The sequence below is a fragment of the Lithobates pipiens genome, unplaced genomic scaffold (genome assembly GCF_037356315.1).
Source record: "Lithobates pipiens isolate NorthernLeopardFrog02 unplaced genomic scaffold, aLitPip1_a1.2 Scaffold_19, whole genome shotgun sequence".
Taxonomy (NCBI): domain Eukaryota; kingdom Metazoa; phylum Chordata; class Amphibia; order Anura; family Ranidae; genus Lithobates; species Lithobates pipiens.
The window spans coordinates 198,571,990-198,860,347 of NW_027507764.1; the positions used below are offsets into that span (position 1 = coordinate 198,571,990).

The following is a 288,358-nucleotide window of genomic DNA, read 5'->3' on the forward strand; positions in this document are numbered from 1 at the left end:
CAATCAAATTATACAATCTACTAAATTTGTGCAGTAAATAAAGTGTGGCCTCGCCTATAATCCACTCTTTTCATACACTTTGTATGAGACTATATTGAATAAAAGAAGTTATGGATAGTGTCTAATGGCGGAGCATTGCATCCACATCCCTACTTGGTTAAATAAAAAATAAAAAAAGCAAAGAAAGGACAGATCGAAGACCTGTCCCTAATGGCTAATTGGGACTTTACAAGATGTATTAGTCTGTCAAGAGGTAAGCATATCAACACACATAGTTTAGAAAGACATTCATTTTATTACAAAGAGATTAAAGCGGTTCTGCACTCATAATAAAACATTTGCCCATTCTGTTGCCTCTAGACCATATATTTGATAATGCCACCTGTTTTTTTTTTTTTGATTCATCTACCTTTTGTAATCCGTAGTAGTTTATTTTCATCCCCTGCGGCGATGGGCGGTCTCTTGCGGGGATCAGCATCATTTCCTGCTGAAGCCCACACTGTCTCCTGGGATCTCGTTCAAGTAATCCCTGGAGACAATGCGGCTAATGCACCCGACATCTCGCGAGATTTCTGCTAATACAGCCGACATCTCGCGTGATTTCGGCTAATACAGCCGACATCTCGCGTGATTTCGGCTAATACAGCCGACATCTCGCGTGATTTCGGCTGTAACAGCCGAAATCTCGCGAGATCTCGGCTGTAATAGCCGAAATCACGCGAGATGTCGGCTGTATTAGCAGAAATCTTGCGAGATGTCGGGTGCATTAGCCGCAATGTCTCCTGGGATTACTTGAACGAGATCCCAGGAGACAGTGCGGGCTTCAGCAGGAAATTATGCTGATCCCCGCAAGAGACCGCCCATCGCTGCAGGGGATGAAAATAAACTACTACGGATTACAAAAGGTAGATGAATAAAAAAAAAAAAACAGGTGGCATTATCAAATATATGGTCTAGAGGCAACAGAATGGGCAAATGTTTTATTATGAGTGCAGAACCGCTTTAAAAACAACACTTATGGTACATCAAATGACCCAAATTGATAAAAGCAGAACAATTGATGCTAGGGTATATTATACAGCTGAAACGTTTCACAGTTGTAGTCACTGCTTCCTCAGATGCTTAGGATATAGCCCTGAGGAAGCGGTGACTACAACTGTGAAACGCGTCGGATGTATAATATACCCTAGCATCAATTGTTCTGCTTTTATTAATTTGGGTCATTTGATGTATCATAAATGTTTTTAATCTATAAAGTCTCTTTGTAATAAAATGAATGTCTTTCTAAACTATGTGTGTTGATATGCTTACCTCTTGACAGACTAACGCATCTTGTAAAGTCCCCATTCGCCATTAGGGACAGGTCTTCGATCTGTCCTTTCTTTGCTTTTTTTATTTTATTTTTTTTGTATGAGACTATGTTGAGTAAGGCTGGCCATACACAGTTCGAATCTCGGCCGGTTCGGCAAGAACCAGCCAAGATTCAAACCAATAATGGGCATGCTGAATGTATCAAATTGATCGTTCCATCAACTTGGGTACAACTAGCCTGCCGGATTATTTTGCGATTATCGCTAGTGGATGCTATAGCTATCTTCTCACTGTCTTCTTCTGCAATCATTTTGTCCCTGCCTACAGGTTGCTCCATGTGGGATTACATGCAGACAAGTGAAGCCACTGTCAGCCTGTCATTCGTTTGCACGGGTTTCCTGCCACAGGAATCCACTGTCAGGCTACATTCACATGGGTGAATATGAACAAACATTTTAAAATAACTTATTAGGTGAGAGATTAAACAGATAACTGTAAAGATAATCAGGTGCAGTTTAACCACTTAAGCCCCGGACCATTTGGCTGGCAAAAGACCAGAAAGTTTTTTGCGATTCAGCACTGCGTCGCTTTAACTGACAATTACGCGGTCGTGCGATGTGGCTCCCAAACAAAATGAAAGTCCTTTTTCCCCCACAAATAGAGCTTTGTTTTGGTGGTATTTGATCACCTATGCAGTTTTTATTTTTTGTGCTAATAACAAAATGATAACAATTTTGAAAAAAAAAAAAAATTATTTATTTTTGCTATAATATCCCCCAAAAATATATAATTTTTTTTTTCCCCTCAGTTTAGGGCGATACGTATTCTTCTACATATTTTTGGTAAAAAAAAAAAAATCACAATAAGCGTTCATTGATTGGTTTGCACAAAAGTTATAGCATCTACAAAATAGGGGATAGTTTATGGCATTTTTTTTTTCTACTAGTTATGGCGACAATCAGCTATTTTTATCATGACTGCGGCATTATGGTGGACAGAGTGGACACTTTTGGTGCTATTTTGGGACCATTCACATTTATACAGCGATCAGTGCAATTAAAAATGCATTGATTACTGTGTAAATGTGACTGGCAGCGAAGGGGTTAACCACTAGGTGGCGCTGTAGGGATTAAGTGTGTCCTAGGGAGTGATCCTAACTGTGGGGGGAGGGGCTATGTGTGACACGACACTGATCTCCGCTCCCGATTACAGGGTGCGGTGGTCATTGTCACTAGGCAGAACGGGAAAATTTTTGTCTGCGGGACCCGCAGTCACACTCACTGAGGTCATGAAATTCATGAAATTTGACCTAAGCACATATATCTGTAGTGTTTACTTATCTCTCTCCAAAGCTCCAAGTGTCATTTCTTTCTGCTGCTCCATTCCTCTTGTCAGCAGAGTTACTTCTGACAAGTTCTCTGACACACAAGATAAAAGCAGCTAAAAATTTGTGTCAGAAAACATGTCAAAAGTGACTCTGCTGATAAGCAGAATGGAGCAGCAGAAAGAAACGACACTTGGAGCTTTGGCGAGAGATAAGTAAACACTACAGATATATGTGCTTAGGTCAAATTTCATGAATGGGGTTTACAACCACTTTAAACTGCACCTGATTATCTTTAGTTTCTTTATTACGTCAGAGATTAAACAGGAATTTTAAAATGTTAGGCTACATTCACATGGGTGAATGTTAGGCTACATTCAGAGGGAGCTTAGAGGTAGATTAGCAGAGAACTTGTCTATTCAGATCACAGCTCTGCATGTTCCTTCGTTCTTCTGCCTATGAAGAGTGGGGTTGTGTCCCGTTCCTCCAATCAGCTCTCACACAGTGTATGCCCAAACGCCATAGCCACTGCTCCAAGAGGAAAGAAGATTTCCAACACGATCTGCACTTTCCAAACAATGTAGAAAGGGAAAGACCGCAGATATATATGTAAAACTTATGTAGGGAGATTTGTTTCATCCCTGTGTATCATCTGAGGCTGCTCACTTCACTAGGTATAGAAGAGGGTTTACATCTATTTTAAAGTGTTCGAAAGAAGGCCTGGCTTATATGGTAATCAGCAATTTGATGTTTCAGGTGGTTTGATGAATAAGGTCCATGTCCTAAATAAAATGATGATGCCAGCGATGAGGTTACTGGTTCAGCTCACAAAAAGGATACCTTCAATATGTTTTTGTGTCGGAGATTGTGTGCACTTTAAATCCTAGGTGCAAATATTTTCTTACATGATGCTGTCATATGATTGCATGTTCACCAGTGGCGTTGACTGAAGAATATCATTAACATTTCAGCATTTGAGACCACCTGTAATGTAAAGCCAACTGTGTTGTCTGATCATAATTTATTTTTTGTACATCTGTTTAAGGAAGGGAGCTGCATGCACCATTTGTTAAAAAAAAGGGCTTTGCCTTTTGATTTTAAATGTCTAATGTACACCTCACACTTGTTGAGTGTAAAGGAAGACCGGTGCTTGTGTTTTGTGAGAAGAGTTGTGTGAGTGATCTTCACTTTTTTTCAGATGTGTGCTTGACTTAGTCTATTGTTCTGCCATAGAATCTCTTTCACATGTAAAATTTCTCTGTGATAATAAGGTCTTATCTTTCACCTTCAATGCTGTGGTCAATTATATGAGGACCAAAAGAGCTGATGGTATCTGTGTGTTTCTTTTTTTTTTTACTTTTATTATTTCTTTTGATCCTTCACTTTGTTACTTATAAATTTTGCTAGTAAGCTTTAACAAAGGGGGTAGAATTTTCTAGTGCATTTTAACCACTTAAGGACCGAACCTCTTTCTGAGATTTGGAGTTTACAAGTTAAAATTTTTTTTTTTTTTTTGCTCGAAAATCACTCAAAACCTCTAAACATTATATTTTTTTCCTAATACCCTACAAAATAAAATGGCGATCCTTGCAAAACTTTTTGGGAAACAATACACTTTTGTGTAAAAAAAAAAAAAAAAAAAAGTCTCTTTTAGGAGCTATGGGCGGAAGTGACAATTTAGCGTTGCTTCCGCCCAGCAATGGTATGGTATGGAGACGGGTGGAGACCATCTTCCCTTCACTCGTCTCCATACCTAACAGGACACAGGACCCGATCGCCTCCGCCACTGCCAGCCTGTAAGCAACATAGGGCACCGGAGCGTAGCGGGAGGGGAGGGTCCTCTCCCACCGCCAATAAAAGTGATCTCACAGCAAATCCGCCACAGAAACTTTTATATGAAAGCGGACCGCCCGCTGAAGAAGAGGATACCGGTGTTATGGTAGCTAGCTGCTGCCATAACGATATTCATCTTTAAAGTACCGAAGTTTAACAACGGCAGGTGGTCCGTAAGTGGCTAATATCCATTTGCACATCAGTGGTAAGTATACTGTGAAAAAAGGGTGGTAGAAACTGTCCTTTTATTTTATTTAAAAAGAAGTTTCTTTGTATTTTGAAAGTGTTGTGGTTAACCCAGGGGTACAACAAATCTAAAGGCCTAAGCACAATTTTGCTGACCTTGACCCAAACACTAACCCCGTCATTGTCCTAGATCAAACGTTGATGTACCGTATTTTCCGGCGTATAAGACGACTTTTTAACCCATTAAAATCTTCTCAAAAGTCGGGGGTCGTCTTATACGCCGGGGGTCGTCTTATAGGAAACTTCTGCGATCGCCGTGGAGGGAGCTCCAAAATACCGCAGCCGCCGTGACATCCGCCCTGTATGCAAGCTACAAGCTGCAGGCGTCTGGGATGCCAAAAAAAAAAAAAAAAAAAGACATACAGCGGCAAAACACGCCTCTTTCACCCGTCTGGCCCGCCCTTCTATCCTATTACCATACCTCTTCTCTGACGAGCTTTCGCTCCTGAGGACTGGAGCGAAGAAGAGCAGGCGCGCATGTGCTAGTTCTGAGAGGCAGATGTACGGTAATAGGATACAAGGGCGGGCCAGACAAGTGAAAGGGGCGTGTTTTGCATTCGTCTTGGAGACAGGGAGGGCTGGGCAGGCAGGGAGAGCTTACCGGACTATGATTTGTTTAAAGCAACCAGCAAATCGCTGGTAAGGTGGCTGTTATACCACATACAGTACCAGTAAAATATCTACCGGTATACCAGTACAGCAGTATCTACAGTACAGTACCAGAGGGGTAGTCTTATACGGAGAGTATATCCCAAACACTACATTTTAACTGGAAATGTTGGGGGTCGTCTTATACGCCCAGTCGTCTTATACGCCGGCAAATACGGTATATATATATTTTTTTTGTATATTTACACACCTTTTTTTCTGAATGGAGTGAGCGAGAGATACGATGCATCTCTCTCCTCCATTCACAGAGAAAAAAAAATGGGTGGGCTTCACAGTGACTGATCGCTGTGAGGGCCAAACAGAGGCTATTACAGTGATCATGTGACCCAGAATTGGGAGTTTCATGTCCCGGTCGTTAGTTTCGGGGCTCCTCGTGACAGTACAGTCCATTAGGGCTGCATATTTGCGTACAGTCAGTGTGAAGGGGTTAAAGTGGAAAAAAAGGAAACATGGAAGTGTCCCATTACATTTTTTTGAAGTACCATCATCCCTTAATAAGAACAGGTATGGTAAATATGTGATGGGAGGGCAGCAGTTAAGTGAACTTGCTACTTTTGTCTGCATGGGCAAAGCACTAGTTCTTACTTTAGATGTTTCTTAGGAGAATTTGTCATGGGTGACTGTAAGCATTTCTCAACAAGTTCAGTGTGATCTACCCCAATAGAAAAGCTAAGCGAATGGCTGTGCAGGAGGGTGCGTCAACAACAGTCTGATCATTGGAGGACAAGAAGGCTGTTCTCCCAGGAGAGCCAGAAAACTGACCACACTAAGATGAATGTACTCTCAAATGTTGGGGCAACATACACTTTTACAGTAAACTCAGCTCCCTCATAAACATGGAGAACAAAGTGGGGTTTCCAGAATAGTGCCCCTTAAAAAGGGTAAGCTGCAATTTTATTTTTTTTAGTTATATTCAACGTAACAAATATAAAGTAGGTATTCTCCCAATTTGGCTGCAAAAGTGGAAATCCGCTTTAGGACTAAAAAGCGATTTGGGATTGCCGAAGGTTTGGGTGCCATTCATCTTGTATGGCACCCCAAGTGCAGTGTGATTTTGCTGCACAACAAAATGCATATGTAAAATCCCACTGGGGCAAAATTGCAGGTGAATGGGCTGTCCTATGCGCGACACGCATTTCCTCATGTGAATTGCCCTTTTAAATTACTAAGGGGAACCAGCATTCCTGCTAAGCAATATGCGAATGGGGCCTAAGGTCTACTGTAGAATTGTTTGCCTCTTTGCATACATTCTCTAATCTGCTATTACTATAGTTGCCACTATATAACAAGCATAGAAACACAGCTTTAAGGAGATCTCTGCTTTCAAAAGGAATTAGGCACTTGCCCACTAGACACTTAAACCCCCTTCCCAACCAGACCAATTTTCAGCTTTCAGTGCTCTCATATTTTGAACGATAATTACTCAGTCATGCAACACTGTACCCATTACATTTTTGTCCTTTTTTTTTATTCACACAAATAGAGCTTTCTTTTGGTGGTATTTGATCACCTCTGGGTTTTTTATTTTTTGTGCTAATAATGAAAAAAGACAAAAATTTGGTTAAAAAAAGGCATTTTCTTTTTAAATTTATACTACATTACTTTAGTAAAAATAACCCAAATTTGTGTATATGATTTGGTCTTTGTGAAAGTTATAGAGTCTACAATCTATGGTGGAAATTATATAAAATTGATTGAACCTGATGTACTGACAGCCTATCTCTTTTCTTGAGACCCTAACAAGCCAGGAAAGTACAAATATCCCCCAAATGACCCATTTTTGGAAAGTAGACATTCCAAAGTTTTTAGGAAGAGGCATAGTAAGTTTTTTAAAGATTTTTTTTTTTCACAAAATTGTCATATTAACAGGTTATTTTTCGTACATGGCACATGCATACCACAAATTTCACCCAAAACACATTCTACTATTCCTCCTGAGTATAGCAATGCCATGTGTGAGACTTTTAAACAGCCTGGCCACATACAGAGGTCCAACATGCAGGGAGCATCATCAGGCGTCCTAGGGACATAAATTATACATATTATTTCTGGACTACCTCTTGCACTTTTGAAGGCCCTGGAGCACCAGGACAGTGGAAACAGCCAAAAAATAACCCAATTTTGGAAAGCAAACACCCCAACGTATATTCTATGAGGCATTATGAGTCTTTTAAACATGTAATTTTTTAGGAAAATGTGGAAAGAAAATGAAAACTTGTCCATTTATAACACATAGGATCTACATAGCCAAAATTACACCCCAAAATATACTCTACTACTCCTCCCGAGTATAAGGATACCACATGTGTGAGACTTTTCCACAGCCTGGCCACATACAGAGGCCCAACATGCAGGGAGCACCAGCAGGTGTTCTAGGGGCTTAGATTTCAAATCTAATTTCACTACCTATTACACTTTTGTGAGGCACTGTAGTGGCATGCATGTGGCACAGATGAGAACTGATGGGGATAGATGAGCCGTGGGTGGGTATGGCTGAGTATGGATGGCATGGCTGAGCATGGATTGAGGCAGGAATTGGCACAGAGCAGCACTGTCAGCACTACAGATCCAGCCCACAGCGCTGCTACACCCGATCTCTCCCCTCTCCTCTTACACTGTACTGATCGGTATGGAGAAGGGAGAGATGAATCGGACACGCGCCGGCTTGTTTACAACTGATTGCTCCATCATTTGACAGTGATCATGTGGTAAAGGGCTGCTGCAACAGGCCCACATACCGTCATGCACAGGGTCCCCTGGACCCGGCGGTCATGGACATTCCTGGGTGAGTGCGATTCTGGGAGTACGTTATAGTACGCCCTCCTAGAGTTATCCGACCGCCCTGCAGCCATTTTTCGGCTATGGGCAGTCGGCAAGTGATTACTATAACTTATAGGCACTACACAAGCAATTTTTTCACCAATCTGCACCCGATAAGGGTTTCTAAAACTGGGAAAAATTACAAATCTTTCTTGCTTGCAACCATGGAAACAGTGGGATCATATATATTGTGCTTGGAATACTCCCAGGCATCTCAATTCTCTGCCTGTGTGATTAACTCGTGGCTTTTCCCAGAGGTCTGTATAGAGCTCAAGGTAAAATGTCAGACATCTAGGTTTCTGCTGTGAGACTTTCATCTGTGCTGAGATACTTTGCATGGCCAGGGCTGCCACAAGGTTTGCTCTCTAATATTGTGGCTAATGGGTGGAAGGATGGCTGAGCGCGCATCTACATCAGTGGTTATCAACTCCTGTTCTCAGGACCCACTAACAGGCCAGGTTTGCAAGACAACTGAAATACATCACAGGTGATATAATTTGCTGCTCAGTGATTGCAGTATTCTAGTCTGCATCTCCCCAAGGTAATACATAAAATATGGCCTGTTGGTGAGTCCTGAGGACAGGAGTTGAGAACCAACCACTGATCTACATATATTGTTGGGAACATCTATTTATATGTTTAGTGGATTTAGTTTGACATTCTGTGTCCTTTCTTAGCTGAATATACAAACCCTTATTATATATATCATTACAGAACATAACACCTTGCTTATGAACACTAGCAAAATGTCTGGATTTACTGGATTGTAAAAATGAATAATAATTTGGGCATATTGTGTTCTCCTACATGCATGAAAGTGTATATGCACAATGCAAAACCCCAGCTTGGCAAACAGCACTTTGCTTAGTCCACCTATAACTAGCATTATACTGTTAAACTAATTTCAACGTATTTTTAGCATATGCTGCATTTAAATCCCAGTTGAACTTTCAGTTTACATTCACTAAATATGTACCACGTGCATCAAATTAAGTGTATAAAGTGTTACACTTCATTTTCTTTAGAAAGCATCCATAACTTGAGAAGAAAAGCTTTTTACCAGGCATTATTGTGCAAAAAACCTCCCTTGCTCTCTGTGTGAAGCAGTGGCCTTTCTGCAGAGATCCTACACCCCCACTCCACCCCTGCTGAGTCACATCTATTGCTCTGGCTGAGCAGGAGGTGTCAGGGCGCTGCATAACTACCACTACTTCCATACAAGTGTCTTTTTTTTTTCTGCATCATACTGGCACGGGACAGACTTGTCTACTCACACTGTGGCTGCATTCAGAAGAAAATTAACTTAATCGTTGAACAGCATTAGTTCTGATGCACCTGAAATGTATTTAGCTGTAATAAACTGAAATTTCTAGAGCAAACATTTTTACATTAATGGACACATTAGTGCATCACTATACATATATATAAAGGGGTTTTGTACTTGTGGCTCTGATCTGCCAGCATATGATTGAACGAAAAGTACTGCTACAGCAGGATCCACATCAGCAGAACATCCAACGAGGGACACAGGGGCAGAATGTAGCACACCTAGGCGTGGGTATGGTTTCAAGATATACCTGCATCAGATTTGATAAGAGTCCTACCTGGCACCAAAAGATCATAATAAGAAGAGAAACACATCCATGAAGATATTTTTAATTAATTCAATTATTTATTTGTTTAGCTAGCTATAACTTTTAGTACTGTGCTGTTTTTTATTGTGGCATTTAAAAAAAAAAAACATCTAAACTGTGCCATTACATATGAATTTACAGACTGTCTACCTCAAAGAAGAACTTCAGGAGTAAGGTACTTCGAATAAAGCAGCAAGAAGTATTTCATAAAAACCCAAGCGTATGTAGTGCAGTGGTCAGGAGTATTATTTGGACAACACAGTGTGTATTGTGCAGAGCTCAGTAGTGTGTAACACTCAGGGATCCGGAGTATTATATGTACAACGTGCGTATCATGCAGGGCTCCAGTATTATATTTACAAAATAGTGCGTATCGTGCAGGGCTCAGGAGTGCATAAAGCAAAGGGTGCAGGGGTCAGGAGCGGGTATCACAGAGCATTCAAAGATTAGGATTACATGATGCATAGAGTTCAGGGGTCGCAAGTCAGTATTGCGAAGTACAGCCCCCCTCCCTGTAGGGTCATTCCCCAGATGTCACATAGAGATGCAGCAGAAAGAGGTCCCCCTGTCCACTGTGCAATGTGACTGGGGCCAATAAGGAGCTATCCTTAGGAATGAAAGTGAATTTTTAGCAGCAATTTATAGTTGCCAGCATCCCAAATATATACAAGCAATAGAATAGAACCCTCCTGGGTCGGACATTAATGGAAACAGAACCATATATCACTCATATAATAAAAAGTAACACAGCTTTATTGTTTACAAAATATTCAAGGTAGAAACATTAAAGTACAAAGGCTATTCCTATCTGTTGCCAGATATAAAGTGTTTACACCAGCTGTGGGTCACCACTTGAGATAGTCCCAAAACTAGATGCCCAATGCGTTTCGAGGATGGTATTCCTCTATTCTTCTGTAAGGGTATAGAAAAAGCCACAAAAAGGAACTATATAATAAAAACATACAATTAGATATAATTTAGATACATAGAGCATAAAGTTGTCTCGTTTCCAGAGGGGTGAGTGTTACCTGTTACAATATAATACAATGTTATATCAGAATAGCTATGATCAGGAACCACGTAAAATCATGAGATGTATCCTTAAATGACCACTGGGAGAGTAAGGAGAGCCAACCACCAACCTATGTGTCACTAGGGTCACAAGAAGAGCCGCACACAAGCCTGCAACTGTAAAAGCAACAAAGAGCATGGAGTCAGATAATCATCTAATATTATTAGAAGGGTAATATAAGGTAGTATCTAAATATATGTTGATATTCTTACTTGTAAAAACATAAGGATAAAGGCTCATCACATAAGTGAGTGCATGTAAAAAAAACAGCAAACATTAGTGTAAAGGATAGCCTGAAAAAATTAGCAATTCACCATAACTAAATAAAAATCCTTGGGAATGAGTAGTAGGGAGGATTTGAATTTGCTAGTGAGATGCATTTATATACAAATCATGCCAATGAATCATTCACATGCAAATCACACATAATTCATATTCGAATCATGGCGTCATTTGTATACGAGTTGTGGCCACAGTGCGCAAGGGTCTATTTTTGAAATGCACAGCCCTGTACACAAGACAGAGTGAGTAGGGTTAAACTTCGGGACAGTTCTGCACAATCCAGGCCTATTGTAATAATATAGCCATCCGTAATGCAGTGATACAGTAAGGAGAAAAGTTGACGCTTTACTATCTATTACACACCTTGGTATAAAAAGAGAATGGGTAAGGACATTTTTTGGGCAAATATGACTAGATACAGTCCATAAAGTCTGTAATGGAGCACTTGAAGACAGCTCAGTGGATATTAGAAGTGAAACTCTGTGGAAACTGGTAGAGAAAGCACAAAAGCGCCCCTCTAAGTGCAGTATTGTAAACCATTTTTCTCTATCGTTCATTAACGGACACAGCAGCTCTTCTTGACCTTAGGGGTTATATCGCCCCTTTAGGAGAGGACTAGGCAGAAAGTGTTAAAAACAGCAGGACTTGCACAGTACCGCCCAAGGGGCGGTCCTACTGGCTATAACCCCTCACACTGCATCCAGCAACTCAGCTCAGTTTTTTTTCTACCTAGTATAGGAGAAGAACCTGGCTCCAGATGGGACCATTGGTCCTGGGATTTTTTTTTCTTTCTTCTGCATTTTTGATTCCTGTGATCCTCAATAAACAGCTGGGTGACAGGCTGGATAATATAGATCCTTGTAGTTTCCCCAGCCTGGCCATCGAGCATGAGCAGGTCCTAGCTATGCGCTGTGTCGACCACGACATGCCCCATCTATTCCAGGGGCAACCGGTGAGCTATATGCTCTGGAGCATACATATGACCGAGCTGCTGCTGTCTGTGTCACAGTGTGCCGTGGCCGGCAGCCACCCTGTACTGCTCATGTGATGGGTCTGCCTGTGGAATGCGTCCAGCAGTTCTTGCAGGAGGGGTAAGTATGGTTCCACCTGTCTCGGGAGGATGGAGCAGCTGGGCATTCTCTGAGAGGTCTACTAGGGGGTCCCTCACTGTCCCTTTCTTCTCTCCCTGTCCTTTCCCTCCTCCCATGCTATGGGCCGCTGTTTGGGCACATGGGGGTGCGGTGCACGTACCTGGCCGGGGGAGGCTCTGGGTCCTGGCAGGGGGCTGCTCTGGGTGTTGGGGGTCCGCTCATCCTCTTCCCTTTTTTCTGTGCCACGGTGTGTGTCTGTGCTGTGTGAACCATGTGGGGAGGCCGTCACGTGCTGTACCGACACCGGAAAGGTTTCAGGGGTTCTACTCCAATCTGTTTGTAATTCCAAAGAAGGAAGGGGTCCGTCCGGTGCTGGACCTTAAGGCCCTCAACAGCTTTGTGAAAGTACAAAGGTTCAGGATGGAATCAGTTCATTCAGTGGTCGCTGCACTCCATCAGGGGGATTTTCTGGCATCCCTGGACATCAAGGATGCATACTTGCATGTCCCCATATGCATCAAGCATCAGAGGTTTCTGCAATTTGTGGTCGGGGACAAGCACTACCAATTTGTAGCTCTCCTTTTTGGCCTGGCATCGGCACCGAGGGTCTTCATCAAGGTGCTAGCCCCAATTTTGGCTTTGCTGAGGCAGCGAGGGATCGCAATCGTGGGTTACCTGAACGCCCTCTTTCTGAGGGCAGCTTCCGCCTCAAAATTAAGGGAGGATGTGGCAATCACCATGCAAACTCTTCGGGAGTTTTGTTGGGTACTGAACCTACAGAATTCGGTGTCAACTCAATGCCTGGAGTACCTGGGCTTGCTTCTGGACTCCTCAGAGGCGAGAGTTTTTCTCCCTTCGGACAAGTTGCAGACTCTTCAAGCTGCGGTAAAGTTGTTGATGTCCTGCAGGTGGTCGTCGATGCGATTTTGCATGCAAGTCCTGGGTCTCATGGTAGTTACTTTCGAGGTGCTACCATATGCTCAATTCTACACTTTCTGCCTAGTCCTCTCCTAAAGGTATGATATAACCCCTAAGGTCAAGAAGAGCTGCTGTGTCCGTCAATGAACTTAAGAGAAAAGGATTTTACGATGAGTACAAAAATCCTATTACTCAAGCACAGGGTATATTGTACTCACAAAGGTATGTGATAAGTAGGCATTTCAGAAATGGAAAGGTGAGCCATCCAGGAGGGAGTCCATCAGGGGAAGAGGCGTGGAAGCCAGCATTTCCTGGTCCTCAGTCGCATGGGATGCCAATGGATGACTCCTCGGATGGATTTGTCAGTAGCAGGCGACGCGTTTGCGGAGGCAGGGAGAGCACTATGTTGTTTGATGGTCTGGTTGGACTCATACAGTGAATGATGGTTTCCTTCATGACTAAAAGATTTTAAACTTCTATCATCAGGAACATCAAGACAGCTGGGTGAGCTCATCTACTCAAGGTCAAAGAAAATGTTACTAAGAAATGCAGTTTCCGACAGTTGTAAATGTGCTTAGCTTACCTTCTCTACAGTCTTCAGCAGCTTCGGTTACAATATCAATAATGTTACAACACCAGTAAGAAGTACTGTAAAGCTAAAATGTCAACTCATCAGGAAATGGACCTTATTTAGTTTAGCCTTTTAAAAGAACTCATAGTTAAAGCTTAGACAACTTTCTTGTAAATAGAAATAGGTCATTCACCTACTGGCAGATAGTGTACAGTATTCCAGGTGAACCTCAAAAACAGGACCTGTTCCAAGTTCACTTGACCAAGATCAAAAAGATGAGCATATTTTATATGTATGGGATGCTAAGGGGAAAATTACAGGTGCACCACATGCTGTTACAGCATAAATACCATAATCTTGTATCCTCCATCCTCAGCAAGATCAAAAAGACCAATTGGATCTTCAGTTTATAGTGGTCACATTGGGCATGGATCAGGCTGGAATTTGGCTGAATGAGTATGCCAGCTGCAGGACTGCACTCCTGTTTGCATCATCCGATGTTCAGTCACAAACTTTACGTACCAAAGAAGATGGCATATTATAATATTCAAAGCTGCCCATTGTCCCTATATAAGTCGTTGTGCACCGTGTCCCTGTCATTGCGACCAGAGAGAGCGTCGAGTCTACATCTCAAGGAACAAGAAGAAGAACAAGAAGAAGAGAAGGCGGCGGCGACAGAAGACCGGGCCACCTCTAGTAAAAGAGCTGAAACAAGGAGCGGAGGCCCGGCAAGAAGAACCAAAGAGGGGCACAAGACCCCCGAAGTCGGAAGAAGAGACATTGACTTCCTTCACTAGTCCCGGCTACCTGGAGCCTCGTTCAAAATTAACAGACTTTTCTCCATGTGCGGCAAAGTCCGATAATTTCAAAAGTCTAGCATACACACGGCCGCATTGTCCGCCGGACTCGGAGTCTGGCGGACAATTTTTGAGTCAAAACTACTTTCTAAGTCTGCTGGACTTTTGGGGAAAAAAAGTCAGCCTGAGCCCACACACGGGCGGATTGTCCGGCGGACTCTGGTCCGCCGGACAGTCTGATCGTGTGTACGCGGCATTAGGCCGTTGGAGGGAGAGGAGGTGTGAAACGAATAAAGTGGTGATCAGAGAGTGGGGGAGGATTGTTGGAGAGGTTGCATGGAGTGCACAGATAGGAGAAGACAAGGTCAAGGGCATTGCCATTGTAGTGAGTAGGAGCCTGTATCCAGTGCTTCAGGTCAAGAGATGAGGTTAGACTGAGAAGTTTAGTAGTAATAGTAGTGGTAGCATTAACAGGGATGTTGAAGTCGCCAAAAATGATAGTGGGGAATTCTGAAGAGAGAAAGTAGGTTAGCCAGGCATAGAAGCCGTTCAGGGGGGAGATAGATGACAGCAATTCTTAGAGAAACGTTGGACGAATACAATGTGCCTCAAAAGGGTAGCGTTTCAGAGAGGGAGGTGGGGGAAGTTCCTGATAGGTGCTGCATGGGACTAGGATTCTCACTCCACCTCCCTTCCATCCACTTGGTCTGGGGTAGTGAGTCCAGAGAAGGCCACCATGGGAGAGGGAAGTAGAAGTAGTGTCAGATTCATGAAGCCAGGTTTCAGTGATGGCAAGTAGGTTAATGGAACTTGTGATAAAGTTGTAATGGAGGGCAGTCAGTTTGTTACAGACAGAGTGGGCATTCCAGAGAGCACAAGAGAAGGGGAGGCTGGTTTTGGGAAGAAGAGAAATAGAGATTAAGTTGTGTGGGTTGCGGCTGCTGCCAGAGGGTGTAGGGAGGTAGGAGCATCGGACAAAGACAGATGATGAAGGCACGGGGTTTGGGGATATGTCAGATGTTAGAAGCAGGAGGTTGATGGAGGTAATGTGGGAGTGTGATTTATATGAAGGCACAGTCCTGGAGCTTTTATCAGTATATGGATGTAGAATAAGCAAGAGTTGGTAGGAGCAGTAGGGAGAGGACAGAAGGCTGGGTGATATATATATAAGCTGTGCGGTGGAGAAGAGGAGTACAGAAGCACCTCTCAACAAATGAGTGGCCCAACATATGAGGGCAAATTCTAAAGGGCTAGACTCGTGGATTTCCTACACCTGAAGGAAAGGGGACATGCTTTCAAGGATAGTAAGGTATACATTTTGAACAGAGAGGACAACTGGTTCACAAGGGGCATGAAACAGGCCATCTTCGTTAAACTGGAACAACCATTATTATACAGGGTGGGGGCCTTTAACACCATCTGTCTTTCACATATAATGCTGTTTTAACGTCTCTACCCCAGCTTTTTGACAAAACACAGCTTCAGCCATGGACTTGTAAGCCACTTATTAGAACTGAAAAAGTGGCTTAGCAAGCTATACAATGTGGAACGAGTCCGGTTGAATGTGACTAACTACTACTAGATATATTATTATCATCTGGATAATGAGAACCTGTATAGATGGGGAGAATGTGTGAATGTGACCTAACAGATAAACTGGACTGTAGTTCTCAAATGCATTGGAATCCACTGGGAGGCGGTCTTAATTAAAGTGACACTTAGCACTACATATTATATGTTAGGTGCATTCAATGCCGCGTACACACGATCAAACAATAGGATGGAAAAGTCCGGCAAACTCAAGTCCGCCGGACAATCCCCCCGTGTGTAGCCTCCGGTAGACTTTTTTGACCCGAAAGTACAGTGGACTTAGAAAGTAGTTTTCCACTCCAATCTTCCAGCCGTACTTTTGAAATGAACAGACTTTTCCCGCCCTGAGAAAAGTCCGCTCATTTTGAGCGGGTCTCCAGGTAGGCGGGGCCCGCGAAGGAGATGTCGCTAGCCCCGCCACCTGGTATGGACTTAAAGGGGAACCCCAACGCCGAAAAAAATCGGTACATTGTACCCCATACTCATTCACATAGGGTGGGGGGCCGGTATCCGGGGGCCCCCTTATTGAAGGGGGCTCCCGGATTCCGATAAGCCCCCTGCCCGCAGACCCCGACAACCAACGGCCAGGGTTGTCGGGAAGAGGCCCTTGTCCTCATCAACATGGGGACAATGTGCTTTGGGGTGGGGGCCCTCCCTTCCCCAAGGCACCCCCCATGTTGAGGGCACGCGGCCTGGTACGGCTCAGGGGGGGAGGGCGCTCGCTCGTCCCCCCCTTTCCTGGCCGGCCAGGTAGCGTGCTCGGACAAGGGTCTGATGTGGACCTGGGGGGACCCCCACACTGATTTTTTGGGGCGTTGGGGTTCCCCTTTAAGTCCATACCAGGTGGCGGGGTCAGCGGCGTCTCCTGCGCGGGCCCCGCCTACCTGGAGACGCGCTCAAAATGAGCGGACTTTCATCCGCGTGTGTGGGCGAGTCCGTTCATTTCAAAAGTACGACGGATAGTACAGCAGACTTAGTATGCCGTATTAGTTCGCTGAAAAAGTGCCGTGTGTGGGCAAGTAGCCCGTTCGGAAAGTCGGACGGGCAGTCCGGCGGGAAGTCCGCCAGACTAAGTCCGCCGGATAGTCGGCTACGTGTGTATGTGGCATAATTCATAAATGTTACATAGACTTTTACCACCCCTCAAAAGGTCACGATATACAGGTGTGTGTATTGCACCACATGCAGGGGTATGTAATGCAAAGAGTGTAGGGGTCAGGAGTACAAAACAAAGGGCGTTCAGGAGTCAGGAGTTTGTAATGCAAGGAGTCAAAATCTCCCACAAGCAATACTCCTCTACTTTGCCCTCTCATCAAACCGCCCCCCCCCCCCCCAAAAAAAAAAATTTGAGGCACTCATCTGCAAGCTCAAAATCCAAGCGCAAATTTCCTCTGCAAGCCTAATTCTCCCCACACATGCAAAAATCACTCCCACCTACCAGTACAAATTTGCTCCTGCTGGAATCCACCCTCCCAGTACAAATATTTGCCCCCATCCCCAAAGTGTCCCCTCCAAGCACCCCACCCCTAAAATTCCCCCTTCCAGCACAACTTTTTGTCCCTCCCAAATCCCCCTTCCAGCAGGAATGCTTACCCCATTCCATACACCCAATGTAACCCCCCCAATCAAATCCACCTCCCAGTATAGATTATCCCCCCCCCCACACTACTCAGTATAAATTCCCTCCCTTGCAGCACACATTTTTTGTTACTTCTCATGCCATTGTGTCCTTCCTCCTCTACCTTCCTAAACTTACAGACACAGCGTGGTAGATGGCTGAAACCATGTTCTCCCTTCCAGGCTTCCTCTTGTCTTGCGTCATGTGACATATCAGAGCCAAGGAGGAGCCTAGGGGCAGTTTTCCTCACGCTGAAGTCTATTGGTCTGACAGCTGACAGGTTGGGTTGGGGTGCTGGTGGCTGCAGTGATGGACAATTGCGGTGTTAGGGACCCAGAGGAGATTGTGAAAATGCTTCCACCTGCCTGCAGCTGACTGGTCACATCATCTCAGGTTAGATCCAGTTAATTGACTGGAGCATGAAGACTGCGTTTAATGATATAAGGAAACAGCTTTTTTGAAGAATGATACTGCTGATGTGACATGTCAGAAGTGTATTGATATAAAGTTAAAGAAAGGTTGTCAGTAAGCATATCAAAGGTTGTCAGTAACTAACCTTTTCATGTATAAAATGGTGAAAATTGAGTCGGAGAAAGGGTATAGAATTTCACATATTGAAGTTCAGCTTTCATTTCTCTATAGTAGCTGCCACTGGGAATGAAGCTAAAAAAATGATTCTACTTACAAGCTGTCAAGAATATAATCCTAGCAGTGATTTTGTTTCTTTTCATATTTCTCTTTTTAGCAGAGTCATTTTCTAGACCAAGAAAGGCTGGCTCAGCAGATTCCTTCTATATAGAGCTACATACAAATCACACTTCAGATAAGGGCAAGAATGTATTAATTCTGCATGTTATACAACTGAGAATGAATTTCTTCATTCAAGATTTAACTCCAATATTTCCATGTAAACTTAAATCCGTTGTAGCGGTTTATAAATCTACGAGGTTGACTAGTTTACAGCAATAGAGGAATTACATGGAACTTTTCCATTTATTAATTTCATTTCCAGGGGAAGTAAAAACCTTCAGAACCAGTTTTTGAAGTTTTGATATGCACTGGCTTCCTCAGGTAGCTTTTTAAGAGTATAGGAGATACTGCTCCCAAACCCTGAATCGGGTCACCCTAATGGAATATTAAGTTCTGAATGCCAGCAGGGGCCCTACAGACTGAACAATCCAAAGGAAAAGGGCAGCTGCCCTCTGAAAAAAATTCAAACGCTGGTAAACTTTATTCATCTGAACAGCATGCGCAGATTGATGCCTTTCACCCTCAATGCTGAGCTTTATCATTGAGGTAATTTTTTTAATGATTTCCTAATCAGGGAAATAACATTTATGGTTAAAGTTTTGACCAGTTTACTCAGTAATTTTATAACCACTTGGTATACTAAAATGATGCAGCTTTTTTTCTTTTTCATTGACTTTGATTTGGATAAATAGTTATTACATCTTTTCTTTTAAGACCAGTGTTGGTCCTAAATAAAAACATTATTTTACTGTAAATAAAATGTATGCATTTTGTTCTAGAACTTGTCCTGTTTAAATTGCTATCAAATGATGTTTCGGGTAGAAAGCATGGCAAAGTTATTTGCAACTAAAAAGGCATTTTTTTGCAAGTGAAAATTAAAATAAAATCAATTCTTGTTAAAACATAGAATAAAAAAAAAAAAACAGCAGGAAAAATATGAAAAGGAGAAGAAATAATTCATTAGGCCTGTTTAGGGATAAATACGGGTTGAAAAGAGGTTAATAGGAATACATTTTATTTATTTATTTTACTTGTAAGGTTTATTTAATTGACACCATATTCAGATCAAAGATTGCATGTGAATCAAATGTAACAATACTTTGTTGCAATATTACTGAATGACATTTGTAAACTACTGTATGTGCAAATGCCTTTTTTTACACAGGGGTTGAATGCATGTACAGTAATATGTACACACAGGGTAGCACCGCTTTATCTGTGAAAACCTCCAAATATGAGCATTGGTTACTGTGAACAAGGCTCTTCCCGGAAACATGTTACCCCTTATGCCGCGTACACACGACAGGACTTAAGTCCGGCAGACTTTCGACGGAGTTCTGACGGAGTTCTGACGGACTTTCCGAATGAACGGACTTGGCCACACACAATCACACCAAAGTCAGACGGATTCGAACGTGATGACGTATGACTGGACTAGAATAAGGAAGTTCATAGCCAGTAGCCAATAGCTGCCCTAGCATCGGTTTTAGTCCATCAGACTAGCACACACACGAGCGGATTTCTGGGTCCGGCAGAGTTCTGTCGGAAAAAATTGAAACATGTTCCATTTCTAAAGTCTGGTCGTGTGTACGGGGCATTACTCTGTACTTGGTGATTATCGAAAAAAGAATTTGGACGGATTCCAGAGCGTGGGATTTTTCCATATATCCATGTACAGTAATTGTAATACATAGCATTTCTCAGCTGTTGTTTTGACAGCCAGTAATTGCCAATAATAGTAGTGGGAGAGTTGTGACAAGGGGAGAGGAGAGATACACCCTAGAAAAGGTTATATAATTAATACTATTACTTATGCTTTCTTCAAATGATGTTTCCCATTTTTTCCTGAATGTGGAGAGTCCAAATATGAGTAGCTTTGATACACATGATAGTGGTGCATGGTTTATAAAAAATATTTCAATATATTACAATTTTTTTTTGTACTTTCCAGTGTAGTGGCTATAATCTACCTACCTACTATAGTGCCTGACTGCCACGCCAGAGAATGTGTGAATTGAGCAAAGCAAACAGGTACTTGCGGTTGGCAGACAGGCAAGGTTTAGAATAGTCAAGGTAAAAATCCGAAGTCAAAAGGCAGGCAGAGTTTAGAGCAGTGATGGTGAACCTTGGCACCCCAGATGTTTTGGAACTACATTTCCCATGATGCTCTGGCACTCTGCAGTGTACTGGAGCATCATGGGAAATGTAGTTCCAAAACATCTGGGGTGCCAAGGTTCGCCATCACTGGTTTAGAGGATAGTCAATATACGATTTAGGTCACCAACAAGGTAATCCAATTTAGCAGAACAGAGCAGAGAAACAGGTAGCTGGATCAGGTATTACACACGCTATCACAAGCATGATACTGTAGGCATAGCTGGCTTAAATCAGGTTTGGTCTCTACCCAGAGAGTTGACACAATCACCTTTCAGGTGGACAGACAGAGGAGAATGCCACAGCCAAAACCAACATGCTGGAATGAGGAGCAGGAGCGTTAGATGCTCCTGACAACACAGCTCACTCCCTATTACCATGTCACCAGTTTTATTTGCACTCCGACACACACAGCTCACTTCCTATTACCATATCACCATTGTGATTGATACTCCATTGCCCACAGCTCACTCCCTATTACCATGCCACCAGTATCCATGTCCATCTGTATACCAGTGCACACAGCCAGGTCTGGGACAAGGGGTGGGCAGGAGGGTCGGCTGCCCGGTTTGGCATGTTTGGGCTCTAGATGACCTTGTCCCGGCCCTGCACACTGCTCATTCTCCATTACACGTAACCAGTGAGATCTGCACTCCAGCACACACAGCTCACTCTCCAGTACCATACCCATGTCTCCAGTGAGAGATCTGCATTCCATAACACACCACTCACTTCACAGTACTAGTCACCTGTGTGATCAGCGCTCCAGCATCCATGTCACTAGTGTGATCTGTGCCTCAGTACACAGAGCTCACTCTCAAATATTCATATCACCAGTGTGATCTGCGCTCAAATACACACAGCTCACTCTCCAGTGTCCGTGTCACCAGTGTGAGCAGCGCTCCAGTACACAGTTTTCTTGCACCAGTATCCATGTCATCACTGTGGTCTGTGCTCCAGTACACGATTTTCTCGCCAGTATCCATGTAACTACTGTGATCTGTGCCCCAGTACACAGAGATCACACTTAAATATTCATATCTTCAGTGTGATCTGCACTCCAGTACACACAGCTCACTTTCCAGTATCCATGTCACCAGTGTGATCTGCACTCTAGTACACACTGCTCACTACCTGTTACCATGCCACCAGTATCTATGTCAAGATCTGTATTTCAGTGCACACAGCTCACTCTCCATTACCATGTAGCCAGTGAGATCTGCACTCCAGCACACACAACTCGCTTCCCCATTACCTTATCACTAGTGAGATCTGCACTTCAGTAAATGCCGCTCATTCTCCAGTACCCATGTCACCAGTGAGAGATCTGCATTCCAGCACACACCACTCACTTCACAGTACCAGTCACCTGTGTGATCAGCTCTCCTACATCCATGTCACCAGTGTTATCTGTGCCTCAGTAGACAGTGCTCACTCTCAAATATTCATATCTCCAGTGTGATCTGCGCTCCAGTACACACAGCTTATTTTCTACTGTCCATGTCACCAGTGTGATCTGCGCTCCAGTACACACAGCTTATTTTCTACTGTCCATGTCACCAGTGTGATCTGCGCTCCAGTACACACAGCTTATTTTCTAGTGTTCATGTTACCAGTGTGATCTGCGCTCCAGTGCACACAGCTTATTTTCTAGTGTTCATGTTACCAGTGTGATCTGCGCTCCAGTGCACATAACTCGCTCTCCAGTATCCATGTCACCAGTGTGATCTGCACTCCAGTACACAGTTTTTTCGCCAGTATCCCTGTCACCACTGTGGTCTGTGCCCCAGTACACAGAGTTCACACTCAAATATTCATATCTCCAGTGTGATCTGCACTCCAGTACACGCCACTTACTCTCCAGTACCCATGTCACCAGTGAGAGATCTGCATTCCAGCACACACCACTCACTTCACAGTATCAGATACCAGTGTGATCAGTTCTCCAGTACACACAGCTCACTCTCCAGTATCGTTCTCACCAGTGGGATTTACGCTCTAGTACACAGAGCTCACTCTCCAGTATCCATGTCATCAGTGTGACCTGTGCTCCAGTACACACAGCTCACTCTTCAGTATCCATGTCACCAGTGTGATCTGCACTCCAGTACACACAGCTCACTCTTCAGTATCCATACCCTGAATTGTTTTTGTGGCAAGTGCACTAATATGGCTACAAACACCTCAAGTATGTTTCTTTCAGAATAGGTTCCCTTTAACCTTTTGACCCCTGGAAGATTTATCCCCCTTCATGACCAGGCCATTTTTTGCAATACAGCACTGTGTTAATTGGACACTAACTGGCACTTTGCGGGAACCAGTGACATGAATACAGTGATCAGTTCTAAAAATATGCACCGTCACTGTACTGACATTGGCAGGAAAGGGGTTAAACATCTAGGGCAATCAAATGGTTAACTGTGTGCTTAGCCAGTTTTTTTTGTGTAAACTGTGTGCTGCTTTTACTAGGGGAAGAGATGGATTCTAGTCCCTCTAATCTTTTCCCCCCTGTCAGAATGAACATCTGCCTTGTTTATATAGGCAGATCCCTGTTCTGTGTGGTTCTGTGGAGGACATTGAGTGCCTGTCATCTGCAGATCAACTTCTGCTATGGATTATCACAAAAGAAGTGTAGGAGCACTTATATATACGTGATCTTGTGCCGAGCAACACTATAACAACAACAACTGTTATAGGCCGGTCAGCAAGTGGCTAAAAGTGCAGCATAGCATACATGCAACGTTCATCACTGTGGTCAGTGAAAACAGTTCGACACCATCTAATCATGTTCCTGTGCATGCCTCTCTGCCCTAGCATGCATGTTCCACTTTAGCTAGTGTCCAGGGTACCTGGATCTCTCCAGCAATTGAAATTTATAGTGCCAGGATATATACAATACTATGTAATAACCTACTAGTAGATTGTTATAGACACATTGCCTACCCCAGCTCTATATCTTTGCTAGACTGACCTTCCTTTGCTGCAAAACCCTTCTAGCATGTTATCTTTTGTAGCATGAGTTACTAAATATCACACCCAAAGTTCAAATATCTGAAAAATAAACCGATCACACTTAATCTATCTTATCAGAAAATGTAAAGCTAAGCAGCAGTGTAACTGCAAATCATGGGGCTCCATAGAAAATTGTTTATGGACTCCCCTTGAGACCAACCTTTCTCTTTGGCACCTGGCAGAAAGAAAAATGTAGCCACGAACCAGCACTGTGAGCTGTGAGGCCATGCCGGCAAAGAAATGTGCCTTTGCAAAGAAGTTCCCCTCTTCATTCTGTGCATGCATACCATGGCCCGTTTATTCATATGGGATGGTTATACCCATGCTGGTCTCCAGTGGTCCAGCAGAGTGCAATCATATTAACAGCAATCTACCCTGTCCTTAGCAGCTACCTGTCTTTTTCATTATATCAGATCTCTCCGTTTTAATCTAAGCCCTCTCAACACCACAGAAAGCAGGTGTGGAAAGAAATTGTCTAGCAGTCAGTAAAAATAAAAAGCAATAACAATGTAGCACCCTCCTATATGCTAGAAATAGGTAAATTAAGCTCTGGCACACTGTATCCAGTGGAGCTGCATTTCATTGTTAGGCAAATCTAGTTTTGGCTCACTAACCAGTGTGGCTGTGTTGATGGTTCTGGTTTGTTCTATGTTTCAGTGGCTGCAGAATTGATTGCTTTCCCCTGGCTGGTCCGGAAATGTTCTGGAAGTTAGTGGGCAGGAACAGTATAATAAGCAGCTGAATATTCATACAGCCCTGGCCAATCCCTGGGAGTAGATGCCCAGAGGGTGACGGGGACTGTGAGTCTGTATAAATACTCAGAAAATGAGTGCATTTCTTGAGCAGGAAATCGCAGCCTAGGGGGGCTGCTAGCCCCCCAGGTCTTTCTGCCATGTGCCTGAGGTGTGTCTAAAGGCCTACTTTTCTGAAAGTTGCTGAAAGCTGACTGAGGAACTGTTATCTGAGGATTTAGTCTAGTATCACAGGGTGGAAGTGTTGTGAAGCCAACCGATTTTCCAAGGACATTTGTGAGTACAGACAGGTGAGAGAGATCCTAGAGCCTGTGTACTAAGGTCAGCCCTCATGTGTTAGAGTCAACGGGTTCAAAGGGGACAGTGTGTCCTGAAGAACTTAGTCTATTTAACTCCTAGTGAAAGGACTTTGCTTGGACTGTCCGAAGCAGAAGATAAATCTCCTCAAGTTACTACTTCAAAGCCCAGTCCACTCTTTACTTCTAGTAAGGGCTTGGCACATAGTTTTACAGGACAGAAAGATCAGTGTCCTCGGTGTTAAGGATTACTGGCGTATTCCCACTATTACCCACTACCTTTACAAGTTCCACAATAAAACATCAGAAAAAGCATACCCCAAGGGTTTTTGATGAGCCTGGAGAGTGAATGGAACTGTGAGTTTGATGTGAGGAAACTACTAGGGAAATAATCCCAGCAATCTATTAAGTGACTCCTACAGGGGTAGCACTACAATAATAACCATCACTATATTTTATATACCGTATTTATCGGCATATAACACGCACATTTTCCCCCTTAAAAACGGGAAAATCGCGGGTGAGTGTTATACGCCGATCCTCCACGATTTCTCAGCGATTTTTGGGCTCTGGGCGGCTTTCAGCTAACTTCGGCCCTTCACATGGTTTTCAGCCACCTTCGGCCCTTCTCGGTGGCTTTCTCCCGCCTTCGGCCCTTCTCAGCGGCCGAAAACCGCCGAGAAGGGCCGAGAGCGGCCGAGTATGGCCAAAGGCGGTCAAAAGCCGCCGAGTACGGCCGAAGGTGGCCAAAAGCCGCCGAGTACGGATGAAGGCGGCCGAGAACTACCGGGCACCGCCGAGATACACAGGACATCTCGGCGGCGGAATTTTTAAAAATAAAAGCTGACATCACTGAGGGGACAAAGATGCACAAGGCTGCATGACGGACAGGCTGCATGACAAGGCTGCAATGACGGACAGGTTGCATGACAAGGCTGCAATGATGGACAGGCTGCATGACAAGGCTGCAATGATGGACAGGTTGCATGACAAGGCTGCAATGATGGACAGGTTGCATGACAAGGCTGCAATGATGGACAGGCTGCATGATAAGGCTGCAAATGACACTGACAAGACTTCAGATGGACACTGATAAGGCTGCATTGATGGGCATTTAAATGTAAGGTTTTTTTCCTTAAATTTCCCTCCTAAAAGTTTTTTTTCCTTAAAATTCCCTCCTAAACTTGGGGTGCGTGTTACACGCTGGCGCGTGTTATACGCCGATAAATACGGTAATTACATAATCACAAACTTTAAAAAAAAATGTATTTACAGAAGTATAAACCTGAGCTATTATATCTGGTTTTAGCTGGAATCTTTTTCATTAACTCCAGGAAGGCCTAGCCTATAAACTAACCAACAGTATTTTAATAAGATCAAAGTTGGTTAGAAAATAACCGCGTCCAGTGAACTGAATTATATAACATATGGTGACTAGTTAAGAAGACTGACATTCTAGAGTTCTTGCTGTCAATGAGAGGGTTTAGAATTGCTGCTGGCCAAACATAGGCATAAAGCAGAACATTGAGTGCCAGGAGCAACTAAAACTAGCCAGATGTTAATGACTTAATCGTATAGAATATTTATCACTTAATGTTGTCTTCTGCCTGGGGGCTTTCTTCAGAATAAAAAAACAACAATAGGATAACATCAATTAAATTGAGTCAATTTTGATGTGCCAGAAGTTTTTATTTGTGCAAAAAGCCCAACACCTGTCTCAAACAAAGTAATTTCCTTTTCAAATGTAATTGTACAGTTACAGATGTCTCATCATACAACATTTTACTTTTATTTTCTATTTTTTATGTAAACGGGATGAGAACGACAAGTTATCCAATATGGTTTCCATGAAGATCATGCCTTTAAATGTACATACTGCTTAAATCTGCTTGCACTCTCAGGTATAATAGGCAAAGATATGTACTGCACGCCACCAACATTGTTACAATGAAAGAACCACAGACCATGAATGTGTAAAGAAAAAAAAAATGAAATAAAAAGTATTTTCAGCAATGGAGGAGTGCATTTATTCTTCAAACCCCATGCTTGTGCTGAGAAGGTAACATGAACAGTTGAGAACTGGTCATACTGCAACCATTTTCTAGAAAGATTTGTTCCATTTCCTGGGCCCGGCCAAGGCACACAATGCTTTGATGCCAGCAGAGCAAGTATCATGCCAAGGGATAGTCCTCCTCATGGTGAAGTGGAAACCGTTGTAAAAAGTCAATTTTAAGAAAAATTATCGCCAAGTGCAAAATTGCTTCATTTGCAAGACTTCACCACTTGCTCGTAGGGTGGTGGAGGTGTGTTGTAGTAGGAAGGGGGAGGTGGAAATGCTGGGTTCCCTTGTGGTGAGTTCAGCTGCATGTGAAAAGAGGGAGCAGGAGCTGGAATTCCTCCTGGATCTGAGTAGTAGGGCATCCCTGGCTGCTGAGGTCCTGAAAAAAAAAAATAAGAACAGCTCATGTTTAAAGGATAGCGATCTGTTTGATTTTTGCACATGATTTATTTTGTTGAGGGACCCATTTGCTAAGATACTGATCTAGCAATAGAGGTAAGAAGTCTATTACTCTATATTATATATTTGTGTTTGAAAGTAGATTAAATGTTAACTAAATTACATTCAGGGGAGAGGATATCAGCCACCACAATGTTTACGCCACATTGTGCCTGCATCTGTGCCTTGTTAGGGTCAGTTAGAGCGGTGGTCACCAAACTTTATGGACAAAGGCCTAGTTTACAGTCCTTGAGGCTTTATGGGGACCAACTAGGGCGAGTGGGTTTAAAAAACACCCTGGTTTCAGTGAGAGTAAACAGTGGCCCATTATGTGTTATAGTGAAGGAGAAATAGTGCCCTATTCTTGGAATCAGTGGGAGAAACCGAGCCCCATTGTTGGTATTCAAGGTAGAAAAGGTGCCAAATCATTGGTATCTGTAACAGGAATGGTGCCCCGTCATCAGTGTTATTGAATGGCATGGTGCCCCAAGGGTCAGATAAAGGGAAAAAAAAAGGACACATCTGGCCCATGGGCCACAGTTTGGAGACCATTGAGTTAGAGGGAGGGGGTTTGTCTGACCAAGTCAAATAGAGTGCACTGGACAGCGCAATAAGACACTGGTGCCTACTGGACTGGCTTGATCCTGAGCCTGGCTGTATGCATCTACACACACCTCCTGAGTCGGGCTGTGGCTAGGCCCTGCCCTTCTCCCTTCTCACAGAATTTGACTGACAGCAATGGCTCCCACTGCTTCAGTACTTCCTGAGTCATTGACCTGGAATAAGCAAGCAGCTGCTATAGTATAAGTGTAGTCAGAACACCAGATATGAATAATTGTGACTGGTTGGTGACGCAGAATGTATTGAAGCCTTCAGATCAGCATGACAGCCAGGCAAATAACAAGGAATTTCAGTGACAACTTACTTTTTTTTTTATCTCCGTATAGGTTTATTTCTAAACTAAACAGGAAAAAACTCTGCTCCATAACACAATAGGAATTTCCTGATTGTACACTATGTAAGCTGTGATGTCCCTTGGCATGATGTAGCGGAATGGTTGGGCACATACAACATTCTTCTACATGTCAGGGTATTGTTTATTAGCTTTTTACCAACCGCAAGGAAAAGATTTCAAGTACATCCGTCATGAATGAAATAAGAAGAAAATGTGTAGACAATGGCTAGCTTCCTGGCTATCATGCTGTAGTGTCCTGGATTCACTTATGAAATTAGTTGTAGTCAATGACCTGAAACAAGTATTCAGATCAGAAGTTTTCACTTGACTCATATCACTTGCTGCATGCTTGTTATGGAGCCCTAATTCAGTAAGTACCAAAACAAAGGACTACCATGAAATAAATGTTTTCAGATAATTCGTTATTTAGTCATTTTACATTTTCTAATTTCTGCTTTCCGGTAAGACATGTGTTTTTTTACACCGTTGTGATAAATAAAAAAAGTTATGCAATTATATTATTAAGGTTTCAGACAATTTTTCTTTCATTTCTTAACCATATGTTAAAAATAAAATAAGGGGATAGCTGACCTGGTGGAGGCCCAGGAGTTTGCCTCGTGTACGATACATTAAATGTTGGTTCTTCAACAAGCAAGGGAGGGTACATTCTCCTTCGTATGAAGAACCCCGCTCCGCAGCAAAACAGAACTCCCATCATCAACAGGAACCTAGAAGAACACAGGGAAAACATTTATGTCATCTTTGTAAAATAAATGCATTTATTTTTAATATCAATACACTATATTTAGGTTAACCAAGTATATAATATCAATAGTACTCTGCCATTGATTATTGAAGAAAGTTTGGCCTTTTTCGACTAACGTAAAGAGGAGCTTCCCCCCCCAGGCATTCAGCGGTGTCCTCACCTGAGCCGATTCTTCAACCGACTCGGGTGCTGGCGCCATGCTAAGGGAAGGAGGAGGGACCGATATTACATCTCAGTTCGCCACGGCAAACCAGGTGAAAACCAGGTACCCACTCCCCTCCAAAAGGTGCTAAATGTGGCAGTGGAGGGGAGAAGAGGCAGACAAGCGGAGCTTCCTCTTTGGGTGGAGCTCTGCTTTAACTGCTTTCCGACCAGCGCATAACAAAGTACATTTAGAACCATGGCACGGCTGGCAAATGTGTGTACCCATACGTCCCCTTTAAGACGTGGCTAAGTGGGCGTGCACCGCCGCATACTCCGTGAGCATGCCTGTGGCCCCGTGGACTCGATCGTAACACTATGTAAGCAAGGCATTTCCCTGTTCAGCCTAGCAACATGACAGGGATCTACTGCTCCCTGTCATCAGGAGCAATGATATCTGTCATGTTGTAGTGAGACAATCACCCCTACAGTTAGAATCACTCCCTAGGACACACTTAACCCCTTGATCACCCCTAGTGTTTAACCCCTTCCCTGCTAGTGTCATTTACACAGTAAGTGCATTTTTATTGCAATGATCGCTGTATAAATGTCACTGGTCCCAAAATAGTGTCAAAAGTGTCCGATGTGTTGGCCACAATGTCGCAGGCATGATAAAAAAACGCAGATTGCCGCCATTACTAATAAAAAAAAAAAATGCCATAAATCTATCCCCTATTTAGTAGATACTATAACTTTTTCACAAACCAATCACTATACGCTTATTACGATTTTTTTTTTTTAAACAAAAATATGTAGAAGAATACATATCAGCGTAAACTGAGAAAGGTCTATTTGTGGGGAAAAAAGGATATCAATTTTGTTTGGGTGCAATGTCACACAACAGCGCAGTTGCCAGTTAAAGCGACGCAGTGCTGTATCGCAAAAAGTGCTCTGGTCAGGAAGGGGGTAAAGTCTTCCAGGGCTGAAGTGGTTAAAGCATATGTTTAGTAAAAAAACTAAAATAAAACAAGACAAGGGACATTACTTACATTCAATGCATAGTGTCCCGTGTGGGGCTGTTAGCTTCAATCCTTTGCCACCACCACCCATTCCCCACAACGATGATCTTCTGGTGCTGTGGGTTAATACCAGTGGCATGCACTCATCAAGATGCTGACTATGTCCGCCCTTTACACCCCCCTACTCTATTCATAGAGGCTTCCATTAATGAAAAGCAATCTATTAGCAATCTATTAATGGAGTGCAGGGGGCTGAATGAAAGGTCTTACCCTTCCATTTATAGATTGCTTTTCATTCATAGAAATTATTGTACAGATTTAATGAATGAGAGAGGGGGCATGGAAAGGGTGGACATAGTTGCCACTCTTGATAAGTGCCCTTCACAGGTCCAGCTCTGAGATTATGGTACAGTGGCACGTATCAGGAATATGAAATTCTGAGTTTACATATTCTTTAAGGAGAGATCCTCTTTTTAAAAGACTGCCCATGTCAGATAGCAAGATCTGTGAGAGACTACCCTATTAAAGATGTAACAAGTGGTAAAGGGCGCAAATAGAACATTATGTTCTATTTGCACCTTAGCCACTTTTTACATAGGCTTTATTAATTAAAGTGGATGTAAACCATAGATGTAGAGTATAAGATTTCCTATCATTTCAGCCCAGTCTTGCCACAAAAGAGTTAATCCAGCTCTGAGCAATCCTCTTTTATTGTTCAGTGAGATAAATCTTGACAAACAGAGAAAAACTTTGTTAAATCCTCCCCCTTGCTGTGAGTGACAGGTGATTTACATATCTGGTGCACTAGCCTAAGAGACATGCATTATTTTTTAATTCCCTCCCACTCCTTTCTTCTGCTGCTCTGCCAGGATTGGATGTTCCACACCTCAGCATAATTGGGCATGCTGAAGTCATGTGGTTACTTTCCTGTCTTTTCACTGGATGTTAGAGATCATAGCAGAAGTTCAGTGTAAGAAATACACAGGTGAAAATGCATACTGACAAGGGGAGTGTAGAGGTGGGCGGGGAGTCTGACATCACGACTCCACTCACCGAGCTCCAAACAACAGATCCACTCACAGAATATGCAGTTTTTCGGGTCTCATGACAGACAGAGGGGAGACATTTAACAGGTAAAGATACATGTAGGATGCATGTATATCCTTATAGATAACCCTAATGGCAGTAGTTTAGAAATTGACATTGGGTTTACATCCACTTTAAGACAAATTTTTGGTGCTGCATTAGAATAGTTTAGATTAACATATTAGGTGCCATTTTCTCATTTTTATTTTTAATTTACCCTATTAGAGAGACTGTTATGAGAAAGATTGTCTTACTGTAAAAGGAAAACTGTCCACTTGAAATAGACTGCGCTGTTTGAGAAAGTCTGCCATGTGCGAGACTTTTCGTGTGGAGAACTTCATTACTCTCTAATAAAGACTATGGCGGTGGAACAGTGGGTGACATTATAATGTAATCTTACTTGGACAGCTGAGAAGAAAAGCTTTCCAGCAAGCCTGAAAGTTACCTGACAAAGCAAGAGGATTTTGGGGAGGGCATTAGGGAGACATCTGAGCTTCCCTGCTCAGATCTACATGCAAGTTTGAGGATGCTGTATGTGGTGAATAGGGGTATGTTCCATTTACAGGGGGTATTTTGATCTGGAGGAAGCTGAATGGAATGAACAGAGCTATAGAACAGGAGAGTTTGAGCAGCAAAAGTTTGGGCATGTGTAGAGGCTTTTAGGCGGTGCAACATTGGTGGAGCCAAGTTGGCTTTGCATGTCAACTCCAACCCTATATCTGGACGGGACATTACTTACCAGAAATACCATAGTCTCTGAATGGAAAGGGCTCGTACACAGCACCTGGATCCACAGCAGTCTTCATATGCTCGACATCTAAAAAGAGAAACATTAAGTTAAAATACCAACCAACTTGACTTGACCGGGAAGCCCATTGAGGCTCACCGTGTTATATTTATGATTGTGATCCCTAGTCTCTCCCCAGCAGAGGAATCAGAGTCTTATACATTGATCTCAGCATCGTAGCATGCTGGCATAAGGGCTAGCATTTATGTAGAGCAGGGATCTCCAAACCTTCTAAACAAAGGGCCAGTTTACTGTCCTTCAGACATTAGGTGGGCTGAATTGTGGCCACTGGGAGTAGAAATTATCCTGGCGTCAGTGGGAGTAAAGAATGCATCTTTGGCATTAGGGGAAGGAATAGTACGCCATCGTTGGTGCCAGTATAATTAATAGCGTGCCATTGTTGGTGCCAGTGGGAGGAATAGTGCTCCATCATTGTTATCGGTGAAAGTAATATTGCCTCATCCTTGTTATCAGTGGAAGTAGCAGTGTCCCATCATTGGTGTCAGTGGGAGGAATAGTGCTCCATTGTTGTTATCAGTGGAAGTAGCAGTGCCCCATCATTTTTATCAGTGTGGGGGATAGTGCCCCATTGTTGTTGTCAGTGGGAGGAATAGTGCCCCTTCGCTGGGGTCAGTGGGAGGAATAGTGCCCCTACATTGGTGTGAATGGGAGAAATAGTGCCCAGTTGTTGATGTTGTTAACAAGAATTATGTCCCATCGTTGGGACATAATGGAAGGAATAGTGTCTTGCATCAGTGGGAGGAAAACTGCCCCAAGGGCCGGATAAAGGCAAGCAAAGGGCAGCATCTGACCCCCTGGCAGCAGTTTGGAGGCCACTGATGTAGAGCGATAATAATGTGTTTCAATTGGCAAGCCAAAAAAGATCTTATACTGTTGGATCCTTTTCTGTTTATGTTTGCCTTCATCTATAATGTTTCATATTATCGATTTAGGTCCCTTTTTATTAACGCAACCAGTCAACTGTAACACAAACTAATACTGTATATCTGTAGGTAACAGCCCAGAGTACAAATCCCAACCACACCGGTAATTACATGAAAACATCGTATAGAATCATTTGTGTCTACAGAACTAATGCTTTCCACTCACTCAATACCAAGAGAAGTAATATGAAATAAATTCAAGAAGTTGAAGAAAAACATATTGCAACTAATGAAAAAATGTCTGTGTTTCAAAGCATCAAAAACAGGTTATTTTTAGCGTTATAAATCATGCTAATTTTATCGTGCTGCTTCACAGAAGGAAGGCAGATGGAAAGAGCAGAGGTGGACTGATCAAGTACTAACGTTCAGCGCCTTCTATATAAATCTTGTATATGCAATAAAATAAAAATATGTTGAGAAATCCTTCAAATGGCCTCCTCACCAGGGGCGTCCCGTCCATTAAGGACGCACGATCGCCGCCTCCCCTATCCATGCGTCTTTCAGGACAGGACACTGGCACATGGATTCCAATATAGGAGGGGGTGTTTTTTGAAGCACAGATTAGAGCCAGAGACTCTAATAGGCTTCAGTATAGGGTGGGATCTGGTCGCAGAGAGTGCGCTCCGAGCCCACCCCAGGTGTGTTACAACAGCGAATCAATACTCGCTGTTGTAACATTGATCCTCCTCCCTACCAATCAGGAAGCGGGTTTTGACACCGGTTACACGAATGGCTGAAAGGACAGGCAATCCTATTGGACACCTAGGAGGAGGAGCTGAAAGCTTTTTGTTTGCTGCCCCACCTTCAAAAAAAAAAAAAGACACCAGCTGCCACTGCTCCTCACTTTTTTTTTAAATCACAAAAAAAATTAAAAACAATTTTATGTAAGATACAGAGTAACAAAATGAACCACTTCAGATCCGCCCCATAGCAGTTTCACTGCTACAGGACAGCAATTGTGCACCAGGTCACGATATATATATGATCCGGCTCTTAAGGGTAGGGGGCACTCACGATCACAGGAGCCCAGCGGTGGGTAACGTGGACTGGATGTCCGCCAGCACCCGCCAATGATCGAATAGGTCGATGTATACTTTCCATGTAAGAATGCAATTTGTTGTCTAAAACAGAAAATACCTGTAGTGATGAGACACGATGTAATATATAGGCTGCCTTATTGCTCAGAACTGACTGACCATCAGCTTACCAGACCATCTGGAAAAATTGAAACAGAGAAATCCTTTTGTCTGTTGAAGAGAAACTGAAATCTGGAAGCTGTGCCCCAAAAAGAGTCCAAATAACTAGTCACCAGTATTGCCTGTGGGTCCCCTTGAAGCCAATATCTTTCCCTTTACTGACTTTAGTGAAATGTAGTCATGGACCAGCCCATGGGGTCAATGCATCATGTCCCAAGCAAGAAAATATATTGTACAGTAAAAAAAAAATATTTTTGGTGGAATTTTTGGGCGCTACGGATAAGCCACACACGTACACAAGATTTCATAAAAATGTATTCATTTTTTTTTTACATTTAATATTACCAAATCTATACAAGTAATGCCCCTTTACAATTCAAGGTCGTAAAATGTAGGATGGAGAAACAATCTTAACTACTTGGCGTCAACAGGCCATAAATGAATACCCTGGACTTTAAATTATTATTATTATTATAATACAGGATTTATATAGTTTAGGCAGCACTTTACAATATAAAATGGAGAAAATACAGTTATAATACAATAAAATACAAGAGGATTAAGATGGTCCTATTCAGAAGAGCTTACGATCTAATAGGGTGGGACAGGTGGTACAGAAGGTTGTAACTGTGGGGAATGAGCTGATGGAAGTGATAATATTAGCTGGAGATATGATAGGCTTTCCCAAAGAGATGAGTTTTCAGGGATCGCCTGAAGGTAGCAAGAGTAGGGGATAGCCAGACAGGTGGAGGTAGCGAGTTCCAGAGGATGGGAGAGGGTCTGGAGAAATCCTGGAGATTAGCATGATTAAATGGTTAAAAACAAGCTAAAGGCATGTGGGCCGACTCCCAGACTTTCAGTAAAGTCACATGATTACTTACATGGCACGCGGCCCCCAACCAGAATAGACAAGCATTTAGTCACTTCTGGGTTCAGAGCTGTAATTTCCTGGCTACTAGGGTCAGTGAAGCAGCTAATCGAGCACATTCTGTGCTTAAATAGCTGCAGTGGAGGGCAGGGAAGACATCAGGGGTCTAATAGACACCTGATATCTTAGAAAAGCAAACCTGTCACCTACCTATGCTATCACATAGGGGGCTTGTTAGTCCCTTTGTGATAGTAGTAACGTTGAATGAAAAAAAAAAGTTATTTTAATAAAATAAATAGAAATAAAAAAAAATGTATTCACAGCTAGCTCTAAAGTACAGTATGGATGCCTATGAACCATTTTGTGTAGCATTTTTTTTTAGCATTTGACAAGCATATGCAATTTTAAGACATGCTTGCTTTTACTTACTCAACACAACCTCATTTTTTTAATTTTAATGAAAAATTGGGTATTATTATGTGTGCATTAAAATTAATATTAATCAAAATGAATTAGTGTATTTAATATTATTTCATTAATATTAATCAAAATGAATCAGTATATTTTTTCCTGAAAATATAGATTTGATATACATTTTCACAAACATTGTGCACCATACAAAATGCCCTTTTTATTCTACAGAGCCCCTGCTTTCAGAAAATCTAAAATTGTTTGGTGGTTTCAAGGATTCAGTTTTTAACAAAATGACATAAAGTAGTTAAACATAAGATATTTTTTATTGCAATATGTATACTTATTTATCTAGAGATCTCTCACCAGTGAATATAAACATTTAAATATATAAATATATCCATATATATATATATATATATATATATATATATATATATACCTCTATCTATCTATCTATCTATCTATATATACATATATATATATATATATATATATATATATATATATATATATATATATATATATTGTTTTAATTATGTTGAAAATAGCTTTGGAAAGGGGGGGGGGGGGGGGTGCTGCACGCGTTTCTCAGACACTCGCGTCTGCTTTGTCAGGAGATGCAAACAGCATATATAAGTTTATGGACTGTATAAGCAGGCAGAAAAGCAAAGGACTCCCCTTGACCAAAGAGAAGGGGAAGGTATCAGGGGATACATGTGTTTTAGGTATAGTCTTTTGACTAAAATGCCATTTTAGTTTTAGCCGTATTTTAGTCATCTGAATTGTTTTCATTTAAGTCGTAATTTAGTCGACTAAAATAGTGTTAATTTCAATGACGAAAATATTTTGATTAACAAAATTAACACTGCTATAATCTATAATCCATTCATAATATCCAATGGGCTACTTTTATTAGGGCAACCATTCTACTGTAACATAAACTAATATATCTGTAGGTAGCAGCCCAGGGTACAGATCCCAATCACATTGGTGAATTGATGGACGGTTTAGTTACAAAGGCTGAATGTTATTACTTTATGAAAACATTGAGTAGAATCATGTATGTCTACGTACAGAATGAATTTTTCCACTCAATCAATACCAAGAGAAGTAATGTGAAATAAATTCAAGAAGTCGAAGAAAAACTAAATGCAACTAATAAAATAATGTCTGTGTTTCACAGGACCAACTGGCAGTCTTTTTTATTCTACAGAACCCCTGCTTTCATAAAATATATAATTGTTTGGCGGTTTCAAGTATTTTTCTTGATATACAGTATATAGATTTCTGATTATGTTGTTTGAAAATAGTTTTGGAGAGGGGGGTTGATGCTGTACACATTTCTCAGGCTATTGCGCCTGCTTCGTCAGGAAATGCAAATAGCATATTTGTTTATGGACTGTATATTCAGAAAAGCAAAGGACCCCCCTCAAGAACAGGGAAGGGTAACAGGGGATACATGTGGAGGGTCCAAGACCAGCAGAAGTAGAAAAACATCTATGGGATGGTTTTCTACAGTTGTGATTTTCTGGTAATATTATAAATCATACAGTTATTTCTTGTCTGAAATCACTCTACCCAGTCACTTATTAGGGCTTAAAGTGATTGTAAATGATTACTTTGTAAAACAACACATTTAGCTAAAATAGAAATGAAAGGCAAAGCATTTGTGTATAGATATAAAAAAACATTATAAATCATTTTCCTCCCTTTTTTTATAAGATTAAGGCTTACCTGTAGGTGCAAGAAATATCTCCTAAACCTACACAGGCGCACTGAGCATGCCGCTGCTAACGATGATCATGCCATTTGTGGCGGCTCCCGTGCGCATGCGCGGGAGTGACGTCATTGCGGCTCCGGCCAGTCACAGTGCCGGAGTTGCGATACCTGGAAGTCACTCCATTATAGATGGCGGTATCGGAGGAGGAGAACGAGGGTTGCTTCGGGGGCTTCCATTCTTACAAATGCAATTCAGAATTTGGATGAAAGGTTTAGCACTGGGAAACACTTTTTGAAAGATAAAAAAGTGCATTTTATATACAACTATATAGATCAGACCAAAATGAGGGACAAACCAGAGGGAAAGAGGGACAGAGGACATGGACATTGTTCTAAATCAGGGACAGTCCCTCGAAATCAGGCACAGTTGGGAGCTATGTAGTTAGTTCCCACTAAATACAGTTTATATATACTATTTCTCAATGTCAAAATATTAGGGATCTGAAGCTGATCTCATTGAACAGAGACTAATGCCACGTGCACATGACCGGACTTTCGGGCGGAGTTCCGACGGACTTTCCAAATGAACGGACTTGGCCACACACAATCACACCAAAGTCCGACGGATTTGAACGTGATGACATACGACCGGACTAGAATAAGGAAGTTCGTAGCCAGTAGCCAATAGCTGCCCTAGAGTCGGTTTTCATCCGTTGGACTAGCATACAGACAAGCGGATTTCTCCATAGGAACTGGGTCCGGCGGAAAAATGTGAAACATGTTCTATTTCTAAAGTTCGCCAGATGTTGGACAGCAAAGATCTGATGGAGCCCACACACGAACGAATTGTCCGACAGATTGGTTCCATCTGACTTTTGCTGTCGAAATGTCCAGGCATGTGTACGCGGCATTAGTGAACTGAAATCCCATTAGTGGAGGAAACACAGCAAACCTCTCTATAAGCAAGTGTCCACTATTTGATTTCAGGTCTACTCCAAGTGTATCCAGCAAAATGTTCAAATGAATAAAGCCATACAGCAAACTATACACAGTATAGGTGTCTCACCTTTGCCTTTTTTGACTAAGCTGATAAGTTCCAGAAAAATATCTGAGCCAAAAAATGGAAGATGTGAATATGAAAAGAAAAAACTCCAAATTAGAGACACCCAGAGCTCTAACAACATAGAATAACCAGCAAAAAAAAAACAGTAACAGGATAAGCTCACAACAACAAAGGAGTAAGTTATAAGGATCTTATAATTGGGGGCTTTAGCAGTCGCTGATCCATGTTATAAGATCGTTAAATGACAAAAGGCTCATTTCATTAAAATGTGTTGGCTTCCATAAACATGCTCCATGCACCAAAGTTTATAGCGTTACTGAATGAGCAGGGAAAATGCTGAATCAAAGAAGGCAAATAAAACTAGATTTACTTTTATCGTATTCTTCTACGTGCACACGTGATGGTGACCCACTTGCTTAAGGACTTCTTCAGACAGATAATTAAGAACTGCTGCTGTAAAGAGGAGTTAACTTGACCTTTTTATGCCTCTCATACATTCAACTTCATCTGCTATCAGCGCCTTACCTCCAAATAGTGTCAGCATTAATACATAATAATAATAATACATGTCCAGCATGCCAGGCTTTTTATCATACAATCTTCTGCCACTCAATTACTGAGATAAAAGGTGATCACAAGAGTACTACTCTACATAGAAATATGTGTAGCATGAAGGAAAGCATACAAATAAGTCATATGCAGACAGCTAAGTGGACCTGAACTAAAAAAAGAAAGATTTGCTATGTTATAGGATAGGTAACATCTAGAAATGTTAAAGTGGAAGTAAACTCTATTTTTAAGTTGCACCTACAGGTAAGCTTACAATCAGGCTTACCTGTAGGTACCATCAGTGGCGGCCCATCCATTATGGGCGCCCGAGCCCCGCCCCCTCTTTCCATGGCTGCCACCCCTTCCACCTTCTATTGATATGGCGATGTGATGCTCTATCCATCACCGCCGTCACCCCCTATTCTTGCGTCCGGCCCTTTTCAGGACACTGGGCACTTGAATTACAATGGTGGGGGTGTTATTTTTAAACAGATGCTCTAATAGGCTTCAAATTAGGGGGGGCTCAGGGCGCAGAGCATTGCGGTACGAGCCCACCCAGGTGTTACAATTTCATTGATCCTCCTCTCGGCCAACTGGGAAGCGGGTCCGATACCTGCTGTCACCCTATTGGCTGAAAGGACAGAAGATTCTATGGAATGCCTAGGAGGAGGGGAAGAGACACAAGAGCCACTACCCAGTGCCCCGATGCCTGTCGCAGCCTGATGTCCGTCACTGCCCGATGCCCACCGCCTAGATGGGGTAAATGGGCCGAACGTAAGACAGCGAAGGGAGGGGTTAATTGTTTGCCACCCTCCCCCCACAAATGAAAAACCATGAGCTGTGACTAGGTACAATGAATATCCCCTAAACATGTACCGTTTAGGAGATAGAGTATTCACATTGGAATAGCCAAAGACCTCACCCACGCATGAGCAGAGATACTCTGCATTCAGGGCACACAGTGTACTGTAGAATATAGAACGCCATGCCATGGCCAGGGCTCTGATGCACATGCGTGGGCATGACATTGCAGCTCCAGCTGGCCAACCGGAGCCCACTTACCCAAAAGACAGACTAGGTGAAGATGGAAGCACTGGGGAGCTGTGACAGTGCAGGTAAGTAGTGATGGACGAACTTCCGACGGGACGCTTCGCGAACGCGGACCGCGAACGCGGCCGATAGTTCACGAACCAGAACGTTCGTGGCGGGCCCCATTGACTTTAATGGGAGGCGAACTTTGCAAACCTACAGGTCAAATTTGCAGCCACAAAATAATTAATAGCTGTGCAAACAGAGTCCCACCACATGGCCAATGACATAACACATGTATGAGGTGAATCTGGGATCGACAACTACAAGCATTCTTTTTTTATATGGGAAATTGTTGTGACAATTCAGGACTGTGGAGCGCATTAAGGCAATGGAGGAGAGGGAAGGTCAGGGTAGGCAAAGAAGAGGGTGCAGGAGATGATCACCAGCAGCGTGACATACAGCAATGACACCTGCACCGTGATAGAGTGATCTGACAACAGCACCGTGATAGAGAGCACTGACATCAGCAGTGTGACATAAAGCACTAACACCAGCACCGTGATATACAGCACTGACAGCAGCACCGTGATAGAGAGTACTGACATCAGCAGCGTGACATACAGCAATGACACCTGCATCATGATAGAGTCATCTGACACCAGCACCATGATAGAGAGCACTGACATCAGCAGCGTGACATAAAGCACTAACACCAGCACCGTGATATACAGCACTGACAGCAGCACCATGATAGAGAGCAATGACATCAGCAGCGTGACATACAGCAATGACACCTGCACTGTGATAGAGTCATCTGACACCAGCACCGTGATAGATAGCACTGACATCAGCAGCGTGACATAAAGCACTAACACCAGCACCGTGATATACAACACTGACAGCAGCACCGTGATAGAGAGTACTGACATCAGCACCGTGATATACAGCACTGACACCTGCACCGTAAGCAGCCCCAGGAAGAAGTCAGCATAGCACAGGGATGGTGGGAGCCCCTAATAATGAGCATAGCACAGGGATGGTGGGAGCCCCTCATAATAGGCAGCCCCAGGAGGATGTCAGCATAGCACAGGGATGGTGGGAGCCCCTCATAATAAGCAGCCCCAGGAGGAAGTCAGCACAGCACAGGGAAGGTGGGAGCCCCTCATAATAAGCAGCCCTAGGAGGAAGTCAGCACAGCACAGGGATGGTGGGAGCCCCTCATAATAAGCATAGCACAGGGATGGTGGGAGCCCCTCATAATATGCACAGCAGAGGTACAGCCCCAGGAGGAAGTCAGCACAGCACATGGATGGTGGGAGCCCCTCATAAAAAGCAGCCCCAGGAGGAAGTCAGCACAGCACAGGAATGGTGGGAGCCCCTCATAATAAGCAGCCCCAGTAGAAATATGGCACCGCTCAACCTCTTCAAACAGGAGGGTACGGGCATATAGTACGGTGTGCTTTTCTTGGACAAGGAAGTGAGCCAAATGAAGAAAGAAGGTCTGTTTGCTCGATTAAAAAAAATTGTTTATAGACATATACATGGTCTACTGGTCACATGTGTTGAATTCCTCCAAGATCCATGCCTCATTCATTTTTATAAAGAGGGAAAACACTGCGCTATAGTTTGTGAAAAGATGGCCACAACGGCCACAACAGCAGCCAACACCAAAAACAAACAAAGTTCAACAGGTAAAATAATAAAAACAGTGTAGCGCTACAATAATAATAAATGTAATCAACATAAATTATAATGATAAAACAGAAATCGCACAGAACTAAATGCCTAGAAATCAAAGTCCAACATTAGGCACTCATTCCACTATGTTGATGGCATAGGAGTGACCAAGCCGTCACAAAGAAGGAAAATGGTGTAATGGACGAATGTGTTCATGCGGGTAAACTTGATTGTAAACATCAGTGAAAAGTAGATAAATACTTCTTACCGGAACAGTTGGACTCACTCAGTCATATGACGGTTGAGTCTAGAAGGCTTGAGGTCACAATCTGGGACCAAGGAGTGTAAGGAGAGAGGTCAGTTGAGCTGGTGGAGGAGCTCCAGACGGTTGTAGGCTCAATGGTGGATCCTTTCAGATGGAACATCAAAGGTCAAAGTAATCAAGCTCAGACGCAGCCCGTTGTGCCGATACTCCAACCTCCCCCGAATGGGGAGGGGGGTGTTTGTGAAGTTTTAAACCAAAGCAATGGATAAAAAGAAAAAGAAAAAAAGGCTCCACATGGTGCGGGTCAAACGATATAAAAACGTTGGTTTATTGAAGTCAAAAGGTAATGAATGACTTGGTGATCACATAAAAAAACAAAATGAACTTAAAAGCAATGTGGGGTACCAACAGCTCGCCCGACGCGTTTCGACATATGTGTCTTCAACTGGGGCAAAGTTTACCCGCATGAACACATTCGTCCATTACACCATTTTCCTTCTTTGTGACGGCTCATTCATTTTTAGAAATGTGAGGTAGTTAACACTGTCATGAGCTAGGCGAGTACGCTTATCGGTCACGATCCCCCCTGCTGCGCTGAACGTCCTTTCGGACAGGACACTGGACGAGGGGCAAGCCAACAGTTCGATTGCAAATTGGGCAAGCTCTGGCCAGAGGTCAAGCCTGCCCACCCAGTAGTCCAGGGGTTCATCACACCTCAGAGCGTCCACATTGGCCGTTAACCCGATGTAGTCGGACACCTGACGGTCTAGGCGTTCCCTGATGCTGGATCCGGATGACACCTGTCGATGGGTCGGCTGAAAGAATGACCTCATATCCGAAGTCACCAACACGTCTTCAAACCGGCCTCTTCTTGCAGGCGCTGTTGGATTGGTACCCGCAACTCCTTCTCTGGGAGTGGGAATTGCTCCTCTGCCAGCGCACGCAAAAGCAGAATGCAGCATTTCTCGAAACAAGGCCTGGAAGTGCTGCATCCTGACAGCCCTCTGTGACGGCGGTAACATTTCCACCATTTTGTGTTTGTACCGGGTCTAAGTACGTTGCCACCCAGTACTGGTCCTTGACCCTTATGCTTTTTATACGGGGGTCCCTATTAAAACACTGGAGCATGAAGGCCCCCATTTGCACTAAAGTGGAAGCGGTGTGGTGGCCTGGCTCCTGCTCATCATCCAGGATAATGTGGTCCTCTTCATTCTCCTCTCTCCATCCACGCACAACAACAGGGGTCCCAGAAAGGTTTAAAGCATGCTCTTCTTGCTCCTCCTCATCCGCCCCGGCACCATCCTCCTCTGACTCCTCTTCAGACTCCTGTTGTTGACTTGTCTCAGATAGAGTAGCCCCCCCTGGGAATTCATCCAGCATTGTGACTTCCTCATCTTCCCGCTCCTGCTCCTCCACAGCTTGATCAATGACACACCGCAATGCACGCTCCATAAAGAAGGCATAAGGTACCATGTCACTGATGGCGCCATGGCTGCGACTGACCAGTTTGGTGATCTCCTCAAATGGCTGCAGAAGTCTGCATGCGTCGCGCATGAGCAGCCACTGGCGCAGTGAAAAAAAAACCAGCTCCCAGAACCTGTTCTGCCGCAGAGTTCATACAGGTAGACGTTAACTGCACGTTTCTGCTGGAGCAGCCTATCAAGTATATAGAGGGTTGAGTTCCATCGCGTCGGGCAATCGCAAATAAGACGTCTAACCGGCAGATTGTGTCACCGCTGAATGTCAGCAAGGCGAGCCATGGCCGTGTAAGATCTTCTGAAATGGGCCGAGATTTTCCTTGCCTGCCGCAAGATGTCCTGGACCCCAGGGTACTTGACAACGAATCGCTGCACGACCAAGTTTAAGACGTGTGCCATGCATGGCACGTGGGTGATTTTGCCCTGTTTCAATGCGCTAAGCAGATTGGCACCATTGTCACACACCACTTTACCAACTGTCAAATTGAGCGGTGTTAGCCACTGATCTGCCTCTGAACGCAAAGCTGAAAGGAGTGCCGGGCCAGTGTGGCTCTTGGCTTCCAGGCACAACAGACGCAGCACGGCATGGCAACGTCTCACCTGGCATGTTGAATAGGTTCTGGGGAGCTTGGGCGACGCAGCGGAAGAGACGCTAGAAGCGGAAAAGGAGGAGTCAGCCAAGGAGGAGAGGGAGGAGGATGGAGTAGGAGGAGGAGGAGAAGAAGAGCCAGGCCTGCATGCAATCCGTGGCGGTAAAACCAAATCTACATGGGTGCAACGGGTTACATGCTTGACGGCCGTCAGAAGGTTCACCCAGTGGGCAGTAAAAGTGATATACCTTCCCTGCCCGTGTTTGCTAGACCACGTGTCTGTGGTCAGATGTATCTTGGCACCGACACTGTGTGCCAGAGATACATTCACTTGCCGCTGAACATGGCCATATAGCTCTGGGATGCCCTTCTGTGAGAAATACTTCCTTCCTGGGACCTTCCATTGCGGTGTTCCAATGGCCACAAATTTTTGAAAGGCCTCTGAGTCCACCAGTTTATATGGCAGTAGTTGGCGGGCTATCAGTTCTGACAAGCCAGCCATCAACCGTTGGGCAAGTGGGTTATCCGGCGTCATCATTTTTTTACGCTCGAACATTAGGCTCACGGAAGCCTGCCTTTTTTCAGAAAACCGTGAGCTTGGCATGATGGAAGGTGGAGTGGAGGACAATTGGGATGAGAGAGGAGAAGGAGAAGTAGAAGACGAGGCTAGACGGTGAGAGTTTTTTTTTAATCTTTTTATTGGTTTTATAACAAACATACAGACATACAACATTGGATGTGCCCTCACAGCCGCATCCACAACCGGCCCGGAGGCCCACAGACACCTAACAACAAAGCTAACTTACTACGAACTACCCAATTCCCCCCCCACCCGGAAGCCTGCCTTTTTGCAGAAAAACGTGAGCTTGGCGTGATGGAAGGTGGAGTGGAGGACAATTGTGAGGAGAGAGGAGAAGGAGAAGTAGAAGACGAGGCTGGACGGTGAGAGCCTGGAGTGTGGCTTTGTGTGTTCCGTTGCTCCCACTGGGCTCGGTGATGGCTGCTCATGTGCCTTCTTAAGGCGGTCATCCCTAGGTGAGTGTTGGGCTTACCGCGACTAATGCGTTGACTGCAAAGATTGCAGATGGCAACACTATTGTCAGCAGCGGACACGTTAAAAAAAGCCCACACTGCGGAGCCATGTGCCGGTGTTCTGGGAGCGCCAGATGTGACCGTACATGGTCGATGACTCGCTTCTGATACATTTGCAGTCTGCTTTGTCCCTCCTGTGCAATGTAAGTTATTCCTGCTTCTCCTATCTATCTGCTGGTCCATATCTCCCTCTGAACTCCCCTCCTCTTCCTCTCTTGTGGGCACCCACGTGACATCACTAGACACGACATCATCGACATCACCTTCCTCACCGCTATAAGTAGAGATCTCGGAGTAGGCAGCAACACCGGGGACCAACCTCCTCCTTGGACTGATCTGGGTACTGTCGTCAGACTGCTGAGTAGCGGTTGTTGCTACCTCCTCTTCCTGATCCAATACCAAGAGTGGCTGTGCATCAGAAATGTCTTGATATGGATCAGAACATAATTCCTGTGACTCAAGCGGAAGGTATGTGGTGGTGGTGTTGTTGGTGGTAGTGTCTTTGGGGGTGCACATAGCAGAGAGTGAAGAAGAGGGTGCAGATCGAGAGGATGAGGAGGGTGCAGAAGAGTAAGGCTGAGTGAGCCACTCAACCAAGTCTGGTGCGTCCTTTAAAGTAATTGAACGCACCTTCTGCAACTTCCCACTTTGGCTCAAGCATGTTGCTCCTGCCCTACCCCTACCACCCCTGCGGAGGGGCCTGCCTCTTTCTCTGCCTGTCTTTTTTTAAATGACCCTGTGACAAAACTCTCAGTCCCTATACTGATGAAGGACTGCTGCAGTATAGGGCAGCGGTCAGCAGTAGTGCACCTCAACCCTATGTATTGTGGACCTATACCAGTCCTTATAGAATAGCAGACTGTACCTCACTCAACCCTATGTACTGTAGCACCCTAGACCAAGTTACCAGTCCTTATAAGGACCTTTGTGGAACAAGTAGGTTGTGTGTGATTGATTAGCAGACTGTACGTCAGTCCCTAAACTGATGAAGGACTGCTGCAGTATAGGGCAGCGGTCAGCAGTAGTGCACCTCAACCCTATGTATTGTGGACCTATACCAGTCCTTATAGAATAGCAGACTGTACCTCACTCAACCCTATGTACTGTAGCACCCTACACCAGGTTACCAGTCCTTATAAGGACCTTTGTGGAACAAGTAGGTTGTGTGTGACTGATTAGCAGACTGTACGTCAGTCCCTATACTGATGAAGGACTGCTGCAGTATAGGGCAGCGGTCAGCAGTAGTGCACCTCAACCCTATGTATTGTGGACCTATACCAGTCCTTATGGAATAGCAGACTGTACCTCACTCAACCCTATGTACTGTAGCACCCTAGACCAAGTTACCAGTCCTTATAAGGACCTTTGTGGAACAAGTAGGTTGTGTGTGACTGATTAGCAGACTGTACGTCAGTCCCTATACTGATGAAGGACTGCTGCGGTATAGGGCAGCGGTCAGCAGTAGTGCACCTCAACCCTATGTATTGTTGACCTATACCAGTCCTTATGGAATAGCAGACTGTACCTCACTCAACCCTATGTACTGTAGCACCCTACACCAGGTTACCAGTCCTTATAAGGACCTTTGTGGAACAAGTAGGTTGTGTGTGACTGATTAGTAGACTGTACGTCAGTCCCTAAACTGATGAAGGACTGCTGCAGTATAGGGCAGGGGTCAGCAGTAGTGCACCTCAACCCTATGTATTGTGGACCTATACCAGTCCTTATAGAATAGCAGACTGTACCTCACTCAACCCTATGTACTGTAGCACCCTACACCAGGTTACCAGTCCTTATAAGGACCTTTGTGGAACAAGTAGGTTGTGTGTGACTGATTAGCAGACTGTACGTCAGTCCCTATACTGATGAAGGACTGCTGCAGTATAGGGCAGCGGTCAGCAGTAGTGCACCTCAACCCTATGTATTGTGGACCTATGCCAGTCCTTACAGAATAGCAGACTGTACCTGACTCAACCCTATGTACTGTAGCACCCTACACCAGGTTACCAGTCCTTATAAGGACCTTTGTGGAACAAGAAGGTTGTGACTGATTAGCAGACTGCAGCAGAAGGGCAGCAGTCAAGTATAATATTCTTTCTATATTTGGAAGAAAGAATATTATACGTGTACAAGCCTATTACCATACCACTGATACCAGTCCTGAAAAGAACCTTTGTGGACCTAATATAGTAAAAGCTACTGATTAAACTGACCCTCACTGCCTCACACACAGCTTCCTGCCTGTCCCTATATAAACTGACAAAACAGAGGCTGCTGGAACAATAACTGGAATAGCACTTTTGTGGACCTGATAGTAACAGCTAATGATTAAACTGACTGTCCCTGCAGCACACACCGTCCTGTCCCTTTCTCTAAACTGACAAAAGACACTCAGGCTGCTGCAACAATCACTAGCACAGCACTGCCTCAAACCTATATCCTGAACTACACCTAACACCTATACCAGTCTTGAAAATAACTTTTGTGTACCAAATAGCTAGCGATTTGGGTCACTGCAATCTCTCCCTGCTCCACACAGCAACCTCTCCCTATAGTGACAGAAGAAAGAATGTAAAATGGCCGCCGGATCGGGTCTATTTATAAGTTCAATAATAAGTTTGTAATGTCCAAGTGTCCATGTGCTGTAATGTCTGAATTGGCTGTCCTGTACCCCATGATGGATGTGTCATCATAGGTCAAAGTTCTTTTACACAGAAAACACGGAAGTCCGCCGGGCGAACGGCAGCAATAGTCCACCGATCGGGCGGACCGCGAACAGCCGAAATTCACCGCGAAACGACCACCGGGCGAACCGTTCGGCCATCACTACAGGTAAGCCTGTCATAAATTTTGTTTTTTGGAAATTCAGATGTTTCTGAATTAGAATAGTACCGAATTTAAATGATTCCGAAATAACGAAAAAAAAAATTGGGACGAAATTCAAATAGTTTTAGAATATTTTTCTAACATTTTTATTCTATTCCTTTATTTTCTATTTTCTTTTCTTTGGAAATTGGAAAACTAATCGAATTTGAAAACTTTTTGAAGTTGATTTGAAAACTTTTCAAATTGATCCGAATTCAAAAAAATGTAATGATTTAAAAAAGCGAATAAACAAAACGAATTCAACTAAACAAATTTATTCAAACAACACATCAAAACGAAACAAAACAATTTTTTTGTTCTGCACATGTCTAGTGCTAGCATATTAGCCTATTATGATTTAAAGGGTAACTCCACTTTCAAGGGGGGAAATAATAATAATAATATAGAATATACAATTGCGATTCAAGTCATATTGTAATTGAATGTTATTAAAAATTATCTTTCCTTTTCAATCAGCAGCTCTGTAATTTTCTGTAAAATGTAATGTAATATGGCTATCTGGAGGTGAATATTGTACAAAGAATGTGTACAATATGCCCCCCAGAAACATAATTTTCTGATTGTGTGATTGATTTTCCCAGAACTCTGCACTAATATACAAGTCAGATATGAGACATTCCCTGCAACAAAAATTTCATTTTTGGTGAGATACTCCCAATAGGAAAACATGTCTAAAGGGATGCAGACCCTGCAATTTTCCTCATTAGAGCCCTGCAGTTGCAGTATCTGGCTGATAATTATGAAACCACTCCCATACAGATTCACTTACTACATGGACACAAACACACAGTATAACAAAAGGTAGGACTCTGCAACAAGGTTTGTTAAAATCATTGCAATGTGCATAGGTCACCCAGAGAGGAATGTTTTTCTTTTCAAGAAAAGTAGACTTAGTCTTCAAACCTGCAGGGGGGTGGCGGTCTTGTGGCCAGGGCTGGAGCATTTTGCCACCCCCTGGCTCCGCCCATGAATCACTCCCTTTGTCCGAGCATCAGTGTGACAGAAGGTGGCGCTAGAGGAAGCATGCGGCTGCAGTAGTGAGCACTGATCATAGAGGCGCGCAGGGGATGTTTGCTTCTGTTCCATCAGTACATGTCCTCCAGTGCTGTGTCTCTATAATGACACTACAGAGCGGCTGCCTGAGTAGCACACAGCAGAGGCCTCCCCTGCATCCCCCTAGATGTGCACGCTTTTTCCCAGCAGCGCCCACTAGAGGTTATAACAGTTATTACAGAGGTATTTATAATACAGCACCGAAAACTTACATAGCATGAAGACAGATAGGGAAACCAGCGGCTGGGTACCCCTAGGCAGCAGAGCGCCCTAGGCGGCCGCCTAGTTTGCCTAGTGGTAGCACTGGCCCTGCTTGTGGCAGTTTACTATTGCTTTAACTGTGCGGTACACTAAAATATCTATCCTTTTTTTTTTGGAAGTCCTCTTGATAATTAGTAGGGCATTTTCTTGTATTCGAGTGTGCCTAGGCACTGCAGTGCCCAAAGTTGTCTAGTCTCAGGCTGTGTGCTACTGGGTGCAGGTAGGAATTCCTGAATGCACACAGGGTGAGTTTGGGGACCCGCACGAATGTCATACTGGGACACAGCAGTGCCTGTGCAGTCGCTGTGCCCCAATAGATAACAATGAGACTGCCAGCACAGGAATGCATGCAACACCTGCCGGTAAAACGCAGTCCTGCATGTTTTCATGCTATGTTAATGATGACCTTTTGTGTAATTCTATTAAAATATAGCCTGTTCTCAGTGCATTGCTTACTTGGCTGCCAAATACTTGATAACCCTGCCAGTCCCCTTGCTTTCTTTTTTCAAACTGACCATGCCAGGCACAGAAGCACATATATCCTAACATGGTCAGTTTGAATCTGTGCTTTCTACTTGGGAGCTACAGGACACTGTAGACACGTAAAGCGTGCTTGTACCCCTGTGGTCAGACTTCTGCTGCCATCCCATCTTCCCCTCCCCCGCCAACTCGTCACAAATGAGGACCAGGGTACAGAATCCTGTAAAGTATCTGCCTTTTACAAAGGCATGGCATGCCTGTACTCTGATTGGACTGCTGATACCATGCCCACCCAGCCTTACACTGTTTGATTGACAGCAGCTGGGATATGTGACAGTAGTAGATCGGCTGATTATCAAAAGGTAGTTCCACCCATATTCATCTAAGCCCAAGATACAGCAGAGAATCATGTGACTGCTTTTTAACAATGGACCAAAAAAAGGTATTTGGAATGTTTTTTTATATTGATGAAAACATTTTGCTTTGTATTACTGGTAAACTACATGACACAATTTACAACGCAAGGGGTTTACATCCACAAGTTCACTTTATTGGCAATAAGGCAGTACAATGTACAAACTTTAGCAACTTCCTTTCATTAGATGAGAAAAGTCAGTGGCTGGTTGCAATGGGGAAGATTTACTAAAGGTAAACAAACTGTGCAGTTGCACTCTGCAAGAGCAGTTGCTCCAGAGCTTAGTAAATTAGGGAAATCTTCACTTTGTAAAGAATACCTAAATCATGTGCAATGAAAAAAAAAAATGCATTTTTGCTTGCACGTGATTGGATGATGGACGTCAGCAGAGCTCCCCCTTATTTACTAAGCTCTGGAGCAACTGCAAAGTGCACATTTTTTTGGCCTTTAGTAAATCCACCCCTTTGTCTTATTTTATTAAAATTATGTATGGTGAAACTGGCAGAAAGGGAATAGAATTTCTGTTATAAGTACCTAACACGTTGTCTTTGCAGATGTCTCATTTTCAACATTTTAAAAAACCTGGCAGCCTGAGGTCCCTAAAATGTTGTACAAGCATACCCCACTTTTAAGTACACAATGGGGTTTATTTACTAAAGCTGAAAAGGGCAAAATTAGTCTCACTTCTGCATAGAAACCAATGAGCTTCTAACCCCAGATTGTTCAATTAAGCTTTGGTAATAAAACATGGAGGCTCATTGTTTTCTATGCAATAGTGAGCCTGATTTTGCCCTTTCCAGCTTTAGTAAATAAACCCCATTGTGTACTTAAAAGTGGGGTATGCCTGTATATGTTTCCACCTGTGATCTACTGTTTGGTACATGATAACATATTGGGGATTGATTTACTAAAGGCAAATAAACTGTGCAAGAGCAGTTGCTCCAGAGCTTAGGAAATGAGCAGAAGCTCTGCTGACTTCCATCATCCAATCATACGCAAGCAAAAGTGCTGTTTTTTTTATTTTCCTTGCATATGATTGGGTATTCTTTGCAAAGTGAAGCTTTACCCCATTTACTAAGTTCTTGAGCAACTGCACTTACAGAGTGCAATTGCACTTTGCAAAGTGTATAGTCTATTTGCCTTTAGGAAATCAATCCTATTGCGTGTCCTCCCCACAGGAATAGATAGCAGCTCATATTGGTAACAATAGATTAGCTGAAATACCAACCTGACATTACCAAAGCTGTGAAAGGATTATGTGCATGTGAGAATATAGCATCACCATGATCCCAAGAAAGTAAACGCATGATGTGGAATCCAATCCTTCTCATTTCTTCTCAAACCATAGAAAATTAGGCTTAATTTAAGCTGCTCTTGAAAACAATGAAAGTGCCTCTTGCATTTCCTCCCAGAATTTCTAGCCAAGGATTACCATGTCTGCTTAGTTTATCCCCGATTTTTTAATGAAGGGAATCCAACAAATTGAATCACTCACTGCCTTTTTATACGATATCTCTAGGGAATCAAAAGTCATCCCTGGCAGGGATTTCAGCTCTGCCGCCACCCAATGTGGCTTCACACTCTTTTAGCCGCATTCACTCATGTACAATTAATGAAGGTTTCAATAGGATAGGGTAACCCAAGGACCTCTATATCACCAGCAGAATTCTAGCATGGTGTAAAGAAGCTTGTGGGTAATTCAAGCCCGCAGCATCTATCCGAATCAGAAAAATGTATTTAAAGTCACCTGATTGTTGAAGAATAATAAATAATAGGATTCAATCATGCATATACAGTGCATGTACTCCAGGCTTGGAAATCAACAATTTATCTTAACCACTGGTGCTGACATTTCTGTTTTAGAGGCACAATGAATACAATTTATAATTCAATTACACATTACCAGCAGGCTTTTGTTCATAACTTGTAGACCCGTTTAATATTTGCTAACACCATCTAACAGAGACAATGGTAAAATGGGACAATGTATAATTCAGTCAATTACGAAGTGTGAATACCACCATCACCCTTATTCATTAATGCATGAAGACGTTAGGAGTCAAAAAGCTCCATAAACAGGACTTGCTATTGCTAATGCCTCTTATATAACACATAACTGTTGTTATTTTAAGGGCTTTTATATACTGATCCAAACTATATTTTTATATTTTATGTGACAGGAATTGGAAACCAACATGGAAACATACACGTCCAAATCGTTTTTTATTTTTATTTTTTTACCAAAATACAAATATAGATAGATATACATGTAGTCATAAATAAGAATTACATATTTCTACACTTATACAGGCATACCCCACTTTTAAGTACACAATGGAGTTTATTTACTAAAGCTGGAAAGTGCAAAATCAGACTCACTTCTACATAGAAACCAATGATCTTCTAAACCCAGCTTGTTCAATTAAGCTTTGGTAATAAAACCAGGGGTCAAGTCCTGGGAAAAAAAGTGTGGGAACTCCCACCCAAGATCCATTCCCCCACCAAAAAAAAAAAAAAAAGGTACGCTCATATGCATATATACTGCACAGAAAATACAGTACAACATTTATTGTAAAGTGCCAGTTTACAAAAACAAAATAACGTGTCAAACAAAACAATCAACACAATGGGTGATGATCTTTCCCTCGCAGGGAATTTCTAGCACATATACACCCTGTTCCAAATTCTGTTACACAGCCCATTAGAAAATATCCCACAAACAGGAATAAGTATTGGCAGAGTATTGAAGAGTATTGGCAGGGTATTGCAGAGTATTGATAGGGTATTGCAGAGTATTGGCAGGGTATGTATTGAAGAGTATTGGCAGAGTATTGCAGAGCATCGGCAGGGTATGTATTGGCAGGGTATTGCAGAGTATTGATAGGGTATTGCAGAGTATTGGCAGGGTATTGCAGAGTATTGATAGGGTATGTATTGTAGAGTATTGATAGGGTATTGCAGAGTATTGGCAGGGTATTTATTGGCAGAGTATTGGCAGGCTATTGCAGAGTATTGGCAGAGTATTGCAGAGTATTGGCACAGTATTGCAGAGTATTGATAGGGTATTGCAGAGTATTGGCAGGGTGTTGCAGAGTATTGGCAGGGTATGTATTGCAGAGTATTGGCAGGATATTGAAGAGTATTGGCAGGATATTGAAGAGTATTGATAGGGTATTGCAGGGTGTGTATTGGCAGAGTATTGGCAGGGTATTGAAGAGTATTGGCAGGGTATTGAAGAGTATTGGCAGAGTATTGGCAGGGTATTGCAGAGTATTGGCACAGTATTGCAGAGTATTGATGGGGTATTGCAGAGTATTGGCAGGGTATTGCAGAGTATTGGCAGGGTATTGAAGAGTATTGGCAGAGCATTGAAGAGTATTGGCAGAGTATTGGCAGAGTATTGGCAGAGTATTGAAGAGTATTGGCAGAGTATTGGCAGAGTATTGAAGAGTATTGGCAGGGTATTGCAGAGTATTGGCAGGGTATGTATTGGCAGAGTATTGGCAGAGTATTGCGGAGTATTGACAGGGTATTGCAGAGTATTGGCAGGGTATTTATTGGCAGAGTATTGGCAGGGTATTGCAGAGTATTGCAGAGTATTGCAGAGTATTGGCACAGTATTGCAGAGTATTGATAGGGTATTGCAGAGTATTGGCAGGGTGTTGCAGAGTATTGGCAGGGTATGTATTGCAGAGTATTGGCAGGATATTGAAGAGTATTGGCAGAGTATTGAAGAGTATTGGCAGGGTATTGCAGAGTATTGTCAGGGTATGTATTGGCAGGGTATTGCAGAGTATTGGCAGGGTATTGCAGAGTATTGACAGAGTATTGATAGGGTATTGCAGAGTATTGGCAGGGTATTGCAGAGTATTGGCAGGGTATGTATTGCAGAGTATTGGCGGGGTATTGCAGAGTATTGGCGGGGTATTGCAGAGTATTGGCGGGGTAGTGCAGAGTATTGATAGGGTAGTGCAGAGTATTGATAGGGTATTGCAGAGTATTGGCAGGGTATTGCAGAGTATTGATACTGATAGGGTATTGCAGAGTATTGATAGGGTATTGCAGAGTATTGGCAGGGTATTGCAGAGTATTGATAGGGTATTGCAGAGTATTGGCAGGGTATTGCAGAGTATTGATAGGGTACTGCAGAGTATTGGCAGGGTATGTATTGCAGAGTATTGACGGGTATTGCAGAGTATTGGCGGGTATTGCAGAGTATTGGCGGGGTATTGCAGAGTATTGGCGGGGTATTGCAGAGTATTGGCAGGGTATTGCAGAGTATTGATAGGGTAGTGCAGAGTATTGATAGGGTACTGCAGAGTATTGGCAGGGTATGTATTGCAGAGTATTGGCGGGGTATTGCAGAGTATTGGCGGGGTATTGCAGAGTATTGATGAGTATTGGCAGGGTATTGCAGAGTATTGATGAGTATTGACAGGGTATTGCAGAGTATGGATGAGTATTGGCAATTTGGCAGGGTATTGCAGAATGCAACTTACTTACACATGACACTACTAGTGACTGACCTCCTGGTATTCTCTTCTTCCCTTCTGTTCTGGGGGGAGAAGAAGTAAACTCAAAGTGCACTGCAGCGGCTGTTTCCCCAGGAGGCACTGGGTAGAGGGGAGCGGGAGGACAGTCCGGCGCGCAGCGTGTGTCACACTGACGGGCTCGTGCCAGTGCGTGCCCACGCCAAAGTCATGTGACCGGTTGCTAGATGCGGAGCGGCCTCTGCCTAGCAACCAGTCACTCGGCGGCTGAGGAGCGGCGCGGACTACGCGCTGCATAGCCTCAGCCGGCCCTGCTCAGACAGCTAATGGGAACGGCGTTCCCGCTGTGGAAATAGTACGGGAACGCCGTTCCCATGCGCTCCCGCAGCACTCGAGCCCTGAATAAAACCTGGAAGCTCATTGGTTTCTATGCAGAAGGGAGCCTGATTTTGCACTTTCCAGCTTTAGTAAATAAACTCCATTGCATACTTAAACGTGGGGTATGCCTGTATAAGTGTAGAAATATGTCATTCTTATTTATGACTACATGTATATCTATCTATATTTGTATTTTGGTAAAGATTTCTTTCTTTTTTTCTGATTTGGACGTGTATGTTTTCATGTTGGGCAATTCCTGTCACATAAAATTTTAAAATATAGTTTGGATCAGTATATGAAAGCCCTTAAAATAACAACAGTTACCACGGTCATCAAAAATATCAAAATTTTATATTGAAATGTTATATCTATTACAGAGATATAAATAGACTTAAAAGGACATCACAATGAAGTGGAAGGGCTTGTGACATCACCCCGTCTGAGCGAAAATTAGTCTGCCTGGGAGGTGATATTGGTTTGGGAAGCTTGTAAAGCACCCTAAGGGGCCAGCACTCCTATACAGGTTTAGGAGATATTTTTTTTTTTACCTACAGGTAAGCCTTATTATAGGCTTACCTGTAGGTAAAAGTTATAAAAAATTACCTTTTGTACCACCACCCCCCTCCCTTTAGAATGTAAGCTCTACGAGCAGGGCCCTCTGTACCTTTTGTATTGTACTGTAATTGTGTTGTCCCCCCTATATATTGTAAAGCGCTGTGTAAACTGTTGGCGCTATATAAATCGTGAATAATAATAATAATAAAAAAGACTATACAACTGCTTTAAGGCTTCTGCAGAGCAGTACCTATTTTCATTTGGTGTATAATCTGCAGAAATGCCTCAGGTCCTGGCTGTGCTGTCTCCCTGGAGTTTTTGCATCAGACGACTAGCTGAACAGAAATACAAATCTATTAGTAGGTAACTGCTCATATGTATACAGTATATATGAACCTAATGGGTCCTAAAAGAACAGGTTATTTTATTTGCCTGTCTTGTATACACTGTACTAGTATGATCAAAGGTTTTTGTTCTAATCAACCACATCAAGGGTATTCAATTAGTAGTAAACAATATCTGACATGTCAGAGCTCCTATGTGATGTATTTAATTAAATGTCCTTGTGGCCTTTATTATATTGGTAAGACTACTTAGAAGCTTAAAGGTGGGACTGCTATATAAGCGATTCAACTCATTCACTGGGCCAGGAAACCCCCCCCCCCTACTTAATTCTCTCCACGGATGCTGAGAAAGCATTCGATCGCATCGATTGGTCCTACTTGCATTCAGTTCTCGCTACATGGGGTTTAAGCTCTAACAGGCTAAATTTGATACATGCCCTATATACAAAACCTAGCGCACAGGTCAAAGTAAATGGCACTCTTTCATCCACATTCCCGATTAGGAATGGTACGAGGCAGGGGTGTCCGCTGTCACCCCTCTTCTTCGCACTAGCATTGGAGCCTTTACTGCGTAGAGTGAACCCAGACATAACTGGCCTGACGATAGGGACGGTAGAGCATAAGCTTTCTGCATATGCAGACGACATATTATTCCACCTGAAAAACCCCCTGACCTCGCTGCCAGCCCCACTGGAAGAACTCCAACACTTCAGGACAATTACAAATTTCAAAATCAACTACAAAAAGTCTTAAATTTTGCCCATACAACTACCCCCAAACATGACTGACATAATGAAAACAAAATTTCCCTTTACATGGGATACAATTGACAGACAGCTTTGACACACTGTACATGACGAACTACCCTAAATTGATATCAGAGGTTAAACAAGTCCTGCTACACTGGACGAAAACTGCATTCACATGGCTAGGAAGAGTGAATGTAATAAAAATGAATGTCTTACCCAGAATCCTGTTCTATATGCAAATGCTCCCTATATCCCTACCCAAAACCTTCTTTAACCACATATCCCACATGTTCACTAAGTTCATATGGAACTCCCAGAAACCACGTATAGCTCTTGGAGTCCTGAAACACCCGAAGCACTTGGGTGGCCTAGGGGTCCCAGACCTACAGAGGTACTACCAGGCTAAGATTCCTTAACTGGCGATTTCATGACCAAACCAAGCTTTGGGTCACAATGGAAAAGTATATGGCCGGAAGAAACCTAGCATATGCACCCTGGCTCCTGAGGGAGCACAGGGGGCTATCGGACAGCACATCCCCTCTGACACTCCTGACACTTAGGACATGGGATAAACTTAACCGAACAAGAGGCTTAACCCCCCCCCATGTCACCTTTGGCACCGCTGGGAGGGTTCCTTTGGTTCCCCCCTGGGGAAAGTGCAGACTTCTTTGGTACATGGGTTGACGATAGGAATGCTAGTTGTGGGAAACTACTGCGGAACGGCAAACTGATACCCTACGACTCCTTAGCAGACAGGACCGGGAAACCACAATTGAACTTCTGGAAGTACAGACAGTTGCACCACTTTTTCAAAACAAATAGTAGCTCGATAAGAGATCTTGCGACACTTACGCCTTTCAAAGGCCTGTTCATAGCGGGCAAACCAATCCCACAGATGGTGTCGGAGTTGTACCAACTGTTGGGATCCTCGGCCTCCAAACCCGCCTATATACGGCTATGGGAAAGAGAACTGGGGCAGGAACTCACAAGTTCCCAACTGTCATACCTGTATCAGATGACACACTCCAACTCTGCTGACTCCAAAATGCAAGAAACAAATTGCAAACTGCTATCGCGCTGGTACAGAGTACCAGAAGATTTAGTGCGAATGTACCCCAATACCTCTGACCAGTGCTGGTGGGGATGCGGAGGGCGGGGAACCCTCCTACACATATGGTGGGATTGCCCCGTAATCATTCCATACTGGGAAGACATTAAAAATCAGATTAAGGAAGTCCTGGGATAGATATCCCCCTCTCTCCAGTCTACTTTCTCTTGCACGTCCCTTCCATGCCTATAAGTTGTTATAAAAAGAACGCACTACCTCACCTACTAGACGCCGCTAGACGGCTACTCCCTATTTTCTGGAAGAAAACACAGATACCAAATGGGAGGGAATGGATGTGCAGGACAAATCAGATCAGGGAAGCGGAAGAATGGATTGCAACCTGTAAAGGCCCTAGAGAGAGGCACACGGCCCGGTGGGCTCTCTGGACAGATCACTTCTTTGTTCACAATTATATCCCCTCAAGCCTGGATGAATCTCTATTACGAACAGCAGACCCAGCTATAGGCCATGGTAGGATGCTAAAAAGTAGTTGATGCCAACCCCTCGAAGAGGGGGGCATGGGCCACGGACATTGAGCTACTGTGTGGTGGTTCCTGCTTCCTCCACTACATGACGACCGAGCAGGTAGCGGTCCAGATCGGGCAAGGTAAACCCTCTGGGTGCAAAGGTGAGACTCTGAACTCCACCCCCCCTCTTCCTATCCCAGTTTCCCCCCTCCTTTCCTGAGTCCATCCTGCAACTTTTCTATTTCTTTTCAACGGTTGCTTATTACAATGATTGATGCAAACAAGATTGATGGTAGCTGTCCGCAAACAGTTAAGATGCCTGCTCGTGGTAAGGCCAAATACACGCACACGAGTGCCCTGAACAATGGCACTGATGATGTGCGGTTCAAAAATGGAACGGGGGGACGAGCAGGGGGCATGGACCTGGGTGTCGCGCAGAGGGAGGTTTGATGGAGGCCCTGAAGGGCACCCCTCACTCGGTGTGGCGCTCAGTGGGAGTCACCCTCAGAGCTGACTGATGCGCCCCCCCCCCCCCCCAAGTATGCAGCCCAACTCAAGCCAAACTATGAGCAGATGCAAATTTTTCAAGAGCAACAGGTTTTAAGCCACAACCGCTCTGCCTACAAAGAACCACCCTTTCACTGTCTTGTCATACAGATAAAAGCTGTTATTCATATGAAAAATGCTACCTTATTGTTATGTTATGCTTGAAACAAATAAAATACTATTTACAAAAAAAAAAAAAAGTTGGGACTGCTAGTAATAAGTATTTCATCAGGGACAAACACGTTGAGTTGCCACTTGCTCACATGTTATGTTTGTGGAACATTCTGCAGCTCAGTTTAGGTTTATGTCCATTGAATTTGTCCCATCTTTACATTGGGGAGGTGACCCTGAATTTAATTTTAAATATGAATAGGTTGCATGGATCCACAATGAATTAACACTTTGCATCCAAAAGGACTGAATAGCACTTTTGATTTGCATTTATTTTTGTGATGATTAATGCATCAGTATTTCATTTTTTTATTTTTTATTATGGTATTAATATTTTTTTTTACAATATTTGTTTGTTGCTGTTTATTTTTTTACATGTTGTTTTAGGATCTTTATGATGTTTTGGATATTAAAAAATAATAAATTATTATTAAATAATTATAAATTTTTCCTATTTTATATTTCTTATTATTTTTGCTGTGAATTTTCACAGGTAATGACTCATTAATTGCTGATGGGAGAAAATTCCTCTACAGTCCTCATTACCTTTGTTGTATATGTCCAAGGGCCAGTTAACAACTGAACACCGTGTGGGAAACCAGCAATCCCTGCGCATTTCGCACATCAAATTCAAAAAGCAATGCACTTGCAATCTGCAGCATGTGTCAGTGTTAATTTAATGACACCCCAAAAGCTGGTTGCAAACTCACTGCATTTGCCTGTACCAGATAACATGATACAGTAGTAGCATGCAATCTGGTTGCAATGTGTTTTTAAAAGCAGCGCATGCACTACTTTTGGTTTGGTCCGGTGCAATGTCAGCCAATTCAAATAAATGGGCTGAAATCGCACTGCACTGGGATCGCATGTGAATTGCACAGGAACACACAGCACATTCTTGTGTGATTCATGCTGTAAACCAGCCCTTATGGTATATGGATTGAGGTTATGTGTTACTGTATTTGTAATAGGAGGAGCGACTTCGTAAGAAGCATTTCAAGGTCCTGGAGTGGCCTAGCCAGTCTACAGATCTCAGCCCCATAGAAAACCCTTGGAGGGAGTTGAAAGTCCGTGTTGTCCAGCGACAGCCCCAAAACATCACTGCTCTAGAGGAGATCTGCATGGGGGAATGAGCCAACATACCAGCAACAGTGTGTGACAACCTTGTGAAGACTTACAGAAAACGTTTGAACTCTGGCATTGCCTACAAAGGATATATAACAAAGTATTGAGATGAACTTTTGATATTGACAAAATACTTATTTTCCACCATAATTTGCAAATAAATTCTTTCAAAAATCAGACAATGTGATTGTCTGGATTTGTTTCCATATTTTGTCTCTCATAGTGCAGATATACCCATGATGACAATTACAGGCCTCTCTCATCTTTTTAAGTTGACCTCTAGTCTCTGCCCCCCCCCCCCCCCCCCCCCTCAGCCATGTCGTGAACCGAATGGGCGGCTGTGAAAAGGCTGGGAGAGCGGTGCGGGCTTCAGGAACAGCCCAGGATTTGGTGACCCCAGGCAAATCGTCATTCGACCCCTGAGGGGGTCCCAACCCCAGGTTGAGAACCACTGGTCTAGAGTGTGTTAGCATGAAGTAATGTAGCTGGCGCAGCAGCACCTCTAACATAAAAGGGGAAATATAAATCTTTTATAACCCTTCACATCAATAATAATGTAAGATCAAATACTCAGTTTCTTGTAAAAAAAACACAGTCATAACTGGCTTACTTTAATAGCCAAGAACAGCTCCACAGATCACTTATGTACGTCTATGCACATGGGATAAGTTAAAGAAGGTAGTTCAGTTAGCAGCAATGATGAGTAAAATGCATTTACCCATAACAGCCAATCACGCCAGGTTACACAAAATAGATTACAGGGCATGTATCGCCAATTTTCTGTTGTGTTGAATAGGCTACAGCAGGGTAAAATATTTTTACCAGTTTATTTTTGGCCGTCTGTGTCCCATTGGGGAAATTTCCCTCACCTCCTGTCCTGAACACATAACATGAAGTAAAGGGAATTCCCTTATTAATTGTCAGCTTGATAAGAAATACAGTATGTTGGTAGGGTGCTGGACCTAAGTATGCATGAAAGTTTGTATTAATTGCAATCCTTGGAGGTTGCTCTCTGTCAGGCAGGGTGCTCCTAGGGATCCACAGAGCAGTTTGAAAGTCTATATAAAAGAATGAGCGTGCCACAACTTAATATTTAGCAGAAAAAAAGGTCCTGATTTGTGGGCCCTTGAAATGCGTTGCTATACTTTGTAACCTTTTATTGTGAATAATAAAGGTCCACAGGGCAAAACTTTGAGTTGTGAAATAAAAGCATTCAGAAAGCGCTGTGACTTTGATGTAAGTATACAAAGTAGTTGGAGGAAAAAGCTTAGTCTGCTCAAAATAGACAGGAATGCCTTTCAGTGGGTAGCCAGCAGGTTACCAAAAAAAAAAAACTGAAGAAGGACAAGACCAAATGATAAAAAAAGTCCAAATAAATGTATTGGTTTGGACTAAAAAAAACAGCACATTTTGGGGGCTACAACAAAACACAATATATTTAAAAATGTAGTCATGATAAAGGAGGAAGTGTTTTCTGACTTTAAATGTTTTACGTAGCTATACCTGAAAAAGGAGCCAACATGAAGTGATCCAGCACATCCGTATTTGGGGGTACATATTAGACTTTAGAGGCAAAATGGACGAGAGTATAATAAAAATATATTTTATTGATAACAATATATCGCAAACAGATGAATTATCAAAAGAATTTAAAAACCACACAATTAAACACACAATAGACATAAATGTATGGTGTGAAAAAAACAATGACACCATATAGACAGCAGTGAGTCCCTGTGCGTGAATGCATTTTGTTTTTTTGCCTCGCCAGGACACACTCAGGGGTTTTTGGAAGGAGCAGATCTCACTATCTATAATAAAGCACATCAATGAGACATTGTGTAATAGTAACATGTATAAATAAAAACATTAGAGTTGGTTCACACTGAGGCAGCACGACTGCCTCAGGCGACCGGCATCCGACTTCAGTGGCAGCTTGCAAAATGACTTTTGTATAGAAGTCAATGCAAGTCGCCTGAAGTCACCCCAAAAGTAGTACATGAACTTTTTTCTAAGTCGAAGCAACTTGTGTCGCTCCTATTAGAACGGTTCCATTGTACAGAATAGAGTGCAACTTGTCAGGCGGCTAAGTCGCCTGACAAGTTGCCCCAGTGTGAACTGAGTCTTAGCTGCTGTCATATCCGAGTGACATATATACAACACACACAACTAACTTGTCAGCATAAAAATATCCGCAAATGGAAATCTCCCAAATGAACGGCAAAAATCACTGTGTAGATAAGAAGTCATAATCTCCCAATACTAGTAACCATATGATGAGCTGGAACAATTAGCATATTAATACATATTACCATCAAAGCCAAGCCATACTCAATACGTGGATAGGTAGAAACAAATATATATAAAGAGAGATATACTCTGTTTGCGATTAATTGTTATCAATAAAATATATTTTTATTATACTCTCGCTCATTTTGCCTCTAAAGTCCGATCTAGGGCCATTTTTGACTCCAGACAATTATATTGAGTTCTCAGTGAGTCCAGGCAAATCTTGCCAAATATTGCTTACAGTCTATGCATCTCAGTGCAGACCTGGTGGTCCCTCATCATACCTCAAACATCAGGTCAGTCTATCTGGAGTTTGAGCAATAAAGCTGAAAAGGGTCCCTCTACCATTAAGACCAGTGAACAAGAATTGGTAAGAGAGGGTTGTCAAACCAATTTTACACAAATTACAAAAACAAACAGATACTGCTATACCACAGGTTTTAGGACACTCAATAGAAATAGAATTCATCCTACTCTCAACTGCTCTTGGAGCTTTTTTCAAATTATCTTTCATTCTTTTCTAAAGCATCACCTTACAAACATTTTTAGAAGGATTGATGGACCTAAGATTCACCACGTGTGCACCATCAAAGAAGGGCCCCAGCTAAGCTAGCAAAAACAAAAAGGAAAGAAAGATTATATTTTGGGGATTTAGCCAGGCCATCCCTGCATCACCATCATTCTTTTAGTTACTCTGTTTGGTGTCTGGTGGTCCTGTTACAGGTCGAGTTTTAAACATAGTGGGATCTGGGCCAAGTCATCATTAGTAAAAAAATATATCTCCATAAATCTCCAGTCTGTTTTGTGACTTCATTGCATATTTGTAAATTATTACAAGGTTGTAATTATGGTTGTATAACCTTGTCTTTGTTGACTCACTTACCTTCAATATGCTCAAGGTCATTTTAAACTGGTGTGTTTTTTTTTTGTGTAAAGGGTGTGATAGAGTGGTCAAGGTATTACCCCACTCAGTTCAGTGAAAGAAAAGTTGCGCATACAAATAGAATATCATTAGACTAAGAAATTACATATAAATATGTAAAACTTTGTAAACAAAGATAGTTTTTACATCTTTTAACCTATTTGCATGTGATTTCGTAGTCTACTATCTACAGTGAGGAAAATATTAATTTGATCCCCTGCAATGAATCCCCTTCCTCAAGAAGGCACATGTACACTCATGCTGATGAACATCTAAATCAGTGATTCTCAACCAGGGTTCCGTGGAACCCTAGGGTTCCTCCAGAGGTTGCTAGGGGTTCCTTCAGCATTGCCAATTTCTACCTCTCAGATAAGTTCCCGCTGACACCATTGATCTTTTTAGCTATCTGTAAGAAGGTAATTCTTCCCAATGACCACAAGTGTAAGGACCATTCTTCCCACTGATCATCACACTAATGTATCATGAGTTGTAGATTTCTAATTTTTAGCAGGGGTTTCCTGAAACCGGAGAACTATTTCAAGGGTTCCTCCATGTTGAAAAGGTTGAGAAAGGCTGATCTAAATGATTCAGAGAAGGATTGGGAAAAAGGGCTGTTGTTAGATGAGACCAAAATTTAGCTCTTTGCCATTAACACCAACACGTCGTGTTTGGTGGAAGAAAAAAAGCTGACTATGACCCTAAGAACACCATTCCTATAGTCAAGAACGGAGGTGGAAACATGATGCTTTGGGGCTGTTTCTCTGCTAAAGGTACAGGCCGACTTTGCAGTATTGAGGGGCCAATGGATGGGGCCTGTATGGTAAAATCTTGGACGATAACCTTGTTCCCTTAGCCATAACACTGAAAATGGGTCATGGATGGATCTTTCAGCATGACAATAACCCATAATATACCGCTAAGGCAACAAAGGAGTGGCTCAAGAAGAAGCACATTAAGGTCATGGAGTGGCCTAGTCAGTCCCCAGACTTTAATCCTATAGAAAATCTATAGAGTGAGCTAAAACTTTGAGTTGCCAAGAGACACACAAGAAACCTTAAAAGGATTTAGAGAAGATCTGTAAAAAAGAGTGGACCAAATTCCCTCCTGAGACGTGTGCAAACCTGGTAACCAACTACAAGAAACATCTTACCTCTGTGCTTGCCAACAAGGGTTTCTCCAACAAGTCATGTTTTGCTTGGGGATCAAATACTTTTTTTACTCACTGAATTGCAAGTTAATTTATAGCATTTGTTTTATATGATTTTTTGGGATTTTTGGTTGATATTCTGTCTCTATCATTTAAAATACACCTATGATAAAAGATTATAGACCCTTTATTTCTTTGAAGGTGGGTAAACTTTCAAAAGCTGCAGGGGATCAAATAATAATTTCCCCCACTGTATATGTAAGATCTTAGTTTATTAGTAGCACAACATACTTCTTATTATTACATACAGAATTAATTAATATTATTAAACATTAAACACAAAGACTAAATCATGCAAACCATTTTACAATTTATTTTGATACATTTTTATGTTAATTATACTCAATTTATCAATATACCATATTTTTTTTAGCCACTGTATTTATGGTTTTAGATCCCTTTCATTTACAGTATGTTATTTTATCTCATAGCCCTGGTGATAACTATGCTTACAAGCTTGCGGGAAGGAGTTATGGGGTGGCTGGTTTTAAAACAATGTGTATTCACTCCTTAGCTGGTCTTTTCACTGCTGCACAGTTTAGCCCTGACAGATGTGGTCTGAGAAAATGTGAAAATCATGCAAAGTGCTGGTAACAAAGCAATGCATTTTTTAAATCCTTTTTGCATTATGCATGCTGCATTCTATATTCTACATAGAAAAGTCATCTAGTGAATCTGATGAAATATTCATTTTAAATCTCATCAAAGTTCAGCATAGCCCTTTAAAGCTCTGGCTGGTAGCCACATAATGATTGGAAAAGCCAGTCCTACGTCAATTTCTTCCAGCATGGATGAATCAGGCGTACTGCGGCTGTACTGTATATCCTGTATCAGCACAAAATTCTTAACTAATTTTGCTGTTGCATGGTTAACCACTTGCTGACAGTCAAACGTAAAAAAAACATCCTGTCAGCAAGTAAGTGGTTATAACAAGCTGCAGCCATGAGCTTGGTATCATTTTTTTACAGCCAGTGATTGGCTGTTGATTAATAGTGATCGGGGTGGCTCTACAGTGGGGAGAAGGTCCCTTTGTTATCCCCCTTGTGATAGTAATATTTAATTTAAAAAAAGCAAATACAAACCTGCTCGGAGGACCTGCAATTGTACAGTGGATATAAAAAGTCTACACTCCCCTGTTAAAATGTCAGGTTTCTGTGATATAAAAAAATTAGACAAAATAAATAATTTCAGAACTTTTTTCCACCTTTAATGCCCTCCAAATCTGTCAGATTGCGAGGGCATCTCCTGTGTACAGCCCTCTTCAGATCACCCCATAGATTTTCAATCTGATTTAGGTCTGGGCTCTGGCTGGGCCATTCCAAAACTTTAATCTTCTTCTGGTGAGGTCATTCCTTTGGTGATTTGGATGTATGCTTTGGGTCATTGTCGTACTGAAAGATGAAGTTCCTCATGTTCAGCTTTCTAGCAGAAGCCTGAAGATTTTGTGCCAATATTGACTGGTATTTGGAACTCTTCATAATTCCATCTACCTTGACTAAGGCCCTTGTTCCAGCTGAAGAAAAACAGCTCCAATGCATGATGCACCACCATGATTCACAGTGGGTATAGTATTCTTTTGGTGATGTGCAGTGTTGTTTTTGCACCAAACATATCTCTTGGAATTATGGTCAAAAAGTTCAACCTTGGTTTCATCAGACCATAACACATTTTCCCAAATGCTTTTGGGAGATTTCAGATGTGTTTTTGCAAAATTTAGCTGGTCTTGGATGTTTTTTTTTGTAAGAAAAGGCTTTCGTCTTGCCACTCTACCCCATAACCCAGACATGAAGAATGCAGGAGATTGTTGTCACATGTACCACACAGCCACAGTATTTGCCAGATATTCCTGCAGCTTTTAGTGTTGCTGTAGGCCTCTTGGCAGCCTCCCTCTCTTCTTGTCTTTTCATCAACTTTGGAAGGATGTCCAGTTCTTGGTAATGTCACTGTTGTGCCATATTTTCTCCACTTGATGACTGTCTTCACTGTGTTCCATGGTATATCTAATGCCTTGGAAATTCTTTTGTACCCTTCTTCTGACTGATACATATTAAGATAAAAAGCCTTTTGTGTGCAGCAGCCCCCCTCAGCCCCCTAATACTTACCTGAGCCTCATCTAGATCCAGCAATCTCCACAAATGCCTCGGTTGTCTGAGACTCTCCCTTCTCATTGGCTGAGACACAGCAGTGCCACCAGTGGCTCCAGCTTCTGTCAAACCCAGTCAAACCCAGTTAGCCAAGGAGGGGAGAGAGGGGCGGGGCCAAATGGCAGCTCCGTGTCTGAATGGATACACGGAGCTGTGGCTTGGGTCGAGGGCCCCCATAGCAAGCTGCTTGGTGTGGGGGCACTCAACAGGGGGGAGAGGCTAGGAGCTCCAGCCAGGGACCCTAGAAGAGGAGGTTCTGGCCTGCTCTGTGCAAAACCACTGCACAGAGCAGGTAAGTATGACATGTTTGTTATTTTAATAGAGAAAAAAAAAACAAGACTTTACAATCACTTTAATTCTTTTAACTTACTGAACATTTAATTTTCAAAGTCAACATTTCCCTTTGGTAAATTAATTCCTATGTCTCTTTCTTAGAACTACAATATGCTTCATGAAATAACTAGAATAACATTCAGGATGTCCGCTTATAAATGTTTCTGATGCCCAGGAATGCAGCCAACCAAAAAAAAAAAAAGAAGCTTGATAATCTGCCAAATAATCAGGCAGTAACTACAGAGAAATAGAATAATAGTGCCAGCTCAGCAACCATACTTCTACAACGTCACAAGATCTGAATATAATTCTCAAAGACAGTCTTAGAAAATGAAACAGAATAAATTCAGTGTGAAAGTAAAAGTGAATGTAGCCAAGAATACATTTACAAAAATGTAGTTTTTGCCTTATGTGATCCGGCTATGACAGCCCCCTTTTACAAAATGCGGGATTATTACAGCAATAGAAGAAAAAGAATACACTTTAATCATATAAGCTTTAGGAGTTTGTCTATGGGAATGTTTGACCATTCTTCCAGAAGCACATTTGTGAGGTTAGGCACTGATGTTGGATGGGTAAGCTTGGCTCGCAGTATCTGCTCTAATTCCTCCCAAAGGTGTTCTATCAGGTTGAGGTCAGTATTCTGTGGAGGCTAGTTAAGTTCCTCCACCCCAAACTCAATCATCCATGTCTTTATGGACCTTGCTTTGTGCACTGGTCCAAAACAGCATACCAAGACATTTTGGACAATTTCATGTTTCCAACTTTGTAGGGAAGGTTTGGGGTTGGCCCTTCCTTTATGGACCTTGTTTTGTGCACTGATGCGCAGTCATGTTGGAACAGGAAGGGACCAGCCCCAAACTTTTCCCACAAAGTTGGGAGCATGTCCAAAATATCTTGGTATGCTGATGACTTAAGAGTTCCCTTCACTGGAAATAAGGAGCCAATCCCAACACCTGAAAAACAACCCCACATCATAATCCCGCCTCCAGTAAATGATTTTGGACCAGTGCACAAAGAAAGGTTCATAAGGACACGGATGAGCGAGTTTGGGGTGGAGAAGCTTGAATGGCCTGCACCACCAACCCAATAGTACACCTTTGAGATGAATTAGAGAGGAGACTATGAGCCAGGCCTCCTCTCCAACATCGGTGCCTGACCTCACAAATGCTCTTCTAGAAGAATGGTCAAACATTGCCATAGACACACTCCTAAACCTTGTGGACAGCCTTCCTTGGAAGAGTTGAAGCTCTTATAGATGCAAAGGGTGGGCTAACTCAACCTTGAACTCTACGGACTCTGTGGACTAAGACTGGGAAGTTCATGTGTGTGTGTAAAGGCATATGTCCCAATACTTTTGGTGATATAGTGTATATAAATATAACATAGATGGGTCATCTGTGGCTTTCTAGCTGTTGTGGAGCTACATGTCTCATGAGGCATTGCAAAACTGACAGAGGCAGAGGCATGACAGGACTAGTAGTTCAGCAACAGCTGGAGGGATGCAGTTGCCCATTCCTGGATAGTAATTCAAAGGTGGGAGATGCATAAAAACAAAAGAAAAATTACTAGTAGCAATGAAATTTGTAAAGTGTTAACATCCATTTTAAAAACACTATGGAACGAGAAACACATATTAATACTTACATGTAATATGATGGATATAAACCTTCAAAGTACCAGCAATGTTTTTTTGCTTCTGTGCACTGAAAAAATAAAAAAATATGATAAAATTATTAAATGATTACATTGCAAAAAAAAACTAAGACTATTCAGAATCTAACAAATATATATTTTAATAGTTTTTCTTTTTTTATATATGTTTTTCAGAATGGTAGAATAAAGTATACTTTACCATTACTTGCAACCTCTACTCCAGGGGTGCCCAACCTTTTGAAGAGCGAGGGCCACCTAAGCAACTTAGTAACCAGTCACGGGCCACAATGAGCGGAGCGGGTGCATGGCAGTACACTCTACTCAATAGAGCCCACGCTACTTTTTTTTTTTTTGCGGATCGGATTGGAGGTAGGCGTTTGTAAATGGACACAAGTCCATTTACATCTGCTACTCTTTAGAGGGGGGTCGGACTGACCGTGTGAAAGGGGCCTATGACTCAGTACAGGTTACCCTCAGGTGCACTGCTCTGCACCTGTGGATCAGTTTGAAAGCAGCCCAGTAACCACTGCAGAACAGATATGACCATATATACATTGTGATTTTAGTAATAAACGTACTATTAGACCCCTTTCACACCACACTGCCCATAGCGTCAGCGGTAAAACTCCGCTAAAAATAGTGGTGGTATTACAGCCCTGCCCCATTGATTTCAATGGGGAGCAGCGGTGGAGGAGCGGTAAACACACTGCTCCAAAGAAGCTGCTGGCAGGACTTTTCCTGACGTCCTGCCAGCGCACCGCTGCAGTGTGAAAGCCCTCGGGCTTTCACACTACAGACAATGGTGCAGCTTTTTTGGGCGGATTGCAGGCGCTATTTCTAACGCTATAGCGCCTGCAAAACACCCTTGGTGTGAAAGGGGTCTTAATAACAGTATTCTATTCTATTGCATCACAGAGCAGGAGGTTGCAGGCCACATCAGAGGGCTCCGCGGGCCACATGTGGCCCCCAGGCCACTGGTTGGGCACCCCTGCTCTACTCAGAGATGTTTATACTACCTATCTGTTTTCATAGCTGCCATTATATAGTATAACTCACTGAATTGCATAAAGGATTTTATGGAACATAATTAGCCATTTGGATCATTTTCTATCTGTTTGTTGCATTTTCAAACAATAATAATCGATCTAATTTCTGTATTTTGTGGTTTTCCTTAGTAATACTGTATATTCTCTTGTACCAAGCTTTCTGTTATTTTATATCTCTTTTAAGAGGCTCTTAAATAAATTATACAGTGCATGCCACTACTAGTTTAATTGACACTTAAAATAAGTAGAATGCTGTGCTATTTTATCTTTTTTTTAAAAGAACCCTTGCTCGCTGGGATTGTGTGATACCATTTTATTAAATAACAAGAAAAGCCATAAATACAGTTTTTAGAAATAATGTTAATCTAGTGGAAAAAGCTGCAGAAAACAATTTAGGTTACCAAGAAAAATAAACTTGCTAAGTCAGTCTGAAGGATACAACACTTTATTTTAGGGCACTGCTCACTACTACATCCTTTTCGGTTTGATGTCCTTCTAACATCGGTAGATCTAGGGATGAACCCCATTAGCTATCTACTTCACGTCAACAAGGTTCCAAATAAATACTTTAGGTCAGGGGTCTCAAACTGGCGGCCCTCCAGCTGTTGCGAAACTACAAGTCCCATGAGGCATTACAAAGCTGACAGTTACAAGCATGACTCCCACAGGCAGAGGGATGATGGGATTTGTAGTTTCGCAACAGCTGGAGGGCCACCAGTTTGAGACCCCTGCTTTAGGTCTTCCTTGATCATCCACCTACTAAATGCAGCCTGCGTCCCCATTCTCACCCTGTGGAAACATATTGCACCCTCTAAAACCCCTGATATTTCACTTTTGTGTTACAGAAGAAAATGGAAATTGAGGGCACAGAGCCTTCAACTGCCTTTTCCACTGCCCCCGGCACTTATTACTAAACACAGAAGTGCTCAGTCCTTAGCAGGTAGGTCATATTCATTCAAAAATGGAAGAGATAGTAACTATGTTATTCATATTTACTATCCCTTCAGTTATTAATAAACACTGGAGTGCTTAGTACTGAGAACTCTTGGGTTCATTCAGGAAAGTCAAGGGATCTGGAACAGTTTCAATCTTCCCTACAGTGTGCCTGCAATACAATCCCTTTCACGGCTCGCCATTTCTGCTGGTACAGGCCGGGGAAGCATAGCAGGGTGAGCAGTAGTAGTAACAGGAATTCAGTCACTTTGTAATATGCAGGCTTATTAACTTGGTTAAAGCGGTTGTATACCCGCTCACACTTTTTTTTTATACACCTGTAAGGCAAAAGGCATAACGAGCTAGTATGCACTGCAAACAGTACACACTAGCCACTGCTAACTGTAGTGTCGTGGTCTGAGTCTCTCTACCTTACTCTGTAACAATGTGCCCACTGCACTCCTGCACCTGGCACAAGCACCAGCCATCCCTGTCAGCTCTGCAACTTCACTCCCCCTAAGGCGCTAAGTAGGCCTGTACCAGCGGCATGACGTCACTTATGGCGGGAGGTGGGATGGGAGAAGCTTGGAGAGCTGCAATCAAGAGGAGCCGCCAAGGAGGATCCAGCAAGTTCAGCAAAACGTGTGTATAAGTTAAGCTGTTATAATGAATGATTCATTGCCATTACCAAATGCCATGCAGGATGCGGCCATCTGACGGACTTAACAATGAACTGTCTAGATCCGGTTGGGGGAGGGGAGGAGGCTGAGGGGGCGCAGTTTCAGTGCTTGCCATGGCGCCATTTTCAGTAGATACGCCTCTGAGCACCACTAAAGCTACATGGGGTATCATTTTCGAAGCGAAGCTCAAGCAAAGCAAAAGCAAGGCGTAAACAGGACTGAAAGCTAACCATTTTATTTAGTGACAGCAGGGGCTTTGACTTGCATTCAGAGAGCTTTAACAAAGCCTGTCTGAAGCCTTGTTTTCAAGAAAGTGCAAACTAGCCCTAAGTTTGGCAATACAGGAAGCATAAAAAGAAAGTCACAACATGGTGCAAGCTTTAGGAAATACATTTTAGTGACCCAGTGAGGTGCTCTCTGGATTGTGGCCCTTGAGAATTACATAACATTTAGACAAAGGTGAACATTGTGAATGGTCTGATTTTAGCACCGCTGCAGTGTTTGCTAAATAGCATTAGTAGGTTTTGGCGGCACCAAGGGCCTGGACAGCACTAACAATCCGATGCTGGGTCAAACCTGTCACAATTCACCTGAAATGAAGATATATATGTAGCGGCGGGCTCCTGAAGAGCACGCGCTATGTGTTTTTCAAAATTAAACTCTACCTAAACTGCAGTTTGGGTATTATTTGTCTAAATTTGACTTCTGTATCAGTCTGACTGGACTGTGAGATGTTCAGCCTGGCCACAGAGGGCACTGTCTCTTCTGGCAGGCAGGGAACTAGGGTCTGGTCAGGTGTTTAAATTACTCTCTCCCTTGGAGTCAGGTCAGTGGGAGTGGCCCTCCCACTGTGCCCTCTGGGAGAGGGTATTGAAGATGCAGACGTCACATGGTTTGGAGTTCCGGTCCAGTATGATGTGCTGACTACTTGGTCCTGGTCCTCCTGACCAGCCCCCAGGAAGGCTATGTCCTTTTGGTCTTTGATGCCTCGGGGCTGGCTAGGCCAGGACAAGGAAACTAAAGGAGGATTCTGAGGTGGTTGGGTGCCGTCTCTGGTTCGGGAGAGACCCATTGTACTTCAAGCATTCCAGGGGAGGACTGTTTAGAAGAACACCACGTATGGGTTGGTTTTCTTAACAAGAGCCTGGAAGGGCTGAAGTTACCAAAAGAATCCGGTCTTGTGGATATCGCCAAGCTGGCTGAAAGATCCAGGTATCCTACAAGTGTTCTACAGGTTAGTTTCCCTACGTGTTCTGCAACAACGTCTGTGACAAAGACTTTGTTCCTGAGTAAGCACCTTGTTGGCTGCTAGGCCTTGTGAGAGAGGGACTGTCCAACCTGAGAGCTCATCCAGCTGCGAATGGCTATTCTCTGGATGCAGTCAAAGTAAGCAAGTTCTTTAACGTTTATGGACTTTGACATTGAGAGTGCCTGAACTTTTCTTTCCAACCCTCTGATCCCAAATTGAAAGACTGTTCAATGGTTTGAGTTTTGCAAATAAAATCCATTCAAGTGGATCTATTGTCAGTCTCAAGTTACTGGGTCACCTACCACGGGACATCCCCTAGACGTGTCACAAGGAGAACGGAGGGTAACGGTAAGCCCAAAATTAACCAGCAGCTCCTTTGGGGGTTAGTGCTACATATACATTGAACAAAATTTGAGAGGGTTAACATCCGATTTTATATATTTTTTTGTTAAATAATCTATAGTGAAATATATATATTCCATCAGACAATACTGAATAAATTTTTTATTTGTCTGCTTTACAGCAGGCAGATTGTTCTGTTCTGTTCTATTCTATGGTAGAGGCTCAGTTTGAGCCGTGCCCTGGGCATGGAATGTATGAAGCCTTTTTTACAAGCAACGCCCACACCAATGGATACTAATTAGAAACGAAGCAAGGGGAAGTATAATGATCTGCCTCCATGTCAAAAAATAAATAAAGTTCAGCTGTGGTAGGCGCTATTATGTCTGCAGACAGACAATCAGCTTGCTACATGTGAGAAGCGTACTCTCCTGTTGTGACTCAGATTGATCTTTACTGCCAGGATGTTACTATGGAGCTTGCCACAGCTGGTTCCCTCACTCCGATCTGTGCTTTTTTCAGATACTCGGGCATCACTGATATCCAATTTATAACTGGAGATGGAAATGTACTAGGGAGGGGTTGCAGAACAAATAGAAATAACACATGAAAAAAAATAAAAAAGAGTTTTAAGTAGACGTCAAGTCAAGCAGCTAAACTTACAGCTAAAAATATACGTTTGAAATGTTGTATTTCTAAAATAATTGTAGTTTTGTTCAGTCTAGTTTTTATATCTGCCAGCACCAAGGTCGTCTTTAAAGTGGTGTTGCCACCAAAAAATAAAAAAGAGACTAAAAACCTTAAAAAAAATTAAAAAGTAATTGGAAAAAAAATTTTTTTTTACTCACCTCTAAATACCTGTTGCTAGGGGGTCCCTCGTAGTCTGCCTTCTTCCTTGCCCGGACTGGTGACATCACTTCCCCTTGCGCCGCACAGTCATCTGGGACCTGTCACGTGTCCCAGATGACTGCGTGGAGTATCACGGCACCCTGCGCTGCTCGAGCATGCGCAGTGGGTGCCAGTGCCCACAGTACGAATGACGGCGCCGCGAGCGGAGCGGGGAACAAGGGGGGGCTTCGTTCCCCCGCATCGCTGGACCCTGGGACAGGTAAGTGTCCGATTATTAAAAGTCAGCAGTTGCAGTATTTGTAGCTGCTGACTTTAAATTTTTTTTTTTTTTTTTTTAGGGGCACCCCACTTTAAGGCAGGGCAAAACAGGCAGCTTCTCAGGGGGTATTGTTGTGGGGCACATACTTGCCAACTATCCCAGTTTAAATTCCCTTGTCTCTTGAAGTTTTAGTCCCGCGCTGTTTCCCGATATCTCAGTGTGAAACTCCTCTTTATATTGTAATCATAAAAAAAAAATCCAAACTTGCATTTGTGGTCAGTTTTGAATCCTCCCTTATATTGGTGGTCCATGTAGAAGCCCTCTTTAAATTGGTGGTGAGTGTAAATCCCCCCTTACATTGGTGGCCAGTGTAGAAATCCCCCTTTGGTGATCAGTGTACATTTCCCTTTATATTGGTGGTAAGTGCAGAATTGTCCTTACACTGGTGGTCAGTGGAAATCCCCCTTTACATTGGTGGTCAGTGTAAACCCCCCCTAACATTGATGATCGGTGTAAAAGTGTCCCCTCCCGCTCCTCCGGGATAAAAATCAAGTGCCTTCTAGCCGCATCGGTTGTTATCCCTGGAAAGCCGATCGCCCGCTCTAAAAAACGTTACCGGGATGATGCTTGCAGCTGCAGGCATCATCCCAGTATAACCTCCGAAAGCCGAGGCCGCATATATGCGTATGCTTGGCGCGAAGGAGCTATTCATCACCCCCATCCCCTAATTTTTAATCATTCATCTCCCCTTCCCTTTTATTCTTCTATCACTGTCCTTTTATACTAGCCCATTCTACTACACATAGCCAGTGGCATAGCGTGGGGGTGCAGGGGATGAGAGAGATTTAGGGGGGCGCCAGTATGTGTCACTGGCTGTCTCCACCTAATTTTAAATGCCTGTGTCCCCGCGCTCCGGCCGCCATGTTCAGTGTCCGGCACCCTGTGATTGGGCATATAGAGGTCATGTGAGGCATAGGTCTGGCCTGTCTGTGATTGCTCCTAAAGTCCCACCTTCGGACATGACCCCCCATACGCCCAATCACAGTGCGCTGAGCTGGACATTGAACATGGCAGCTAGAGCGTGGGGGAAAGAAGCTGTGAGCCGCCACTGTCTTCTCCCATCCTGGGGTGGGAGGAGAGAGAGAGAAGGTTGTGTAGTTATGTAGTATGGTGGTCAGTCAGTGTAGTGTAGTATGGTGGTCAGTATAGTGGTCAGTGTAGTGGTCAGTATAGTGTAGTATAGTGGTCAGTGTAGTGGTCAATGTAGTGTAGTATGGTGGTCAGTGTAGTGTAGTATGGTGGTCAGTGTAGTGTAGTATAGTGGTCAGTGTAGTATAGTATGGTGGTCAGTGTAGTGTAGTGGTCAGTACAGTATAGTGGTAAGTGTGGTGTAGTATGGTGGTCAGTGTAGTGTAGTATGGTGGTCAGTGTAGTGTAGTGGTCAGTACAGTATAGTGGTCAGTGTAGTGTAGTGTGGTGGTCGGTGTAGTGTAGTATGGTGGTCGGTGTAGTGTAGTATGGTGGTCAGTGTAGTGGACAGTATAGTGGTTAGTGTAGTGTAGTGGTCAGTATAGTATAGTGGTCAGTGTAGTGGACAGTATAGTGGTCAGTGTACTGTAGTTCTCAGTGTAGTGTAGTGGTTAGTGTATTGGAAAGTATTTCTCAGTGTAGTAGTCAGTATAGTGGTCAGTGTAGTGAACAGTATAGTGTAGTGGACAATATAGTTGTCAGTGTAGTGTAGTGGACAGTATAGTGGTCAGTGTAGTGAACAGTATAGTGTAGTGGACAGTATAGTGGTAAGTGTATTGTAGTTCTCAGTGTAGTGTAGTGGTCAGTATAGTGTAGTGGACAGTATAGTGGTCAGTGTAGTGTAGTGGACAGTGTATTTCTCAGTGTAGTAGTCAGTATAGTGGACAATATAGTTGTCAGTGTAGTGCAGTAGACAGTATAGTGGTCAGTGTCGTGTAGTGGACAGTATAGTGCTCAGTGTAGTGTAGTGGACAGTGTAGTTGTCAGTATAGTATAGTGGTCAGTGTAGTATAGTGGACAGTATAGTATAGTGGTCAGTGTAGTATAGTGGACAGTATAGTATAGTGGTCAGTGTAGTTATCAGTGTAGTGGACAGTATAGTATAGTGGACAGTGTAGTTCTCAGTGTAGTGGACAGTATAGTATAGTGGATAGTGTAGTATAGTGGACAGTATAGTATAGTGGTCAGTGTAGTGGACAGTATAGTATAGTGGTTAGTGTAGTTTAGTGTACCGTATAGTATAGTGGTTAGTGTAGTGGTCAGTGTAGTGTAGTGGTCAGTGTAGTGTAGTGGACAGTATAGTGGTCAGTTGAGTGGTCAGTGTAGTGGACAGTATAGTATAAGGTCAGTGTATTTTATAGTGGTCAGTATAGGAATCAGGTAGGTCAGTATTATTGTATTTGAAGGGACTCGGGGAGTGCTAAAATCCCACAGGTTAGGGGGCGCACATTACTTGTCTTGCCCCGGGCGCTGACAACCCACGCTACACCACTGCACATAGCTGGTTCACAACCAAGTTTTGACTTGTGTTTATTTGTCCAAGGGTGTGCCACCCCATGTTAGGCAGCCTTTCTCCTGTACCACTTTTCAACAGTCAATGGAAAGATACAATTATTTAGCCCGGGAACTAGGAAATTGTCACCAATTTTCCAGCACCACTATATGCACAATACCTAATGCTGAGATTACACCACTGGGTATGTTCATACTATATATAATATGCGTACTTATTGTTACTGGATGTACTCAAGTCTCTGTGTGTACTGATGCCCTTCTTGTTGAGTTTTTGTTAAAAAATGCACATCAAACGAGTATAATAATATAAAAATTGATAACAAATTATTCAAATAAAATTGCTTTTAATTGTGTATGAATAAAGTTAAAAATAGGATAGTATCAGCTAGGAGATGGCAACTTACATCCACATCCAAAAATAACTTACATCTACAGCAATTACTGTAAATATCAAGTGAGAAATGATAAGATTGTAATGAGATGGTACTGGAGCCCGGTAGCATTGAATAAAATGAATAAAGGGAATACAGAGAAATGTTGGAGATGTAAGATAGGAAGGGGGACTATGGATCACCATGGATCACATATGGTATGGATGCAATAAAGTGAGAATTTTTTGGAATAAGAGATTTGAGATTTTTCAGAAAGTGGCCAGAGTAGAGATGGGTTCAAATATAAATATATAATTATTTTCTCTCATGGCAGATTCAATAAAGGGTATTAAAAAAGATATACTATATCATATGACATCGGCAGCCAGAACAGTAATAGCACAAAAATGGAGAGAAACAAGTAGTTCATCAGTGACAGAATGGATATGTGAAATGAACGAAATTCAGTACATGGAAAAACAGATAAGAGAAGAAGGATTTATAAAAAATCAATGGAATATAGAATATAAATATTTATAAATAAATATAAATATAATATAAATATAAATAAAAAATAAATAAAATATATATATATATATATAATATTTAGAAATAAAAGGGAACAACAAGCCCTGTGAGGGTTTGGGGGGGGGGGGGGAGAAGTTTGGAGGGATTGTGTCCCTTTTTTTTGGGGAGAATGGAGTATGAAAGGAGAGGAAAGGAAAATAAGAAAGGAAGGAAAGGGCAATGGGAAAGTTAATTGAGGAAATTATTGGAAATAAAAAAAATTTTAAGTTCCCTATCTTCATATATAAATGAAGTAAAAATTGTGTGTTTTAATAAATGTTGGGATAAATGTAAACTTGTTTTCTGTTTTAAAAATTAATAAAAAGAAATTGGAAACAAAAATAACTTACAAGGCAAATAAAGGGAAAATTAGGGGACATAAAGCTTCCCACTAACACGTATAGGACTTTAAAGTTGCGGCAGTGTGAACTGGGGCTAAGTGTAATATCATTTACAGCCGACTTGTCTCACACTATTTAAAATATATGGTTCCCTGAGTCTAGGTCTGCTTTAAATGCATCCTTTGGCTTTCTCCAAAAAGAAAAAACATCTAAGAGGTCACAAAGTGAAAATCATATACTAAAATCATGTAAAGCTTTATTCCAAATGAATAAAAAACAAGTATCAGGCCAAAATGACCACACAATATTAAAAATATCACAATGTGTATATAAGAGAAAAAACAGTTGATAATACGCTTAGAGTTGAAGATTCTGGATATTGATTCCAGCACGTTTCGCAGAGTTGGTCTGCTTCCTCAGGGAATATCAATATCCATCATCTTTAACAGTACATTGAAAGTGACCAATTTCTGCAGCTCCAGAGGAACAGAAGGAACATCAGGGTCGTGGATCTGCAAAGACCCCAGCCACGTTGCAGGGGGCGATCTGTCAGACACTGGACTATTCAGAACAAGTGATTGACCTTATGTCTTAGCCCTTGTACACACGGTTGGAGATTCCGACAACCAAATCCGTCGGAGTTATTCCGACGGATTAATTCCGGACTAGGTCTGGAAGTGATGTTGCATACACATGGTCGGAATAAGTTGTCGGAAAATCCGATTGTACATAACGTGATGACGTTATTTCATTACAACGGGATTGCATTCAGGCTAGTAGCCAATAGCTTTGGTCTAGGAATTTGATCTGAGCATGCGTGGCACTTTGTCCGTCGGAGTAGGCTACACATGATCGGAGTATGTCCGATCGGAGCATTTTGTCGGAAAATATTTCCGGCAAGTTTGAAAAGTTGGTCCGACGGATATTCCGATGGAAACAGTCCGATGCAGACCACACACAGTCGGAATATCCGACAAAACGGTCCGATAGGAAACATTCCGACGGAATCTCCGACCGTGTGTACAAGGGCTTAGTGTCTCAATCACTGAATATTACAAGATGTCTACCCATTATGGCAGTCGCCACAGCAATGCCCTGATTGGCAGACATCTTGTAATAATCATCCACTTTTGGTACATTTTTTTGACTAATGGTTTTGTTACTTTGGGTTTGATATAGCTCCATTAATCTACAGTATCTAAACACAAATATGAAAGATATGTGTACATCTCCTGAATATACTACACAGGTGACAACAAATCCAGATGTTATCAGTACTTTGTAAAACATGCGCAATTGAACAACCCTATGTAGCGCATTTACAAGCAAAAGTTTTTGGAGGGCTCAAACTTTTATTTGCTTAGAGATCATCTTTTTTTTCCTCACATTACAATGTACGACAACCACATAAACGGCAATGTTTGATGTTCACTGTGCAGAAAAGAGGTGATATATGGAAAATCGGAAGAAGTCTGCATTTGTTTCACACCCAGCTGACAGGAAGATGTGGTGTATCTGGATTTTGCAAAAGCATTTGACACAGCACCCCATAAACATTTACTGTACAAAATAAGGTCCGTTGGCATGGACCATTGGGTGAGTACATGGATTGAAAACTGGCTACCAGGGCGAGTTCAGAGGGTGGTGATAAATGTACTCGGAATGGTCAGGGGTGGGTAGTGGGGTCCCCCCAGGTTTCTGTGCTGGGACCAATCCTATTTAATTTGTTTAGAAACAACCTGGCGGATGGGGTAAACAGTTCAATCTCTGTATTTGCAGACGATACTAAGCTAAGCAGAGCAATAACTTTTCCGCAGGATGTGGAAACCTTGCAAAAAGATCTGAACAAATGAATGGGGTGGGAAACTACATGGCAAATGAGGTTCAATGTAGAAAAATTTAAAATAATACATTTGAGTGGCAAAAATAGGAATGCAATCTATACACTAGGGGGAGAACCTCTGGGGGAATCTAGGATGGAAAAGGACGTGGGGGTCCTAGTAGATGATAGGCTCAGCAATGGCATGCAATGCCAATCCGCTGTTAAAAAGGGGATCAACTCCAGAGATAAAACGTTAATTCTCCCACTCTACAAGACTTTGGTCCGGCCGCACCTGGAGTATGCTGTCCAGTTCTGGGCACCAGTCCTCAGGAAGGATGTACTAGAAATGGAGTGAGTACAACGAAGGCAACAAAGCTGATAAAGGGTCTGGAGGATATTAATTATGAGGAAAGGTTGCAAGCACTGGACTTATTCTCTCTGGAGAAGAGACGCTTGAGAGGGGATATGATTTCAATTTACAAATACCATGCTGGTGACCCCACAATAGGGATAAAACTTTTTCGCAAAAGGGAGTATAACAAGAGTTGTGGCCACTCATTAAAATTAGAAGACAAGAGGTTTAACCTTAAAGTACGCAGAGGGTTCTTTACTGTAAGAGCGGCAAGGATGTGGAATTCCCTTACACAGGCGGTGGTCTCAGCGGGCAGCATTGATAGTTTCAAGAAACTATTAGATAAGCACCTGAACGCCCGCAACATACAGGGGTGTACAATGTATTACTGACAAATAATCACACACATAGCTTGGACTTGATGGACCTCACCTACTATGTAACTATGTAAGACAATGGGATTTCTCTGCACTTCCTACGCACCACTTTTTTTGTTTATATAATAAAAAATAAAAAAAAACAAGCGGTGATCAAATATCATCACAAGAAAGCTCTATTTGTGTGAAAAAACAATATAAATGTCATTTGCATACAGCGTTGCATGTCCGCGCATTTGTCAGATTTGCGCAGTGCCGAATAGCAAAAGATGGCCTGATCATGAAGGAGGTAAAACTTTTCCGGAGGGCAAGTGGTTAATCTATTTTTATTTGGTTGGGTAGCTAATATGCAGCCCAGGTCACCTAACATATTTTGTTTTTGTAACGGCGGGCTCCTGAAGAGCATGCGCTATGCGTTTTTTCAAAGTTAAACTTTACTCAAACTACAGTTTGGTTTGGGTTTATTTGCCTAAATTGGACTTCTGTATCAGTCTGTCTGGGCTATGAGATGTTCAGCCTGGCCACAGGGGGCACTGTCTCTTGTGGCAGGCGTGGAACTATGGTCTGGTCAGACGCTTAAGTCACTCTCTTACGGAGCCAGGTCAGTGGGAGTGGCCTTTTCGCTGTGCCCTCTGGGAGAGGGTATTTAAGATACGGACGTCACATGGTTTGGGGTTAAGGTCCAGTATGATGTGCTGACTACTTGGTCCTGGTCCTCCTGACCAGCTCACAAGAAGGCTATGGCCTGGGGTGTGGATCCACCCGACTTTAATGCTTTGAGGCTGGCTAGCCCAAGGCAAGGAAACTAAAGAAGGATTCTGAGGTGGTTGGGTGCCGTCTCTGGTTCGGGAGAGACCCATTGTACTTTGATCATTCCAGGGGAGGACTCTTTAGAAGAACACCACGCACGGGTTGGTTTTCTTAACAAGAGCCTGGAAGGGCTGAAGTTACCGAAAGAATCCGGTCTTGTGGATATCACCAAGCAGGCTGAGAGATCCAGGTATCCTACAAGTGTTCTACAGCTTAGTTTCCCTACGTGTTCTGCAACAACGTCTGCGACAAAGACTTTGTTCCTGAGTAAGCACCTTGTTGGCTGCTAGGCCTTGTGAGAGAGGGACTGTCCAACCTGAGTGTTCATCCAGCTGCGAATGGCTATTCTCTGGATGCAGTCAAAGTAAGCAAGTTCTTTAACGTTTTCTGGAGTTTGACATTGAGAGTGCCTGAACTTCCCTTTCTAACCCTCTGATCCCAAGTTGAAAGACTGTTCAATGGTTTGAGTTTTTGCAAATAAAATCCATTCAAGTGGATCTATTGTCAGTCTCAAGTTACTGGGCTATCTACCACGGTACATCCCCTAGACGTGTCACAAGGAGAACGGAGGGTAACGGTAAGCCCAAAATTAACCAGCAGGCAGCTCCTTCGGGGGTTGGTGCTACATTTTATTTATGTTTTGCTACAGGCCCTGGCGGCTGATCATGGTACATTTGCGGCTTTAAGAGGAGGGAGGGATAGTCCTGTCCCATACCTGCAAAATGTTACAAAAACAGTTTGAAGGTTTCCTATCCCTTTACTTGCTCTTTAGAGGCATGCATTTAGTACATCAGAATAGTCACCACAGGAATCTGATAAATCAATATGCAGTTTAATCTGGGAAGATAAGGAAAGATGAGAAAGATTCATTAGGTTCATTGCGGATTAAGCAAAAGTTAGTTTTGAATGTGCGATGTATGATAAGACTGAGCTGGATTACAGTATATGCATTATGACAGTACTTAAAGCAGAACTACCACTAGAAGAAAAGAAAGCTTTTTAAATCCCGGATGGGATCCCTGGGCACATAGCACGTGTCTCCGTGTTTATCTGAGCAGGGGTTGCTTAGCTGTGGAGTTAGATAGCTAGGCCTGCTCACCCTGGGTGACAGCTCAGGAGGACAGGGAGCGTGACAGGCAGTGCCTACAGAGCCCGCACAGCCTCCACTCCCTAAGCTGCCAGGCATATTCTCCTAGGCAGTGCCGTGTCTTCATCCCTCCTGTTTATTCCACACAGAGTTTGGATCTGTAGCCTCCTTTTCAGGAGCACAGAGAGAATGGAAACTGTCAGCTTGTTGCGAATGATTGCACTCAGTAAGTCAACACTAACTCATGTCCTATCAAAGAAATAGAAAGAAAAGGTGTTTTGTTGCGCTGTCATCAGAATAAGAGTTATTGTACAAATATCATATGCATAAAGCCCCCGTTCACATTGACTTCTGCTTTGAAATCATGCGACTTCATCTGAAAGCAAAGCCGCACGCATATCAGCGTGACTGCGGGTTTCGTCCAACATCAGTGCCTGACCTTATAAATGCACTTCTGGAAGAATGGTCAAACATTCCCATAGACACACTCCTAAACCTTGTGGACAGCCTTCCCAGAAGAGTTGAAGTTGTTATAGCTGCAAAGGGTGGGCCAATTGAATACTGAACACTAAATACTAGGACTGGGATGCCGTTAAAGTTTGCATGCAAGTAAAGGCAGGCATCCCAATACTTTTACATAAATGTATGGTGTGAAAAAAAACGATGACACCATACAGACAGCAGTGAGCCCCTGTGCGTGAACGCATTTTGTTTTTTTGCCTCACCAGGACACACTCAGGGGTTTTTGGAAGGAGCAGATCTCACTATCTATAATAAAGCACATCAATGAGACATTGTGTAATAGTAACATATATAAATAAAAACATTAGAGTCGGTTCACACTGAGGCAGCACGACTGCCTCAGGCGACCGGCAATATAGTGTATGTAGGAATAATCCACTCTGTATGAACGTACAATAGCACACCTACCAAACGTGACAAAGCACAGCTCAATCATGTAATGGTACAGGGTGACAATGAATGAGCACAGATAGGATATAGTTGTCACCCCATAACAGGAAGTAATTGAACAAGGGCCTTCAAGGCAAGATCATTGAGCATTATTACAATGAAGAAGATTGGATCCAAGCTTTGAACCCACATGAACATGTTAAAGCAAATTCCTTTAGGCTGTAGCTGTGTGCTGCTTTTTATGGTACCAGGTACTGGTACATACTGTATATCCCAGGGGGAACATGTGAGAGGTTCAGGGGATACATCTACTTCTAATAAATTCAGAATAGTTTGGAGTTTTAGGAAATTATATTTGAATGAACTTTCAGTAGACATTTAGCTATTTAGGACAAAAGGACTGTTTGGAAAACATTTACACACATTCAGGGTGGTGCTGGTTATAAAGTTCCTATGTCAATGAGCACTTGCGATTAGGTGGCCCCCAGGGGGGATGTATATGTGGCTCATGCACATGGGTGCTTTTGCCTGTATAGCATAAAAAGCAGGCTCCCGGAGGGTACCAATGGCATGTACAGCCCACTGCTGCCTATCTGTCAATGACAGGCTGACACACATGGCGGCTGTACGCACCTGTAGGCTGTTCTGAACAGTACTCACATATAGGGCTGTTTTCATACAGGGACATATGCCTGAACACAGAATTTTCACATTCAGGGCATATGACCCTGTACACATACAGTCCTGTATATGAGTGTGTGCCACTCAGAACAGTGTACAGTCCCTGGGTATTTTAGTCTGTCATTGATTTTGACAGGCTTCTTCCAGCAGGCTGTACGTGCCACCTGCACCTCCCAAGCTGCGGAATACTCTTGGTTTACACTATATGGGCAAAGGCTCCCATGTGCATGAGCCATATGCAGATGGTCAAGCATGCCAATCCATTGGGCTTTAAAAAGTGACTTTGCCCATTCAGGATATTGCTTGTTCAGGCCCAAATCCTGCATCCTGAGAGAAGCTCATATTCTTTTCCATATCAAAAGGTATTTACCAAGGGCTTTTAAGGAGCCAAGGAATGCCAGGGAAACACATTGAATGTAAGTATCAGTGGGGAAAGGGGTTCTTCTTATAAGAAGGCTTGTCACATTGAGGTTGATTTATTATGTAGCAATGTCCCAGGCCTCCTTTGGTCCAATGAGAACCTCCAAGGCCAGAGATAGCCGACATCCTTCTGTGTATGGTGGGTTGCATGGCATAGTGGGTGCAATGCAAGGTAGATTGATTGGGCGCCAGACACTTCTTGGATGCAAAAGAGATTTAATTTCTCTTAACAGAACTTTGGGAGAGAGGGTTAGGGGCAGGACACCCTTAGGTAGTTGCCAGATTAATTGTCAGACTCCTAAACTTCAACAGGAGGACAGCCATGCAGGGAAAGGCATCCAGCAAGACACCACATCTGCATGTATAGGAATGCTTTCTCCTATGGTAACAGTCTTTAACAGTTCCTAACACAAAGTGTAATAGTTCCTTCGCTTCCACTACAATCACTACTTGTAGTTCATCAGCCTACTGAGCTCCCAGTCTCTCACTAGACTAGATGATTCACTGCCAATCGAGTTCCTCCAATCTTCACGGTAGTATCTTCCTCAAGTGTCACCCCTGCCTCTCTGTTGGGTCCCTAGCTTGGCACTCTAGATACTTCTCAAGCTTCACCCCACTGGCCTGCTCGGTCCCTGGCTTGACACACAAGGCTGCTCTGCAAGCATCACCTCTGCTGGCTGGGTCCCTTGCTTGATACCCACTGAAATTTCCTGATTCTTCACTGTCCCCGGTTGGTGAGAATACTGCTCCGGTACTTGCTTCAGCTACTCACTGTGGTCCCTGGTAATAAGGTGGATGGTCCCTTAGTGGCAACAGCTTCCCCCCTACCTCCAACCATGACAGGTTTTCCGGCCGACAGAACCGTCACTGCTGGTTGGACTGCAAGTCACAATCCCAACCCTGCGCTGCTCTCTTGCTTCTGGATAGGCCCTCAGACAGCCTAGCAGCCAGGTGTTCCCAGGATAGGCCCAAACTCCGGCCTAGCAGCCCGGGCAATACAACACACGTCCACCCAGACAGCCATCCAAGTGGCACAGAACCCTGATCACCTGACTCCACCCAAAAGTATAGGTTCTCCCAGCAGGCCAAGGGACTTAAGAAAACCCCGGCCCATCGGCTGGGATACCCCATATACCCATAATTTGACCTTGCATTGCCCTTCTCATATCTAATGCCACCAAGTACCTGGCCACCTAGCGGTGAAAGAGAGAAGTGCAGCAATTACAGACTTGAAATCAATTGACCCTCAACGCAGGTAAATTTAAAAGCAACCCTGCCTAAACACCAGGGTGCTACAATTAAAACTGGAGAGCAAAAAATGTGGTGCAGCTCTGCATAAAAACCAATCAACTTCCAGGTTTTATTGTCAAAGTTTAATTGAACAAGCTGAAGTTAGAAACTGATTGGCTACCATGAAGAGCTGCACCAGATTTTGCACTCTCCAGTTTTAGTAAATCAAACCCTTTGCCCTTATTACTGAAAGTGATATATTGTCTGCAGATAGCTTATTGGATTCATTTAATTCAAAAATCTTTTAATATGGTAATTAGAAACACCACTGCGCATATTTATTTGTCCAAAGGCACTTTATTTTTAGCAACGTTGATCATTATAAACTTATGGGTGCTCTGACTTTGGCAGGTTTAAAATTGCTTTTACCGTATACTTCAGCTACAGAATATAACTCCTGGAGTAGGTAGTAACTGGTAATAATTCCTCTGCAATGAAAGTCACAGAATCCCATTCTTGTTTCATATTATGCATGCTGTTGTATATTTTGCTCTGTAAAAAAACACATGCTTTATGGCTTTTGTCTCTTTTATATAGATCACCTTAGTGCCCAGCGACAAGCTGTTGGGCAGTTCTATCATTTTTCTTATTTTAGAATGTCACTAGTTTATTGTGTTTGCTACTGCTCTTGTAAAAATATACTTGGTTTATCCATTTCATTTCTACATAAATCTGTCACTTGATCCCAATATAACAATTTTACTGCCTGCTGTTTGATTTATAAATCCAAAAATCGATCCAATGCATAAAAATAATCGGTCCCTTGCTTCTTTAAGAAGGTTTTTCCATCCGCAGGGTCCTGAACGTAAAACGAACCCTGGAGCAGGGGCGGACTGACCATTTGGCCACTCGGGCACTGCCCGAGGGTCCTGGGCCACTAGGGGGCCCCATCAGGGTTGCCAGCCTCAGTAAAACCAGGGACAGTATGTAAAAATCTGTGTTTTTTTTACATTTGTCTCTGAAATGTCCCTTACCAACATCCTTTTGGTCTAAAAATCTTGAGATTATAGCTGCCCCACCTCTCCAGTACCTTCTCAGCCAATAGAAACATGTCTGTGTATACTGTGCATACATGTATGTGTATACTGTGTGATTGTATACTGTGTGTGTGTATACTTTGTGGCCCCGTAATCTCTGATTGCCTGGGGGGCACATAATCTCCTATTGCCCGGGGGCCCCATGAGTTGTCAGTCCGCCCCTGCCCTGTAGTGACTACTTATTAAGTAACACTGAAATCTTATAGCAGGAACCCAAATGTGCCTGTTTATACCTGCAGAGAGCAAAACGGCTTCCCAGTTTGCTGCTGGAACCCTTAAGCACTCCTATAAGAATATTAACATTCCAAAAGTCAATATTTGCTTAGGCCTAGACAGCTCACCTCTTGCTTCCCATGCCAAAGTGACTGGACTTGGCAACAAGGTATTCAGGCATTTGTGCCTGCATTAGGAAGATACAATGATACCTGAAAACTCTATTTTTTAAGGAGCTCAAGCAGTACACGAAGAGGCAGGAGGTAGGGTCTGGGAAGAACCAGGCACTTTAGTGTGCCTGCTGCAAAATAATAGCATTACATTTCTTAGTTAATGCACTCTCAGCCTCACAAATTGCACACATTTCCAGCTTGCTGGACAACGCTCTGACTTTTATGAAATGTTTCCATCCAAATAATGGGCCACACATGGAAGATGTTCAACACCAACCAAGGTTTATTGCAATGAAAGGCCACTCCTTATTTTCATTCAAAGTCATGCCCCCAACATGTTTCACCCACAGCAGGGCTTAATCATGTATCCCTGCTGTGGGTGGAATAGGTTGGGATGGGAGTGAATAGTGTGCTGTTATTCCAATAAACCTTGGCTGGAGTTAAAGGGGTTGTAAAGGTAAATGTTTTTTCACCTTAATGCATTCTATGCATTAAGGTGAAAAAACATCTCACACTGCCGGCGCCCCCAGTCCCCCCGTTTTACTTACCTGACCCCTCGAAAATCCCACGCTCGCCCCCGCCGTCCTCTTCGCCGCTCAGCCTGGCCGCTGATTGGCTGGAGTGGATGGATTGAAAGCAGCGCAGCCATTGGCTCGCGCTGCTGTCAATCACATCCAATGACGCAGCGCGCCGGGGGGCGGGGCCTTGTGATACAGCGAGCGGCTATAGCCGCCGGCTGTATCACGGGAGCGCGCCCGCAGTGCTTCTCACCAATGCGAGGGAGCTCGCATTAACGTGAGAAGCACCTGCGGGAGGAAGCAGAGACAGCCGCCGAGGGACCCCAGAAGAGCAGGTTCGGGGCCACTCTGTGCAAAACGAGCTGCACAGTGGAGGTAAGTATGACATGTTTGTTATTTTAAAAAAATAAAAATTTTTACTTTACAACCCCTTTAAAATGATTGTAAAGTGTTTTTTTTTTTTAAAATAACAAACATGTTATACTTACCTGCTCTGTGCAGTGGATTTACACACGGCAGCCTGGATCCTCCTCTTCTCTGATCCCACTCTGGTGCTCCTGGCCACTCCTTCCGGTTGAGTGCCCCCACAGCAAGGAGCTTGCTATGGGGGCACCTGAGCCCTGCTGCAGCTCCGTGTGTCTATTCAGACACAGAGCTGTGGTTCTACCCCCGCCCCTACTCTCTCCTAATTAGATAACTGACTTTGACAACAGCGGGAGCCAATGGCGCCGCTGCTGTGTCTCGGCCAACCAGGAGGAAGATGATTGAGGCATTCTTGGACAGCCTAGGGACTCATGGACATCGCTGGATAGAGATGGGGCTCAGGTAATTATTAGGGGTGCTGCTGCACACAGAAGGCTTTTTATCTTAATGCACAGAATGGTCGCAAATGCACTACAGGAGATGCCGCAATTCAGGACCCCCAATGATGGCGAGAGTTGTCATAGTCCTGAAAAAATGTGGGACCAGTGACCACATATCAGTAAGCCACAAAACATGGTGAACAAAGGAAATCTGAACTCATTCGCTTCGTTCACCATGTTTTGTGGGTTACCGATATGTGGTCACTGGTCCCCCATTTTTTCAGGACTATGACATCTCTTGCCCTCACTGGGGGGGCCCTGATCTGCGGGTTACATATCTCAGATTCATTTTTGTATTATCCAATACCGTTTTTTTTGTTTTCTTTTTACTTTTTTTTTCAATACATAATTCATTTTGTGATATCCCTCATATCAGTTCTCTATGACAGAGTGAGACATTAGTCATATGTGCCTTCCGCACTGATCCATTAAAATCCAATTAATTGACGAATATCTGACTATTCTAAATTCCTTGAATTTATTACATGCAATATAACTAATTATCATATGACATTTTTATAATTTTTTTCATAATCCTTTAAAATGAAAAGTATATGCAGATTTTAAACTGAGTTACCTTAATGCTAAATGCTAGGATTTTGACTCCATCTAAATAACATCCCCTCGTTCATTTCAGTATCTTGTATCGTGTCTTTATTGGATCTATGGTTCTCTATATACAGGCACACCCCCCCCCCCCCCTTATACTCTGATTACTAGTGCTTTTAAATAAGTATCCTATTTGGGAATATCCCCTATATTAATTAGGGTTTATCCTTTATGCACCTCTGCGCTATCTGCATTTTGATGCAATTTTCCAATTCTGATATAAATGACACATATTTAGGTTCATCTTGTTTTCTTCCCATTAGCCTGGTCGTTGTGTGCTCTTTGTGGCCGCACAGTGCCTCCTCCCCGTGCTGGTCTTTCCTTTGTGGGTGACCCTCTTGGGGGCTCTGAGGTGGTAAGCTCCTGTTTTTTGGTGAACTTTTGACAAATGCTTTCTTGTTCTCTCTGTGTAATGTGATATGTTTATTTTGATGTATTTTCTTATGTAGTATTTTTTGTTTCTGTATAGTTCTTCTGGTAACTTTTGGTTGATTCGTATATCCCCTGATGAAGCCATAAAGTGAAACATGTCGGGATAATATATGACTACTTAATCTTTGTTCAGATGAAACCCTCTATATTTGACCACCATAATGGAGATGTTCAACAAACTGCCACGTTTTGTTAATTGTTTTAATCATATTTGTAATAAAACTTTATTTGATTTTTATTTATATATATTTGTATGGTTTCCAGTATTATTTGTAAGTGCTGTTATAATCCCTTCCCAAACATTCCCCTTTTTGAATAATCAAATTCTTGCGATAAGGTGCTAAACTTTATCTATAACCAGACACAACTCTACAAATCCCAAAGGTATGTTTCTCCCTGGAGGTCCAATGTCCGCCATCAGGCTGCTGGACCTCTTATTAAAGGCTTATTTGGTGTCTACCAGTTTGTTATTTTCTTACATCTTAGCATAATCACTTTCTATTAGTTTAAATCCATCAAAACAGAAACCTAAGTCTGTGTAAAAAAACAGACTTGCATCCATGTATTGCAGGGTGACATATCAGACACTTACAACATGACTGTAGAAGACTTGGACTTAATGGAGGGTTACAACATTTTGCTAATAGAGTTTAATGCCACTGCTGCATTCTTTTATCTGTCTGTGCCCTGTTAATGGTACTTTAAGCTTTTAATCTGACTGTTTTTGTTGCTGACCTTTGGATTTTTGAGAAATGTGGGGAACAAATCTCATTATTATCTCAGTTAGTAGTTAGTACAAGCAGGGCCGCTGATAAGGCAGTACAACCAGTCTATTGTACCGAACCCATTAGGGGGCCTGGGCAGCTTTATATTTCCTCTCTATATTCTTGGGGGGGGGGGGGGGGGTGTATAATTACATTCTTCTGAGTCCCAACGGGTCAACAGAGGGGCCCAGGAAGTGAGAGCAGAGGAGGACATATTTTTTCTATTTTGGGGTGCAGGTAAAAAATTCCGTGTTGCATGATGCATCAGGTAGGCTGTACGGGACCCCGTGATTTCTAACAGCGGCCCTGAGTACAAGGTTACTTTAATCACTTGTAGACTTAATCACTTGAGGTCATACATAAGAAAGTGTACAGAAGGATGCAGGCCAGTCTGCGATGAAGATGTCTTCACTGGCGTGGTTGCTCTATACCTGACGTACATCCCAGCAGCTGGCCCACTTTTAGAAAGCATGCATTTCAGCGCTGCTGTGCATGCTCAGGGTTGTAGGAGGCCTGGGATAGATTTTCTAGGTGCTCATGTGAGAGTCGGACTTAGGAGGAAAAGCTGATGTGGACAGAAACATGTAATCAACTTGTTGCTGATGTATATAGGGGTATATTAGAAACACGCTACAGAGTATAGGATGAAATAAACAAAACTGAGGAGAATATAGGCAGTAAAATTATGGAAAATTTTAACAAAAGGAATTGAAATCAGGAGGTTTATACCATAAAATGTAATGTACAATAAAAAAAAAATCAAATATAAAAAGGAGAATATGAATGGGTGCAAGAGCCCCTTGAAATCATCATGACCATAAAGGGAATAAAAAGAGTTGTAAAAATACGAGCCGTAAAGATATGAGTGGGAACTTGACATAGTACCGTATTTATCGGTGTATAACACGCACTTTTTCCCCCCTAAAATCAGGGGGAAATCGGGGTTGCGTGTTATACGCTGATCCCCGCGGCTTCTATCCCTTTCTGCCGCTTTCTGCGGCTTACGGGTATTTTCGGCTATCTTTGGCCGTTCTCGGCTATCTCGGCTATAGCCAAGAACGTCCAAAAATAGCCAAGAATGGTCGAGTGCAGCCAAAAATACCCGAAGGCCGCCGTTCCCTACCTATGCATGCACAATCTACTCTCTTTCACTCTTGCAGAATGCTGAGCTAAGAGAGAGAAGAGCGTGCATGCATGGGTAGGGAACGAAGCTCAGTGCTCGTTCATGCGTTTCTGGCATTGCACAACCAATGCTGGGTTTCTCCTGTCATCTGCAGGATGGAGAGGGGAGGACAGTTATATGAGTATCAAAAAACACAAGCATTTTTTTTTAAACGGAGCACAGAATGTTAATGTATTATGTACACGGTAACGCATAGGGAGGTTTTTGGCAAAAGTAAATAAAGGTGGACTAACCCTCTAAAGTTGAACCTCACTCTCTTAATCAACAATGCCTATCTGTAAAGCTCATGCTGCTAGCATTAGTAAATGTATAGGAAAGTATATTTGCTTGTTTTAAACTTTTTTTAAATTTCTTTAGTTACTTCCTGGTTTCCATGCCTAGGCAAATGATGTCATACACCCCAGGAGTCTTCAGGAGGGGAGGAACGTTTTTCTCAACTTAGCACAGCCTTCTGCCTGCATGCCTGAGCTAAGAGCAGATGGATTTCTGGAAGTAAATGCTACATAATAGAGCTGCCACGACGCGTCGACGTAATCGACTACGTCGACTAAGAAAATACGTCGACGTGCGTGCGGGGCGTCGATGCGTCACAGTGGTGGCAGTGCTTAGTATCTACCGCTGCCCTCCGTGCCGCCGCTCCCCTCTCTTCTCCCCCTCCGTGCCGCCGTCCCCCCCCTCTTCCCCCCCTCCGTGCCGTCGTCCCTAGGGGTGCAACGGATCGTCACCGATCCGTGATCCGAGCGCACATGCCGCTATCCGCGGAGCGCTCCGCTGTCTCGGCCTTAGGAGAGGCCGCGGCTTCGGCCTAGCTGCGAAGCGGCAGCCACCTTTCTACACCCAGGCGTTTACAATGTGATCGCTCCGACGCCGGTTTCTCTCTCCCCTCTCTGTACTGATCTGTGCAGTGGAGGGGAGAGGTCGGATGGAAGCAGCCATCCCTCCATACCCAGCCCGATACAATACTCTGCAATGCCAATACTCTGCCAGCCAATGCAATACTCTGCAATGCCAATACTCTGCCAGCCAATGCAATACTCTGCAATGCGAATACTCTGCCAGCCAATGCAATACTCTGCAATGCCAATACTCTGCCAGCCAATGCAATACTATGCAATGCCCATACTCTGCAATGCCAATGCCATACTCTGCCCGCCAATGCCATACTCTGCCCGCCCATACAATACTCTTCCCGCCCATACAATACTCTGCCCATACAATACTCTGCCCATACAATACTCTCAAGGTTATCCAAAGGATTAATTAGCTAATCAAAAAAAAAAAACCACTAGATTCATTAAAAAATAAAAATAATAATCAGATAGTTGTTGACTAACCGAAAAAAGAATCGATAGATTAGTTGACAGACAAATTAATCGTTAGTTGCAGCTCTACTACATAAATAATTTGCCTTTACTCAAGATGGCCACTGCTGGAAATGTTAGGGATGTTTTTCAAAGTGATTTCTCTGCAAAATAAAGCATGGAGACACGGATGGATGGTGAATTGAAATATTGCAATTATCACCATTTTATTCTCTAGGGTCTCTGCTAATAAATATATATATATATATATATAATGTTTGGGGGTTCCTAGCAAAAAATATGGATTTTAACTTGTAAGCAACAAATGTCAGAAATAGGCTTAGGCATGAAAGGGATACAAATGAATTAAATAGTGTTTTTGGTTTGTGGTACTCAGATGTAGTGTAGTTCCACTTTAAGGTTTCACTGACCAAGTATAAGCATGCAGTAAACGTCAAAGGAAAGTCAGAGTTCCTTACCTCTATACTAGCTCTGGGTCAGTGACAAAGAAAGTATTTACGCCAGACCCTGGCCAGTATGGCGACAGATCAGCTAGAATTTACAGAAGTTAGCAATGGCAGCCCATATAGTCCTCTTATTAGAGGTCCTACCAGATTTACATGCTTCATACAAATAAAAACTGGTCAACATGAAAGTCTAATATAGCTAATAAAGACCTCACGATGATGGTTTTATTGATGCAATGAGGGGGAAATAAACATTCCTGAATCAGATTACAAGCTGGCCACCAGGGGCTATGGCAGCAGTTGCTACATCTGCCACCCATGTTCCTGTGTTGTTATAGGTTCATACCACATGTCTCAGCAGTGTAAGATCGTTTTAGTTTATGTATTACATAGCAACCGAACCATACATACTGTAGATAGGAAGCATTTTGTAGCAATGTCATAATGTTTAAATTCATAATTTGAAATGCATTATAGACTGAATGACTGCTGAGTGGTATTAGGAAGACAGCTGGATTATATCTAGTTACAGAATGCTACTGCTAATACTGCATGTTATTTATATATATACACACATATACACACTCATACACAGTTGTGCTAATACGTTTACATACCCTGGCAGAATTTATGATTTCCCATTCGCAGCTTCCTGGCTGATGAATGCAAATGTTCCTCCAGTATTTTTTTGATAACCTCCTGCATTCATCTTGCCATCAATTTTGACCAAATTTCCAGTGCCTTTGTACCTCACACATCTCCAAAACATCAGGGATCGACCTCCGTGTTTCACAGTAGGAATGGTGTACCTTTCATCATAGGCCTTGTTGACTCCTCTCCAAATGTAGTGTTTATGGTTGTAGCCAAAAAGCTCAATTTTGGTCTCATCGCTCCAAATGACTTTGTGCCAGAAGGTTTGAGGCTTGTCTCTGTGCTGTTTGGCTTACTGTAAGCGGGATACTTTGTGGCATTTGCGTAGTAATGGCTTTCTGGGGACTCGTCCATGCAACTCATCTTTCTTCAAGTGCCTCCTTATTGTGCATCTTAAAACAGCCACACCACATATTTTCAGAGATTTCTGTATTTCACTTGAAGTTATTTGTGGGTTTTTCTTTGCATCCAAACAATTTTCCTGGCAGTTGTGACTGAAATTTTAGTTGGTCTACCTGACTGGTTTGGTTTCAACAGAACCCCTCATTTTCCACTTCTTGATTAGAGTTTGAACACTGCTGATTGGCATTCCCAATGCCTTGGATATCTTTTTATATCCCTTTCCTGATTTATACAGTTCAACTACCTTTTCCCGCAGATCCTCTGCCATTTCTTTTGCTTTCCCCATGACGTAGTATCCAGAAACGTCAGTGCAGCACTGGATGAAAGATGCAAGGGTCTGTCAGGAGTCCAGAAACTCATTGACCTTTTATCATATTATATTCTCAAAAAAATGGCCAAGAAAGCGTAAATTCTGCCAGGGTATGTAAACTTATGAGCACAACTGTATATTGTGACAGTGAGAGGCCCTGTCACTATGAGAATATAGGAAAATGTGACACAGGATTTGCATTAAGGGTCAATGCAACATTCCAGACTATGGTTTCTAAACAGAGAAAGTTGTGTTGTTGGCATTCATTGGGTTCTGTAGTTCTGGATCAGAACTCTCAGGCTAAATTTACACTTCTGCATGTGGCTGCGGGTGTGGGAATTGCAGCAATTCCCACACCCGCAACCACCTGCAGTGAAAACGCACTTGACTATTTCTAAAGTCCGCCGGATTTTTGGCAAGCAAAGGTCCGATGGAGCCTACACACAATCGAATTGTCCGACGGACCCGTTCCGTCGGACCTTTGCTGTCAAAAAGTCTGTTCGTGTGTACGCGGCATAACACATGAATATGCTTTCATCTAAACCATTCCATTGTAGCGTTGGCTGTATGTTTAGGGTCATTGTCCTGCTGGAAGGTGAACCTCCGCCCCAGTCTCAAGTCTTTTGCAGATTCTAGGATTGCCCTGTATTTGGCTCCATCCATCTTCCCAATAACTCTGACTAACATCCCTGTCCCTGCTGAAAAAAAACATCCCCACAACATGATGCTCCCATCACCATGTTTCATGGTGGAGTTGGGGTGTTCAGGGCGATGCGCAGTGTTAGTTTTCCACCACACATAGCACTTTGCTTTTGGGCCAAAAAGTTCCATTTTGGTCTCATTTGACAAGAGCACCTTCTTCCACATGTTTGCTGTGTCCCCACATGGCTTCTCGCAAACTGCATACGAGACTTCTTAAGCCTTTCGGTCAACAATAGCTTTCTTCTTGCCACTCTTCCATAAAGGGCCAGATTTGTGGATTGAACGACTAATAGTTGTCCTGTGGACAGATTTTCCCACCTAAGCTGTGGATCTCTGCAGCTCTTCCAGAGTTAACATGGGCCTCTTGGCTGCTTCTCTGATTAATGCTCGCCTTACCTGGCCTGTCAGTTTAGGCGGACAGCCATGTCTTGGTAGGTTTATCCCTGACTTGTCTGGTGTGTTCCTTGACCTCCATGATGCTGTTTGTTCACTAAGGTTCTCTAACAAACCCCTGAGGGCTTCACAGAACAGCTGTATTTATACTGAGATTAAATTACACACAAGTGGACTCTCTGTACTAATTAGGTGACTTCTGAAGGTAATTGGCTCCACTAGATTTTAGTTAGGGGTATACATGACAAAATGTTGAAAATTTCAATGGTATGAATACTTTTTAGGCCTCATGCACACGGACGTTTTTACAGCCGCTTTTTTGAGCGTTTTTTGCAGCTTAAAAAGGCCTGTCCATGTTAGCCTATGGCTTCATGCCCACCTAGGCGTTTTTGAGCTGCAAATGGCATAGGCGTTTTTAAGCTGTAAAAAAAACCCAGGACCAGTGCGTTCCCTGGCGCGGAGCTAGAGCTGTAAAAACGCGAATCGCGGGAAAAGCGGGAAAAGCCGAGAATCCCCTTGTGCGCATGCGCCGCTGCAGTCAGCGGCGCATACCGAGGGGAATATCTCCTAAACCGTACTGGTTTAGGAGATATTTTTTTACCTACAGGTAAGCCTTATTATAGGCTTTCCTGTAGGTTAAAGTAAAAAAAAAAGAGTATACAACCACTTTAAGGTGAAAAAACACGAGGGTTTACAACCACTTTAATTTTAAATGCCAATCTACTTGCTATAAAGCAGTGACAACTTTCTTTTAATCCAAACAGCTCAGTTTACACAAGTACTAATGGAAGTGTCAGTTTCCATTTGCCTTGATGTATATCAAAATGAAATGCATGTACAAATTAATGTTGCTGAACTAAAGCATTTCTTTGGCGCCATCAGGGAACTTTCTGCCTAGGGAGACATTAACCCTCATTCCAAGATACCAGCATACAACAATCATGTAAGGATCCTAAAACTGGGTTGGTTACCTTACCCAAATTCTGTAAGTAGTCACTGCAAGTTTATCTTTAGGACTGGTTCACACCTATACAAATTGCAGTTTGCATATTCCAGATGCGTTTTTCAATACACGTTTTTGATCCACTGAAGACTATGGAACCAAAAACCAGAAAAAAGTCTCTGGCCCTTTCAGTAAAATGCACAGATGTGAACGTGACTCATTGGAAATCATGTTAAATGGACTGTAGTGTGTTTCTCCAAAACTGAAAACGCACTAGAAAAAGCATAGGTGTGAACCAGGCTCCATTCCACAATACCATATTTCTGCCCAAGTTAATGGGTATATTTTATTTAACAAAGTCATACATTTTTGATAGCATGGAAGTAATGTACACTGGAAAACAGGAAATGCGCCAATTCTAATAGAAACTGCTTATGGTAAAGCAGTCCTTTTACTATGTATGTATAATAATTTCTCTGTATAAAATATAAACCTTTGTTCAAAAGGCCATTTGTTTTGAACGTTATGATGTAAGACGGGACTAAACAAGGAAGTTCAATAGCCAGTAGCCAATAGCTGCCCTTGCGTCGTATTTTTGGTCCGTCGGACTAGCACACAGAAGAACGTTTTTCACGATTTTTAGTCCGTCAAATAGATTTGAAACATGTTCTATTTCTAGGTCCATCTGATGTTTTTTTAATAAAAAAAAATGTTACTGATGTTATTACACGTGTGTTTTCTAGGAGAAAAGTTTCAGTGTAATGACCAGTAAAATACTTGCCTATACGGTATATCACATAAGTGAGTACACCCCTCAAATTTGTGTAAATATTTTAGTATATCTTTTCATGTGACAACACTGAAGAAATGACACTTTGCTACAATGTAAAGTAGTGAGTGTAGAGCTTGTATAACAGTGTAAATTTGCTGTCCCCTCAAAATAACTCAACACACAATGTCAATATTTTGTGTGGCCACCATTATTTTCCAGCACTGCCTTAACCCTCTTGGGCATGGAGCTCCCCAGAGCTTCACAGGTTGCCACTGGAGTCCTCTTCCAATCCTCCATGATGACATCACAGAGCTGGTGGATGTTAGAGACCTTGCACTCCTCCACCTTCTGTTTGAGGATGCCTCGGAGATGCTTAATCGGGTTTAGGTCTGGAGATATGCTTGGTTGATGGGGACAAGGGCCTTTTCTCCACAACCCTGGCCAGTAGTTGTGGGGGTATATGGGCAGGGGGGCTTTTTGGAATCTGGATGTCACCATTTACAACCTGATCTCCCCCCCATGTGAATGAGTAAGGTATGTACTCATACTATTCACCATATAAAAAAAAGGTGTAGTGTAAAAAATTACCGCAGGCAGTTTTTGACAATTCCTTTATTAAACAAAAACAATGTCCCTTTAAGTAAATCCATCATCAATCACAACACCCGCCAACCCGGAAAAAGAAAAAAAAAATTCCACTCCCACCGAAGGTTTCCACCATCTGCCAGCTCTTCCATCTGACAGTTCTTAAATAACTAAGAAACGGGGCAACCCTCACCCCCTTGTGATGTTGTTGGCCCAGCATGCCCCCTGGGGGCCTGGTATGTATTGGGAGGGGACCACATGCCGTTTTTTCCCCAAATTTTTTTTATTCTATGCTGATAGCTCATTGGTTGTTAAGGATGCGGTGGCCATGCGCTCCTTAACAACTGGCTATTTACAGTTTGTTAAAGAGGGGGAAAAAAATGCAAAATGCATTAAAACTGCATGCAAAAAAAGCAACAAAAATGTTCTGAAATGCAAAAAGCGCCAGGAAACTGCATCAATCGCAACAGCATTGATGTGAACCTAGGGTAAGCCGTGTGAATGAAGCCTAAAAATGCTGAGTTTTGGGCAGCAGAGTGTAAGAAGCATTACTTTTATTCAGCCTGTTGGCACAAATGTCTGTCAATGAGACTTGTAGTTTTGGTTGCAGTACAGATATCACAAGAACTCACTCACTCGGACCTCCTGCATTCACAGAACACCTTCATTCAGTGAAAAGAATGCAAGGCTTTTTATGAACAAAGAAGGTGCCGAGTGATCTACCTCCTGTGATATCTGTACTGCAGCCTGAGCTACAGATCCCAGTGCTGGGCATTTGGCACTGTCAGGGGAGTGCGGGATGAACAAAAATAAAAGGTTTGACTTTTAAATCTTTAAAACTTATTTTTACAAATGTACAAAAATCTTTTTTTTGCCATACTTCAGCCTTACAGTGGTTGGTTGCAGGAAATTCTAGGATTCTGGTAAGTCTCTATGTAACTTGCATGGGTTTTTCCTAAATCAGCAAAACAGATCTAAAGCCCACAATAGTAAACTGCAAATGCAAACCCTATGGGTGATCCCCAATATATTACCAAAATGCATTACATTTTTGAAAAAAAAATGTTAAAACATAAATATAAATTTAAAAAAGGCTTTAACCACTTTCAGACCGGACCATTTTGCTGGCTTAAGACTAGACCACTTTTTGCGATTCGGCACTGTGTCTTTTTAACTGATAATTGCGCGGTTGTATGACGTGGCTCCCAAACAAAATTGACACCCTTTTTCTTCCCACAAATAGAGCTTTCTTTTGGTGGTATTTGATCACCCCTGCAGTTTTTATTTTTTTGCGCTATTAACAAAAAAAAACGACAATTTTGAAAAAAAAACGCATTCTTTTTTATTTTTTGCTATAATAAATATCCCCCAAAAATGTATAAAAAAACGTTTTTTCCCTCAGTTTAGGATGATACGTATACTTCTACATATTTTAGGTAAAAAAAAAAATAAAAATTGCAATAAGCGATTATTGATTGTTTTTATAGCGTTTACAAAATAGGGGATAGTTTTATGGCATTTTTATTAATATTTTTTATTTTAAACGAGTAATGGCGGTGATTAGCGATTTTTATTGTGACTGCGACATTATGGTGGACACTTCGGACATTTCTGACACATTTTTGGAACCATTGTCATTTATACAGCAATCAGTGCTATACAAATGCACTGATTCCTGTGTAAATGACACTGGCAGTGAAGGGGTTAACCAGGAGGTGGCAGTGTAGGGGTTAAGTGTGTCCAAGGGGTGTGTTGCTAACTGTGGGGGGCGTGGCTGTGTTTTACATATCACTGATCTCTGCTCCAATCACAGGGAGCAGAGATCAGTGTCACTGTTGCTAGGCAGAACGGGGAGATGCTTGTTTACTTTAGTATCTCCCCGTTCTTCCTCCCCGTGAAATGATGGCAGGTATCCCCGCGGCGATCGAGTCCGCAGGACCCGCGATCGGACTCACGGAGGTCCCAACCGGCGCACACGTGATGGAACGGCAGCACACTTAAAGGGACGTACCTGTATGCCCATGTGCCTGTCCGTGCCATTCTGCCGACGCACATCATCATGCGCCGGGTCGGGAAGCAGTTAAACCCTCTGCAGTCAACCCCATTCTGTCAAGCCCTGCTCCCTTTTGTTTCACAGGAATATATAAAGTAAAACTTTGGACTGCGAGCATAATTCATTCCAGAAACATGCTTGTTATTTAAAGCACTTGTATATCAAAGCAAATTTCCCCATAAGAAACAATGGAAACTCAAATTATTCATTCCACAAGCATTTATTCATAGGTCCTTCAGTTTATAGTCCATATAAAAAGATTATAGCAATGGTGACCAGATTGTGTAACCATAAAATGTCCATCCATAAATGGCAGCCTCCACAAGGGGATTAGAAGAAAAATCCAGCAGGAGCTCCAGAGTATAAAAGAGAAGAGAGGCGCCTCTAATGCCGCGTACACACGAGCGGACTTTTCAACATCCAAAGTCCGACGGACTGAGTCCGTCAGACTATTCGATCGTGTGTGGGCTGCAACGGACTTTTGACTCGCCAAAGTCCGAAGGACTTTAGAATATGGAACATGCTTCAAATTTTTCCGAAGGAACTCCGCCGGACCCGGTCCCTTCGAAAAATTTGCTCGTGTGTGTGCTACTCCGACGGACTAAAACCGACGCTAGGGCAGCTATTGGCTACTGGCTATGAACTTCCTTATTCGAATCCAGTCGTACGTCATCACGTTCGAATCCGTCGGAGTTTAGTGTGATCGTGTGTGGCCAAGTCCGCTCAGCCGAAAAGTCTGTCAGAACTCTGTCGGAACTCCAGCAGAACTCCGACGGAACTCCTTCGGAAGTCTGTCGGACATAAGTCCTCTCGTGTGTACGGGGCTTTAGTGTAGCAATATGGTTACTAAATGTTATACTTTCATTTAATGTAACCATATTGCTACACTTAGAGGCGCCTCTCTTCTCTTTTATACTCAGTTGTGATTTGACGCTACTTGTATATCAAGACATCGCTTGTATATCAAGTCAAAGTTTATTTAAAACATGTTGCTTGTCTTGCAAAACACTCACACCAAGGTTTTACTGTTCTGTATATTTCAGTAGATTTTTTTTCTCCAAAGTGTTTGCACTACTTCAATACATGCAAAATCCAGCAGAGCAATCTTAGAATGTTGCCAGCAGTAATTATGAATAATGCAGGAAAACGTATTTTATTTGGCACCAGACTGTACTACAATGGTGCATCTATATACAGTGGCTTTCTCTGTTCTTTGTACCATTTCCATAGAACTTACATAATAATACTGATGACAAAAGACCTTTTTTATCAGGCTGTCTAAAATTAAAAAAGTAATGAACTATGCATAATAAATAAGGAATGTACAGTAAGAAAAATAAAGAATGGAAGATTCAAGGATGGCAGATAGCAATTATACCCTTGGGTGTTATACTGTATACAGGCACCATTATAAAAAGCATTATGCTGTATGTGTGTTTGTGTATGTATGTGTAGCGTTATACATAACTCTATTGCAGAAACCAGCAAAGAAGAGGGTCATGTGAACAAGGTAGAAACTAAAGCGGAACTAAAACTTTCTATCCTTTTCAGCCAAGGAAACCATCTTAGCCTCTGTTTGATCTGCAACTGCCATGGTGCTGCACATGTGATCAGTTATGACCCCAGCCACTTGATGGCTTGACAGTTTGGTTTAGAGCACGAGCAAATGTGACAGTTAACATTCCCGACATCCCTGGAATAATTTTTTGGGGGGAATTGTTAAATAGATGGGTTTAGTTCCGCTTTAAAAGAAGGACAATTGATTTAGGAAGGAAAGAGAAAAGTGTTTCTGCTGTGCCTGTCTATGATTGGCTGCTGAAACTGTAGGCATTTAGGCAACAGGAGGCACTCATTGAACCCCCTTGTCAGATCTAAACTACTAAGCTCCACTGGGAAACTCTGCCCCCATCCCCCATCATTATATTAAAATGTTAAAACTGAACTTCACGGATATTTAGTAAAGCAGCATTTAACCACTTGCTTACTGAGCACTTAAACCCCCCCCTCCTATCCAGACCAATTTTCAGCGCTGTCGCACATTGAATGACAATTGCGCAGTCGTACAACACTGTACTCAAATTACATTTTTATCATTTTTTCCCCCCAGATAGAGATTGCTTTTGGTGGTATTTGATCACCTGTGCAATTTTTTTTTTTTTTTTTTAAATGAAAGACCGAATTAAAAAAAAAAATTATTTTTGTTTTAAAATTTTATAACGGTAATTTTTGTCTGTCATTGATGTACGCTGATGAGGCAGCATTGATGGGCACCAATAGGTGGCACTGATGGGTACCACTGGTGGGCATTGATAGGTGGCACTTGTGGGCATTGATAGGTGGCACTTGTGGGCACTGTTGGATGGTATAAATGAGGCATAATTGCCTCTTCCTCTTAGGGACCGATGTCCCTTTAAGCTGAGCCGTGATCGGCTTTTTTTTCTCCTCCACTGCCAGCGTGAGGAGAAAAAAAAATGATCACTGAGCTTTTTTTTACATCATGTGATCAGATGTCATTGGCTGACAGCTGATCACATGGTAAGGGGCTGGAATCGGCCCGTTACTCAGATCGGTGATCACCCGAGTCTCAGTCACAGCGTGCTCCATGCGCGCCCTGTAAGGAGCGTGCACAGGGGAGGGAATTCACATCCGAATGACGGCCGCAGCGCGGATGTCAGGTAGTTAATTCAGATGTATAATCCTAAAAAATTATTAAATGTATATTTTTAAAGCGGAGTTCCACCCAAAAGTGGAACTTCCGCTCATTTGTTCCCCCCCCCCCCTCCGGTGCCACAATTGGCACCTTTTGGGGGGAGGGGGGACAGGATACTTGTCTTAGGTATCCTGTTTCCACTTCCGGGGGCCACAGTTGCAGATATTGACGTCTCCGCTCTGCTGACCGCTCGGCTCCCTCCTCCTCCCCTGTAGGAGAGAGGAGCGGTGCTTTGCGCATGCGCAGTAGGGTTCCCGGCGTGAGGCCGTAAGGCTACATTGCCAGGTTCCCTTACCCGCAATGGCGGCGGCAGCACCTAACAGCTTATGGAAACATCAGCTGCGGTGCCGACATCGCTGGACTCCAGGACAGGTAAGTGTCCTATTATTAAAAGCCAGCAGCTGCAGTATATGTAGCTGCTGGCTTTTAATTTTTGCAGTGGTGGGTTGACTTCTGCTTTAATTACACCTAATAAAAGTACTTATGGTAAATTTGTCTTCATAATAGACTCCTGTCATTCTCTACAGAGCAGCAATCAGACTGGGAGAGGACGGGGCAGCACTAGGAGCCAATCAGAAATAGGGAACATAATATACTGTATATATACCGTATTTATCGGTGTATAACACACACTTTTTTCCCCTTAAAATCGGGTGAAAATCGTGGGTGCGTGTTATACGCCGATCCCCCCGCCGATCTGCGCTCTGTGGAGCGCCGCCGACATTTACAGAGCTTAGCCGAGTGTACTCGGCTCCGCTCTCAGTCACGCCCAGTCCCGCCTCCTAGCCTTTACGTCCCGCCATTGGCCCGGTGTTGTGTCCATCACAGGAGCCAGGACAAGGGACGGGATGGGGGTGTTACTGCGAGCAGAGCCGAGTAGCCGAGTACCCTCGGCTACGGCTCGGCTCGGTTCGGCGGCGGGAGGAGCCGAAGATCTCGGCAGCGGCGGCGGGAAGAGCCGAAGATCTCGACGGCGGCGGCGGGAGGAGCTGAAGATCGCGGCGGGAGGACCCGAAGATCGCGGCGGTAAATTTAAAACTAACCATACTGCAATTTTGTGGAAGGCTGCAGGGGGACAGTGTAGGGCTTCAGGGGGACAGTGTAGGGCTGCAGGAGAACAGTGTAGGGCTTCAGGGGGACAGTGTAGGGCTGCAGGAGAACAGTGTAGGGCTGCAGGGGGACAGAGGAAGGCTACATTGATGGGCATTTAAAATGTAAGGTTTTTTTCCTTAAACTTGCCTCCTAAAAGTTTTTTTCCTTAAACTTCCCTCCTAAACTTGGGGTGCGTGTTATACGCCGGTGCGTGTTATACGCCGACGCGTGTTATACGCCAATAAATACGGTAAATAAAAAGGGCATTATTAAGGGATACATAAACATGGAAGAAAAAGGGAAGCAAAAAAGGAAAATTGTTCATGTTTCGCATTTCTATAGCACAAAGTGTTCTGCACTATTACTGGATTTATAGCTAAGAACAGGCAAAGATCAATATCTGTGTATTAGACAAAAGGACACAGAATACCCCGTTTTTTTATGGAGTTCCCTGCCCAGTGGCCCCCTTTAATGCATAATTTGTTATACTTACCTTTTAACAACTCTTCAGACTGGTCACGTGATGTACATTGTTCTTTCTCTTCACTCTTTCTCCAGCACTGGGCAGCCCTTAATGATGCAGAGAGCAGAAATGATAATGACAGGATACACAATGAGATGCAGAGCATGGTAAGTCCATTGTGCCCTGCAGTCACAGTGTGCCCTCTTCTGAAGGTAATGACATTGATTGGCAATCAACTTGGAAGACAGGACTCCTCCCAGGTAGCAAGCAGTTGTGCTGCAAGTTTGAAATTGACTTGCTAAGCCATTCCTAGACTTGCCAGGCTTCACAATTTTGTTGCACGATTGCAGCAAGTCTGCATTGCATGACTCCAGAGCAACTTTCTTTGCAAGCGTTCTGCAAGTCTGCTGTAAGTTCAGGTTCAGTTATGTTGTGCAATAGTCATCCAACCACATGGGGTCACTGTGGCTGAATTTTCATGCTGTAGACTTGCAAAGCTCTTGCTGTAGAATCACCATGTCGACTTTGCTCTTGCTATAGACTTGCCACGCAAATGTGCACTTCAAGTGCTCTGCAAGTTTACTTGCTATCTGGGCTAATGGCAGTAAAGAACTGTTGTAGGGGATAGTGCAGAACAGGAGGTAAGTCATGAAGAAAGCTGCTTTTTTATTTTCACTACTGCTGGGGGGGGGCTTTTGTAAAGAAAATAGCCTGAATGTGGGCTTTAAAGTGAAGTTAAATAATGAATTCAAAGTCCTACAACATGTCCAAAAGGGCAATAGTTTGTGGAAACAAAAACAAAAAATACACATGAGCTGACCCTTTCTTCTTCAAGTAGGAGCCTTTCAAATAGGAACCTCACCACTATGACTTGCCACACTTAGGGTATGGAATAGAACAAATTAGATGCTGAATCTTGCTTTCTCCATCTCTCCCCTGACCTCACTTGGGGGTTATACCTGGTTTGTTCCTGGAGAAGACATTATGTTCTTTGGAACAGTAATCTATCCTGTGGCAGATTTGTTCCACAAGGCAGACCACTCTCATTAAGTGAACTAAAATACTCGTGCTAAAGGTATATAAATATTCAAAATATGTGAAATAGATAAATAAATAGACCTGCAGCAGCTGTCACCTAGGTACTAGAGCCTCAGCAGACAAAAGATTATATATGAACAGCGCTTGCAGGATATGTGTGCAAACCCACACTTACTAGAAGTGCAAATTAATTATGTGCTCAAAAAATATTATATATATATAAAATGATTGACAGTGCTGACAATCAAAAAAAAGGCTATAATAAAGACAAATGAGCAAACACAGTCTCTTTCAAAGTGCCGGGTGCTCAAAATAAAAGGCGCTAAAAAAAATTCCAGGTGTCGTGTGCCACACTCCCCTCTTGTGACCCCACTCACCAAAATGAATGGACCCTCAGCTTTGCAGCCTGGGGTAAAAGGCGCTGTGATCTATATGATCTGGATTATGAAGATTGGATCAACTTCTTAGAAGCCGTTCCATAAAGGTAATCTTTGGGACATTCAGAGTATGCTTAAAAAATGGGAAAGAGAAGGAACTGATTGTGAAGTTCTGTTGGATATGGAAAATGGCACAATCTGGGTGCCACTAATGCCGCGTACACACGACTGGACTTTTCGACGGACTAGGTCTGACGGTCTTCCCAATGGACTTTCGGTGGAGTTCCGGTGGGTTTTCCAAAACGAAGGACTTGGCCACACACAAGCACACCAAAGTCCGATGGATTTGAACGGGATGACGTACGACCGGACTAGAATAAGGAAGTTCATAGCCAGTAGCCAATAGCTGCCCTAGCGTCGGATTTTTCAACCAGACTCGAGTCCGTCGGAAAGATTTGATATATGTTTTATTTCAAGGTCCATCTGACTTTTGTGAAAGTCCAGTGGAGGAGCCCATACACGATCGTAATATCCGACGGATTCATTCGGTCGGACCTAGTCCATCAAAGTCCGGTCATGTGTACGCGGCATTACAAGATAGCTGGACTAAACAGGCATCAGTGCAGAGATCTGGGTCAGCCACTGATCAGCATGCGTTGTTCTACAGAGGACAGAAGTAGCGTCAATGGTTATGAAACCGGAAGTACATCAACGCGTTTCACCCCCCCCCCCCCAAAAGTGCATTATCCAGGAGAAAATATATTTATGGTGGTGTAACCCAAAAATTTTGAAATTGAGTGATGAGGTAATTTCTTGGATTGAAAAAATATCCTCATTTCATATCACTAAAGCTTATCTACAATATTTATCCCATGATACACCCCTCACCATGAAGGCCTACAACATTTGTGTACTGCCTCATATACCATGTAACCACGAATACAAGTGGAAGCAGATACATTTATGAAAGCAGAATGATGGATACACAACCAAGGAAAAATATGAAAGGTTTTACAAAATATAGGCATGCTGGATCCATTATTCTCCCCAAATTTTGGCACCGCCAAGCTCCATTATTGGCCTCACACAAATATACATACTCCATTACTTTTAAACCATAATGGATTAAAAATATTATTATAAAAATATGCACAATGCTCTACATAGATATTATCCCCTTCTCCACCAATGTTTGTGGTGCACAACAAAACGTGTAGGGTTGGGGTGTCCAGAAGCTCAAGTTTTAAAGCTGAACTCCAACCATATCTTCAGTCTTACATGTTAGCACATGCTCCTCTCCTGTATTGGAAGTGCTTACTCAGATTTAAGCGCACATTGAGCTTCCCACAGTGTGCATTAGAAGCTGTACCAAGTCAGATAGGGCATGCCTCATTTCCAGGCTGTAGGACATCTAGCATCATCTATCCCTCCCCCGCTGTACCGTCCCTATCCCGTCCCTTTTAATTAATACGATTTCAGTTCTTCAAGTGCAGTATGAAGATCCAACATCACGTGTGGATATAAGTTATGGAGGACTGCATGCAAAAGTAGTTTGCCCCAAAATGCCTACTCCTGCAGACTTACATCCACCAATCAGGGTATTTTAATAATAGCATAACTCCTCCCAAGATACAACCTACTGCTTGGATCAGGGATAAGGGTTCTTGAGAGGAAAACTGAGGCAGGGTGCTGCGATGGTATGAGGAGGCTATGTACAGCAGTGGTTCTCAACCTCAATCCTCAAGTACCCTCAACAGGCCATGTTTGCAGGTTTTCCTTTATCTTGCACAGGTGCTTTAAATCAGTCAATGGCTTGGTATTTTGGACAGCTATTTTATCTAAGAGAAATACACAAAACATGGCCTATTAGGGTATGAAGGGCAACAAGATGAAGAAATTCTCAGAGTGATGGGTGCTATATCATCAATCTCCTGAAGAAACTCTAATGAGTGAAACATGTCGAGAGTGGTAACGCTTTATATATATTTGTCTGAGTAACTCATATATCCTTCTGCATGAATGTATTACTGTTTTCCTTTTTTATGTTTTAACGATTTTGTAATAAAACTACATTTTTTTACATTTCTATTTTTTGGTGTTTTGACCCATACATTTGATACCGTTTAAAAGTCCTGAGGTTTGTTACCTCTTAGCCCCCTCTTGTCTTTTTTAGGATGCAGATAAAGGCTGGAGAGGGGAAAATGGAATGGCAGAATGCAAGCGGATTAAACTTCCGCTTTACGAAATTCTTCTTCTTCCACTATATAGTTGCTGGTAGATCTAGTGCACTACATCAATGATGGAAGATATAGGGGAGTGTACAACCAGCCACTAATGTCCATGATTAGCCTTGCAGTCATGTATCGCTTTTATAGCTAGCACTCTATAGATACAATACTTTTAAGTGGTTGGCTAGCCCACGTTAAAGACTTGATTGATTAACTTCATCCTATACACCTTTTTAAATGGGTGCCTTAACAATATTCATAATGAATGAGTTATAGCTCAATACTGATGCTACATGTACTGTCAGCAGCTTCAGCTCCAGGAGAATCAGAGGTGTTGCAGTGGGAACAATCATGCATGTTACTACAAGGAGAGGGCAGAGGCTATTGTGAAATCTTGAGTCATTCTGGGGAACTAGGATGTTATTAGCAAATATCTATTACTTTCCATCAAAATAATACTATGATGTACAATTCCCAATGCAATAAACCCTTCAGGAGGAATACACTATAATTGGTTGCACTGATTCATTTGTTTAAAATAAAATGATTCCTTTGTCACGGTAAAGCTTTATTTCTTCCTTTGTGCTAATCCTTTCATAGTAAGAATTGTCTCCACTAGAGTTAGTGGGTTTAAGGTTATTATTTTTATTATTTGTTTTACTTGTCATTAGTGGTGGCCCGGCCAATACGAGGTGCTGGGGCGCTGCCCCCCTAATCAATCCATGCACCCGGCCCCTAATCTACATGCAGGTCTCTGGGCATATGGATTCCAATGTTTTTATTTATTTATTTTTAAATTATTTTTAGAAGCTCATGATTATAGACAGAGGCTCTAATTGGCTTTAAAAAAGGGTGGGCTCAGAGCACAGAGCACTGTGCCTTGAGGTCACCCAGTTGTGTGACAATAGCAAATTAGTATTCGCTATTGTCTTTCTGATTCCCCCCCCCCCGGCCATTCAGGAAGCTGGTAATGAGACCTGATTGGCCAGGGAGTCTAAGGATCCCCTGGCCAATCATGTCTCTGTCAGGACACACTTCCTGTTCAACTGGGTGGAGAAGAAATGGCCCAGCTCTTACTTGCTCCTGCCTCCTAAGGTCAGTCAAGGGGTTGCTTGCGGCAAACGCTGTTGTGCCATCTGGCTCCCGTGCGCAGGGCATTCTTGCGGCGGCGACTTATTTAGCACCACTTGCCACTGCTTGTTATTATATTTTACAATATAAGCTCAACTCCAGCCAAAACGTAATTTAGTTTAATTTAGGACACGATGGGAAAAGCATTAAAACACCAGTCAGGTTTTTATTATGGTCTGTGAAACCAGTGGAAGAGAAATCCAAATTTATCCAGCAGGGTCACAGACAGCAATAAAAACATGACACTTGGAAAGACCCCTTTCAAGTCTCGACAAAATTATAATAAAAAGTTTTGACTAAAGTCAGACTTTAAAGCCCAACTCTGGGCAGAAAAAAAAATATCCCTTACAGCGGGGAAAAAATCTTTTTAAATCTTGAATCGAGTTGAGATGTCAAATCAATTCAAAATGTAAGCAAATAGATTTTTTTAGATTTTTTTTTTCACCAGGATCGGTTTTTAGGTGAGGCCGCAGCTTCCACCTAGTCCACGAGGCCGGACGCCGCGGACTAGGCTGAAGCCATGGCCTCGCTTAAAAACTCCTGCCTGCAGCTCCCCGGGACCGGCGCTGACACCACACCGGTCCTGAGGAGCTGCGGGCAGGAGTTTTAGACGAGGCCGCAGCTCCGGCCTAGTCCGCGAGGCCGGACGCTATTGGACTAGGCCGAAGCCACGGCCTCGCCTATAAACTCCTGCCCCTAAAAACTCCTCAGGACCGGCGCGGTGTCCATCAAAAAAAAAAAAAAACTTGATTCGAATCGTAATTCTTTTAAAAAATTGAAGATTTTTTTTGTGAAAATCACCCAGCTCTACTATGGACCCTGTCTTGATGATGCCAGAATCCTAGACCGCTAGAGTAAGGGAGAAGAATAAGCTACGGTGACCGGTCTAGCTGTGGGAAGGAGTGGAGGATCAGGTAAATAAATCTTCTTTTTGTTCCCCTAGACCAGGGATCTCCAAACTACGGCCCTTCAGCTGTTGCGGAACTACACATCCCATGAGGCGTTGTAAAACTCTGACATTAACAGACATGATTAGACATGATGGGAATTGTAGTTTCTGAACAACTGGAGGGCCATAGTTTGGAGACCCTTGCCCTAGACCAAAATTACCAATTCACTCTAGCAATGCGGGCACAGCCCCACTATAAGGGATAGTTTTTTAGTTGCCCAAAGCTGGGTTTTAAAATGGACCTAAAGATAAAAGCTGGCTTTAGGTCCCCCAAATCTTATACCTTGTGTTAGAAATTCTGTTACAGCCCTACAGAACAGACAGCCCACATAAGCTTTGCTGCTTAACTGCAGACAGGAAAAATAAACTTTATTATAGAGAAAAGAACATGCATACCATACCATATGCATGACCATGCATACCATAAATGCAGCTACAAACTTATAAACACTGTCATCTAATAGGTTGAAGAAAATATCTCTACTACATTCCGATGTACAGTAGTTGTTGCACAAAATACAATTCTGTATTCCAACATCTTGCCTTATTTAAATAAGAAAACACAAAAAACTAAAATAAAAAATAAAACAACAAACTGGTCACTGCTTTAATGGCCCCAACTACTTGGTACCTTGGGCAAAAATTCATCCTCATCAGCAATGCAAGGTCAAGTGGTGAACCTAAAATTATTTTAAGGGTTCCCCGGGGGTAAAAAGGCTGAGAAAGGCTGCTGTAGATCATATTTATGTATGTGTATTTAAAATAACCAAGGCTAATTGTGTTTAATACAAGAAATAAAAATTTTATTCTTCTTTATTCGTACTTATTTATCTTATTCTTTCTGAATGCTGTGGGCCTGTGTGCAAGATTAGGCCCACCAATAGAGGACTTGTCATAGCATGTCATGGTAGTGAGAACACAGCTGGAACCCACTGTTGCATCCCTTATCCCGTAAAAGTAAAACCCCAACTGGTTACCTGTGTCACCAGCATATACATACACACATTGACAGTGGGTGTCACCACATGCTCTTCTAGTTACCTGCTGCCCCTGAGCCACTGCCAGGAACAATTTAAATTTCACTGCAACATGAGTGCCATGTCTGTATGTCCCCAGTGTGTATTCCTCGCAGCTCACCACCCCTAGCATTGAAATGCATGCGCTAATAGTGCTGGATGGCAAAAGCTTTTTCCAAAATATATATGGCAACCGCATACATCTCTAACACTCTGGCAGAGGAGAGCTTTCAGGATCAAACCCCCAATGTGCTCTGTGAGTGTACAATGGGCCCTCTCTTGTTTGGGGCCTGTGTGCACTGTACATATAAGGGACACACCAGCAATGGTAGAGCAAACCATGAAAACAACAAGGTCAACATTAAAGTGATTGTAAACCCTTACAAACCACTTTGACCTACAGGTAAGCCTAGATTAAGGCGTACCTGTGGGTCCAAGAAATATCTCCTAAACCTATACGGTTTAGGAGATATTTACAAAAAGACAGGCACCGCTGTCTACGGCGCATGCGCCGTAGACAGAGGCGCACTGAGCAGGCCGCAGATCACTGCTATATGCCGCTCGCGTCGGCTCCCATGCGCATGCGCGGGAGTGACGTCATTGCGGCTCCGGTGAATCACAGCGCCGGAGCAGCGAGACCCGGAAGTCACTCTGGGATACATGGCAGCCGTGAAGATGAAGACGGAGGACCGCTTTGGGGGCTTCGTTCTCAGGTAAGTTGTTCATAATGAGCTAGTATGCTGTGCATACTAGCTCAGTATGCCTTTGCCTTTTTTTTTATTGCCTTTACTTCCTCTTTAAGATACAAGGAATAAGCAATGGAAGCAAGGTTAACCATTTACCACTGCTAATAGGCAACTAAGCCGCTGTAAAAAACTCTATAACGGATATATACAGTATGTACAAAAGGTCAACTACAAGGACATGCTGCTAGGTTAATTGGCTCTTGTAAAAAAAAAAAATACACTAGTATGTGTATTCATGTATGTGAGAAAAGCACCGTAGATTGTAAGCTCCTTCACTGCAAGGACTAATGTGAATATACAATATGTACAGTGCCTTGAAAAAGTATTCATACCCCTTGACATTTTCCACATTTTGTCATGTTACAACAAAAAATGTAAATGTATTTTATTGTGATTTTATGTGATCGACCTGGCACATAATTGTTAAATGTAGGGAAAATTATAAATGGTTTTCTAAATTTTTAATAAATAAATACCTGAAAAGTGTGGCGTGCATTTGTATTCAGCCCCCTTTACTCAGATACCCCAAAATAAAATCTTTTGGAACCAATTGCTTTCAGAAGTCACCTAAATAGTAAATAGATTTAATCTCAGTAGAAATACAGCTGTTCTGTGAAGCCCGCAGAGGTTTGTTAGAGAACCTTAGTGAACAAACAGCAACATGAAGGGCAAGGTACACACCAGATAGGTCAGGGATAAAGCTGTGGAGACGTTTAAAGCAGGGTTAGGTTATAAAAAAGATCCCAAGCTTTGAACATCTCACGGAGCACTGTTCAATCCATCATCGGAAAATGGAAAGTGTATGGCACAACTCAAACCTACCAAGACATGGCTGTCCACCTAAACTGACAGGCTGGGCAAGGAGAGCATTAATCAGAGAACCAGCCAAGAGGACCATGGTAACTCTGGAGGATCTGAAGAGATCCACAGCTCAGGTGGGATAATCTGTCCATAGGACAACTATTAGGCCCCTTTTACACGGGGCAGATCAGTAATGATCTGCCCCGTGATGATCCGCTCGCTCAGCAGGGATCGCTCCGTTGTCCCCGCTGAGCCGGGACCGCCCTGTCAGCTCTCCATTCTCCTCTATGGGGATCGGATGAGCATGGACTGTCTGTCCGTGTTCATCCGATCGGCTCTGCAGATGGATAGAAAAATAGGATTTTCCTCCGTCTGCAGAATCGGACAGTAGCGGAGGCGGACAATAGCGGGTGTCTGCGGATGTTCATCCGCAGACACCCGCTATCCCATAGGGATGCATGTATGTCCGTATTTCATCCGCAAACGGATGGATGAAATATGGACATACCGTCCGCATTTGTGAAAGGGGCCTTAGTCGTGCACTCCACAAATCTGGCCTTTATGGAAGAATGGCAAGAAGAAAGCCATTGTTGAAAGAAAGCCATAAGAAGTCCTGTTTGCAGTTTGCGAGAAGCCATGTGGGCGACACAGCAAACATGTGGAAAAAGGTGCTCTGGTCAGATGAGACCAAAATGTTACTTTTTGACCTAAAAGCTATATAAATATAAATATTTTTAATAAATAATAACAGCAATAAATAAGGTAGAGAGAATAGAGTGTAGCAAGGCCAGCAACAGGCTATGATGCTGAATTATAAAAAAGAGGGCAGAGCACAAGTGGGATTAGACAGACCAACAGATTGCTGAGGCACATGGCATACCAAATGCTGGTAGTGACTAATTAGAGAATAGGGGCTACAGGGGGACAACAGATGGTGGCCAGTAAAAGGAAGCTGAGCGACCACCTGCAGGTGAAAACTACCGCTATTTACATATAAATCAAACAACAAAGAAAAGTGAATTTTAGACTGTAAAATAAGAATACCAAGTCCTTAAACAGTATATTAAAAGCACACAGCAATCAGGAAACAGCTGTGATGGCATGCTTAGGAAAATCAACCCCTCAGAGCCATTGACGTAATACGGCCAGCTTTTAGTCAGTTTTCCTACCTCGGCTGACTGGGAGTATATCAAAGCAGTCAGACTTCTACAAGAGATGTCCCTGGAGATAAACACCATATCCTGCTTGTGAAATACGACAAGAATAAATAAATAAATCTATCCAGCTTGAAGCACATTTTATCAACGTTCACATGAGACCTACGCATAGGCCTTCCAATGCCATCGGGACATTGGAGGCACCTGACCGGCACTCATAATTCTCTACTTTTATTTTTGGAGGACATTATGTGCTGCTTACTACTTCAGGAGAAGAGAGACCTCTAGAAAATCTGTCCAAAAATATACACAGTGAGATTTATGCAAAATGAAAATGCCGTGGTTCGTCAAGCCATCTTGATTGAAATATCTGTGCATGACTTGCCTTATAATGAAAGTTGCTGACAGCTTCTTCTGATGCCATATGGCTTCTCAGCACCCCCATAGGACAGCCATGTGTACGGTCCTGCATATCATTTCCCAATACACATTCCATGAGGAGAAACGTGGAATCTGCTTTCATATTACACAACAATCCTCAAGATTCCAAGCTGTTATTACAGAGCGGGATATTTATTTTATGTTCACTAGAAGACAATTTATCTGCTTACTAACTACGCCTGCTAAAACATTTCTAATAACTTTATTCTCAGAGCAAATAACATTAGATATGCAATCTGAGATGACACAATGGGCTAATTCAAACGTATACAATGGAGCAGGATTTAGGCTGGGTTCACATTAATGCGAGACATCGCATGTGATTTGCCCCACGTTACTGTACACATCACATGCGGGGAACCCACACAGGAATCGCACCAGTGTGATCCAAGACATGGATAGAATTTGACATGTTAAATCGCATTCCAAATCGCCGGCTATTGCCCGCAATGGAACGATCAGAATCGGTGCGATGCCGACTTCGTACTGCACCGTTTTCCAAAAGTAGTTTCTGTACTACTTTTGGCGATTTCAGGTGCGATTTCAATAGACATCTGTGCAGGAAACCACACAGATGTCTCTGAAATCGTCGGACTGACCTCGCACAATTTCAATCCTGCATTAATGTGAACCATGGATAAAAGCAGTATTAAACCCAAAACAAACATTTATTACCGTATTTATCGGCGTATAACTCGCACCCCAAGTTAAGGAGGAAATTTAAAAGAAAAAAACTTTTAGGAGGGAAGTTTAAGGAAAAAAACTTACATTTAAATGCCCATCAATGCAGCTTTGTCAGTGTTAGACCCATTTCACACTGGGGCGTTTTTCAGGTGTTTTTCAGGCGCTTTAGCGTTAAAAAAAGCGCCTGTAAAACGCTTGAAAGAAGCCTCTATCTGCAATCCCAATGTGAAAGCCCAAGTGCTTTAAGAGCCCTTTCACAATGTCAGCGCCCAAAAAACGTTCATAAAGTGCCGCTTAAACTAGCAGCGCTTTACCAGCGTTTTTCAAGCGCTATTGGGGCGCTTTTAACCCCTGCTAGTGGCCAAATAAAGGGTTAAAAGCACCCACAAAGCGCCGGCTGCCAAAAACGCTTTTCAGGCACTTTTTAGGTGTTTTGCAGGCGCTTCCCATTGATTTCAATGGGAAGGGGCGCTTTAGGAGCAGTGTAGCCACCGCTCCAAAAGCGCTGCAAAGAAGCTGCTTGCAGGACTTATTTTGACGTCCTGCCAGCGCAGTGTGAAAGCACTCGGGCTTTTACATTGGGATTACAGTTGCGGCTTTCTTCAGGCGCTTTACAGGAGCTTATTTTTAAAGCTAAAGCGCCTGAAAAACGCCCCAGTGTGAAAGGGATCTCAGTGTGAAAGCACTCAGGCTTTCACATTGGGATTGCAGATGAGGCTTCTTTCAAGCGCTTTACATGCGTTTTTTTTAATGCTAAAGTGCATGAAAAACACCTAAAAAATGCCCCAGTGTGAAAGGGGTCTTATTTGCAGCCTTGCATTGCAGCCTTTTCAGTCATTTGCAGCCTTCCATTTAGCCTTGTCAATCATTTGCAGCCTTGTCAGTTATTTGCAGTCTTGTCAGTGTCTTTGCCGTTTAAAAATGGCGCCGCCGAGATACAGAGTGGATGTGCTGTGTATCTCGGCGGCGCTCGGTAGTTCTCGGCAGCTTTCGGGTATTTTCGGCTGCACTCGGCCGTTCTCTGCTATTTTCGGCCACACTCAGCGGCTTTTGGCTTTCCGAAAGCCGGCGAGTGCAGCCGAAAATAGCAGAGAATGACCGAAAATACCCGGAAGCCGTAGAGACGGCAGGAAGGGTTAGAAACAGCGGGGGATCGGCGTTTAACACGCACCCCCGATTTCCCCCTGATTTTAGGTGGAAAAAAGTGTGTGTTATATGCCGATAAATACGGTATAGACTAAAAGAAAGGAGGGGGTGTGTTGCGCTTCCTATATTAAAGTCCAGTAGTGGGCTATCACAAAAAACAATCCATATTTCAATACTATCATGGAAACAGCAAAAAGTGCAATCGTGCTTGAACAAACAAACAAAAAACTAGTGGATCAAAGTGCGTCTGTGCATAGTATATATAAAATGTGTGCATAACATTAGATATATAAAAATATTGCGTAAATAATATAAGTGGCACCAGCAATGGTGCTGTGATGAAAACTACAAGTGCATGTAACCGAAGATCAATATAAGTGAAATACACGTAGCAAACCAATAAATAAAAACAGCAGCAGCAAAAATAAAAAATAGCAGCAGCAACGATTATATCTGATCAAAGTGACCCATACATATTCCAATCGTGAAAACTGTAGTGTAATAACACCATCAAATAGTGAAGTGCAGAATGTGCCAAGCCAACTCTCTTCTGTACGGGTGGTTTTCTGTGTAAATGCTGATCAAACTAGGTAATTACCTTACTGCTGTAAGGTGTACAGCAAAGAAATAGCCTTTTAAAAGGAACACCAGGAGATGGATGGAGAGGGGACTTCACATTTCTCTAGCGTCACCATATATCATCCGATTCCTCCGTGAGTACTAGCAACATGTATACTCAAGGGATAGACAAAAGGAATCCACCATAGTGTAGTATGTTAAAAAATTAACGGCTTTATTCAACAAAAAATAAAACTACTCACAAAGGTGAATAATGGCAGAGCGCACAGCAAACAACAGACCAGCGAACGATTCGCTCGCGTGTAAACGTCACTTCCGGTCTCCTACGCGTTACGTCATAAAATGACTTCAACTGGATAAATACGGTATATTGCATCTAAAGCCTCATACACACTATCAGATTTTCTGCTGATTTTTTTCCTCAGATTTACCAAAACCATGTAGTGCAGGGCCTGCCTGATTGCATACAAATTGAAACTCCTAAGGTTTGACCTCATATTATATGGTTTTGGTAAATCTGAAGGAAAAAATCAGCAGAAAATCTGATAGTGTGTATGGGGTTTTACAAATTCTTAGATGTGATGGCTGCATTACTTTTATTTGTTAGGCTTTCTTTACCTTATTTTCAGCTGCTGATCTGGCCATTAAGTCTGCTGTTTTTCAAAAGATGCAGATGTATAAGTTACAGGGATGAGACAAACCATTTGACACTGACAGGGGTGCTTACCGGGATCAGCTTTTATTTATTTTTGTAAAACCTTTATTCCAAATGAAATAAAACTGTTGCTGTAACTGCTTATAAAGTGTGAGCATTGAGTTTGGCTTCAATTTGTTGCGTGTATGGTGGCAACCACGTGAGGAGTACAAAGACAAGTGTGTCTCTTGCCTACTGTTAAGCATGGTGGTGGGAGTGTCATGGTCTGGGGCTGCATGAGTGCTGCCAGCACTGGGGAAGCTACCGTTCATTGAGGGAACTATGAATGCCAACATGTACTGTGACATAGTGAAGCAGAGCATGATCCCCTCCCTTTGAAGACTGGGCCGCAGGGCAGTATTCCAACATGATAACGGCCCAAAACACACCTCTAACCCCTTCTACACACGGTCGGAGATTCCGTCGGAATGTGTCCGATCGGAGCGTTTTGTCGGATATTCCGACTGTGTGTGGTCTGCATCGGACTGTTTCCGTCGGAATATCCATCGGACCAACTTTTCCAACTTGCCGGATGCTCAGATCAAATTCCTACACCAAAGCTATTGGCTACTAGCGTGAACATAATCCCGTCGTAACGAAATAATGTCATCACGTCGGATTTTCCAACAACTTTGTCCGACCGTGTGTATACAACAGTTTCGGACAAAATCCGACGGACAAAATCCGACGGATTTGGTTGTCGGAATCTCCGACCGTGTGTACAAGGGCTAAGATGACCACTTCCTTGCTAAATAAGCAGAGGGTAAAGGCAATGGCCTGGCCAAGCATGTCTCCAGACCTAAACCCTATTGAGCGGAAGGTGGAGGAGTGCAAGGTCTCTAACATCCACCAGCTCCGTGATGTCCTCAGTGGCAACCTGTGAAGCTCTGGTGAACTCCATGCCCAAGAGGGTTAAGGCAGTGCTTTAAAATAATGGTGGCCACACAAAATATTGACACATTGTAGCAAAGTGTCATTTCTTCAGTGTTGTCACATGAAAAGATATAATTATTTTTTTAATTGTGAGGGTGTACTCACTTTTGTGAGATACTGTATAAAAAACATGAGAAGTCGAATACTGACACCCTTGGATCTACATCCACTGCCCACATAAATATGTAAAACAAAATATAGAGGTTTTTCTAGCCCAGGGGTCTTCAAACTACAGCCCGCCGGCCACATCTGGCCCACTAAAAGATTTTATCCAGCCAATAGCTAGGGTCCGGGGTGTATCCTCAGTGTGCACTGATTATAGATTAGGTCAGCAGGTTGCTACTTTATAGTCTCCACTTCTGAAGTAAGGGGGGACTCTAATTGGGATCCTGTTGTAAGGGGGGACTCTAATGAGGAGCCTGATGTAATGGAGTACTCTGATGGGGACTTTGATGAACTTTGAGCTACTTTATAGTCTCCACTTCTGATGAAGGGTGGACTCTGATTTGGACCCTGATGTAAGCAGGTACTATGTTGGACACCATGGTGTAAGAGGGAGTCTGATGGGGACTCCGGTGTACAGGGGAAACCTTAATGGAGACCAAGAGGTAAAGGGAGCGGAAGACTCTGATGGGCACCATGATGTAAGGGGGGGGGGGGCACTGATGGGAATTCTTTTCGGCATGCAAATATTTATAAAATATACATTGTGCCCCTCATGCTGAAATTTTGGAGACCTCTATTCAAGCTTGATGGTGCTAGCTAGACCTAGCTCTACATGAAATTTCCGCAGAAAGTGACTTTTTCACGAACTAACTAATCAATAATTATGGATTTGGTATACTTTTTTTACATTTTAAAAATGTGTCACAACGCTCTTATAAGATCCTGTGTGCACAAATGCAATCATTAAGGGAGTAAGCAGGTGGATGACCGATCCGTCTCTGCTCACTGTGCAGAAACGGCACTGTCAGAGTCCCGCCCTCCTCTATGGGGAGATCGGATGAAAACAGACCGCCTGTCCATTTTCATCCGATCCGTTCCTCCAGATGGATGGAAAATAGGGTCAACAACCTTCTGGATTTGAAAAAAACACATTTATTGTAACTTTGTTTGTTTGAATGTTAGCTGCTTGTTGTATTGTAGTAGCGCAGTGTTTTTCCTTTTTTCTTTTTATCCATCTGGATTTGCCAGACAGGATCGGATTGGATAGCAGCGGGTGTCAGCGGACATATCACCGCTGACATCCGCTGTCCCTTAGGGGTGAATGGAACGCCTGATCAGGTCCGCCTGAAAAACTGACAGATTGACCTAATTGGAAATGGCCCTAAAGCAAAATATAGTTTCCCAAACTTAATTTGATTAATAGTAACTCATGTTTTAATTATCACATTTTTGTAAAGAGGAGGGGGCTCCTTATTTATCCAATTTATCCAACATGTCATGCTATGACAATCAAACAGAAGTGCATAACCAGGGTGTTAAAAGTAAGAGTAAGATCTAACTGATGTCATATGTCACCTAATCTATTTGATGTAATTTTAAGACTCAATTTTATAGCTCACTTTGAATTAATGTTAGCACACAAAAATGGAGCCATAGCTAAATTCACAAAAATTTGGCTTGCATGGACATTACATTTTAGAGCTTCAAATTTCTGGAAAGACACCAAGAACTACTATTATTATTATTATACAGGATTAATATAGTGCCAACAGTTTGTGCAGCGCTTTACAACATGAGGGCAGACAGTACACTTACAATACAAATCAATACAGGAGGGATCAGAGGGCCCTGCTCGTTAGAGTTTACAATCTAGAAGGGAGGGTCAAATGGAAACAAAGGGTAATAACTTTGGGTGGTAGCTGAAAAAAAACAGTTGTTAGGTGTGAGTAGGGTATGCTTCTCTGAAGAGAAGGGTTTTCAGGGATTGTCTAAAAGCTAATAGAGTAGGAGATAAGTGGACAGATTAGGGTAGGGCATTCCACAGGATTGGAGAGGCTTTGGAAAAGTCCTGGAGGTGAGCATGGGAGGAGGTGACGGGGGAGCTAGAGAGCAGGAGGTCTTGAGAGGAACGAAGAGAACGAGTAGGTTGGTATTTAGAGACTAGGCTAGTGATGTAGCTGGGGGCTAAATTGTGCATGGCTTTGTAAGTAGTTGTTAGTATTTTGAATTGAATTCTTTGGCCGAGCGGAAACAAGTGGAGGGATTGACAGAGAGAAGTAGCAGACACAGAGCGATTTGTAAGGTGGATGAGTCTGGCAGCAGCATTCATGATGCATTGAAGAGGTGATAGACTACGTGGAGGTAGGCCAATGAGAAGGGAGTTGTCGAGGCGAGAGATGACCAGCGAGTGAATTAAGAGCTTTGTACTAACCTTGTGTTTCCAGTAGCTCTCAAGTCAAGATAAGAACTCATACGGTAACTTCATCTCCCTTTCTTTCCTTTCCACCTTTCTTAAAGGCGTTGAAAAGGTTCGTTTTTTATTTTCTAAATAGGTTCCTTTAAGCTAGTGCATTGTTGGTTCACTTACCTTTTCCTTTGATTTCCCTTCTAAATGTTTTTTTTCTTTGTTTTCTTTGTCTGAACAGTTAAGCCCCGTACACACTATCAGATTGTCTGCTGAGTTTTTCCTTCAGATTTACCAAAACCATGTAGTAGAAGGGCCTGCCTGATTGCATACACATTGAAACTCCTAAGGTTTGACCTCATATTATATGGTTTTGGTAAATCTGAAGGAAAAACTCAGCAGACAATCTGATAGTGTGTACGGGGCTTAAACTGTTCTGGCTGACTAAACACCGCTCGGATGATGGTGTGAAGTTTACTGAGGAGAAACAGGAAGTGAGAAATTCAGACAAAGAAAAAAAACATTTAGAAGGGACATCAAAGGAAAAAGGTAAGTGAACCAACGATGCACTAGCTTAAAGGAACCTATTTAGAAAAAAACAAAAAAAAAAACAAAGCTTTACAACCCCTTTAAAGTTTAGCAACATACCCTTGTTTACTGAGTGTTCCCCTTTGGGGTAAACAATGATTATTTTTATTATTAAAGAACACTGTTGGCTGCATTTAGTCAAGAACAAATCAAAAAAAGATACTGGAAATGTATTTTGTTCGCTTACAGAAGTCTATCTGTTTATGGTGACATTATCGAGACAAAATATTAATGTACTATTTTTGTTAAAGCGGTTCTTCACCCTAAAGGGGAAGTTCCGCTAATCTGATCCCTCCCCCCCTCCGGTGCCACAATCGGCACCTTTCAGGGGGGAGGGGGGTGCAGTTACCTGGATAATCACCACTTCCAGGCAGACCGCCGCAGACCCCCGCAGACGTTCCGCCCCCCCCCCCCCCGTTGTGTTCTGGGAAACACACAGTTCCCAGAGACACAGCGGGGGACCATAAGAGACGCACAGCGCGACTCGCGCATGCGCAGTAGGGAACCGGGCAGTGAAGCTGTAATGCTTCACTTCCCGATTCCCTGACAGAGGATGGCGGCGGGGGCAGCAGCGAGACAAGCGATCGCTCGTCATCTGCCGCCGACATCGCTGGACCCTGGGACAGGTAAGTGTGATTTTATTAAAAGTCAGCAGCTGCAATATTAGTAGCTGCTGGCTTTTAATATTTTTTTTTTTAGGTGCAGAACCGCTTTAAATATCTAAAAAATCCAATAAAAATCTTTGAATTAAAAAAAAAAAAAGTAAGGGTAAGAGATTCATATCAGGGACTAAAGAGTACAGCTGATGCTATAATTTTATAGAGCTTAGCGGTTATTCTTCTTCTAGCATTTTCTTTGTCTCAAAGGGTTGCAGTTTGTAGCATGCACAGGTCAATACTTATGTATGGGACTGAATAAGTGCCAATGGTTAAAGAGCTTTTTGAAATGTTCTCCACTATCCTAATAGACTTGCTCACACCTTTAAAATATTTACATTTTCCTTTATCATTCTCCTCTTTCAAAATTGCTGATCCATCTTCCTCTCTACTCTAATCAATTTTCCAATGTAAACATCTCCCATTGCCTTTAGCTGCTACCAAGTGAATTTACCTAGTTATTGCTCAATGAATCTATATATTGTTTAGAGAGTGCTACTGCAGCCATCAGCTTGTGTTTTGGGCCTCTTGCACACTGCTGCTAGAAAAAGCAGTGCAGGTTTTTTTGGGGTTTTTTTTATTGAGCAAAATGACAGCCCATTAATTGTAATGTGCCTATGCACACAGACGCGTAAACAAGCGTTCTTCAGTAAAAAAATTAAAAATAAAAGAAAATAGAAAAAAATGCATTGCTGTTCAGTAATTTAAAGGGGTTGTAAAAGTAAAAATGTCTTAAGCTATTACCATTCTCTGTTACATACTGATTTCTAATAATTATACGATTTCCTCCAAAAATATTTTAGTACCTGTTAAATTTGTATGTAATAATCGTCCTCCTGCTATCCTCCAGCGATTCTTTCCTCTACTTCCGGTTTTGCGGTGCGCGTGCATTAAAGCAGCATCACGGCAACCACGGAACTACATTTCCCATTATGCTTAGCGGCATCGCGCATGCACAGTGGCATTTTTTCTATATTCCATCTAACGAGAACGAGCAACGTTCTCATTCACACGCAGCCCAAATTAGGAGGTGGAGTCAAGGTGGGGCAGTGAAGATTAGACACGCCCACAAACCACCAGCCCCCGTGTCTCTGTGATACGTACAGAGCGTCTCCACGTAGGGCTGTAGTCCTAGGGAGGGGGCGAGCATGATCACTCACCACCAGGCCAAACAGTGCGATTGACGGTAACAAGCTCCATGAAAACAAACAGGAAGTGAGGATTTCAAACAAGGATTAGTGACATTTAGAAGAGGAATCGACGGAACAGGTAAGTGATCTAGTACTGCATTAGCTTAAAGAAAGCTAGTTAACAAATAAAAAAATGACCTTTACAACCCCTTTAACCCTCATGCAAATACCCATTTACATACTGTACAGAACAAAAGCGCAAGAATACGCGTGTGATAATTTGTGTGAAATTGCGTCAAAATTGCGTGAACACATGTGCGCAAAATACATGCAATTACATACAAAAAAAGTCTTAAAAAAAAAATAGATGCTCAAACAGTATCCTGTGCAAGAGGCCTAAAGGTTCACTCTTTGGACATATGTAGTACGTCCAAAGAGCTGAACTAGGTAAAAAAAAAACATACAATAAAGCCTTATGCACACTGGAAGTTTTTTTTCAGCTGCTCTAGGGGCAGGAAGGGGGTAAAAGTGCCCAGTGGGCAAGTGGTTAAAGTCCATAAACCATAGACCTCAGGTTCACATTACAGTTTGTCTCCTAAAAGCTCATCTTCTTTCAGCTGTTAGTTTGTAAAAAAATGTTGGTGCAACCTTCGTATGTGTAATGTACAGTAGTTCAATGTTATCCCACTAGAGCACACGCACAAGAATCCTGCAAGGGGGGCCCCAAGGTTTTGACTGCCTAGGGGTCTCCACAGAGTTTAATCCAGCACTGAACATACCATGCACGGCGGCAGTGTCGGCGGCGGCGAAGGTCTGTAACTTGTACAGTATAAGGAAATTCTGTATAAAAAGTGAAATACATTTTTTTTAAACTAAGGGATCATGAACACAGGACGTTTTAAAAATGCCAGCGCTACAGCAGAGCTAAAAACACCAGTTTTTCGCATTTAGCTGCATTTTTACACTAGCTTTATTGAGCGTTTTCCCACATTTTTTGCACGCGTTTTTTGGCATTACCGTTTTTGGGATTTTTTTTTTTCATTAAAAAAACTCTTTATAATGTAAAAACGCCTAAAAACATCAAAGGCAGCTTGATGCGTTTATACGCGTTTAGACGCACGTACGACGGGACATTTTTACACTAGCTTTATTGAGCGTTTTCCCACATTTTTTGCACGCGTTTTTTGGCATTACCTTTTTTGGGATTTTTTTTTTTTCATTAAAAAAACTCTTTATAATGTAAAAACGCCTAAAAACATCAAAGGCAGCTTGATGCGTTTATACACGTTTAGACGCACGTACGACGGGACTAGAAAAAGGAAGTTCAATAGCCAGTAGCCAATAGCTTCCGCCTCGTACTTGCTTCAGAGCATGCTTCATTTTTGGTCCGTCGGAACAGCATACAGACAAGCGTTTTTCCCCGATAGGAATTGGTTCCGTCAGAAATATTTAGAATATGTTCTCTTTCTAGGTCCTTCAGAATTTTCGACGTATAAAGTCCGATTGGGGCTTACACACGATCGGAATATACGATGAAAAAAGCTCCCGTCGGACATTTTCTGCCGGACATTCCGCTCGTGTGTGCACGGCATTACACATGAATCACAAGGTGTATAAAAAGTTCTCAAATTTAGGGGTAAATACCCCGAGATTATAAAAAAATATCTAAAAATGTATTTATACAATAAATTAATTAATTTATACAATAACTCAGATACATTCAATACAATAAGTTTAAGTAAATATATGAAACACAAAAGTGCAAGGCATGTTTGTGTGATTTACACGCAGTGCCACATAGATGTGAACCTAGCCTCAGCCAAGCATGGAACAGGATGGCTCATGGGCAAATAATAATTAAAAATGGCCACCTACACTGCAACATATAAATCCAGAATAATAGCTGGTAGTGCACCAATGAAAGCTGCATGGTCCCAGCAGACCGCGTTATATTGTCTCCATCTTCATTTTAAAGCCCCCCCCAAACATAAATCTATATGCTGTTCTGCATCACGACTCTATCTTCCTATATCCCCCTGTGTATTGGTGATGCACTGTGTGACCTGTACTAACAGACTCCATGTTTCCAAGACTTAATATCCCAGCGTAATTAAAGACTTTTCTGATGGCCTATACATGCAGAGGAATTAATGCTTCATGGTTCTCAGGGGATTCCCTTCAGACACACACTATGAGCAAATGATTTCACTGTAGGATACCGAGACAGCAAACATCGGATAATAGTGTGCGTCCATGTATGCATACAGCAATCATGTGACCAATGAATTCCCTTCCATTTGTTTTCCCTGCCAAACCAAACGTGACAATAATTATTTGTGCTTGTTCAGCCATCTGCCATCCTTGCAAAGCCATGTTTTTCCTCATCTCCTGTACGTTGCCATGCACATTTCTCTAGTGCCCGACCAAGACACCGTCTTTTTCTAGTTCTCAGAGCAGACACACAACAGAAAATCTCCCGTGTGCACACAGAAATGTACATGCGTGAAAAACATAACCACTTCAGCTCCGGAAGGTTTTACCCCCTTCATGACCAGGCCATTTTTGGCTATTCAGAACTGCGCTTTTTTAACTAGCAATTGCTTGGTCATGCAACACCGTACCCCAAATTTTTTAAATCATTTTTTTCCACACAAATTGAGCTTTCTTTTGGTGGTATTTGCTCACCACTGGGTTTTTTATTTTGAAACAAAGCAATATTTTTTAATTTCTACTATAAAGCATATCCAATAAAAAAAAAAATTTGGTTAAAATGTATTCTGCTATATGTCTTTGGTAAAAAAAAAAAAAAAAACATCCAAGAAGTGAATATTGATTGACTGCCCTCTTCACATATCCCCCCCAAAGCACAGACCCCCTTTAGGGCCGGTTCACACTGCGGGCGATGCGAGGCGACACCGACTTGCCTCGCCGCGACCTGCCGCGACCTCAGCGGCGATTTGCAAATGACTTCTGTATAGAAGTCAATGCAAGTCGCCCCGAGGTCGCCCAGAAGTAGTACAGGAACCTATTTTCTGAGTCGGAGCGACTCAAGTCGCTCCTCTCAGAACGGTTCCATTGTACAGAACGGGGGCGACTTGTCAGATTGCGGCGAGGCAAGTCGTGTCGCCTCGCATCGCCCGCAGTGTGAACCGGCCCTTACATCAAACACACACACAGCACTGCCTCCTTAACATTGTTAACAACTTAAAGCGGTTGTATACCCGCTGAATTTTTTTTTTTTTCTCACCTGCAAAAGAAAAGGCATAATGAGCTAGTATGCAACGCATACTAGCTCATTATGAAATACTTACCTTAGAACGAGGATCCGACATCTGGGCCGATCCACGCCGAGGGAGCTGACATGTTCCCTTGGCGTTTCTTCCGGGTATCGCAGCTCCGGCCACTCCCGCGCATGCACGCGGGAGATTTCTTTCCGGCAGAGTCCGGCGTCTGCCGGACTTTCAGCCGAGAATCCCCTGTGTGCATGCGCCGCTGCAGTCAGCGGCGCATTGCGAGGGGAATATCTCCTAAACCGTACAGGTTTAGGAGATATTTTTTTTAACCTACAGGTAAGTCTTATTATAGGCTTTCCTGTAGGTAAAAGTCCCAAATTTTAATATACAACCACTTTAACCCCCCTGACGGTATTCCCGAGTCTGACTCGGGGTGGATTTTTTATACCAAGAGCGGTATCCCCGAGTCAGACTCGGGACTGCATCGCTGGATCCAGGAGGAGGTTTACTTACCTTCTCCCTCGGATCCAGCGTTGTCTCCCCGCTGTACGAGCGAGCCGTGTCTCGCTCGATGCATTACATCGCCGATCTCCGTGCCCTGCGAGCGTTGCGACGCACGGGCACGGAGATCGGCGCCAAATTCAAAAAGTGAAACAAACAGTAAACATACAGTATAATGTAATCTTACAGATTACATTGCTGTATGTAAATATTTCACATCCCCGTTGTCCCTAGTGGTCTGCCCAGTGTCCTGCATGCACTTTTATATAATAAAAACTGTTCTTTATGCCTGGAAACTGGAGATTGCCCATAGCAACCAAAACTGTCACTGTACATCAAAAATGATTTTAGACCAGCTAGAAAACAGCGATAATAAATTAGAATCACTCGCAGAATTGAGCGATAGCGATTTGTGGGGAGATCCGTCATCAAATACTGAAAAGTAATGACAGTGACAATTCTGCAACTGAGCAAATTTCAGTGTTTTTGATTTGATTACATTATTGAATAATTTTTATTATTGTTATATTATTATTTGGTACAATTATTTATAATTATTTATTATATTATAATTTATGATTTAATTTTTCAAACTTTATCATACCCGGGATGTCTGCTAGACTCTGGTTTGGACAGATTTAAGAGAGTTATTCCTAAGGATTACAGGACTACAATATAAAACGCCAAATTTTCATGCAAAATAATGGTACCGCTTTTAGCACCTAAAATCCCAAATAATCGTACCGCCAGGGAGGTTAATGAGCAGGTAAAAGTACACATACACTATACTAATAAAAGTATTTGGGCGCCTGCATTTAGACACACACAAACTTTAATAGCATCCCAGTCTTAGGCTCCATGCACACTGAAGCTCCAAAAAGCTTTTTCTGTACGCCAGATTGCTGGTTGAAAAACGTGCTTTTAACAGCATTTTGTACTAGCGTTTATGAGCGTTTTTAATAAAAAATACACAGAGGACACTCCAAAAATCCCACAGTGCATTCCAAACTCCCACAATGCATTGAAAAAATAGAACGCCGAATGCTAATTAACATGTGTTTATGAGTGTTTATGTGCGTTTATCTGCGTTTGAAGTTTTTTGGTGTTGAAAAACGGCACTTGGAACACGAATTTCTGGCGTTCAGAAAAAAGCCCTTAAACTCGACTGCTCATTAAAGCTAAAAAACGTCCGTGTGTGCATGGACACATAGGCTAACATAGAGTGGAGTTTATGGGCTTTTAAAAAAAACGCCCAATAAACTGCAGTTTATGAGCTCTAGTGTGCATGGAGCCTAAGTCTATAGGGTTCAATAATAAGTTGGCCCACCATTTGCAGCTATAACAGCTTCAACCCTTCTGGGTAGGCTGTCCACAAGGTTTAGGAGTGTGTCTATGGGAACTTTTGACCATTCTTCCAGAAGGGCATTTGTGAGGTCAGGCACTAATGTGGAAGAGAAAGCCTGACTTATAGTCTCTGCTCTAATTCCTCCAAAAGGTGTTCTATTGGTTTGAGGACTTAGGGTCAGGGCTCTGTGTAGGCTGGTCAAGTTCCTCCACCCCAAACTCACTAATCCATGTCTTTATGGCTCTTGCTTTGTGCACTGGTCCAAATCATTTGGTGGAGGGGGTATTATGATGTGGGGTTACCTTTCAGGGGTTGGGCTTGGCGCCTTAGTTCCAGGAAAGGGAACAATTCGTTAGCAAACCAAGAGATTTTGGACAATTTCATGCTCCCAACTTTGTGGAGACAGTTTGGGAATGGCCCCTTCCTATTCCAACATGATTGCGCACTAGTGCACAAAGACCATAAAGACATGGATGAGCGAGTTTGGAGTGGATAATCTTGAGAGTCCTGACCTCAACCTGATAGAACACCTTTGGGATGAATTAGACATCAGTGCCTGACTTCACAAATGGAAGAATGGTCAAACATTCCCATAGACACACTCCTAAACCTTGTGGACAGCCTTCCCAGAAGAGCTGTTATAGCTACAACTCAGCATTGAACCCTACGGAGTAAGACTGGGATGCCATAAAAGTTCATGGTGCCCCAATACTTTTGGTAATATAGTGTATGTACCTATATCATAACATTTCCAATTGTGTTATTTAATGTAATTATTTATGACTTTGTTAACTTTCATACTTAGGCGATTAGGAATTGTGGACAGAATCATGTCTATTATTGGAAATCATGGCAACACGCGCAACTGTCATGTGAAAAGGCACCTGAGTCAGGTAAAAGATGTTGGTCCCTGAGCTTCATTGCCATAACAAATGCACGAATAGGCTGCCCTATGTGTGATACAGATTTGTCCCTAGAGTTGCCATCTCATCCCTTTAAGCCCGAACACCTTTGAATTACACAGGTTCTGAGGCTAATTAAATGCCGATAAGGCACCAAGTGAGTTTAATTACCACCTTAATCAGCCACAGAACCTGTGTAATTATTATGTGTTCGGGTTTAAAGGGATGAGGTGGCAACCATAATTGCCCCCCACACAAAACCCTGGGGAGGAACACAAGCTCCGGCTAGGCAAAGGGTGAACATGAACAAAGCTAGGCAAGTGACACCACTTTTAAATTTCACCTTTGCAATTTATTGTGTTACCTGCATGCTTATTGCTAGGCAAGTGACATCACTGCATAGCTAGGCAAGTGACACCACTAATAAATTTCGTCTTTGCAATTAATGCCCTGTACACACTGTCGGAAAGTCAGACGAAAAAAGTCAGATCGGATTATGTTGTCGGAAAATCCGATCATGTGTGGGCTCTATCTGACTTTTTTCGTCTGAATTTTCGACGGAAAAGGTTTGAGAGCTGGATCTAAAATTTTCCAACAACAAAATCCGATCAGACTTTTTCCGATCGTATGTAGAGAATTCCGACGCACATACAGTGCCATGCGTGCTCAGAAAAAAATTGGAGACGAAAGCTATTGGCTACTGGCCTCTACGTAGTCCTATCGTACATTTTATGCAGTTATGCAGTGTGGCAGGGGTACAAGAATCAAAAGAGGCTAAACAGCATTACAAATATTTTGACAGTTAAAACATTCCACATATAGTACAATCACATATATACACATATAGTATGTATTTTGCATACTTATAAAGCTGGTTTGCTGAGTACCAAGTTAATGGGGCATTCATAATTGTGTGTAATGATTTCCTTCGAGCAAACCTCCAACAGATCATGGGTTAGTCTGTTGACGTGCTTAGATGTAAGCTTGTGTAATTATTTTCATGGATTGGCTATAGCCCACACCTGACCCCAGTCAGGCGCAAGATTTACACCTAGTTCAGGGTACTAAAGAAAGCCATATATGAATCGAAATGTGTCCGGTTTAGTAGGAATCGACCGAGATTTGATCTATATATGGGCAGGCTAATTGTACCCAAGTGGGTTCATTGATTGACTTGGGTACAACAAGCCTGGCATATTTTTTTTACATGTGATTACTGCTGATGGCTATAGCAGCTAGCAGTAATCATTGTGTTGTGCCAGCCAAAGAAGCCCCCCATCCCTCTCCCCCTCTGCCAGCAAAACACAATAGCACCACGGGAGCGTCATTCTCCTATAAATACTGATTGTGATGATGGATGATTTGAGCGATTGTCTCTCTTTCTGTGTCCCCTAAACCAAAATGAGCAATTAAGCCTTTGCAATGCTAGCTTAGCTCCACTGCTAAGAGATGATCAGTTGTGGCTCGATGCTCCTTTGAAACTGTTCTCCTTCCCTAGTGTAATATCACACCTCCTCCGTGACTTATCTATTACCTGGGCTCCAACTTCTAACCACACCTGGTTACAGCTCTAAACTCTAAACAACTCTAAGCATGTCAATTCTGCTTCATTACCTTCATTATTTTCTTACATTTGTTCATCTTATTATTTTCATTTTCACATTAGTTCATCTTGGCGGCATCTAATGTGCCCTATGCAGGGCTTGATGTACAAATAAGATAATTATGGTTTAATAAAAGAGCTTGCAGAACACCTGCTGCCGTAGGCCATCTCAGAAAGTGAGATGATACAGAAGATAGTATAATTATCTCTCTCTTGCGGGAGTTCTGCCCTAATTGCATTGTTACCGAGAAGCTGATGCAGCATTAGAGGCGATTGCATGATGACTGCATTAATAGGAACTGAGAGCGCACTTTGCTAACTTCTCAACAAGATATACCGTATTTATCAGCGTATAACAGGGGCTGGCATATAACACGCATCCCAAGTTTAGGAGGGAAATTTAAGGAAAAAAACTTTTAGGAGGGAAGTTTAAGGAAAAAAAATTACATTTTAAATGCCCATCAATACAGCCTGATTGGTGTCCATCTGCAGCCTTGCCCATCATTGGAGAATGATCAGTGTCCATCTGCAGCCTTGCCCATCATTGCAGAATGATCAGTGTCCATCTGCAGCTTTGCCCATCATTGCAGAATGATCAGTTTCCATCTGCAGTCTTGCCCATCATTACAGAATGATCAGTGTCCATCTGCAGCCTTGCCCATCATTGCAGAATGATCAGTGTCCATCTGCAGCCTTGCCCATCATTGCAGAATGATATGTCCATCTGCAGCCTTGCCCATCATTGCAGAATGATCAGTGTCCATCTGCAGCCTAGCCCATCATTGCAGAATGATATGTCCATCTGCAGCCTTGCCCATCATTGCAGAATGATCAGTGTCCATCTGCAGCCTTGCCCATCATTGTAGAATAATCAGTGTCCATCTGCAGCCTTTCCCATCATTGCAGAATGATCAGTGTCCATCTGCAGCTTTGCCCATCACTGCAGAATGATCAGTGTCCATCTGCAGGCTTGCCCAACAGTGTCCATCTGCAGCTTTGCCCCACAGTGTCCATCTGCTGCCTTACCCCACAGTGTCCATCTGCAGCCTTTCCCATCATTGCAGAATGATCAGTGTCCATCTGCAGACTTGCCCATCATTGCAGAATGATCAGTGTCCATCTGCAGCTTTGCCCATCACTGCAGAATGATCAGTGTCCATCTGCAGGCTTGCCCAACAGTGTCCATCTGCAGCTTTGCCCCACAGTGTCCATCTGCTGCCTTACCCCACAGTGTCCATCTGCAGCCTTACCCAAAAGTGGCCATCTGCAGCCTTGCCCAAAATTGCAGAATGATCTCTTTTAAATTGTTACAGAGGTTTGAAATTGTTACCGCCATCAAGATAGACAGAGCTGAATGTCCTGTGTACTTGGCTTCTCTCTGCTCATCACGCAGCACTGCCCCTTGGCCCGGCTCTTATGATGGACACAACACCGGTCCAATGGCGGGACGTAAATGCTAGGAGGCAGGACTGGGCGTGACTGCAAGCGGAGCCAAGCCTACCCGAGTACACGGTACACTCGGCTCTGTCTATTTCGGCGACGCTCATTCCCTCCTTCCCCTACGAGGCAGCGGTTCGGCATATAACACGCACCCACAATTTTCCCCTGATTTTAAGGGGAAAAAAGGTGTATGTTATACGCCAATAAATACAGTAAGTCAATAACAAAATATGCTTTTGTTTTCAGAAGGGTGACTTCCTAGGTTTAGGAGATATTTCTTGGACCTACAGGTAAGCCTTAATCTAGGCTTACCTGTAGGTCAAAGTGGTTTGTAAGGGTTTACAGCCACTTTAAGTAGTGGATTAGCTCCATAAAAGGAAAGGAAATCCCTCCAAACTGAAAGGATCCCTGGTTGTCGCCAGAACTAGTGTCCTCAGTGTAAGATATCATCGTTAGAAGGTTGTAATGATGCACATTGCACAATGAAAACCTGTGACTTAGGCCCCTTTCACACGGGGCGGATCCGCTGGATGGACTCCACTAGCTTAGCGGGGGCATGGCTCTTCTGATCCCTGCTAAGCAGGCGGATGACAGGTCTATTTCTGCTCACTGTGCAGAGCCCCACTGTTCACTATGAGGAGATCGGATGAAAATGGACCACCTGTCTGTTTTCATCAGATCCCATCTGATATCATCTGCTGGACGGGTGACGAACGTATCGCCATCTGTCTGTTTTGAGCAGATTTTGTCAGATCGGATGGCAGGCAGGCGGATCCCAGCGACCCAATCGTGTGAAAGGGGCCTTAGGCTCCATTCACACTAATGTATTTTTTTATGCATTTTGCATTCTGAAGAAATGCAGGGAATTTTTTTTTCCACGATTTTATTTTTTTACCAGCAATTCTTTTTTTTTTTTACTTTCAGCTGTCAGCTGATGACTCATCGGTCGTTGTGGTGGCCGGCTTTCCGGCTGCCTCCTTAGCAACCAGCTATATACAGTGTAAAAAAAACGCAAATCGCAACAAAATCGTGGAAAAAACATGTGTCCAAAAACGTGGCAAACACCGCAAAAAGCACTGCAAAAACTCTCAAAAGCAACATGCATAGATGTGAATCGAGTGTATATAAAGTGAGAAAAAAAGCACGCTATTCACAAACAACAAATAAATAATAGCTGCCAGCACCGCAGACTTACTGCAACAAACAAAATGGTGAAATAATAGAAAAGGTGCAGCGCTTAGATTATATATATGACAATATCTATATAATCTTTTACCAGTGTAAAAAATATATAATAAAATACATCAACTTTAATAGTGATAAAAAAACTCCTCATAAATTAACACTATAAATGATTCTATGTTTTAGACAACACTATATCCAAATATACAAAAAAAAAAATTTTTATATACGTATATCCACCAAAGTGAATGTGTTAAGAGTCCATAAGTGAAACAATATGGTGACAAAGTCCAATATCTTGAGAAGTTATAGTGACTTCAGTGAATGCTTTGCAGAAATCCACCACCACTTGAGAGGAATCTTACCAGATGTTATGGACCCAGTTAGGTATATACCTAGTGAGTCACACGAGTTTATTGATGTAAATCCACACGAAAAAACAGCTGGCAAACTTGTAACTTCTCATGGGTACCAGAGTAGACAGAGCAACGCCGGCTTGTATACAATTTTTGGTAAATTTTTGGGCATTTTGCCAGGGCACCCCTGAAGAAACCTCAAGGCACCCTGGTAAAAATAGGCTGCAATAGATTATGAAGATGCAAAAATAAGAAATGCTACATTATCCAATACAGCAGTCCATTTGTTTGACTCATTAACCAGTTCCCGATGTCAGCAGAATGGTACAGGCAGGCAAACTGGCGTACAGGTGTGTCCAGTTGAATTTGCTGCCCTGCCATCGTGTGCATCGTGAGTCCGGTCACGGGTCCCACGGACTCGATCACCGTGGGGATACCCGGGATCATCTCACTGGGAAGGAGAACGGGGAGATGCCATTGTAAACAGCATCTCCCCGTTCTGCCTAGCAACAAGTGACACTGATCTCTGCTTCCTGTGATTGGAGCAGAGATCAGTGTTCACTAGCACACAGCCCAGCCCCCCACAGTTGGTAACACACCCCTAGGACACACTTAACCCCTACACTGCCACCCCCTGGTTAACTCCTTCACTGCCAGTGTAATTTACACAGGAATCAGTGCATATGTATAGCAAAAATGTCCGATGTGTCCACCATAATGTCGCAATCACAATAAAAATCACTGATCGCCGCCATAACTAGTAAAAAAAAAATGTATTAATAAAAATGCCATAAAACTATCCCCTAGTTTGTAAACGCTATAAATTTTGCGCAAACAAATCAATAATCGCTTGCGATTTATTTTTTTTATTTATTTTTTTTTGACCAAAAATATGTAGAAGAATACGAATCGGCCTAAACTGAGGGAAAAAAATGTTTTTTTATATATTTTTGGGGGATACCGTATATACTCGAGTATAAGCCGAGATTTTCAGCCCCTTTTTTAGGGCTGAAAGTGCCCCCCTCGGCTTATACTCGAGTCACCGCCGTCTGTCTACCCGATCAGCGTGTCGTGCAGACAGACGGCGGCCATTCCACTATTCAAAAGCCGCGCCTCCCTGTCTGTGATAGGCGGAACACTCAATTTCCCAGCAGTCAGTGGTCCGCCTATCACGGACATCCGCTCATCCTCATACTACGGACGAGGATGAGAGGATGTCCGTGATAGGCGGAACACTGACTGCTGGGAAATTGAGTGTTCCGCCTATCACAGACGGAGGCGTGGCTTTTGAACAGTGGAATGGCCGCCGTCTGTCACAGACGAGAAGAGGTGCGGCGATCCTGGCATGTTTTTACATGCAGATCGTTGCAGAAGGACAAAGGCACAGAACACAGGTAGGACGGACACACAGGGATGGACGGACACACAGGGATGGACGGACACACAGGGATGGATGGACACACAGGGATGGACAGGCATGTCTCACCCTCGGCTTATACACGAGTCAATAAGTTTTCCCATTTTTTTGGTGGTAAATTAGGGGCCTCGGCTTATATTCGGATCGACCTATACTCGAGTATATACGGTATTTATTATAGCAAAAAGTAAAAAATAATGCGTTTTCTTCAAAATTGACGCTTTTTTTGTTTATAGCGCAAAAAATAAAAACCGCAGGGATGATCAAATACCACCAAAAGAAAGCTCAATTTGTGGGAAAAAAAAGGACGTCAATTTTGTTTGGGAGCCACGTCGCACGGCTGTGCAATTGTCAGTTAAAACGATGCAGTGCCGAATCGCAAAAAGTGGTCTGGTCATTGGCCTGCAAAATGGTCCGGTCTGAAAGTGGTTAAGTTATGTCAGTGAGATTCAAAGTGTTTATATGAGGATGTGCCCAGCTGCTAAAGCATTCTCTTGGGTAAACGGATGGCACCTCCCTGCACTGAAATGACGACTTCTTGTCGTAACATTGCAATTTTAAAGCTGGGGAGAGTCCTTGGAGACAGGCTGCAAGGCCGTCCTGAAATGAAATGTTATGGTAGGTGCTCTGAGAATATATCATTCAGTTAAAGTAAGAAAACACGTAACTAATACTGCAGTTTACTGTATAGACTGTACAATGGAACGCATATCAAAAAGCCATCTCTCCGAAGAAAAATGGTGAGCTTTGCTTGAATCTTCAAAAGAGGGTCAGCCAGGTAGCCTCATTTAACTATTGATCATTCATAAATAATATTATTGCAGAGAGCGTAAATCCTTTTTTAATATAACTTACTAATTGGAAAGATGACCATACTGATTTGGCTGTTGCACACATAATGCACAAAAAATGGCAGTCATTATGGGAGAACTGGTTTTGGGCATATCTGGCTATCCATAAAGGAAGCGGGTTTAGTAGGTACAGAATTTACTTGTTGATCCTACCAGCTGATTACTGTATTTTCAGAGGAAAGCTGAGAATATTCTTCCCTCCACTTGTGAAATGAATGAAGCAATGTCACCCCCTCCGCAGTGAGTGTGCTCATCGGTAGTACTCAATGAAGTGGCTCTTCTCTCTCTTACTAAAACTCCATTTTAACTCTGGTGGGACCAAGGGCGGACTGATAACTCATGGGGCCCCCGGGCAATAGGAGATTATGGGGCCACACAGTATACACACACACACACAGTATACAATCACAAGGTATACACAGACATGTTTCTATTGGCTGAGAAAGTACTGGAGAGGTGGGGCAGCTATAATCTCAGGAGTTATAGACCAAAAGGATGTCGGTAAGGGACATTTCAGAGACAGATGTAAAGAAAACACAGATTTTTACATGCTGTCCCTAGTTTTACTGAGGATGGCAACCTTGATGGGGCCCCCTAGTGGCCCAGGGCCCTCGGGCAGTGCCCGAGTGGCCGAATGGTCAGTCCACCCCTGGGTGGGAAAGAGCAGGTATGAGAAAGGGAAGTAGCCTTTCCACTGTTGTGTTTGTAAACTTTGAGTTGAGCTATAAAACTTTCCAAATAACAGATTTCTTCAACACACCAACTAAGAATAAACAGGTAAACACTTACAAATTCAAATGTTGACTGAAAATCATAAATATTAATTATCCGCTGCAATAATTCATGTTTATTGCATAAGAAAGGAAAAATATTACCACATATTCTAGATTGTAAGCTCTAACGAGCAGGGCCCTCTGATCCCTCCTGTATTGAATTGTATTGTAACTATACTGTCTGCCCTCATGTTGTAAAGTGCTGCACAAACTGATGACACTATATAAATCCTGTATGATAATAATATTCTTATTTAGTGTTTAAAATATTAGAAAAAGAAATTGTAATAATTATACATTCCCTTTAAGACTGTTTATTTTTTTGTAATAAACAAAATATACAAGATAAAAATATCTTATGGGGAACATTAACTTACCGTATATACTCGAGTATAAGCCGAGATTTTCAGCCTCTTTTTTGAGGCTGAAAGTGCCCCCCTCGGCTTATACTCGAGTCATCGCTGTCTGCCCGCTCGATCAGCGTGTCGAGCAGACAGACAGCGGCCATTCTGATTCAAAAGCCGCGCCTCCGGCTCCGCCTTCGCCTGTGATAGGCGGAACACTGAATTTCCCAGCAGCCTGTGTTCCGCCTATCACGGACGTCGTATCATCCTCGTACTACGGACGAGGATGATACGACGTCTGTGATAGGCGGAACACAGGCTGCTGGGAAATTCAGTGTTCCGCCTTTCACAGGCGAAGGAGGAGGCGCGGCTTTTGAATTTTACAATGGCCGCCGACGAAGAGGGCACGGGACGGAGGCAAGGCAAGGCACGGCACGGGACGGGACGGGACGGGACGGGACGGGACGAAGGCAAGGCACGACACGGGACGGAGGCTCGGGACAAAGGCTCGGGACACAGGTAGGCTGGACACACACACACACACACACACACACACACACACACACACACACGGATGGATGGATGGATACACACACACACAGGGATGGATGGATGGATGGAGACACACACACACAGGGATGGATGGATGGATGGATGGAGACACACACACACAGGGATGGATGGATGGATGGATGGAGACACACACACACAGGGATGGATGGATGGATGGACACACACAGGGATGGATGGACGGACACACAGGGATGGACGGACACACAGGGACGGACGGACACACAGGGATGGACGGACACACACACAGGGATGGACAGGCATGTCTCACCCTCGGCTTATACACGAGTCAATAAGTTTGCCAGTTTTTTTGGGGGTAAATTGGGGGCCTCGGCTTATATTCGGGTCGGCCTATACTCGAGTATATACGGTATATGTGTTTGAGCAGCTTACCGCACACAGAATCATAATCAAGGGTTTATCAACATGAAAGAAGAAGCAGGACACACAACTTCCTCCTGTTCACACAGTGGAGAACTACATGAGAACACAGAAATATTGCTGCACTGACAGAAATCATTTATGCAGAATGGGGCCTTATGCCAACAAGGGGATCGAATTGGGGTTTACTGCCAATAAAGTGGTATTTGTAAAGTAGTAAGTGCTGTTGAATGATAATCCTGTATATTCTCCAGCAGACCCAGACTGGGACAAAAAATAGGCCCGGGCATTTTAGATTAAGCATCCAACTTTTCCAGGGACCAGGGGGAAGGGGGTGTCGGTAGACATTTGCAGGGTTGGCTGGTGTCAGTCCTCCACACTGTAATTTGCCAGGACACGGTGATATAAAGGGGACTGCACTGTAAAGGGTGCACTGCAATGATTACAGTGAACCTTTACAGTGCAGTCCCTTTTATATTACAGTGTCCCAGTCCTGTTGTGGCCATACAATGCTAATACTGTCTGTCTCCTATTGTGCCCATACTGCCCAGTGACACTGACCTGCTCTCTATCTGGTGGTGCGGGTACAGCATGGCTCTTTCTCTCTGGTGGTGTGAGTACCGCGTGGCTCTCTCTGGTGGTGTGGGTACAGCGTGGCTCTCTCTCTCTGGTGGTGTGGGTACGTTGTGGCTCTTTCTGGTGTTGTGCGTACAGCGTGTCTCTATCTGTGTGTGTGTCTACAGCGTATCTCTCTCTGGTGGTGTGGGTACAGCGTGGCTCTCTCTCTGGTGGTGCGGGTGGGTACAGCGTGGCTCTCTCTAGTGGTGTGGGTACAGTGTGGCTCTCTGGTGATGTGGGTACAGTGTGGCTCTCTATGGTGGTGTGGGTACAGCATGGCGCTCTCTCTCTGGTGGTGTGGGTACAGCATGGCTCTCTCTGGTGGTGTGGGTACAGCGTGGCTCTCGTGGCCCTCTCTGGTGGTGTGGGTACAGCGTGGCTCTCTCTGGTGGTGTGGGTACAGCGTGGCTCTCTCCCTCTGGTGGTGCGGGTACAGCGTGGCTCTCTCTCTCTCTGGTGGTGCATGTACAGCGTGGCTCTATCTGGTGGTGCTGGGGCTATCTGTTCCCCCAGCACAGTCCTCTCTTTTTTTTCCATGTCTCCTATAGTAGGTGCTAAAGTGTAGCACCCCTCAGCTTGTTTCTGGGTTTTCTCTTTTCCCCCCAGCAGAGAGCATGCTTTGGACTGTAGCCAGTTCCCTGCTCAGAACAATTTGGCCACCAATCCCCGGGACTACATTTCCCATAATGCCCCTCTAGTTTTTTCTGATTGGCCCTCCGCTGTGGCCAATGGGGAAGGAATAAGAACAGGCACGAAGCGTTCTCTTCTCCCGAGCTGCCGACATGAGGGGGGGGGGTGAGCGGGGGAAACATCCTAACAGCGGCCCACAGCTTTCTCCCCCTTGCCCCACCATGCGGATGCCCACTGCTGGAGTAGGAGGGGCAGACCGAAGGAGCGTAAATGTCAGTCAGCTCTGAGGCAGAGCTGTGTGTGAGAGAGACACACAGCTCAGCCCATGCAGCCGCTAGTTCTTCCAGAGAAAACACAGGCATGGCCGCATAGCGGTAGGCGAGTGTTACCCCAGTACAGGCCGTGGCCATCGCTTACCTCCCGCCGTGACGCCTGATTATTAACTATGGCCTACAGCCAGTCCGGGCCTGTTCTCCAGTTATGCTTCAATATGTTAAGGCTGGGCATTCATTTCATTTATTCTATGAACATATCTATCCATAATAAGTTAAATAGACCTCAACTATTAATCTAAAAATGTACTTGTATTTTGCCCATGCCGGACAAAGCAACTGTCTTGCTTTAAAGAGTAAATGTATCCTGTTATGAAAAATGAAAAGGTGATCTGACTCTAAATATCCTAGCCACCCCTTGGACGTTGCTGTACATAGTGGATGTGATGCCCCATGCTGCTTTTTTATCAGTCTATATACTGTACATTGACACACACAGGCCCAAATTGAGTATCCATCATTATGCTTTCAATGGAAAGCATTTTTTTTTCTTCTGGGACTTATTAGCAGAAGTAGCTTCATATGTGTATCTCATTGGTCTGCAGGGTCACTTGGCTGCACTGACCAACAAGAATTATAATGAATACTCACTCTGGGAATGGGTATTTTGGTGTAGTCTGGTACACCGGCAGCACGGGGCATCACAGCTGTTATATGCAGTGGGTATTAGTCCTTCATTATGCGGCGATGCTGGGCAGCTCTAGTCCTGCAAAGGGAATGGCGATCCCGCTGTGAAAAAAGTGCAGGAACGCCGTTGCCACGCGTTTCCGCAGGACTCGAGCCCTGCAGTGGGGTCCTGAAGGATGGCCAGGATATTTGGAGTTAACTCAAGTTTTCATTTTCGTGAAAAAAGGTCTATTTATTGCTCCTCACTGCTCCTTCCAGCTGCCAGCCAGAGGTGGGAGAAGCAAGCCCTGTAAAAGCACTACTATGTCTCCTTGTGCCCATGTGACAGGAATGAGTGAATTACCAAGCACCAGCTGTCACATAGGAGAAAAGAAAGTGAGTCACATGCTCCAATATAATTAGAAGTAACAGGTAATGTAATTATTCCTTGCTGATGAATGGAGAAGTGGAGTGAGAGGCTGCAAGGTTATAAGGAAAACCTTTTGCTTTGCCAAGCATGGGTAAAGCTCAGGTTTGCTTTAAAAGGGGATGCAGACTGTTGTGGTGTAATATGTGGCATGTTAACATGTGCTTTTTAGGTAATCCGTTCAGTTTGAATGGTTTGCCAATGCACGGCAACACAGATTTTAACAGACCTGTGTTAATTAACACAACGTATAGATGTTAACAGAGCCTTACGAAGACAGCTTCTATATTATTCAAGTTATGTAGAGGGCAATTACGCACAAAGCTATGTTATAATGTAGGAACAGAAAAGATGTACATAGTAAACAAACATTATCCACCTTGCATTCAACTATCTAGGGCAGCTACTCCCCCCCCCCCCCACTTCTTTTCTCCCTTTTCACTTGGTTTTTCATGCTTTTTTCTTCAATTTCATGCTGCCATACACTCCTTACATGCTGAATTTACTGTAAATAATTCCCTAACATATCGTTGTCTATTACAAATTTGGAATTATCCTAGTCACCATGTTATATACACCCCCCATAGTTCACTGGTCAATTACTGGATCCTTTACTCCACAAGTACAGTACCACATCAATATTTTAATGCTGATTTGATGTTTATTGTTTATTTGATTTCATTGTATATATTTTGTTTTTTTATTTAGTAAGTCTGTTGATGCTCCTGAAGAAGCGCAAAGCATGAAACATGTGGAGCTTAGGATATCATTATCACCGCAACCTGTTACATGACTATAGAATGAGTGGCTCTTTACCTCCAAGTTTTTCACGCTAATTTCCTATGGCTATGTACAGTATAAATGATCTAACTCTGCTGTATTGACTTTTCTAATGCCAATATTTTTTAAAGTATTTTTTATGCAGAATAAACTTTTTATGTATTAATTACCCATGTGGTCATGTCTAAAAAGTCCAAGCCTTCTATTCCAATTTCTCTGTTTTAAATTATAGGACGTGGCACAGCTGCTCAGTGGCTATTGCTTCTGCCTTGCAGTAACTAGGGTCCTAGTTCTAATACTGGTCAGAACACTATCTCCATGGAGTTTGCATGTTCTCCCTGGGTTTGCGTGGGTTTCCTCCCACTGTCTAAACACATGGCAGTAGGTTATTTGGCTTCAGTTTAGACTGGCCTTTGTATGCAGAGAGAGGGACCTTAGATTGTAGACTCCTTGAGGACAGGGACTGATGTGAATGTACAGTATGTAAAGCTCTTAGTAAATTGATGGTGTTCTATAACATATATATAAATAATAAATAAATATGAATAAATACAATATATGTTTGCAAGAAAATTTGCTGATTAAATTAAACTGGTTGTCTTTGGTCATTTGCCATACAATGTGATCTGATGCTCATCTAAGGCCCCTTTCACACATGCGGACATTATGTCCATATTTCATCCATCCGTTTGCGGATGAAATATGGACATACATGCATTCCTATGGGATAGCGGGTGTCTGCAGATAAACATCCGCAGACACCCGCTATCGTCCGCCACCGCAATTGTCCGATTCTGCAGACGGAGGAAAATCCTATTTTTCTATCCGTCTGCAGAGCGGATCGGATGAACACGGACAGACGGTCCGTGTTCATCCCATCCCCCATAGAGGAGAGCGGAGAGCTGACAGGGCGCTCGTGGCACAGTGTGCCGGGACCGCCCTGTTATCCGCCGGCTCAGCGGGGACAGCGGAGCGATCCCCGCTGAGCAAGCGGATCATCACGGGGTGGATCATTACTGATCCGTCCCATGTGAAAGGGACCTAAGTCACAACAATAGACAAACACAATGTACTTAAGCTGATGACACAAACAATTCTAGTTTCTCGTGTCTTTATTAAACACACCCATTAAACATTCACAGTGCCGGAGGAAAAAGTAAGTGAACTTACGACCACATGTATCAAACACAAGGCCCACAAGGCCCACAGGCCATTTCATGTGGCCTTCCCACCCAGGGTGAGGGGTGAAAGTGAGATGCAAAAGCAAAAGTTAGCCCATGGAAATACAAGGGATTAGAGGGGGGAGACAAGAGCATTGGACAACAGATTGTGGAGTTCCCCTTTAAAAGCAAAAGTTAGCCCATGGAAATCCAAGGGATTAGATGGGGGAGACAACAGCATTGGAGAATGGGGGGTGGAAATCCCCTTTAAAAGCAAAAGTTAGCCCAAGGGAATCATATGCATTAGAGGGGGAAGGTTAAATGCCTTTTTAGGAGGTGCTAGAGGAGCGAGAGTCTCTTTACATAATTTTAACAAGGTGCATGTCACATGTTGGCAACGTAACATGCTAACATGACCTGTGTGCATATCTCCTTAAGAAAATACATAAAGGTGAACCAGCGTAAAAAAATAAATAAAAAATTGTCAAGTTTAGAGGTGCGCTCGTTCAAACTGTGCAAATGCATGTACGTTACTTAATATTTACTAAGATTTTGGCCATGCAGTGAACAAACGCATGTGAACGAGCGCAAGAGCCGCTTGCGCATGCGCAGTGCTTACATTGATCTCACGCAATTCTAAACGTACTTGCAGGCACAGCAGCTTTCTCTGAAAAAGTTACTTTCTCATTCTATTTTGGGCATATTTGTTACTTGGGCAGTTGTAAACTTTCTCACATCACCCCATAATATTGGCACCTCCATCTTTTGTCAATAGTGAATTGGAGATGCCATGCCCCATGTCCATAGTGGCGCACAGATTGCATTTTCCCGTGTGCTGAGATAGCTATAGTAAATGGGGGATTTACGCTGTGTTACTGGTGCACCAGTTCGTAAATATGGAAATGTGTGTTGCGCCTCGCTGTACGCCTCTACTGATGGCGCGCAGCTTTCGCAAATCACCCCCCCATGTTTCCATGGCAGAACATCATGCTCGCCAAAAAAAATCACTGCTGTATGACTGAAGTTTTCCAAAGAACACCTTGGCAAACCGCTACAGGGAAATTTTTTTTGTAGACTGATAAAATAAAAGTTTAATTATTTAGGAAGAATACTCAGCATACTCAATACTCAGTAAGGGCACAGCTAAACAACATACCAGAAATCCCAGGTTTAACCAAAATATCCTACAGGATAATGTAAGGGTGGCTGTCTGCCAGCTGACGGTAAGCAGAAGTTGGGTGATGCAGCAGCTCAAAGGCTCAAAGTATCACAAGTAAAACCACCACAGCTTACGAAAAAGAAAATGAGCATTTTGGAGTGGCTTAGTCACAGCCCAGGCCTTAACCCCATAGACATGGTGGGGAGTGACCAGAAAAGAGCTGTTCACCCTAGACATCCTAAAACTGTGTCTGAGCTGAAGCAGTTTTGTAAAGAGGAATGGTCAAAAATCCTCATGAACATTGTGCAGGCCTGATATAGAGCTACTGAAAGTACTTGTCTGCCAAAGGACGTTTGAACAGCTATTAACTCAAAGGGGTCACTTACTTTTTCCTCTAGCACTGTGAATGTTTAATGGGTGTGTTCAATCAAGAAATTAGAATTGTTTGTATGTTATCATCTTAAGCACATTGTCTTTGTCTATTGTTGTGACGTAGATGAGGATCAGATCACATTTTATGACAAATTACTGCAGAAAACCAGTTCATTCCAAGGGGTTTACATATTTTCTCTGCCACTGTAGCTCAGTGCAACTATTCTAATTAACCTCCCTGGCAGTGTTCCCGAGTCTGGCTCGGGGAGGAAGTTTTATACCAAAAGCTAGACTCGGGACCGCATCGCTGTATGCAGGAGGAGGTTACTTACCTTCTCCCTTGGACCCAGCGATGTCCTCCGCTCGATTCATCACAGAGACGATCTCCGTTCCCTGCGAGCGTTTTGACGCACGGGGATGGAGATCGCCGCCAAATTCAAAAAGTAAAACACACACATTACATTCAGTATAATGTAATCTTACAGATTACATTGCTGTATGTAATTATTTCACACCCCCTTTTGTCCCTAGTGGTCTGCCCAGTGTCCTGCAAGCAGTTTTATATAATAAAAACTGTTCTTTATGCCTGGAAACTGGAGATTGTCCATAGCAACCAAAACTGTGCCTTTACATCAAAAGTGATTTTAGACCAGAATCACTCGCAGAATTGAGCAACAGCGATTTGTGGGGAGATCCGTCATCAAATACTGAAAAGTAATGACAGCGACAAATCTGCGACTGAGCAAATTTCAGTGTTTTTGATTTGATTACATTATTGAATAATTTTTATTATTGTTATATTATTATTTGGTACAATTATTTATAATTATTTATTTATTATATTATAATTTATGATTTAATTTTTAAAACTTTACCATACCCGGGATGTCTGCTAGACTCTGGTTTGGACAGATTTAAGTGAGTTATTCCTAAGGATTACAGGACTACAATATAAAACGCCAAATTTTCATGCAAAATAATTGTACCGCTTTCAGCACCTAAAATCCGAAATAATCGTACCGCCAGGGAGGTTAAAGTTTGTTAATTATAAAAATAAATACAAAATTATATATGCTATTAATTGTACAACATTTTCTGTATCCATATATTGTACACATTTTTTCTCCATTGTGTTTTCTATAATCATATAAAAGAGAAATGTGGGTCTCATAAAGAGGAAAACATACCAAAATATAATTTTTTCTATTTTCAGATCTGCTGCAAAGTAATATTTCTCAAAATTATTTTAATGCAAAGCAGGCCAAGAAGTTCAAAGCTAGCTTTTTCAATTCCAAAGCAGACATTTATATATATATTCCTCACTCTTCTGGGATTAAGAATGTTAAGTGTCTTAGAATTTCAATAACAAAAAAATGCAAATATGAAGGAAAAAGTAATATTCCCAACTTTTAACCTGAATAATGATGTTTGCGCTTAAGCAATCATTAGTAGTAAGAAGAGTCGGCAACACTGTAAGCCCTTGTACACGTGGTCGGAGAATCCGTCGGAATGTGTCCTATCGGACCGTGTTGTCGGATAATCCGACTGTGTGTGGTATGCATCTGACTGATTCCGTCTGAATATTCGTCGGACCCAATTTTCCAACTTGTTGGAAATATTTTCCGACAAACTGGTCCGATCGGACATACTCCGATCATGTGTAGAGAATTCCGATCAGACAAAGTGCCAGGCATGCTCAGATCAAATTCCTACACCAAAGCTATTGGCTACTAGCCTGAACGTAGTCCCATCGTAACGAAATTACGTCATCACGTTCTGAAAGATCGGATTTTTCGACAACTTTGTCCGACCGTGTGTATGCAACAGTTTCGGACAAGATCCGATGGACAAAATCCGATAGACAAAATCCGACGGATTTGGTTGTCGGAATCTCCAACCGTGTGTACAAGGGCTTATACTTGTGTAGTTTATTGGTACATCAGAGTGACAGTAAAACAATAAAACTGACGCGTTTCGGCAAAAGCCTTAGTCTTAGCTTAAGCAATCATTACCTACAAAATAATAACTTGTCTGTGATGCAAGAACACTTTTCTATCATGATCCTATTTATAATTTCCCTTCACTCCAGAGTTTGCTCTCTATCACCTTCTCGTCTTTTCTTCCATGTTCTGAATGTCTTTGACCACCAAGGATCACAAGCAGTGGTCACCTACTGTCTACTAGGGATGTCTGGACCAAACAACGGCCTCAACAACATTTAAAGTGGATCGTCACCCTCCAGCGCCCATTTTTTTTGTTAAAAAAAAACAACAACAAAAAAATGTGTTAACCTTGTTGTGGGTTCTCCACAGTTGACATACTTACCCACCCAGCGAACCCAGCATTGTCCTGTTGAGATCCTCTTCTCTGCAGGTCTCGTGCCCCCATGTTATGTGACATCATTAGTAGGCGGGAGAGTTAAGTGTATTAGGAAGCGAGACTCAACCCTTTCCAGTAAAAAAAAATACAATACTGATGTAGAAGAGTGAAGGAAGGGTGTAGAGGAAGGAATTTTAATTATTGAGGGCAAAGATCTGCTTTCATTTTAGGTAAGACAACACTTGTATTTCAATTGTGTTTTTTATTTTCATTCTTTTAGAGTTTAGTTTTGAAATATTCTTGTCTTAGCAGAAGGTATTCAGGCACCATAAAGTACCTCTACACACCCTCCACTTGTGAAATGCACATTTAAGAGACATAGGAGATCTTTTTTTACAAAAGGCAAATCCACGTTGCACTACAAGTACACTTGAAAGTGCAGTCACTGTAAATTCAAGGGGTAGATCTGAAATGAGTGGAAGCTCTGCTAATTTTATCATCCAATCATGTGCAAACTAAAATGCATTTTTTTATTCTCCTTGCATGTCCCCCCTCGGATCTACAGCGACTGGGGGGGGGGGGGGGATTTCAGAGAGTCATCGTTAGCCCCTTTTTACAGCATGGACTTCTATACCAAGCAGTAGAGATAGGGTAATATCTTTGCTTCTTCCCCTTTACAGCATAGTTTCCCCTTTATATCATTGTCCACAGTCCCCCTTTAGATCACAGTTCCCCCTTTAAAGCAGTCCCACAGTGTCCTTAGTCAATCTTTACAACGCAGCCCTCCTTTACATTACAGTCCCATTTACATTAAGTGACTCCTGCTCCCTGTCCAGATCTCCAGCTCCAGATCTGGGAGAGGAAACACAGACTAAGTGGCATGGCTGCACAGCAGGAGGTTAGCGGCGATCATGGTCTGTGACACTCCTGTCCAGACCGCAGTCGCCGCTCACCTCCTGTCGTGCGGACTGGCTATCAACCGGCCACTGCCCAGTACCAGTCCATGGCCCAGGGGTTGGGGGCCCCTGCTATACACCTTCCCATTTTTCTTCCTACATCGGCTCTTCCGTCACAATAATCTGCACTATTAGTCCACCAATATTCTCCCTTTGGCAGCAGTCATACACCTTGGTAAATTCCTCCTCTGTTACATCTCTCTTTCCTGCTTATTCCATCCCCTCTTTCTTCACTCAGCAATTTTGCCCAGCTCTTCACTATTGTTACAAATTAATTCTCCTGAATTATCAATCTGTTATTTTTTCATACAATGTTTCTTTTGCTCTATTTACCACGATCTAGCTGCCTAAGGGATCGTTCACAGTAGTGCAGTGAATGGCTTGTTTCCACACTAAAAGAACGCAGGTCACTGCTAGGCAGGAGCATTACTAGGTCTACAAAAAATCTGGGGCTAGAGCCCATAGCAGCAGAGTAAAGAATGTCATATAAAAATAAATGCTCCATCAAATTCAGCCACTGTACCATCAGTTGCAGCCACTGTGCCCCATCAATTGCAGCCACTGTGCCCCGTCAAATGCAGCCACTGTGCCCTGTCAAATGCAGCCACTGTGCCCCGTCAAATGCAGCCACTGTGCCTCGTCAAATGCAGCCATTGTGCCCATGAAAAGCAAGAAAATCAGCACCCATTGTATTTCTACATCTATTAGAGAGCATAGTTAATAGCAATTGAACAGAATATTACTTATTTGGTAGGGGGAGAGGGAGAGAGACACCAGAAGCACCCTAATACCTTTAATCTTCTCTTCTGTCCCAGGTCCAGCCACCACGGCCGTTATTCTATTCTCCTGCTGGCTGCTGCCCTTACGCATAAACACAGCGTGACTCTGGAGGGAGAAGGGGGCATCGCTACGCCGGCTCCATACAAGGAGAAATCGTGCACCACCGCCGTTCTCCTGATCTCCGGCTGCTTTCCTCGGGCAGCATATCACTTCGCTGGTAACAGTGCAGTGGGTGACACTGCAATGGACCTATCACACAGAAGGCAAAATGCGGCTGACGCCGCTGCTGTGCATCCTTTCTCCCTTTCTCTTTACACAAAAAGCTGGACCCACTTAGACACTTGGGTCTATTGACCCCATATTCGGGACTCCAGCCTCAATAGCCACTCCTTAACGATGCCTATGCCACTAGGGCACATAGAAAACAATTGTTTTCTATATGCCCTATTTGCAATGCAGCATAGCCTGGAAGCATGTTGTATTTTATCACAGCACACAAGAAGGCACTGCATGTCACCATACAGCAACAGCAGGGCAACACACCACAATTCTGTGCGGTGATATGCATGAAGTGTCACTTTGTGCACTTCAAATAAAGTTGCAAAAAAAGAAAACAAAAAGACAACTGTGTGACGCATCACACTAGCCTCCGACTGTGGCTCACTGCAGCCATAAATGGACCCTAGGGCATCAATTACCTTGCTCCTGGACACATCATAGAACCCTTCTAGCAGCTGGCTCAGGCTCTCAGCGGCACGTTTTTACCATATACAGTGCCTTGAAAAAAAATTCTTACCCCTTGAAATTAGGGATGCACCGAATGGGTTTTTTGGTGCCGAAACCGATACCGAAAATTAAAAATACACTAGGCCGAAAACCAAAACCGATACCGAAACAGCACCGATACCGAAAATGACTGTTTTTAAAAAATATTTTTATACAGGAGGTGGTCAGAGACTGGCGACATGGTACAGGAGGTGGTCAGAGACTGGCGACATGGTACAGGAGGTGGTCAGAGACTGGCGACATGGTACAGGAGGTGGTCAGAGACTGGCGACATGGTACAGGAGGTGGTCAGAGACTGGCGACATGGTACAGAAGGTGGTCAGAGACTGGCGACATGGTACAGGAGGTGGACAGAGACTGGCGACATGGTACAGGAGGTGGTCAGAGACAGAGGACGTGGTACAGGAGGCATCCCCCATTGCAGGCCAGTGTGCCCCATTGCAGCCAGTGTGCCCCCTTTTGCAGCCAGTGTGCCCCCTTTTGCAGCCAGTGTGTCCCCTTTTGCAGCCAGTGTGTCCCCATTTGCAGCCAGTGTGTCCCCTTTTGCAGCCTGTGTGTCCCCTTTTGCAGCCTGTGTGTCCCCTTTTGTTGCAGCCTGTGTAGGGAAGAGAGCCGCCTCCGCCGCCTGTTCAATAGCTGTGTTCCTGACCGCGCGCGTCACACGCAGCCCCTCCCCCTTGTCCGGGCACTTTGATAGACAGATCATCCGTCCAATCCTGCGGATGATCTGTCTATCTAAGTGCCCGGACAAGGGGGAGGGGCTGCGTGTGACGGCGCGCAGTCGGGAACACACAGCTATTGAAATGAAAGCTGTGATGTTCCCGGCGCTGTGATCAAACAAGCAGCGGAGGCGGCTCTCCTGCGCTATACACCTCCCATGATGGGCGTCAACAGGGGTGGGGGTGGAGCCCTGCCCCCACCCAGGCCACGCCCCATTTTCGGCTCCATTATCGGCCATTTTTCTCTTTCGGCAAATTGCTGAAAAGGACATTTTCGGCCGATATGTTTCGTCGGCCGAAATTTCGGTGCATCACTACTTGAAATGTTCCACATTTTGTCATGTTACAACCCAAAATGCAACCAATGTATCTATAGATACATGCAATGTAAAAATGAGCGCTATTATTATTACCTCTCACAAATTTTAAGCTTTGTCATTGTGAATTAACATTTATTTATGTATTGTGGCCTAGTTTCTTCAAGAAAATGGCAGCCGTTCCACTTTCTTTCTTATGAGCCATTGGAAAATGGCTCCTGAACGGATGTTTACATTGATTCGGCCAAACATTCACCAAAAAGGTGGCCGCCAGCACATTTCCGGCGACCGGAGCTATTCAAGAAAATACACACTGTAAGATTGGGGTTATCAGACTCAAACGGTAGGTGCGTTTTCCAGTGAGTACTCCAGTACAAAACTGTATTTTTAAGGGCCTGGTAGCCCACTTTTATTTAGAAGCACAGAAAAGTTCACAAAGACATCAGGTTTTTTTTTACCTACAGGTAATACTTATTATAGACTATATAAGACCATACAACTGCTTTAAGCTGGCCATACAGTAAACTATTTATTTTCAACAACTTTTCAATTTCTTTTAGATTTACGTTCAACTATGTAGTGCAAGGGCCTGCTTGACTGCATACAAATTGAAGGTGTTTAGGTTTGACCTCATATTTTTTCTGGAAATTTTTGTTTATTCATTTTGCATAGAAGAAAATTACAAGGTAACACTTTTAGCCACGCAGGGCTCAAATATAAAACTAGAGAACACAATGAAGAAGAACTTTGTAGAATGGAGCCACCTTATTTATCAGCCCCTTCCATCAGGGCCGTCTTTAATATTGATTGGACCCTGGGCAAAATTTTTCTTAGGGCCCCCCTCCCCCCCATGCAATTTTGCTCTCTACCTTCTCTGAGACATACAATAAATAGCAGCTAGACTTAAAATCAGTTGTATCAGTTGTATCAAGATGCTGTATCAGATTAGGCAGCGATTGAAATTGGTTGCCAGAGGTTACAGCATATCATTACTGCTTACTGACTGGTTGCTAGAGGTTACAGCACACATTACAGCTCACTGATTAGTTGCTAGAGGTTACAGCACATTTCTGCTTATTGATTGGCTGCTAGAGATTACTGTACAGTAATACTGCTCACTGGTTGCTATAGGTTACAGCAGATCTTCTCCTCACTGCAGGGGGGCATGATATACCTATGAATGCCACCTTTATTTACATGTCAATGCCGTTGGCCTCAGCTATTTACATATGCATGTCCCTGCTATTTACATATGAATGCCAGTATTTACATGTAAACACAGGGTCTGCAGGTGAGTCATCTGTACACAACAATAGGGCAGAGCTGGGCAGCATTAGTAGCAGCACAGGACTAAAACTTCAAAGGACAAGGGAATGTAAACTGGGATAGTTGGCAAGTATGAGGCAGCTGCTTTGGGCCCCACAACAATGACAGGGCCCAGGGCAGCTGCCCCTTTTGCCCTGCCTTAAAGACGGCCCTGCCTTCCATGTTTGACCACATATTATATGGTTTTGGTAAATCTAAAGGAAAATTGTACAAGAAAAAATTGGGAATACAAAAGAGGTGCGTCTAAGCTTTAACTTCTAGAGAAGCATTATCTGTTAATGGAGCTTGGGTGTTTTAGTGTGCATAAATGTGCAGCTTTACAAATTGATGACATGTGCTGATACCTATACCCCTTGCTAATTACAGCAAACCTAATGAAAAACAAACGTAAAAGACCCCAATCTGATGCAAAAATGCTGGCATGCTAAGAACTGCAAAGTATCCTATTTACGTTTAGGTGGACCTTTGCCAAGAGACAGTGAAGTCAGTGAAAAAGAATCTGGAAACTTGAAGATGTTCATTTGTAATTAAAAGAAAAGCTTTTACGATCCAAAACAGCTGACTTTCCAGAATTGTCCAACATGGGTACAGTATATCTATCAAGCTGCACAAAAATCAACATAAATATATAAGCGCTGCTTCATTGTTGCATATGTGCCTACTGGATCAGGCTCCATTAGAAGGCCAATCTCTATGTAGATTTATTCACATGTCTTTATATTAACTCTGATCATTTAAGTTTATGATATTTAAAAAAAACGCAAAAATACTTACCTGTCCTGCCATCCATTCCACCAATCTTTTCTACCTCTTTAAAAGCTCTTTAGCTAAAGAATGTTCAGCATCTGACGTACTTCTAGGAGTGTCTGGTCCTCTACTGAGAGCTGTGGTTCAGTCCACAGCCGCCTATACCACTACTACATACTATAGTGATGTAGGGGTGGGCAGATTGAACCACAAACAGGAACCAGGCATTTGACGGTTCTGCTAATGTTGGACACTGAAGATTCTTCGGCCACTGTAGCTCTGTAACAGAGCAAAGATTGGGGTCCCCACCCAGTGGAAAGATAAGCAATAAACCTTATCTTTTACAGGAGATTGTAGTGACAGGGTTGCTTTAAATGCATACAACTAGCATACCCCACCTGCTCAGTATTTCAACCAAACACTTCTGACATGCATTAGTCCACAATAATCTCTTTTGTTGGTAATCTGTTGACATAGCTTCCAACCATCGGCGGCTGGTCCAAAAGGGCCCCCCCCCACTCTCCATGCTCCGCCTCCCAATCTTCATGCGGGGCTTCAGACTCATAGTTTTCTAAAAGGGTTTTTTGCTTTTTTGAAGCACATGATTAGAGCCTGATTCTCTAATTTTATTAAAAAAGGTGGGGCGCGACCCGCAGAACACTGCGCCCCGAACTCACTAATTTGTGGCATTAGCGAATCAATATTCACTATTGTCTTTTGGCTTCTCCTTCTGGCCAATCAGGACAGGGGGTGGATCTTAAGACCAGATTAGCCAAGAGAAGTCAGGGAAGATGCGACTTGATGAGGTATGTGCAGATCTGGCATAGGGTTTGTTTGATGCCCCCCCCCCCCCCAAAAAATAGAGCACCAGCCACCACTGCTCCCAACTGTCCCTGATTGTGAGGAACTGTTTCTCTGCCCCTCATTCCTCCTCCATTCCTTTTTTTTTAAATAATTCTCCTTTAACCACTTGCCAACTAGCCACCGCTGATATACGGCGGCAGGTCGGCTCTATTGCACTAATCACCGTGCCGCTGCATCGGGTGTGTCAGTTTGTGTAATAGATATAGCGGGCACAGCGCTGATGTGTGTGGTTGGCGGCCATGATCCACAGAGAGGCAGAACAGGGATCTGTCAATATAAACAAACAGATCCCCGTTCTGTCAGGGGAGTAGAGAGGGATTGTCTGTTCCTATTGATTAGGAACAGTGATCTCTCTCTTCTCCCAGTCAGTCCACTCACCCCACAGTTAGAAACACTTCCATAGCAAATGCTTAACCCCTTGATCGCCCCCTAGTGTTAACCCCTTCCCCATGGACTTTATTATAGACTTTATATTAGTCCTGTCATGCCTTAGTAATTACCCCTATTATCCCCACTCCCCATGATGCATGTCAGACTTGTGTGCTTATACTAGGCTTGATGCAAGCGCCTACTCATCTATGTGTGTTAACCCCTTCCCTGCCAGTGTCATTTATAGAGTAATCCCCAGCAAAGACAGTGAGACACAGAAGTGAGGGGAGAGTAGAGCTGCAGACTTGCACAGTACTGGATCGAATGAGGGCTAAGGAAAGTAAAAGAAGGGGGGGGGGGGGGCAGGGGCCTGATGCCTAAAATTTAAAGTGCATGTGGAAGTGCAGTCGCTGTAGATCCGTGGGGGACATGCAAGGAAAATAATAAACAGCATTTTTCCTTGTACATGATTGGATGATAAAATCAGCAGAGTTTCCCCGGATTTCAGATCTTACCCTCAGATCTAAAGTGACTGCACTTCCAAGTGCACTTGTAGTGCAGAGTGGATTTGCCTTTAGTAAATCAACTCCGATTCACAACTGTTTTTCAAACCTATATTTGCAGTAAAAAATACACTTAATAAATTTTAGTGCAAACAAACACAATATTATTAAAAAAAAATTTTTTTTTAACGTAACTTACGAGACTGAGTCAAGTAAACAGATACCAAATTTGTTAGGTCTTAAAATTGCCTGCGCCAGTGAAATGGCAAAATAATTACAATACTTTCCACAGCTGACGCTAAAAATATTCCTCAGTTCAGAGTTACCCGAAATAATGTCCACACAATTATTTCTCTCATTCTGGCATGCATGGCGATACCCAAAATGTGTTATCTGCTCAAGTTTAAGTATGTATATGTGTGAGGGGGTCCTTTTGTTTTTGTTTTTTTGTTATTGTTTTTTTTGTTTTTTCGTTATTTTAAAATACATTGACCAGAAACACATAGAAAAGCAGCCTTTTTCCATTTTTTTTACACCTGAATTATATACTAATACCGAACCTCATTGAACAATAGTGTAGCTAGAAAAAACGACAAACATTTTTATTAAGTAATAAAAAATGTACTATATCACAAACAATAACAGGAAAAACGAATATAATGAAAAACAAATCAAGTTATGCCACCACTGTGACCTTTTTTACGAATCTTGGCAACAGTTATTTAAAAAAAAAAAAGTCCATGGTGGTTTTAATTTGATGTGTTTTCTACTATATTCATTTTTCTATTATTGTTTGTGATATCATAGTACATTGTTTATTACTTAATAAAAAAGTTTTGTATTTTAATAATTTAGTGCCAACCATTTCTTTTTTTTATTGTTTCAAGAATTATAAAATCCATAAATCCTTTAAAATCCAACTTCAGTATTGTAAACAGGCATTTGGACAATTACATTTTAAACTTATTACAGCGTCCAATTTATCTGTGATATTGCAAAACACTGAGTCATAGCTAACTTGTAGTTTCTTCAATGTACATTTGCTTGGCTTAAATGCACTTAAATTTAATTTCAGAGATTTATAGCGCCTTTCATATTTGATATCCTTTCCTGCCAAAGTCACTTACGCTGAAAGTCACTTTGTTCAAAATTGTATATAGCCACCCCCCCCTTTTTTTTAGTCACTTTAGCAATTACACATACATCCAAAATATGACAAGATTTTAAAATGGACCTTCAGTAATTTTTTCAACTTTCCGTCTATTAAATCTTGTGTCCTTGTTGTTTTAACTTTGGATAGTAAAATAATTTTTTTCTACCAGCAAATACCTTATACAGTCTACTTCCTGTTTCTTGTCTGGTAAAAAGTCTAGGTGTATGACATCATGCACAGCTCTCTCTCTCTCACTCTTGTGAGAGTTTGCCAGGAAGGGAGGGGGGATGAGTCATAAGAGGGCCAATGAAAGCTTCAGGGCTGCAGAGCTGGAGGTGTCCCTCCTGTGTAAATCCAGGAAGTGAACAGGCAGCAGCTTCAGCCGCCCACGTTTAAAATGGCTGCAGCCAGACTCAGTGGAGGAAGATTTCCGCAGCATATTTGGCAAGTACAGAATCACAGTTTATATGAAATAATATGTAAACTGTTTGGAGGGAACCTTCAGAATGGCAAAAATCTTTTTATTACAAATTATGTGAGCAGACTGCATTTCCTCTTTAATCATTTAAGTTACAGTTAAAGTAGCTCCTTTGTAATTTCCACAGAACAGGTTCTTTTCCTATAGAAAACTAGCTAGTGAAAAACTAAATAATAAATAAATAATTATGCCCCCTAGCATTTACTAATCCATGTAATCACACTCTGGCATATGGACACTGTCAATGTCAGCGCAGAAATGGCAGATATACACCTACACTTTTCGGTTGTATCAATGCAATTTTGTGCACAGTAGGACGGAGGAAGTGGGGCTACATATCAGCAGGACTCTGAAACATATGAAGTGGAACTGAATTAAAAAAGTAAAAATGTCTTTGTGTTTCGGGGGAAAATAAATATTAATTGTGCTTGAGCAGTATGCTAAAAAATATACCCTTTGCCTTCAAAAACTCCTGTGAGGAAGTGCTCTGCTCCCGAAGAAGTCCAGAGGTGATGAAAAATGTTGGGCAGGGCTCAATGATGTCACTTACAGAGGCAGCAAGCTTGGTTTGAGTGTGTTTTCCAGTGCTGAGCTAGCATATGTGAGGAACTGCTCTGCTCCTGAGGAAGTCCAGCAACGATGAGAAATGTTGGGCAGGTCTTAGTGATGTCATTCCATTTACATTTTGCAGAGGCAGCAAGCTTAGTTTGAGTGTGTTTTCCAGTGCTGAGCTAGCATATGTGAGAAACTGCTCTGCTCCTGAGGAAGTCCAGCAACGATGAGAAATATTGGGCAGGGCTTAGTGATGTCATTCCATTTACATTTTGCAGAGGCAGCAAGCTTAGCTTGAGTGTGTTTTCCAGTGCTGAGCTAGCATATGTGAGGAACTGCTCTGCTACTGAGGAAGTCCAGCAACGATGAGAAATGTTGGGCAGGGCTTAGTGATGTCATTCCATTTACATTTTGCAGAGGCAGTAAGCTTAGTTTGAATGTGTTTTCCAGTGCTGAGCTAGCATATGTGAGAAAGTGCTCTGCTCTTTAGGAAGTCCAGAAGCAATGAAAAATGTTGGGCAAGGCTTAGTGATGTCATTTAGTTTACATTTGCAGAGGCAGCAAGCTTGGTTTGAGTGTTTTCCAGTGCTGATCTGGAATGTGTGAGGAAGTGCTCTGCTCCTGAGGAATTCCAGCAGAGATGAGAAATGCTGGGCAGGGCTTAGTGATGTAATTTCGTTTACATTTGTAGAGGTAGCAAGCTTGGTTTGAGTGTTTTCCATGCTGAGCTAGCATATGTGAGAAAGCGCTCTGCTCCTGAGGAAGTCCAGAGGTGATGAAAAAAGTTGGGCAGGGCTTAGTGATGTAATAATGTTTACATTTGCAGGGGCAGCAAGGTTGGTTTGAGTGTGTTTTTCAGTGCTGAGCTCGGCACATTCAACATTCTCATGTAGATGTTTTTGGGGGATAGTCTATGTAAAGGTAATCCAATGGGGAGGGAGCTGCAGTAGTCGAGGCGAGAGATAACCAGGGAGTGAATTTAAAGCATAGTGGTATCATTAGTTAAAAAGAGGCATATTCTGGAAATGTTGTGGAGGCTAAGGCGGCATGATTTGGACAGGGATTGGATGTGGGCCTGAAAGGACAGTTCAGAGTCTAAAGTTACCCCTAGCACCCTGGCATGTGGGGGCGGGCTGATAGATGTGCCATTGATCTTGACAGAGAAGTCAGGGGAAGGGGCACGTGGGGGAGTAAATATTAAGAGCTCAGGTTTAGATATATTTAGTTTGAGGAAGTGGTTTGACATTCAGGCTGATTTGTCCATTAGTAAATCAGTAAACAAAAACGAAGGGCTGCGCTGAAGATTGACCAATGTACAATAATCAATATGAAAGTACCGGTATGTGGCAACAAGTAAGGCTTGGAAAAGCAAATGTGGTGCACAAATTAACCACTAATAGTGCAAATAATAAATATGCTTCATTGATATCAAAATAAATAATGTGAATTCATGTGTATGGTGATATTAAAACCAAAATAATGTGCACAAAAATATATAAGTGCCAATTATTCAAAAAAAACTTAAGTTCATATACAGTGAATATTAATAAAAATTCATACTTAGCAATACCATAGAAATAAATCAAATAAACATTTAAGTGCCTTAAATGGAAATAAAAAAGTGATGACTCAAACCAAAATAAATGGATAGGTGATTGAATAATAATAATATTTATACACAGAGTCCATAGAAGTCCAAAACAGGGGGGTGTGTAAGTGATTCTCAACCAGGGTTCCGTGGAGCCCTAGGGTTCCTCCAGAGGTTGCTAGGGGTTCCTTCAGCATTGGGCAATTTCTGCCTCTCAGATAAGTTCCCACTCACACCATTGATCTTTTTAACTATCTGTAAGGAGGTAATTCTTCCCAATGACCACAAGAGTAAGGAGCATTCTTCCCACTGACCATCACACTAATGTATCATGAGTTGTAGATTTCTAATTTTTAGAAGAAATTCCTCGAGAACTATTTCAAGGGTTCCTCTGTGTTGAAAAGGTTGAGAAAGTCTGTTCTAAGGTGATGAAAAAGTAGGAAAGTCCCACAAACGTGTGCCAAAAGTGAGAAGCACCTCTACCACAGCAAACACTGCTGCTTACTGGATAATAGTGGTTCCTTATTATAGGGGATCACAATATGCAGGTGGCTTGTCACCCCAGCCAGGGGTCTTGGAAGGATGTGCTGGCATGAGCAGGACTCCAACAATCTCCACGAAAATGGTCACCTCCAATGTTCAAGCCAAATGCAGCAGACACCAACACCGTTGGCATTAACATAAACAATAAAGCTCGCAACTTTGTAAAACCTTAGCATTTATTGCAAATAACAAAACACTTACATTTAAATAGATGTACGAATAGCATAAAACAATCGAGCCGGCCGATCTCGAAAAAACGCCCCATACTTCCGGGACTGAGTGTATAGCAGTGACATCAGTGCATTGCTCCTCCTCCCTACGTGTTTAGTCACCATCAGTGATGCGTGAGGAGTCTGATGGGGTGAGCTGATGGGCAGAGAGATAGATTTAGGTGTCGTAAATATATAGATTTACGTCGGCAGAATAGCGCGGGTGGGCAAAAGGGCGTACAGCTACGTCCCTTTTAAGAAGCGGTGCCGCGGGTGCACGCACCGCGGTCTCTGTGACCGCAGGTCCCACGGACTCGATGTCCACTGGGTGCCCGGGATCATGTCACAGAGAGGTAGAACGGGGAGCTGCTTTTGTAAACATTTCTCCGTTCTGCCTAGACACAGGAAAGAGATCACTGCTCTCTGTCATTGGGAGCAGTGATCTCTGTCATGTGAGGTGTAGCCCCTCCCCCCCCCAGTTAGAATCACTCCCTAGGACACACTTAACCCCTTCACCGCCCCCTAGTGGCTAACCCCTTCACTGCCAGTGTCATTTACACAGTAATCAATGCATTTTTATAGCACTGATCGCTGTATAAATGACAATGGTCCCAAAATAGTGTCAAAAGTGTCCGATCTGTCCGCCATAATGTCGTGGTCCCAATAAAAATCACAGATAACCACCATTACTAATAAAACAAATTAAAAATAAAAATGCCATAAAACTATCCCCTATTTTTAGCAAAAAGTAAAAAATATTGCGTCTTTTTCAAAATTGACGCTCTTTTTTTGTTTATAACGCAAAAAATAAAAACCGCAGAGGCGATCAAATACCACCAAAAGAAAGCTCTATTTGTGGGAAAAAAAGGACGTCAATTTTATTTGGGAAAAATGTCCTAAACAGGCATCATCTGGGAGAAACGCGTCGGAAAGGGCTCGTTGATGCCACTGCGTTGCCAGATTTTATTTCCATGCTTGTATTTGCCTGTAATATGTGAGTACCCATTTACTCTTTTAATGTTAATAAAAGTTTTACACGGTATTTCACTATGAGGCTGTATTTTCTTCTTTTTGGCCTATAATATACATGGAAGAATCTCTGTCCTCAGGCCGCGTACACACGCGCGGACTGTTGGCCCAACTTTGTCCGTCCAACAGTTTGAGCGAACAGTCCGCTCAAACTTAGCATGGACGGACATGGCCACACACGACGGACGAACAGTTTGCTGAAACCGTGCGCGATGACGTGAACGGCACGTACGACGGGACGAAAAATACGACGTCCTATACACTGCAATGCAACCTTCCGACATGGAAATCCTTTCTGAGCATGCGCGAGACTTAGTTGGCCGAACAAGCCTACACACGAGCGAACAGTCCGCTGAAACCTTGTTTCAGCGGACAGTTTTTCGGAATTTCCGTAAGACCTTGTTCGGCCAACTGTCCGCTGAAACTGTCCGCTGAAGCCCCACACACGAGCGGACTGTCCGCCCAAACACTGTTCAGCGGACAAGGTTGGGCGAACAGTCCGCGCGTGTGTACGCGGCCTCAGTCACCCCAAAAGGTGGATAGTCATTTCATCTATTTTTGGGTCATCTCTCTGTCTACTCTGGTACCCAGGAGAAGTTACAAGTTTTGCCAGCCGCTTTTTCGTGTGGATTTACATCAATAAACTCGTGTGACTCACTAGGTATATACCTAACTGGGTCCATAACATCTGGTAAGATTCCTCTCAAGTGGTGGTGGATTTCTGCAAAGTATTCACTGAAGTCACTATAACTTCTCAAGATATTGCACTTTGTCACCATATTGTTTCACTTATGGACTCTTAACACGTTCACCTTGGTGGATATACGTATATCAATTTTTTTTGTATATTTGGATATAGTGTTGTCTAAAACATAGAATCATTAATAGTGTTAATTTATGCAGAGTTTTTTTCACTATTAAAGTTGATTATATTATTTACACTGGTAAAAGATTATATAGATATTGTCATAATCTAAGCGCTGCACCTTTTTTATTATTTCACCATTTTGTTTGTTGCAGTCTGCGGTGCTGGCAGCTATTATTTATTTGTTGTTTGTGGATAGCGCGTTTTTTTTCTCACTTTATATACACTTTGATGCACTGACAACCTTGTGGACTTTATATGAACACACTTGGGACCGGATTACGAAAGCATAATATATGTAGTAGTTTAATTATTGTGTATTTTTTTCTGATTTCTACTTTCCAACATGATTTTTACAATTCAGTTATGCCCTATACACACGTTCGGACTTTCCGACGGGAAATGTGCGATCGGATTGTGTTGTCGGAGAATCCGATCATGTGTGGGCTCCATCTGACTTTTTCTGTCAAAATTTCCGACACACATAGTTTGAGAGCAGGATCTAAAATTTTCCAACAACAAAATCCGATTGTTTAAATTCCGATTGTATGTAGACAATTCTGATGGACAAAGTGCCACGCATGCTCAGAATAAATTATGAGATGAAAGCTTTTGGCTACTGGCCCGTTTATAGTCCCGTCGAACGTGTTATACGTCACCGCGTTCAGAACGATCGGATTTTCCGTCAACGTTGTCCGACCATGTGTATGTAACACAAGTTTGAGCAAATAATCTGTCGAAAAAATCTGATGGATTTTGATGTCGGAATGTCCGATTGTGTGCACGGGGCATAAGATTTATCGCACAGATCCATTGAAGTTACTGCATATTATTTTATAGATTGCTGACTAGTTAGTCTGTAAAGTCAATTCACAAAAACGATTGCACAGGTATTTTTCATTAAATTGTCACTAACCCCACATCATAAAAAAAACTATCAAGAAATAGTGTATTGCATGCTGTTCATACTCACTCAGTCACTATGAGATTCATTTTCTGTATTCTGCAAAAAACCTGGTTGATCCTGCTGTTCTCTATCTCCACCTTCTGTCCATGTCCCCAATTCTGCTAGGGATTTTGCAGCTGTGGTGGCAACTCTGCACATGCTCAGTTTTCAGTGAGTTTCTATGCTGAGCATTTCCCCCCATTACATCTGAGCAGCCCATGTGACTATAGAGTCACACATGTGGGAGTGTACACAGTGGTAAATGACAGCTCACTCCCTCCCTCCTTTTCCATGCCGACTAACCAGCTAAACACAACGGGGGGGAGGGGTGGGATATTATATGTAGATTAATGGAGGCTTCACCTTCCACTTATTTTAAACCACAGGCTCGAGGGGTGTGACACAGTCTATGACTGGCAGAAATCCGCCCACACCATCTTATTGACAAAGATTTGATTTCAAATGTAAATTAGCATGATAATTTAAAACAGTTTATTGAAATAAATTATTTATTTTTACTCTGTATCCCAAAGGCTGTTTTTTTTTTAAACTTGTGACCAGCAGCAGAGGACTAGAAACTCCTCCTGCTTATGTTTCCCTGCAGACAGGCTAGGAAAGATCGGGGTTATGTGACAGCTATATATATATATATCGAATAGGAAAAAGGTACTTAGATATTTTTTTCTTATTAAAATAATTACAGTGCCATCATCCACATACAAAAATAGAAAGGGACAATGTGTTCAGTATCACTTTAAGATTTTGCTAGTTCCTAACTGGTAATAGCTGTGAGGTTCTATGATCTACTGAGCAGAGCAGAAAATGCAGCAATATGAGGTTGGGATAACCTAAGCATAAGAAAAATAAAGATTTTTTTTTTTTTAGAAAGGTTTGCAATGGTTAAATAACTTTTTAATGCAAACAGTGATGATTACACACCTATGAGATATGAAATGAAAGCTATCATGAGATAAATTATTACATAAAGAATTACAATAATTCACACAGCTTAGTGAAATGACCCCACTAAAAGTACCTTGACTAATCTAAAGCACGTGAGTGGTTGAGTGCTTCTATATGGGTCATGGAAGTCTGAGTTGACTTTTTCTGTTCTTGTAAACCACTGCAGATGGTGCATTATCCTATATAACACATAAGATGCTGCATTATACTATATAACACATAAGATGGTGCATTATCCTATATAACACATAAGATGCTGCATTATCCTATATAACACATAAGATGGTGCACATTTCACCTGCTACATTGCCTTTTGATGATTTCCTAATTCTCTGCTGCCAAACACCAACCTGGGTAATGTGTTTTTCTACAAGTGATGTTCTAACAAAGAAACGTCAAGTTCATAATACACGTCTCTGTTGGTTCTTCTATTTACTTTTGATAACCGGATACAAATAGTTACAGTATCTCACAAAAGTAAGTACATCTCTCACATTTGTATAAATATTTTAATATATCTTTTCATGTGACAACACTGAAGAAATTACACTTTGCTACAATGTAAAGTAGTGAGTGTACAGCTTGTATAACAGTGTAAATTTGCTGTCCCCTCAAAATAACTTTTGTGAGATACTGAAATAAAAACTGAAATAAAGTAAACTGAAATAAAAAACAGTTAAAAAAAATTGATGGGCTGCCAGAATGATCCTGCGTAAAAAGTTGTATGTCTGTTCAGCCTAGAACACACAGGCTCGATGTTGGCCGGCATCGGCCGGTTCAATAGAAGCCGGTCGGTATTTAGGCCCATGTGTATGGCTGCCAGTACGACAGAAGCTGGCCATACGGCCAAGTTAGTGGTGTGTACTAGGCTTAATGGTTTTACAATGTGTACATGCGTACAACCTTGTTGACATTACTGGCTGGCAGTGCCCAGGGCTGACATGTGGACATCAACAAATTGAAGACAGTGACGCTGCCATTGTTGAATACACACTATTGAGTTTTACATCTCGCCCTGTAGGAGTCATTCATGGGACAGCAGCGTGTATGACTCATTAAGGGGGGATGTGAACATCAATAGTGTTTATTCAATGGTGACAGCGCTGCTGGCTACATACTGCTGATACACTATATTGTCAAAAGTATTGGGATGCCTGCCTTTACACACACATGAACTTTATTGGCATCCCAGTCTTAGTCCGCTGGGTTCAATATTGTGTTGGCCCACCCTTTGCAGCTATAACAGCTTCCACTCTTCTGGGAAGGCTGTCCACAAGGTTTAGGAGTGTGTCTATGGGAATGTTTGACCATTCTTCCAGAAGCGCATTTTTGAGGTCAGGTACTGATATTGGATGAGAAGGCCTGGCTTGCGGTTTCTGCTCTAATTCATCTTAAAAGTGTTCTATCGGGTTAAGGCCAGGGGGATAGAGCCAGGTGTGTCAGTGGCGGGGGGACCTCAGGAGAGGAGGATCAGGGCAAAACCATCACACAGAGCAGGTAAGTATGACATGTTTGTTATTTTAACCTAAAATATGCCTATTTGTGTGCATTAGTGCAAATACAGCTGTCCTGAGAGCATGCCCTGCGCACTCCTGGCACAGTTACCAGCAGCTAATGGAAAGCCAGCAGCGATCAGGAGCATTCCGATCATATGATTGCAGTGACAGCCAATCACGGTGGTCACATGATCATAAACCCCGCCCTGCCTCTCGGGATCCTAAACCAGCTCCAAGGGGTTAATTAAAAAAAAAATTCAAGCTTTACAATCACTTTAAGCACTGATGGGCTGCTCAGTTAGAGGAATTGTTAAAGTGGAACTTGAGCCTCACCTGTTTCTGTCCCTTCTGGTGCTTGCTGAAATAGGAGGAAAAGGATCGAAAGCCCGTTTTAAGGCCACCCATTTGTGTCTGTACAGATCAGCGGGAGAGCCTGTGATAGGTTTTTCTAGGTTAGCTGACCTGGAACTTTCTGGAAGTTAGGGTTCCTCTTTTTGATAGGTCAGTTGAGGTCAGATGACCCCCTGGAATTTTCTAGCATTCCTAGGGGGCTTTATATAAATGGTCAGCGTAATAGGTCCGGGGCCAGTTGCCTAAAGAGGATCATCCAGCAGAACTTCCCACCTCCCCTCCCCTTCCCCTGTCGCGTCCTTATTATATGGTTGGGTCCCTCTTGTTAAGTTGTAAAAGGGGACAGTAGTGGTAAATAAAATTTAAGTCTGATTATTTATTCAGCTTGAGCTTTAAGCCCGGTACACATGCTTCGATTTTCAGATGACCGAGCGTTCGATTTTTGTGGCATGCTAGTCTCATGTTGAAAGAAGAGGTTACTCACAATACGAAAATTTTCGTACGACAGAACCCAATGTCAGAAGTGACGTAACGCGTTGAATAGTTTTGTATGTATTCTTTTGTTTCTGAGAATGCGTAGTCTTGCTCTTACGGTGTTTTTTTTGTACAAAAACCGTACTAATGAAACGAAAATTGGACGTTGAGTTCACACTCGACAAAATTTTATAGTCTGCACATCCAGCTTTTGTCTGACGAAAAAGCAAAATTGGCTGTCGAAAGCACCGTACTAACGATACGAAAAATCGGCAGACAGCTCGCCTTTAGTGACTGAGCTGTCTTCTTAAGGTTGGTGTATGAAGTTATTCAATGCGAAGTCCATTTTTTTTTTAGCACAAAAGTGCCTGAAAAGTGCCTCAGTGTGAAAGGGGTCTTCGTTTGTTAACAAAAATATAAACTGAAGTCTAACACCACTGCTAAAAGGTGTAAATATGACCTAATTCCAATAAACGTCAAGGGAACAGTCAATTGTCCCACTGACCTTTATTGGAATAAATTCATATCTGGACCTTTTAGTAGTAGTGTGGAGCTTCAATTTACATTTTAGTTACATTACACTACCAGCTAAGGAGACTGTGGACATCTTCTGGAGTGTAGGAGCAGCCTGCCCAGGAACTAGATCACCTAAAACATCATCATTACCTCAAGATACCATAGCAAAATACAATAACCTTATGGTTCCCTTGTTTATTTTCTACTTTCCTTAACTAATTTTATTTGTTAAAGCACTGTGTATCAAACAATTACACGTTTTTCCATAAAATACAACTTTCACTCTTTTTTCATCTTTTTTTGCATCTGGATGTTGTTGATATCCTCCAGCCTGTTTCAGCCATTCATTGAGCTACACATCATTACTCTTAAATGGCTTCCATAATGCAGTTCTTCACTGCATCTGAACACCACAAACCAAAAACACTATTTAATTCATATTTAATATTGAAAGCGAATGCCCCCCATCCATTCATGTCTCCGCTGAATCTTCAAAAATACGCCAGCACTCAATACAATGTACTTCCAAAGATGCTTAGGTGCGTAACTGCGCAATGCCTCCTCAGGTATAGTACTCAACAGATAGGGAAATCTACAGTCTACTGCAAAAGACACAAAAGGGCACAAACACCTTGTGCATTACCACCAGACAATTTATTGAATCCCCAAAGACAAATGGATACTCACAAATGTATAAAAGCATGGATACTTCAGCCATGGGCGGTTTTCCCCTGTCAATGGACCATCTGAATGGAAAACTAACAAGAGTAAGCCCTTGTACACACAGTCGGACATTCCGACAACAAAATCTGTCGGATTTTGTACGAAACTGGTGTTGCATACACACGGTCAGACAAAGTTGACGGAAAATCTGATCGTTCGTAACGTGATGGCGTAATTTAGTTACGGCGGGACTACGTTCAGGCTAGTAGCCAATAGCTTTGGTCTAGGAATTTGATATGAGCATGGGTGGCACTGTGTCTGATTGGAATTCTTTACAAACGATCGGACAAAGTCTGATCAGATCATGTTGTCGGAAAATTTTTATATTCAGCTCTCAAACTTTGTTGGTCGGACATTCCGACGGAAAAAGTCAGATGAAGCCCACACACGGTCGGATTATCCGACAACACGGTCCGATCGGACATTTTCCGTCGGAATGTCCGACCGTGTGTACAAGGGCTAAGATGGTCCATTGATAGGGTACATCGTTCATGGCTAAAGTATCCATGTGATCTAATGTTTTTATACATTAGTGGGTATCCATTTGTCTTTGCGGATTCAATGAATTGTTTGGTGGTACTGCACAAGGACGTTTGCACCTTCTTGTGTGTGCTTTGTTTGATCCATATCTCAATGCTTTACTTTGTTGAGAAATCACTTTCTAAAATACCCCTTTATCATTTCTGGCTGTGGCCATCTTGAGTAAGGGCAAATGATTGAAATATAATTTACTTCTTAGAATCCATCTGCCCTTAGCTCTAGCATGCAGGCAGGAGGGTGTGCTTAGCTGGGAAAACCCCTCCTCCTCCTCCTCCTCCTCTTCTGAAGACTCCTGGGATGTATGACATTTGCCTAGGTAAGAAACCAGGAAGTAACTGAAAGATTTTTTTTTTTTTAAGTTTAAAACAAGTAAATTTGATATACTTTCCCATCTATTTAGTAAGCAGCATGAGGAATAAAAATAATCAGTGTTAAATGGGAGAGTGAAGTTCCACTTAGTAACAACAATGGACCCTGCCTGTGCAGTGTGTGTTGGCATGACTGCTTGTAGCCTTTACCAGGAGCGCATTTGATAAGGTAATAATGCAGAATACAGTTAGGTGACCGCATGCAAAGAAGTACCTGAAAAGGACCTTCAAGGCAGGATCACCAAATACAGTATATCTAGAAGGACTGAGCTAGAAATCAAACTGCATTTACCATTGCTGGTAGAGTAAATGCTTTCTTCCACTTCAAGCATGGCTAAATGTTGTTCGCAAGCTGTAATATTCTAATATAGAGCATTAATCATTCAATATTTGAAATGTACAGTATTTATCGGTGTATAACACACACATGAGTATAACACGCACCTTCATTTTAGGAGCGAGGTTTCAGGAAAAAAATTAAATTTAAAATAAAGAACTTTGAAGCAAAATAAGGGTCGGTGCCCATCAATGCAGCCTCACCATTGCCCATCTGCAGCCTGATCAATGCCATCTGCGGCCCCATAATTGCCCATCAATGCAGCTTGATCAATGCTCATCTGCAGCCTCACAATTGCCCATAAATGCAGTTTGATCAATGCCTATCTGCAGCCGCACAACTGCACATCATTGCAGCTTGATCAATGCCCATCTGCAACCTCACCATTGCCATGAATGCAGCCCTTTAATACAAAGTCCCGCCTCCTGGACCGGCTTCTATGATAGACAGAAAACTGGTCCAATGCCAGCCCAGGAGACAGGACTTCCTATTACAGACGCCGCTGGGTAAACAGCAGATTCTCGCTGTATGTAATCTGACGGCTCTTGTCCTGCCCCCCTCCCCGTTCCCTCCTAGGCAGTCCAAATTGTATAACACGCACACACTATTTGCACCAGATTTTCAGGGTGAAAAAGTATGTGTTATATGCCAATAAATACAGTCATTTTCCCTAAATAATGAGCAAAAAAGTAATCTAGATATTTTTTTAGAGGTAGGTAAATGTGGGCCCCAATGGAGTTTCTATACATTTTCCATTATTCTCTGTTTGATATCTAAACTAACCACATAACATAATTCCTTTATATTACAAGCACTAAGGTCACGTTTACAAGGGTTTAAAAAAAAATTACTTTCATAACCTTGTAAGCAAGTATTTGTCCAGTGCTTACAAGGAGTTCATACAGAATTTGCAAAGACTTTCACAGAGTTTAGCAAATTAATCTCAGTAGCTTTGGAAAATATATGGTCCCTGAGAAAATGTTGGTGGTCCCCAAGGGTTCTGCCACAAATCAACATTGTGGCAGATGTATACCGCCCAATGGTGTTTCCAGTGTTGTTCTCAATGTGGGCTGATAGTCAATACTGTCCACCCCCATTGATACCCGGTGCCTCCTCTGTAGTTCCGGCTCATGTAAACTCAGAGGGAGACACCAGGAGTAGTGCAGAGAGTGGGAGGTGAAGAAAGAAGAGCCTTGCAATGGCAGCGCTGATTACAGACTGCAGGAAGGAGCATGGAGCTCAGACACATGGCTGGATAAGGCGGTGAGATCCAATGATGAGTCTGTGTGGCAGCAGTGTCTTGTAGAGTGCAGGGGAGGGGGGTGCAGAGAGTGTGTAAGGCAGCAGTGTGATGCGGTTGGGGGGGGGGGGGTGCAGAGAGCCACAGTTGTATATATGAGGCATGCAAAATTCAAGTTAGTGGTCCACTAGTGATTCAATCCGTGAGGTCCAAAAGGTTGGTCACCACTACTCTAGTGCACGTGAAGGTGCTTATGAACTGGAGGAGCTGATGATCATGCTGAAGAATGACCACCACTTTTCTATTTTTCACCAAAGCACCGCATCATACAAACCTATCCCCAGGGAAATAAAAGTCCTCCACCTAACACAAAAGCATATCAAATGATACATTATCATTCAAATCGTAGGAAAGCATTCCAAAAGAATGGGAACTTTGGAATGCTTTGTTAACCGAAAACACTTGCAGAACACTGCTAGAACACCATATTCTGTTGAGCGTGCTACCAAAAATAAGATCAGGCATTTGGTAAGCATTCTTAAAGCTCATGACATGCTTCCTCCTGATACCCATGTAAACTCAGCTTACTGTTTGTTGGGTCCTCATTTCTCAAACAAATATAGACAATGTGGTAGAATTGAAAAAAAAAAGAAATCAAATTGTGTGTGGTCATTCCCACCTCAGCATGCCATAGCCGTCGGGAGAGGGAGCAGACACAAACGCAGCATGGCTCCTACTCATACATAATGATCTTATAGACAGGCAGACGCAGGCAACAAATTATTCCACTGATCTGCTTCAAGAGATCAGACAATTTGCATATTAGCAGCACTTGCAGCTTCCAAAAATGTATGGTTTACAGCAGCCTTTCCCAACCCTTTTAGCATGGAGGAACCATTGAAATAACGGTCTCAGGGAACCACTGCTAATAATTAATATATCCAAAGCTTAGAATAAAACATTGTGATGGTCAATGGGAACTACGGGTCCCGGGCCCATTTCTAGTCCCGTCGTACGTGTTCCAAGTCACCGCATTCAGAGCGATCGGATATTCTGACAACTTTGTTCGACCGTGTGTATGCTAGACAAGTTTGGGTCAAAATCCGTCTGAAAAAATGTTGACGTCAGAAAGTCCGACTGTGTGTACAGGGCATTAGGGTTTTTTACCTTAAAGTGGAACTTCACCCGAAATGGGGAAGATCCGCTCCCCCCCTTCAATATTTGGGATGGTTTTTTTTGAGGGAGGGAGCAGATTCGTAATTTTGACAGGTACCCACTCCAACTTCTGGTCAAACTGCCACGGAAATCTGACCAGAAGTCTAACCCCACTCTTTCCCCCCTTGCAGCCTCCTGAAACATGTCACAGTTCCCAGGAGAATGCGGGACCAACCACGGGGCACAGTGCAGCTCACGCATGTGCAATGGGCAGGTGGCTGTGAAGCCGCAAGGAGTCACAGTCGGATGCATACAGTTAGGATGCCAGAGCCTGGACCCGAAGACCGGCAAAGAGCTGGGTCGGGTGAGGACATTGCTGGATCTTGGGACAACTAAGTGTGTGTTTTTTAAAAGTCAGCAGCTACATTATTTGTAGCTGCTGACTTTTACATTTTTGTTTACAGGCTTAAGATTCTCTTTAATGCATTCTATGCATTAAGGTAAAAAAAAAAACTTCTGTGCTGAATGTGTCCCCCCTCCTATACTTACCTGAACCCGATCCAGCACTGAGCATGAGAGCCGTGGCTGTCTTACTGCACAGATTGATATCACAGAATTTGATTGACAGCATTGCTGAGGTTAGCAAGGGGTGAAGCTGAGCCACCCTGTCTGTGTCAAAGACAAGGCAGCTGGAGAGCGAGCCTGCACGAGTGCCCCCATAGGATGAAGAAGGAGCCCAGAGCTCCAGGGGGGACCTGAGAAGAGGAGGATCAGGGCTTCTCTGTGCAATGGCATTGCACAGAGCAGGTAAGTATAATGTGTTTAAGCTGGGTTCACACTTATGCAAATTGAATGCGAGTTATCCCTGCATCCAATTCGCATGCCAGGAGACCGTTCACACAGTTTCGAGGCGGCCGAGGTCTATATTGTCAAAAAGTCCTGTGCGTCTTTGGCTCAGTTTCTAGTGCAAATTAAGGCAAAAATTCGGAGCTGATTCGCACCTAAATCCGTGTACAGGGACGCACCGGACCCCCTGCTGGGATCTGCGGCTGCATCAATGTGAACCCAGCCTTAATGTTACTTTATATTTATGGTCGATGGGAAAAATTCTTCTCTCACAGACAGCCAAAAAATATGATTGGCATCAGTGGGAAATTATTCGGGAAGCAGAAATTGCTCCTAGCACAGGAAACCCCGAGCAACCTCTGGAGGAACTCTAGGGTTCCACAGGACCCTGGTTGAGAAAAGCTGATCTAGAAATCTAAATAGCTTTTCCACCGGAAATACAGAAATGTATGTAGAGGTATTTCATTATTGTAAAAAAAAATAAAAATCAAGTGATGGGGAAATTTGCCTTTTTCTTCAGTCAAACATATTTCGCAAGTCATTCCAGTATACATGCATGTTACATATTATTAATTAAGCACTTTACTTTTGACATGTCTGAGCTAGCACAGTCACTCTGGAGAGATGCAAAGACTAGCACTATGCCACACCAATATATTCTGATATTCTGGCTGGGAATCAGAGCTCCAATCTCATTTCCTAATACATAAATGATTACACTGGTGACATATTAGAGTTGATTTATTAAGGACGGGAGCTGAGAAAAAAAATTAAGCTCTTTCCTCCCTGACAACCAATCACTTTCATCATTTTGGTGTAAGTTAGAGCATGACTACTAGGTTGCTTTGGGCAACAGCGTCGTCTTCCAGTTTCATTAGTATCTATTATCCCCTCAGTTTTTTTTCCAATATCTGACCAATTTAATGCCATCTATAAGCCCTTGTACACACGGTCGGACATTCCGACCACAAAACCCGTCTGATTTTTTCAGACGGATTTCATCCGAAACTGGTGTTGCATACACACGGTCGGACAAAGTTGTCGGAAAATCCGATAGTTCGGAACGTGATGACGTTCATTCATTAAGATGAGACTACGTTCAGGCTAGTAGCCAATAGCTTTGGTCTCGTAATTTGATCTGAGCATGAGTGGCACTTTGTCCCATCGGAATTCTCTAGAAACGATCGGATCATGTTGTCGGAAAATTTTATATCCAGCTCAAAAACTTTGTTGGTCGGACATTTCGACGGAAAAAGTCAGATGGAGCCCACACACGGTTGGATTATCCGACAACACAGTCCGATCGGACATTTTCCGTCTGAATGTCCGACTGTGTGTACAAGGGCTTAGAGCAGAGATATGCAATTAGCGGACCTCCAGCTGTTGCAGAACTACAAATCCCATGAGGCATAGCAAGAATCTGACAGCCACAAGCATGACACCCAAAGGCAGAGGCATGATGGTACTTGTAGTTTTGCAACAGCTGGAGGTCCGCCAATTTTAGATCCCTGGTTTAGAGGAACATTTCGACAAAGCCTATCATCCATTGGACACCCATCCCCAATTTCCATATGTATGACCCCGCCAATAATGTTCCCCATTCTACGTAGGAAGCGTAGACTTTTTTTTTTTTTGTTAATTTGCTTTGCAGCATGAGAAATCCCCAGCTGCTATTGCTCCCTTCACTTTTTGACCTCATTAATGTCCAACTACAGCATTGTATTGATTATGATGGAAACAATATTTCTAAACAGGATCGCGCTTTTCAAGGAGACAGCAAATCAGGAATCCGCGTCGCATACATTACAATCTAATGAAGGCTGCAGCCTTGAAAAGTAAAGGAAGCAGCATCATTTGAATGCAATCGAGTTGTGGGGAAACCCGTCTGCTGGAAAAAAGAAAAAAAATATATGACTTGAAAAGCCACAAACTGAAATCTGACACAGTCTCTGCAAGAGAACAATGGACCTCTATCCGCCTGCTGTAGTCTGAGAAGCACGCATGCTGCAAATACAGTAACTAAAGGCCTATCATTTTGTATTCTGTAAATTCCAGCTGTGATCTACTTTATCTATGTATTCTGTAAACATTACAGTTGGTGGAGGAGAGATCAAAGCGCTGTGTGACAGCTGTCAGAAGTAAACATCAGGAAACTTCCTTTAGGTCACAACTGTCACTCAGCAACACCTTCTGTAATGAAATATTCACTCTTCAGAATTTTTAAAGGGCTTCTTACGTTCGATCACAAAGGTGCGGAAGGCTGATCTCTGCTGTAAGGATAATCACAGCCACCATTTACACTAATTCTGCAAAGAGTTTGAGCTTCTACTGTACAAGACTGTATTCTGATCTAAGCGCACAGAGGAAGTAAAGAACATCAAAAATACAATCTGAATACAAACACAAGTATTGATTATAGGAAAAAAAAGAATAGAAAGACAAGTTCACAACATCTGATCGCCTCTTTGGATATCATCACGACACAAAGACAAGAAATCCCCATTTATGTAATAGTAATCTGGAACACAAACAGATCACCATTTATAGAGCGGAAAATAGAATTCTCTCTAACAAAGGAAGGCAGACATATTTCTAGCAATCTACACAATGGGAAAAGGAATAGGATACATCAGGGAAGCCCCAACATCTCAGGCTTCAGAGGAGACCCCCAGCATGGTATGTGAGTGACAGCTACTGTCACCTGGGACATCCACTTACCTCCAGCAGCAGTGACAGCAGGAAGAATCCAGCACACTGCAAACTCTTCATTTCTCAGGGTGGCAAGCACTTCCCCTTTAACCTATTGATCAGTCCTTCTTCATGTATCCCCAGAAGCAGCAACTGGATCCCCAATAATATCCTAAAAAAACAAAAAACCCAGAGATCAGGGTTCCCAATGATCACTGTTGAGTCTTGGACTTCTTCTTGTGTTCCATCTGTGAAGTCACATGCTGGGTGTCAGATAATTAGGACAATCAGTAAAATCAGATCGATGCTGGGACTCCTTGGCTGTTTCTAAGCTGATCGTCAGCAGATGACAGGGCTGTGGGTGTATCAGCTCTTCCTATGTCACTGTTTAGGCAGATCATGTGCATAGGCTGACACAGGGATCAGGGAGAGAGGAGGAGGAGGAGGAGGGGGGCAAGGAAGGGACTAGCTGGAGAAGATGAAGGCAGTAACCTGTGTCCTTATAGAAATGAGATTTCAGACACAGGGATGGATGGAGGATCACAAAGTAAGGAGGGGATTATGATGAGATGGAGGAGGAGGATGGGAGTGCCAAGCCTCCTTCTCTCTTTTGTAGCAGCCAGTAAACACATCCTCCAATATACACAGCTTTTATTTTTCACATTCACTGACAGCCATAATCATGGGGAGATAAGTGCTGCAGAACATTGCATCTCTTTGTGTCCCCTGTCTGATCCAATAGAGGAACAAAAAATTGCGGGGGTGTCATTGCTGATTTGCTTTTAGGGCTGTCATCCTGATCCTGGCTTCACTAACAACTGAGTCATTTATCAGGAATACAGGACAGGTCAGACCTCACTGGCTGTATGCTTGTTCATGGGCAGTTGGCAGGAAACACAAGATCAGGGTAACAGCCCCAAAGATAGCACCTTGCAACCCTTCTGAAAAGCGATCTGCGGTGGATCACTTTTCAGTGCGCAGTTGACAGGCAGCTGGGCAGCGGTATGCTGCCTCCTCACCGCCTATTATAACCCTGAAAAATCTGAACCACCACTAGCAACTGCATGCAGTGCCCCTGTGTTGCGGCACACCCCTATTGCCTTGAATGGATCATATTCGACAGCAGTACTGCCCCACCAAGTATGACAAGCAGGGGCAAACTGACCATTCAGCCACTCGGGCACTGCCCAAGGCCCCCGGGCCACTAGGGGGACCCATCAGGGTTGCCAGCCTCAGTAAAACCAGGGACAGTATGTAAAAATCATTTTTTTTTACATCTGTCTCTGAAATATCCCTTACCGACATTATTATAGCGACTATAGCTTCCCCACCTCTCCAGTACCTTCTCAGCCAATATAAATATGTCTGTGTATACTGTGTGTACATGTATGTGTATACTGTGTGTGTGTGTGTATACTATGTGGCGCCATAATCTCGGATTTCCTGGGGGCCCCATAATCTCCTATTGCCCGGGGGCCCCATGAGTTGTCAGTCCACCCCTGATGACAAGTGGTAACATTTTTGCAACAACAGGTAGATAACCTTCTCTATCTGCTGTGTTAGGTTAAAGCAGTAGTAAACCGTAGCAAAAATTGGGCCCCCGGGCAGTTTAATACGGTGTTTCAGTTGTTTTTGTGTTTAATAAAAGTCACCACCTGAACCCTTGGTTCCATCCCTTGCCTCTCCCCGGCGCCAGCATCACAAATGTGGGCACCAGGCTGTGACAGCTTGCAGCTTCACAGCCAGGTGCGCACTGCGCGAGTCGCGCTGTGCCTCCTTAATGGCCGGGCAATTTTTTGGGACCTGTGACATGACCCAGAAGATTGCAGAGAGGGAGGGGGAGAGGAGAACGTCCACTCGAGTTGCCTAGGTGGCCCAAGCAGAAGCTGTGGACCTGTAAAAACTAGGTACCTGCTCCCCACCAAAAAAAAAGACATGCTAAATGGGGTCAGGAATCCTTAAAGCAAAACTTCCACTTTTGGATGGAAGGCCTTTTTCGATCAGGTCCGCCTTTCAGTTTTTCAGGTGGACCTGACCGGACACTCCATTTATCTCTATGGAGCGGCGGATATCAGTGGTGACATGTCCACTGACATCTACCGCTATCCGATCCTATCCATGAAATCTAGAAAGATGGAGACTCTATTTCCCATCCGTCTGGTGGATCGGATCGGATGGGATCAGATGAAAATGGACAGGCACTCCATTTTCATCATCTCCCCATAGAGGAGAGTGACAGGTCCATCTCAGTACAGTGATCGGAGACGGACCTGTCATCCGCCTGCAGCGGGGATCAGCAGAGTCATCCCACACTGAGCAAAACAGAGTCCGTTGGGCAGTTCGCCCTTGTGAAAGTCATAACATGTTAGTATACATCTCATACTAGCACATTATGACAGACTTACCTGAAAACTAAGCCCTCCAGTGGCTTGCTGTTACTTCCATCCACCTCACAGGTGTGGCATATCAAGATCCTGATTAGACAGCATGATTATTGCACAGGTGTGCATTAGGCTAGCCACAATAAAAGGTCACTCTAAAATGTGCAGGGGGTCCGAAAACCAGTCAGTATCTGGTGTGACCACCATTTGCCTCACGCAGTGCAACACATCTCCTTCACATAGAGTTGATCAGGTTGTTGATTATGGCCTGTGGAATGTTGGTCCATTCCTCTTCAATGGCTGGATATTGGCAGTAACTGGATCATACTGTTGTATACGCCAACCCAGAGCATCCCACACATGCTCAATGGGTGACATCTCCAGTGAGTATGCTGCTGGGCATGCAAGAACTAGGATGCTCTCAGCTTCCAGGAATTGTGTTCAGATCCTTGCAACATGGGGCTGTGCATTATCAAGCTGCAACATGAGGTGATGGTCGTGGATGAATGGCACAACAATGGGCATCAGAATCTCGTCATGGTATCTCTGTGCATTCAAAATGCCATCAATAAAATGCACCTGTGTTTGTTGTCAATAGCATACGCCTGCCCAAACCATAATCCCGCCGCCATGGGCCACCCGATCCACAACGTTGACATCAGCAAACCACTCACCCACACGACGCCATACACGTTGTCTGTCATCTGCCCTGTACAGTGAAAACTGGGATTCATCCATGAAGAGAGCACCTCTCCAAAGTGCCAGATGCCATAGAATGTGAGCATTTGCCCACTCAAGTCGGTTACGCAAGGAACTGCAGTCAGGTCGAGACCCCAATGAGGACGATGAGCATGCAGATGCACTTCCTTGAGATGGTTTCTGACAGTTTGTGCAGAAATTCTTTTGTTATGCAAACTGATTGTTGCAGAAGCTGTCTGGGTGGCTGGTCTCAGACGATCTTGGAGGTGAAGATGCTAGATGTGGAGGTCCTGGGCTTGTGTGGTTACACGTGGTCTGTGGTTGTGAGGCCGGTTGGATGTACTGCCAAATTCTCTGAAACGCCTTTGGAGATGGTTTATGGTAGAGAAATGAACATTCAATTCAAGGGCAACAGCTCTGGTTGACACTCCTGCAGTCAGCATGCCAATTGCACACTCCCTCAAAACTTGCGACATTGTGCTGTGTGATAAAACTGCACATTTTAGAATTGCCTTTTATTATGGCCAGGCTAAGGCACACCTGTGCCATTATTATGCTGCCTAATCAACATATGCCACACTTGTGTGGTGGATGGATTATCTCGGCAAAGGAGAAGTGCTCACTAACACAGATTTAGCCCTGGTTCACATTAACAGCTTCTCGACCACCTCACGCCAATATACGTCGGCAGAAGGGCACTTACAGGCAGAATCACATACCTGTACGTTGCTCTTTAAGAGGCGGTGGGGGCACGTGCTCGCGGGGAGTCCTGTCGCGGATTCCGCAGACTCGGTCGCCGCGGAGATACCCGCGATCACCTCACGGAGAGGAAGAACGGGGAGATGCCAAAGTAAACAAGCATCTCCCTGTCCTGCCTAGCAACAGTGACACTGATCTCTGCTCCCTGTGATTGGAGCAGAGATCAGTGATGTGTAAAACACAGCCACACCCCCACAGTTAGCAACATGCCCCTAGAACACAGTTAACCTCTACACTGCCACCTAGTGGTTAACCCCTGCCAGTGTCATTTACACAGGAATCAGTGCCTTTGTATAGCACTGATTGCTGTATAAATGACAATGGCCCCAAAAATGTGTCAAAAATGTCTGATGTGTCCGCCATAATGTCGTAGTCATGATAAAAATCGCTGATCACCGCCATTTAAAAAAAAAAAAAATAATAATAATAAAAATGCCATAAAACTATCCCCTATTTTGTAAACGCTAGAACTTTTGCGCAAACCAATCAATAATGGCTTATTGCGATTTTTTTTTTACCAAAAATATGTAGAAGAATACGTATCGGCCTAAACGGAGGAAAAACTTTTTATTTTTTAATATTTTGGGGGATATTTATTCTAGCAAAAACTAAAAAATGTGTTTTTTTTTCAAAATTGTCACTCTCTTTTTTGTTTATAGCGCAAAAAATAAAAACTGTAGGGGTGATCAAATACCACCAAAATAAAGTTCTATTTGTGGGGAAAAAAAGACATCAATTTTATTTGGGAGCTAAGTCGCATGACCGCGCAGTTAAATCAATGCAGTCCCGAATTGCAAAAAGTGCTCTGGTCAGGAAGGGGGTAAATTCTTCCGGGGCTGAAGTGGTTAATGCTACTTTGAAATCATGCTACTTCACTTGAAGCAGCGCGATTTCAAAGTAGCAAACTGCAGAGACCGACACTTGAATCCCTTTGGGAATTTTTATAAAACGTTGAACAGAACACATTCTCTCAGTTGGGAATAGAGGGTATGGGTAATAAAGCTCAGGAACTTTTGGAACTGCTGACACTTGAAATGTCTCTCTCTAGATGATCCAGGGAATAGCCATTCGCAACTGGATATTGCAACTACTGGATAAATTCCTGTTTGTGGGTTTAGCAGCCGACAGGTGTAAAGTCTCTGCCACAGACTTGATTGTAGAACTTTAAGTTAGCACAGAAAGTTAGGTGTAACTGAAGGATGAAATGAGGAACTTTCTTACAGTACCGGTATATCGTGGACCCAGTCCAGCGATACCGTAAGAATGTGGATTTACTTGGTGTCCTTTCAGCTTAGCTTCCAGGCTCTTACAGAGCAGCCAGCCTCGTGAGTGGCCCTCTTCTGAAGAGTCCTCCCCTGGTTGCGTTTTGAGTTGCTGGGCCCCTCCAAACGGCACCGGACCAACTTGAAATCCTCCTTTCAGTTACTGTGCCTCGGACTAGCCAGTTCCGAGACTCGGAAACGGATGGATCCGCACCCCAGGCCATGAGGGCCTCTCTGGGGGCTGGTCAGGAGGACCAGGACCACGGAGTCAGAACACACATCTGGACCGGAACCCAGAATTACGGGACCTCAGCACCTTAAGTACCCTCTCCCAGAATACACAGCGAGATAATGCACCCACTGATTTGGCTCAGAGAGAGAGATTGGTACCCAATGTGTCCAACCAGACTGTGTTCCAATGCCTGTCAAATGTGATACCTACACCTATAACCAGGCAGAACATAGTACAGCCCAGCTAAACTGATGCCAAGACCACAATTTACTGAAAATTAACCCTGAGACCCAACTATTGTCTTAGGAAAAAACAAAATTTACAAAACATAGTGCGTGCTCTTCAGGAGCCCGGTGCTACACATATACTAATGATGGGTAGATAGGTGCTGCAGAACATTGCCTTTCTTTCCTGCTTAAAGTGATCCTCTAAGTAATAAACAATGGGGGGGCTGCCACTTTTGATTTGCTTTTAGCTGTGAGCAGTCATCCTGATCCTGGGCTTCACAAGTGAGCAAGTCACCACTTGTCTGAAAGGATCTTAAGCGAACTTCACCCATTAAATTAACCCTTTCTCGTCTGCTTCCTCCTTCTCATTGAATTGCAGATTTTTTTATACTTTGAAACATAAGCACTGTTTTTTTTTCCCTTAAGGCTGGGTTCACACTGCTGCGGGGGGAGATCCGGATGTGATTCGCACCGCAAATCACATCCGATCTCCGTAGCGATGCGAGTTCAGCCATACAGATAGTATGGCTGAATTCGCAGCGCTCCCGCAGCAAACTCGCACGGGACCCTTTTTTTGGTCCGCAACAGAATCGGATCGCATGGGGGTTCACACCATGCGATCCGATTCCTGTGCGAGTCGGCAGATCGCACTGCGATATGCGGACGGATCTGGGGGTGTCATTAACATAACATTGACACTCCCAGCCGTCCGCATAGGGCAGTGTGAACTGCCGGCGGGAGGTGTGCGATGCGGGAAAACGCCGCGGATTTGCGGCGTTCCCGCATCGCAGCGGTGTGAACCCGGCCTAAAGCAGAACTAAACCCTTCTATCCTTTTCAGCCAATGAAGCTGCCATCTTGGCTTGATCTGCAACTGCCATGATGACACACATGTGATCCATTATGACACCAGCCATTTGATGATTTGACAGTTTGGTTTAGAACACAAGTATATGTGACAGCATTCTCGGCATGCTGGGAATATAACTTTTTTGTGAGACCGTTAATTTGATAGGCTTAGATCTGATTTAATAGTACAACTTCCTGATTCCTTAAACCCTCTTATCGCTTTCAGCAAAGGAAGCTGCCATCCTGGCCTCTGTTTAATCTTTTACACCCCTTTCTCACAACGCCGCCCATAGCGTCGGCGGTAAAACACCGCTATTTTTAGCTGCGTTTTACCGCTGGATTTGCGGCGCATTTTACCCCCGCTAGCGGCCGAGAAAGGCTTATAACCGCTGGCAATATGCCGCAATAGCGGCGGTTTGCCAGCGGTATTACAGCGTTGCCACATTGATTTCAATGGGGAGCAGTGGTGGAGGAGCGGTAAACACACTGCTCCAAAGAAGCTGCTGGCAGGACTTTTCCTGACGTCCTGCCAGCGCACCGCTGCTTCACACTACAGACAATGGTGCAGCAGTTTTAGATCCCTTTCACACCAGGGCGTTTTGCAGGCGCTATAGCGTTAGAAATAGCGCCTGCAAAACGCCCTAAAGAAGCTGCACCATTGTGTGTAGTGTGAAAGCCCGAGGGCTTTCACACTACAGCGGTGGGCTGGCAGGACGTCAGAAAAAAGTCCTGCCAGCAGCTTCTTTGGAGCGGTGAAGGAGCGGTGTGTTTACCGCTCCTCCACCGCTGCTGCCCATTGAAATCAATGGGGCAGCGCTGTAATGCCGCCGGCAAAACGCCGCTATTGCGGCGTATTGCCGGCGGTTTTAACCCTTTTGCGGCCGCTATCGGGGGGTAAAAGCGCCCCGCTAGCGGCCGAAATCTGCCGCAAATCCGGCGGTAAAACGCCGATAAAAATAGCGGCGTTTTACCGCCGACTCAAGGTGCGGTGTGGTGTGAAAGGGGTCTTAGGGCAGATTGCAGGTGCTATTTCTAACGCTATAGTGCCTGCAAAACATCCTTGGTGTGAAAGGGGTCTAACTGCCATGATGCTGTGCTGCACATGTCATCAGTTATGACACCAGCCATTGGCTGGTTTGGCAGTTTGGTTGAGAGCACAACCAATGTGACAGTTAGCATTCCTGGCATTCTGGGAATATAACTGTTGTTTGAAACTGTTAAATCAATGGGTTTTCTTCCACAAGCCATAGATAAGTAAAAAAATTAACAAAATTTGTATCGAACGTTGAATCGTTCATGTTTTTTATGGTTTGCTAGCTGTGACATGCGATTTTCATGCCTCAAACAAAAGTATTTTTTGAGAAAATCAAAACAAATGATGGCACCATCGTATGAGGTATTTTTGTTTTTCGATCAACAGAACTTTCAATTTTCAACTCGTATATGGCCTGCTTAAAGGAGTTGTAAAGTGCCCCACAGCCCCCCTAGTACTTACCTGAGCCCCAGTGATATCAACGAGTGTCTCACCCGTCCGAAACTCTCCCTCCTGATTGGCTGAGACACAGCAGAGGCATCATTGGCTCCCGCTGCTGTCAATCAAAGTCAGTCAGTCAAAATCAGGAGATAGAGGGGGCAGGGCCAGGCTGCAGATCCATGTCTGAATGGACACAGGGAGCTGTAACTCCGCTCGGGTGCCCCCATAGAACACTGTTTGCTGTGGGGGCACTCGACAGGACGGAGGGGCCAGGAGCACAGAATAGGGAGCTAAGAAGAGGAGGATCTGGGCTGCTCTGTGCAAATCCACTGCAAAAGAGCAGGTAAGTATAACATGTCTGTTATTTTTTATTGGATCTGCCTCCTGGGATGTCCATGTCACACATCCAGGGAGGCAGTGTTTCAGTGAGGAATGAAATTTGGTGTGAGTTCCATCCTGGCAGAGATCTGCACCATGTCTGCATATGCACAGAATCTTTTGCTTGGGCAGATATGCTTCAGATCTCTGCCATGTTCCAAATGCATGCTGTTTAAAAGGGACCTGGTAAAGACCTATGGCAGGTCTACGCATGCATGAGATCCCAAATATTAATAGACATGCAGCAGGTCACATCCAGATATTTGAGACCTGGCAAAGATCCGGGACCATGCTGCAAAAGATCTTCCAAAAAAGGAGTATTGAGATAGTGATATGGCGCAAGGGGAACTTCAGCTGCAAGGAAGTCAACGCTGGAGACAATGAACTAGTATGTATGGTTTTTTTTTTTAAGTTATTATACAGGAACATTTGTAAGGAAGTTGAAATTTAGTTTTACCTGGGTGGGGTTAAATTAAATTATTGCTTTTGTGTATGCTGGCAAAACTCAGCATAGTCAGGGAAGATGTATAATTTATGCAGAATGTGCAGCCACACAAGGGTAAAGGCTAGGGCTACATGGGTTATTTAATCTCGCAGTGTGAAAATCTCTCCTAATGCACAAATTGCTCATTTGTGCTACTGCAGGAATTGCTGGGTCATTGTTTGGAGATTATTCTCATGAAATTAATCCCTTAGGGTTTACTTGAATGGGAACAGGGACAACCTCATAAATTAGCGATTGTTAAGTGATTAATCCCCTAATCCCATTCAAATCTATAGAGGAAATAAGTAGAGATTAATTGCTAATAGTTTATTCTATGAAACTGAACAGCGGCACTGTGCATTGATCATAGGTCAGTAGTGCAATTGTAGATCTCTTGTAGCACTTCCTTAAAACGGAGTTCCACCCAGAAATGGACTTTTGCTGATCCGGTTCCTCCCCCCCTCCAGTGTCACATTTGGACCTTTCAGAGGGGAGCAAATACCTGTCTAATACAGGTATTTGCTCCCACTTCTGGCAAATCAGGCCCCCCACCCCCCGCTGTCTTCTAGGAGACACACAGGTCCCAGAAGACAGCAGGGACCATTCAAAATGCACAGAGGAACTAACGCATGCGCAGTAGGGAACCAGGCTGTGAAGACACAAGGTTTCACTTCCTGATTCCCTTACTGAAGATGTGGGCACCTGCACCCGGAGCAGATGGAATGGTCGGCTTCAGGTGAGGACATCGCGGACACCCTGGACTGGTAAGTGTCCTTATTTTAAAAGTCAGCACCTGCATTATTTGAAGCTGCTGACTTAAATATTTTTTTTTTCGGTGGAACTCCACTTTAAATATGCTAAAATAAAGTGTTCCACAACTCAAAATCACCTGTGTATCCTTGGGTGCCCATTTATGAGATGTGGAGAACCCCCTCCCGTAGACCTGGACATTATTCACTTCTAAGTTCTTGCTGTCTATGTCCACCACTAGTGATGGACGAACTTCTGACGGGACGTTTCGCGAACGCGGCCGTTAGTTCCCGAACCGTAACGTTCCCGGCGGGCCCCATTGGCTTCAATGGGAGGCGAACTTTACAAACCTACAGGTCATATTTGCAGCCACCAAATAATTACTAGCTGTGCACACATAGTCCCACCACATGGCCAATGACATAACACATGTATGAGGGGAATCTGGGATCGACAACTACAAGCATTCTTTTTTTATATGTGAAATTCTGACAATTCAGGACTCTGGAGCACATGAAGGCAATGGAGGAGAGGGAAGTTCAGGGTAGGCAAAGAAGAGGGTGCAGGAGATGATCACCAGCACCGTGATATAGAGCACTGACACCTGCACCGTGATAGAGTGATCTGACACCAGCACCGTGATAGAGAGCACTGACATCAGCAGCGTGACATAAAGCACTGACACCAGCACTGTGATATACAGCACTGACACCTGCACCGTAAGCAGCCCCAGGAGGAAGTCAGCATAGCACAGGGATGGTGGGAGCCCCTCATAATGAGCATAGCACAGGGATGGTGGGAGCCCCTCATAATATGCACAGCAGAGGTACAGCCCCAGAAGTAAGTCAGCATAGCACAGGGATGGTGGGAGCCCCTCATAATAAGCAGCCCCAGGAGGAAGTCAGCATAGCACAGGGATGGTGGGAGCCCCTCATAATGAGCATAGCACAGGGATGGTGGGAGCCCCTCATAATATGCACAGCAGAGGTACAGCCCCAAGAGTAAGTCAGCATAGCACAGGGATGGTGGGAGCCCCTCATAATAAGCAGCCCCAGGAGGATGTCAGCATAGCACAGGGATGATGGGAGCCCCTCATAACAAGCAGCTCCAGGAGGAAGTCAGCACAGCACAGGGATGGTGGGAGCCCCTCATAATGAGCATAGCACAGGGATGGTGGGAGCCCCTCATAATATGCACAGCAGAGGTACAGCCCCAGGAGGAAGTCAGCACAGCACAGGGATGGTGGGAGCCCCTCATAATAAGCAGCCCCAGGAGGAAGTCAGCACAGCACAGGGATGGTGGCAGCCCCTCATAATAAGCAGCCCCAGTAGAAATATGACACCGCTCAACCTCTTCAAACAGAAGGGTACGGGCATATAGTACGGTGTGCTTTTTTTGTACATGGAAGTGAGCCAAATGAAGAAAGAAGGTCTGTGTGCTCGATTAAAAAAATTGTTTATAGACATATACATGGTCTACTGGTCCTCCGAGATCCATGCCTCATTCATTTTTAGAAGTGTGAGGTAGTTAACACTGTCGTGAGCTAGGCGAGTACGCTTATCGGTCACGATCCCCCCTGCTGCACTGAACGTCCTTTCGGACAGGACACTGGACGAGGGGCAAGCCAACAGTTCGATTGCAAATTGGGCAAGCTCTGGCCAGAGGTCAAGCCTGCCCACCCAGTAGTCCAGGGGTTCATCACTCCTCAGAGCGTCCACATCGGCCGTTAACCCGATGTAGTCGGACACCTGTCGGTCTAGGCCAGTGATGGTGAACCTTGGCACCCCAGATGTTTTGTAACTACATTTCCCATGATGCTCATACACTCTGCAGTGTAGTTGAGCATCATGGGAAATGTAGTTCCAAAACATCTGGGGTGCCAAGGTTCGCCATCACTGGTCTAGGCGTTCCCTGATGCTGGATACGGATGACAACTGTCGATGGGTCGGCTGAAAGAATGACCTCATATCAGAAGTCACCAACACATCTTCAAACCGGCCTCTTCTTGCAGGCGCTGTTGGATTGATACCCGCAACTTCTTCTCTGGGATTGGAAATCGCTCCTCTGCCAGCACACGCAAAAGCAGAATGCAGCATTTCTCGAAGCAAGGCCTGGAAGTGCTCCATTCTGACAGCCCTCTGTGACAACGGTAACATTTCCGTGTGTTTGTACCGGGGGTCTAAGTACGTTGCCACCCAGTACTGGTCCTTGACCCTTATGCTTTTTATACGGGGGTCCCTGTTAAAACACTGGAGCATGAAGGCCCCCATTTGCACTAAACTGGAAGCGGTGTGGTGGCCTGGCTCCTGCTTATCATCCAGGATAATGTCGTCCTCTCCATTCTCCTCTCCCCATCCACGCACAACAACAGGGATCCCAGAAAGGTTTAAAGCATGCTCTTCTTGCTCCTCCTCATCCTCCCCGGCACCATCCTCCTCTGACTCCTCTTCAGACTCCTGTTGTTCACTTGTCTCAGATAGAGTAGCCCCCCCCTGGGAATTCATCCAGCATTGCGACTTCCTCATCTTCCCGCTCCTGCTCCTCCACAGCTTGATCAATGACACGAACGCAATGCACGCTCCATAAAGAAGGCATAAGGTACCATGTCACTGATGGTGCCATGGCTGCGACTGACCAGTTTGGTAATCTCCTCAAATGGCCGCAGAAGTCTGCATGCGTCGCGCATGAGCAGCCACTGGCGCAGTGAAAAAAAAACAGCTCCCCAGAACCTGTTCTGCCGCAGAGTTCATACAGGTAGACGTTAACTACACGTTTCTGCTGGAGCAGCCTATCAAGCATATAGAAGGTTGAGTTCCATCGCATCGGGCAATCGCAAATAAGACGTCTGACCGGCAGATTGTGTCGCCGCTGAATGTCAGCAAGGCGAGCCATGGCCGTGTAAGATCTTCTGAAATGGGCCGAGATTTTCCTTGCCTGCCGCAAGATGTCCTGTACCCCAGGGTATTTGACAACGAATCGCTGCACGACCAAGTTTAAGACGTGTGCCATGCATGGCACGTGCGTAATTTTGCCCTGTTTCAATGCGCTAAGCAGATTGGCACCGTTGTCACACACCACTTTACCAACTGTCAAACTGAGCGGTGTTAGCCACTGATCTGCCTGTGTTTTTTTTGCAGAAAAACGTGAGCTTGGCGTGATGGAAGGTGGAGTGGAGGACAATTGTGAGGAGAGAGGAGAAGGAGAAGTAGAAGATGAGGCTGGACGGTGAGAGCCTGGAGTGTGGCTTTGTGTGTTTCGTTGCTCCCACTGGGCTCGGTGATGGCAGCTCATGTGCCTTCTTAAGGCGGTCGTCCCTAGGTGAGTGTTGGGCTTACCGCGACTAATGCGTTGACTGCAAAGATTGCAGATGGCAACACTATTGTCAGCAGCTGACACGTTAAAAAAAGCCCACACTGCAGAGCCATGTGCCGGCGTCCTGGGAGCACCAGATGTGACCGTACATGGTCGATGACTTGCTCCTGATACATTAGCAGTCTGCTTTGTCCCTCCTGTGCAATGTAAGTTATTCCTGCTTCTCCTCCCTATCTGCTGGTCCATATCTCTCTCTGAACTCCCCTCCTCTTCCTCTCTTGTGGGCACCCACGTGACATCACTAGACACGTCATCATCGACGTCACCTTCCCCACCGCTATAATTAGAGATCTCGGAGTAGGCAGCAACACCGGTGACCAACCTCCTCCTTGGGCTGATCTGGGTACTGTCGTCAGACTGCTGAGTGGCGGTTGTTGCTACCTCCTCTTCCTGATCCAATGCCAAGAGTGGCTGTGCATCAGAAATGTCTTGATATGGATCGGAAAATAATTCCTGTGACTCAAGCGGAAGGTATGTGGTGGTGGTGTTGTTGTTGGTGGTAGTGTCTTTGGGGGTGCACATAGCAGAGAGTGAAGAAGAGGGTGCAGATCGAGAGTATGAGGAGGGTGCAGAAGAGTAAGGTTGAGTGAGCCAGTCAACCAATTCTGGTGCTTCCTTTGACGTAATCACATGCACCTTCTGCAATTTCCCACTTTGGCTTAAGCCTGTTGCTCCTGCCCTACCCCTACCACCCCTGTAGAAGGGCCTGCCTCTTCCTCTGCCTGTCATTTTTTAAATGACCCTGTGACAAAACTCTAAGTCCCTATACTGATAAAGGACTGCTGCAGAATAGGGCAGCAGTCAGCAGTAGTGCACCTCAACCCTATATATTGTGGACCATGCCAGTCCTTAAGGATTAGCAGACTGTACCTCACTCAACCCTATATACTCTAGTACGCTATACCTTACCAGTCCTTAGAAGGACCTTTGTGGAACTAGTAGGTTGTGATTAGCAGACTGTACCTCACTCAACCCTATATACTGTACTACGCTATACCTTACCAGTCCTTAGAAGGACCTTTGTGGAACTAGTAGGTTGTGATTAGCAGACTGTACCTCACTCAACCCTATATACTGTAGTACGCTATACCTTACCAGTCCTTAGAAGGACCTTGGTGGAACTAGTAGGTTGTGATTAGCAGACTGTACCTCAGTCCCGATACTGATAAAGGACTGCTGCAGAATAGGGCAGCAGTCAGCAGTTGTGCACCTCAACCCTATATATTGTGGACCTATACCAGTCCTTAAGGATTAGCAGACTGTACCTCACTCAACCCTATATACCCTAGTACGCTATACCTTACCAGTCCTTAGAAGGACCTTTGTGGAACTAGTAGGTTGTGATTAGCAGACTGTACCTCACTCAACCCTATATACTGTACTACGCTATACCTTACCAGTCCTTAGAAGGACCTTTGTGGAACTAGTAGGTTGTGATTAGCAGACTGTACCTCACTCAACCCTATATACTGTAGTACGCTATACCTTACCAGTCCTTAGAAGGACCTTTGTGGAACTAGTAGGTTGTGATTAGCAGACTGTACCTCACTCAACCCTATATACTGTACTACGCTATACCTTACCAGTCCTTAGAAGGACCTTTGTGGAACTAGTAGGTTGTGATTAGCAGACTGTACCTCACTCAACCCTATATACTGTAGTACGCTATATCTTACCAGTCCTTAGAAGGACCTTTGTGGAACTAGTAGGTTGTGATTAGCAGACTGTACCTCAGTCCCTATACTGATAAAGGACTGCTGCAGAATAGGGCAGCAGTCAGCAGTAGTACACCTCAACCCTATATATTGTGGACCTATACCAGTCCTTAAGGATTAGCAGACTGTACCTCACTCAACCCTATATACTCTAGTACGCTATACCTTACCAGTCCTTAGAAGGACCTTTGTGGAACTAGTAGGTTGTGATTAGCAGACTGTACCTCAGTCCCTATACTCATAAAGGACTACTGCAGCAGAAGGGCAGCAGTCAAGTATAATATTCTTTCTATATTTGGAAGAAAGAATATTATACGTGTACAACCCTATTACCATACCAGTCCTGAAAAGGACCTTTGTGGACCTAATAGTAACAGCTAATGATTAAACTAACTGTCCCTCACTGCTACACACAGCTTCCTGTCTGTCCCTATTTAAACTGACAAAACACAGGCTGCTGCAACAATAACTTGAATAGCACTCAAAACTATATCCTGTACTACTACACCATACCAGTCCTGAAAAGGACCTTTGTGGACCTAATAGTAACAGCTAATGATTAAACTGACTGTCCCTCTCTGCAACACACAGCGTCCTGTCTGACCCTATCTGCACTGAGAAAAGACAATCTGCTGCAACAATGACTTGAATAGCAGTGCCTCAAACCTATATCCTGAACTACACCTATACCATACCAGTCCTTAAAAGAACTTTTATGGACCAAATAGCTAGCGATTTGGGTCACTGCAGTCTCTCCCTGCTCCACACAGCAACCTCTCCCTATAGTGACAGTAGAAAGAATGTAAAATGGCCGCCGGATCGGGTCTATTTATAAGTTAGGGGGAATGTCCAAGTGTCCATGTGCTGTAATGTCTCAATTGGCTGTCCTGTACCCCATGATGGATGTGTCATCATAGGTCAAAGTTCTTTTACACAGTAAACACGTAAGTCTGCCGGGCGAACAGCAGCAATAGTCCGCCGATCGGGCGGACCGCGAACAGCCGAAGTTCGCCGCGAACCGACAGCCGGGCGAACCGTTCGGCCATCCCTATCCACCACTGAGCACAGAAAATGTATTTCTAACCTGTAGCACCAAAGCCTATGTGGCTGCTGCCCTTAGGCAGCCCATGGACTATGTAGCTGTTCTTGAGGCCTTAGCAGGCTGAGGACCTGAATGGATCTCCTGAGGAGCTAACTGTAGAACTTCACCAAAGGGTGATCTGGTCCGGAGAAGGATTGTCTCCCTCATTGGATCCTGTCTGGAGGAATCCGGAGCATGGCAGCTGTCCTGGAGACTTGTTAGTACGGACCCTGGTGACTGTGCTCTTCAGGACATAAGTGCCATTAATAGCTGTGGACGTGCTCTCATAATGTGTATTTTCCAAGGACAACCACTGTATATGACGCTGAGCACGTGCACTCAACGTCTTTGGTCGACCATGGTGAGGCCTGTTCTGAGTGGAACATGTGCTGTGTGGTCTTGGCCACTGTGCTACAGCTCAGTTTCAGGGTCTTGGCAATCTTCTTATATCCTAGACCGTCTTTATGTAGAGCAACAATTCTTTTTTTCAGATCCTCAGAGAGTTCTTTGCCATGAGGTGCAATGTTGAACTTCCAGTGATCAGTATGACAGTGAGAGCGATAACACCAAACACACCTGCTCCCCATTCACACTTGAGACCTTGTAACACTACATGACATCAGGGAGGGAAAATGGCTAATTGGACCCAATTTGTACATTTTCACTTAGGGGTGTACTCACTTTTGTTACCAGCGGTTTAGACATTAATGGCTGTGTGTTGAGTTTTTTTGAGGGGACAGCACATTTACACTGTTATACAAGCTTTACACTCACTACTTTACATTGTAGCAAAGTGTAATTTCTTCAGTGTTGTCACATGAAAAGATATAATAAAATATTTACAAAAATGTGAACTCACTTTTGTGAGATACTGTATATAGTAAATGCTGGATGAAGCAATAAAGCTGCTATAGCATAATGAAAATTGGATCAAGCAGTCAAGGTGCAATAGCTGTATAAGAATTGGATAAGCAGTCAAGCTACAGTTGTAGTACGTAATTACTGGACTTAGATGTTATGTCACAAAAACTGTGAACAAGCAATGGGGACAAAGCAATCACACTACTAGTCAGCGGCGGCCTGTCCATAAGGTTCTCCCCCGCTAATCTCTATGCCTCCGGCCCCTAATCTCCATCCGGGGCGCTGGACACATTGAGCAAATTATCATTCGCTATTATCTTCCTGCTTCTCTTCTCTGCCAATTAGAACAGGAAACGGGTCCTGAGACGGGATTGGCTGGGAGGAGAAGCAACTGAATTGGCCAGGAGGAGAAGCCAGGGAAGCCGCCCACGACCTGGATGGGGTAAGTGCAGGGCTGGTGGGCTTGCGAATGGGGCTGGCGAGCGGGCTTGTGAGCAGGGCTGGCGATCAGGCTTGTGAGAAGGGCTGACGAGCAGGCAGGGAGAGTAAGTGGGGGGCTTGTTCCCCTCAACCCCAAAAAATGCTGCTGCTGTTATGCTGTAAACAGCATCCAAAGTAGCTTTGCAATAGTTATATAAGTATATTCTGGGGTACATGGTCGTGGCTGAGAAACAATCCCACTGTTTCGCTATGTCTATGATGCTAAAAAAATTATCTAGGGCTAACAACCAAGATCAGCTGCACCTTTACTTCTATAGTTCTTGTGATTTTAGAAGTTATCTGGTTTGGGGGAATCTTTGATAAATTTTCACGTCTGTAATGTGCATGCTTAAAACAGCTAAATTGGCTCGTCATCTAATATGCAAGATAGAAGTGGCATCAAAAGGGTAAATACATTATCTTTTATTGTAAGGAAGGCAACATCAAGCCTAAACTATGAAAGGTAATGAAATTGTGCTATATTATTAGGTAAGATCTGTTTGTCATTTATCTAGTAAAGTGCTACATAAATATGCTTTGTATGAAATGGGGTGCATGGTGCTATGTCTAATTTACAGCTCATCCCACGTGTATAGGAGACAAGGAGAGGTGATAATGAGACTCCATATTCAGCAGTGTGTGAGCTGAAAATCATTAGATGGAGATTTCATCAACTGATAGCTATGGTATTACCTCAACACTGCTGTTCACTTCACTAGTGGCATTTACAGCTCGTTTCTGGGATACCGAAACATACCTCCCATCTTTCTAAGATGGGAACGAGGGAAACCTATTAGCAAAAGTATATATACTATATACTATACTATACTTTATAGTAGTAGTACTATATATACTATATACTATATAGGACACACCCCCTTAAAGGAGAATTATAAAAAAAAAAAAAAAAAAAAGTGATTAGTTAAATCCACAAGTGCTTTTTTTTTACCACTACTACCCTGTTTCCCTGAAAATAAGACCTAGCATGATTGTCGGTGATGGCTGCAATATAAACCATACCCTCCAAATAAGCCCTACCCTGTTTTGCCGAAAAGAAGCCCTACCCTGAAAATAAGGCCTACAAGGACTTTAACTAAGGCTTATTTGGGGGGTAGGGCAGCAATCACCGATAATCACACTAGGTCTTATTTTTGGGGGAAACAGGGTAGCACTTTATCCTGACTTTAAGTTTACAAATGCAGCAAATTAGAAATTAGATGAAAGGTTTAGCACCGGGAAACACTTTTTGAAAGCTAAAAAGTGCATTTTATATACAACAATATAGATCAGACCAAAATGAGGAACAAATGAGGAATAAAAAAGAGGGACAGAGGGGCTTTGTTCTAAATCAGGGGTAATCCCTTGAAATCAGGGACAATTGGGAGCTATGACCTGAATATTACAGCCTGGAGACAAAATATTCTCTGCCCTAGTTTATGACCAATTTTGACAAGCCACGTGCTTCCATGACCAAAAACCGGGCCCATACACGCAATCAAAAAATTGGCTGAAAAAGAAACTCTTTTGAAGGGATCGTTAGTACAAGCTTTCTAGAGATTCGATCACGATAGTTTATCCGTTATAATCCGAGCACAAAATTTTATTTCGTGCGATATTAGCTCGTATGATTTTCATTTAATCACTATAGTTATCATCCAAAAATAAAATACAAATACACTACAACACATTACATCACTTCCGAATTTATATATTGTCGTACGAGAATTTTCATAACTTTAGTAAACTCTTCATTTTCGATATGAGATTAGCATAAAAACTGACCCTTATTTTGTATCTGTCCTAGTAGGAAGCACTCAGGCATTAGGGAAGAGGTGGGGGGTATATTTAGGGACAAATCCACAGCTGTTTTTTAAGTCATGCTGGTTCCGATAGATGTTAATCATAATTTGGATGCACAAACATTTCATGTCTTCAGATGCCAAACACATAAAATAAATAGCACAAGAAGTTATCCCATTAAAGTAATATAAATTTCAGATTCAATTTATTTTTACAGTATAATATTATAGTAAATAGTATGATATATAAATATAATAATAGACAATAGTAAAAATAGATTAAAAAGACAGATTAATATTATTTACAAGAGTTGCATAGGGAGATCAGGGTCAGCGGGAGATTGGAGAGTTTGATACACGCACACAGCTCACAGCTTCTTGGAGATCTCCTAACTAGGATTTCTTTTTGATTCTGACTACTCTGCACTCTGTGAAGACTTCAAAGAGAATACTTATTAAAAATTCATATTAACATGGGCCCTTGGGAGAGCTGGAATCATATATATCCAAAGCAAAGTTTTCTTTTGATATTACGTTAGAACTTCATGCAGTGTAAACATTTAAATGAAATTATTTTTAATATACTGTGTAATGACAATCCAACACATGTGTCTGAAGTGGCTGTTGCCCATGGCAACAATGGAGATTGTTGTCTTAATTTTTCTAAAGTTGATTAACAAGAAAAAAAAAACTGCCTGGATGCTATGAACATCACCACACTTATTATCATTATTATTAATAATAATTATAAAACAGTAATAATGATAATAATTTATATTATCTTTTTCCCTACCTGGCCAACTCTGGCATTTCTCTTCTACGTCTTAAAATCATATTTTTTTGATAGAAAATTACTCCCAAACATTATATATATTTTGAAGCAGAGAATAAATTGGTGGGTAATGACATTTTTTTTATATCACATGGTGTTTGCACAGTGATTTTTCAAACGCAAACTTTTTGGAAAAAACACCAATGATTTTTAATGCAAAAAAAACACAATATATGACACAATTTTTTGTTAAGATGTAAAAGACAATGTTACGCCAATTGAACAGATGCCTAACATGTCATGTTTAAAATTGTGCACGATCCTGGAATGGTACCAAACTATGGTATCTTTAAAATCCATAGGCGTCACAGGAACTCTCCTCTATTCCGGACATTGATCTATGGGCCTCAAAGGGTGTCTTATACCTTCATCAAGTGCTCACCGACACAGAAGTGAGGCCCTTTCAATCTTTGAAGGGGGAATTTGAGCTCCCTACTTACCTGCTATTTAGATACCTACAGCTACGTCACACCCTACAAACACAATTTACGGACAATATCCCCACTCTGCAATCCCTACCCCTAATGGATATAATCACTGGCGATGAACCCACCAAATTAATATCTGTATTTTATAACGCACTGTCCCTATTTACACACACTTGCTACACAAAGAGAAATAGATGTTTCAATTGATGTACTAATGTAATATGTTTTTTCATTAGATATTGGGCTCTATATGTCTGTAAATCCCTGAAGAAGGGCATCAAGCTGGAAACGACCGTTGGGTTTTACTATGAGCCTTTTGTTATGTATTATATTTGTATTTGTTTATTATCTGTTTATTCCACATGATTCATTTTATGACTATCTATGTTATATAAAATAAACTTCATAATTTTTTTGATACATTATTGTTTGCAGTCACTTTTAAAATCCCATTCCCTAGGGGGATTGTTCTCTTTTCTCTAATCAGTCGGGATGTGGTGACTGTTAAAATTTTTTGCTCTCTGTGAATAGTGGGGTTCTTTTTCATATAACGCACTGCAAACCCCCACCGTCAATAGAGTCGTTGATAGGGCCAGAGCCCGCTGGGTAAGTGATCTTAGCTCTCTAGAGATCAGAACGGGACGAAATACTAGAAGACACAAAGCTAGTCTCGTCTAAACTCTCTGACCTGTTGGCACAACTGTACATCATACACAGAGCTTATTTAACTCCACCAAGAATTTCTAACTACTATTTAAATTATAGCCCAATATGTTCTAGATGTGCTGGTCAACCTTGTACTTTCTTTCATTTAATGTGGACCTGTCCAGATATTCAAGCCTACTGGGCGCAAATTATTAAGTTCCTACATGACCACATGGGATCCCCGCTCCAACTGGACCCCAAACCCTGTGTACTAGGTCTGCTTTCAGATGTTAACGTAGACAAATTATTTGCTACTTTCCTACATGAAACTATTATAAGTGCTCAGAAACTAATGGCATGTCACTGGATGCAGGCTATTCCCCCTACTTTAGAGGCCTGGATCTCAGAAATAAACTTGTTGCCATATAAGAAAGTAATATACCTCCATAGGGGCTGCCCCTCCAAATATAACAAAATCTGGGAAAGTCTGTATCAAATCAATCTTGGTCTATGTTCTCTAGCCCCTCCTACAGAATCCAGTTTTATGAAATGATTTTGTACCCTCAGGGTTTGCACGATTTGACATACTTGTACTAGCTCTATATTTCTGTTAAAGTGTTACATTTGGGAACTGTGTACTGTACAGTTACTCTGTTTTGTACTCAAGATGTACCTCTATCCCCCTTTTTGATATCTGTGATGTGTGTCATGTACCATGTTTATCTGCATTACTTACCAATAAACTTGGTTTTGTGCACTAAATACAATATCCATAGGCAACACTTTACACATTTTTACAGTTTAGCGTTAGAGAGGAGGTGTTGTCCTAGAATTATTGCTCTCACTATAACATTAGCTGTGAACACTGTTTACATATGCGGGTGCAACCTACGTATGCGTAAGCTTCTACACACAAGCACAAGGGGACAGGGGCAAATTAAAAGTGGCGTTCCACCCAGAAATGGAACTTCTGCCTTTTGGATCCCTCCCCCCCCCCCCCAGTGTCACATTTGGCACCTTTTAGGGGGAGGGGGGAACAGATACCTGTATAATCCATTGATCGCCGCAGTATCCACAGCCATCTATGCTGTGCCTGGCCCCTTCTCCCCCCTCCCCATCTTCTGGGAGACACACAGGTCCCAGAAGACAGCAGGGACCGGTGAGTTTGAGCGGAGTGACTCATGCATGCGCAGTAGGGAACCAGGCTGTGAATTTGCAAGGCTTCACTTCCCGATTCCCTTATCGAAGAAGCCGGTGCCTCCATCCGGGGGCCAAGGGACAGATTGGCTTCAGGTGAGGACAATGCGGGCGCCCTGAGCAGGTAAGTGTCCGTATATTAAAAGTAAGCAGCTGCAGTATTTGTAGCTGCTGACTTTTAATATTTTTTTTTTCGGCGGAACTCTGCTTTAAATACAAAGAAATGTCATTATGATTATATTTTTCATTATTTTACAATGTTCCTTAAATTTTTTTTTTTTAGCACTTTTATTTCTATCACAAGAAATTTAAACATTCATTGTGATAGAAATAAGGCATGCCAGGTCTTTTTATGGAGATCCTCTACCCTAGAAAGCATGCGATTAAAAAAGTGTTTACATCTCAACTTACCAACCAGCCTGCAACAAACCAAACTGCCCTGTATAAGGGTCCGTTCACACAGGGGCAACTCCGATCCGACTTCAGGTCGCCCCTAGTTGCCTCAGGTCGGACAACATTTAAAAATCAATGTAAGTGAATGAGAGCCGTCTTAATGCACACTACTGAAGTCGCTCCGACTTCAGAAAAGGTTTCTGTACTACTTGAATCCGACTTGTAGGCGACCGGTACCCATTGATTTCAATGGAGATCGCCTCCAAGTCGGATCTCCGTCTATACGGAGGCGACTCTGACAGAATTATCAGCTCTCAAGAGGGCACTCCACGCCAAATTTATGAATAAAAATTTGGCGTGGGTTCCCCCTCCGAGAGCATACCAGGCCCTTAGGTCTGGTATGGATATTAAGGGGAACCCCCTACGCCAAAAAAACGGCATGGGGATCCCCCCAGATCCATACCAGACCCTTATCCGAGCACACTACCAGCCAGGAAAGGGGGTGGGGACGAGCGTGTGCCCCCTCTCCTGAGCCGTACCAGGCCGCGTGCCCTCAACATGGGGGGTGCCTTGGGGAAGGGGGGCCGCGCGGCCCCCCACCCCAAAGCACCTTGTCCCCATGTTGATGAGGACAAGGGCCTCTTCCCGACAACCCTGGCCGTTGGTTGTCGGGGTCTACGGGCGGGGGGCTTATTGAAATCCGGGAGCTCCCTTTAATAAGGGGGCCCCGGGATACTGGTCCCCCACCCTAGGTGAATGAGTATGGGGTACAGCCCCGACAACCAACGGCCAGGGTTGTCGGGAAGAGGCCCTTGTCCTCATCAACATGGGGACAAGGTGCTTTGGGGTGGGGTGGGCACGCGGCCCCCCTTCCCCAAGGCACCCCCCATGTTGAGGGCACGCGGCCTGGTACGGCTCAGGAGGGGGGGGGGCGCACGCTCGTCCCCACCCCCTTTCCTGGCCGGCCGGGTAGCGTGCTCGGACCTAAGGGCCTGGTATGCTCTCGGAGGGGGAACCCACGCCAAATTTTTATTCATAAATTTGGCGTGGAGTTCCCTCTTGAGAGCTCATTCTCTGATTGGCCGCGGCAAAAGTCGCCTGGCCTGGGGCGACTTAAAGTCGTGTTGTAAGTCGCCCCAAGTCGTGTTCAGGTCGTGTCCCAGTTGCCTCCAAAAGTCGTGTTGAAAGTCGTGTTGCCCCTGTGTGAACGGACCCTAACAGTTCACATTAAAAACAGGGGTTCAGTTTGCACACATTTGCAAATAAATGCATAAGCTGCAGAGGCCATGCAAGGCACCCCAGTAGTATTTTCAGTCCTAACTATATAAATTTTGAGAGCCTTCCTAGTAGGAGCACATATATAGTTGTGGATAGATTGAGGGCAGGTTTGGCTGGAGGGGAGCCTGCTCCTCCTTAAATGCACAAGGATGCACTTGACACCCAGCAAATAGCACAATGGCAGCAAAGGTGTCCAGTGCACCCCCTCACCAAAAAAAATAACGGTACAAATGGTAACTGCCCCAATCTATAACTGGCCTTAACGGCAAGAACCAACTGGAAGGGCGACAGATCTTTTTGTAAAACAATCAAATACATTAAATTGCACTTCTTTATGTTAAAACAAACAGAACAAAAATGGCACTTCAATATGGAAACCTGGTGGTGTTCTGTACACTATATAATTGTGTGTTCACTCCTTTTCCCAGAAGTTTTCATGAAGCTATGAATCAAACTGGTGGTATTCCCTGCAAAAGAAGTCCCTTTTAAGAGATACATTCTACAGCCCTGTACACACGATCGGATTTTCCAAAGGGAAATGTGTGATGACAGGCTGTTAGTGGAAAATCCGACCAATTGTACGTTCCATGGGACAATTGTCAGACTTTACTTGGACAAATTGTCAGAAACCATGAAACAAACTGAGACAGAAGTACAATCAAATCACACTTGTTTATTAATAAAAATAAAAAGTTAAATAGAAAAAAGCGTAGTCAAGCATAGCCAGAGTCCAGTAGCCAGATCGGGTAGTCAGCCAGTCCAAAGTTCATTAACCAGATCAGGTAATCAGCCAGGCCAGAATTCAGGGATCCAAAGAGAGCAACTGCAAGCAGGAAAAGAAGCCAGGAGGGATGTCAGCAAGCCAGTCTTCAAACAAACAGCAGGAGATGGTTCCTTGTGATGTGACCAACGCGAAGGCAAAGGGAAAAGTGAGCTGGAAGGCTTTAAATAGGCAGGTCAGACGAGCATCATCGGGAACAGCTGGTAACTGTGGAAAGAGAAGAGAGCTGGCAATTAGCCGACAGCTGAGCGGCCAACCCAGAGGAGGAAGGGCTAAGCCAGCCCTCACACAAATGTTGGATGGCAGGCTTTAAAATTTTCTGCAGACAAATGCCTGTCGGATTTTATGAGCGTGTGTACACGCCGCACGTACAAAAGTCCACAACGGCCAAAAGTCCAAAGTACAAACACGCATGCTCGGAAGCAAGGACGAGCCAGAAGCAGTCGATCTTGTAAACTAGCGTTCGTAATGGAAAATTAACATTCGTGATGTAGCTAATTATGAAATCTGAAAATGCAGCGCACATTCTCATCTTCTTTAATGGGATAATAATAAAGCTGCTTTGCTGGTGATACTGATGGAGTGATTGCAAACAAATTTTCAAAGGCTCTTTTTTTTCTAGTGATATCACGAATGATATTATTATGCTTGTTGTTTTTTTTGTTTTGTTTTTTTCTGTGCAAGTTACCACAACACCATTATCCCGTAGTTTTTAAGATCCAAGATGCAACTATGTTGGTGTCCCTTGTTAATTTCACATTGTATTTTTTTAAATGTAACTGTCTACTCCCAGACTGTCATTTGAAGTAAAACACATAGCCAAGTATTATTCTCCAAAAAAAATTTAATTGGTTATTAAAAAAAAGAAAACAAATACAATTAGACATGCTATCTACCAATATAACTTAACCAAAAAGTGAATACTATGCATCCAACAGTATAGAAGATATACCAAATCAAATCATTATTCAACCAAAAAATAAAATTATAGCCTCATGCATGTGTCCTGCTTCTTAATATAGGGGGTCAACAATGACAAGAGTTGGTGAAAGCAGGGGTCCGTCATCAGGAGATAATTCCTAAAATCATCCGGATTATTCTCCTGGAACTCCCGCAGCAAAGGCATATGACATAATTGGTCACGATTATTAAAGCAACCAATTTTTGGTCCAAGAAATGCTCCTCCTCTTGGACTGGACTTGGGTCAAAGCAATAACTCCAAGGCCAATAATAAATAACACGTTATCTCCTCCGATTCTGCAACATGGCTGATTGACGAACGGCCGTTCAGAAACAAACTGAAAAGTGCGAACCAAAAAGTGCGAACTGAAAACTGTGGAACACTCACCAAACTTCTATGAACACAAAATTAGCAGAAGGGGCACAAAGGGTGGCGCCTGACAATTTAACTTCCTCTTTTTAAGCTCGTAGTACGTCTAGTATGTCACTATGTTTGTGTTTGTTGGCTGACAATTGTGTACCGTTTGTATGCAAGACAAAATCCAGGCACACGCCTTCGGACAAAAGTCTGATGTTTTGTCTGTGGAAAATCCAATCATGTGTACGAGGCTTAAAGCGGAGGCGGGGGTTCCACGCTGTCAGAGGCAGCAGGGACCATCCGGATTGTGCAGCGCAACTCGCGCATGCCCAGAAGGGAACCGGGAAGTGAAGCTGCAAGGCTTCATTTCCTGATTCCCTTACCAAAGATGGCGGCAGCACCCGAGAGCCGACCGACAGATCGGCTTCGGGTGCCGACATCGCGGGCGCCCTGGACAGGGAAGTGTCCATATTTTAAAAGTCAGCAGCTGCAGTATTTGTAGCTGCTGAGTTAAAAAAAAAAAAATTGGCAGACCTCCGCTTTAAGGCTTTGTAAAGACTATGGTGATGATGATGTTGCTGCTTTTCTTATTAGAATACTGAGATTGTTCAGGCTGTTATGATGGGTCTTTATGTAAGGACTTTGTAAGGCAATATCAAAGGTATAACTTTACAAGGAAAGTTTGCATTGTATAAAGTTTACCCAGATGGGATTTTTTTTTTAAACAAAACTGGAATGACACTTTAACTCTAGAACAAGTGAAGTAAAGCCAAATGCACTGTAATTTTTTATGTGTGTTGACTGCCTATTTATGTAATGGTCTTTTTTCTCACATGCCAATTCAAAAAATGTTATCTTACTGGATTGGCTCCTAACTGTCTACCAGCCTAGAAGCCTATGGGGCTGAACTGCACAGGCATGAATGTTTGATCAAGAAGCCAGTGGAGAGATGTAAACAGTGCCATTGACCATGGAGCGAGATCTAGGTAGCTATAGCCATTTTGGGAGAGGAGGGAAGTTTAATGTCACGTGTGGGCTTCATCGGACCTTTCCTGTCTAAAAATCAGATGGACTTTAGATTTAGAACATGTTTCAAATCTTTCCGACGGACTCGAGAATATGTTCGTCTGTATGCTAGTCCGACGCTATGGCAGCTATTGGCTACTAGCTATGAACTTACTTATTCTAGTCTTGTCGTACGTCATCACGTTAGAATCCGTCGGACTTTGGTGTGATAGTGTGTGGCCAAGTCCGTTCGTTTGGAAAGTCCATCAGAACTCCGTAGAAAAGTCAGTCGGGAAGACCGTCGGACCTAGTCTGCCAGAAAGTCTGGTCGTGTGTACACAGCATAAGGGCCCGTTCACACCTGAACGTAGTGCTGGAAAGGTGCGTTCCATGCACTTTTCCCACATAGCTCTAAAAATGTACTACCTTTGCAAAGTGCTATGGGTGCCAATGTAATGGTATCTGTGCCCCAAACGCAGATCGCAAACACAGTGGGTTTGCAGTCACCATGTGGTTTGGTGCATTGCGTTTTTAAAGTAGTGCAAGTACTAGTTTTACCATAGTTAAGTGCATTTTGCAGCTCATTCAAAGGAATGGACTATCAAAACACACCACACGAGAACACGCGCATTCTCTTGCAGACCCGGTGTCAACATTTCTGCCACATTTTTATTTCTATCTGTGAGCCCATTGGGGAGATTTTCCCTCACTACCTATCACTGTGATTCCTAAGCAAGAAATAGATTGCTCAGTCATCACTAGGACAGGAAGGCTTTGTCAGAAATTCTAACCCTCTAACTGTTATGCTGCTCCAATTTAAAGTCACGTGAGCCATTGAAAAACATATTGGCAAGAACGGTCCATAATTACTGGCACTGTCAGCTCAGACTCTTTATATACAGTATAAATCTCTGAATTATTAAAAAATATGTCACAGGAGAGGAACCTCTAACTGTCAAGTCATGCCTATGGCTACAATTAGACCCAAGTCTGCTCAGGGTGGCTTATTATAAGACAAGATACCCAGATATCATTACAGATGATGTTGTGAGTGTTAGAATTTATTGATACCAAGCAACTGATGAAATTAAAATTTTGTAGCTGTAACGCTAGCCCTGCAGGAGCTGGTGGTAACTGGTTCCCCTTATTCCTGCTGTTTTATTGGAGAAAACTTGGATAGGTTATAGGGATTATGGGATGCCCAACTTGACTTGAAGAACAACAGATCATGGACTGCCCTTGTTACAAACACCCCATCTCTTGGTTCAGTGGCAAAGTCCCTTACAGACCAGGAGCTATCAGCCCCCTTTGGAAAATAGCAAAAAATGTTGCAAAACTGAATGCAGGAGTATCTATGCACCTCTTGTAGAACTGCTCCCAGCTCCACCGCCTGCAGGTACTACCAGCCCCCCTGGCTGCTTGTCTACCAGCCTACCTGGCTGTCTCCCAGGACAAGGGGTAAAAGGGTTAAGCACAGCGCTGTTTTTCCCCTTGTTAATCCCTGGGTGTGGTGATGTACTGAATCTGTCCTCCTTGCTCCCTGCTGCTCTTCGGCAAGATTCCTTCTTAAACCGGATGCTGAAAGGATTCTTCCAAGCTAGCCCGAGCCTCAGCCTGGAAGGAGAGCCCCCCTAGACCCAAGGGTCCCCTTCTGGGCCACCAACAGCCTCCTCAGCACTCCATCTTCCACCCGTCTCTCCTGCTGGCCAGGCTCCACCATATTTAAGACCTAGCCACCCTGAAAGGCAGTAAAGCATGCTTGCTATACTCACTGTGGAACCTAAGAGGTTAATCCTGTGCATTGTTTAAAAACTGTTTGACTGTCTGCTCTGATCCTCCCCTTCTTCCACCATCCCAATCCATCTGCTGATAGTACAGAGCCTTGGGGGCACTCTGCACCTGCTCAGTTTGGTGTGTATTGCTAGAGAGTTTTTTTATTTATTTTTATGGAGAGTGCATGTGATCGGCATAGGGCCAATCAGCACCATGAAGACAGAGGGTCAGGAGTCATGCAGCCTTATATGACAGTCAAAGAAGAATGAAAACTCCCCCTACAAGCTTTAGCCAGTGATCACTGGACACTGATAGAAGTCACAAGACTGCTATATACTGTTGATGAGAAAAGGTATTTAGCAGTTTATATTTACTAAAATAATTGCATTTCCATGTTCTGTGTACTGTGGAAGACCAGATATAGTGGATGCAGGGACCTGGATTTAGTAACACTTTAAAGTAGTCCATGCAAAATCTAAAATCCCTGCATCTATAGACACCAGGCATCTAGCACTAACCTCTCTATCCCTGTAAAGAAAAAAATAGCATACATACCTTTTTGGAAGCTGATCTGACCTGCTCCGACCCGATCCCACGCTGAGCTGTCAGCCATGGCTTCTCTGTGTAGGCAGGTGCAGAGAAGACGGAGGACAACGGAAGCCCCATAGTAACTCCATGAGTGACGTCACATCCCATTAATTTCACAGCCGTTGTTTTCTGTGTCCTCTGCAGAGCTTCCGGTGCTGGAGATTGGGTCAAAGCGAGTCTGATTGGCTTACAAAAAAGATATGTATACTCCTCTTTTCTTTACAGGGATAGAGAGGTTAGTGTTAGATCCCTGGTGTCTATAAATGCAGGGATTTGGGATTTTGCATGGACTTCCACTTTAGGAGCAAGACTTTAAGCTTGCTTTGCTGCAATAAATTACCTTTATGAAACCATTATGAATATATGCAGTACAATACAAATATACATATATAATGCAGCCCTATTGAATTTACAGGCTAGGCATAATAATAACAACACTCAACACAAACTAAATGTACTATGATAAAAGGATAATAAAACAGCACAAGCCTTTCGTGAAATAACATATTCAAAATACATCACTCAAAGCTTAAATCACAGACCTACAGTACATAAAAAGGTGAAGATTTTCTGATTCTCCTTTTGTAGCCAAGCAAAGGCCAGTTGGCGCCTAACACTTCCTGGGGAGTACGGTGTCTCTGTCCTTCCGCAAGAAGTACCGTCAGTCTACCTTTTTTATTCTCAATTTTAGGTACAGTTCCATACCCTTCTCTGGTATCAAAACTCTCCATCATGACATCTCAGCCAAATATACAGTAGTACTTGAAAATTAGAGATTGTTATACTTCAGCTGCTTGTATGCACTGTGGAGGATGCAGTGCCAATGCATTTTAATGATGCATCACACTGTTAAATGTTTTTGTTTTCCTTCTATTTTTTAACTATATTGAAATGTCACATCACATATTTTTGATATTATTTTATTTTATTTTTTTCGTATAGGTTGAACTAGATGGACTTGTTTTTTTCAACCTATATATCTATGTACAATGATGTTTCATTCATCTTTTTTAACCGCAGAGTGGTGTAGGTGCAGTGAAATGAAGCATGTCTTACTTTTAGTGGGTCGCAGCGCAGCCCACTGCAATGCCATAGTGTGAAGTAGGACTCAAGGAAAACTTCTTGCCTGTGTGTTGGAACTAGACTGGACAAGGATCCCCTGCTGGTGGGGGTGCTACTGCTGTCACCAAAAGCATGGTGTCCATGTGGGGCGACCTGGTTCTTCCCACATAAGACTCCATTCCTCTATATGACCCTGGCGAATACAGCTGCTGCCTAGACCCAGGGAATTATGGGATAGCCTGTCACATTTTGCCACATTCATTACAGTTATTCAACTTGAGCAAAACATGATATTCAGGGAAAATTCTTTTAGCCCAACTAAGCAACACTAGTCAGAACAAGTCAGAACCCAACATGCAGAAACTTTTAAGATTTTTAGACATTATTGTAGAAGGCAGGCCACTGTTGTTTTAGACACTTGCAATGTCTCCTTATTCTGATTAACTGCTAAACGTCTATCATGCACCTTGTCCAAATTTACATGAGTAGTATCCTCAGGTAATCTGCCTGACCAAGGGTCATTTTCAACACTCCCAATCCTTCTCTCATGCGTGAATTGAACTGCCTACCGTCAACAGTACTATATGCAGCGGTATCCTCCCTGGTGTTGCAATCAGTTTATTTTTTGTAGTCTCAGCCAATGAGGAATGAGAGATCCAAAAGATGCTCAGCTCTCGTGCACATCGCTGGTTCGAGAGGGAGCCTAAGTAATTAAGTATTAAGGGGGGGGGGGCACTGCACACAGAAGGTTTTTTAATCTTCATGCATAGAATGCATGAAGGTAATATAGCACACCCCCTAAGGAACCACAAGTAACTGGGATTCCCCACCTTGCACAGCCAGGCACAATGAATCTCCACAAGCACTCAAAGTCAGAGAACAATCTGTGACTTTTTTTTTGTTTTGTTTTGTTTTATTGAGGGATATACAGTGCCTTGCAAAAGTATTCACCCCCTTGGCTTTGTACCTATTTTGTTACATTACAGCCTTTAGTTCAATGTTTTTTTAATCTGAATTATATGTGATGGTTCAGAACACAATAGTCTAAGTTGGTGAAGTAAAATTAGAAAAAATATACATAAACTATTTTTCAGAAATAAAAAAATGATAATTGCCATGGGCGTATGTATTCACCCCTTTTGTTATGAAGCCTAAAAAAGCTCTGGTGCAACCAATTACCTTCAGGTGTCACATACACATAATTAGTAAAATGATGTCCACCTGTGTACAATCTAAGTGTCACATGATCTGTCATTACATATACACACCATTTTGAAAGGCCCCAGAGGCTGTAACACCTAAGCAAGAGACACCACTAACCAAACACTGCCATGAAGACCAAGATACTCTCCAAACAAGTAAGGGACAATGATGTTGAGAAGTACAAGTCAGGGTTAGGTTATGAAAAAATATTCAAATCTTTGATGATCCCTAGGAGCACCATCAAATCTATCTTAACCAAATGGAAAGAACATGGCACAACAGCAAACCTGGCAAGAGACGGCCACACACCAAAACTCACAGAGCGGGCAAGGAGGGCATTAATCAGAGAAGCAGCACAGAGACCTAAGGTAACCCCGGAGGAGCTGCGGAATTTCACAGCAGAGACTGGAGTATCTGTACATAGGACGACAATAAGCCATACGCTCCATAGAGTTGGGCTTTATAGCAGAGTGGCCAAAAGAAAGCCATTACTTTCAGAAAAAACCAAAATGGCACATTTTGAGTTTGTGAAAAGGCATGTGGGAGACTCACAAAATGTATGAAGGAAGGTGCTCTGGTCTGATGAGACTAAAATTGATATTTTTGGCCATCAAAAAAAACGCTATGTCTGGCGCAAATCCAACACATCACATCACCCAAAGAACACCATCCCCACAGTGAAACATGGTGGTGGCAGCATCAAGCTGTGGGGATGTTTTTTAGCAGTCAGGACTGTGAAACTGGTCAGAGTTGAGGGAAAGATGGATGGTGCTAAATACAGGGATATTCTTGAGCAAAACCTGTACCACTTTGTGTGTGATTTGAGGCTAGGATGGAGGTTCACCTTCCAGCAGGACATTGACACCAAACACACTGCTAAAGCAACACTTGAGTGGTTTAAGGGGAAACATGTAAATGTGTTGGAATGGCCTAATCAAAGCCCAGACCTCAATCCCTTAGAAAATCTGTGGTTAGACTTAAAGATTGCTGTTCATAAGCGCAAACCATCCAACTTAAAGGAGCTGGAGGAGTTTTGCAAGGAGGAATGGGCAAAAATCCCAGTGGTAAGATGTGGCAAGCTCATAGAAACTTATCCAAAGCAACTTGGAGCTGTGATAGCCCCAAAAGGTGGCTCTACAAAGTATTGACTTTAGGGGGTGAATAGTTATACACATTAACTTTTTCTGTTATTTTGTCCTATTTGTTGTTTGCTTCAAAATAATAAAAAAAGAAAATCTTCAAAGTTGTGGGCATGTTCTGTAAATTAAATGATGCAACTCCTCAAACAATCCATGTTAATTCCAGGTTGTGAGGCAACAAAACATAAAGAATGCCAAGGGGGTGAATACTTTTGCAAAGCACTGTAACTTGGATAGGGATGGGAGGTTATGGGATGCCCATTTGACTTCAGAACAAACTTCAGGGACAATGCCTCCTATATAAGTCTCTATATACTGCTCCCCTTCTTCACTTCAGTAAATGCTTGCAGAAACCGACTATGTAAATAGTCACCTTGTTGCAGTTTGGTAGCAAAGGCCCTTTACAGGCAGGAACTAGCAGCCTCTATACTTGAAGAACAGAATTGATGACACAGCTCACACTTTCCCAGCACTTCCTCTTCAGACACTGCCAACCCACCTGGCTGCAGCTGCCTCTTTCACTAGCCTCCAGGTTAATTTCTCCACACAGTCCTTCAGACTAACACTCACCAGCCCACCCGGCTGAATCTGCAATCTCCTGGACGTGCTGACCTGCTCCCACTCTCTGCTCTCCTTGCTCCCCTGCCTCCAGGAAGGGTTTCCTTGGTGTGTTGTGGGGGATCCTTCCAGTACCCAAGCCCCAGACTTGAGGTCACCCCCCAGACTAGGGGGCACCCTGCGAGCATCTCCGACAGCCACTCCAGCACTCCATCTCCATCTTCCACCCCACTACCCCGGCTGGCACGGTCCATATCTATTTATGAGGTGGTCTGCCCCCTTCCAGCAACTTTTCGCTGGGGATTGGTCGTGGACCTCATAAATATGCACGGCAGCCCCTTCTCACTCCCACCCTCCAGCTCTGGAGGTTTCTACCAACTTCCAGACCAGCGGGAAGTGTAAGAGAGAGCTGCCAGATGAGTCATCAAGCCCCTGAGTCCCTAATCCCTAACCCAGATTCACAACCCAGGCCTGGCCCTCAGCCAAGCCAATATACCTACTCTAACAACTAGTACACTAGCTAGAGGGTGCTACAGTAACAAACCTTGAGCCTTTAAAACCACTTTAAAGCAGAGTTCCACCCAAAAGTGTAACTTCTGCTTATACGCTTCTACACCCCCCCCCCCCTCCAGTGGCACAATTGGCACCTTTCAGGGGGGAGAGGGGAACAGGGACTTGTTTATGACAGGTCCCCTTCCCCACTTCCTGAAATGGGGCCGTGGCGCGATCTCCCGGAAGTTCAAGGCCAATTAGAAAGCACAGCACACTTTGCACATGCGCCGTAGGGAACCAGCAGTGAAGCCAAAAGGCTGGGTTGCCTTACCAAGAATGGCGGCTGCAGTCGATCCGTAGATCAGCTGGGGTGCGACATCACAGGCTCCCTGAATAGGTAAATGCCCTAACATTAAAAGTCAGCAGCTACAGTATTTGTAGCTGCTGACTTTTGATTTTTTCACCCAGGCTGGACCTCCTCTTTAACCACTTCAGCCCCAGAAGATTTGGCTGCTGAATAAACGGGCCATTATTTGCGATTCCGCACTGCGTCGTTTTAACTAACAATTGCGCTGTTGTGCGATGCTGCACCCAAACAAAATTGACATCTGTTTTTTCCCACAAATAGCTTTCTTTTGGTGGTATTTGATTGCATCTGCAGTTTTTATTTTTTGTGCTATAAACAAAAAAGGAGCGACAATTTTGAAGAAAAAAAACCCATAATATTTTGTACTTTTTGCTATACTAAATATCACCATTTAAAAAAAAATATATATATATATATATTTTTTCCTCAGTATAGGCCGATATGTATTCTTCTACATATTTTTGGTAAAAAAAAAAAAAAATCGAGTATATTGATTGGTTTGCGCAAAAGTTATAGCATCTACAAAATAGGGGATAGATTAACCAGCTCCCTGCCTACTTGAGCTTATCTCGATCCAGCGATGTTGTACAACAGGCTCAGCTGTCCGAGACTCTCCCTCCTCATTGGCTGAGACAGAAGAGAAGCACCATTGGCTCTTGCTGTTGTCAATTAAAGTCAGTGAGCAGATGAGGTGAGAGAATGGGCGGGGCCGGGCAGCTGCTCTTTGTCTGAATTAACACACGAAGCTGCAGCTTGGTTTGGGTGCCCCCATAGCAAGCTGCTTGCTGTGTTGGCACTCAGCAGTTGGGAGGTGCCGGGGCAGTGAAGAGGGATCCAGGAGGAGGAGGATCTAGGCTGCTCTGTGCAAAACCACTGCACATAGCAGGTAGTTATAACATGTTTGTTATTTTTAAACTAAAAAATTGAGACTTTAATATCACTTTAAGTTATTTTGCGCTACAAGTATGCTTTAAATGAGTGTCAGAGAAGTGCCCCTATTCTGGGGTAGTGACTCAGACTTCATTGAAGCAAAACCATCAGCATGACAGCCAGGGGACTGGCATTCTCAAAAATAGAGTTTAGCAATGGTTGTCTCCATTATCCTCTAATCCCTTTAAGACTAAACTCGTGGATGGAAAAATCAGGATAGCAGTAAAATTGTACAGAGAAGAAGGCAAGTATTGACTGTAATAGTAGAGAATTCATTGTAGACAAACAATCAAGCACTTTTCTTTTTTTTTTTTCACAGCAGGAGACAAAATATGCAATTTTTCTTTCGATAATGTGCGCACAGTGTGCTGCCATGCATTATAATACATGCAGTGTGTTGTGATTGTTGTGTGTTTACAGTAAATGCAGCATGTTCCATTTTCACAAAACCACACCATTTACACATGCTAGTGTGAACTGGGCCTATTGGAAAAAAATAATTTTAGCTTCTCATGACTAGGGATAAGCCGAACACCCCCCGGTTCGGTTCGCACCAGAACTTTTGAACGGACCGAAAATTCGTACGAACTTTAGAACCCCATTGAATTCTATGGGACTCGAACATTCAAAATAAAAGTGCTAATTTTAATGGCTAATATGCAAGATATTGTCCTAAAAAGGGTTTGGGGAACCGGCTCCTGCCCCAGCGGACATGGATCAATGCCAAATTTTTTTTAAAAACGGCTGTTTTTTGGGAGCACTGATTTTAATGACGATTAAAGTGAAAAAAAAGTGAAATATTCCTTTAAATATCATGCCTGGGGGGTGTCTATAGTATGCCTGTGAAGTGGCACGTGTTTCCCGTGTTTTGAACAGTCCCTGTACAAAATGACATTTAACGGAAAAAAAGTCATTTAAAACTTCTTGCGGTTTTAATGTAATATCTGGTTCCGGCAATACGGATGAAAATCATTGAGAATTAAAATGGCATGGGTAGACCCCCTGCCCATTACCAGCCCCTTTGGGTCTTGTGCGGATATTAAGGGGAACCCCGTACCCAAATGAAAAAAAGGAAAGGTGTGGGGCCCTATATACCCAGAACAACAGTATACAGGCGGTGCAAACAAGACAGGGACTGTGTAGGTTTGTTGTGTTAAGTAGAATCTGTTTGTAATTTTGAACTGGTACATTTTTAAAGTGTAGCTCCAAGTGTAGCTGTCAAAAAATCTATTTTTAAGCTTTTTAGAAAACATAGGGAAGGGTTATCACCCCTGTTTTTTCATCTCCCTTCCTGTTGTCTCCTTCCGTTTGCAAGTAGGAGACGTTTGTAAGTTGGACGTTTGAAAGTAGGGGCCTGCCCTATATGCTCTGCAGAAATGTGGGCCTAAGATGTTGGTGTTGCCACAACACTGTAAGCCCTCAAAGTGACTCTTGGTGGGCGCTGGAGCACCCTGCTGTGAATGATTATATCATGAATTGTAATTACTTGCCATAGTTGAACAGTGGTAGAAAAATTGGGCCTTTGGTGGTTGTGGTGGTGGTGCTGGTGCCACAACACTATAAGTCCTCACAGTTACTCTCGGTGGGCGCAGGAACGGGCCCTGCTGTGACATATTATATCAAGAATTGTAATTGCATGCCCCTGTTAAACAGGGGCTTAAAATTTGGGCCTTAGGCACTCGTGCTGGTGCCACGACACTGCAACCTCTCCCAGATACTCTAGTTGGAGTGCAGGAATGAGCCCTGCTGCAAAGCATTGGATCAAAAATTGTAATTACATGCCCCTGTTAAAAAGGGGCTGAAAAATTGGGCCTTAGCCGCTGGTGCCACAACACTGCAACCTCTCCCAGATACTCTAGTTGGAGTGCAGGAATGAGCCCTGCTGCAAAGCATTGCATCAAAAATTTTAATTACATGCCCTTGTTAAACAGGGGCTGAAAAATTGGGCCTAATGCCGCGTACACACGGGCGGACTGTATGGCCTACTTAGTCCGCCGAAACACATTTCAGCGGACAGTCCGCTCGTGTGTGGGCTTCAGCGGACTTTTTCAGCGTGCAGTCTGGCGTACTAAGTATTTCGGATTTTTGGAAATTCTGTCCGTCGTACATTGGTTTCAGCGGACAATCCGCTTGTCAGTAGGCTAGTTCGACGGACTAAGAATGGTGCATGCTCAGAAAGGATTTACACGGCGGAAAGGTGCTTTGCTGTGTATTGGACTTCCTATTTCTAGTCCCGCCGTACGTGCTGTACACGTCATCGCGCAAGCTTTCGTCGGACTGTTTGGCTATCCGTGTGTGGTCAAGTCCGTTCAGTGGAAAGTATGACGGACTGTCTGTCGGATTGTATGACGGACTAAGTACGCCATACAGTCCGCTCGTGTGTACGCGGCATTAGCCACTGGTGGCGTCACCCAGAGCTAAAAATGTTCTTCCAAGCTATCAGCAGGATCATTGAGGAAGAAGAGGATAGTCAGTCAACATAACAGGACAGTCACTCAGCATCAGCATAGGCAGTCTTGAAGGGATGGGACATTTCAAAAAAAATTATTCGGTTACATCAGCTTCAGGTGCTTGGTAGCTGGTGGTGATCCAAGACTGATTCATCTTTATGAAGGTCAGTCGATCAACCGAGTCGGTGGACAGGCGCAACCTTTGATCAGTTACAAAGTCTCCAGCAGCACTGAAGGTGCATTCAGAAAGAACGCTGGATGCAGGACAGGCCAGTAGCTCAATTGCATACTGTGCAAACTCTGGCCAGTGATTCATCCTCAAGACCCAGTAAGCCAGAGGATTTTCGGTGGGAAAGGTGTCCAAGTCTGACCTTGCCCCTAGGTATTCCTGCACCATGTAAATCAGACGCTGGCGATGGTTGCTGGAACCGATCATACCTTGGGGCTGCGGACTAAAAAATTGTCTGAAAGCATCAGTCAGACGGCCACCTTTACCACCGCTCCTTCTGTGAATGACCGAAGCCTCAGCAACACGTTGTCCAGGACCAGGAGTTTGTAACCTCCCAGTCTCTGGGAACGCGATGAACAGACCTTTCTGCAAGGCCTCCCGGAGATGTCTCATCCTCTGCTCCCTTTGCGACAGCAAGATAAGGTCCACAACCTTACCCTTGTACCGTGGATCAAGGAGAGTGGCCAGCCAGTAATGGTCCCTCTCCATGATCCAAAGAATACGAGGATCCTACTTTGCAGGATCAGGGAGGCCATGCCGCGTAGGTTAGCTGAGGCATTCGGTCCGGAGTCCTCTGGGTCACTAAGGACAACATGATCCGCAGCCACCTCCTCCCAGCCATGTACAAGTCCACGTGTTTCTTGGGACTGTGAATCATCCCTAAAAGACTGCTTCTGCTGATGCTGAGTGCCAGGCTCCACCTCCATGCTGACACAAGCCTCCTCCTCCTCCTCTTCCTGTGTGATGGGTGGGACAGCAGGAACACTGTCTGGATAAAGGGGGCCTTGAGAGGCAAGGAAGTCCTCCTCTTCCTGCCTCTGTTCTCCCTCAAGTGCCCTGTCCATTATTCCATGCAGTGTGTGCTCCAACAGGTGGACAAGAGGTACAGTGTCACTGATGCATGCACTGTCACTGCTCACCATCATCGTGGCCTCCTCAAATGGTGACAGGACAGTGCATGCATCTCTGATCATGCCCCACTGGTCGTGGTGAAAAAAAAAGAGCTCCCCTGACCCTGTCCTGGTGCAGTAGTCACACAAGTACTCATTGTTGGCCCTCTGCTGTGTGTGCAGCCGCAGCAGCATGGCCAATGCTGAGTTCCACCTGGTGGGCATGTCACATATAAGGCAGTTCTTAGGCAGGTTCAACTCCTTTTGGAGCTCAGCCAGCCGAGCACTGGCATTAAATGATCGGCGGAAATGCACACAGACTTTCCTGGCCTAGCTCAGGACATCCTGTAAGCCCGGGTACCTGCCCAAGAACCGCTGCGCCACCAGGTTAAGGATGTGAGCCACACAGGGCACATGGGTCAGTTGTCCCTGTCAGAGGGCGGAGAGGAGGTTGGTGCCATTGTTGCAAACCACCATTCCTGGCTTAAGCTGGCATGGCGTCAACCACCTCTCGGCCTGCCCCCGCAGAGCTGACAAAATATCTGCCCCAGTGTGGCTCCTGTCCCCCAAACAAACCAGCGCAAGCACAGCATGGTATCTTTTTGCCTGCGTACTTGCATAGCCCCTTGAACGCCTACGGAGCACCGCTGGTTCTGAGGACAAAGCACTGGAAGAGGAAAAAGAAGAGGAGGGGGTGGAGGAGAGGTGTGTCAAAACCAGTAGTAGCATTTTGGAGGCGTGGTGGCGGAACAACCTTCAACACTACTGCACCTTGTGCTGCATCCTTCCAAGCTGCCAGAAGAGTGACCCAATGGGCCGTGAAAGATAGGTAACGTCCCTGTCCATGCCTGCTGGACCATGAGTCAGCGGTAATATGCATCTTACCGCTGACCTCCCTGTCCAGCGAAGCATAGACATTACCTTCCACATGCTGGTAGAGAGCCGGAATCGCCTTCCGTGAGAAAAAGAGGCGTTTGGGGACCTGCCACTGAGGAACCACACATTGCACAAACTCACGGAAGGGGGCCGAGTCTACCAACTAAAAAGGCAGCAGTTGAAGTGTTAGCAATTTAGCCAAGTTAGCATTCAACTGCTGGGCATGTGGATGGCTGGGAGTGAACTTCTTTCGACAGTCCAGCAGCTGGGCCAGGGAAATTTGCCTGGTACAATCGGACGTTGGTGTAGTGCTAGCAGAGTGCCCGCAAGTACTTGGCTGTGATACACCTAATTCTACACCTTCATTCCTCTCAGTGCAGGTTTCAGAGAGGACTGAAGCTCTAGTGAGTTTGGAGATACCAGCTGATGAGGAGCAAGGAGAGGTCTGCTTTGTTCTTTGGTGTGGGTCTTTAAGGTACGCTTGCCAACCAGCTGCATGGCAGGTCAACATATGTCTGGTCAAGCATGTGGTGCCCAAACGGCTGATGTTTTGGCTACGGGAGATACGCTTGAGACATATGTTGCAGACAGCAGCAGTGCGATCTGATGCACTCGTCTCAAAAAAGGCCCACACCAAAGAACTTTTGGAATAACGAGCAGAGGCAGCGCCCTGCACAGGTGAAGCTCTGCGGTGTGATCCAGTCGGTGTGCTGCCCCTAAGCTGGCCCCTGGCACCCACGTGGAGTCAGTGACCTCATCATCCTCTCCCTCTTCATCACTGGAGAAAACCTGGCAGTATGCTGCAGCTGGTGGAACATGACTGCCAGATTGCTGTCCTTCTTGAGCACCCCCTCTCTCTGCGCTCACGCTACTGCCTTCCTCTAGCTGGGTACCATCATCAGAGCCTTCAAAACGCTGAGCATCCTCTGGGAGCATGTACCCAACACTGTGCTCAAACAGTTTGGGGGACTCCTCAGGAGAACATGGTGGGTCTAAGGAGTGACTGATGACATTGAGATGAGGGAAGAGGACGCATTGGCAGCTGCTTTGCTAGTACCCTGAGCCTGGGTGGATGAGGAGGATGAGGAGGGTTTGGTCATCCACTCTAACCAAGTCTTCAGCATGATACGGCTCAATGTGTCCAGCTGCCGAAAATAAGGACAAGCGCGTCCCATGGCCACGTGCTGATGATGATGCACCGCATCCACGACCAGCACTGTTGTCTCTAGACACAGAGCCTGCTTGCCCTTTTATTGGCTCGTGACTGTCTGCCTCTCCTTGTTGGCCTTCCAGACTTGGTAATGGCCTGCAGGGAGATGGAAAAACCAGCAATTGGGTAGCTTTAGGTGCACACTGAGTAGATGACACAGTACACCGACTGTAATTACTGCAGCTGCCTGTCTGTGTTACAGAAACAGAACAACACCAACAATAAGGTGTAGTTTCAGGTGCATACTGTGCAGGAGGCACACAACATCCACTGTAAATGCTGCAGATGCCTGTATTACAGAACACCAGCAATAAGGGGTATCTTCAGGTGTATACTGTGCTGGAGGCGCACAACACCCAATTTAACTGCTGCAGATGCCTGTATTACAGAACACCAGTAATAAAGGGTAGCTTCAGGTGTATATTGTGCTGGAGGCACACAACACCCAATTTAACTGCTGCAGATGCCTGTATTACAGAACACCAGTAATAAAGGGTAGCTTCATGTGTACACTGTGCTGGAGGCACACAACACCCAACGTAACTGCTGCAGATGCCTGTATTACAGAACACCAGCAATAAGGGGTATCTTCAGGTGTATACTGTGCTGGAGGCACACAACACCCACTTTAACTGCTGCAGATGCCTGTGTTACAGAACACCAGCAATAAGGGGTATCTTTAGGTGTATACTGTGCTGGAGGCACACAAAACCCACTTTAACTGCTGCAGATGCCTATATTACAGAACACCAGCAATAAAGGGTATCTTCAGGTGTATATTGTGCTAGAGGCACACAACACCCAACGTAACTGCTGCAGATGCCTGTATTACAGAACACCAGCAATAAGGGGTAGCTTCAGGTGTATACTGTGCTGGAGGCACACAACACCCACTTTAAAAGTGCTAGGTTCACGAGAAAATAACACACTGTCCCTGCCTATCCTGCTCTCTCCCTGAACGCTGCAACACACTACACAAGGCCGCCCTGATGGCGGCCTTATATAGTGTGGGGCGTCTACTAAACCCCCTGAGCTATAATTGGCCACAGGCAGAATGGCTTTCCTCACTGCCGGCGCTGTGATTGGCCAAGCATGCGGGGTCACAGTGCATGCTTGGCCAATCATCAGCCAGCAATGCACTGCGATGGCGCAGTGCATTGTGGGCTGTGAGCGCCACACGGACATGGCGCGAACGGCCCATAACGTTCAGAATTAGCCGAACGGGTGAACAGCAGGTGTTCGAGTCGAACATGCGTTCGACTCGAACACCAAGCTCATCCCTACTCATGACACTGGACCCTGAGCAACTGACAGGGATCACCAACACAGGGAAAATAAACGTCTCTAGCATGACCACAGACAGCTTCTGTAACCCTAAGAAAGGAGGCCATTGTGTTGCCAAAATGTTGATGTGTTATGTGCTACATATGCTGTTACTGCCACTAAGACCTCGGTAGAAATTTGAGGTACTTATTGGTGTGCTGCCCATTTTTTGTACTTTAGCAAAAAAACTCTGATGACTCATAACCTTTGACTTCTTTATCTAAAATCAAAAAATGTGGGCTTTAGATAAACTTTAAGACAAATCTCAAGAATTGCTTCCACAGGTGATCCCCCAACCCCAACAACTGCTCACTATTCCCTCTAGATCTTTTTTGCAAGATCATCTAGCTTCAGTTTCTGGGCTACTAACTGTTTAAGCACTTAATTCATTTTTCTCCCTATAGGCTGAACAATTTTCTCCAAATTACTCATTCTATGTTCAGCATCAAATGTTCCTTTCTCTAAGGTTTTGCAGATCCTGCTTGATCAAAGAAATATCTATGCGGACTGCTTCATTGATGGAAGTTAATGGTGCTTTACAATTAGTGATGGACGAACTTCCGACGGGACGTTTCGCGAAAGCGAAATGCGAACGGACCCAAACGTTCGCGAAACCGAACGTTCGCCGCGGGCCCCATTGACTTCAATGGGAGGCGAACTTTGCAAACCTTCATGTCGAATTTGCGGCCACGTGGTAATTATTAGGGGGTAAAACGTAGTCCCACCATCTGGACAATGACATAATACATGTATGAGGTGAATTTGGGATCGATAACTACAAGCATTTTTATTTTATTTGGGAAATTGTTCTAACAATTCAGGACTATGGAGCTAATGAAGGCAATGGAGGAGAGGGAAGGTCAGGGACCAGGGTAGGCAAAGAAGAGGGTGCAGGAGATGATCACCAGCAGCGTGACATACCGGAATGACACATGCACCGTGATAGAGGCATCTGACAGCAGCACCGTAATACAGAGCACTGACAGCAGCACCGTGACATACAGCGCTGACAGCAGCACCGTGACATACAGCGCTGACAGCAGCACCGTGACATACAGCGCTGACAGCAGCACCGTGACATACAGCGCTGACAGCAGCACCGTGACATACAGCGCTGACAGCAGCACCGTGACATACAGCGCTGACAGCAGCACCGTGACATACAGCGCTGACAGCAGCACCGTGACATACAGCACTGACAGCAGCACCGTAAGCAGCCCCAGGAGGAAGTCAGCACAGCACAGGGATGGTGTGATCCCCTCATAATAAGAACCCCCAGGAGGAAGTCAGCACAGCACAGGGATAGTGTGATCCCTTCATAATAAGAACCCCCAGGAGGAAGTCAGCACAGCACAGGGATATCATAAGCAGCCCCAGTAGAAATATGACACCGCTCAACCTCTTCAAAGAGGAGGGTAGGGGCATATAGTACGGTGTGCTTTTTTGGGTCAAGGAAGTGAGCCAAATGAATTAAGAAGGTCTGTGTGCTTGATTAAAAAAATAGTTTATAGACATATACATGGTCTACTGGTCACATGTGTTGAATTCCTCCGAGATCCATGCCTCATTCATTTTTAGAAATGTGAGGTAGTTAACACTGTGGTGAGCTAGGCGAGTACGCTTATCGGTCACAATCCCCCCTGCTGCGCTGAACGTCCTTTCGGACAGGACACTGGATGAGGGGCAAGCCAACAGTTCGATTGCAAATTGGGCAAGCTCTGGCCAGAGGTCAAGCCTGCCCACCCAGTAGTCTAGGGGTTCATCACTCCTCAGAGCGTCCACATCGGCCGTTAACCCAATGTAGTCGGACACCTGACGGTCTAGGCGTTCCCTGATGCTGGATCCGGATGACACCTGTCGATGGGTCGGCTGAAAGAATGACCTCATATCCGAAGTCACCAACACATCTTCAAACCGGCCTCTTCTTGCAGGCGCTGTTGGATTGGTACCCGCAAATCCTTCTCTGGGAGTGGGAATTGCTCCTCTGCCAGCGCACGCAAAAGCAGAATGCAGCATTTCTCGAAGCAAGGCCTGGAAGTGCTGCATTCTGACAGCCCTCTGCGACGGCGGTAACATTTCCGCCATTTTGTGTTTGTACCGGGGGTCTAAGTACGTTGCCACCCAGTACTGGTCCTTGACCCTCATGCTTTTTATACGGGGGTCCCTATTAAAACACTGGAGCATGAAGGCCCCCATTTGCACTAAAGTGGAAGCGGTGTGGTGGCCTGGCTCCTGCTCATCATCCAGGATAATGTCGTCCTCTTCATTCTCCTCTCCCCATCCTCGCACAACAGGGATCCCAGAAAGGTTTAAAGCATGCTCTTCTTGCTCCTGCTCATCCGCCCCGGCACCATCCTCCTCTGACTCCTCATCAGACTCCTGTTGTTGACTTGTCTCAGATAGAGTAGCCCCCCCTGGGAATTCATCCAGCATTGCGACTTCCTCATCTTCCCGCTCCTGCTCCTCCACAGCCTGATCAATGACACGACGCAATGCACGCTCCAGAAAGAAGGCATAAGGTACCATGTCACTGATGGCGCCATGGCTGCGACTGACCAGTTTGGTGATCTCCTCAAATGGCCGCAGAAGTCTGCATGTGTCGCGCATGAGCAGCCACTGGCGCGGTGAAAAAAAACCCAGCTCCCCAGAACCGTTTCTTTCGCAGAGTTCATACAGGTAGACGTTAACTGCACGTTTCTGCTGGAGCAGCCTATCAAGCATATAGAAGGTTGAGTTCCATCGCGTCGGGCAATCGCAAATAAGACGTCTGACCGGCAGATGGTGTCGCCGCTGAATGTCAGCAAGGCGAGCCATGGCCGTGTAAGATCTTCTGAAATGGGCCGAGATTTTCCTTGCCTGCCGCAAGATGTCCTGGACCCCAGGGTATTTGACAAGGAATCGCTGCACGACCAAGTTTAAGACGTGTGCCATGCACGGCACGTGCGTGATTTTGCCCTGTTTCAATGCGCTAAGCAGATTGGCACCGTTGTCACACACCACTTTACCAACTGTCAAATTGAGCGGTGTTAGCCACTCATCTGCCTGTGAACGCAAAGCTGAAAGGAGTGCCGGGCCAGTGTGGCTCTTTGCTTCCAGGCACAACAGACGCAGCACGGCATGGCAACGTCTCACCTGGCATGTGGAATAGGTTCTGGGGAGCTTGGGCGGTGCAGTGGAAGAGACGCTAGCAGCGGAAAAGGAGGAGGCAGCTGAGGAGGAGAGGGAGGAGGATGGAGTAGGAGGAGGAGAAGAAGAGTCAGGCCTGCATGCAATCCGTGGCGGTAAAACCAAATCTACACGGGTGCCACGGGTTACATGCTTGACGGCCGTCAGAAGGTTCACCCAGTGGGCAGTAAAACTGATATACCTTCCCTGCCCGTGTTTGCTAGACCACGTGTCTGTGGTCAGATGTATCTTGGCACCGACACTGTGTGCCAGAGATACATTCACTTGCCGCTGAACATGGCCATATAGCTCTGGGATGCCCTTCTCTGAGAAATACTTCCTTCCTGGGACCTTCCATTGTGGTGTTCCAATGGCCACAAATTTGCGAAAGGCCTCCGAGTCCACCAGTTTATATGGCAGTAGTTGGCGGGCTATGAGTTCTGACAAGCCAGCCGCCAACCGTTGGGCAAGAGGGTTATCCGGCATCATCATTTTTTTACGCTCAAACATTAGGCCCACGGAAGCCTGCCTTTTTGCAGAAAAATGTGAGCTTGGCGTGATGGAAGGTGGAGTGGAGGACAATTGTGAGGAGAGAGGAGAAGGAGAAGTAGAAGACGAGGCTGGACGGTGAGAGCCTGCAGTGTGGCTTTGTGTGTTCCGTTGCTCCCACTGGGCTCGGTGATGGCTGCTCATGTGCCTTCTTAAGGCGGTCGTCCCTAGGTGAGTATTGGGCTTACCGCGACTAACGCGTTGACTGCAAAGATTGCAGATGGCAACGCTATTGTCAGCAGCGGACACGTTAAAAAAAGCCCACACTGCGGAGCCATGTGCCGGTGTCCTGGGAGCGCCAGATGTGACCGTACATGGTCGATGACTCGCTCCTGATACATTTGCAGTCTGCTTTGTCCCTGCTGTGCAATGTAAGTCATTGCTGCTTCTCCTCCCTATCTGCTGGTCCATATCTCCCTCTGAACTCCCCTCCTCTTCCTCTCTTGTGGGCACCCACGTGACATCACTAGACACGTCATCATCAACGTCACCTTCCCCACCGCTATAAGTAGAGATCTCGGAGTAGGCAGCAACACCGGGGACCAACCTCCTCCTTGGGCTGATCTGGGTACTGGCGTCAGACTGCTGAGTAGCGCTTGTTGCTACCTCCTCTTCCTGATCCAATACCAAGAGTGGCTGCGCATCAGAAATGTCCTCTTGATATGGATCGGAAAATAATTCCAGTGACTCAAGCGGAAGGTATGTGGTGGTGGTGGTGGTGGTCGTGTTGTTGGTGGTAGTGTCTTTGGGGGTGCACATAGCAGAGAGTGAAGAAGAGGGTGCAGATCGAGAGGATGAGGAGGGTGCAGAAGAGTAAGGCTGAGCGAGCCACTCAACCAAGTCTGGTGCATCCTTTAAAGTAATTGAACGCACCTTCTGCAACTTCCCACTTTGGCTCAAGCCTGTTGCTCCTGCCCTACCCCTACCACCCCTGCGGAAGGGCCTGCCTCTTCCTCTGCCTGTCATTTTTTAAATGACCCTGTGACAAAACTCTTAGTCCCTATACCGCTGAAGGACTGCTGCAGTATAGGTGAGCGGTCAGCAGTGGTGCACGTCAACCCTATCTATTGTGGACCTATAGCGGTCCTTACAGAACAGCAGACTGTACCGCACTCAAGCCTATGTACCGTAGCACCCTATACCAAGTTACCAGTCCTTATAAGAACTTTTGTGGACCAAGCAGGTTGTGTATTAGTGTTTAGCAGACTGTACGTCAGTCCCTATACCGCTGAAGGACTGCTGCAGTATAGGGCAGCGGTCAGCAGTGGTGCACGTCAACCCTATCTATTGTGGACCGATAGCGGTCCTTACAGAACAGCAGACTGTACCGCACTCAAGCCTATGTACCGTAGCACCCTATACCAAGTTACCAGTCCTTATAAGAACTTTTGTGGACCAAGCAGGTTGTGTATTAGTGTTTAGCAGACTGTACGTCAGTCCCTATACCGCTGAAGGACTGCTGCAGTATAGGGCAGCGGTCAGCAGTGGTGCACGTCAACCCTATCTATTGTGGACCGATAGCGGTCCTTACAGAACAGCAGACTGTACCGCACTCAAGCCTATGTACCGTAGCACCCTATACCAAGTTACCAGTCCTTATAAGAACTTTTGTGGACCAAGCAGGTTGTGTATTAGTGTTTAGCAGACTGTACGTCAGTCCCTATACCGCTGAAGGACTGCTGCAGTATAGGGCAGCGGTCAGCAGTGGTGCACGTCAACCCTATCTATTGTGGACCGATAGCGGTCCTTACAGAACAGCAGACTGTACCGCACTCAAGCCTATGTACCGTAGCACCCTATACCAAGTTACCAGTCCTTATAAGAACTTTTGTGGAACAAGCAGGTTGTGTGTTAGTGATTAGCAGACTGTACGTCAGTCCCTATACCGCTGAAGGACTGCTGCAGTATAGGTGAGCGGTCAGCAGTGGTGCACGTCAACCCTATCTATTGTGGACCTATAGCGGTCCTTACAGAACAGCAGACTGTACCGCACTCAAGCCTATGTACCGTAGCACCCTATACCAAGTTACCAGTCCTTATAAGAACTTTTGTGGACCAAGCAGGTTGTGTATTAGTGTTTAGCAGACTGTACGTCAGTCCCTATACCGCTGAAGGACTGCTGCAGTATAGGGCAGCGGTCAGCAGTGGTGCACGTCAACCCTATCTATTGTGGACCGATAGCGGTCCTTACAGAACAGCAGACTGTACCGCACTCAAGCCTATGTACCGTAGCACCCTATACCAAGTTACCAGTCCTTATAAGAACTTTTGTGGACCAAGCAGGTTGTGTATTAGTGTTTAGCAGACTGTACGTCAGTCCCTATACCGCTGAAGGACTGCTGCAGTATAGGGCAGCGGTCAGCAGTGGTGCACGTCAACCCTATCTATTGTGGACCGATAGCGGTCCTTACAGAACAGCAGACTGTACCGCACTCAAGCCTATGTACCGTAGCACCCTATACCAAGTTACCAGTCCTTATAAGAACTTTTGTGGACCAAGCAGGTTGTGTATTAGTGTTTAGCAGACTGTACGTCAGTCCCTATACCGCTGAAGGACTGCTGCAGTATAGGGCAGCGGTCAGCAGTGGTGCACGTCAACCCTATCTATTGTGGACCGATAGCGGTCCTTACAGAACAGCAGACTGTACCGCACTCAAGCCTATGTACCGTAGCACCCTATACCAAGTTACCAGTCCTTATAAGAACTTTTGTGGAACAAGCAGGTTGTGTGTTAGTGATTAGCAGACTGTACGTCAGTCCCTATACCGCTGAAGGACTGCTGCAGTATAGGTGAGCGGTCAGCAGTGGTGCACGTCAACCCTATCTATTGTGGACCTATAGCGGTCCTTACAGAACAGCAGACTGTACCGCACTCAAGCCTATGTACCGTAGCACCCTATACCAAGTTACCAGTCCTTATAAGAACTTTTGTGGACCAAGCAGGTTGTGTATTAGTGTTTAGCAGACTGTACGTCAGTCCCTATACCGCTGAAGGACTGCTGCAGTATAGGGCAGCGGTCAGCAGTGGTGCACGTCAACCCTATCTATTGTGGACCGATAGCGGTCCTTACAGAACAGCAGACTGTACCGCACTCAAGCCTATGTACCGTAGCACCCTATACCAAGTTACCAGTCCTTATAAGAACTTTTGTGGAACAAGCAGGTTGTGTGTTAGTGATTAGCAGACTGTACGTCAGTCCCTATACCGCTGAAGGACTGCTGCAGTATAGGGCAGTGGTCAGCAGTGGTGCACGTCAACCCTATCTATTGTGGACCGATAGCGGTCCTTACAGAACAGCAGACTGTACCGCACTCAAGCCTATGTACCGTAGCACCCTATACCAAGTTACCAGTCCTTATAAGAACTTTTGTGGAACAAGTGAGTTGTGAATGTTTAGCAGACTGCAGCAGAAGGGCAGCAGTCAAGTATAATATCCTTTCTATATTTGGAAGAAAGAATATTATACATGTACAAGCCTATTACTGTACCACTGATACCAGTCCTGAAAAGAACCTTTGTGGAACTAATAATAACAGCAAGTCTTTAAAATTACCCTCACTGCCTGACAACACTGCTTCCTTCCTGTCCCTATACAAATTGGCAAAAAAAGAGAACGATTAGTGGTTACTGGAACAGCTCTTTTGTGGACCTTGATAGTAACAGCTAATGATGATGATGATGATGATGATGATGAAAGACTAATCTGGCTGTCCCTGTAGCATACACCGTCCTTTCCCTTTCTCTAAACTAACAAAAGACACTCAGGCTGCTGCAAGAATCAGCAGCACAGCAAACCTATCAACACCTAACACCTATACCAGTCCTGAAAAGAACTTTTGTGTACCAAATAGCTAGTGGTTTATCTCTCCCTACTCCACACAGGAACCTGTCCCTATCGTAACAGAAGAAAGAATGTAAAATGGCCACCGGATCGGGTGTATTTATAGGTTAGGGGGAATGTCCAAGTGTCCATGTGCTGTCATGTCTCAATTGGCTGTCCTGTATCACATGATAAACGTGTCACCAAAGGTTAAAGTTCTTGTATACATTAAACACGTAAGTCCGCCGCGGCGAACGACGGAAAAAGGCGTTCGAACGTGCGGACCGCGAATGTCGGAAATTCGCCGCGAAACGACCGCCGGGCGAAACGTTCGTCCATCACTATTTACAATCTCTAATTGCTTCCATAATTTGCAGAACTGTAGACTTCCCTCTTGAGTATTATCTACATCAGAGGTTAAACACTCTGCTGCATAATTTGGCCAACACAATATTTTAGAAAAAAAAAAACAGGACAATGTAATGTAGTTTAATCTGAGAGAAATATTAGCTTGGGTGATGAATTTGCATACTGTTTCCACTGAGAAGCCACGTTCTTGTTTGCCATGTGTGGACTGCATTGTGTGGCTGCATTGACAAACTGCACCAGCTTCTCTTTCACCACTGACCAGTGGGACTGGTCAATACTTATCATGGCTGGCTTGAGGGATGTACTGGTGCCAAAAACCTTCCTTTACTCTGCAGGGAGTGTAATCACTAGATAGATGTGATCAAGCTCAAGGTAGGGTCAGTATGTGCTTATAGAGCAGGGGTCTCAAACTTGCAGCCCTGCAGCTGTTGCAAAACTACAAGTCCCATCATGCTTTTGCCTGAGGGAGTCATGCTTGTAACTGTCAGCCTTTCAATGCCTCATGGGACTTGTAGTTCTGCAACAGCTGGAGGGCCGCCAGTTTGAGATCCCTGTTATAGAGTAACCTTTGTGAGCCTGGAAGATGTGGGGCAGCTGATTCCTCTGCATCACTGCTTTTCCAAAGAATAGTGCTCATAGTAACAAAAAAACACTCTTTAAAAAAAGTCTGTGCATTCCAGGCATATCAGAGCACACCCACCAGGTTGAAGTTGAGAATATGGAGATATTGCGAAATAAGTGTTTTGAAAAGTCTACATAGTATCTTTAAAGCAGCCTTTTTCAACCAGGATGCTTAGGGCCCGTAGGATGCCTTCTCAGTTCTGCAGGGATGCCTAAAAATTGCCCAAAATTGCCGGGGGGCTACTTAAGGCTGCTCCTCCCTTCCCCTGGCACATCACGATTCTAATCCCCTCCTTGCTGCCTGTTGTTCCTAATGCTTAGCCTGATCCAGGATCTCACTGAGGAGGAGCTGTTGGGATACATTCTGACAGCACATGCTTTAGCTGTTGAGGTCAGATTCTCCCTTAGTAATGTGTAACCCTTGATTCAGGTCTGTTCTGAGCTATCATTTCTGGTTATCTCTCAGGGCCACAATGTTTTCACTCCTCCATCCACACCAGGCTGGATTTTTGGGATGGTTGCTGAAACATTGTGCCGGCTCTTTTTTCCAGCAGTATTCAGCCTATTCACAACAGGTGGTGTTGGATTGTATTGCTTTTGTGCACTGTTTAATTAAGCAATGTGAGCGAGGGAGAGACAAACTGAGTTTAGTTCACCCTCGGCTACAAGCTTGGTCAGAGATCATATCCCCATTACGAGATTAGTCACATAAAGTCAGATCTGCTGCTAAAAATCAAGAATCTCTTCCTCTGTTTCCCTTAGCAATCTCTGCGGCTACTGAATTTTTGTTACCTCCTGTACATCAGTATCCTGCCACCAGTAATCGCACTTCTTCTGTATGCAATCCATTGAAAGCTCCCCCTGCAGTACCGTTACCCATAGCAACATCTCATGCCTCTTCCTGTACTTCTGCTACTCATCCCTCTATTCTCCCTGGTACTGTTACTACCTTTCCATCAGCAGTACACTCTGGTCAGCATAATGCAACCACGTGCAGGACTCCGGTATCCAAGCCCAAAAAGAAACAAAACTTTTCTCCTGCTCTTACAACTCTGCCCCTATCTGTGTTGCCTGCTGATGGGATCCAGTCCTCCTCCCTACTGATGACTACTGCCAATGCGATCCAGTCCTCCTCCATGCTGATGACTGCTGCCGATGCGATTAAATACTCCTCCATGCTGATGACTGCTGCCAATGTTATCCAGTTCTCCTCCATGCTGATAACTGCTGCCACTGTGATCCAGTCCTCCTCCAAGCTGATGACTGCTGCTGATGCAGTCCAATCCTCCTTCATGCTGATGACTGCTCCCAGTGTGATCCAATCCTCCTCCATGCTGATGACTGCTGCTGATGGTGTCCAGTCCTCCTCCATGTTGCCGCCTACTGATGATGTCCATGTTGCCGCCTGCTGATGGTGTCTATGCCTCCTCCATGTTGCCGCCTGCTGATAGTGTCCATGTTGCCACCTGCTGATGGTGTTCATGCCTTCTCCATGTTGCCGCCTGCTGATGATGTCCATGCCTCCTCCAGGTTGCCGCCTGCTGATGGTGTCCATGCCTCCTCCATGTTGCCGCATGCTGATGGTGTCCATGCCTCCTCCATGCTGCTGTCTGTTGCCAAGCTTGCTGCAGCTGGTTCTGCTGGACTATACTGGTTCCCGGGCTGCTACCCTGCCTGATGTACCCGCTGCCCAGCCTGTTGAGCTGGTGCCCACTGCACAGCCTGTTGAACCGGTGCCCATTGCCCAGCCAGACTATGCTGATTACAGGGCCGCCGCCCCACTGGACTATGCTGATTCTGGGACCGCCGCCCCACTGGACTATGCTGATTTCCGGGCTGATGCTGATTCCTGGGCTGCCACTCAGCTGGACTATGCCAAATCACTACTTGCTGTTAAGCTGGAATCTTTTGACTGGGTTCAACTCCCGCTTGCTGATGGGTCTGAGGCTTCGGTAATTCCAGTGTTAGGTGGCCTAAATGAGTTACCTGTCTGGCCTGAGATTCTGTTTTCAGTCACCTCGGTTGGGTCCCTCTTACAGTATGTTGCGCCTAAGCCTGGTGATCCGGACATACCCTTTACAACTAGTAGCTACGTTTGCCTTCACGACCATCGTATTGGTGAGCTCCAGGGATACCATTTGTGCCTTGCCACAGCTCGGATGCGATTGCAGAGAACTGGGGTCGGGTAACCAGTGCCTTGGAGAAACCTAGATGGCTGTTGATGTGCAGAACAAGTCCTGGGAACCAGTCAAGCTACTCCGTTGTAACTAGACATTAGTTACATTAGTCACATGACCCCAGGGCTAAGTTTGTGGATGACCCATGGGCCCCTAGCGTTGGGGTGCCTACTGTTTGGAGAGATCGAATGCACGCTTGCAAGGATCATTTTTTTAGCCTGAACCCAATGAATTTATTGCTTTTTAAGAGTTTAATTAGCTTTACATCCTCAGTAGCAATTTGAGCGATATTGGAGTTAATACCTATATTTAATATGATAAGAACACAATGAACCTGCAGAAGGCAGAAATTAGAAACTTCTTTACAAAAGTATAAAGGTCTAGGAAAAAGTGGAGCAGAGGCACAGACTGAGATATACAGCAACAGAAGACCAGATAGCCAGGAGAAGGGATTACCAAGTTCCAAGCCAAGCTCATAGACAACGTGGGCACAAAAGCCCAGAGGTTTATCAATTAAATTGCACACATACCTACATTCCTTTTAATGACCATTCACCCCAGTCCTCTGCATTATCGCTTGTTATGCCGGTTGGTGCAATGAAATGCCATTCTGAATGGCACCCCAACACACATTCCCAGTGGACCTTTATTATTATTATTATTATTATTATTATTTTTTTCCATAAAATGTATTTTATTAATAGAAACAGGTAGTACATAGAATAACATATACAGAACACTGGCACGAGTACAGAAATAAAAGAAAAAAAAAAATCCTGGTCAGCACTGTAATAATATAGTTAACATTACTAGTCCTGTACTGATCAGTAATTACATTTCCTGTAACTGAAACGTGTGGACTCGAGAACCAAGCGAACTCCTGTATGGTGGCTACATACAGTATAGGGTCTCGAGTATATGTTACGCATCAACAGTTGGTGAAAAGAAGCGTTTTGGTGTACGTGGAGCTGGGAAGGTCGATGACCCGTGCCAAAAACTCATCATTTGAAATTGTGTGTAGATAATCTGGAGGAAAGTATAGTAGCGAGGGTAGTGAGTAGACAGCTCAGTTGGATTGGGAGGGGGAGGGCTAGGGGGAGGGGGGATAGGTATTGGTTAAGGGGTATACGAACTAGGGAAAAGAAAGGAAGAAAGAAAAAAAAAAGGGGGGGGGATAATGGTCAAGGGGGGGAGGAGGGTGGGGGTGTTTGTCTCTGACTCCCCTGTAACTGGTCTCGGATGGTAGACTCTTCTGTTTGGTTAACTGAAGGAATAGGGTGTGGGACCGGATGCCTGGATTTCAGTTAGTGTGGGAAAGGTATGAGGAGGAGGAGATCGGTATGTTTTGGGAGTTGTTGACGAGATAGATTATACAAGTTTTCGATGGTCTATTCATGGATTCTTAAGCGTCCCAGGTGATCTAAGTGGTATAACTCCTTATGCCCCGTACACACGACCAGACTTTTCAACATCAAAAGTCTGACGGAATGATTCCGGCAGACTATTCGAACGTGTGTGGGCTGCAGCGGACTTTTGATTTGCAAAAGTCTGACAGACTTTAGAAATGGAACATGTTTCAAATTTTTCTGACAGAACTCTGCCGGACCCAGAAATCCGCTCATGTGTGTGCTAGTCTGACGGACTAAAACCGACGCTAGGGCAGCTATTGGCTACTGGCTATGAACTTCCTTATTCTAGTCCAGTCATACGTCATCACGTTCGAATCCGTCGGACTTTGGTGTGATTGTGTGTGGCCAAGTCCGTTCATTCGGAAAGTCCGTCAGAACTCTGTCAGAACTCCGTCGAAAGTCTGCCGGACTTAAGTCCTGTCGTGTGTACGCGGCATTAGAGTATCAAATTCAGTTGTTGTTTGGAAGGATATCCAGCCAGACCATTATTATTATTCAGGATTTATATAGCGCCAACAATTTATACAGTGCTTTAGAACATGGGGGCAAGACAGTACAGTTACAATTTAAATCAATACAGGAGGAATCAGAGGGCCCTGCTTGTTAGAGCTTACAATCTATAAGGGAGGGTCAAAAGGTAATAGCTGTGGGGGAAGAGGTAATGCAGAAAATGATAATGATAAAAATGATAATACAGTTGTTAGGTGTGGGTAGAATAGGCTTCTCTGAAGAGAAGTGTTTTCAGGGATCGTCTAAAAGCTAGTAGAGTAGGAGATAATCGGACAGATTGGGGTAGGGAGTTCCATAGGGTTGGAGAGGCTCTGGGGAAGTCCTGGAGGTGAGCATGGGAGAAGGTGACGAGGGAGCCTGAGAGCAGGAGATCTTGAGAGGAATGAAGTGAACGAGTAGGTTGGTATTTAGAGAATAGGCTAGTGATATAGCTGGGAGCTAAGTTGTGGATGGCTTTGTAAGAAGTTGTTAGTATTTTGAGTTCAATTTGTTGGGTGAGCGGAAGCCTGTGGAGGGATTGGCAGAGAGGAGTAGCAGATACAGAGCGATTGGTAAGGTGGATGAGTCTGGCAGCAGCATTCATGATGGATTGAATGGGGAATAAACTATGAAGAGGTAAGCCAATGAGAAGGGAGTTACAGTAATCAAGGCGAGAGATGACCAGGGAGTAAATTAAGAGCTTTGTTGTGTCATTGGTTAGAAAGGGGTGTATTTTGGAGATGTTGCAGAGGTTAAGGCGGCAAGATTCGGACAGTGATTGGACGTGGGGCTTAAAGGAGAGTTCAGAGTCCAGGACTACGCCTAGGACCTTGGCAAGCGGGGATGGGCTTATAGTTGTGCCATCAATTTTGACATAGAGATCAGGGGAAGGGCAAGGGGCACATGGGGGAAGAAAATGATAAGTTTGGTTTTGTATAGATTTAGTTTGAAGAAGTGGTGTGACATCCAGACCGATATATCTGTTAGTAAATTAGTGATACGTGAGGAGACGGAGGGAGTAAGCTGAGGGGTAGAGAAATAGATTTGGGTATCGTCAGTGTAGAGGTGGTATTGGAAACCATGGAAGGCTATCAGCTGACCCAGGGAGGAGGTGTAGATTGAAAATAGGAGAGGTCCTTGAGGGACCCCAACAGAGAAGGAAGAGTACAGGATGAAGTAGAAATGTAAGTAACGCTAAAGGTGCAGTTGGATAAGTAGGAGGAGAACCAGCGAAGAGTACAGTCACAGAGACCAGTACAGTCATAGCAGTGTAATGTATGGTAATGCATTACCTTGCATTGTGATGTGCTTTGTTGCCGAAAATGCTGCATACACCGCTTTTGTTGCATTGTATTACAACTTAGGTAGCCTATTTAAATCAATGTGCTGCCTTAACACAATGCATGTTTTTGCGTGATGCAATGCACATGCGTTAAATGCACTGCAGTGGAATGGTTTTGGTATGAATGGGCCCTTATGGTCCATACTGATCTTACTAAAAGTACTGTTACATTGACATGTCACTGCAGGCTACAAACTAAATGAAGCCCAAGAATGTCTCTCTTTCTGGTCCTGTGCATCTTAAAGTTGTTGTAAACGCGTACAGACCACTTTCAGCTACAGGTAAGCCTGTAGCTACCCGGGATATCTCCTAAACCTGCGCGGTTTAGGAGATATCCCCTGTATTTGCATGTGTTGGCGTCATCGGTACATGTACACTGACACAAACTACACTGACACAAACACGTATGTGCCATTGCTTCAGTGAGTGTGCCGTTACCGTGCACATGCACAGGAGTGACGTCATTGCGGCTCTGGTCAATCACATCGCCGAAGCCGCGATACCCGTAAGTAACCCCGGGTGTCATGTCGCTGGCCAGTGGTGTGTAAGGGCATCCGTAGTGAGGGCTTTAATCTCAGGTGAGTATTACATAATGAGCTAGTATGCTTTGCATACTAGCTCATTATGCCTTTGTCTTGCAGGTGTTACTTTGGGGGGGGAAAAAAACTGAGCTTACAACCACTTTAAAGCTCATTTGGCTGTACTTCTGCTGTGGATCACAGTTCGTTCAGCACTCCTGTGACCCGTTTTAAGCAGACAGGGGGCTGAAATCCACTGTCGGCTGACGTCACTGAGCTGGTCCAGACTCATGCCTTGACCGGCACCCGGCTCAGCCTCTCAGAAAGCCACTGAGTACCTCAGCTGGCTGCTACCCTGCCCCCTCCACAGCACAGCGCTCCAGTGAGTGAGGAGAGGGCAGAGCAGAGAGCTCCTGACAGACAGTCACCAGCTCTCTGCTCACAGAGGTGTAAGAACTGAGTGATCAAACATTGCTGTGTTAGAGGCACTGGGTGACAAATGCAGCATCGGACCAATGCTATGAATCTAAAAAAAAAAAAAAAAAAAAAAAGAAAACCATACATCTTTTTTAAAACTCTGTTCTGTTGGTCTGACACTTCTGGGTGCCTGAAAACTTGCTCCCCTGATGCACATTGTAGTTCCTTCAGCTGGTCCGTAAGTCTCTAGTAGTGACCTACTAGCCAGCAAGAGAAAACATTAGGGGGATTATTTACGAAAGGCAAATCCACTTTGCACTGCAAGTGCACTTGGAAGTAAAGTTGCTCTAAATCTAAGGGGTAGATCTGAAATGAGGGGAAGCTCTGCTGATTTTACCATCCAATCATGTGCAAGCTAAAATGCTGTTTTTTTATTTTCCTTGCATGTCCCCCTGGGATCTACAGCGACTTTACTTCCAAGTGCACTTTCAGTGCAAAGTGGATTTTCCTTTAGTAAATAACCCTCAATGTGTGGAAGGAAGAGCAGACATTCACACACTTAGAAGTGCTGCATACCTGCCACGACCAGAGATGTAAGATGTAAAAAAAAAAAAAAAAGCTTAAATAGATATGCACTGGGCTTTGTAATTGTAAAAATTACAATAACACTGCATCTGAAGCAGCTTTTGTGCACACTCACAAAAACATCTGGTTATCTTTAAAGAAAAATATGACATTGTGTTATTAAAACCAAACATATTTTGCCTATAGAGTTGCTTAGTAAGAGCACCTTCTGGGCCTCTAGCCAAAGAAACGGGAACGTTTATTGCTTTGGCTGCTGATGTGAGAGAAAGCAGATACTATTGAAAATATAGCTACTCCTTTCTCCATGTCAGATGAAGTGGGATGGGAAAGGGTCTCCTTGGGTCCCTGCCAAAGTTCATGAAATATATCCATGGTAAGGACAAACATAGAGTAAATGTTCATCTAAGATCTCTTCTCTAATGTAAAGGCAATCTTCAATTACATTTGCAAAAATGTTAATAATTGCTATTCGTGATGGACATTTCTAGCTTTGCTTACACAAAATTTGAACTAAGTAATAAAAAACTACCACCGGCATTCTAAAATGAAAATACTCCTAAATAAAAAACAAATATATCAAAACATATCCCAATAAATGTTAATGTTGCCAAGCTGCAGTTCAAAATTCGTGTTGCACCTACACCACTCAAATGACACATAGGTGAAACGCGCTGATATTCCCCCACAGTAACTAAATTTGAACATAATAACGCACTGTGATTGTTAATAACAATACATTTATAATAAATAGAAAGAAAAGTCTAATAAAGATCCCAATGTAATGAATGAATGTTAATATCTCCACTCCTAAAGTGCTCAATATCCAGATTAAATCAGTGAAGTGCTCTCCCAGTGTTCCACACCATGCATGCACTCACCAGAGCTCCATGACACATTAATCTCTAATGCCGTGTACACACGACCGGACTTTTCGTCAGACTAGGTCCGACGGTCTTCCCGACGAACTTTCGATGGACTTCCAATGGACTTTTCCGAACGAACGGACTTGGCCACACACAATCACACCAAAGTCCGACGGACCGTGATGACGTACGACTGGACTAGAATAAGGAAGTTCATAGCCAGTAGCCAATAGCTGCCCTAGCGTCGGTTTTCGTCCGTCTGGCTAGCATACAGACGAACTGATTTTTCGACCGGACTCGAGTTAGGTTTGAAAAACATGTTCTAAATCTAAAGTCCATCTAATTTTTTGATAGCAAATCTGATGAAGCCCACACACGATCGAATTGTCCGATGGATTCATTCCGTCGGACCATTGCTGTTGAAAAGTCCGGCCGTGTGTACACGGCATAAAAGGGTCTATAAGTGCTTTCATAAGTGCTTTCATTCACAATTCTCCTCCGTACTGCTTCTGTGATGGACCATGAGCCAAGAAGTTCCAGCAGACTCCTCATGGATGTGTATTTAACCACCTCCCGCCCGCCCTATAGCCGAATGACGGCCGTAGAGCAGGCGGGTTCCTTCGCCTGGCCGTCCCTGGACGGCCTTGTGTTTACTTCCGCAATGCGCGCCGCCGGGGGCGCGCATCGCGGAAGTTTTGTATTCGCTGTGTCTCCCGGAGACAGGCAAATACAGATCGCCGTGAACGGCCAATCAAAGCGGCCGTTCACAGCGCGATCGCAGCTGCCAATGGGAGATGATCTCAAATGTAAACATATGAGATCATCTCCCATTGCCGTGTCTCTCCCTCTTCACACAGAGACAGCATGTGAGGAGAGAGAGGATCTGTAAGTCAGCCCCAGTGCCATCTGTCAGCCCCAGTGCCATCTGTCAGCCCCAGTGCCAGTGCCATCTGTCAGCCCAGTGCCATCTGTCAGCCCAGTGCCATCTGCCAGTAGTGCCAGTGCCGCCAGTGCCACCTGCCAGCGCCAGTGCCACCTGCCAGCGCCAGTGCCTGCCGTCAGCCCCAGTGCCGTCAGCCCCAGTGCCGCCAGTGCCAGTGCCGCCAGTGCCAGTGCCACCTGCCAGTGCCACCTGCCAGCACCAGTGCCACCTGCCAGCGCCAGTGCCATCCATCAGCCCCAGTGCCATCAGCCCCAGTGCCGCCAGTGCCGCCAGTGCCGTCAGCCCCAGTGCCACCAGTGCCAGTGCCACCAGTGCCACCTGCCAGTGCCAGTGCCACCTGCCAGCACCAGTGCCACCTGCCAGCTCCAGTGCCACCTGCCAGCGCCAGTGCCATCCGTCAGCCCCAGTGCCGTCAGCCCCAGTGCCGTCAGTGCCGCCAGTGCCAGTGCCACCTGCCAGTGCCACCTGCCAGCGCCATCTGTCAGCCCCAGTGCCGTCAGCCCCAGTGCCAGTGCCGCCAGTGCCACCTGCCAGTGCCACCTGCCAGCACCAGTGCCACCTGCCAGCGCCAGTGCCATCCATCAGCCCCAGTGCCGTCAGCCCCAGTGCCGTCAGCCCCAGTGCTGCCAGTGCCACGTGCCAGTGCCACCTGCCAGTTCCAGTGCCACCTGCCAGTGCCAGTGCCACCTGCCAATGCCACCTGCCAGCGCCAGTGCCACCTGCCAGCACCAGTGCCATCCGTCAGCCCCAGTGCCATCAGTGCCAGTGCCGCCAGTGCCACCTGCCAGCGCCAGTGCCACCTGCCAGCACCAGTGCCAGCGCCAGTGCCACCTGCCAGCGCCAGTGCCATCCGTCAGCCCCAGTGCCGTCAGCCCCAGTGCCGTCAGTGCCGCCAGTGCCAGTGCCACCTGCCAGTGCCAGTGCCATCTGCCAGCGCCAGTGCCACCTGCCAGCGCCATCTGTCAGCCCCAGTGCCGTCAGCCCCAGTGCCGTCAGCCCCAGTGCCGCCAGTGCCAGTGCCGCCAGTGTCACCTGCCAGTGCCACCTGCCAGCACCAGTGCCACCTGCCAGCGCCAGTGCCATCCATCAGCCCCAGTGCCCTCAGCCCCAGTGCCGTCAGCCCCAGTGCTGCCAGTGCCACGTGCCAGTGCCACCTGCCAGTTCCAGTGCCACCTGCCAGTGCCAGTGCCACCTGCCAATGCCACCTGCCAGCGCCAGTGCCACCTGCCAGCACCAGTGCCATCCGTCAGCCCCAGTGCCATCAGCGCCAGTGCCAGTGCCACCAGCCAGTGCCACCTGCCAGTGCCAGTGCCACCTGCCAGCGCCAGTGCCATCTGCCAGCCGCAGTGCCATCTGCCAGCCCCATTTGCCAGAGCAATTGGCCAGAGCAAATAGCCAGCACTATCTGCCAGTGCCAGTGCCATCTGCCAGTGCCAGCCCCAGTGCCATCTCTCAGCGACATCTGTCAGCCCCATCTGTCAGCCCCATCTGCCTCCAGTGCCATCTGCCTCCAGTGCCATCTGCCTCCAGTGCCACGTATCGTCAGTGCCACGTGTTGTCAGTGCCACGTGGGGTCACTTTGTGGGCATTTCCATTGTCCTGGTGCTCCAGGGCCTTCAAAACTGTAATAGGTGGTTGAGAAATAAGATGTGTAATTTATGCTCCTAGAACGCCTGATGGTGCTATTTCAATATTGGGCCTCTGTATGTGGCCAGGCTGTGTAAAAGTCTCACACATTTGGTATCGTTATACTCAGGAGGAGTAGTAGAACGTATTTTGGGGTGTCATTTTTGCTATGTACATGCTATGTGTTGGAAATATCTTATAAATGGACAACTTTGCGTAAAAAAAATGCGTTTTCATTTTTTTTCCACATTTTCCCAAAACTTCTGGAAAAAAAATTAACCATTCAAACGACTCAATATGCCTCATAGATTATACGTTGGGGTGTTAGCTTTCCAAAATGGGGTCACTTTGTGGGCATTTCCATTGTTCTGGTGCTCCAGGGCCTTCAAAACTGTAATAGGTGGTTGAGAAATGAAATGTGTAATTTATGCTCCTAGAACGCCTGATGGTGCTATTTCAATATTGGGCCTCTGTATGTGGCCAGGCTGTGTAAAAGTCTCACACATTTGGTATCGTAATACTCAGGAGTAGCAGAACGTATTTTGGGGTGTCATTTGTGGTATACACATGCCATGTGAGAGAAATAACCTATTACATTGAAAATTTTGTGAGAAAAAAAAAAATCTGGGAAAAAAAAAAGAATTGTGGGAAAAAGATGATAACATCAAAAACCTCACCATGCATCTTAGTAAATACCTTGGAATGTCTACTTTCAAAAAAGGGGTCATTTGGGGGGTATTTGTACTTTCCTGACTTGTTCGGGTCGCAAGAAATGAGATAGGCCACCGGTCCATCAGGTGTGATCAATTTTGTGCGATTCGCACCACAGCTTGTAGACTCTCTAACTTTCACAAAGACCAAATAATATCCACTAATTTGGGTTATTTTTACCAAAGATATGTAGCAGTAAAAATTGTGGCCAAAATTTATGAAAAAAAATGTATAATTTGCAAAATTTTATCACAGAAACAAAGAAATATGCGTTTTTTTTCAAAATTTTTGGTCTTTTTTCATTTATAGCGCAAAAAATAAAAACCCCAGAGGTGAACAAATACCACCAAAAGAAAGCTCTATTTGTGGGAAAAAAAGGACACAAAATTCATTTGGGTACAGTGTTGCATGACTGAGTAATTGTCATTCAAAGTGTGAGAGCACCAAAAGCTGAAAATTGGTCTGGTCAGGAAGGGTGTTTAAGTGCCCAGTAAGCAAGTGGTTAAAAACCAAACAAAAACAGCCATTATCATGCAAACAAATTTATTAAAGTGGGAGTAAACTCATATGGATGAATTTTACCTATAAGTAAGCCTATAGTAAGGCTTACCTATAGGTACAGTAAATACCTCCTAAACATGCACCATTTAGGAGATATTTATTTGTGAATTCGCCGGTGACATTGACAGCACATGCGCTCTGAAGGAACGGCATACCATGCATTCATGCGCGGGAGTGACTTAATCGCTGCTCATCCAATCAAAGGACCGGAGCCCGCCAACCTGGAAGGAAGACCAGGTAAAGATAGAAGCCCTGTCAGGGGTAACAGTGCACTGCTGAAAGGCTTCATTTTAGGGTAAGTGTCGCGTGATGCATACTAGCACATTATATTTTTGCCTTGTAGGTTTAAAATAAACAAAAAAACAGCTGTTTACTACCCGCCAACCCAGAAGGAAGACCAGGAGAAGATGGAAGCCCTGTCAGCGGTGTCATGCGATGCATCCTAGCACATTATGACTTTGCCTTGCGGGTTTAAAAAAATAAAAACAGCGGTTTCCTACCGATTTAAAAGGATAAGTATAGCCAAAGCTTGTTCGGCTGTATTTCTCCTATGGATCACAGGACTGCAATTCATTTTGCACTCATGTGACCTGTTTTTAGCAGAGAGAGGGCTTCGCTCTATGCTGACGTCACAGAAGTCGGTACAGGCACTGCGTCATCACGACAATGGAAGTCAGGATCCGCCAGGTGCCTGGGCCAACACCTGGCTCAGCCACTGAGAGCCTGAGCCGGAAGCTCCTCCCCCTCCACAGCCCAGCGCTCCTGTGAATAAAGAGCGAGAAGAGTAGAGAAATGTGACTGACAGCCCATTCAAAAAGATTAAGCTTGGTGTAAGTTTGTGACTTGGAACATATACAGAGCTAGGACATTTTTTGCCATTCAAGACAGGTTAATCACAAAGCGCCAACAATGTCACATAGGGGGAAGGTGGTGAGCCACATGATTCATGTACCTAGAAGTATCGGATATATCTTTTGCAATGTAAAATATCCCCCTATGTTTTCTTAGCTAAAAACTGACAGTTAAAGTGATCTGACAGACATTTAGTAGATAGGCAACTCCTATCCTCATATTGATTAGTGTTTCCAAATTAATAATAACTACTGCAGTAGGGAACAGAGGCTCAGGATCTTTCCAAATAACTGTTCTGCTTTGCTATGACGCATTTGAAGGTTTTTATACACATGATTATGTGGGTATCACATTAATATTACAATTTTACATTTATGGTAACAAGGGGCGTTACATACGCAGGCTAATTCTAATCAGGACTCGAAAAAATGCAAAACGTACTGAAAACATTATTAGTGCCGCGTGCACAGTGAGGGCATTGTGCAATACATATAAAATAGAATACAATTATATACAGAACTTACAAATTTCCATTACAGATCGTAAAGTCTTGTTTAAAAAACAAAAAACAAAAAACCAAACATGTTATACGTACCTCCTCTGTGCAGTTGGTTTTGCACAGAGCAGCCTGGAGTCTCCTCTTCTCTGGTCCCTCTTTGCTGCTCCTAGTCCCTCCCTCCTTTGAGTGCCCCTCAGCCAGCAGCTTGCTACAGGGGGCACCCAAGCCGAGTCAGATCTCCGTGTATCCATTCAGAAATGGAGCTCCAACATGTCCCTGCCTCCTCTCTCCCCTGATTGGCTGACTGACTTTTATTGACAGCCGCGGGAGCCAATGGTGCCGCTGCTGTGTCTCAGCCAATCAGGAGGAGTATCCTGGATGGCTTAGGGAATAGTGGAAATCGCTGAAGAGAGAAGGGGCTCAGGTAGGTAATAAGAGGGGTGATGGGTGGGGGGCTACTACACACAGAAGATTTTTTATCTTAATGCATAGAATGCATTAAGATAAAAAACCTTCTGCCTTTACAACACATGCTTGTTATGTTGGTTGAAGGAGTGGGAAGTTGATAAAAATTTACGACAGGCCTTGAGGTTTTATACTAGGCCTCATGCCTACTGAACATTTTCTCAGCTCCTCTAAACACATTTCTGCCTAGCAGAAGAAAAGCAGCTTAAAAATGTGGTAATATTTAAAATTTTGCACAGGCATTTTTGTGCATTTGTGTGTTTGGCATTAATGTATTCATTGGCCAGAATATTTATTTATTCTGGCCATTAGAATGCATTAACTGACAAATATTTCTGTTCTAAAATGCATATAAAAACAACAAGGGTTTCATTTGTCTTTTTCCCAGAATCCAGTTAATTTCCTGAACTGCTTCTATCTCTTTCTAACTAATGTCTAACAACAAACAACTCCAGTTCCTAGCAGTGTACTGACTCTGCTGACAGCTTCTGCTACATGTCCCTTATTCAGGCATACAGTACTTTATGTTGAGATAAGTGACATAAAGAGAGGTTCCCATGATGCTCAGCTACACTGCAGCGTGCAAGAGCATCATGGGAAATGTAGTTCCAAAACCTCTGGGGGTGCCAATGTTGGCCATCACTGCCCCAGGGTCTGTAGTTATACCCCTACAGTTCTCAACTGGAAATTTTCATTCCCAGTTGATAGTAGGCAATGATAATGACGCATCTCAAGATTTAACATATTCTGCAATAATCCTTTAAAAATACTAATGAACCATTGCAGAGAAAAAGTTCCTGAGCACTTATTTATTCTGTGACCACTTGCAAAATCAGCTTAGCCTGTGCATGGTAAGATTAATCGCCTACATTAGAGGAGGACTCAGCAAAGACCTAAATGTATTCAAACATGACTGACTGGAATCAATTTTAAGGAAAAAAAAAAAAAAAAAAAAACACACTGCAAAACACAGTCTTTATTTATCAAGACTCAGGGGCACTCAAAGAGGACAGAAATAGGATTTTTGTACTCACCGAAAAATCCTTTTCTCTGTAGTTCACTGACTGACACAGCTCCATTAATCTTGACCGTAGGGTTATTACGCCACCTTCAGGAGAAGACTAGGCAGAACATGTAATACATGTAATACATGTGAAAAAACAGAACTTTACAGTTCCGCCCAGGGGGGCCGTCCCTCTGGTAATAACCCCTCAGCCTGCTTCCTGCAGCTCAGTACAACAACACGCAGTATAACGTAAACCAATAGGAGGGGAAGGTACTGTGTCAGTCAGTGAACTTCAGAGAAAAGTATTTTACGGTGAGTACAAAAATTTTATTTTCTCTTTCGTTCACTGACTGACACAGCTCCATTAATCTTGACCATAGGGATGTCCCTAAGCAGTGTCAGAACGAGGGGTGGGAACAGCAATAAAACTTCACCCACAACCAATGGTGCTCCCTAACAGGGGAGTCACCATCTTAACCAACCACATCAGAACTTGCGGTCAACAAATGCAACAAGTGCATTATGCTCAAAATGAACTTCTTTAAAACAGAGGAAAGAGTGCAGAATTACAACATTACACGGCCGCCTGCAAAACTTTGTGGCCAAAGCATGCATCCGAAGATGCGCTTACATCCTCTTTGTAGAATTTGTTAAAAGTGTGAACAGACGCCTTACACACTTGAGTGACTGATGCTTGATGTCGGAAAGCCCAAGAGGTTCCAATTGCCCTGGTGGAATGGGCCGTGACAGGAAAGGGGTAGGCCTGTACCATAATCTCTATGATCCACCTGGAAATGGTGGCCAACGAGACCGCCATACCTTTTTTTGGACCAGATACCGAAACTAACAGTGAGTCTGACTTCCGAAAGGGAGCCGTGGCAGACAAATATACCCTTAGAGCCCGGACCACATCCAGGGAATGAAGGGCCACCTCCATAGGATGTGTCGGTTTAGGACACGGAGATGGTAACACAATGTCTTCATTGATGTGAAAAGCGAAACCACCTTCGGCAGAAAAGAAGGTTGCAGACGCAACACCACCTTATCCTTGTGGATAACCAGATAGGGCGACTTGCAAGATAGGGCCGCCAGTTCTGAAACCCTCCAGGCCGATGTAATTGCCACTAGGAAGACCACTTTCTGAGAAAGAGCCAACAAGGGAATTTCCCTGATGTTCTCAAATGGCGGTTTTTGAAGCACCAATAGCACCAGGTTCAGATCCCACGGGGCAAAGGTGGATGCACAGGAGGGACTACATGCCGGACCCCTTGAATAAAAGGTGCTCACTAGAGAGTGAGACGCCAGGGGTCATTGGAAAAAAACAGCCAAGGCTGATATTTGTCCCTTAATGGTGCTTAAAGCCAATTTCTGGCTATGGTAAAGCAGGATGGAGAATCGGACCTTGACACAGAAGGTCTTCTCGCAACGGTAGTCGCCAGGGAGAGTCCACAACCGGGCATAATAGGTTGGTGTACCAGGGACGCCAAGGCCAATCTGGAGCAATCAGTATCACTGGAATCCCCTCGGCCTCCACTCTGTGGAGCAGATGTGGTAGCAGTTTTAGCGGAGGAAAGGCATAGATCAGTCGGTGCTGACCCCATGAAGCCACCAGCGCGCCTGATGCGTCTGCCCAAGGATATCTTGTCCTGGATATGAATCTCGCCACCTTTCGATTGAGATGGGAGGCCAGGAGATCCACGTCTGGTGTGCCCCACCGCAGGCACAGCAGCCTGAACACCTCCAGATGCAATGCCCATTCTCCTGGGTCCAGCATCTGTCGATTTAGGTAGTTCGCCTGCCAGTTTTCTACTCCCGGGATGTAAATGGCCGACAAGGCCGATACATGTTGCTCTGCCCACTGAAGGATGTGAGTGACCTCCCTTGCTGCAGCTGAGCTTCTTGTTCCTCCTCGCAACGACGCCAAAATTGGAGCCAATACCTTGGTAAAGACTCGGGGTGCTGATGCCAAGCCAAAAGGGAGCGCCACAAACTGGTAGTGGGCTTCCCCTACTGCAAATCGCAGAAACCTCTGATGCCTGAGGCATATGGGTATGTGCAGGTATGCATCCTGGATGTCCAAAGATGCCAGGGAGTCTCCTTGATGGAGTGCAGCGACTACTGTGCGAACTGATTCCATTCTGAACCTCTGTACTTTTACAAAGCAATTGAGGGCTTTCAGGTCCAAGATTGGACGTACCCCTTCCTTTTTGGGGACTACAAACAGATTAGAGTAGAACCCCTGGAGCCTTTCCAATTCCGAAACAGGCACTATTACCCCGCGGCTTAGCAGGTCCCTTACTGCCCCCAATAGGGCCTCCCAGCGAGCCAGAGTAAGGGTATGCTGGAAGGGAAGAATCTGTTTGGTGGCCAAGAGAAAAACTCTATCTTGTAGCCAGAGAAAATCAGTTCGCAGACCCATTGGTCAGACAGCCAAAAGGGCCACCGGGTTGCTAACTCCCGAAGGCAACCCCCCACCCGAGAGACGGGCGGGGGCAAACTTTAATGCGGTAGCACTTTTGCTCGCAGGCTTGTTAGGCTTGCGGTTCTAGGTGTGCTTTTGTCCCTCAGCGGTCATCCTGTCGGACTGGGAGCATTTAGCTGAAGTCCTGGACGGATGAAAAAGCCTCTTTTGAGTGGAAAATGAGGGCCCTCGCCTGCGGCATGGCTCCTTTAGTCTTTCTGGCCTGTGGGAGCAAGGTACTCTTCCCACCTGGACATTCTTAATAATGTCATCCAACGAGGCTCCAAAGAGCACTCACCAAGGAAGGTTAGATCCGTCAAGGCTTTTTTGGATGCCTGGTCTGCAGACCAGCATTTTAGCCAAATCAGGCACCCCAGCACCATTGCTGACACTGAAGCCCTGGAGAGCAAAAGGAAGCGTATCCATGGCCACATCAGAAACGTACTTAAGGCCGTGCACTAACTGGTCTGCTAGTTCCACGCAGACGGGAGTAGCCTGCTGCTTCTCCAATTCGCGGTGCAAAAGTTTTGTCCATTCAGTAAGTTTCTGCGACACAAGTGCTGTGGTCAGTACTGGTCGTATTGCTGACCTCAGAACCGTAAACAAGGAACGGGCCACTTCCTCTGCCTTCCTGTCGGTAGGGTCCTTGAATGCAGGAGTCCCCTCTACCGGGATCGTGGTTACTTTGTTTAACCTGGATACTGGGGGGTCCACGACCGGAGGAGCCAACCATTTTTTAAGAAGGCTCTCCTCAAAGGGGTAGCGCACCACCATTCTTTTAGGGACCAAGAAGGTCCGTTGCGGGCTTCCCCATTCCTTGTATATGAACTTATTGAAATAAGTCAAATACGAGAACACCTTAGGTGTACGGGCTGGCTTACGGGACCCAAAGGGGACCGCTACTTCAGCAGAGGAACCTGCTGTATCCTGAATTTTCAGGGTATCACGCACAGCTGTGATAAGTGCTCCAACTAGCGCTTTGTCTTGCGTGGACCCGGATGGGGACTCATCCTCACTGTCCAATCAATCCTGGTCAGCGTCATCTGAAGCAACAGAAGAGGGGCCGCCAGTCTCTGCTGGGCCCGAGTCTGCGACAGAGCTCTCCCCAGAGGATGGGGGGGGGGGCAGGGGGCGCTTTTTACCACGCCTGCACACCGCCTCCACCCTGACAACGAACGTTTCAAGGACCACCGACAAAGTGTCCAAAGGCCCTGCACTGTTTGCAGACGAGACGGTTGCAATTGCAGGGAGTTCTGGGGAAGAAACACCAGTTTCTGAAGCCATGCAGACCCTCCCTGTCTGCCACCCTTGGGGACTTAGGACAGGTGTACAATCCCACCCTCCTAGCTGCTGCAGACTGAGGGGCCCCCACCACAGGACTCACCACCCCAACCCAGTGCTGCGTCGTTCAGTTACAGGTGTCTGCGTCCAGTATCAGCTCCCAGGTGTCCTGAGCAAAACAACGCGCCATTCTGAGCAGCAGGGACCAGCGTTGAGGATAAAAACCATGCTGGGCTACAATAAAATGGGCACCCTGTATAAGGGACATAATCACAAAGAAAATGGCCGCCGAGCTACAGAAAAATGGCCCCTGACCATGCTTTCCACTGAGGCACACCAAAAATGGCCGACAAACAACTGTACACAGTGAAAGGACAGATAAAATGGTGGCAGAACAGCACTATGGCGTTCAGCACATGCAGACCTCCAGACACCCAGTGGGGGGACCACAGACACCCAGGGACAGACACCCAGAGCAGCCCCCAATCTAAGGGGAGAGCCCCCCAATGGACCCCTGGCTACAGGTACACACACCGCTCAGCAGCCCATCATGCAGCATACCCTATGGGGGGGGGAATAGGGACAGTGAGAGAAGAGAGGGAGGAGAGGGACCCCCTAATCGACCTCCCAGGGAATGCCCAGCTGCTCAATTCCGTCGGGGCAGGAAGAGCTGTACTTACCATCCGGACGAGCTGGGGACATGCCATCACAGACCCACTCTCCGAGCAGTACGGGGTGGCTGCTGGCCACGGCACACTGTGACAAAGACATCAGTAGTCCGGTCATATGTGTGCCCCTGAGCTTTGCGCTCACCGGTCGCCGCCCCTGGAGCCTGAGGGGCATGTCGTGGCCGACCCAGCATGTAGCTAGGGTCTGCACACGCTCGATGGCCAGGCTGGGGAGACTACAAGGATCTAGAATATTCAGCTAGTCACCCAGCTGGCTGCTGAAAGCAGATCATAGGATCTTAAAATCTTGCGCAAAAGGCAAACATTCTGCAAAAAATCCCAGGGCCGATGGTCCCGCAGGGAGCCTAGGTCCTTCTCCTTCACTAGGCAGAAAAAAACTGAGCTGCAGGAAACAGGCTGAGGGGTTATTACCAAAGGGACCGCCCCCTGGGAGGAACTGTAAAGTTCTGTTTTTTTCACATGTATTACATGTTCTGCCTAGTCCTCTACAGAAGGTGGCGTAATAACCCTACGGTCAAGATTAATGGAGCTGTGTCAGTCAGTGAACGAAAGAGAAATAAAAAAATTTTTGTTGCTGTGTGTTGCTGTAACAAGCACATAACCACAATGCATATTAACACGTTACATGCATTTATGTGTTGTGGTGCCATTCATTTTGAATAGCACCCCAACATGCTAATGTAATGCAGCTCCAATGCCCATGCATTGCAGTGTATTAGAAAAAAAATGTTTAATGAATGTTTTTTTTCATCCGTTCTAGTGCATTGAATGGGCTGCCTTAACACAATGCACACTAATGTGTGACACAACCCACATTAGTGCATATGCATTAACACATTAAATTAGTATGGCAAAGCAGGGCCGAAACTAGGAGGGGCAGGGGGGTCATGTGCCCCGGGCACGGCCTTGAGGGGGGCACGGCAGCTGGTACCAATCCTCCTGCATCTGCTTCCCCACTTCTACCTCCCACTAGCGGACCGCTGCACTCCTCTGGTCCCCCCCCCCCCCGCAGCACTCACCTCCTCTCCCTGAATATCTGCACAGTAAGCGGACAGGCTAAATACAGACATGATCCTCTGCATTGAGAAGCTCATCATACGATCCGGGAAGACAGGCAGCCACAGAGCGTTAGGACATAATCTTCTTCAGAACTTGTTCTCCTGCTCTTTCCTTCCAGAGGAGCATGGGGACGAAAAGAGAAGGGGGGACAGAGAAGCATGTGGGGGACCAGAGGAGCACAAGGAGCATGCGGAGGTCCAGAGGAGCATGAGGAGCAGGTGGTGGTCCAGAGGAGCATGTGGAGGACCAGAGGAGCAGAGGGATACAGAAGAGCATGGGGGGATCACAGGAGCACAGGTGTACATAAGAGCATGGGGGGAATAGAGGAGCAGGAGGGGCACAGGTTCAGAGGAGCAGAGGGGGTACCAGAGAGGCACGGGGTACAGAGGAGTAGGGGGGCCAGAGGAGCATAGGGGAAATAGAGGAACAGGGGAACAAAGAAGCATGTGAGGGAGGAGAGAGCATAGGGGGACCAGAGGCACATGAGAGGGACCAGAGGCGCACAGGGGGGACTAGAGGCACACAAGGGGGACCAGATGAGCACAGGGGCGACCAGAATAGCATGTGGGGGACTAGAGGCACATGAGGGGGACCAGAGGCGCACAGGGGGGACCAAAGGAGCATGTGGGGGACCAGAGGAGCATGTGGGAGACCAGAGGAGCACGTGGGAGAGCAGAGGAGAACGTGGGGGACCAGAGGAGCACGTGGGGGACCAGAGGAGCACGTGGGGGACCAGAGGAGCACAGAGGGGACCAGATGAGCACAGAGGGGACCAGAGGAGAACAGAGGGGCACCAGAGGAGAACAGAGGGGCACCAGAGGAGCATATGGGGGACCGGAGGAGCACAGGGATACAGAAGAGCATGGGGGGACCATAGAAACACAGGTGTACAGAAGAGCATGGCAGAATAGAGGAACGGGGGGGGGGGGGACAGAGGAGCATGTGGGAGGCCAGAGGAGCATATGTGGAACCAGAGGAGCAGGGGGTACTAGAAAATAATGGGGGTACAGAGGAGTAGGGGGGCTAGAGGAGCATGGGGGGTGGAATAGAGGCACAGAAGAAAACAGAGGAGTATGTGGGGGAGGAGAGGAGCATGTGGGGGACCAGAAGAACACGTGGGGGACCAGAAGAGCATGGTGGGGGAGACCAGAAGAGCAGGGGGTAAAGAGAAGCACAGGGGGTACCAGAGGAGCATGGGGGGGGGGGACAGAGGAGCATGGGGAGGCGAGAGGAGCACAGAGGGAGGGGACAGACAGCTGACTCAACAGCTATAGCCTGGGAGTTTCTCACTTTCCTGCCTAATCTGGTCCTGTTACGGATGAGATCAGATTTGGGTGAGACAATTACTTATTTTCCCATAAGGTTGGATTTACAGGCATCTAAATAGGGTTTTACACATGCAAAAATGATACCCTGCATGTGTGGGCAGTACTGCCACTAAATGTGACCCATTCAAATGAAATGGGCTGTATCACAACTGCAACAGTGTGCAATGCAATGCTGCATCCTTTAAATGATTAATATCACCTCCCAGCCACCTGTCAACCATGCTCTGAAAAGCAATCCACAGCGGCTCACCTCTCAGAGGGGTGCTGCCGCATGTGTAACATTGCCTTTAACAAGTATTAATGTTCATTAAAACATGCTTTTACACATCTGCTTTTGTGTAGACACCAAAATGTTATCAAAATTCCTATCATATTATTATCTGCCAGAATTGTCTGCATTTTATTAAAACTCTTTTTGCTTTGGAAAACAGAATCTCTTCAGAGGTCTTGGTGCCTGCTGATTTCAGCACCTCATAATACATCCATTTATCAGGGGCTTAGGGCCTAAACATTTCAGTGGAAGTCAATGGGGGTTATTTATGAAAGGCAAATTCACTTTGCACTGCAAGTCCTTTTGAAAGTGCAGTCGCTCTAAATCTAAGGGGTAGATCTGAAATGAGTGGAAGCTCTGCTGATATCATACAATCATGTGCAAGCTAAAATGCTGTTTTTTTATTTTCCTTGCAAGTCCCCCTCAGGTCTAAAGCGACTTTACTTCCAAGTGCACTTGCAGTGCAAAGTGGATTTGCCTTTAATAAATAACCCCCGATGTCTTTCTTAACCCAAGGTGCTACCTTATGATACAGAGAAAATGTGGTGTTTGAGATGTAGGTGTATAAGGCCTAGTTTACATTTGCTATTGGAGGGGTGGTAAAGATAAGCGGTTAATCTGAGGTTGTACCTATGCCCCAGTCGCAATGCATCGCAGTGGGGCAAAAATGGTCCCCGCTGACACAGCTAGGAGAAAACACACTCCTTCCCCTACCTCTTCCTGCTCCAGACTAAAAACAGAAATTTTTATGAAATTAATTGGTCTACAGCTGGGCCAGGGACAGCATTATTAAAGCTGGCATGAAACTTTTGACAGGGGATGAAATTGTGACATTTTTTTCTCGGGGACAGCCCCCTAAAGCTGGGGACTGTCCCTGGAACTCGAGGATGTCTGGTCACCCTAATATAGAATATATGTACTGTATGTAAAGCACTGTGTAAATCAGTGGTTCACAACCCTGTCCTCAAGTACCCCCAACAGGCCATGTTTGCAGGTTTTCCTTTATCTTGTGAAGCGCCACCCCCGAAGGAGCTGCTGGTATTTTTTTATTGAGTCCCTGCTGCCCTGCACCTGTGATGACTCGTCCCTTTCCTGGACCTGAGAACACTGACACACCTCAAAGGTTTAAATGGGCTTTATTTGATGGAAAAGCCCTAGAAAAGGATGGTTTAAATAACGACAATTTACAATATAGCAGTGTCGGCACCTTAAGTGACACCATTCACAGGGTGTCACTGTTCATTCACCACATCTGCCTGGGAAGCAACTGGTGCACTAGGCAAGTGCTGGTGAACAGTGTTGGTCATCTTACTTTAAAAAAGTAATTGGTTAAGTTTTAAATTACTTCGCCCAAAAAGTAATTGCGTTAGTAACTTGGTTACTACATTAGAAAAGTAATTAGTTACTCAGCAAAGTAACTGTGACAGTGGTGGCAGCGGTGGTACTTGGGGGGGGGGGTGGCAGTGGTGGTGGTGTACTTGGGGGGGTGGCAGTGGTCGTGGTGTACAGTACTTGGGGGGTGGCAGCGGTGGTACTTGGGGGGGTGGCAGCAGTGGTGTACTTGGGGGGATGGCAGGCAGCGGTGGTACTTGGGGGGGTGGCATCCTCTCCCACCACCACCTCTGCCTCTTACTGATCCCATCCCCCACCACCACTGATTTCATCCCTACCCTATCCCCCCATCACCTCTGTTGTAGAAGTGATGGTGGGTGGGTAGGGGGGGATCAGTAAGAAGCAGAGGTGGTGGAGGACTTGGGATGGATCGATTGCACTGCAATTCGAATCGTCAGACAGTCACTTATTTGAATGCCTCCAGGGATGCCTTTCCTCATGGGGAGAGAGAGAGACCCTCCCCTTCACTTGATTGGTATCAGCTGGTCAGCTGACTTCATTTTTCAGTGTCCGCCCCGCCTCCCTACAGTCTCTCTCTCTGGACAGGCGGGCGGGATGGGGCAGTCCAGACAGTCTCTCTGAGTCTCAGCTCAGCGGGCGAAAGCCCCCCTCCCCACGGCGGAACGAACGGCCAGGCAGCGCGGCCACGGTGGGCCTCCCGGGCGGTAGATGTAATTGTGGTAACGCAGCCCAAGTAATGGGAACTGCGTTACCATGAGGGGAAGAGTAATCAGTTAGATTACTTGTTATCCTCTAAAGTAACTGCGTTAAGTAACTCCATTTATTTTAACTGAGTTACTTACATCACTGCTAGTGAGATATACTGGCTTTTAATTGCAGAATAAAGACAATCCAACACAGTGCAGCAATACAAATGGCATTTTTCATTTTCAGCCTACCTACTACCTAATGCAAAGTTGTCCTGCCTAACCACTGGCCAGTGGGACTATGTAGAGAGTCTGCCAGCAATGGGGCCATTGCGTGGGAGTACTCACTAAAGTAAACAAGCTGGTGGCTGGAAACCTCTCACCATTGATGACTGATTCTAGTCCTGAGGGGTTCCTCTCTGGCTGGTGAGAGGGTCCTTCCTCTCTGCAGCTTTAGCAGGTAGCTGGAACACGTGGTCACTGAGAGAAACTGGAACTCATTGGAATGGAAGCACAGTCTCTCCTCCCTCAGTGCATTAAAGTGGGACTGTACTGGGGAAAAAAATATTAAAAGCCAGCAGCTATAAATACTACAGCTGCTGACTTTTAATAAATGGACACTCACCTGTCCCGGGGTCCAGCAATGCCGGCAGCCGAGGCCGATCGATCACTCGGCTCTCGGCTGCTGCCGCCACCATTCTAGGTGAGGGAATCAGGAAGTGAAGCAAATCGGCTTCACTTCCTGGTTCCTTACTGCGCATGCGCAATAGGAATTGTCTGCACTGTCTCTGGGACCCGTGTGTGTCCCAGCAGACAGCGCGGCAGGACAGGAAGAGGCATAGACTCCCACGGGAGTCTATGCCCGGAAATGGGTGTAAATACCTGTCTTTGACAGGTATCTGCACCCCCCTCCCCCTGAAAGGTGCCAATTGTGACACCAGAGAGGGGGGAGGGTTCCGATCAGTGGAAGTTCCACTTTAGGGTGGAACCCCGCTTTAAGTAGTGTTCAGCAGAGCAACAGCCCACAACCTGGTCTCTGCACACAGTTTTGCATGCGATTCAGGTGTAGCACACTTTTCCAGGCATAACAGATCCTCTGGCCACAGCATGTGGTCAACGGGTCACAACAACAGTCCTGTGGCATCTTGTAGCCCTGAGCCTTATACCACAAACTTCCAGCCTAACATTCTCTGGGCACACACAGCACAGTTCAGATCCCAGGCTCTGTAATAGCAGTCACAGAAAGTTCTCAATTCTGTTTCTCTACCCACAGAGCACTTTCCGGGGATATATTGTACTGGCCAGGCACCCCTGTTCCCCAAGTTCGTAGAGAGCCCCCTGGGCTCTCTAAAATGGGTTCCAGAGCCCTCTCATCAGATCCCACATGGATTTGCTGATTCTCTCCTTCTGTTGAGTCACACAGTCCCTGGTGTCAGTGTGTGTCTCTCCCCTCAATCAGATGCTGGTACCTCAGACCACTCTCTTCAGACAGCCCTCCTCAGATCTTCTGTCAGCACTCTCTCTGTAGTGCCATGTGGAAAACCTGTCTCTCTCTCTTTTTTCTCTCACCTCGGCACTAGGGATGAGCTCAGATGTATTCGCATGCTCCATGTGCAGAGCCCGCCAGGAAGTTGGCGCAGCGCTGCGCTAATCACAGTCAGTGACATATTGCCCGATCTCTGTAGCCGCGCATCGGGCAATATCTCACTGCCTGTGATTAGCGCAGAGCTGCGCCGACTTCCTGGCGGCTCTGCACGTGGAGAATGCGAACATGTTGGAGCTCACCCTTACTCAGCACTTTCTGAAACTCCCCTTTTTCTAAGGCCGCGTACACACGGGCGGACTGTTCGCCCAACCTTGTCCGCTGAACAGTGTTTGGGCGGACAGTCCGCTCGTGTGTGGGCTTTCAGCGGACAGTTTCAGCGGACAGTTGGACGGACAAAGTCTTTCGGAAATTCCGAAAAACTGTCCGCTGAAACTGTGTTTGAGCGAACAGTCCGCCCGTGTGTGGGCTTGTCCGCTGTACTTTCGAAATGAGCGGACTGTTCCCGCTCGGAAAGTCCGCCCATTTCGAGCGCGTGTACAGGTAGGCGGGGCCCGCGAGGGAGACGTCGCGGGCTCCGCCGCCTCGAATGGGCTTAAAGGGGAACCCCAACGCCGAAAAAAATCGGCGTGGGGGTTCCCCCCAAGTCCACACCAGACCCTTGTCCGAGCACGCTACCCGGCCGGTCAGGAAAGGGGATGGGGACGAGTGAGCGCCCCCCCCTCCTGAGCCGTACCAGGCTGCGTGCCCAGCAACCTGTCCCCATGTTGATGAGGACAAGGGCCTCTTCCCGACAACCCTGGCTGTTGGTTGTCGGGGTCTGTGGGCGGGGGGGCCCCCGGATCCCGGCCCCCCCACCCTATGTGAATGAGTATGGGGTACAATGTACCCCTACCCATTCACCTGTGAAATAAAATGCAAAAAAAAACACAACACACAAGGTTTAAAAATAATTTATTGCACAGCTCCGGGGTCTTCCGTCTTGGGGGGTCTTCTCGCCGGACTCCTCCGCTATCTTCTGCTAGCTCTTTTACTAGCGGAGGAGCCCGGCTTTCTTCTTCGTCGCCGCCCCGGGGGTCTTCTTCCGACTTCGGGGGTCTTGTCCCCCTCTTCCGTTCTTCTTCCCGGGCCTCCGCGCCTTCTTCTAGCTCTTTTCCAAACGGTGGCCCGGTCTTCTGTCGCCGCTGCCGCTGTTGCCGTCGCCGTCGCCGTCTTCTCTTCTTCTCTTCTTCTGTTCTTCTGTTCTTCTCTTCTTGAGCTGTTGCCTCTTCGCTGTCTCTGGCCACAATGACAGGCACGCAGCGTGCGGCGACTTATATAGGGACATCGCCGAATGATGTCCCCGCCCATTATGATGTCACAGTCCCAGCATCCTCTGGGACTTGTAATCAACATGGGGACAAAGTGCTTTGGGGTGGGGGGGGCCACGCAGGACCCTCTGATTCCTCATGTATTGACACTTGCAGTGCAGCTCAGCCCTGTCCTCTCCTCCCTCCTCACAGGATATGATTGACAGCAGCGGGAGCCAAGAGGTGGGAGAGAGGAGAAGAGCTGCTCCAGAAGGGCACAGTGCTGGAATGAGAGAAGGCTCAGGTAAGTGCTTAAGGGGGAGGGACTGGTGGGAGCTACTATTGAAAGGTTTTCTACCTTAAAGAGTAACTCCACTTTTGTAGAGAAGAAAACATTTCCCTCTGGGTGATCTATGTACATTAAATGGATTTTAACAGACTTTGTTGCAGATTCCTACCTTTTGTTATTCTGAAGTAATAACTGTTTGTTTGTGTCCATGTAGAAAATGAATCTAATGGGAGTGGCTTCATAATTATCAACCAGCTGCTGCACCTACAAGGCTCCAATGGGGAAAATCGCAGGGTCTGCATCCCTTTAGATATGATTGGGAGTATCTCACCAAAAAATGACATTTTTGTTGCAGGGGATGCTTGAAATGTGACTTGTATCTTAGTGTAGACTCTGGGAAAATCAGTGAGCCAATCACACCAGTGGGAGATTATGTTTCTGGGGGGCGTTCTGTACACAGTACTCCAGTTAGCCATATTGCATTGCATTTTACAGAAAATTACCGAGCTGCAGATTAAAAAGGAAAGGTAATTTTTAATAACATTTAATTAAAATATGACTTGAGTCGCAATTTGTCCCACAAAAGTGGAGTTACCCTTTAATGCAGAGAATACATTAAGGTTAAAAAAAAACTTTTACCTTTACAACAACTTTAATTGTCTTTGAGCCAAAAGGTCCAGTGCATCAATGGTCAGATATAAACTTTAGGCAGCATACTGGCTTAGTAGTTAGTACTTCTGCCTGACAGCACTGGTGTGCCAGTTTGAATCCCGGTCAAGTCACAGTCTGCATGGAGTTTGCATGCTCTCTCTGTTCTTGCATAGGTTTCCTCCAACACTCCAAATACATAGTAGGTTAATTGGCTCCTGTTTAGCCCTAGTATTTATATGCACGTAAGACAGAGACATTAGATTGTAAGATCCTTTAGGGCAGAGACTGATGTGGGAGAACAGTATGTGAACTGTTGGCACTATATAAATAATTGTACTAAATAAGGCGCTGCCACTGGGAAAATAACTTGTCCGACTGGATTATTTACAGCTCCTGTTAACATTTACTTTTTATTTGTTGTTTCAATTTTGAGCTACTTTTAATGCTTAACCTTTTTTGTGTTACATATCTTAAATGGCTAAACTAAAAGCCCCATTCTTTTCAGTGGATGTAATTACATGGAAATAAGCACAGCAAGAAGTAAAAATTTATTTAATGATAGTCATGATTATCCATCACTAGTGCGGCAATACAAACAATGTAAGATGCCTGACCTCTGAGTTGATCATCTATTTAACGTCAAGATTAAATGAGCCCATATGCCATAAGATTTAGCCTGTTGAATCAACCATAAGCCCACTAGATTAACAGATTAGGTGATATACAGTATGTATAACCTTAAACTTGAAGATGTTGAAGATTCGAATAGTCAATACCCAAGTCAAACATGCAAGATATTATTAGAAATAAAAAGTCTAGTACTTAAAGTATAACTAAAGGCAAAACTTATTTTTTTTTTTTTTTTGTATAGAGTGCAAAGGGATTGCATGCTTGTCAACTTCCATTGCTGTCTGCGACCCCGTTAGGGAGGTTCACCTTCTCTATTTGTCCTGTTTACCATTTTAATGAAAGTGAAAGTAAAAGAAAATCCCAAATTTTCGGTTGTCCCCAGAAAAGTATTAAAGGGGAAATTCCAATGGGGACACTAGTTCTGGTAGCCTGGGGGGGGGAGGGGGGGTGCCCAAGGAATTCCCTTAATTTGCAGGTATTTCTTCTCATTTTCTATATGGCTATGGAACAGGAAGTGAAGTGAAATCTTGGCAATGGGACACAGATGGCGAGAAAAAATATGGCAGGAGATATAACCCTTGCTTGCTCTATCCAAAATGAAAAAAAAAAAAGTTTTGCCCATAGTTCTACCGTATTTTTCGGACTATAAGACGCACTTTTTTCCCCCAGAAATATGGGAGAAAATGTGCCTGTGTCTTATGGTGCAAATGTACGCTTGGCACCTCCCCCCGCTGTGCTCCGGACCGCTCCACAGCCTCGGCCCTAGGAAAGGCCGCGGCTTTGGCCTAGTTCCGGAGAAGCGGCCATCTTGGTGCACCCGCCGTTTGCAATGTGATCGCTTCATCAGATGACGGAGCGATCACTTGTAAACAAACTGGCATCATGATGATGCCGGTTCTTCTCTCCCCTCTGTGTACAGATCTGTACAGTGGAGGGGAGAGATCTGATTGCAGCAACACTGTGGGCACTACAGATACAGCCCACAGCGCTGCTGCAATCCGATCTCTCCCCTCCACAAGTGCAGTCACAGCCATCCCTCCATACCCTGCCAATACTCTGCAATTCCCTGCAAATACTCTGCCAATACTCTGCAATACCCTGCCAATACTCTGCAATACCCTGCCAATACTCTGCAATACCCTGCCAATACTCTGCCATACCCTGCCAATACTCTGCCATACCCTGCCAATACTCTGCAATGCCCTGCCAATACTCTGCCATACCCTGCCAATACACTGCCATACCCTTCCAATACTCTGCAATGCCCTGCCAATACCCTGCCAATACTTTCTATGGTAATGGTCACGCTGCATTTTCTATGGTGATGGTCACTCTGCATTTCATGGGCACTGGAAAATATTTTAGTACACCATTTGGTTCAGAATATTTTTTTTCTTGTTTTCAACCTCTAAAACCTAGGTGCGTCTTATGGTCAGGTGCGTCTAGGCCCTTGTACACACGGTCAGAGATTCCGACAACCAAATCCGTCGGAGTAATTCCGACGAATTAATTCCGGAAGAGGTCCGGAAGTGATGTTGCATATACACGGTCGGACTAAGTTGTCGGAAAATCCGATTGTACATAACGTGATGACGTTATTTCATTATGACGGGACTACGTTCAGGCTAGTAGCCAATAGCTTTGGTCTAGGAATTTGATCTGAGCATGCGTGGCACTTTGTCCGTCGGAGTAGGCCACACATGATCGGAGTATGTCCGATAGGAGCATTTTGTCAGAAAATTTTACCGGCAAGTTGGAAAAATTGGTCCGTTGGATATTCCGACAGAAACAGTCCAATGCAGACCACACACACAGTCGGAATATCCGGAAAAACGGTCCGATAGGAAACATTCTGACGGAATCTCCGACCGTGTGTACAAGGGCTTATGGAGCAAAAAATATGGTACTTTAAGGGATATATTTATTAATGGTTTAACCCAAGATTCCCCTATTTTTTTCTAATTGAATTGTATGTGGAAAATGGGTGAAATTTGAGTCATCTTGGGGTAAACACATAAATAGACCCTTACATTTTGTTACATACATATATTATTATTATTGTTATCATTTGTTTCTGCAAAGAGCAGTGATGATTTACAAAGTATAATAACCCACAGCAACCTAAAATCATATTCTGGTGGATTTAGGGTTGCAGATCAGATCAGGTTGAGGTACAACCCGGGTTGCCGGTATGGGTTGGGTGCAGATCTACGTATGGACCCAGGCAGGCCTCTAATATTAGGTGTGTCCATCAGAAAACTGATTATACTGTCTTACTTTTAAACATCCGATATATGCAGAAAAATACAAATTATTAATTTTATGTGGTATAATAGATGTACTAATGACAAAAACATTACTGCGTATTGTTTTCAAAATGTTTATTGAATGGCTGCCACCATCTGTAGCATATCCTCATTTTTTTCAAACAAAATCCTATTTAATTTTACTAAGTAGGAGAGAAGGGTAATGTGTTCTCTAAGTTGTCATTATGTTCCGTACCATGTGGTAAATCACTAGACAGTGATAATAATTAGTTTTATAGAGAAAGGCACTTTACGAAGCAATTTAGAAAGACTTTAGAACAATCTGACTCCTACATAGCGATTTTTTTAGTGCTTTTGTATACCGTTTGAATAATTACTTTTTATTATACTTTACTTTTAAACTGACACGAGCTGCACCTAAACGGACCTTAGCTGTAATTGCCTATTAAAATATGCAGTGTTACATCTGATGTACTGCAGATAAGATGTTCTTTTAAATTTTGTATATTAAGAGAAACTAAAAAGCATATTAGAGGTCACAGAGAGGTCTATAAGTTTTATATAAAACATTGGAGCTTATTTCTACATGGTTATTGAAGTCAAATGTACCCTCATATATGCCCGACAGCTCAATTAAAATCCCAGTTGCACTTTCAGTTTAAAGTGACTGTAAAGTTATTTTTTTCCCTATAATAAAAAAAACCATATAGGCAGATTTACAAAAACTGGTACACACAAAATCTGGTGCTTAGTAACCAATTAGCATCAGCAACCAATAAGCATCAGCTTTGACAATAAAACCTAGAAGCTGATTGGTTACAATGTAGAGCTGCACCAGATTCTGTGTGCACAAGTTTTAGTAAATCTTCCCCATAGTATTCTTACCTGCTCTGTGCAAATGATATTGCACAGAGAAGCCCCAACCCTTCTGTTCTTTGGTCCCTTGCCGGGACTCTTGGCTCGTCTTCTTTTGCGTGTGCCAAAATAGGATTCCTGTGGTGGCACACGTGCGGGCTTGCTCCTGAGCTGGGTTGTGTGCGTCCATTGACACACACACCTCAGCTCAGCCCTTACCTCCACTCCCACCCCCCCAAGCCAATGCTTCTTGCTGCTCTCAGCCAAGCCTGTAAGAGAGAGCGGAAAGAGGAGAGAAGTTCTGCAGATAAGCACAGCGTTGAATCAACAGAGTAAGTATAAAGCCCCATACACATCAGATTTTCTGCTGATTTTTGTCTTCAGATTTATCAAAACCATGTAGGGCCTGCCTGATTGCATACACATTGAAACTCCTAAGGTTTGACCTCATATTATATGGTTTTGGTAAATCTGAAGACAAAAACCAGCAGAAAATCTGATAGTGTGTATGGGGCTGAAAGTTTTTTTTTACCTTAATGAATTAAGGTAAAACCCCTTATGATTTTAGAAACACTTTAAATCATTCCAATGTGCATTAAAACAAAATGTGTGCAAAGTATTCAAGTTTATTTTCTTTAGAAAGCAGCCACAGAGTAGAAAAACTGGTCCACTGCCATTGCATTGCAGAGGTTGATTTTTCCACTCTGTGTGGAAGCAGTGGTCTCACTGCAGAGATCTAACAGACTCCCATTGAGTCAGACGTATTGGTCTGCATTCAGCAAAGTTCATGCTCACTGTTGATTGGGACAATGTTTCTCAACCAGGGTGCTGAGGTACCCTGGTGTGCCATGTGGGTCCCCCAGGGGTGCTGTTAGCATGGGACCTATTTTGCCCTGGATCAGTGTCATGAGTTGCTAGGTGTAGGCCACCAGTCCCATAGCAACCAATGATGCTTTAGGGCAGCGGTCTTCAAACTTTATAAATAAAGGGCCAGTTTAGTGTCCTTTAGTCTTTAGTGGGCCAGGCTATGGCCAGTGGGAGTAGAAAATGTCCTGCCATCGGTTTGAGTAAACAATGCCCCATCACTGAAGAAATAGTGCCCCATTGTTGGTGTCAGTGGGAGGAACAGTGCCACATGGTTGGTGTCAATGGGATGAACAGTGCCTCATGGTTGATGTCAGCAGGAGGAATAGTGCCCCATTATTGGTGGCAGCGGAAGGACTAGTGCCTGATCGTTAGTGTCAGCAGGAGGAACAGTGCCCCATTGTTGGTGTCAGTGGGAGGAATGATGCTCTATCATTGGTATTAGTGGGAGGAATAGTGCCCCATCATTGGTAGTAGTGGGAGGAATAGTGCCCCATCATTGGGTGTCATTGGGAGGAATAGTGCCCTATCATTAGTATCAGTGGAGAGAAAAGTGCCCCATCATTGGAATCAGCGGGAGGAACAGTGCCCCATCATTGGTATTAGTGGGAGGAATAGTGCCACAGTGAGAGGAATAGTGCCCCATCATTGAGTGTTAGTGGGAGGAATAGTGCCCTATGATTGGTAGTAGTGGGAGGAATAGTGCCCCATCATTGGTATCAGTGGGAGGAACAGTGCCCCATCATTGGTATTAGTGGGAGAAATAGTGCCCCATTATTGGGTCTCATTGGGGGGGAATAGTGCCTTATCATTGGTGTCAGTGGAATTAATAGTGCCCCATCGATGGATGTCAGTGGGAGGAATAGTACCCCATCGTTAGTGTTGGTGTAGAAATTATTTCCTCTTTTTTGGTGTCAGTGGTTTGAATAGTACCCCAAGGGCCAGATAAAGGCAAACAAAGGGCCACATCTAGCCCCCGTGCTACAGTTTTGGGGACCACTGATCTAGTCTACGAGCCTCATCCTAGTCTATCTTGTCTATTAGCTTCGCCATAAGAATCTGTGCTTTATCATCCTTTACTAACAATGGTGGTAATGATAATAGTCACATGACTCTGGCCCTTTATGAAACCAACATTCATCAATTTAGACATAACCCTCACATGTTCAGCATGCTGCACTTTAATATTAATTTTATATTCCATGAACACTGTTTCATATACTGTATATTCTTCACCACCTCCCAATTCCCAGGAGCTGCACCCAAACTTGCATCACTAATCTCTCTCATTCCCACAATGTGATCTATATGTATATGCCCTTGACAGACTACATTACACTACAATTGTGTCTCGGCTACATAACCCTGGCTCCAGATCCATTTAATCAACAGGTCTACACTCCGCCCCTCTTTCCCCTAGCCCATCAGCAGACATCAATGTCTCCCCTCTCTCCTCCCCTTCACCTCTCATAAGCCCAACATGGACGTAGGTCTGACGAAGGAGCCACGCATGCTTCGAAACACGTTACCGTCCACCATCTTCACCTGATGTTACATCGGCTGTATGCATTCCAGCTTGGTTCCAGAACCCGGGCCACCTAATTTCATATTCACCTTCTCGGTAATCAACGTCATAAGGGACTTTACAGGATGGTTCCCTCTTTCTCCCCGAGACAGACGAGGGTTACAGCGATCCGCATGAGGACTAATCATTATATGCCTATGACCTCTTACTCTCTTGTAAGTGCCTTCAATCCCATTGTGCCTGTAATAAATCTTTTAACTACTGCACTTAGAGGCGCCCTTCTCTTTCCTTCGGTGGTAATAATGAGACTCTTCTCCTTCCAGATGTCCTCAGTTTTCTCCTGTATAAAGTCCAGTCCAGCCTGAAGAAGTTCCTTGGTACTCCAGTGAAAAACTTAAACATTGGAACTGGGGCTCCTCTCACCCTCACTCATCTGAACAAGAAAAACATGACAGGTACACACCAAATGTATTTAAAATGTTATGACTGCATGAATATGTATATATGTAAATATTTGTATGACGCCATGATTTTGCAAGAAATATATAACGGCTCTGCTAAAGACGAATAATAAGAAAAAATGGCACCGGTTTTCCAAAGCATTGTGCTGCATTTTGCTAAAGGAGAGGCACACTCAGGATGAACAGGCTGCATGTTTATGTTAATATATACATATATGTTTTACTCAAGTATTTCCTAATTATCATCCACATCACTATATCTACGTCTTTGATAGGAGGTACTTTTCGATTACACAGCCAGGTTTCCATTCATGTTGTAGAGAAGAAGAGGAATTTTCTTATAGAAAAACAAGATTTTGATACCGTGCTTTTTACCTTGGTCATGGGAGCTTATCTTAGCCTCCTAAAATTGAACTGATACTCCTGATAACATTAGATGTTACTGACTAAGCACGGTGGGTCATAGGGCACATGATGTATCACTTCTGCTAGTTAGAATGCAGGTGGAATGCAAACAGTGTACCTGCATGCTTTTTGAATTGGGCAAAGTGTTTTTACTATGTTTTATGCCAATACTTCATATGGAATAAAGGGATTTTTTTATACTACACAATGAGGAGCCCCTTCTTCTTGTTATCTCTTAATATATGAACAATCGTTGGAGTATATCAAGCCGTGGACCAGTCTCCCTTCAGAAGGCACACTCCTAATGGTATCTGCGCTTGGTCTGACTACCTGTAATGGGTGTCAATTTCTTCTGGTGAGTAGATTAAATTTATTCATGTTAATCGTTCTCCAGGGTGTGGGGCTTATAGGTATTTCCTATTTTTTTCACAAAAAGTAACATCAATCAAGTTTGGCTAAAATGTACTGGTACTTGTTATTTACATCATATGAGTTTTTTTCAGACCTGGTATTAACCAAGGCAGATGAGTATATTACTACAAAAACATTCTTTAAAGAAACCGATAGGAACGGTTGCATCCCTACGGCCAGTTGCCACCACTCCAAGTGGTTGGGAGCAATTCCTAAGTGACAACTAATGCACATCCATCGTTATTGTGCCAGAATAGAGGATTACGCTTAACAGTCTGAATTGTTGATCAATAGGTTTAAAGAAAAAGGCTATCGGGACACTACTTTGGTGCCTATTCAAACACAGGTATTGAATATGAATCGACAGGGCTTGTTAGCTGATAAACCAAAAAAGTCTAATCTAAACAGAAATAACATGGCGACTCTAACAGAATTCAATAGAGATTAAAGATTCTTAGAAAAAAATGTTAGGAAGCACTGGCCCATCCTTTTGAGGGATAAGACTTTGATAGGCCTCCTCCCAAAACAACCTACTTTTATTTATCACTGAGCTCATATTTTGAGGAACAGAATTTCACCCAATATTTATAATCCTTCAAAGAGGGTCAGTACCTTCTTGGACTCAACTGTTTTTTTCCACTGCAAGAGGTGTAACGCTTGTAGGGCGACCAAAGTAACAAAGACAAAGATAGAGTCCTTCACTTATTCGAGCACTGATAGACAATATGATATTGATACGTTTATTTCCTGTGATTCCACCTTTGTCACGTACCTGATTTCCTGTCTGTGTGGGCTCCAATACGTGGGGTGCACGACTAGGAAGTTGGGAATTAGAATTAATGAACACTTTAACAATATTAAGATTGGGTTTCCGAAACACAGTCTGTCTAACCATTTCAGAACCCACCACAATCGGGATCATAGTGTGGCTTCTTTTTGTGGAATTGACAGAGTTGCACCTCACTGGTGGGGGAGTAACATGAAACAAAAGATTTCAAAAAACGAAACAGAATGGAATTATGAACTCAACACTTTACATCCTGCTGGTATCAACGTAGATATTGACTTGAATTGCTATATTTCCAATTATTAGTTTTGTTATGGTGTTCCAATTTATTATCGATAGCAATACCTTATCTATTCACAAGATAGTGTCCCTGCAATAAGCCAGTTGGTCCCTTTGATGTAGTAATTGAGTTCACCAATAGAGGCTGCATGTGTTACAATATTTTTATAATTACAAATTCAAATATATTTTATATAGATTTATTTATTTGATTTAATATAAGTGTCAAAATTTAGTTGATATGGTTCCATAACCATGTATTAACTTTTTAGCGCAATATTCAAAATGATCACTAAGGATGGAAGTTGGATATCCAATTTGCGGTTGTGTATAGATATGGGAAGTGATGCATCCAACCACATGACTCCCGATGACGTCAGACATTACTGACGAAATGTGGCGGATCGTAGGGCACGTGATACGTCACTTCCGCTAGTTGGAACGCAGGTGGAACGCAAGCCGTGTACCTGAATGCTTTTTTGAATTGGGCAAAGTGTTTTTACTATGTTTTATGTCGATGCCTCCTTTGCATTAAAGGGATTTTTTTTATACTACACAATGAGGAGCCCCTTCTTCTTGTTATCACTTAATATATGAACAATCGTTGGAGTATATCAGGCCGTGGACCAGTCTCCCTCAGAAGGCACACTCCAATTGGTATCTGCGCTTGGTCTGACTACCTGTAATGGGTGTCAATTTTTTCTGGTGAGTAGATTGTTTGCCTGGTGATGGTGGAAGATGTTATCTCACCCAGTTCATAAGGACTCTCATCACTCATGTTGATAGAAGATTTTGGTGGTGGTTCACAGACATTTAATTTGAATTTTATTTATTTTTCTTTGAAAATTATATGGACATTTACCATTAGTCCTTCAGCACATATGTTTTATGAATTCTCTTATGATTTTCAGCAGTATTATTTTTGTATGTATGAAATTTATTTGATTTCTTTAACACATTTATTTTAATATATACATAAGTGTTTTATTCAAGTATTTCCTAATTATCATCCGCATCAATATATCCACATGTCTTTGCTAGGAGGTACTTTTCCATGACACAACCAGGTTTCCATTCATGTTGTAGAGAAAAAGAGGAATTTCCTTATAGGAAAACAAGATTTTGATACCGTGCTTTTCACTTTGGTCATGGAAGCTTATCTTAGCCCTGTACTCCTAAAATTGAACTAATACTTTCTTTGAGTGCCTGATTTTGTGACTGTTGAATGGCAACAGCAAATTGTCGATTCCTGGGCATTGGATCGCGTTTTGGCTCATTCTGATGAGGGTCCCTCCCCTTTTGGGCTAAGCTGCTTGCCTGTTTGATGTTTGGATAGACACCTGGTTCACATTAAGTGCTTGGAGGAAAGTGTGTTGTATGCCCTTATTGGGTACTTTAAAACCAATATATACTAAATCAGTGGTTCTTAACTCTGGTCCTTTAGAACCCACTAACAGGCCAGGTTTGCAAGATAACTGAAATACATCACAGGTGATATCATTTGCTGCTCAGTGATTGCAGCATTCTAGTCTGCATCTCCCCAAGGTAAGTTAAGGGGGTCCTGAGGACAGGAGTTGAGAACCACTGTACTAAATCATCTCGACTTACCCATCTGCCCTCCATCAAAAAAAACCTGAAGAAGCTGACAAGGCGAAACGCGTTGGGTGTGGTTATCTCCTTGGTTCTTATTTTCCCAGACTGATTTAATTATTGATATTAATGTTATACCTGATCAGTTACTGTAGGGTATATACCTTTTGGAGACAAGGGGGGAAGTATGGGGCCTAGTAGTATGATACTGGTACATTATGTTTTAATATAGTGTCTTATGTTTTTTGAGACACATTTTAACCAATCTAACAAAATAATGTTATATTTTTAAATGATATATGGCTACTTCTTTCAAAGGGAGGTTTTCAGCATCTTCAAAGTCCCAACCTTTTAACTTTTTGTGCAATAGTAGACAACAGTCGACATCTAGGAGTGCAAGAGTATCAAACAGACCTTTAACATAAAAATTAAGCTTCAGGCAAATATATAGTGTGATCCTACAGTTTGCTCATTCAGCCCCATGGGTGCTTATTTTCCACTCATTCTTGGCTGTCCTGGCCACGACTAGAACCCAACTAAAAGATTCTTGTGTCAGGTCTGAGCCAGAGCTTACCATAGAGGTAAGTGGTAGAGGCAGCACAGACCTATAACTAACTCTTTCTTGTAGTTTACTGTTTCAGCTTGGCACTGCCTCTGCTTTACAAACCAGCCATATTCTTCAAAACCACAATTTCTGCCTTCAGGGGGACTCTCAAGGAGCACAGAGCTGGAGCAAGTGGAAGCAGGAACATTTTGGGCACCAGCAAATTCCATGTGGACCTGGAATGTGAATTGGCAGACCTGCACAATAAGGATGGAGCTTGGCCCTTCTCTTCATGCTTTGTCGCCATTGACTCCACTCTGTTCACATTGGGGAAGATGCTACCAGGTAGGTGCAATAGTAATCATTACTTGTTCCAAACAGAAAATGCACCATTACAAGAAGGCAACGCCTTGACCAATCATTGGGGGAACATAGGTTGCATATTTCCCCTTCTTAGGCACTGGAGAGTGTTGAAGATCCCATCGCCCAACAGTTTTTGTAGTAAGAACATATGATAGCCTCTCTATACTGTTGGGGTACTTCTAATTCTACTGAAAATGTCGGAATTGTTTGCAGGTTATGAGATTTACCCTGATGCCGGAAACCACACCTCTATAATCCAGGGCAAAAGTACATTTTCCGCTATAATGACCCTGCCCACCTTAAGGAACTACTCAAAAAGTCAGACTCAAAGACACCAAAGACTGTTCACTCTATGGATGTTAAGTCCTCAGTCTTCATATTGGGATTATTGATGCCCGCACGGGCATCTAAACGATTACAGCATTAGAGAAGAGAAGCATTAGAGAAAATGGATAACACCAAGAACCTATTATTTTTTGTTAATTTGTAGCACCTGGTGCCTACTGGGTGATAAGTTACAAATAGCTAAGCAGAAATGCCCGCAGGCATTACAGAATGTTTGCCCAATATGGCCATTTATGGTCACATTGAGGATTGTTGGTGTGTTTGTAGGTGTCATCTGCCACCCAAAGGTTAACAATAGTGCAGAATGATTTCAGTGATTGGCACCAGGCTGCCTTATTTAAATACCTCAGCAGCACCTACGCTGGCTACAGGCGCATAATCCACTAGTTAACTGGGCCAAAGGGAGAATCAACTTCCACTTAGCCTATTGCCAGGAACACTGCCTACCAAGGTCCCCAGCTCTTCTAAAACACTACTTTGTGTGGACTCCAAGTCTGAGGTGTGGCAAGCAGTACTTGAACCCTACCATGAGTTCCTGGATGTCTTTAGTAAGCGAGGGGCTGACATTCTTCCCCCGCATCAGCCATACGACTGACTGGTTAAACAGCTTCCAGGGCCTGAAATCCCTTTCGGTACAATCTTCCCCCTCGCTGAATGAGATCAGGAGGTACTGAAAGAGTATGTCCAAGAAAACTTGAAAAAGGGGTTCATCCGACCCCCTACCTCCCCAGTAGGAGCAGGAATATTTTTTGTTGAGAAAAAGGACCACTCCCTACCTCGTGTGGACTATCGTGAGCTCAACAAAATTACAGTTTAAAAACCAGTATCCTCTCCCTCTGGTACCCAAACTATTTCAGTGATTAAGGTCGGCAACCATCTTCACCAAACTAGATCTGCAGGGGGCTTACGATTTGGTCTGAATCCGTCAAGGGGATGAGTGGAAGATGGCCTTTCGCACATGATTCGGCCACTATGAATACCTGGATGCTCTTTGGACTATGCAATGCCCCGGCTACCTTCCAACACTTTGTCAATGACACATTCGGAGACTTCCTGGATATATTTTTGATTGTTTACTTAGATGACATCCTGATTTTTTCTATTTCTCTAGACTCTTATTGAGGTCATGTCAAAAGGGTGCTGAGCCGGCTTCCGCCAACACGGACTATATGCTAAAGGTGAAAAATTTGAATTTGAACAACGCAGCTTCCAATTCCTGGGACTGGTAATCTCACCTGAAGGGATCAAGATGGACTCTGAAGAGGTCACTGCTATTTTAGACTGGCCTGCACCTACCGACAAGAAGGGGGTGCAGCGCTTCATAGGATTCACCAACTTTTACAGGAAGTTCATCAGAGGCTTCTCCGCTATCAACCCCTATCACACAGAATAGACACTTTGGGGGTTATTTACTAAAGGAAAATCCACTTTGCACTGCAAGTGCACTTGAAAGTGCACTTGGAAGTAAAGTCACTGTAGATCCAAAGGCGGACATGGAAGGAAAAAAAACAGCATTTTAGCTTGATAAAAGGATGATAAAATCAGCAGAGCTTTCACTCATTTCAGATCTACCCCTTAGATTTAGAGCGACTGCACTTCCAAGTGCACTTTCAAGTGCACTTGCAGTGCAAAGTGGATTGCCTTTTCGTAAATAACCCCCTTTGTCTAGAGTGAATGACAGAATTTAGACAGTTCAGTCTAATTCATAGCTTTTTGTTAAGCTTAAAGTTAAAGGTTAAAGAAAGATTGATTTTGGACAAACTAAAATCATTTTCAATATCATTTTTAATCCTTTATCGCCCCTACTGGAAACTAAGTGTAAGGAAACTACAATTTCCCTATAAGGGTTATCCAGAAAATGATGTGTGTTTTATGTCACTCATGACGTGAAAGCCATTTCCACACCCACATATAGAGGGCTAAACATAGGTAGAGGGATGGAGATGGATAGAATCTTGGAAGACGAGAGGAGGAGAGAGCGCAGAGATGTAGGAATGTTGGAGAAGTCCTTCGGGACACCTACCTGATGCTTCTCAAAAACAGAGTTCTTAAATCTCTGGTAAAGTATTAATCATTTATTTTACCTTTTGGGTAATTGAAGTTGTTTGAGCATATGCTTAACGAATCCAATCAATAATGACAGTTCAGTTTTAAAGTGAATTGAATTTTAACTGCAGTATGAATTTGTTTTGCTTTTAAACCAAGGGAGATCCATATCTTGTAGTATCTCACAAAACTGACTTCAAAGTCTTAGAATTGGATTAGTTATAGTATGTGTTGAACCAAAGATTCATTCTAAATTTAAAAATAAGTCTTGATTAAATTATCAAGCTATGTGCACAGTATAACATTTTGCCTGTGCATTTTTAACCACTAGGCGTCTGCGCTATAGCCGAAAGATGGCTGCAGCGTGGACTCCAATTGCCGGGAGGAGGTCCCTGGATGTCCTCCTGTTTACTTGCCCAATGCGTGCCGCCACGGGCGTGCATCGAGGAAGTTCTGTGTTGCCCTTGTCCCTTGGACACAGCCAATCACAGATCATGCTATATGGTCAATCACAGCGGCCAGTTAGCACTCGGTCACAGTGTCCAATAGGAGATGATCTCATATATAAACATATGAGATCATCTCTCATCGGTGGCTCTCCCTCCTCACACAGAGACAGTGTGTGAGGAGGGAGAGTGAACAGCTGCAGCGTCAAGGTAAGAAAAAAAGGGGAAAATAAAGTGCTCACAGTGCCATCTGTCAGTGCCATCTGTCCCCAGTACCACCTGTCAGTGCCATCTGTCATCAGTGCCACGTATAAGTGCCATCTGTCATCAGTGTCACGTGTCATTAGTGCCACCTATTAGTGTCACCTGTCAGTGCCACGTATTATTGCCACCTCTCATCAGTGCCACATATTAGTGCCATATATCATCAGTGCCACATCAGTGTCACATGTCATCAGTGCCACCTATTAGTGCCATTTGTCATCAGTGCCATCTGTCATCAGTGCCACCTGTCAGTGTCACGTGCCATCTGTTATCAATGTCACGTGTCATCAGTGCCACGTATAGGGGCCATCTGTCATCAGTGTCACGTGTCATCAGTGCCACGTATTAGTGCCATCTGTCATCAGTGTCACATATTAGTGCCATCTGTCATCAGTGCCACGTATTAGTGCCATCTGTCATCAGTGTCACGTATTAGTGCCATCTGTCATCAGGGCCACGTATTAGTGCCACGTGTCATCAGTGCCACATATTAGTGCCATCTGTCATCAGTGTGACATCTCATCAGTGCCACATATTAGTGCCATCTGTCATCAGTGTCACATGTCATCAGTGCCACGTATCAGTGCCATCTGTCATCAGTGCCACGTCAGTGTCACGTGTCATTGTCCTGGTGCTCCAGAACCTTCAAAAGTGTAATAGGTAGTCAAGAAGTTAGATGTGTAATTTATGCTCCTAGAACACATGATGGTGCTCCCTGCATATTGGGCCTCTATGTGGCTAGGCTGTGAAAAAGTCCCACACATGTGGTATCGTAATACTCAGGAGGAGTAGCAGAATGTGTTTTGGGGTGTCATTTGTGGTATACACATGCCATGTGAGAGAAATAACCTATTACAATGACAATTTTGTGGAAAAAAAAAATCTTAATTTTGCAAAGAATTAATGACAACATCAAAAACCTCACCATGCATCTTACTAAATACCTTAGAATGTCTACTTTCAAAAAAGGGTCATTTGGGGGGGGGGGGGGTATTTGTACTTTCCTGGCTTGTTCAGGTCACAAGAAATGAGATAGGCCACCAGTACATCAGGTGTGATAAATTTTTTATGATTTGCACCACAACTTGTAGACTCTCTAACTTTCACAAAGTCCAAATAATATCCACTAATTTGGGTTATTTTTACCAAAGATCTGTAGCAGTATAAATTGTGGCCAAAATTTATGAAGAAAAAATTAATAATTTACAACATTTTATCACACTAACTGAGAAAAATGCGTTTTTTTTTTCAAAATTTCATTTTTTCATTTATAGCGCAAAAAATAAAAACCCAGAGGTGACCAAATACCACCAAAAGAAAGCTCTATTTGTATGAAAAAAAAGGACAAAAAAAGTCCTTCAAAGTGTGAGAGCACTGAAAGCTGAAAATTGATCTGGTCACTAGGAGGGTCTAAGTGCCCAGTTGTCAAGTGGTTAAAGTGTAAGTTTGAAGGTCTGTTTGTTTTGAGAAGGAATCACAAGTGTTAACGTCAACACCTAGTCTGTTTACATAAGTCCTTGAAGCCACGGAAAGCTATTCACTTAGCCCTTGTACACATGGTCGGAGAATCCGTCGGAATGTGTCCTATCGGACCGTGTTGTCGGATAATCTGACTGTGTGTGGTATGCATCGGACTGTTTCCGTCGGAATATCCGTTGGACCAAATTTTCAAACTTGCTGGAAATATTTTCCGACAAACTGGTCCGATAGGACATACTCCGATCATGTGTAGAGAATTCTGATCGGACAAAGTGCCACGCATGCTCAGATCAAATTCCTACATCAAAGCTATTGGCTACTAGCCTGAACGTAATCCCATCGTAACGAAATTACGTCATCACGTTCTGAAAGATCTGATTTTTCGACAACTTTGTCCGACCGTGTGTATGCAACAGTTTCGGACAAGATCGGACGGACAAAATCCGATGGACAAAATCCGACGGATTTGGTTGTCGAAATGTCCAACTGTGTGTACAAGGGCTAAGAGTTACCAAGTTATCTTTAAAATGTTGAAATATGACATTGTATAATAAGAACTTGTGGTAAAAATGTATTATTTGTATTAACCCCAAATATTTGATATTTGAAAGTATATATTATATTTTTGTATTATCACCAAAATATATCTGATATTATTTTACACTGAATTTTTAATTAATAAATATATCTTTTTGGCATATCATTGTTGTCACAATCTTCAAAATAGCACGGATAAACAAACTTGAATTAATTGGTTGTATTTGTGGAAAAAAATGTAAATCTCCTAAAACACATATTTGCAAAAAAAAATTAAATCTCCTAAAACACATATTTGCATAATTCTATAAACATAATATTGTTTTAATATTTCAGTATAAACAACACTCTGACAGTCCGGAGGTTTGCCGTAAGGGGGGTGGGGGGGTGGGGGGAGGCAGGCAATGTCATGGATCCGATCTGCCACCTAAGGATTAACAATAGTGCAGACTGATTTCAGTGATTGGCACCAGGCTGCCTTATTTAAACACCTCAGCAGCACTGTGTCTTTGCTGTCTGATCTGCAGCTCATACCTTTTCCCTTGACTTCCTGTTCCCGAAGATCCAATCTGTTTCCTGTGTTTGACCCAGCTTGTTTGACTACGATTAATCCCTGTTATCCGGACCCCAGCTTGCCTTGTAAAAATGCTTATCTCTACACTGCTTGATATCCTCTTGCTGAACTTTGCCTGTATCCTCATCATTCTCTGCCTGTAGTCTATAAATAACATCTGATCGACTGTTACCAAACCTGTCTTGTCTGACTATGTATTCAGTGTCTCCTCAGCCCTGCACCTGCCAGCCTGCTTCCTGCTGCACCAGCTGAATTGGCAACACCAAAGACGAACCAGGCACTCATACACCGCCAGGCTCTTGTGACCACTGTTGCAACACCGGTGGCCCTTGAACCAGGGTTGTAAGAGAAAGCCTTCCCAGTGCACGTCTGGTTCATCTGGCAGCTACGTAACAGTAGGCCTCTCCAAAACTCTAGCTTAGTTTCTTCTTGGGTAAAGGTGATAGGTCAAGGTGGATTTGCCCAGCCCTCTTCGCCCTTGTACACACGGTCGGACATTCCGCTGGACAATGTCCGATAGGACTGTGTTGTCGGATAATACGACAGTGTGTGGGCTCCATCGGACTGTTTCCGTCTGAGTATCCGACGGACCAAGTTTTCCAGCTGGGCTATAAAATTTTCCGATAACATGATCCGATCGGACTTTGTCTGATCATGTGTAGAGAATTCCGATCGGACAAAGTGCCACGCATGTTTAGATCAAATTCCTAGACCAAAGCTATTGGCTACTAGCCTGAACGTAGTCCCGTCCTAACGAAATAACATCACGTTAAGTACGATCGGATTTTCTGACAACTTTGTCCGACTGTGTGTATGCAACAGTTTCAGACAAAATCTGTCGGACAAAATCCGATAGATTTGGTTGTCGGAATGTCTGACCGTGTGTACAAGGGCTTACATATGGACAAACATGCAAATTCATATTTAAACAGTAAAAAAAGGTTGTGTGTGGGGGGGGGGGCAGTTTGTATGAACCCAACCAGGCGACTTCTAATGCCCCTTGGCGGCCATAGGCAAGGGCTACATTTCTACCTTCTGCCTTCATACAAATCAGAATGCAGCAGTATGTTGTGTTTTAGACTGCAGTCAGTATTTGACTTTATATTACCTGGTACCTATGTAGATGTTTGTGCAAACCTTTACAAGCGTAACATGTAAATAGATCTGGTCTTATGTGCCACTGCCTAGTGGATTCAAGGCCAGGGATAGATGTAAAACGAACCAGTTCCTGCTGGGCTGCACACATATATATGGCGGCAGCCCTAGTGGGCCTTAACACCAAGCCAGTGCACGTATGCATCCATGGGTGCCATTCTTCTTGGCTGACTGCACGCTCCCAGCACAGTGACTGTGCTGTCATGGACAGCTCCTGATCTTTGTTTATGGTTGGATGCTTCTGATCATGTGTCTGCTATGACAGCCAATCATAGTCGTCACATGATTAGGAAGCCTGCCTCTGCCTTCCTGAGATAACACCTTCTTGAAGGGCCACTGAGTTGTGGCAAGGAGACAAAACTGTGTGTAGCCAGTGGTGCAGGCACAGAATGACTGAAGACTGAGCTTATTATGCACTGTTGCTACTACCTAATGAAAGATTCAGCAAGTGAAGGTGTAAAACGACTTCAGCCTTCAGTCTCAACCCTATATGGACATATGCATGCATGTTGGTATAAGCTGAGATGAGCTATGGGGCGGTTTTCATACAGAATCTTCCTGACAACTTTTGGCCTGTAAGATCCTGCATAGATTTTTATGACTGTGTGTACGAGGCCTGAAATTGATGCAAGCTTAGCCACCTCAGTATTTTTCCTATTATCATCATAACAATGGATGGTTTTCTGCCACTGACCATTCATATGTCTAAATATATTTCATTTTAGTTTAGACCAGCCTTTGTAAGCCTTTTGAGTCCAGAGGAACCCCTAAAATAATTGTCAGCTCTCAGGGAACAATTACCAAAACCAATTAATCAGAAGTCAATGGAAAAAATGCCCCATACATTGGCGGTCAGTAGGAGGAATGCTCTCCTTATAGTGGTGGACAGATTGCCACCCTTACAGACAGCTAAAATATAATTGGTGTCATGATCCTAGAGCTTTGCATCCATCATTAAATGGGAGGCCAATCAAAGCTCAAGGAACCCTTTGCAAGCGCTAGAGCAGGGGTCTCCAAACGTTTTAAACAAGGGGCCAGTTTACTGTTCTTCAGACTATAGGAGGGTTGGACTGGCCATTGGAAGTAGAAAAATCAGTAGGAGGAATGGTGCCCCATTGTTGGTGTCTTTGAGAGGAATTGTGCCCTATCACTGGTGTCACTGGGATGAATTTGTATCAGTGGAGGAAATTATGCCTCATTGTTGGTATCAATGGATGAAATAGCCCCCAAGAGCCAGATAAAAGCAAGCAAAGGGACGCATCTGGCTCCGGGGCGCAGTATGGAGACCAATACTCTAGTTCCAGGAGAAAAACTGTTATTTGTTTCCTTTAAATCTTATGGAATAGGCATCTGTAATTCAAAGAAAATGTAAGGGTCAAATAGGACAGGTTTGCCTCATACCAATTGTAATGAATAAAATATCTGATAACGAAATGCTAATTTTCAGCTTTGCTCAGGGATTTTCATTAGGAACTAAAAGTGTGTCTATAAAGAAGGGAGGGAAGCTGAAAAAAAATCAAAGTAAGGCCGCGTACACACGCGGGGACTGTTCGCTCAACTTTGTTCGTCAAACAGTTTCAGCGGACAGTCCGCTCAAAATTAGCATGGACGGACTTGGCCACACACGACGAACGAACAGTCCGCTGAAACCGTGCGCGATGACGTGAACGGCACGTACGACGGGACTAGAAAACGACGTCCTATACACTGCAATGCAACCTTCGGCGTGTAAATTCTTTCTGAGCATGCGCGAGACTTAGTTTGACGAACAAGCCTACACACGGGCGGACTGTCCGCTCAAACCAAGTTTCAGCGGACAGTTTTACGGAATTTCCGAAAAACTTTGTTCGTCAGACTGTCCGCTGAAACTGTCCGCTGAAGCCCACACACGAGCGGACTGTCCGCCGAAACACTGTTCAGCGGCCTAAGGTTTGTCCCAGGTGATTCAAATACTGTTTCGGCATCTGTCAACAAAATCATACATTCTTTTTCTGTTAGAATTACCATATTACATCAAATTTAAAAACACAATTCCAGTTTGGGGAAAACAAGGCTAAATTGGATCCCCCTGCAACACTTAAACATAAACTCTGAGCCTGCCTTTGGGCTTTAAAGCATGCAAAGATGTCTCTGATAAGGGATTTAATAGGAAACATGATTACACATATGTAATAATTTAGGACTAATTTGTTTTAGATATGTCTTGTAATTAGCTGCTCAACCATCATCTGGGCTTGATGCTTCTCCATTAGGGGCTGGAGCTTTCCCAAATGTTTAATGGTATACGGCCTCTTTCACATTGGCACTCTAAAACCACAAATGTGTTCTCTATGTGGAATATTGAATCTTTCCTTGTAACTTTTCATATTTGTTGGTATAATTATGTAAAGGTGCTTTTATTTTTTTTTAAATGCAATAACATTTTTGTCCAACGCTGCTTTCATTTTTCCTACTTTGCTCCAATTCTTTTAAAAGGCATGAAATCCCTTTTTATTTGATCCCTTTTGGTCTGTTGCAAGGGGCATATCTGTTTAAAGTGTTTGTTACCACAACACTTCATATTCCTGATACGTGCCTGATGTACTTGTATGAGAAAGTATCCTGTTCTCTTTGTATTGCTTCCTTTGTGTGAAATTGCCGATGTTACTGTTAGTCCCCCTGCTTTCCTATTAAAAACTGACCACACTAAGCTTGAGTGCACCGTGGTAAGTTCTCTAGCTGTGCTGGGAACTCAGTATGCTCTCCTACAATGATCAGACTTGTCCTGACATGCCCCCCGCTGCACACCCATTCACTGTGAAACTCAGTGTGCTGCTGTTTCTCCTCCCCTAGCTCTAATGCAACTGAGAACAGAGGGAATGTGATCACATAAGAATATGGGGAAAAATATATTTATAATGTTTTTTTTTTTTTATAGCTATACAAAAATGTTTTGCCTTTCATTTCTATTTTAAACTGAATGGGTTATTCTAAAAGGTGATTGTTTACAATCACTTTATGTTCTAAAAATACCTGTTGCTCTTGCCAGAAATCTTGTGAGCTGATAAATTCCTGAACCATCTCAGGCTGGATTCACACCTATGCATTTTTAGTGTTTTTTTGCATTTTGCAGATTTGCACTACAGTCTAGATTTTTTTTCTGGTTTTTGGTTCCATAGATTACAATGGATCAACAATGTGTATTGAAACACGCAAAATGCACCTGGAATAATCAAACTGGAACCTACATAGTTGTGAATCAGGCCTTAAAAAGGGACTGCAGTCTGCTCACATAATTTGTAATAAAAACATCTTTGCCATTCTGAAGCTTCCCTCCAACTACGTTGCATATTATTTTATAAATACTGTGATTCTGTGCTTGGCAAATATGCTGAAGAAATCTCCCTCCACTGAGTCTGGCTGCAATCATTTTAACTGTGGGCAGCTGAAGCTGATGCCTGTTCACTTCCTGGATTTACACAGATACATAGAGGCACACCTAAAGCTCTGCAGCTCTCATTGGCCCTCTTATGACTCATCCCTCTCCCCTTCCTGGCAAACTCTCATGAGAGTGAGAGAGATAACTGTGTCCTGTCGTAACCCTAGGCTTTTTACCAGACAAGAAACAGGAAGTGGGCTGTATAAGGTATTTACTGGCAGAAAAAAATGTTTTACTATCTAACTAAGTTAAAACAACAAGGGCAGAAGATTTAATAGATGGAAAGATGAAAAAAATGACTGAAGTTCCGCTTTAAATAGATAAAATGAATGTATCATTAAACAAAGTGTATCAGTCGTGTAATATGGTCTCTGCCTCTCACTGTTTTTGGCTTCATCTCAGTTTTTCAAATCCTTGAAGTCATACGTAACCGAGAGATGAACACATGATGAATCAACTAATCAAGGACAAGCTTGAAAGCTAATGGAGAGTCCAAATACAGAAACTTCCAGCAATACATGAACAACAATGAGATAACGGACATCTAATTCACAATGCCGTGACAAATACCATTTCAAAAAAACATTATAATGTATGTAAGTGGTGTGTGACCATTTATGAAGCTTTCCTGTTTCAAGACTTATGTTGACCATACACTATACGAAAAATCGGCTGAAATTCGGTCATTTAGACAGTTTGTTCATTTGTTGGCCAGTTAATGGGCACAAAATCGATAATCTTTGGGACGTTTTTGAGCAGAAAAAAAATGAAGCACAAGTTTGTAAATTTTCTGCTGAGTGAATGATAAATTGAAAGGTTAATGTGTTTCCCATCCAAACTGTCTGCACTAGGTATATGTAAAAAAACGAACAAAAAAATGCATTCATTTATGTCCACTAAAACGATTTATTAGTCATTACATGATGGCACTATCGTTTTCGCTCACAGCCGAATGTTTGTTTTTCAAAAATGAGTTAGGCCAATTTTTCGCATAGTGTAAGGCCAGTATAAGGCTGCAGTCACACTACATCATTTTGAATTGTGGGCAGATTTGCCACGGATCTGCCCACGATTCAAAACGCTGTAGTGTGAATGCAGCCTTACTGTTGACTTTTATAAGCTTTTCTCCATTTTTCTAAATTCAATGCCTTTTTTTTCTATTTAGTCCTTTTATATACGTATATCACTATGATGCAGAAATGTTCAAGCTAGCAAGAAGCTCACAAATGACCCTAGCTGTTTACCTTGGCAATACAAAAAGGAAAACTAAATATCTGGCTCCACAATAAAAACTGTACCCATACAAACAGAAAATAAACTATAAAAGTAAGAATCAGTAAGAGTCCTTTCACACTTTGTCGCAAAAAAATGCACCTGAAAAGCTCACGAAAAACGCTTTCCATTAAAACGAATGAATGCTTTCACACTGGAGCGGCGCACTGAAAAAAAAGAGTATTGAGATTAGGGGATTGAAATTAGGGTATTGGGTTTAGGGGATTAGGATTGCAGTATTGAGAATAGGGGATTGGGACTAGGGGATTGGAACTAAGGTATTAGAATTAGGGGATTGGCAGTCAAAGTAACGCAGTGCCCTAAGCATATGCCTTCGGGTCACTGGAAGCTGGCAAGCTTTTGAGATAATGCCTTCCTGGGGTGCCTCTCTTATAACCCTACCCCACTTTGCGAGTACCCAGTTTTTTTCTATAGGTATAGGGGAATTTTATGGGATTTTTAAGGTGCAAAATGAGGTACCGTGATCTCAAGAGATAATGTAACAAGTTTTATTTTAAGACAAAAAATTGTTTTAAAACAATTATGGCAAGTACATAAGACACAGTTTTATGGATACAGCACTTTTGAATGGAATTCCCAACATGTTTTGCCTATATTCTTGGCTTCTTCAGGGGTTGCTGTCCATTTGAGGTACAAGCCTTCTATTGAAAGAGAATATACATAAATAATCACATCAGAAATCAGATATAAAAATATATAATATACATACACTTGTCTATTCACTCATTTTAGAAATAGATTTTCCAATACATATAGATATTTATGTGCATGTGTGAATTACATTCAATTCAACAACATTCTTACTCACCCAGGTCTCTTGAGTGGCCAATGCTTATTTATGATCTGTCTTACTTGTCTATGTTGTTTTGTATATGAGGTATTTTTTATATGAGAAAGCATTTCTTTGACGGGCTATTTCTTCAATTCGGTGTGAGATTTAATAGTTTTAAAAATGTGTGTTTGCGAGCTGTAAACCACAAAGAGAGTATGTTTGAAAGAGTGATGAATACTGTTACTTTACTGCAAATGGCAGGTTCACGTTAAAGTGGATATGTGGCCAGGCTATGGATATATATATATATATACAGGGGTCAAGTCGTGGGGAAAAAAGTGTGGGAACTCCCACCCAAGATCCACTCGCCCACCAAAAAACAAAAAATTATACGCTTATATGCACGAACACTTCAAAAGTGGTATTTTTCATCCAATTTTCGTGTTGTGTGTATGAAGCTTAACTGTTAGTACATAATAAAAAAAATCCTCAATAAACATAAATACAGTAATTCTCTGAATAATCAGCATTCATTCAATTGTGCTTCCATGCAAATGTTCTGATCTTTATTGGGGAATTTTATTTTGTATATAGAGTGTTTATATGGTAAGTTTCCACTTTTCATTGAACAGAGTTTGGATAACACAGGGTTAAACGGAAAGGTCATAAATTAACTGCACACTATCTGGACAGAATGCTTGGTGATGTGTTCCTGCTTAGGAGATGTATGTTAGCTTGGGGGGCTGCAAACTCTGCAAGGCTCCAACACACACTCGCTGCTATTCCAACCCTTCACATATTTCCACATAAACTTCCCTCCTGGCATTAAACTTTGCCAGGTATTGTGCTCAGCTTACCACCCCACACTGATGTTCCTCCCTCAGCTCACCTCTCTCCCTGCATGTCCTGTGAGCAGAATAGCTGGTCTCCTCCTCCGGGTTCTCTCATCATATGGCACTGAAGATAGAGGAGGGGGGGATTCAGCGGGAAACACAGAGCAAGTTTGCAGGAAATGTATATAACTATATATATTTTAACAAGCAGTACAGTGCCTTGCAAAAGTATTCACCCCCTTGGCTTTTTACCTATTTTGTTACCTTACGGCCTTTACTTCAATGTTTTTTTTTTAATCTGAATTATATGTGATGGATCATAACACAATGGTATAAGTTGGTGAAGTAAAATTAGAAAAATATATACATAAAACAATTTTGCAGAAATAAAGAATAATTGGCATGTGCATAGGTATTCACCCCCTTTGTTATGAAGCCTACAAAAAGCTCTGGTGCAACCAATTACCTTCTGAAGTCACATAATTTGTGAAATGATGTCCACCTGTGTGCAATCTAAGTGTCACATGATCTGTCATTACATATACACACCTTTTTGAAAGGCCCCAGAGGCTGCAACACCTAAGCAAGAGGCACCACTAACCAAACACTGCCATGATGACCAAGGAACATTCCAAACAAGGGACAATGTTTTTGAGAAGTACAAGGAGTCCCTAGGAGCACCATCAAATCTATCATAACCAAATGGAAAGAATGTGGCACAACAGCAAACCTGCCAAGAGACGGCCGCACACCAAAACTCACGGCCCGGGCAAGGAGGGCATTAATCAGAGAGGCAGCACAGAGACCTAAGGTAACCCTGGAGGAGCTGCAGAGACTGGAATATCTGTGCATAGGATGGCAATAAGCCGTACGGTTCATAGAGTTTGGCTTTATGGCAGAGTGGCCAGAAGAAAGCCAAAAAACAAAATGCCAAGTTTTGAGTTTGCGAAAAGTTATGTGGGAGACTCCCAAAATGTATGGAGGAAGGTGTTCTGGTCTGATGAGACTAAAATTGAACTTTTTGCCCATTAAAGAAAAAGCTATGTCTGGTGCAAACCCAACACAGCATGTCACCCAAAGATGTTTTTCAGCAGTCGGGACTGTGAAACTGGTCAGCATTGAGGGAAAGATGGATGGTGCTAAATACAGGGATATTCTTGAGCAAAACCTGTACCACTCTCTGTGTGATTTGAGGCTAGGACGGAGGTTCACCTTCCAGCAGGACAATGGCCCCAAACACACTGCTAAAGCAACACTTGAGTGGTTTAAGGAGAAACACGTAAATGTGTTGGAATGGCCTAGTCAAAGCCCAGACCTCAATCCAATAGAAAATCCGGGGTTTGACTTAAAGATTGCTGTTAACAAGCGCAAATCATTCAACTTGAAGGAGCTGGAGCAGTTTTGCAAGGAGGAATGGGCAAAAATACCAGTGGTAAGATGTGGCAATCTCATAGAGACTTATCCAAAGCGACTTGGAGCTGTGATAATTACAAAAGGTGGCTCTACAAAGTATTGACTTTAGGGGGATGAATAGTTATGCACATTGACTTTTTCTGTTGGTTTGTCCTATTTGTTGTTAGCTTCACAATAAAAAAAAACATCTTCAAAGTTGTGGGCATGTTCTGTATATTAAGTGATGCAAATTCTAAAACAATCCATGTTAATTCCAGGTTGTGAGACAACAAAACACGAAAAATGCCAAGGCGGATGAATACTTTTGGAAGGCACTGTAAATTGGGGTCGTAATGGTTTGAATGTGGAGTGGGACATTAACTGCTTTATTAATAATAGTTTAAGTCCCTTCCACTGCATATATCCGCCATTCCTCCCCTATTTTTCTTAGCTACACAAGTGCTGCTGTTATTTTTTTAATCTGTACAGGCTTTAGCACCTATTTAGACTTTGCTAATCTGTCTTTGTTTTTTAATTTATTAAATTTTTATACAAAATCTACTTGCTTTGGTGTTGTATATATACATTTCAACATGGGTTTTTCATTTAATTGTATTATTATTATTATTATTATACAGGATTTATATAGTGCCGACAGTTTATGCAGCGCTTTACAACATTAGGGCAGACATTACAATACAATTCAATACAGGGGGAATCAGAGGGCCCTGCTCCTTAGCGCTTACAATCTAGGAGGGTGGGTCGAGTTATACAAAAGAGTAATAGCTGTGGGGGATGAGATAATGGAGAAAATGGTGCAGTTGTTAGATGGAGGCAGGATAGACTTCTCTGAAGAGGAAAGTTTTCAGGGATCACTTAAAAGTTGATAAATTTGGAGACAGTCTAACAGATTGGGGTAGTGAATTCCGGAGGATGGGCGAGGCTCGGGAGAAGTCCTGGAGGTGATGAGGGAGCTAGAGAGCAGGAGGTCTTGGGAGGAATGAAGAGGGAGATTAGGTTGGTATTTTGAGACTAGGCTAGTGATGGATCTGGGGCAGAGTTGTGAATGGCTTTGCAAGTTATTGTTAGTATTTTGAATTTAATTCATTGGGCAAGTGGCAACCAATGGAGGGATTGGCAGAGAGGGGTAGCAGACACTGTGCAGTTTGTAAGGTGGATGAGTCTGGCAGCAGCATTCATGATGGACTGAAGGGGGGGGGTAGTCTATTTAAAGGTAAGCCAATGAGGAGGGAATTGCAGTAGTCAAGGCAAGAGATAACCAGGGAGTGAATCAGGAGCATTGGGGTTTCATTGGTTAGAAAGGAACGTAGTTTAGAGATGTTGCGGAGGTTGAGGCGGCAAGCTTTGGAAAGTGATTGGATGTTGGGCCGAAAGGAGAGTTCAGAGTCCAGGATAACACCTAGCACACCAACATGTGGGGATGGGTGGAGGGTTGTGCCATTGCTCTTGACAGATAAGTCAGGGGAAGAGGCACGTGGGGGAGGAAATATTATAAGTTCTGTTTTGGACAAGTTGAGTTTGAGGAAGTGGTGTGACATCCATACAGATATGTCTGTTAGTACGTTAGAGATGCGTAAGGAGACTGATGTAGTTGAGGGGTGGAGAGATAGATTTGTGTGTCATCAGCGTAGAAATAATATTAAAAGCCGTGAGAGGCTATCCGCTGACCCATGGAAGAGGTGTAGATTGAAAATAAAAGAGGACCAAGGACAGAACCTTGGGGGACCCCGACCAAGAAGGGAAGAGGAGTGGAGGAAGTAGAATTGTAAGTGACACTGAAAGTTCGGTGGGATAGGTAGGATGAGAGCCACTGAAGAGCACAGTCATGGAGACCAAGGGAGTAAAGTTTTTTTTTTTGAGGAGGAGGGGGTGGTCAACCATGCCAAAGGCAGCTGAAAAGGTACAGAAGTAGGAGTAGAATAATGTCCATAGGATTTTGCAGTTAGTAGGTCATTTGTGAGTTTTAAAAGAGCAGTTTCTATGGAGTGTTGAGGGCGAAATCCAGATTGAAGGGGATCAAGAAGGTTATTTTTCATGAGGTGGTCACTCAGTTGGTTGTAAACCAGGCATTCCAGGAGTTTATAGAAAAAGGGGAGAAAGGAGATAGGGCGTAGGTTGTTAAGATTGCAGGGGCCAAGGATGGCTTTTTAAGTATGGGGGTGACCAGTGCATGTTTTAGAGCATTGGGGAAAATGCCAGAGGTGAGGGAGAGATTGAAGATGTGAGTTAGAGAGTGTAGGATAGAGTCAGAGGGTGACCATAGTGTTTGAAAGGGGATAGGGTCCAGGGGGCAGGTGGTTAGGTGGGTGTTAGAAAGGAGTTTAGCAACTTTGTGTGTAGTAGCAGATTTTAATAACGGGAGTGTCAATTGTACCTGTTGTAATGGGGTCTTAACTGGGGGAGATACTTGTAGAGTGGAGATTTCATCGTTTTTTGAGAATTTTTGTGTAATCTGTTTGCCAGGGTTGTAGGGGTCGAGGCCTAATTCTGCACATAGTGAGGGGAGCGAGCTTGTCTAGGGTGGAGGACAGGGATTTATTGTAGATGGAAGTGGCTTGGTTGGGGCAGGACAGGGGAGAGATTTTGTCATAGAGGTGGTCATTAGCAGAATAGAGGAGAGAAGAGTTGAAGTTGTGAAAGTTTCTACGGGTGATGGTTAGGCGATTGGAGGGAAAGGTGGGGGAAGACAGGGAAAGAGAAACGAATAAGGTGATGGTCGGAGAGTGAGTAAAAGCCTGTACCCATTGCTTCAGGTCAAACTAAGAGGTTAGACTAAGAAGTTTAGAAGTAGCAGGAGTGTTTGTATTAGCCGGGATGTTAAAATCACAGAGAAGGATTGTGGGAATTTCCGAAGAGAGAAAGTAGGGTAGCCAGGCAGAAAACTCATCAAGGAAAGTGTATAATGGTCCAGGAGGTCAGTAGATCACAGCAATTCTTAGGGAAGTAGGAGAGAATAGACGTATACAGTGAGCTTCAAATGATGAGAGGGAGGGGAGTGAATAACCTGGAAGGTGCTTTGGGGGATAAGAGGAATCCCACTCCACCTCCCTTGCATCAATTAGGCCTAGGGGAGTGAGTCCAGTGAAGGCCACCTTACGAGAAGGAAGCAGGAGAAGGGGTGTCAGATTCGTGGAGCCAGGTTTTGGTGAGAGCAAGTAGATTAAAGGAATTAGTGACAAAGGGATCATGAACAGCGGTGAGTTTGTTGCAGACAGAGCAAGTGTTCCAGAGGGCACAGGAGAGGGGGGGGCTGGTGTTGGGAAGAAGAGGAATGGAGACTAAACTGCATAGATTGTGACTACTGCCAGAGGGTGTAGAGTGATGGGTACAGTTAAATAAGGGAGGCCCAAAGTTAGGGAAAATATCTCCAGCAGTTAGGAGAAGCAGAAAAGTAAGGGAGGTAGTATGAGAATACGATTTGTATGAGGGGACACGCTTCAGTATCCTGGGGTGTTTGTTAGCAAGTGGGCTTAGAGTTTGAAAGAGGTGATGAGTGCAGTAATAGGGGAAGGGGAGAAGTGAGGGTGATATGTACAGATTGTGGGGTGGAGCAAGGGGTTTAAGAAAAGTGAGTTTGAGGAGAGAGGGTGCAATTGTGAAGGAGGAGAGGTAAAGAGTGCATGTTTCAGAGAGGAAGGTGAGATAATTTGGAAATGAGGTCACCTGCAATCTGCTGTGTTTTGCTTTGTGCAAATCGCTGAAGTGCAAGAGCAGAACTGCCACTTATTTAAAGAACCCCACTTGTATGTGTTCCCCCGTAAAGAAGGCCTTGTTTTTATACTGTGTTAGGTGTGGATTGAATCTGGCAATTAATCAATCAGGAGGTAATATTAGGCACACAGCTAGCAGAGCAACTCTTTTCACATCACATTCAAACTGCAAGAGAACCAAAAGGCCAAAATTCTAAAGATAAGGGAACCCATAATTTAGGTAAGACTTAATAGCTACTGTAAATAAATTGAAATAATGTGAGCATTATAGATTATAGATTGAAACAGTGGTGACAAACAGATTTACCAAATATGCATGTGTAGCACTGACCCCCAAAGGAGCTCCTGGTTTTATTGGGCTTACCATTACCTTCTTGTTCACTTCTCCGTCTAGGGATTCCCGTGGTAGATGGCCCAAATAAATGTGGAAACTGACACTGAATGTTCTTTTGGGTTGTTTATTTGAAACAGAAACAGAGTCTTTGGAAAAGGATTAGAGGGTTAGGAGTGAGTTCAGGTATTTTAGCTGCCAAAAACCAAAGGAAGTCCTTATAGAAAATGCAGAGAATAAAGACCATTTCCAACTGGATTTCACAACCCCCAGATAGACCTCCTTTCACTAGGCCTAGCAGCCGGTAGGGTTTTTGATAAAGTTTCTGCCACAGACTTGTGATGTACACTTAAGCGTAGGATGTTTGACAAAGTCTCTGCCACAGACTTGTGATGTACACTTGAGCGTTACTGAATGACGTGGACAAATTTAAAGAGCTATCATACGGTACCAGTATCTCTCAGCCGATCCGGCGATACCGTATCAGTGTTGATCCAGGTAACGTCCTTGAACCTAGCCTCCAGGCTCCTTCAGAGAAGCCAGCCTTGCGACGGCCTTCTCCTGAAGAGTCCTCCCCTGGGGTTTTCCAGTTGCTGGGCCTATCCCTTCAGATGAGATGGCACCGGACCACCTTTGGATCAATAGGCCCGAATTCCATTCAGGCCTGTCCCTGCGGTTGCGTTGCCATGGGCCAGCCAGCCCTAAGACTTGGAATGCATGGTTCCGCACCCCAGGCCAGGAGGGCCATGGGGCTGGTCAGGAGGACCACCAGAACCGAACAGACAGAAAATAATCTCCGGAACCCCGAAGCACATGATGTCGGTACCTTAAATACCACCCCCCAGAATGCACAGCAGGAGACCACTCCCACTGGGCTGGTTCCGAGGGAATCAGTGGCATTCAATATACCCAGCTAGACTGCGCTTCTAACCTTGCCGGCGGTGACAGCGACACCTGCGGTCAAGGAGAACCCAGTGCAACCCAGCTGGACTGGTACTGAAACCAGAAATTTAGAAAATGAGTCCCAAAACCCAACAGTGGTTTCAGGAAAAATAACTTTAAAAAAAAACATGCTCGTCAGGAGCCAGCGCTACATACTCCCCTCTCCCATTTAGACGATGTCCTCATTCGTCTGGGAAGAAAAAAACAGAGAATTTCAGTCCTGAAAGTCGAGTACCTGAACTCAAAGTTTGGGATGAGGAATGGAAAGGAAAAAACATTGAACATACAATCAAAAAAGGAAAAGTGCATTTTGGGACTTTAAATGAGGCCAGCGTCAAAGGGACGCCAGCCTCCATCCCTATCAATAGTTTCTAAGGGGAGGAGAGAGAGAGATGGGACTTTGAATGAAGCACACAGCAGTAAATGGGTCAAGTGACTGGGAAAATTTAATTTATTTATATTTTACAGTTCATACATTGTTAACAAATATTTTGGGCATCAAGCCTCTAAAAAACACTTGGGGCATCAAGCCTCTATACAATGAACCACAGATCAAACATATAAGAAATCACAGTCCAGTAAATAAACGTACATTGATGCAGAAAAAATGTGATAAATAAATAAAGAATAAAATCTAATATATATATATATACAGTGATGTAGTAATTAGAAGTAGAAATAGTCAAAGGACCTTAGTAGATAGATGAAATAACCAAATAGCCCAAAAAATTTTTTTGTAGGTTATGGATATATTTTAATTATGTAGAAACATAATATTCCATGATTACAATTAGAAAGATGGTTAAAATTCAAGGCTCTACACGTTTCGCGGCACTGTAGCTGCTCATCAGGAGCAAGTACCATGGAATAGATCTAAAAAAGAAAAATAACAAAAAATAAAAAATAATAATAAGACAAAAATGAATTGATTGCAACCGCCACAAGCACCTCCAGAGTGGGTGAGTGCAATAAATGTAAAGTGAAAATAAAAAATGAAAAAAACCCCAAGGGGGACCTATGTGAAAAAATAAAAATATAAAATGAGTATACAATTATATAAATTGTATATGAGCATGTGATAAAATAGTGATGTATTAATAGTGATATAAAAAAAAAAAACACACACACAATCAACAAAAAGAAAAAAATACACGAGAACAAATTAACCAGCATAAAATAAATAAAAAAGGGGAGGAGGGAACAGATAAAAATGAAAAATAAAAAGTAATAGTAAAATAATAAAGAAATAAAATAAAAAAAGGAAAGAAAGGAGCGTGTGGTGTATCATTAAACAAAGTGTGTCAGTTGTGTAATATGGTCTCTGCCTCTCACTGTTTTTGGCTTCATCTCGGTTTTTCAAATCCTTGAAGTCATACATCACGAGAGAGGAATGCATGATGAATCAACTGATCAAGGAGAAGCTTGAAAGCTAATGGAGAGTCCAAATACAGAAACCTGCAGCAATACATGAACAACAATGAGATAGCAGACATCTAATTCACAATGCCTTGACAAATACCATTTAAAAAAAAACATTTAAAAAGTCGAGTACCTGAACTCAAAGTTTGGGATGAGGAATGGAAAGGAAAAAACATTGAACATACAATATGTTGAGCAGTTGACATAAAACAACTCACATAATACACAAACTCAAATGCCTGACTATCTACACCATCTGCTCTCCGGCAGCTTGATAGACAATCTTGGTGATTCCTGAAAAGAAAACACACAAAAAGAACAAAGAAAAACACATACTATGGGTACAATCCTAGGAGGCAAAATCCCATTCTCAGCAGAAAATGAGACTCTCTCTCCAATGCTGTTAACCTACAGGTTTGCGTGCAATAGTCCAAGTGTTTGTGCAGACCCCCACCACATAGTGGTAAGAGTAACAAAATGCAAGTCCTTTTAAACAAGTACTGTGGCCCGTGAATGACCTTGACACAGAGCTTTCCTCTTAGCACACCTAACACTGTCTAACTAGCCCCACCGTCCTTGTAAAACAAATTTCTAGAAAAAAAACTTTTTTTTCTCTCTCAAGCAAAAAATACAGTCTTGGTAATTACTTTACCAATAAAACTGAGGGTCTGGCAAAGTTAATATTTTCCCCTTGGCATCGACAGTGGTGATGAAATATACTACATTGTCCTTTCCCGGCTGGCAAATTACAACTTTATAAGAGTATGTGTATCTCCCAAAGCTCCAGTGCTGAAGACACCCGGTGAAGCATTCGTACATAGCAGTGGAACATTCCTGTTTCCTAAAAGGCTTAGGTACTTTCAGGTAGTCCCCCACATCACTGGCATACCAATGCTCTTGGTTCTTCTCAATTTCTTGCATAATTTCCTTGGGAACATAAGGGAACTCCAAACCGTATTCTGTAACCACCCGCTTGTTCAGCAGCCGCTGGGACCGTGCGAGCCTAGGCAGAGCTCGGGCACTTCCATCCCCGGGAGGCACACAAGAATTTGGTGATTTACGTACCATGGCAAAAGACATTCTCTTGGATTCAGGCAAACTAACATTTGTAGGCAAAGTCAAGTCAATAGTTGTAGGGGTTTCTTCCCGAGGCAATGCACTCCCCGAATTAAGAGCTAACCAGCCGGAAACATTGCAGGTTGTGGCCACATCATCTGCATTGGCCCACAACATCTCTTGGGACAAAGTCTGGAATAACTCATCATCCCCTGACAATTCGGACAGGGAATCTATCTCTAAGTCCCGCAACTCTTCTGCTAGCAAATAGTTATGTACAGTCCCACTCAACACAATTTCCCCAGATTTCTCACGCTTATCTGCAACAGATTCCTTTGGAGCGATCTCTTTCCCCCAATCCGATCCAGGCAAGTTCTGAGTTGAGCCTCTACTGTGGTCGCAGGAGGCCTTAACGTAGCCCACTTTCTTCAAAGCAGGCACAGTAATTATGGTAATGGTAGATGAGGTAGTGTCCATGATATCCGGAGTGGCTCCTCCGGTAACGGTGGTGAGAGCATCTCCCCCCGGGATACAGATTGTAGTAATCAGCATACAAGTTGTAGGCCTCGCCACAGGAGCATACACAGCAGACTCCTCGGTGGCAATGCCTCTGGCCCAGTCCATGCAGTACACCCGAGGCGGCACGGTGGGTTGCTCCACTTTAAACAGATATTCTCCACATTGTAGGCATCGGACAAATGGCCGGAGACTTGCGACCTTTCCCTCGCACTTGTTGCAGAGCATTCCCAGTGCATCGACGTCTCCCATCATGTACAGTACAAAACGCCCCTGCGGTCTCAGGTGAATTCCTGTATCCGTGAGTAAAGTCCCAGGCAGTCTCACACTTGTGGGATTTCCCACTGAAGGCATCCTGGGTCCCATGATGGATAATGTTCCTGGCATCCAGAACATTTTCTTTTTCTTCAGCAAAGAAAACCAACCTCTTTCCTCTTTCTCCTACGACACACTCACGCGGTGCCTCTTGCAGGAAAAAAACAGGCAAGACTCCTCCCACTGGTTCCCCCCGGGCCTTTTCCAACTCTACCCACAGTTTACGCGCCAACAGTGGCTGTCAATCACTCCTTGTAAAAATGGCGCAGTCCAAAAAAACACAACCATCTACTGTATAGATTCTACACGAACAGTTCCTTTTTAGTTGCGAGAGGTAACGGCAAATCCCGGACTCGAGCCCCCACGTGTAGCGCCTGCTCGTCAGGAGCCAGCGCTACACATGTGAGCAGTCAGTCAATGTTCAGTTTGAAGTAGATGGGGGTATAAACGCAGACTTACCAAATATGCATGTGAGCAGTCAGTCAATGTTCAGTTTGAAGTAGATGGGGGTATAAACGCAGATTTACCAAATATGCATGTGGCTGTCAATCACTCCTTGTAAAAATGGCGCAGTCCAAAAAAACACAACCATCTACTGTATAGATTCTACACGAACAGTTCCTTTTTAGTTGCGAGAGGTAACGGCAAATCCCGGACTCGAGCCCCCACGTGTAGCACCTGCTCGTCAGGAGCCAGCGCTACACATGTGAGCAGTCAGTCAATGTTCAGTTTGAAGTAGATGGGGGTATAAACGCAGACTTACCAAATATGCATGTGAGCAGTCAGTCAATGTTCAATTTGAAGTATATGAGGGTATAAACGCAGATTTACCTGTGAAGAGAGAAGAAAATGTTCAGATGTATGGTGCAAGAGCAGAAGTGCCACTTATTTTTTTTTCAAATAACATTTTTTTTTTTATAAATTCTTTGTTTTTAACAAGGATACTAATACAACATTGCATATGAGTACAACTATAGAACATCTCCTCTGTTTATCACATTCTTCCTCACCGTGAAATTAATTACTATAACAATGTGGTCTTATCTGTAATCTGTTTCATTGGTTATTATCATTTCCATATAATTCCCTCTACGACTATTTACTTTCTACCCTTGTTCCCTTTTCCTCCCTCCACTATCCAAAAATAACAAACAAACAGAAAAAAAAAAGGAAACATTCTGTATAATCTATCCCCTACCTCCCCCTCCCTTCTCCACCCCCCCCCCCCCATGGCCATCTTCCATCGTCCTGAATGAGCACCTCAAAATTATTTGGTACTGACCCATTCCGACGATTTTATTTAGGGATTTTGTTCCCTATATTTAATATAGGGCGTCCAGACTTTCCAATATTTATCCTCCTGCTCTCTCAGCATCATAGTAAGGTTTTCTATTTACTGGATTTCTGATATTCTACCTAGCCATTGTGATCTGGTTGGAGATGCAGTATTTTTTTTCCAGAAAATGGGAATACATGCTTTTGCTGCCGTCAGCAAATGCCTCAAGAGAGAGTTTTTGTATTTATCAATAGTTATTGTATTTATCAATAGTTACTGGAATATCATTTAGTAGGAAAGCTGCTGGATTTTCTCCTAGAGACACTTCCGTAATTTCCTGATTTGTATCAGAGACCATCCTCCAAAATTCTTTTAATCTCGGACACTGCCAAAATACGTGTACCATAGAGCCCTCTGCCCCACGGCATCACCAACATAAATTCGATACCTGTGGAAATATCCGGTTCAATACTGTTGGGGTTCTATACCATCTAGTCAAGATTTTATACCCCCCCCCCTCTTGGTATCTAGTAGCCATTGAGGCCTTATGCGTAAACAAGAGAATCTTATTTTTCTGTGCTTTAGAAAATGTTACACCTAGCTCCCTTTCCCATGCTTGGACAAACGCCAGTTCTTGTGGGGCTTGCAGCTCAATTAACAAGGAGTATATTAAAGATAGTGAATGCCTCACTGGTTCCCCCTTCAATCATATTTGCTGGAACTTTGATGGTGCACGTATCACTGGCATTCGTGATGTTATTACACGAAGGAAAGCTGTGTTCGTCTAAATGAGTCCAATTCCTCTCCCAGCACCTGATCAATCTCCTCATTAGTCATCATATGGTTGTCTACCGAGAAGTGCAAAGCCCTGCTAATTCCCCGCCGCCTCAAGTCTTTAAAGCCCTGGTCTACTACGCCTGGTTCAAACTTCGGGTTGCCCAATATTGTAATCATGGGACTTGGATAGTTTGACACCCCGGTTTTCTTAAATATATTTTTGATAATTCGCAGCGTGGCTCCCACTATCGGGTGTTTCTTCGCTGTGTAAGGTATTTCTTCGTCCCTGAGCCATGCAATTGCCTCCAGGGGTGGACTAATCAATGCTTGTTCCATATGTATCCACGGCTTATCTTTTTGACCTACACACCAGTCCAGTACTCGTGCTAAATGCGAGGCTTCATAATAACCAACTGGATCCTGGAGTCCGACCCCTCCTCTTTCTTTTGGCAGGGTTAAAATATCTCTACGAACTCGTACTGGTTTTCCCACCAAAATAAATTGCATAAACCTAGTTCTCAGGTCCTCTAGGAACTAAATAACATTTTAATGAAGTTATCAAACAGTAACTGAAAATAGCCTGAGCATTGTGACACATAGCCAATGCTACGACGTAAATTTAACCGGTACATATTTGGTGTCAATACAAAACAGTTGGTAAATAGACATGCTCAGCTTACTGCAACAGGTATCAGTATGTAATGACATTCCGCCATCTCTGTTCTCCGGACTACGGAGGAACCGGGTAGCAAAAGGAACAGAGGACAAGACATATAGGCTCCATGCACACTGAAGCTGATAAACTGCAGTTTATTGGAGTTTGGGCGTTTTTTGTAAAAGCCCATAAACTCCACTCTATGTTAGCCTATGTGTCCATGCACACATGGACGTTTTTCAGCTTTAATGAGAAGTGGAGTTTATGGGCTTTTTTCTGAACGCCAGAAATTCGCGTTCAAAGTGCCGTTTTTCAGCGCCAAAAAACGACAAACGCTGATAAACGCTCATAAACGCTCATAAACGCTCGTGCATTAGTGTTCGTCATACTATTTTTCAATGCATTGTGGGATTTTTGGAGTGTCCTCTGTGTATTTTATAAAAAACGCCCATTAACGCTAACGCTGTAAAACGCTCATAAACGCTAGTATAAAACGCTGTTAAAAGCAGGTTTTTCAACCAGCGTTTTCTGCCAGCAATCTGGCGTCCAGAAATAGCTTTTTTGAGCTTCAGTGTGCATGGAGCCATAGAGTAGAAAGAGAAAAGAAAGGGTGGAAGAGTAAGAAAAAGGGAAAGAGGAGGGGGGTAGGGGATAAGAGCGGGGATCCGTCTCTCGGCTCAGGACAGGTCCTCATGATGATGCCATTCCTCCCAGTCCATGTTATGCACCTCCAACCTGTCTTGTAGTCTGGCCGTCATTTTTTCCATGATTTCTACATCTTTTATTCTAGCATATAGGTCTTCCTGGGATGGGGGGCCTTGTGTCTTCCAGTGGAGGGCAATTAGGCATCTAGCGGCTGTAAGTATGTGTCTTAACAGTTTTTTGGAAGGTTTAGAAATCCGTAGAGGCGATACCCCCAGTAGGAAAAAATTTGGGGACAGGGGGATCTTAGCCCCTAAGAGGCGGGACAGCAGGAGCTGGGTTTCTGTCCAAAACGGAACAATTTTAGGGCAGCTCCAATAAACATGGAGCAGGGTGCCCTTGTCTCCCCGGCAACGCCAGCATCTGTCTGAACTGGAGGGATATATAGCATGGAGTACACTTGGCGTCAGGTACCAGAAGTATAGTATTTTGTATGCGTTTTCTTTGTATAAGGTACAATAAGAGCTTTTGGCTGCCTGGGACCAGATCGTCTGCCTTATTTCTTCCGAGATCTCCTCTCCCAGCACCCTCTCCCAACGGAGCATATATGTTTGCCCTGAGTGGCAATAGAGTAGGAATTGAGCAGCCGGTAGATATCAGATATCAGGCCTCGGCGTACAGGATCCTTCCAATATAATGCTCTCGAAGGGGAATGGCACCAAGAACTGAAGATCCAAAGTTATGGATTGGGCATAGTGCCTTATTTGCAGATAGCCATAGAAAACCTGGCAAGGTAAGTCATATTTCGTTTGAAGTTGGGTGAAGGATAGCAGCTTGCAGGATCTAGGGTCAATCAAATGACCGAAGTGAAAGAGGTCCTGTATTTCCCAAGGAAGAGACATCTGATGTGTGAGACCAGCAGGCAGTTCAGGATTATATAGAAAGGAAGTTAGGGGTGACTTTTCCGAGCAGAGTTTATGCTTCAGCGACAGCGTATGCCAGAGTGATTTGAGCAGGGTCATTGACCCCAGGAGTCTTTCCGGGTCTTCCTCCACCCTCGCTACCCAAAGTAGACTATTTGGGTGTGTGGGCGCTATCCAAATCTTTTCTAT

The 288,358-nt window shown here is 43.9% G+C and overlaps 1 protein-coding gene across 1 annotated transcript; it reads right to left on the minus strand.

The window, feature by feature from the left end:
- Positions 1-26,408: 26,408 nt before the first annotated feature.
- Positions 26,409-172,940, minus strand: VOPP1 (VOPP1 WW domain binding protein). The gene is made up of 5 exons (XM_077491608.1): positions 172,425-172,940; positions 68,449-68,507; positions 31,944-32,021; positions 28,784-28,920; positions 26,409-27,178 (listed from the first exon to the last, which is right to left on the minus strand). Exons 1-5 carry the CDS (start codon positions 172,473-172,475, stop codon positions 27,003-27,005), a joined length of 501 nt encoding a protein of 166 aa, XP_077347734.1. The 5' UTR covers positions 172,476-172,940; the 3' UTR covers positions 26,409-27,002.
- Positions 172,941-288,358: the final 115,418 nt, after the last annotated feature.

Bases quoted from the DNA above. Each gene is read 5' to 3' on its own strand.
- VOPP1 (XM_077491608.1), bottom strand. From the start codon at position 172,475: ATGAAGAGTTTGCAGTGTGCTGGATTCTTCCTGCTGTCACTGCTGCTG. The intron at 28,921-31,943 runs GTAAGTAATGTC...GTGTTCTTCTAG, and splicing joins CAGAGACTATGGTATTTCTG to GTTCCTGTTGATGATGGGAG. The intron at 27,179-28,783 runs GTCAGCTATCCC...TTTTTTTTTCAG, and splicing joins AACTCCTGGGCCTCCACCAG to GACCTCAGCAGCCAGGGATG.